Source organism: Bacillus rossius, chromosome 1 (assembly GCF_032445375.1).
Source record: "Bacillus rossius redtenbacheri isolate Brsri chromosome 1, Brsri_v3, whole genome shotgun sequence".
NCBI lineage: Eukaryota > Metazoa > Arthropoda > Insecta > Phasmatodea > Bacillidae > Bacillus > Bacillus rossius.
Window position 1 is genome coordinate 374,348,332 of NC_086330.1, and position 244,149 is coordinate 374,592,480.

The window sequence follows — 244,149 nt, forward strand, 5'->3', positions numbered from 1 at the left end:
AAAAGAGAGCACTTACGAGTAGAGGTTTGAATTGCCAAATAGGTACGTTTCACTTATATCACTTGTACTGAGTTAAATGCATTTTTTTTTTTTAAGTGAAACTTCTTTGGGAACGATGACAATAAAATTTCAATGCCGACTTTTAATGCATGTTTTCGTGAAACATAGTTGTGAAACTTTTCTGACACGAAAAGGAGAGAATATAGGTACCTACTTGGCCAAACAGAGATAAAGAGTGCACTATGCTATATACATTACTGGGCTCGTTTTCGTTCTCCTGTTTGTGCGATGATTCGTCCTTGACAAAAAAAAAAAGCGATAGATGAACGAAAGAGTAAGACAGTGTGTGTGCGCATGCGCTTTTTTCAGAAAATAGATATAGGTATCCTATACAGTCAGCTGTGAATGCCTGGAATTTTATAATTGCTACCAGCGAGGTCGCGTCCCTCCTTTTTCAACCAGCAGCGTAGAGATCGCTGTTCAGACAGTGCCTGCATTTCATATTTCGTTCAGAGATTTGGCGTGTTCCAGATGGCAGAATTGTTTGAAGAAACAGTAACACGCACAGTTTTTCTTTGCGGTGTATTTCAACCGTGGGTTAATAATTATTTTTTGATCAATAATTATTGATATCCGAGCAGTTATTTTGAAGTAATAATTATGTTAATTCGTGTTTACTAACTTATTTTTATTTTAATCAAATTTCAAATAAATATAAAAAGTTAGGATTATTAAATACTTACTAGAGAAAGAAATGAAAGCCAATAACCCCGTGCTGCGCCATTTTATAAAACTGTCTTCTTTCCCTATATATCTCTATATCACTATATCTCTATATATATCTATCTCTATATATATCTATGTCTCTCTATATAGATCTATTATATATATATATATATGTCGTTTTACCTCTTACGATATACTTACGGGTCGAGGTTTGAATTGCCAAACAAGTTTCACTTCTATCACGTACCGAGTTACACGCGCTTTTTTTTTTTTGAGGTTATGCAATAACGTCTTGAAGTATCGTTTTCGGCCATACAGCCACCTGTTCTCTTGTGGAGAATTATTAACAGAAACAGGACTCTGCACGACACTATAAACGTAGGTTCTGTATGACAACGTAAAAGTAATACTAATATCATGATCCCAAGATAACCTTTAAATTAATAACTAACCCAACCCAACAATTAGTTTTTTTTCTTCAATTAAATAAACGAACTGCTAATCCGTCGCATGCGCCAATTCCCAGATTGGCTTAAGCTCAATGCATCGCAGTATTGTGTAACACCGCTTTAGCAATCACGAGTCAAGGTCATACCAAGATCCGTACTGGAAAAAAACAATTGTCTGTTGGATTGTGAACAATAGGTGCATCGCATCGTGTACTACGACTACAAGGCCGGGTTTATAAATTACGCAAGAAATGCAAGACTCAAAAACTTCAGTAACGACGTATTCAAATAACCGTTTATAAACTAAGGCAAGACGCAAAAACGCTATCAAGCTTCGGCCAACTTACAATATCTTGCTTTTTGGCTTGCGTTTCAGTTTTCATATTTGAGATAAGTGTTCGAAAAAGGTTTAAAGGCGAAGACGTTATGTCCATAAAAAACCACGAAGTGGTTTTTATTATATCAGTACAACGCATTTACACTTGTTGGATTTTCGTATAGAGAAAAAAATATCTAGTTTAATCAAATATTTGAAAATTTTATGTGTTTTCATAATTAACATGATTTATCAAAAGAAGCCCGGGGAAGATATTAGCTTTCTACTGTTTTACAATTTCAAGTTGTAAGGTTGGTGGCATCTTGCGGCTTTCGTGCTTTAAAAACGACCGTGGCTTTCTTGCGCTGTTGTGTAGTTTATAAACCCAGCCTAGCAAAGAATTATACTGTTTTAAATTACTACTCATAATAGTCTGTGCTATTTACTGTAAAAAAAAAAAAAAAACACTACCATTTTCAGCGTCTCCAATGACTCCGTTGCCGGCGAGACGTGAAACCCAACTAAGAAACAAAAACATAAATTTCCAAACCCACTGTCCTTACAACATCCTATATTTTAAGTTTCCTGAAACCACACGTTTACCAAAAACGCGAGTCTGGAATGTACCAAACCAAGGTAGTTGGGCGCGTCATCGCGTGATCCTGACGCGTGAATGGGCAACTCGTGAGACATAATTCGGGTGAACGTGCGCAGGACGAGAATCGATCTACCTCCCCCGGGCTGCCACACGTGCGCGCACGTCGTCGCATCGCCACTGCTGCCACCTCAACGGAAGCACACATCCTGGCCACCAGGCACCGCCGCACGAACCACACACACACGCACGTAAACCCGGCACTTCTGGCGAGGAACCTTCGCGCGATTGAGGCGTTACGGCGCGACGTTCCCGCTGCCCCGTCCGCGATCAATACACGATCGCTCGTCCGGCGTCACGTGTCCCGCCAGACGCCAGACCGCACTGTTGCCAAACTTCCAGCGACAGGCGTCCGCTCCGCGCCCCGTGGCCGGTCGCGATGCATCTCAGCCGTGTTTCATGCTCGTTCCGGGGCCCCCGCGAACACGAGACTGGACGGGTCTCGACGCGACATGCACGCTTCTCGCACGGGGGAAGCCTTCATTTCACAGACAAGAGAGCCAGACCCGAAGTTCCCCGAAGTTCATGCTCGCTTTTTTTTTCGTACCACAACTAGAGGTGGGTTGTTACAGCAATTTTCGGTATCTGTTCCAACCTGATACTGATACAGTAATGTACCTAGATACAAATATCTGATACTTTTGTATCAGAGCAGTAGCGGTCCCAGGAAGCGACAAGGTATAAGCATTCTCGTTACAGGGTACACATCCTCCGTGCCGTCATCACGAGCGTAAAAAGGTATCGGTGTCTCTGAAACATTATTTATCACGCCCGGTAATTCTCTACCTCTGTTACTCTCATGCCCGCCTGATACAGCCAGTATCAATCAGTTCAGCATTCACTGCAGTTCGTCCTGGCCGTGTATTAATTACCACCGTGTACATTGTTGCGGGCTGTCATGCTTTGTAGTTAGTATCTTTATAGTGAAATAAGGAATGGATAAGTGCAGGAAAAAGACTTCATTTGTGTGGAATTTTTTTACGGAAAATAATGAGTTTGCTAATTGTAATTTGTGTAAACAAAAACTAAGTTATAAATCATCATCGACTAATCTGAAGAAACATTTGAAACGTAAACATTGATATAGTATGCTCACTAATGTACGTATCTGTTTTTTTTTATTTTTAATTTTTGATAAAATCGTAATCTTTTAATGTATGAAAACACTAGTTACTAATTGTTTTCGGAAAAAAAAGTCCTAATGTTGATTACATCTGTTATTAGTGTCAACTGAGAATTTATTTGCATTTTCATAGCTGTTAGGTGCACACATATAAATATTATATCTTGTATTAATGTACTTTTTAATATTAAAATTTCATTAGTTTTATAATTGAACGAGACTGTGCACGCACTGCGCACTAAGCGTACTTTGATGTGGGACAATAACCAAACGACTCGTAACAATTTCGCTTTGCACCTCTCCTTCAACGCCTTCCCCTGCGCTTCCTCCCCTACATTATTTCCCTTCTTTATCCCTTATTCGTCATTCCTGCTCCCTCCCCTTTCACAAGCTCCGCCCAAGTGACCGTCATCTACGATCGGGTTCTGCGCACATTGGCCGTGGTGTTGTTCCAGGCGAATTCTGAACTGATACTAAAGTACTTGATACTTTTCAAGTGTACTCGTTTGCCGTTCCTGATACAGGCGCGTATAAGTGCCAAAGTATCAGGTTGATACTTTTCGACCCACCTCTAACCACAACAGGTGTATTTATTTGGGATGTAGCTTACTCATACGCAGGGCCGGCGCGTCCATACAGGCGAACTAGGCAACCGCCTAGGGCGTCAAGTAGCTGGGGGCGGCGCAGCACGACACATAACAGCTCATGTAATATGTTTAACGATTATTGAAACTAGATGAAAATGGAGTTTTGTAACAGTTTGGAATGTTTATATTGATATAAGTAATTATTTAAAGTCCACGGTGACCTGTTTCTGATTTGTAATAAGTAAAAAAGTAAAAAAAAAACACAAGCCTGCTTACATTTGATTGTTGACAATATCTTAGGCTTACGTGACGTATTTTGAGGCAAGGAAAATTTTTTTTGGTGTGTTCGGCCCGGGGGGGGGGGGGGGCATTAAAGTGTTTCGCCTAGGGCGCAAATTTACCTTGCACCGGCCCTGCTCATACGTCATACGCCGTTCTATCTCATTGTACAAACCGGTGTGGCATTAAATTTTGCGGTCGATTAGGATAGGTTAGTTACATTATAAATACTTTAAAAAAATTGTGGATGGTTGGTTATATTAAGGTAAGTATAGCTACATTAAAAATACTGTAAAAACATTTTATGGTTGCTTAGCAAATAACTTTTTAATATGTAGCTATCCAGCGCTAGGAAACCGTTTACATGATTTCACAGCATTTTTAATGTAGCTATCCTAACCAATTCAACCGTCCACAATGTTTTAAAGTATTTATAATGTAGCTAACCTAACCTAATTGACCATTAGTTATCATGAGTTGTCCTTAATAAACATTCACGAACACACCGCAAACGAAAAATATGGCGGCGTACAAATAAATACCGTTGCCTTGTTTATGTTTTTTTTTCCTTTTATCAACACCGCCATGTTTATTTACAATGAACAAAAAAAAACCGAAGATTCACGATCGGGAGTTTGGCTCTCTCGTCTGTGAAAAGAAGGCTTCCACTCGCACGGAATCCCGCCGCCGCGCATGCGCACGGCGAGACCCACGATCGACCACCCGCCCCTCTCCTCTGGCACTGAAGGGGTGTAGAACCGCGCTACGGCGCCAAGTCACGTGACAGCAGCCCCTCGCGTGACTGGACAGCGAGCAGGGCAGCTACTCAAGGACCCCGAGCATAAAATAACCTTAACAGGAAGTTGCAATAATTTTCTTACAAACATAACCATTTATATTTAAGTGATTATTAAAATAAAAAAGGTTATGTTCATTATTCATTAGATAAAATTTGTTAAAAAAAAACTTGGATCATTCAAATACAAGTATAGGGTTCAAAATACCAGGCACCTCCACCATTGTTGCAGCGTGGCCTTCTAAAGAACAAGCCATACATTTCGGGAGACTTATATTCAGTTTTGCTGGAAAGTTCTGAAAATATTGTAATACGACAATATGGGAAACACTGGTCAATTATCATAGGCGAAGCGCAAGACAAATTTACTGCATTGCTTTGAAGTGGTTGTCACTCCACGCCACTAGATGCCATTACTCTCACGCACTCAAAACACATTGTAAAAAGACATGGTTCCACTCCACGCCGCCAGGTTCGCTGACATCACTGGTCTCGTGTACTTCTTACCAGTTTCCTATATTGTCCTTGTAACAATATTTGGTATAAATAATATAATCTGCCAAACAGTAACAAAAATTTAAATAATAAAATAGGTTTGACACCAGTTACTAGCAGAGGATCATAAGCCACTAAAATCTTGTGCCAACCCTGATAGTGACACTGGAACGGAATACGTCAGCTTCATCTGATATTTGCGGCACAGAGCAGAAGCCTACTGAACAGCAGGCCCGACAGATCTAAGCACGGCTCCAGAAAGGGTGTGCTCCAGAGCCGAAATTTTTTTTGGCGTGATAACGTCTTATAAATCGATGAACGCCGGCTGCATGCATGAAAAATTGTCACATTCCGCCTGAGCCGAGCGTGCGAGAACCGGCCAACCACCGTGCGAGAAAATCATCTATAATATCAAACAGGTTCAGGTGGGCTTTTTAGCTAATTGTTTGTGATTATATTTAAACAAATTATTTAAATTAAATATTTTAAAATTAAAAAGTAAGCAATTTTTCATCAATGTTTTCTTATGACGTTACCACGTAAAATTATCGTCCGTAAACCGACTTTACAGACAACCCCCTTTTTAACTTATTTTCTAGGGTATATTTATGTTAAGTTCAAGAGTTAAGAATTTTTCATCAAATGAAACTATTAACGTTCAATAATGAGACCATAAATTTGCAAATATTCCAAGCCTCCCTCGCTTATTAACTGCCATGTTTCAACTGCATCATTTCTTTGTATGATAGCCCCTCCTGAAGAGTCTTCCTGGAACCCCCTGCATGGATCAGAAAACCACTCGCCTGCTCTTCGCCTTATACACCTCTCTTGGCCCGAGTAGCGACGTGTATCGCTATGAGCAAGCACACAAAGGTGTGGGAATGGTAGGGTACATGTGCACAACAGGGGTGTACGCGGGTAGGGGGGATAAGAGGGGATTTAACCCCCCCCCCCCCACAACATCCTAAAAAAAATCTGTAATTCCCAACAAGTGAACAGAGGGCCAATTGGTTCTATACCCTCCCTCCTGCCCGCCAAAATAATAACCCTGCGTCCACTCCTGTGTGTACAATGCACCACCCTCTAAATATTCAGTGAAGGGTAAAATTGAATGATCACATTAATAATAATATTACACTAAATTATACTACAGTGGGTATGTTGATCTTTGACTATAAAACTTACCACTGCAGGTTTAAAATTGGAGCAAAAAGAAGTAGGGATCGGAACCTGAGGATTACTTCACTGTTATTTGTGAACAGTGTCAGTGTCTCTGCTGGTACATGAATCCCCTGCACTCTTTGTGTGTGTCTACAGCTACGGGAGCATGTCCCAAGATCTTTGGCATCATCACACTCCACCACTATAATCATGACAATCTGAAATTGGTTCGTTACTGTCCATTCACTTGTCTTATAAAAACTTAACAGACCATATTTTGTTTAGTGTCACGAGACCTGTTCATAGTTTAGTACACAGCTGTTTCACAAACTATTTTCTACTCTGGGAATTTATTATTTCTAAGATTTATAATTGAATAAAATTTCACATCCATGCAAAGAACAGATTCTTGTAAAGGAAATAAAAAAAAAACGAAATCTAGAATTGGACTGTCTCAGAGCTCTTATGAGTTATGACTGATGATTTATGAGCAATGAGCTTTTCCCATTTGGTTTGGGGCCCACAAAAAAACGAGAAGTCTTGCTGTGCACAAACGTGCAATGTAAAATCTTCTGTCTCACAACATGCATCAAATTCCCCATCAAATAGCTTGAAATTTGACTTGCATAAATATCTGTGAAGTCACCAAAATATTATCACTTCTTTGCTGGACTTTGATGGCAGCTATTTACAACAAAATATTTATATTTAGAATGTGCTGTAAGTACACTTTCACGTATAAAGGTCCCTGCAAATCAGAGTTCTTTGGATACAAAACACATTGAACAGCTCCCAAAGAACTGTAATGCAAGAAACAATTGTAGGATCCCAAATCTTGCTTGAAGAAGATGGCAGATTCCAGGCTCCAGAATGTTATGAAATATAATGTATGCTGTCTCCTCTGTTGCCTTCTTTGTTGTTTATTTTTGTAGTATACTCAGTGTTTGAAATTGCTTTCTTTAATTGATAATGTTTAAATATTTTCATGGTCACTGCCTAAATTAAGACATGCTTTGTAGGTTGTAGCCACACCAAACTTAAAGAATCATCAACTTTGAAAAGACTTCAACACACAAAATTGCTTATGAAAATTGAATAAAATATGAAGAACATAGTAAACACATGATTCTGAAAAAAATGTTACACACAGTAAAAATGATTAAAAAAAATAGGGTTTCAACAGAATAAAATTAATAGTTTCTTAAAGAAAAAAAATCAATCTTAACATCAATTACATTTTGTAATTATAAGTAAAAGAACTTTAAAAAATATTATTAAATAGGGAAAATGGTAGAGATGCTGTATTACATAAAACAACAAAGCTGCAATGTGGTATCTTCATAGAATTAGTAATATTAAATATGTACTTAATTACTGGTTCAAAATAAATTCAATAGCAAAATTAGGTACAGTAAATAGTACCTACTAAACTACAATAATTATGCGCACAATCATAATAATACAAAAAACTAAAATAATAATAATTATTATTGATATTTTATTTTAAGAAATGTTTACCAAAAAAAATACAAACGTAAACATTCACATACAGTCAGTAAAACAGAATTTTTTTTAACACAAAAAAAAGACACTCTAATCTAAGGAAACTTTTTAAAATCACAATAACAAAAGCAACTAAAAATGTAAATGAAAATGACCAAACACTGAATACATTTATTACAATTACAGGCTCAGCTAAACAAATATTTTATAATAGACCTACAATGCCTCAGAAATATTTACATATAAAATATAGATACACAAGTGTTATCATGCCAAAAAAAATATGTACAGGTGTGTGTATGTTTCTGTATGTAATTATGTATGTATGTATGAATGAGTGTATGCACACACACATACACACCTATTATAAATGTGAAAATTAAATTATATACATGCAAAGTTAAAAAAACTGAGCTTAAAGCAATTCACATTACATTTGTTTTGGGTATAAACATAACACAGAAAAATATTAGTATAAGGATCCTCACATGATCAAAGAGAAATTTTATATCACTACATTTTAAAACATAACAATAATTATTTTTCTTAGGTGTAGGAAAAGAAATCAGCAAAACAAATGCATCAGTACGAGAGTCCGTTAACATGAATAAATATGATGATGCACTTTCGTAACCATAAAAGACTAGCCTTTAACTTTTTTTTTTTTGTTTCCGACAAAGCACTTGGCAAGACAAATGTATGAAATGAGTAATTGTGGCCTAATGTCGTGTGGACATTAGAGACAGTAAGAGTCGAAAAAATGTGAACGGATCAACGATTAACGGACAAAGGGAGAAACCAGACACCTCCAGAAAACCAACAGGCCCACTGCACATACCCCACTTGTGCCAAAATACGGGGTTTCAACCCTGTTCGGGAATGTAACTCAGATCACCTCTGTGAAGTGATGTGAGTAGAAAAATTTTCAGTTTATATTTTTTGAAAAATATAACCCCGTACTTTTCCGGGAAATTTTCAATTTTTTTTTTACTTTATACTTGTTTGGGTGCGTTATGAAAAAATGAGTAGAGTTTTACGATGCTCATGCACCATGCAACACAATTTTCACAGGAAGAAAAAAAAAGCTTCATACTAAAAAAAAAATTATATGTGTGCTTTTAAATCAAATACTTTAGTTATTGATATTGAATATTGGTCCATATAATTGGAATAAAAAACTATTTAGTGTGAATATAAGTGATAGAAATTGTATTTATAAACTTTTTTAAGTGTATATATATATGAGGTTATGTTCCCGTATGTATAATATATTTGCATTATAAATTATAAATAATTACATTATTATTTACAAAATTAAATAATTATATATTTACATGTGTCGGTATGAATATTAAACACTGAGTATTTATTTAAACTTTTTAAATTGATTGAATTTATATTTCACCAACTGTATTTATATCATTGTAGACATTTAATTATTTTATTTCTATTAATTAGTTGCATGCAAAAATAAATTAACCCAAGTAAATATAACTTTTAACATGCGTATATAAGTACAGGCACCCATTTTTTTTCCATCACCAACATGGATTTACATAATTTAATTTACATAATTTATTTTCTGCAGATTGGTAGGTACTATTTAAACAACAATTTTTTGTTCCTATCAGTTGGTAGAGGGTAGCATGAGTTCTCCTTAACTTTCGTTTATGTGTAAAGAAAGACACAATGTGTCTTGCACTTGGTAAATAAAATTGAATTTATTATAAAATAACTAGCATAGCATGCATTTATATATATAATAATCTCTATAAACTATATATCTTTATCTCTCTCTCTCACACTCTATGTATCTATGTTTATATCAATATCACAATTTGTTTCCCTATCTATATCTCTCTCTTTGTATATTTATCTTCCTATCTACATCTTTATTTTTTTTTACCTGTCACAGGTGTGATATCTTTATATATATAATTCTTCTGTCCGTGTGTATGTGACTGAACTCCTCCTAAACCGCTGGACCAATTTTAAAGAAATTTTTTATCTGTGTTCCAGTGGATTCGAGAATGGTTTAGATTCACAATTCAGTCCACTGGAACATGTTTATTTAATTAATTTTTTATTTATAAATTAAAATATAATTGCTTATTGAGAATATTATATTATTATTTATTGAAATAACTTTTTCAAGTTTAATTAAAATATACATTGTGCAAATTTGTGAGGTGCAGTATTGAAAGTGAGTATTTTACATGATTTTTCGTGAATTTTAATGATGTATGCACACTTGCAATCAATACCAATCAACTTCCTACAAATTTAAATTGTCAGTTCTCATTTTATTCTACGTTTTAAAGTGTAACAAAAAAATATACATTGTGCAAAATATGTAAGGTGCAGTATTGAAGTGAGTATTTTACACGATTTTTCATTAATTTTAATTATGTATACACGTGCATTCAATAACAATCAACTTAACCTACAATTTTAAATTGTCAGTTCTCATTTTATTCTATGCAACTTATGATGTATTGAATGCCTCTTTTAAAATAAAAATATAAGTTTATAAAATAAATTCTAACATTACATTTATAGTTTAAAGTATATTTAATATTGAAGTTTAATATTTTTAATTTATAGTTTACTTAAAAAAAGTTATAATTTTTGGATTTACAAAGTTTGAATAGGACGTCTGTCGGGTACGCTTTGTTTTAAGTGTGTGTTCAGGTGGATTCAAGAATGGTTTAGATTCACAATTCAATCCGATAAATAATGTTTTTTTTTTTAAATTAATTAATTAAATTAATGTTGTTGTTGAACTTTAGATGTATTACATTGGATCCAGTAGGAAGCGCTGTGATCGCGTTATCGAACATTCAAAAATATTTTATTTTTATTTCAGATTGACCCGGCAGATGGTGCTGCGATTAGATTCAGGGAAATTTCCTGTAAATTTTCGAATTCAAAACGTTTGAACAGAACAACGTCTGTTGGGTCCGCTAGTATGATATAAAAACACATGTGTATTCAGAACACACATTGTGTCAAAATTTCGAAAAAATCGGTGAAAAAACTTTAGAAGATTTAAGATTTGAAACAAACTGACATATTCATTTTTATTTATACAGATTATACATAAATATTGTAATCATAGATCAAGAATATTACCACACAAATAAATAAAAGAAATATTTTAGTAACAATTAAAATATTAAAATTAGGTACACTTTAGGAATTGACGAAATGTGACTTGAAAGGTTAGGTAATTTTCTTTGAACTGTTGTCCTCGCTTTACCATTTTCCATGAGGGGCGAGCGTAAATTAGTCTTGGGGCTGGAACCCTCAATTTCCATTTCATAAAACAATATCTCAGAGATATTTAGAATGTTTGCTTCCAAAACTTGTTATTCTTCCTGCAAAACTAAAAACTAAAAATTATTTTCAAATGAAAAAAATATGTTAATATTTGGCTACACAATTTAACTGACCAAGAGATGGCTTTAGTATTTAAGTAAGTTAGTTATAACTTTGTACCTGTACTTTACTTAAATAATAATTTTTATTTAATTATATTTTCATTTATTCATTAAACAATGTTATAATTTATACGTCGTTTTGTTTATACATAATATTGAATTTTAATAAATTGCTCTTTTTAACTTTCATCTTCATATAACTAATGTGAAGTTTCTTAGGTTATATTTGATATATTTATTTCTCAGTTATTATACATTTACAAATGTTTACAATTGTCGAAATATCGCATGTAATTTGAAGTGACTAGATGCTCTCACATACAAGCTTGCTTTCGTGAGTACTAAATTTCCTGGTTGATTAAGTGAATATTACTAACAAAGTGTAAAAAAAAAGGGAAATAAATTATTATTATTATTATTATTATTATCATATATAATGTAATTTTCTTTTTTTTTAATTAATTTTTACATAAGCCTGCAATTAGTAATTTCATTATACTGTAATGTCTATGTTTTGTATTTCTTTTTATGCATTTTATATTTTGATGTTTAATTTTAATAGTTATACTTATTTTAACTTTACTTGTTTGTATTGTTTATATGTTGTCCTTGTATATATGTGTCATGCCCACCGCTAAAGCCCTCCGCTGTTGGTGGACATGTTACAATATTAAATAAACAAATAAATAAATCACTGGTTCTGAGAAGGCCTGCCCCGCGAGCCGGGCCGGAGTGAGCGAGGAGAGAAGCAGAGAGCCCTACCTGCGGCCTGCTTGAGCACCTGCATGCACTCTGCGTGCTCCCCCTTGTCTGCCACGTCGAGGGGCGTGAGGCCGCTGGAGTCCCGCGCGGTCAGGTCCGCCCCGCGCGCCACCAGCAGCCGCACGTTGCCCACGTAGCCGTGCTCCGCGCTCACGTGCAGCACCGTCTGCACATCACACACTCCCCTTCACCCATCACGCAAGGGATTGTTTTTCACTTTCCCTTTTTTTCTTACTCCTCTCTCTCTCCATCTATCTCACTCTCCATCTATCTCACTCTGTCCATCTCTCTCACTCTCTCCATCTCTCTCACTCTCTCTCTTGTTCCATCTCTCTCCATCTCTCAATCTCTCACTCACTCTCGCTCCATCTCTCACTCTCTGTCATTCTCTCTCCATCTCTCTCACTCTCTCTCTTGTTCCATCTCTCTCTCCATCTCTCTCTCACTATTTCTCCATCTCTCTCTCACTATTTCTCCATCTCTCTCACTCTCTCTCCCAGTCCAGATTTTCAAGAAGGAATATTTCAAACATATCTCAGTGTGTCCACACAAATTCTATAATAAAATCTATCTGACTTTCCATGACCAAAATTACAAATTTCCATAACTTCACCATCCCCATAGCTGGCCTAGTTCAAAAAGAACCCTGCATATGCCATTTTATAGAGTTTGTGACTAGGTTCAAAAACACAATCTGAATTTTGAAAAAAAATTGCTTTCAGGCTGGGTAAGCACAGACTGAAGTATGACATTTTCCCCTGAAACTGCTATCACAGGGGAAATTTCCATGACTTCTGAAGGATTTATAAAATGAATTCCTTGACTTTCCCTGACCAATTATAGCTTCCCTGAGTGTACAAAATGTGGACATCCTGGAGATTGCAGAAGCACTTTGCATGTCTTGCTCAGCTCTGGAAACCAGGAACTCGATGAGTGACCAGGACGCAATTAGTCAAGCAATAATTTCAATAAATAACAATTGCCTAATCTTTTACAAATAGAAGGTAACACATAGTATTCATCTGGCGACAAAAATCTGATACAAAACACAAAATTTATTGCTACTATACAGTGGAACATTCCAACGTAAAAAATAGCTGCAAGAAAATGTGATCACCCAACTAGGCAGGTGAAGCAAGGCATAAGGATGTTTGTAAACCAAGCAAGGAACACAAATACGCAACATGCAACCAAAGCAAGAAAACCATAGTTTATAAAGCACGCTAGTCACAAATGTCACCAACCCTATAAATTAAAATTTTAAAACAGTAGAAAACAAATGTCTAACCCAGACTTCTTTTGATAACTCATAATTATCATTAAAACAAAAAAAAAATTGTCAGCAATTTTATTTAAATTTTATTTTAAAAATGTATTTTCTTCATGGTGTGAAGTTAAACTAGTGTAAACATGACGTGTATATTAAAATGAACATCACAGGCTTCTACGCACATAAAATCTGTGTCTTTAAAAGTTTTGAGAACACCGCACTTAAAATTTGGCCGTTGGAAGTGCGAAACAAAATGCAAGAAAGCTGTAAGTTGAACAATACTTGTTTTGCGTTATTGCACCTTACGTAGTTTATGAAGTGTACTTTGACGTCAGCCGGGGCTTCGCCTCGTAAACCTGGTCCGACTCCACTGCCCAGTTGCCCTCCTTCCCGGCATTTGTACCACCAATGTACTTAGACGTGCGTGTGTTCAAATTGCGCGCCACGGACTACCACAAGAGGGTGCTTAGTCACCCAGAAACCAATAACCACAATTATTATTTAAGTGTTAATATATAAAGTAGCTGATGTTTAAGGTTCTGAGCCCGGATGAGGGATTGTATGAATTATAAGAGTGTTTTGTCTGTTCCTTAAAACTAGCCCTTGGCGCGGGATCACGGAGTAAGAATAACGGTTTTGCTTCGGCGGGAAGCTGCTGCTCGCCCCAGTTCCTCTCACGGCGGAGAAACTCTAATCACCGAGACTGAGACCGAGTTGTTTGAAATAGTTATGGGCCCGTCCGCTAGATAGTAGTTTTCATAATATATTGCTGACATAACTACATTAATTTATTAGGAGAAGTAATGTATAAGCTATTATCAGGCAAACAAACCAGTGAAAATTCACTCTATTTAGGTAGCCACTGATTCTGTGGTGTGTAATACAATGAGTTTTTGCACCACCTACTCCTTTATCTATTACATGACGGTTTATTACAAAACCGCATTAAGTATTTTGTCATAGATTAGGAAATAAAAAAAAATTAGTTTTGCGCCGCCAAGGTGATAACTTAATATAACCAAAAAAATGTATTAACTAAAAAAAACTTTGTATGAGAACCTCTAGTCCGATTTTTTATTTGCTGGTGGTTATGGGCCCGCCCAACAGATAGAGTCACGTGTCGCGTGAAACATGGTTTCAGTTTCCACTGTAACAGTCGCACTTCTTTATTTCCTTCCTTGTTCTGTGGTTCCTCTTCGTGATCGGCCGAGGCCAAACGTGTGCGGAGTCACCAGAGACGTGTGGCCACGTGGCAGCTCAGAAAAAAAAATGGTTTGAACCACAGACTAATGAAAAAAAGACAGACCACATACAAGTTGCATAGTAAAAATGTTTGAGGCCTCGACATTAAATGACTTATTGGTTACTGGTCGATAGGGCTGTCGAAAGAAGTGTGTACTTGTTGATGCATTCGGCCTTCTACCGAGGATATAAAATCTCAAAAGCACTTTGTGTCTGAACTTCAATGCACTGAGTATGAGATAACTCATTACTACTAGATTAAAATATCAACAGTTAGAGAACCTATTGCAAACAAATGCACATTCCACTGTTTACAGCAATTGATTTTCATAGTTCCACCGGAAAATCGCACACAAGTAATGGCCTTTTGTACAAAAAACAAGAATCGAGGTGTTTTCATGATTTTTCCGTTGGTTCCGACAAACTCACCTATCATATAGTTAATTTCGAAGAGTGTCTCCTAAAGCATTGTTTCATAAAAAAAATTCATAAGTACTTCATCATACAACAGTGCAGAATACAATATTTGAGTAACGGTAAGTTTGGTTTTGATAAAATAGGGATGATTAAATATTTGTGTTACATTTAAAAAAAAAAATTCCTAAAATCTTACTTCCTACAAAAAAAATGCTTGAGAAAAACCTGAGAGGAAAAACCAAATGTTCCCTGGAAAGGAAAGTGAGCAGTGGGCCAGACAACAGATGGACGGACGCTGTGCGTGATCCACCCGGGAAACTGCCAGCCGCACTGTGCGGTCACTGCAGCAGAGTTGTTCACGCTGCCAGCCGAGCGGAACCACCGCGGTCTGCACGCTGCTCGTCGTACAAGAGGCGGGACAGCACTTCACTTTCTCACGACGGCCTCGAGTGGGGAAGCTTTCATTTCACAGACGAGAGAGCCACACCCCAAAGTTCATGCTCACTTTTTTTTTCCCCGTTCTATCTCATTGTATAAACCGGTATGGCATTAAATTTTGCTGTCGATAAGGATAGGTTAGCTACATATAAAAACTTTAAAACATTGTGGATGGTTGCTTATATTATGTAGGTATAGCTACATTAAAAATACTGTAAAATCATTTTATGGTTGCTTAACAAATAACATTTTAATATGTAGCTATCCAGGGCTAGGAAACCATTTACATGATTTCACAGTATCTTTAATGTAGCTATCCTAACCAAATCAACCGTACACAATGTTTTAAAGTATTTATAATGTAGCTAACTTAACCTAATTGACCATTAGTTATCATGAGTTGTCCAAAATAAACATTCACGGAATATGGGGCGTCCCGAGAATATATGTGGAAGACAAAGACTTCCTAGTTTTTATAAGGTATGAAAAATATACAAATCCACAACGTTTCTTCAATTAGTTAATTTCCTCTAAAAAAATTACAAATAAATACCGTTGCCTTGTTTATGGTTTTTCCTTTTATCAACACCGCCATATTTATTTACAATGAACAATAAAAAACCGAAGATGCACGATCGGGCGTTTGGCTCTCTCGTCTTCTCGTCTGTGAAAAGAAGGCTTCCCGTGTGGTCACTGCAGCAGAGTTGTTCACGCCACCAGCCGAGCGGAACCACCGCGGTCTGCACGTTGCTCGTCGTACAAGAGGAGAGCCAGCACTTCACTTTCTCACGACGGCCTCGACTGCCTGCTCCTCAGCCACGCACGCTACAGACACCACGACCCGCGAGTCGTCAGGCCGACACGCCAGCAGCAAACATCGCCCCTGACGAGACGTAAAGCTGGCTCCACGGTCGAAAAAAATTAACAGCAACGCGGAACACGATGGCGCGTTTTCATACCTCCCGATCCTAAACTACGTGATCAGGAGCAAAATTCTGCAGGATTCGCAATGGAAGCCCGCAGAAATATCCGGGAGGGTCAGACCGGCCCCAGAGGTTTTTGCACGTGGGGTTTGACCGACACGTCATCTCTGGATATGATGCTTCTGAGTTGTATACTGCCCGTATTCTCGCCTACATGCATGCTATAAGCAGAAAACTCTAAAATATACGAAATAAGACACAGTTTTGACATCCAACCCATTTCATTACATTCACCTTTTTGCAAGTGTAGGCAGGCTCCCTCAGTGAGGGGCTTCTAATTTCCATGGGGGAGGGGGGGCATGACGTACAGTATAGTTGAGAGCATAGGTGGGAAGTGAATAAAGTTTATTAACGTTACTGACGCATGGTGCAAGAGCCAATGAGAGCAGAGTAGGGTAGCATTTTTTCGGTAATTGAAACTGCAGTAGAACCTCTCATTTCCGACCATGACGGGACCGGGCCATGGTTGGAACGGCCAAAAGGTCGGATGTCCGTAGGAGCAAAAAAAAAAAAAAAAAAAAACGCCTTTCCCAGCTATACAGTCTGTACAGTAATACATTATTTGTAAAAATTTTGCTGTATAAATTTCAAACATTTACTGTTGCTAAATTATAAATGATAAGATGAATACAATGTAAGCATACCTTATTTAAAGAATTTTGTATCGGAATTTTGTTTCAGTTATGTCAATCTTGATTTTGCGGATGTGTCCCTCCACTAACAGTATTGACGTTAAAAAACATAGAACAGTACAAGATTATAGTTTAAGCACATTCTACACCAACAATCACCGGTTGAACTGACAGTTTACGACGCAAAAACATGTAGATGCGTCACATTTTCAAGTCTGATCAGGCTCGCCAACCACGGAGACTAGGTCGGATATCCGGAGGAGTCGGTTGTGGGAAGGTCGGATCTGAGGGGTTCTACTGTATTTATATTTATCTCTAATTTGGGAGAGACAGAGGGAGGGATTTAACTGTAGCTCATACTGCTTTAAAAAATATAAATCTTAATATCTAGATAAGTGCATTGTTGTAATTATTTAATTTTGAAGACCAGTTTATGAGCTGCAGGTCAGCTGTCGCGGGAGACCGACTTGGGGAAATCTGAACACCACAAAGCCACTGTATAGAAGAGGAACTTGCTCAGGTCAGCAGCCTGCAGGGAGTGTCGCCAACTGCACGGCCGTCACAACGATAAAGGCCCCCGTGTTCCGGATGCCTTGCATGGCATCAGACCAGGGCCCGCGAGGAGTCCCCAGCCAAAGGCCACACTGCCACTGCCTCTATCGGTGATATAAACCTGGGGCGGAAAGAACCTGCCTGACGTGATTTTCACACATGTTCCTAGCAAACGCTTGGTCTGATTGAAAGCTAAAAAAAAATATTATTTTCCTTTCACTTTGCAGCCTTAGAGGGGCTACCAACAAAATAAACATGTGACTAATTAAATAATTAAATTAATTAATGAATTTGAATAAAACCCAGCTAGATGGGTCATGGCAGAAAGTAAAACATGTTGTGAAATTTAGCGAACAAGGGATAGAAACGTAAAGCACAACCAAATTTACGAAAATAATCTATACAATTTAGAATTTATTGCTTAGAATAAATATGAAATTGCATTAACCTTTCACATTTAAGGGTACAAGTCATTGTATTCTAGATTATTATTCGACACATAGTCATGACAAAATATACGCATATTATTGCAATAAATATAAAAGTTCACATATAATCCTGCTCGTGAAAACAATATCATACCATTAGCAACGTATCCAAATATATAACAAGAAGTTAACGCCGTACGAGACACCTACATTACTTTACAAAACAAGCCTAAATTAACAAACTAACACATAGAGACAACACGACAAGTGGCATCCACTTCAACTTCAATCGCCACACAACTAACACACGCAATTAAACGTGACCGGAACTTATAAAACATACGTAGGATTATATGAGAATGAAGTAGTTATATGAAAAAAAAAAGGCCTTAGACCTGCGGGTGATTTATTTCTACCTGCAGGTATTTTGCATCAACCTATTTCAAAACCATGAGCAAATAAAATTTTTGATGTTAAAACAAAAACTTGAATTCCTACCCTTCTGGCCTTGTAGAAACAACAAGAAAAACCACACCCACAATTCCCATTGAGTGTTGTCAGTTTAGCACGGGATTGCATGTGCTTGCTATAATCTGCCAATTAATGTGGTCACGTGACAGCATACTCAGCTAATGGGCAGCAAGTTCTATAAAGTTTTTAAACAAAATTTCACCCACACCCTACTTCACAGCTGAAGTATTACACAAACATTAAATTTGTTTGAAATTATTACCTTTTTCTTATTAGTTTCAGTTAATATGTTGTTCGATAATTTGTCAAAATATTTACAAGATTTTGTTTTATGTATTTGTGAAACAAAAATATAGTTCCATAAGATTCAATGCAGTAGAGACACATTTTCCAAACACTTTTTTTTATTTATCAGTAAATGTGTTTGGTAAAATAAAAAGTACTAATTGATTCTTTCAGATTACCATTTATATTAAAAATAAAATTCTAGTATAAAATTTCTGGTTGGCATGAATATAAACTGTCTTTTTATGATGCAGCGATATGAGTTAACCTTTGTGAAGGAACTTATCACAGGTATTTCTTTTCTAAATTGAATAGTGCCAGCCGGAACGCTATTCAGCACAGAGAGTTGACCAGTAAAAATTGTACATTATTAATTGAAATAGGGGTTCGAGGCGGGTGGGAGAGGACAGCAGAGGTTCATTGGTTTCAATTTTATGGATCGTTATTTACCCAACCTAATTACCGAATGGCCCAAGGGTACAACATTCAAGAATGCACGATGACGGCAACACTGATGAACAGAGTAGGTTTCCTGTGACAAAACAGTTGCGAAGTTTCAGGAACTGGCGTCTGTTCCCACCATCAGGCACAAACAGAAAGTCTGTTTGTGCCTGAAAAAAAAAACAGTTGTGACGTCCCAGCGCCGACGGAAGATCAAACAATCCTTCGACCTGGCTTCTGTCCATGCATGCACACCTCGGGAAATCATCCAAGCAGCGTGGGCCTGCATACAACGCTGCAGTTAGCTGCAAACACATTTCCCCCGCCGTATCTACGAAGCATACGGGTCAGGGGTGAAGAGCGACCTAGTGAAGCTATCTTCCTGATAAGTTCCCACAAGGCCACGTGCTACTTACAATTTCATGCTCGACTTGTAATTAGGGGCATGCATAGGAAATTTGGTTTGACAGCACATAGTACAAGTTAGGATGTTTTTTTTGAAAATATGCTTTTACTGGTTACACTAAATGTTATAAGAAACTTATATATAAAAAATATTATGGATATTCAACCACATAAAAAAAACCTCAAAATCAGCCTGTATCAAAAGTTAAAAAACAAAGCTAGCAGAGAAAATTCTGTGGAAGCATTAAGTCAGAAAAATGTCATAGCACAGATAGACACAGTGGGCTGAGAAAAACAAAACAGTTGCAACAAGAAAAGGAAATAATGACAAAAAAAATTGGTTGTCTGTAAAGTAGGTTTACGGACGATAGTTTAACGTGACAACGTCATAACAAAACATTGATGAAATGATTGCATACTTTCATGAATAAAATTGAATCATTTTTATTGAATTATCACTATTTTGTATGGATACAAAGAAGGGGTGAAATGAAATCTACAATTTAATTGATACATTTACTTTTATTTGCACTCATTAATTAAAATGTTTATTACTTTAACGAATAGATTATTTTAACTATAACGTTTATACATGTTTGCTATTTAACTTCTTCCAATCTGTGTTATTCTGTTAAGGATAGGATGATAATAGGAAAAGTAGGAAACGAATGGGAGTGTTTCAAGTTTATTGTGCCTCGAAAAAGTCAAATGATGGTTGTTCCAATCGAGTGGAAGAGAGAGAGATGTGGCGCAAGCATACAATGAGCATAACGGGACAATGTGTGTAACGGAACACTTTTCGTGCGTGCAGCCGGCGTTCATCGATTTATTAGACGTCACGTCAAAAATGACCTTTGACAACACTGTGACAGACAGACGAACCCAACGATAATGTGGACAAAACAACGGCAACACAGTGATGTGAAAAAAAACAACAGATATCCTGGACACAAAAATACCACAGTGCAGACAAACACAGTTTGTTATTAAAGATTCTTATGACATACAGTCTAACCAGTAATGGTGCATGTCCAAAAAAAACCCATCCTAAATCAATTTCACCATCCGCAAGAACAATTCAAAGAAAGCACATGGTATGTACGCACTACTCTACAAGTAACACAAAAGTTGACTTTTATGAGCAGGAATTACGTTAACCACACACTTATTTTGCATGTGCTAGCAATTTTGTTTGAAAACTAATGCAATGGAACCAAAATTATCTTGTCACATTTATCACCATGTCAACCTGGCTTCAATAATTGGTAATTGAAATAAGTACGTGATTTACAGCCTGAATGGACTCACAAGACGCGTTTCTAAAATAAGAATGACGAGACAAATAATTCTAAAGAATGTGATTCGCTCGATACTCACCCTTTTATCACCCCTAGGCCCGCATGGAATGTTGGGGTCCGCTGAAACATACAATGTCGGTATCACGACGTGCTGTTCATTCTGTGCAGCTTGAAACCATGCAAAACTACGCAGACACTCTTTGCGTTGATGCTTGATAAGGATGATATTCACAATGCATTGGCGCTTATTTTAACATTTCGAAAACTAAATATAGATACTTTCAGCAGCGGACACAGCTTCCAATTCTGAGGGGAGCAGATGACCAGAGGGTTTTGAGTTTAAGTGGTGTAAGATACCTCCATGTTAAATGGTAGGTCATAAAATTTTGAAAAATAAAATCCCTCTAAAAGTCTATTTTAACAGATTTCTTACATTTTCAAAAGTCATTGTCAAATCTACAGTTTTATCTGATTTTTAAGAGTACTGATTTTTAAAAAAATTACACACATTATAGTAACACTAACCAATGTAAAATAATACATTTTAAAAATAATTTAACAGACTTCAAAGTTTAGGTGCAGCCTAGAATAGATTATTTTTTATCTCTCCATTTTTTAAGATTGTTCTAGGTGTTTATTTGGGGGGGGAGGATATATGTTTCCATCCCCCCTTTAATAAAACAGCCACTGGGGTTTTGTATACAACAGTAGGAAAGTAAACATATATGTAATTATATCGAAAATTTCTAATAATTTTTTATACTATGTATTTACTGAGGTACAGCACTTAGCAGCCTATTATTCAGTATGTGCAAGAAACATTACTACACTCGTAGACTTTATATATATAGTATATATTAATTATCTGTTAAAGACCCACTTTTAAAATTTTGAAGGTCTTTCAAATAAAAAAAAATATCCCATTTGGTAGAGCCTACAGGCGTAAGTTGATTTTTAAGTACCGATTTTTTCTGGAAATATTTTGGTAACTTACATAAACTTGTGGGACATTTTAAGAACTTATGTACATAAAATCCTTATGTTCTCCAATTTTACAAAATGATCAGTTAAACATTTTCTCATTTTCCATGCAACAGAAACATTTGACACTGAATAGCTTAGAACAAATTTCATATTATGCCAACTAAGGTAGTTAAAGCATTTTTTTTGAACTAACACTATTTCTCATTCCTTGCACTAACAACGCGGTCGTATAAAATTTTTTTTTTGCGTCAATTGACTTAAAATGAATTTGATACTAGGAAGTTTAGATTTTATTTGTTTTTTTAAATTCCAGCCTCTGTTTTTTACGGTAATAATTAGCTTTATCAAAAACTGTTTCACCCAAAGTTTTCAATAAAGAGTGGGTTTTATACAACAAATTATAACTGATTTAATAGTAGGATATATCTGTGGTGTTATGGAAGAGAGGGTTAAGTCAAAAACGTCAAATTTTAAGAGAGGTGGAAGAAAGTCAAGGATTATTTGACGGGATATGCCTTTCGACACTTTATATGGTTTGTAGTTTCTGCGTTGCCTGTATAAAATATCAATAATTAACAATATAACGACTAATATTTGATTGTGAAAATAATATTAAGACTTCCTTCCACCTCTCTCAAAAATTTGATGTTTTTTGACTTAACCCTCTCTTCCATAACACCACAGATATATTTAAAAAAAAAAAGTGATGATTTTTTTTTAACTCTCAAACCTTGTTATTTCCGACCCCTTGCAGTAATGGTTGATTGCATGAAAATTTATTTAATTTGTACTTTTGAATTTATTAATATTTTTTTTGTTTATTTTTTTTTGTTTGTTTTGTTTTGTGTCCTTTGTCTGTGGTGTCTCTTGTGTATTGAGTTTTTTTTTTGTATCGTGCACACCCCTGTAATCTCTCCTCAGAGTGTTGGTGTGCATGTCACAATTTATAAATAAATAAATAAATAAATAAATAAAAACTCATTGAAATTCTGCAGTGAAATTTTTTTCGCTCTCGTCGCGCCCAAGGAGGTTTGTGTCGCCCCGGAAACTGCGGAGTACCTCCGGCGGCCAGCAGCACCTCCAGGCAGCGGGAGTTGTCGCTGGTGGCGGCGGCGTGCAGGGGGGTGCGTCCCCACGAGTCCCGGCTGTCCACGTGGGCCCTCTGCTCGCCCCGCAGCAGGTCCGCCAGCAGCTCCGCGTTGTCCCACAGCGCCGCCTGCCCCGCACACACACACACCACACGCCTCTCAGACACCCGCCGGACGGCTGTGGAGCTACAGGGGTCTGGTGACGCTCGTCGGTGCTTCCAGCGCGGTGTCGCATCCGGACTGGCGCGCAGTCTTCTCCCAGTGCACACGAGCGGTGTCCGTAACAGTATAATGCGGGAAAATTAACATAAAGGTGTAATGCAAGTCCCTTAAGTGCTTTCAAGAATCTGCACCGGTTGTTTCACGCCTAACAGTTACTCTCAAAACATACTTTTAGCCATTTTAAATCTTCTAAAAGATACAGTTTAAAAACTTAATCTGAAATCAAAAGTACTTTTCGGCCCCCAGTGAATTTTAAAATGTTTTTCGTAAACCGACACCACTCGGATATCTTGGGCAGAATTCAAATCGCGTTTCTTTTCCTGAAGCTCTGCGCACTGCGTGTGTGCCCAGGTAGGCGGTGCCAATTAAGGCTCCGTCTCACGTGCCACACTTTGTTTCATTTTACTGTCGTTACTAGCAGTTAAGGCCCCCCGCCTATCCGGGTTGCACACGGTGTGCAGCGCTTCAGGAGAAACCATGCAGTTTGTGAACTGCTCAAGGTATCCGAGTGGAGTCTGTGTACGAAACGCATTCAACATTACGCGGAGGGCGGATGTGTTGTTCAACTTGGGTATCTACATCAACCCGACCCAACGATAACGCATCAAACATAAAAATAATGGATGTGGACAACCCAGAGGAATAAGAAAATCACATCTCACTTTGGATCTTGAATCAAATTTACAAAAAAAAAAAAAACATAGCATCAAATTTTTGACGCGACAACGTCTAAAAAATCAATGAACACCGGCTGCACGCACAAAAAGGTGTCCCATTACGCACATTGTCCCGTTACACACATTGTACGCTTGCGCCGCATCTATCTCTCTTCCACTCGATTGGAACAACCATCGATTTGACTTTTTCGAAGCACATTAAACTTGAAACACTCCCATTCGTTACCTATCATCGTCCTATCCTTAACAGAATAACACAGTTTGGAAGAAGTTAAATAGCAAACATGTATAAAAGTTATAGTTGAAATAATCTCTTCGTTAAAGTAATAAACATATTTGAATTAATGAGTGCAAATAAAAGTAAATTTATCAATTCAATTGTAGATTTCATTTCACTCCTACTTTGTATCCATACAAAATAGTGATAATTCAATAAAAAAGATTCAATTTTATTCATAAAAGGATGCAATCATTTCATTAATTTTTTGTTATGACGTTGTCACGTTAAACTATCATCCGTAAACCGACTTTACAGACAACCAATTTTTTTTTTTAATTGTGATCTGAAATCATTAAATAATATTGAGAAGGCCCAACAAAATGAGTTACCCTTGAGCCCTCGGCATCTCTCGAAGGCTCCGCTCACAAGTGATCTGAACACTCAACACCTGTACCTCCTTTCATTCAAAAACAGCTCGAGACATGGCGCGGATGTCTCGTTATTTAACCCGGACCGAGGAAGAAGCACATCATACCTCCCACCGGCATACACACCACACACTTTCAAGTCTGTTTCACTCTGCATTTCACAACGAGAGACAAGCGAGGACACGCCCACATGTAGCTCCTTGTTTCTTCAATAAAATACTTAATTAAAAGGGAGATAAAAATGCTGCAGGAATAAGGAATACCTTCCAGACTCACTGCACTTACACTTCAGGAAGCAAAACAGCAAAAGCTTGCTCTAAATGAGTACACCAAATGCAGTCTGTATTTAAAAAAGAACATCCTTTTGTTGGATAATCACCAAAGAATGGATTAACAAAATAAACTAATTTTTTTTTACACCAATCATGTCACACTTGCCATAGAAGGATAGGTAGGTAAGTGATTTGTTTCAGTTCAGAGCAAAATTTATTTAATATTTAGTAAAATCTTTCAATGTAAAACCCCTTGTTTTTTTTAAAATAAATCAAGCTCACTGAAGTTGAAAAATTTTTGTTTTCTTATGGATGATAAAATTTTCACTGAAGTTAATGCCATCAAAGTTCTGGGAAATTTTTTAAGGGTTTAAAACCCAAACTTTTCCTGATCTTCAAAGACTAGGTATAAAACTTTATAACATCTCTGTTGATTAAAGTGTCTTTTAATATAAGCTTATTCAAAGAAAAAATCTAATTTTTTTTCCGTAGATAATACAAGTATTTTCCAGTGTTCTTTAAAATGAGAGGTGCATATGTAACTGCCATGAAAACTAGATATCCCCATAACTGTATTTTTTTTTGTAAACCTAGAGTAGATAAAATTGCTGTTATTATTAATATAATTAAATAATTGTTTTGCCCTGCTATTTCAGTAGCTATATTAAATAAGGAATTAAATGCTACAGGAAGAGTTGGGCACCATCAGCACTCCAACCTCCAACTGCAGTTCGGGACTAACCCGAGACACATAGGATTTTAATTAAAAATGGGGAGCAGTGTTCAAAAAAATTAAAATTTTATTAAACTTTTTTATAATGGACCCAAGACTCCAAAATTAAATGTAAAAATGGGATCATTCTCCTGATAAATTAAACATTTTCAGACATAATAAATAAATTCTTAAGAACCTAAGAGATATAAAAGCTGCCAATGTATGAATAAAATTAAATAACCCTACACAAACCTGATGCAAAAGCCGTCCAGGAAAATCTTCGTCCTCTGGTAATAAATTATCCATTGTATACTGCGAAATTTTGTAAAATAAACGAATAAACTGTTTGGTTGTTTACTTTATTTCTTGGATGACTTTCAGTGACAAGTTGCACTAATGTATTAAAGACGATATACACACTCATTATAAACGTCAACACAAAGAGGACGCGAAAGACAGCCTTGGCCAACCTACACACATTTGCTTAAAAGGCTAGCCTATCAAAACAACTTCAACATAGCCACTTTCTATTGCTTTCAATGAAGACAATAAAAAACCACGAAAAAAAAAAGAAAACACAAGCAGACAGCCAAAGTTAAAAGCATAGAGGGTAAGTACAACTCAATACAGTGCCACTTATATACTAAAGAATAAAGTTTTAACATCATGCGTCGATTCCACAAACTAATATTAGAAGTATTGAGGATAGGGTAGTAAATACGTAGATTATTGTAGAGATTTGAAGAAGGTAATAAATAATAATTTTAAATTGTCCGCCACATTGGGAAGAGAAAATTGCCATTTGTAACCTGAAAACATTCTGGTTTGAAAACCTAAATTTTGCTTTTAAGAGAAACATTTTAATGTAGTTTTTATTATTAATAAAACTGCCTATGTTAAAAAAATTCCTAGATTATTTTCAAATAAATAGGTCTTCCTCAGCTATGCTTGCTTTAAATTATTAGTCAAGTTCTAATTTCTGTAGTAGTGACCTTTTATTTTAAAAGTAACTATGTCTATGACCTTAATGGCGATTTGACCTAGGCCGAAATTAGTAAGAAAAGTGAAGTAAATTGGAATTTTTTGAAATTTATAAATATTGAGAGCTTCTAATACTGACCTGACGTAAATACGAAAATGATTCCTAGATGTGTCAAGACTTTTTCATCAGGAAAAGCCCAGCGAAACGTTAGTGCACGCTTGAAGTTGGTTATCTTATTCATATGTTAAGGTTTTTGTTTTGTAATTTGGTAATTTTAATGATTTTGGATTTCATAGTGTCATTCATAATGATACGAAATCCACCACACTGTCAAATTTTCTGTTTTGGAGTAGGTTCAATTAATATTCTTTATATATCCTGTGTCTGTGTGCCACAGTTGTAAGCACTTTTAGAAAATTATTGGAGAATGCTCTTACCCAAGGTGATCAAGGTTTGATTTCTGCTTGTGTTTAACCCTTATTTTATGAGTGCAATATTTTGTGCAATTAGGGGTTAGTAACAGACTTTGCAGTGATCCCTTGAATGTTTTCTCATTTCGAATTTAATTGCATTTTGTCTCTACTAAAGCTATAAACTGGTAATTGTCTACTGTAGGGGCGCCATTCTTATTTTTTTTAAAAAAGGGGGGGGACTCTGAAAGTAATTTGGTCAGTTACTTATTTTATTTATAATTATATTATTAAGGCTGAGGGCGTACCGGTGTTACGATCTAAATTATTGGTGGAAACAGTGGGCGCCACCACGTGAGTGGGCACGTGGACCTGGCTTGATACTCTTGCTCAGGGCGTTACGTAGCCCGTGTGCGGCGAGATATTAGCCCTCCTGATATTTAATTCAGCACCTGTCCCTAACTGAGCCCGCTCTCAGCGTCGAGCACGCTTCTAATTAACCGCAGTGGGCTCTTAGGGCGTCCCACACGCCGCTGACTGGGTTAAGAACCCACGTTCCCCCCCCCCCCCCCCCCCCCGAACACAAAGACACGTGACTCAATTAAGTTGGTTTTATTTACTTACACTTTACACGCCCTCATACAATCCTTCCTTGATACTGTTAAGAAAACGCCAGAGGCACGAATCGGTTTAGTTGAGTAGGCGGACCCCACACGTGGTCGCCTCAAGCCTTTACTTAGAACACGGGTGGTTAAAAACTCCGGAGAGTACAGAAATCACTAATTAAACAGCCCCACCGACCGAGAGAGGCCCCGAGGATGAAGAGAAAACGATTTGAATTAACTAACTGAACAGAACTACTTATTGGTGAGACAACGGTGATGTCCTCGGGGTGTCTGCAGAGACGTCCGCTCTCGGCCGGCTGTAGAAGGAGACTGGGGTGAGACAAGGGCTTGCGGCAGGCAACATGGCGCCCTTCGCGCCGAACACAATTACCGTTACATCTCTGCGACTGCGTGCCCCGGGTTAATATTAAAAATAACATGAGCTCTTTATAAAAATTAGCATATACACATCCATGACCAGATCGTCTGTAATAATTACTTATGTGGTAAAATATAGTTTGAATAAAGTTATGTGTTGGTTCCATCGTCGCCCGCTAGGGAGCGTTCGTGGCCGTGCTTGCACCTACTTTATTACAAAAATATAACATATTAATAAAACAAAAGGCACTCACTTACTGAATCGTCGTGACACTATTTTAGGGCCGAAAAGAAAAGGTTACAATAATATTAATTATAAATAGGGGTGCGGCGCACTGCAGCTAAGCGCCCTCTTGCTGTAGTTCGTGGCGTGCAGTTTAAATCTCACACGACTACGTACGTTATGGTACAAATGCCGGGTAGGAAAGGTGTGTGAAAGGGAACGGAGGATGATCAGGCTCATGGGGCGAAGCCCCGGCTGACGTCAAGGCTTTTTCAAGATCTTAATGTGTAATTAACAATTTTATTTTGCCTGTGAGGTATTGTGGTTGACGCAATGATTGATTCCCGGTAAGTGCTGAATACTACTATTATAGGCCATGCAAAAAATGACATTTTTGCATTAAAAGATGGTGTAAAATTATTTTGACTATTACCTGTTTATTGAAATCAGTGGTGTAAATTGGCTTTGTGCTTTAATGGTGTAGCCGAGACTGTTTTTAACGACAGAAATCCCTGATACTGTTGTCACAGCCCTACTGTTTACTTGATACTAGCTTCAACATGATCCTTTGGTTTTCCATAAAGATCCTTAGGCATACAGTGTAGCTGAGACTGTTTTCTAAAGACATGGATGATTAATGAAAATATGTTACGGCCAGAGCCAAGCTTGTTTTTAGCCCGATCGGTTTTCCACCATACTTTTGCGTTATTACAGTGAAAAACCACAGGATCCTGTTGCAGCTAGTATCAAGTAAACAATAGGCTAGTAACCACAGGATCAGGGACACCTCTTGTTGAAAATTCTCGGCTCGCTATTAAAGGACAAAAAAAATTTGACACTATATGTACATTACAGGTGATACACTAATTTTACACTATCCTTTAACCCAAAAATACCATCAATCGTTTGCCATGATTCAAGCATGGCGTCAGCCAAGTCACCGCACGGGCAAATGTAAAATTGTTAATTGCATGTGAAGTTCTTGAAAATATCTGAATGCACCTCAATATTATAATTAGTAATAAAATAAGAAACTGAATGAATCCATTTTCGGGTGTTTGCCTTTTTTTTAGAGTGAACCCCTACAGTAGTCGATTACCTAGAAATGTCATGTTGATTTTTTTTTTGTACTGATAGGACGTTGTGGCATTTTAGAACGGAAAGAAAAAAAAATTGGAAAACATGGTTTCCACACACTACACACGTCCCTACATTTACCCCAAAAACATGGTTTCTTAATTCTACAGGTTTGTGAAAAATGACAGTCATTACAATACCTGTGTTTTCACACTGTCGCCACCAGTCATTGTTTACCTGTGATCATGGATCTCTTTGTTTAGCACAACTGTGGCCAACTACGGAGAATTAAAAATGCGCTAATTCTTCCATTTCATTTATTGAAGTTTATCCCTGGATCCAGAAGACTTGATCCTGATGGCATGATCCTGTTGGCTTGATCCTGTTGTACATGATGCTTGCTGTTTTAATTAAGTACGTTGGAAAATTCTGTACATAAAAAAATTGTCATATAATAATTAATTATGATTGTAAAATTATAAGGAATAAAAGGATTTTTCTTTTTCAAACTTAAATCATAATTCCTTCTTATTTCACAATTTTTATGCGCAGGATGTTCCGACTTATTGAACTAAAACAGCAAGCATTATGTACAACAGGATCATGCCATCAGGATCAAGCCTTCAGGATCCAGGGATAAACTTGGATACATGAAACACCAGCCATATCAAACACAGAATATACGACAGCACAACTACACAAACCAGTAGGAATTAAGAAACCTTCCTTTCAGTGTTAATTCAGGATTGTCTCAAGGATATGGAAAACATATATATTCCTATTTATCGCGGGTAAACAATGGGTGGTGGCAGCGTAAAAGCACATGTGTTGTAAATGTAAGATATAAAATTGTAATTTTTTCACAAACTAGTAGGAATTACGAAACCATTCCTTCGCAGTAAATTGAGGTACGTGTGTAGTGTTTGAAAACCATATTTTTATTTTTTCTTTCCATTCTAAGAAGTCAAAACGTCCAACAATGACTTTTTTTTTTCATGATTATTTTTCAAGGGCTTTGTCCTAAATTTAAACTCAATACTTCCTTGCATTTGTTCTACCACAAATATTTTTAACCTATGTTAATATAATATGGGTGTAAAAAATCGCTCAAGTCATGATAATCACAAAGATTGGTACACCTTTTTACTGAGTGAATATTGGTTCAAAATATTTGTGGCAGAACGACAAATAAAATGAAGGTATCAAGTTAAAATTGTATAATAAACGTAATGATGAAAAAACTTTAAAAAAATATATAAATAAATAAATAAAAAGCATTTGAGACCAAGCCATAACATTGACTGGTCAAATAACTGTTTTTTTTTTTTATTGGATGTGGTAAAGTATTAGTTAAATTATTTTCTGCCCTCATGCTATCAGTTTGGATCATGGTATCGAACGAGTAAAGATGTGGCAGAACGGATGGTGCCAGATTTCATGGATACGTCTATGGTAATTACAGTATTTTAATATTGATGTTCATTTAGGGTTGTTTATATATTTTTTTTTCCACAATGTTAAAATATTATCTTGTTTTAATTCATTATAATGTTCGGGGAACCACAGATATATGTAATTATAAACTTTTCTAGGAGCAAAAGTGGACTATTCATATTCAGATAAAGCTTAATGGCACAATGGTGAGACAGTTCGGCCACTCAGGGGAGGATCTGGGTACAAATTCTGCTTCAGTTGTCGTGATTGGTTGCCCCTTTTCCCCTGCTCATGTATTTTCCTTCCTTTCCTCTTGAAATACTACTTCAATTAATTTGACACCTGCCTAAAGCCAGAGTTAGTATATATTTATGAAGATTATTAAGTAACTGTACAGTGGATCATTTATTTTCTCAGTTGCTGATTTAGAAGCAGTGAAACTGTTTGGCTGTAAATGTGTTCCTTAATGTTTTTATAACATCAACTGTCATTTAAATTTAACTTTGTTGTGTGATAAAAAAACCTGTATCTTCGCCAGTTTGAATGATATAATAAGATAAGCAAATCAGGGTAATTTATATCTAAGTGGCTTAGGTTAATTGTAACTAAAGAGCTCAAAATTTTATGTAGACTTGAATTTTTGTATTACCGTGAAAGGGTTTTAATCTGCCATTCCATGGTTGGGCACATCTGTAATCCGGTACCGAACAAAGCCTCTCGTGTTTGTATTTATACGGGTGGCATTACTGTGCTGCCGGAGTGTTTACTTCGCTCAAGAGTCTGTTGTTATGGTTGGTTTTCATTTCAGTGAAGTGTTACCTGTTTTTCCAGCAGGTTACATTTTACATTTGGTGTTCCCGTTAAAACTGTATTTACGTTCGATAATAGGACAAAATTGCTAACCATAGCCCTGAACGTACCGGATTAAAAACCTGTCACACTAGTGCTCTTATTAATTTCAATATGTAATAGGAGTAATTTGTTCTTTTGGTATCTGATTTTCAGAAAGCTTTATTCTCTTTATTCTCATCTTCCAAGAGCAACTATGCGACAGAAGCTTCTTTTGAAACAAAGGTATGATTTTATATATTATATATTATTTATATATTTATATTCCAGTTTGGAACTTGTGGAAGAGGTGTTGTATATAATTTTGCTAATGGATTTTTTAATAATTATTTGGAAGAGATTAAAAATATGAGCTACTTTCATGATGACAGTTCCAGAGCAAAAAAATGGCCACAATTACATACTTACATGCATAACTCGCACATCTCAGAATTATGTGCGAGCACGCATAAAGTTAGATGTGAACACAGTGAATAAGAAAGATTTATTAAATGTTAGTTATCCATTTATCATTAGAATAACTTATTTGAAACCTCGGTTTTAATTAGTGGTGATCCTCAAAAGAATGAAATTTTCATTTCAAGTATTGAAGTGAGATATGTATGTTTTCCTGTGGTTTTTTACTTTCTGAGTTTAAGCTTAGGGTATTAACATTCTTGTAAAAATAGAGTGGACAAAGTTTCTTAAAAAAATTTGTTCTCACAGATTGCCTGATCACAATTCACATGAATGTTGGTTATCAGTATTTACACCTAAGGTCTTCGAGTCATTTCATTACCTATTTAAGTTTAATTTATTTTTACTTAGGTAAGTTGACTCAATTTAAAACTTTGGAGCAATACATAGCTAAATAATAAAATAGGTAACTTTACTATGTAATCTTATATTATTCTTGTACTTTTCAATTTGTCAGTTTCACATTATTTGTCTGCAGGCTAGTCTGCAAATATGTTATGTACAAACGATCATCATTGAATTATGGCTATTAAGTTTTAATTAATTAATTAATAATTTAATTAATTAAGTTGCAACCCTAACGGAAGGTGGAATTTGACAGTAAACAAACAAGTGACTCTTGATTGTGTTTGCTTGCGAACATTGTAACATTGCAGGACCCATCCTTCCAACTTTTCAATGATTATTTTGTGTCAAGAGTTTATAAACTTCCCAGGTGATGGTGCTTTAGTTTAATTGATACATATTTTATGGGTATTTAAATGTTTTATATTAATTTGTGAGATATTTTGTTATTTTACTATAAAAAATTGTTGAAATACTTTATTTCATATTTTTAATCTAGTGACCAGTTTGCATTTTGCAAACTTTTTTTTTTTGTTTATTTAATTTGAATTATATTTTTTCAGTTTTGTATTGTCACAAATAGAATCATTTGTAAGCTTTGGTATTTTTTCTAGGTTATTGGACAGTTTATTTTTTTTTCAGTGAAAGAAAGAAAGACATGTTGATGCCATGGTACCCAACTGGTAGACAGTATTCTATAACAGTGACTCTCTTTGCATGTTCTGTATGTGTTCTTATTATGGGAAACTTAATGCCTACGGTCTGGGCTATGACTTTTTTTTTTCAACCTTTAGATATTATTAAGAATTTTCAGACTGTAGGCATCTCCATGATTAAGCGCGAGTGAACCTGTGTCAAGGACATGTTTCTTTGGTAGCCGATGAAAGCGGGCCGACCACTGGGTTTTATCACGCGAAAATCATAATTTTTCTTTTGTCCGCAACATGGTCTCTCTTTTTTGGCATCTTGAAACATATTGTGTAATTTGATCCGAGACTCAAAACATTTTTTTAAGAGTGGTTTTTTGTACTGTTTCACATCCAATTGTAGGGGACAAACTGGTTTCGGGACAGCCTTGTACCAGGAAAATGACGTTTTAAAGTTTCTAATGATCGGAAATAAAAGAAGTTACGGCATTGCAATTTTACGTGCTGTTACTGCTTGGGCCTGAGTGTTGTGATTACTGACAGAGTTATTGATTTTAGATATTGCCTCACTGGTGTTGGCCACATGCTGTGTTCCCACTGCCTGTGGTCGTGTTCCTATTGCCATGAATGTGACTGCAATTTCTACTATTTAAATAGGTGTTTTTGGGGACAGGAATATGAATACATGATAGATGAATGGAGAGGATATCACTTACAGCTAAGTGACTTCAGAAACTATCTTGAATATAATTCAACATTACCATATAACTGAGGATGAGCCATACCACCCTGAATTCTGATGAGAATGATCTCTCCAAGGCACAAGAGAAGTCCATAGTCTGTGGTCGTGTTCACCTTGCTAGTAGCTACCTATGTTCTCATTGCCTGTGGTATTCTGATTTCATGTAGCCATGTCCCCATTGCCTGTGGCCATTTTCCCGTAGCCTATGGCCATGTTCGCATTGCCTGTGGCCATGTTCCCGTAGCCCGTGGTCATGTTCCTGTTGCCCGTGGTGATGTTCTCGTTTCCTGTGGCCATGTTCCCGTAGCCTGTGGCCATGTGTCCGTAGCCTGTGGCCATGTTCACAGTTTCCCGTGACCATGTTCCTGTTAATTGTGGCCATGTTCCCGTTGCCTGTGGCCATGTTCCCGTTGCCTGTGGCCATGTTTCCATTTCCTGTGACCATGTTTCCATTTCCTGTGACCATGTTTCCATTTCCTGTGACCATGTTCCCGTTGATTGTGGCCATGTTCTTGTTGCCTGTGGCCATTTTCCCATTTCCTGTGACCATGTTCCCATTGATTGTGGCCATGTACTCGTTGCCTGTGGACATGTTTCCATTTCCTGTAACCATGTTCCCGTTGATTGTGGCCATGTTCCCATTAATTTTGGCCATGTTCCCATTTGTGGCCATGTTCCCGTTGCCTTTGGCCATGTTCACATTGCCTGTGATGGTGTTCCCAGCCCTTCAAGCTGCACAAGCTGGACAGTGGTCCTTCAACGCAAGTGTCGGTGACCCGTGATGATGCACTGCAGTTCTACAAGCAGATGTACACCGTCAGGCGCATGGAGGCGTCAGCAGCCAACCTGTACAAGGAGAAGATAGTTCGAGGTTTCTGCCACCTGTACTCTGGGCAGGTGCGTCGCCTGGAAATAGTGTTTACCATGTGCCATGTCATAGCTGCTTTATTGAAGCTTCTTTTTTAGAAACATTATAAAATACTGTTGAGGTGTTCATATTGAACAAGTGGTTGCAGTGGTAGAAAATACTTTATACTTAACGTTAATCAGGACTCAGGTTTCAATCCAGGTTCAGCCAGTTTAATCGTGCTCTTAACTTACTCCCGCAGGGTGTTCAGCATCAGGGGAAAAACCTGGATTTAAGGGAATTTTAAATTTCTGCTAAAAATTCAAAGAATAGTCTTGAAAATGTTGTTAGGTTAGGGCATTTAAATAAACCAGCCATGTTAAGGCTTTTCTTGTATCACTATCCTATTAGATGTGCCATGCATATTGTCTTTTGGTTTCGGCTTCAGTTTCAATGCTGGTGTATCACATATTTTTCAATTCTATTATATTTTTCAGCACTTGAGGCTGAATACAATTTGATAGTGATTGTAAGTATGATGTAAGTAACAAATTATTGCATAATTTCCAGGATTTTTTGTTAAATGTGGTGTAATCATTATAAGTACGTATGTTGTGAATATGGCAGTTAAAGGTGTAGTGAAAAAAATTATATTGGTTGTTTTTTATGTAAATATTATTTTTGGTAAACGAAAAAATATAAAAGACCTAGAGATGTCAGGAATAAAATCAGGGAATTTTTTATGCTGAGTTTATTGCCACCCTTTCCAGTAAAATACTAGAATTTGTTTTTGTACCTGGGTCACAGCTGTTTCCTGTTATATATAAAAATGATGTATTATACAGTGTAGCAGAAAACAATTCCAATTTATTGATAAATCTTCTTAGCTTAAAAAATAGCACTTCTAAAAAAAATTGTATCAATTTTATTTTAATTTTTTGGTAACAATGATCAATCAAATTATTTCATTTGAACTATTGAATAGAATACCAAATTAATTACAAATATAAAATATTTTTTGAATACTTGCCAATCCCTAGTTTGCAGTAAAAAATTTTAAAAATGTATCTGAAACATAGGATTTTTTAAAGAAAAATTTGGAAGGAGAATTTTGAAAAAAATACATGTAACTTGTTTTATTTCACCAAGAACATCATCGGATTCAATTTTTTCTTCCAAGGAGACGTAAATGAAAGATGCTATCTTAGTTTCAACCGTTTTTGCCAACAAATTTTTTATAGAACTATTATTAAAAATGTTGCTTCTGTTTGAGCATAGCACATGATTTAATTAAATGCCTTATTATGATTTAATTAAATGCCTATAAATAAATCTGTTAATGTCTGGATTTAAAAAATTTCCTAAGGTCTGAACAACTAAAAAAGTAAACATTTTCCAATCTTTTTTCATTAGACTGTGGTACAAACTTCATGCTAAATGAATCACTTTTTTTGAATTTGATATTTAAAGGACTAGGTATGTATTTGTCATTAGTTAAATTTTGATTGAAAATTCAGATTAGTGTCATTATTTTAATTGCTTCGTGGTATATTAACTTGAATTCCATTGTTATGTGGTGCATATTGACCATGCTTTTCTGCGTTATTTAGGTTTTTATCACAATTCACCGTGCAATCTTGTTACCTGTTCATCACATGCCACATATTGTGTTTGTTGGTCAATGTACAGTACGTGGATTAGCTTTCGAAAACGATACCTGGAACTTGAAAAGGGTGGAGGACAGAGAGAGAGAGGGAGAGAGAGTGTGTGTGTGTGTCTCTCTCTCTCTCTCTCTCTAATTCCCCCCCCCCCCCCCCCCCCCCCCTCTTCACTGGCCTTAAAGGTTTGACCCAACGAAAGACCTGACGAGTAGCCCGGTACTGAACTCGCAAGGCGGGGACTGGAGCCGTGCCCTGCGGTGCTGGCAGGAGGCGGTGGCGGTCGGCATCAAGGCGGCGCTGCGCGCGCACGACAGCGTCATCACGGCGTACCGCGCGCACGGCTGGACGCACCTCATGGGCATGGACGTGCAGGGCGTGCTGTCCGAGCTGACGGGCCGGCAGTCCGGCTGCGCGAGGGGCAAGGGGGGCTCCATGCACATGTACGCCAAGAACTTCTACGGCGGGAACGGCATCGTCGGGGCGCAGGTAATAATGCCCTCCGCTTGTGTGGGAGGAAACATGCTGGATGATCTCGTCGGGGAAGATTTACATTAATTTTGGGCACTTGTAGTAACGAAAAAGGTATTTAATTAGGGTCGTGCCTAGTCAGGGGTGTGTTTGTGTCGGTGAGGCGGGATGATAAGCGCGACGCTCGCTGGTGCTTCTAGCGCGGTGTCTCCTCTGGACTGGCGCGCAGTCTTCTCGTTGTCACAGGACAACTGTGAGATTTGAGAGGTGACCACAATATTATATGGCGGAGAAATGAGTTACAGCAATTTTTCTGTTTTTTCGAAAAGCCTTCTCCATTCCTACCCTTTGTTCGTATAGTGATTATTAACGAACTCAACCGTGTTTTTTCATGTTTATATTTTAGGTATCACTTTGGAAGTGATTTGTGAATGATTACTGCAGTTATCGTGTCCACTAAAATGTGATACACACACACACTCTCACTCACTCACTCACTCACTCACTCTCACAAACACTCTCTCACTCACACACACACATACACTCACACACACACATACACTCACACACACACATACACTCACACTTGGAGTTGACGATGGTTTTTGGGGTCTATGGACCATGAAACTAAAAACTATCTAAAAAAAATTCCGGTAGTTCCACCATGGTAATGGTTACAATAGTTGTATTACTTCAAAATCTACCTAAATCACATATACGCATACATGACTTCAGCATTTGATGGATTTAAGCAGTTACAGGACAAACTACACAATGTCCTAATTTCTTAGAATTTATCATGAACTATTTTATTATTTGTTTCAACTGTTTTTCTCTTCCCCAACTATTTATATAATAGTCAACTCTTACATTTTCCTTTTTTCACTAAATCTGTTCCACTGCGGTTTAACTCATAATTTGAAGGGTTTTTGATTTTTCCAATTATTAAAACTTGCTGTGTGTAATCTTAAAACATCTGAATACACTTCTGTGAATATCCACAAGACATAAAACTATATTTTTAAAGTGCTCTATGACTAGAATATTCAGTGGCTAGGGATAAGATATAATGGTTTTATTTTTAGAACAAATTTCATTTTTAAAACAGAATATTTCAGTTCTATAGTTTTTATTCATTTAAAGAAGTGTGTTATTTAAAAAAGTTCGGAACTAAAATATTTCTTAATATTGATTTCACCAAAGTAATATTTTGTTTGAAACCATAGTAAAATCATTAGTAATGTAATAAGCATGTCTATAACTAGGGTTGTGCGAATGTTCGGTATACCGATACCGAAATCGAAATTTTGCTACTTTCATTTTCGATTTCGGTAAGAATTTCATCTGTCGAAGTTCGTTTTTAGCGAAATATTTCGAGCCAAACGAAAGTTCAATAGCTTACCGAAGTTCGTTTGTTCTAGTTGAAAAAGAAATCGTAATTTAATAAAAATGTACAGTATAATACCGGTACAATAACATTTCTTATTATAAAGTATATTTCACTTAACGAATTTTTTTTAAGTCCCCGCCAAAAATCGTATCTTCGCCATGCAAAACGGTTTCAGTTTAAAGTATCATTTTCACTATAACGTATAAATTCTACTAGTAGCGTGGCATTACTACACCAAAATTTACTTAAACTGGTAAATAAATTTCCAGCTAAATGATTAATGTAGTGGAACAAAGATACACACATACCACCGCAACGTATTTTCTAACCTCTAAATTCTCAAAACAAAGTTAACAAACAGTTGCGCGCACAACCATAGATTATACCGTACGTAGTATGCGACGTGAGCAACACAACACCATTCGATACATCGAAAGACGGAGGTTTGAGAGAAGTATTAATATTTAGACAAAAGTGTTACGCTACGCTAAAAATACTGTTTGATGTCTGTGCCGGGATTGTTTATTGTTATTGTTGAGTTTATTTTCAGGTTACGTTATTTAGACACCGCATTGTATTTGTGCTACGATATGAATGATCCTGGAGATAAAAAGAAACGAAAGCAATTCACGCTTAAGGAAAAAGTGGATATACTCAGAGAACTAGACACGGGGAAAAAAGCAAGTCGCAGTTGCGAATACATATGGCATTGCGGCTCTCCTGTAGCTATTTTTTTTATATATTTTTTTCTCTTTGTAAAGATATGTATGCATGTTTCAGTGCTAAGTACAAAAACTTGAGGTACCTGTAAGTACTTAGCACTGAGATTCTACTGTAATGTCTTTATATGATTTGCTTGTTATTACTAATAATGTAATAACATATGCAAATCATATAAAGACATTAATTAGAAAAAAGATTTCCATTAAGATTAATTTACGTGGTGATGAAAAAAACTCACGTTAATGAAAATACGGTAAAATCATAATTTGAACAAACATGGCAGATAAAGTAAACAAAATTCAACCGTGATTACAGTAGGTCTAGGTATCAAAACAAAATCATGCAATATTTGAAAAATTACCTGATTCATTTGCTTTCAAACAGTAGTGTAGGTACTATATTCGTAAAACATACATTCCAGAACTGTTAGTACACTATTTAGTATTTACCGTATACACATAAACAAAGAACGTACCTACTTTTATTCGCGCACAGCCAAACAAAAACATTGTCGTCTGCTTTATTTAAATTTTACATACTCTGACTGGCATATATAATCCTCATAATATACAGCCAATTAGACAAAAAGGTCAACAAGTCACTGCATGTAATGACCACTTGGCAGCAACCATTTGTTATGTTTTGACCATGTCCCTTGCCTAGTTTACAGCTTCCTGAGCTAGCCATGTGTGACAGTGGTGCAAGATGGCGGCCGTTCCGCAGTATTCACGTATTTTTTCATCAGTACCATGCACGTGATAAATATATTATCATAGACTGCGACATTACGACTGTAAAGGAAATAGTCTGTGCGCTGAAAGATCTGGATTGATTCTTGAAATTTACGAGTGACATGGGGCTGTGTTGTGTGGTCTAGGGCGGATGTTGATTTTATTAAATAGTAATATTTATATATACATCAAAAGGTACCAAAATGATTTATGTAATAGAATTTATTACTGAAGAGCAAATTTTGGGGCACTTTTTTTCTTTGTTAATTAAAAAATTTCGCTTAACTTTCGTTAAGAATATATTTATCTCATAGAAAAATTCATTTTCGTTTCACTTTCGCGAAACTTGATAAATTTTCTTTCACTTTCATTTCGTGTGGATAAAGTCACTTTCGCACATCCCTATCTATAACACAACTACTCAGAAAAATATAAATAAATCAGCAAATTTTTGTTGTTCGAACATGTGCCAGCATTAATTAAAAAATGTGTTACAAATGTAAGAGATCCAAAATCAAACAATATAATATTAATTTTTTTCCAATCCATGTACATCATACATTCTAGTATGAAATTCACGCTAAAGAAATGACATTTAATGAATTTGCAATGTTAAAAGATTAAATTTTTATAATTTGAGTGAATTTTTGTCAAATAGCTGATTGATTTAATGTTTTTAGTTACATTTCAGTGGTAAATGGTGTATTAACATGCTGTTGTATTGATGTGCTTGTGTTTGATCGCAACTCACCTTGTGATCTTGCCCCCTGCGGTGGCGTGCTCGGAGAGAAGTTTGCGTGCGTGCCTGCAGGTGCCGCTGGGCGTGGGGATAGCCTTCGCCGCCAAGTACAAGGGCACGGACGGCGTGTGCGTGGCGCTGTACGGCGACGGGGCGGCCAACCAGGGCCAGATCTTCGAGGTGTACAACATGGCGAAGCTGTGGGACGTGCCGTGCATCTTCGTGTGCGAGAACAACGGGTACGGCATGGGCACGAGCGTGGACCGCGCCTCCGCCAGCACCGCGTACTACACCCGGGGCGACTACGTGCCCGGGATTTGGGTGAGTGCTGGGAGTCTCGTTGACGGCCGGGTCATCAGAGAGAGACGGAGCACGGTACAAGACTGGGGCGGGAACTGATCCAGGGTCTGGAGTGAGTAGTGGTGTGTGGGTTCTACGTTTCCCCCGGATGACAAACATATGTGGACTGTATCGAGAAGGTTTTAACCGACGATGCAACATAAATTACACGATAGCATCAGCCCGCACCATTGCGATTTACCGCCATCACGCCTAATAACGAAGACTGTTTTTTTTTTTTTGTTTCTCACCGCAGGGATGCCACTCTCACGGTTTATGGGACGCCAACCCTTGCAGTGTTCCAAACATGGTGCCAACTGTAAAAAGCTGGGGCACAGGTGATTTAAACTGTGTCCATCACTTTGGCCCGGTACAAGTGCCACAAAGTCAACTCACAACACAGTTTTATATACAAGAGTTCACGCTAAGTACCAAACAGTTCTGGTTCTTAAAAATCAGTTCCCGGTTTCAGTTTTCAGACCTCAGTTTTAGGTGAACCTCCACACAATTTCAAGTCACACCAAAGATAGTAGCACAGTTGTTTCTCATGTCACTAGATGCAATTATATATATATAAAAAAAATATTTGATCCCAAACTCATACCTTACAACAAAATGTTTTTGAGAGAAGCTAATTTGGATATTTTTTTAATAAATATTTAATAAAAGCGAGTAGACATTTTTATTCATTAAATAATGGTCGGATATCCGTAGAAGCAGTGAAACACAAACACATTTACATTTTTATGTTGCCATTGTCACACACGTAACCCCATAATAAAGCTATGCGTAGTCGTGAATAAACACAAACAATATTAACGTTAAAAAACATAGAACAGTACAAGACTATTGTGCAAGCACATTCTGCAGCAATGATCACGGCCGAACTGACAGTTTGCGACACAAAAAAAAATGTAGGTGCGTCACTTTTTCAAGTCTGAACAGGCTCGCCAACCACGGAGACTAGGTCGGATATGAGGTTTTATACTGAATTTAATAACATAAGTTTATATTAGGGTTGTGCGAATGTTCGGTATACCGATACCGAAATCGAAATTTTGCTACTTTCATTTTCGATTTCGGTAAGAATTTCATCTGTCGAAGTTCGTTTTTAGCGAAATATTTCGAGCCAAACGAAAGTTCAATAGCTTACCGAAGTTCGTTTGTTCTAGTTGAAAAAGAAATCATAATTTAATAAAAATGTACAGTATAATACCGGTACAATAACGTTCCTTATTATAAAGTATATTTCACTTAACAAATTTTTTTTAAGTCCCCGTCAAAAATCGTATCTTCGCCATGCAAAACGGTTTCAGTTTAGTTTAAAGTATCATTTTCACTATAACGTATAAATTCTACTAGTAGCGTGGCATTACTACACCAAAATTTACTTAAACTGGTAAATAAATTTCCAGCTAAATGATTAATGTAGTAGAACAAAGATACACAAATACCAACGCAACGTATTTTCTAACCTCTAAATTCTCAAAACAAAGTTAACAAACAGTTGCGCGCACAACCATAGATTATACCGTACGTAGTATGCGACGTGAGCAACACAACACCATTCGATACATCGAAAGACGGAGGTTTGAGAGAAGTATTAATTATTTAGACAAAAGTGTTACGCTACGCTAAAAATACTGTTTGATGTCTGTGCCGAGATTGTTTATTGTTATTGTTGAGTTTATTTTCAGGTTACGTTATTTAAACACCGCATTGTATTTGTGCTACAATATGAATGATCCTGGAGATAAAAATAAATGAAAGCAATTCACGCTTAAGGAAAAAGTGGATATACTCAGAGAACTAGACACGGGGAAAAAAGCAAGTCGCAGTTGCGAATACATATGGCATTGCGGCTCTCCTGTAGCTATTTTTTTATATATTTTTTTCTCTTTGTAAAGATATGTATGCATGTTTCAGTGCTAAGTACAAAAACTTGAGGTACCTGTAAGTACTTAGCACTGAGATTCTACTGTAATGTCTTTATATGATTTGCTTGTTATTACTAATAATGTAATAACATATGCAAATCATATAAAGACATTAATTAGAAAAAAGATTTCCATTAAGATTAATTTACGTGGTGATGAAAAAAACTCACGTTAATGAAAATACGGTAAAATCATAATTTGAACAAACATGGCAGATAAAGTAAACAAAATTCAACCGTGATTACAGTAGGCCTAGGTATCAAAACAAAATCATGCAATATTTGAAAAATTACCTGATTCATTTGCTTTCAAACAGTAGTGTAGGTACTATATTCGTAAAACATACATTCCAGAACTGTTAGTACACTATTTAGTATTTACCGTATACACACAAACAAAGAACGTACTTACTTTTATTCGCGCACAGCCAAACAAAAACATTGTCGTCTGCTTTATTTAAATTTTACATACTCTGACTGGCATATAAAATCCTCATAATATACAGCCAATTAGACAAAAAGGTCAACAAGTCACTGCATGTAATGACCACTTGGCAGCAACCATTTGTCATGTTTTGTTTTGACCATGTCCATTGCCTAGTTTACAGCTTCCTGAGCTAGCCATGTGTGACAGTGGTGCAAGATGGCGGCCGTTCCGCAGTATTCACGTATTTTTTCATCAGTACCATGCACGTGATAAATATATTATCATAGACTGCGACATTACGACTGTAAAGGAAATAGTCTGTGCGCTGAAAGATCTGGATTGATTCTTGAAATTTACGAGTGACATGGGGCTGTGTTGTGTGGTCTAGGGCGGATGTTGATTTTATTAAATAGTAATATTTATATATACATCAAAAGGTACCAAAATGATTTATGTAATAGAATTTATTACTGAAGAGCAAATTTTGGGGCACTTTTTTTCTTTGTTAATTAAAAAATTTCGCTTAACTTTCGTTAAGAATATATTTATCTCATAGAAAAATTCATTTTCGTTTCACTTTCGCGAAACTTGATAAATTTTCTTTCACTTTCATTTCGTGTGGATAAAGTCACTTTCGCACATCCCTAGTTTATATGTATTTATGACTTGTTTTAAAGAAATCATCAAAAACAATTAAACACAACCTACATATAGAAATGTCCGAGTTGCTTCAGCCAAAACGTTACCTAAGTTTCTACTTTTAAAGGGGTTGGAGTGGTATAAGTTTGCTATTACCCGAGATTTTATTTAAGTGTGGCAGTTGGAGATAAGTTGCGGTGGTAGTGCTAGTCGTCGTCCCCAGTCGTCCACGAGGTCCCGGCCACGGCCGTGTCGGGTGTGCCGCGCCAGGTGGACGGGATGGACGTGCTGGCGATGCGCGAGGCGGCGCGCCACGCCGTGCAGCACTGCGCCGAGGGCAGGGGCCCCATCGTGCTGGAGGCGGTGACGTACCGCTACAGCGGCCACTCCATGTCCGACCCGGGCACGTCGTACCGCACGCGCGAGGAGGTGCAGGAGGTGAGGCAGACGCGGGACCCCATCACCTCCTTCAAGGACAAGCTGCTGGGCGCGGAGCTGGCCACCGCCGACGAGCTCAAGGTGCGTTCTTCTCTCTCTCTCTCTTTCAGAAAATATTAATTAATTTTACCTGGGCATTTAAAAAATTCTCGAATTAGTTACGAGTTTGACAGCCAAAGAAACATGAAGTGAATTCTTGTGATAGAAATGCAAACCACATCATGAAGTAGCCAGTGGCATTGCAGTTGAACATAAAAAAGTTTCAGTTCTTAACTAATTAAATTCTCCTTGTTTGTACAACCCTAAAATGTTGAAAATGTAACTTTGGCAGCTGATTATGCAAAAAAGTATGCGCTGTATATGTTCCCACCGTTGGAGCCTTGTGCTGTTGGTGTGGCATGTAACAAATCAAATAAATAAATAAATAAATAAATTTTTCATGTCGTGAAAGTTAAACAATTGAAAACGACTACAAGTTTATCTGCAATTACTGTAAATATAAAATCTTTACCTGAAATGAGAGGCACCTGCTTAACTTTTAAAACAATTGTTATTTTGAATAATAAAGTTTTGAATAATAAAATGAATGTTCTACGATCCTCAAAACTTTCCAAACATTTATCACGTTTTCCGGATAAATTATTTTATGAATTACGTACATAACCTCTTTATTGTCAAATATGTTCTGTTCCATTAGGATTTGCTGAGACGGAGTTGAACACCATTTCCGTTTTCTTTGGGTGCAATTCAGATTGGCTCATTCCGCCAAGCATCCCATATATTTAAGAACCAGTTCTACGTATAAAATTGTATAAAGTCTCGCGTCGTGTGTGACTTGCAGGCGCTGGAAGCGGAAATCCGCCAGGTGGTGGACGAGGCGACGAAGAAGGCGAAGGCGGACAAGGAAATCGGGGCGGAGGAGCTGTTCTGCGACGTGTACGCGGACTGCAAGGAGCCGCACCTCCGCGGAGTCCTGCCGTGGCAGCGCCACCCCCACAAGTCCCTGGGACAGGCCCAGAACCTGTGAGGAGGTCCCGCGGCCGGCGAGACAGACACACACTCGGCGTAGTGTCGGGGCGCCCTTGTCGGGACGTAGCGAGGAGAGACATTGTTGCACTGTTAACCTCCCCCCCCGCAGCGGGTTCATTGTAATTGCTTAGTGGGTTCTCGTCAGGCAACGGGAACGACTTCTGTGTTGCATTTTATTTGTAGATAACGCAAGCTATGGAAAGCAATCGAGTTTTCGTTTGGGAAACCTTTTTGAGACAGCACACAAAAAAATAAATTTTATGGTGTAGCCAAGCATCAGGTGCAGCAATTTCACAGACATTTAGTAATATTTTGAATTTGCAGTGGGATTATCACAGTTTTTTTTTTCCTGTATTATTAATTAATTTATTTAAATTAAGAGAAGTTGCCAATACTCAGTACTCTTTGCCATAACAATATACTATGTAATAATATAGTTTAACTGTTATGACTATCTGATGACTTGAAAACCATTGTGTTTCACACACTTAGTTTTTTTCAATGCCAAATCGGAGTTTGTCCGAAAACTGTTCAAAAACATTTTTTGGTGCAATCAAAACTGTTGGCCTTGCACTATCACTTATGTGGAAACCACTCACTACACGAGTGAGTGACCACAACCTCAACACCCAGTGCGAGTAGCAGCTACGTGTCTTGAAAACAAATTTAACTTAAATAAATTGTTCAGAAGTCAACACGTAGTCATAGGCTTGTTCTCACATAAAAGAGATGTCCTAAAACTAAAGGTTTTTTAAGAAACACTAAATGTTGATGAAGTCGTAAAAAAAAAGGCGGTAAGCAGTTGTTATTCAATAATGTTTAAACAGTGTAAATCTGGTTCAGACCAATTCAGCGATGAATAGCTTCGTAACATGGGGAACTATTACGATATAAATATCCAATCTGTTACACTTAAAACGTGGACATCCACTAAATTATTTAATAAATATCTACAAATACTATTTGTAAAAAAATATGTAAAATGATAAATACAAAAAATATACTTTGGACATGCTGCTAAAAGAAATGTTACCTAAAATTTACTAAAAACCAAATTAATTAAAAGTTCATTTCCTGTAGTTACAGTCCAAATTGTAGAAAATTCTCTCTTCTATTGATAAGCCAAATGTCAGATGAATGTACGTAAAATGATTATAAAAAAAAGTTAACTAGTTCAGTTTAATTTTAAAGGATTCCACAAACAGTTAAGACAGTTTTTAAAAATAAGAGTGTGTGTAAAATTCATCAACTCTATTTCCTGTAAACATATCCTTCACAAAGTAATGGGTCGCATGCAAAGTAAGTCGAGACCTAGACGGGCTTCACTTAATGGAAAGGTATTTTCTAACGTGGCAGAAGAGCTCAAAATTACCATGAAAAACAAAGTAGTTGCCCAGACTCGTAAGGAGGCTAATGCTGCCATGTTGACGTAACTTACTCGGTGTCCTCGTTGCTCACGTTCAAAATGTTTGCTACCAAAGCACGAGCACACACACAGTTCTGTGTGCAGTCCTGCACATGAAACGGGGGCCCTATGTAGTCATGACGCGGCACGTACTTGTAGCCCACGTTTTTTTTTTTTTTAGTTCCGTGCACTTAGTTTTCTGCACGCACACACCCGTCTGCTTGCCTAACTGGACAAACACACACACCGCTCACTCCACACGAACAACAGATCTCTCGTGACGTCACTCGCGTACCAGCCGTGTCTCCTACGGCACTCGGTCAAATCACTCATACGTAAATGTAAAAGTAAACCAGAAGAAAAGTATCGTGCCCTACCTAAATTTTATGTAGCATTTAAATTTAAATTTATATTTACTAAAAGTTCAACAGATAATATTTATAATAATGTTTGCAGGCTTTCACTGCCATTGTCTGAAGTAGCTTGGCTTCTGGGTTGTAGCCCTGTCCTTGGCGAATAATTCACAGACGTTTCGGTCGACATTGCAGTCGCCATCATCAGGGAGCAGTTACCCTACAGTACCTTCAGTAGATAACTGCTCCCTGATGATGGCGACTGCAATGTTGACCGAAACGTCGGTGAATTATTTTCCAAGGACACTGCTACAACCCAGAAGCCAAGCTACTTCAGATATATTTATATACAAAACATTATCAATTACAAAATAGTTCACAGTTTACCAACTTCACAACACTAAAATCATATAACTTAATTTTAAAAGTTAAAAACTAAAATAATTATTGCTAAACCGTACATAGTAAATTACAATTAAAATTATTAAATTACTTAAATTAAAACGAATAAATAATAAATAAAAAAATATGCTATTTAAAATTTGAATGCAATTACAGGCCACTGGGCACTTGTGACCAGGGTCACTATTATGTTTGAAAATTTGTAATTTTCTGAAACACAGCAGTTGGAGTATTTGCAAACCTTGAACAATTAATTTTGGCAGAAGCTACAGATATATAGAAGGGAATTGCAAACAAATAAGAAGAAGGTTTGCAAGGTATAATTGTAGATATTTCTCTGCAATTTTCTGGCCAACAGTTTTGATTTTCGGTCCACTTCAGAAAAAAGTACTAGGTTCACATCTCATACTTAATATAACTTAGTGAGTAAGCAGTACATTCAGCATGAAATTTCTGCCTTAAATACATCAACTTTTTGTCTATTGAGTATTGTGTATTTCAATTTATTTTTCATTACATTAAAATTGGTTATATTCTAATTACATTTACAGTTTGGAACTGTTCACTAAATTTTATGTATTTTTTCATTAATCTCTGAGTAGATTTATTGTTTAGTATATACATAGTTAAATTTACTTTTAAAATCAAAAATCAAAATTAAATTGAAAATGAAAACTTTGCTAATCTGCAAGAGATGTGCCATACCTTAAAAAAAAATGTTGAATGGAAATTTGGATGTTGTAAATACATATTTTAAAATTCTTTTGTACAGCTGAATACTGTAAGTAATTTGTTTCATGTGAGCAGGTTCAACATCAGTTGACATCTTACATATTTATATGTTATTCACATGATATGTTATTTATTGTGACGTGTGCATGAGTTATAATTTCCATGTTGGTTCTACATTTATTTCTGTTCCCTGAGAAGAATTTTTTAAAATTAAAAACAGAATTACAGTATTATTTGAATTAGTGTTAATTTTATTTCAGTAGCAACATCAGTGGAAGTAAGTTATGGGGAGTAGTAATTGTTGGTGTACTATAGTAGAAGCGGTGTATATTAATTTGTGGTGAACCCTCTTTAATGGATTTCTTTGTAAAGGACGTTGGCTTCTTACCAGAAAAAAATATCTAGTCTCTTTTGTTTACTTACATAAAGTTTAATGGCTGTACCAGTGACAGCTCTTTATGTCATAGTTCGCAATACACACATTTATTGATGCCTAGTTCACAACTAAATTCTGCATGACAATTGTGTCGAAACTTTCTCAGGCTTACCGCCCTTCAAGCAGGCTTGCCAAATGTAGCTGAAAACAGTCTAAAAATACTTATTCATCAGAAAAAGGTAAAAGTTATTAAACACTTGAATAGGAAGCTACCTAGTGTAAACATTATTGCTGTTTGGATTGAATTGTTTGAACAGAGAGAATAAAATTAAATAACAATTTAATTTTTTTTCTTTTGGGCCATTTCTTTTTCATACCTTTTTTTTTTCTTTCAGGAAAATGTCTTGAGTGACATTACCAATAGGTGAGCCAATAAATAGCATTTTCTGTTGGGAAGTCACTCGCTCATTTCAAGTGTGGGTTTCCCTTCGTATTACCTAATGTAATGTCTGCGAAGGAGGTCTACACTCTGAATAGTCTTTGCCTCTATTGCGGAATTCTTAGTCTTGCAATTAAAGAATAAGAAAATAAAATATATTTTTCTTGAACAGTGTATTAGGCCTGTGTGAAGCTTCAACTAAGTGAAAAAATGGAAGATCTTTTTAATATTTTATTTGATTTCGCCAGGAAATGTGCTATTCGTTTTTTTAGAAGCTTTGTTGCAAAGCTATAAAACATTGGAAGATTGAGATTTGCTCATGAAAATATTTAGTTTTTTTTTTCTTATTGTTTTGCTGGAATAAAGTTGGTTGCTAAATAATCAAAGGAAGGCTTTTATGAATGATGGTTTATATAAATCCCAATCGGTTAATCAGTTGAAACATTGTCAACGTTTAGCGATTAAATTTTTTTACTTCAATCGTTTATTATTTAAAATAATTGTAATTCATCTTTGCCGAGAACAATATTCGTAATTTGATACGACTTCACGAATATTTTAATCGTTTGATTTGATATTCGTTTCGCATAAAAAAACTAGTATTAGCTCAGGCCTACAGTGTATGTTCAGAATTTTTTTTTGTACTGGTTTGAAGGGCGTATTGACATTGTCACCATTCCTTGTCATGATTTGTGAAAGCTGTCAAGATAAACACGGCTCGCGGCTCGCGACTCGCTATCGGGACACCAGGGGGAAGGTGCATTGTTTGCCCGTTTGAAAAAAATAATACGTACTTTGCCAGGTTTGCTTCCTCATAATGATCTGCCGTTAATTGTTTTCCTTCTACTCGTATTTTACGAGACTGCACGCCCTGATATACAGTAAACTTCAACCCAGCGCGCTCTGGACCACAGCTATGCCTGATTAGTGATTTTGCCGGATTATCGAACACCAACGTGCGTTTTTTTAAAGTAAGTGCCAAAGAAAAAAAATATACAGTATGGCGATATTTAAAACAAGTTTTATAAATTTATCTATAGCAAGAAAAGTACCCAAGAGTTAAAGAAAAGCATCTGATATTGTGGAAAAAAAAAATATTGTTCTACAAACTCCTCAATCCACCCGAAAAAATCTGAACGGGATTGGCTCTGTCTGCTGGGTTACAGAGTATGCCAGATCAAACAGCACTGTTTGCAATTTTTTCGTACACTCGGAAACTGACTACTTGCAAACACAAAACAATACAATAAGCAACACTACTGCATCGTTTTATTTGTGTAGGATGTACTTGAAGCCTACAAATGTGTCGGTCTTTTACGTAGCTATTCAACAATAATGGTTTCAATGCCTACGTAAATCAGCAACAGTTGACATATTATTTCACAAAAAAAAATTTAGAGAGGGTTCACTATCCCGTTCTAAGTTGCTGTTTGAGTGGAATATGTTCTGCATTGTTCTTGTAGTTTTTGGACATCATTTAGAAGATTTTGTTTTATGGAAAGTGGTTTTTCTGATACTGATTATACAATGCATTTATTAAAATTGCTATGTTTGTCAATATAAGTAATTTTTCTGCCAAGCAGAAGATATTGTGGTATGCACCTTTTTTTTAATTATTAATGCAAAATTAATTTATAACTAAAGCTGTATTAAAAAATTTAATCATTTAAAAAAAATAATTTCTGCCATGTATTTTTTTAAAATCTGTATGTTACTTTTTAAAATCTTAAACTTTAAATAACTCAGTTTTTAATTTGTAACTCATTAAATGTAGGTTTACGAGAAAAAGTGCATTAAATTATAAAACCATCTGTTTTCAAAATTGACTTAACACTGAGAGTGGAAACGAGTATGTGTCGAGCTAGTCAAAATTTTCAACGTGTCCTTCATTGTACAGAGTTGTTTGTTAGTGCTATCAAGTCGTGCATTAAAGTTGGTTGACTTAAAATTGTTATTTTTTGGTCTGCTGTTGGAAATAAGGTGAACAAAATTTTCTGAATAAGTTTCATTACACCACTTCGCATACCAAGAAAAAAAAAATTAATGGAATGCATTTAGACATATAGTAAATTTGACTCATTTTATGAAGTAGTATTTTCTAACTTTTCTGTAACCATTGTTAAATGCCTATTAGGTTAATTTAACATAAGTGATTGCATCAAAGAAATTCTTTAGCAATGACATACACTAACTCTGCTGTAGTTTATCAAAAAAAAAAAAAAAAAATATCAGAAAACTTTAACTAAACTAGTGATTCAAAATAGTTTTGTGTGTAGTGAGCTTGCAGCTATTCAATTGAATGTAATTGTGTAGGCTATACAGTAGTATTTAACACCAAATGAAAACCACAGTATTCATCCATCAGATAAGCATATAGTGCTGTAGTCAAGGCAGCTAGTCGTCATAGTTCACCAAATGTGTGCATTTGTTTTCTTGTTGGTGTAGTTGCCAAAGAAGGGCGCTTGAAAGCATTCAATTGTTTCTTCATTTCTATTTTGGCAATCGATTCCACGTATCATTGTTAGCATTGGCAAGAGCCTAGTGACCTTTAGGCATCTGCGAAGCTTCACAATTCCCAGTTTGAACTGAAGCAGTTTATACTTTTGACTTAAAAAAAAAATTAAAAACTGATAAGAAGGAATGTTTATTATTATTATTTATTATATATTATATAATCCTTCGTTTACTAGAGTTGGTACGAATACAAACTGCCAGAATTACAATTGGGTCCTTACAAGATCCAGTTTATATAAGAACGTGCCTTGAGACCGATTAAAATACATAGTAGATAAAATTCAAACATTTAAATTTGACACCTTTATGAACCTTTTGGTAAGAGCGGTGCAAGGATTGGTTTTATATAACTAGCTATGCATCCGAACACTGCTGTCTGCCACAGAAATGAATGCATGATACAGCAAAGTTGAAAGAGAAAAATATATTATTTTCAGTAAAGTAACTATAATAAAGTAAAACAGTGTAAATGGTTTAGCGTGCTTCTGATGGTGACTATTGTTGCTGGAGCTAAGTGTGATACAGATAAGACTACGATTACTGATTCCATTAATAATTAGTACTGTGTATTTTCAGCAATTAAATAAAAAAAATCAGGTGTGTCAACCATAAATGAAAGTTATGTATATAAGTTACTAATTAATATTTATTTTATTTAGTGTAATTTTTACTAATTTTTTATATATATATATATATATATATATATATATTATTTTTTAAGTTGTAAAATTTTACTAAAATTTTTTGTAAATCCCAGTTGAAAATACTATTGATATTTTTTAGAAAAATTAATAATTAAACACACACAGTTTGATTTGTTCTAGGAAATACATGCTTTATCAAATTTCCAAGCAACATCTCGCACAGCGAATGTTAAGGTTCTCCACGTTTTAAGCTAGATGTTCGTGCAGGCGTGAACTGTACATCAACAGTGGACTCGGGAGACAGCTTGTCTGTCATCCCTCGCTGTCGATTGAACTGGAGTCACAATGCCACAACGAACACGACATGACGGGCCTGAAACACTCAGCAGCCAGTGAAATACAAGGTCATCGTAACGTCGTCACGACAAAATACATTCTCCGACGGCCCGCAAGATGTAGATTCCATTTGTAATTTTGTTATGTCGTGCTGCACGACATGAAGCAAAAAAAGATAAACTCTGAACTAAACTTCAAAAAATATTTACCTACTTGTTAAATCTTTATTCTAAAAAAATGAAACTTTGTTTTATGTTTGAGTGTGCATTTTCTCATTTCTAGTGTGTCTTCAACTGTTCATTATTTTGAAGTTTTAGCATAGCTAACAGAGGAGTTATTTTCTGTCCCTAATAAATAGAGACCAGAAAAATTCACGAATTCATTTCGCGATAGGCTAAAATATAAATAGTTATACCTCAGTGCTGCCGCTGCTATTGGCTCACAACTCACCTGGATGACTCTGGGCCAATGAGAAACACCCAATCAAAGCTTTATCGGATCACAGGCTGCTACGTTGGGACGTCTCACAAGACAGCAGCCAATGAGTGGGTGACATCTGACCGAGTGTTCATCCTAGAGGTCATTGAACCTGCGAATTTTTCCTGTCCCTACTTAGAAATGTACCTGGAGCATGCTTCCTTGTATCTAAAATAAACTTTATCTCACTTTGTGTCATAGATGACTAAATGTTATGTTGTTATGCGCTTCAACTAACAGGAAGTAAAAGGGCCTACGCTGTTATTGGATCATTCTGTGGACACATTTGGCTTGGGAACACTTGCCGTGAGCTGGAATTAGATTTGGTGTTGTTAATGTTGTGGTATTAACTCTGTAATGCTGGAACACTGTACGATGCCGAATCTGATTTGTCGTGTCAAGTTCATCGCGGCATTGGGACTCCAGCTCAAGAGGCCAAACTGGCCGGACATAAGCTCAGAAAAGGAGCCACTGCTGTAGTATTCCACAACAAAAGAAATTACAGGTGGGAAAATAATTGTGACATACTAATTTGACGGTGTAGTATCTTCAGTGCTATGGTACATTGTAGGGTATTTTATAGTGATGAGTTAAACCACAATTTTATGGAATTCAAATTATGAATTCTATTCCCAAGACCTTTTTCGAAACCAAATCTAGGTGTCAAGGCCCCAAAACAAAATGCAAGAAAGAAAAGATATTATCTGTGGTATTGAAATGTTTAACACTTTAAATGTTCATTTCAAGAACTAATTTTATCTACGTAGTTACTTACTAAAAGTACAGAGGGAAGATCTCAAAGCTAAGTGTAGGTTGTGTCAGCAGGAGCGTATTATGTCGTCACCTTGACTGAGGCAATGTTGTGGTTTACAGGAATATTTTTATGTTATGATGGTAAAATATTTTATATCTTTCCTTATTACTGTATTTAATAAAAAATGTTTCCTACATTTTTTTAAAAAATAAATTACCCAGTTAATATGAATGCTCGACCACTTAAATTATCCACAGTTCTAGCTTTCTGCGTACCATCCACTGTAAGATTGGATGCCGGTGGGAGCAATGAGGAAAAGGCTATTCTTTTTCTGGCTACAGTTTCTTTGGCTTACTTTTTATTCAATGCTGCCATTTTTTTTTTTATTGTCTTGTAATTGTGAAACCAGTTTTCAATTTTCCTTCCTCACAAGGTCGACGGGAAGAAGACATGAGTGGAAAGTTTTGCTTGAAGCACCTAAGTAGGTAGTTAGCTTCGCTCACCTGAGCTCGCAGCGACGTTCAAGGTAAACAAGTGCTCTTGTGGCGGACAGAAAAATCTGTTCATGCAGGAAGAACTTGACTGCTTTTGATTTATTTCCAGCAGGTGACACTGTAAAATTATAGACTTTACGTCAGTGGCAATGAAATTTTAAGATTTATGGTGAGTTTTTTTTAATTATTATTGGAGATAGTTTATGAAGGGTAATTAGAGGAATGTGAGTGTAAATTAAATATTGGTGTTAGAAGTTTACATATTCAACATTTTATGTTGGAAAGAATCGTGACAAAAAATCTCTGTTGGAAAAAATTCTAGAGTTTGATTACGTGTAAAGTAGGGTATTTGACCTTTTGTCAAATAATTGATGTAAATTTTTAGTTATGGAAGAAAAGCACACATCTCCAAGATATACATACTTATCTTACTTAATGAGGTTAATTCAATTGCAATTATTTTTATAACAGCTTAAAACCTACAGAAATTATTGTGAAACTTAGATATTGAACTATGTACATGCTGAAAGCTTTATATTCTATGAGAAATTTTGGTAAATTATTTTGTAGTTTTCTAATGATAGTAGGTAACTACAAAATTAAAGAGAAAACTGAATAAGATAAAAAAGACAGTAAAATAATTAGATTGAGATCAGTTAAAGTACAGAATTGCTTGCTTGCTTGCTTGCTTGCTGACAGTATAGATCCACAAAACACACCCAGGTGCGTAGCTTGCTCTGGATCAAGTTCTAAGCAAAATTATGAACATTTTTCGCTACCTTTGTTAATCTTAAGAGGTTGTTAGGTTTTGAGGATTATTCTCGTAAAGTGTTTCATTGGTAACATGAAGAGAAAAGATTTTGTGGTTTTATTTTTAAGCCAAACATTAGTTTTTAAAACATTTCTGTGTTTTTATTTTGGTGAAGCTAGCATATTATTATTTATTATTAAACAGTATGGCACCAAAGTATTTCTAAATGCTTACTGAACCAAAATAGTGTTATTTGATATATATATATATATATATATATATATATATATATATATATATATATATATATATATATAATTATGCCTTTTGACTGTAAAGTAATTTGTAATTAGATTGTGTAGGACATTGAAAACACTAAAAATATATCTGCAATCGTTTTGTGTGTTTGAAAAATGTACCAGTATCATTAATGTAAAAATAAGTTAGTATTAAGAGATACAAGATCAAACAATTAACAATCTTTTTTTTCCAATCCATTTAGTCAACAGTTTTTGTTAAAATAACTAATCATTTCATGATATCAGGGGCATTTGGATGTTTTTTGGTGTATTAACTTCCATTTCGGTGTAATAAGGTATATTAACATGCTTTTCAGTGTTATTTCAGTTTTATCACAACTCATATACTTGTCCCTAAACATATAAGTCAGGTATAAACCAAAGGTGTTTACTAAAAAGGAAATAGTAGCCAGTGAGATTACTTTGGCAGGAAAACCCTGACACACACAGTTTTGTTAAGCATTGTGGTTGCACTGTTATACATTAACTCTTCGTTTGAAATCTGTTCTATTTCATGCCCTAAACGCATTGACGTAACATGTAACAGTAACGCACAGTTTTTATGCTGTCGAGATGTGAGTTAGGAATCCGAGAATTCGCCTTAGCCTCGGTGATGAGACACTTCTGCACTTTTTCGTTTGCTAACGAAACTGTGGAGCAAGTTTACTTTCTGAGAGGCAGTTTATAGTTTAATTATTTCTATCTGTAATTGTAATGAAGTTATAACCGTTTAAAAAAAAAATAAAATTACTTTAAGGTGAAATTATCAGAACCAGTTATTTGTCTGATGCGGAAGTTGTAATAGAGTACGGGAAGTTAATGGCAGCTTGTTTAAGGATTTAGTTTTTTTGAAAATTATTTTTTTCAAAATACTGAGTAAGAGTTTAAAAAATAAATAATTATATATATTTTTCTTCATTTTTTAATTATCTCTATTTAATCAATACAAGCTGTTTAAATTCAGGTGCTTCGTCAATTTTTTTTTCATGCTGTACCTTAAAAATTTAATCTAGTGAACAATGCAGCCATTTTTAACTGTTTTTTTTTTTTTTCTTTATTTAACGTGCTCTTAAAATATTTTTTTTATTGTCAAAGTTGCAATATCTGCAGTGCGTATTTTTTTTTTTTGGATGCTACTATCTTTGTGATATTACTTCTGATGAATTGTACCGTGAGAATTGGTCACTCACAAGAAAGTGTGGAGTCATGAAGAAGATGGATCACGGTGTTTGAGTGTTGCAGTGTTTGTGTTCGTAGCAGTGAAGCCGTGTGGACGCTTTCTTTAACACGAGTGACTGTCCAGTGGTTACGTATTCTGGTCACTGATTGCTTTACAAATAGACCATTTATCCGCCCGTCAGTGTCGAGACGCCTCAGAACCGACGGACCAGCCTGCTGTGACGCGGACTCTCGTACAGAGTGGAAGCAATCGAGTGTTTCCTTTGGAAGTTAGGAGTCTTCTCATCGGAAACGTGTCAAGGTAACTGAATAGTAGATAATGTGGCTTTTTTTTTTTTTTTTTTTCCATTAAAGACTTTTTTTGGAAAAATAATTATATATTAAAAACCTTTTTGGTTTCAATTTTAAAAAAATGTTAAATATCCTACATGGTTAATTCTTATCATATCTTAGTTTATAAATACATTTTAGGTTTCAATAAGAAAAGTTAATTATCCTATATGGTTAATTCTTATCATTTCTTAGTTTATAAATACATTTTAGGTTTCAATAAGAAAAGTTAAATATCCTATATGGTTAATTCTTATCATTTCTTAGTTTATAAATACATTTTAGGTTTCAATAAAAAAAAGTTAAATATCCTATATGGTTAATTCTTGGCATTTCTTAGTTTATAAATACATTTTAGGTTTCATTAAAAAAAAATTAAATATCCTATATGGTTAATTCTTATCATTTCTTAGTTTATAAATACAATTTAGGTTTCAATAAAAAAAAGTTAGATATCCTATATGGTTAATTCTTATCGTTTCTTAGTTTATAAATACATTTTAGGTTTCAATAAAAAAAAAAGTTAAATATCCTATATGGTTAATTCTTATCTTTTCTTAGTTCATATGTGCTAATAGTAATAATAAAGTAAAAATGCGGTAAAAAACCTGTGAACATTGGATGAAATGATGAAAAATTTATATGAGATGGCTGTTTACATTATTTAAAACACAGATTTTTTTTTGTTAAATTTTTATCTGTTTTTATATTTTTTTCTGGTGGTTTGTTTGTCCACTCCAGCATCAGTTGAAAACTATTTGATGGATTGTGATGAAAATTTTTTTTTAATAAGGTGTTTGGCTAATTTAAAAACTAGGCTATATATAATTACATATTTCTACCCCGAAGGAGGTGAAAAAGGGTTAAATATGATTAAATGATAATTAATTAAATTTTGAAATTTATCAAAGCTTAAAAAAAATATTTGATATAAGTATTAAACATACAATAACTTTCAAATAATTTTCACCCCAAAGGGGTGAAAGGGGTGTGAATAAGGTTTTAAGATAAATAATCATAATACAAAATCTAATAAAACACCAGTAGGTAATAAGCCTCCAAAAACTACTAAACACAAATTTACCATTTTGCGAAATTCAGACTCTAAAAAATGAAGAAGGATAAATATGGTTTTTGGATAATTAATTGTAAAACGAAATCTATTAAAGCATAAGAAAATATATTGGGCACCATTAATAAATATATGAAGAATACTAAACACAATTTTACCATTTTGTGTAATTCAACTTCTATGGGGTGAAAATGCTGTGATTATGGTTTTTAACATAAATAATTATATTTCTGAATAAAATTGAGTATAAGATAATATATTGGGTACCATTAATAAACATTAAAAAATTAAAAGTAAAAATTTTACTTTTTTTCTAAATTTGATTAAGAACCATGAACTTCCAAATCTATTGTAGCTATTCTAACTGAAGATAAACTGAGGAAGAACAACATGTCTGTAGAGTAGTTAGGCTTTTTTTTTTTTTTTCATTTATCAAAAATTCTGTTTAGGGAGTGAAAAGAGGGTAATTTTTGATTTATAAAAAAAATGTATTTCCCAAACTTATAAAGTACGATGGAAGTTATGAAGTAATAATAAAAATAGTAAACCTCACATTATTTTACCACATGATGATATTCCAGAGAAGTTAAGGGGTAAAAAAAATTCATAGTTCAGAATCTACTAGATCGAAGTTTAAGAAACACAGAATGAAAAGCAAGCATTTGGACCTTTAATAGGCAAGCACTTAACAAATATTACATAAAAATAATACACATGTAATAGTTCACAGTCAGTCACAAAAAAAGACAATTCAAACAAAGAACATGATACCACAAACATATGGCAAGACAAAAAACAAAGGAAACAAAAAGATTAACATTATTAGTTTTTAATTAATTTTAACTAATTTTTGGTAATAAAGAACAATAAATATATTTAAATGAAATAGTTACTTAGCTGCATAAAAACAAAGATCTCAAAAAGTCTTTCATTGAAATTTTTGACTTTAGAAACTGGTCCAAATATTTTTAACAATCATTACAATTTTTAGTGCAATATTTGGACAGCTCATTTTTTATGTGAAATGTTCGAAAAAATTGTGATGTTCTGTGTTTGAAAGTAGGAATGCGGAAGTCCAATTTTGTTTAGTATTTCACTGCTGTGATAAACATTTGTGAAGCAATTTATTATAAAAACAGAATCTGCAACTTTTCTCCTGAACTGCAGTATATGCATGTTCAAGATTTCTAGGGTTAAGTTATAGGTTAATTGCTCTGGATTATCATTTCCTAAATATTTGTTAAAACTATATTTAAACATTTTCTTTCATTTATTTTCAAGTCTATTTGAATCATTTGTAGTTATTGAGTTCCAGAGTACAGAGCCATACTCTAATCTACCTCCTACTAAAGTGAAATAAAGAAATCAGAAGAGTTTGCCAAATAAGTTGAATATTTAATAAGCCCTAAAATTTGATTGCCTCCTCTCGAAACCATGCTTGAACTACATCTTCCACCATCTTGATTTTCGTCGTACAGTCCATCTTTTGTAATCTGGCCTTGCAGATCGCCCACAAATTCACAATGGGAATTTCCAGGCCAGTCCAAAACGATAATCTTCTTGTCCTTGAAATATTTCACCATTTTCTTAGAAGTACGGCGTGGAGCCGAGTCTTGTTGAAAAAATTTCATTTCCGTAGGCTTGAACTTTCTCCAGCTCTTGCTTTATATTTTTCACTATTCGTTTTTCCTTCTAATGGAATAAGTTTTCCAGGTCCCGAGTACAAAAACCAGCCCCATAACATCATCCTAACTGGATGTTTGACTGATTATACGATATGGGCTGCAGTAAGTTTTTCATCTACACCCTTACGAACAAATTTTTATCGCTGGGCCTGCACCAGAAAGTGTGTCTCGTCTGAGAACACCAACCTTCCTCCGGTCATTTTCGGTCCAATTGACATATTTTTTGGTCCAATTCAGTCTCTTTTTCAACTTCGTGGCAGTCAAGAGTTTATTTTTTTTCTGTGGACTCGTGGCTTTTATTCCACCTTCCAAGAGTCTTCTGCATACTGTAGTCTCGTGAATAACCCCAACCCGTTCAAGGTCTTGTTGAAGGTCGTACCTTGTTTTTCTTGGGTGTAATTTGCTGTTACGCGGAAGGCTAGCATCTTCTCGAGGAATGGTCTTCCTTTTTCTTCCACATTTTGCTTTTCGCTGCACTTCAACAGATCCCAACTCTCTTCTGCTTTAATAGTTTATTTACAGCACCCAAACTCACACCACATTCTACTGAAATATTTCTCTGTGTCATTGATGTATACGCACGAAGCGTGATGATACTCTGTCTTTTCCTTGGAGTAATGTTCGTGATTCCAAAAATAGTAAAAACTCTATAAATTATCAAATATTTTTTGCACAATATAAAAAACTCTGACATAACCTAAAAAATATTAAGCGGTGTGGCACTCAGTCGCGATGTGGCGCTCATGAGTGCTGGTGTGGCGCTCGTCTCGGTATGTCGGAAAAGAAGAGAGGAGTGAAAAATTTGGGATAGTTTTTAAATGATATTAAGCATAACCAAGAATCAACTCGTAAGTTAGATGAGAAATTTGATACTTTTACTCATCTTTGCAAATAAAGATGTGATTGTTTCACCACAATTTTTTAAATTGGCAACTTCATGGAATGCAAAGGATGTGTGTTTCCATCAATGTAAAATCATTGAATTCACTAAAACGAGAGTTACAAAATCAGTTACTGATCTGTACTAAAAATTAAAAAGGGCTTTTGTGTTACCGCTTTTAGAAATATCATTCTTGGACTGTTTGGTTACGAATTTATATTTTATACCCATGATGATTTATTATGTCAATTTTTTAAATAAAAATATTGGGAATTAATCACATATTTCTCTTACAGTGGTAAAATCTAAGAAATACCCTGTAACTGCACAAGCAAAGTTGTTGGTTTCTAGCCAGTTATTTAATATAATGGTACACTAACCATAAAGAAGTCTAATATAGTCTTAGAAAATGTTATTGGATATTTGTTTTATAAGTGAGTGTTTATCAGCATGTCATTAGACAGCATTCAGTTAACATTTATGGTATTGGGTGATGAAATTTGTGGCTAATTGTAAAATGAAAGAAAGCTATTATGATAAATTAACAAGAATAGCTATGAAATAATAATAATATAATAATTATAATAATAATTACGTACCTAACATGGTGTGTGAGACTGAAATTTAAATATTATTCTTTCAGTTGTTAATTGAGTGTTTATTCAAAATATTTTTGTACTTAGTACTCAAATATGGACATAGATATTTGGTGATCAGACTGTCAAAAAATTGTTCGTGTCATCTACTGATAATCACCAAAACACGACCTTATCTTTCATTATCATTTACTTACAACAGATAAAGTAAGATATATTGATTGGTATACCATTCATTTATTTACTAAACTGTGCAACTTACTCAGCTACATAATGTGTTACATGCAAGGAAATAACTTTTAATTATCATAATTTCTTCTTTTTTTTTTGTTTCTTGTCAGTAGTTGTATTCTGATGGTGTATTGACTGAGGTAACTATAAAAATTATTTTATGATCTTTTAGCATTATATAATGTTTTGCGGGTTCAGAGAACCATTTAATTTATTTCAATAACAGTTTTATTTAGGTACAGATTAAAGATAACTACTGTTTCAGCTTCAAGTAACAAAAAAAAAAACCTGAACAAAGTTAGTTGGACAAAACATAATTCAAACATAAATATTTAAAATTGTATTTACATCTTTCTACCACATTTTGGTGTTTGTGCTTTTAAACACTAGTCAAAATATTTTAACTGAGTGTGCTTTTGAAAAATCATTCAAAAATCTAATTTGAAAAATTTTGGAAGTAGTGGTGATAGTCTTAACTAAGCATGGTGGTACCTAAGCCGTGGCAAAACATGGAGATGAAAGCCATTGTTTTTTAGGCAGATTATGATGATGTGATTATTTTAAGTGGTTTACCACTATCTTCTGAATTTGAAGAGGCCACATAACCCTGAACCTTAAGAAGGTAATTTTTTTCCTTTCTGAAAAATGTTTTTACCAGTCATGTAGTTCAACACAGGACTTCTGAGACTTTTAATGTATTGTCAATGAAGAACATATGTCTTCTGAGTTTTACTGGCTACAATAAAAACTACAGAAAACTTGACTGTGTTGGTTGTCTAGAAAAGCTGGTTTTGTAAATATTATGCTACTGAAATAGACTGTGAATAAATAAAGCACATTAGATAGAAAAATATGTTTTTCAATCCAAATTTAATTGAGAAGTAAATCATAAATCATGGCGAGTAAAAACTATGTTCGGGAAGTTGGATGATTACGAATACTGGAATACACTGATAATTTGCAATTTGTTACTAAACATGCCAGTAGTAAATTGGTGGCCATCCGTGTAAATACTTGAAGCAGACTTGATGTACTTTTCCATTGTTGTCTGGTGTGGAATGAGATCATAAGACTTTTCTTTTTTTAGCATTTTGGGGATTGCAAAAACTTAATCTTAACTTCATTCGGTGTATGTCAATTTAAATGCAGATAAACTACTGAACTTCGAACTTTGGGGCTCAACATGGGGTTCCTTTTAAATTTGTTTATGGTGTTAATTGCTTTATGGAAATGTCAAATAAAGAGGCGGCTCACATTTTGTTCGCAGATTAGGAGTCTCATTTTTTTTTGCTTCCAGTTGGTGATCTGACTACACGGTGGTTACGGTGATCCGGCGTAGCAACGGATCCCTTGCAGGTATGTGAATGCTGATATTCTCCAAACTAGCAACTTGACATTTGTTTTAAGGGCGAGAGATACAAAATAAAATACCCCATTTTGGTTTCAACAGTTTTATTTATTTATTTATTTATTTATTTATTTATTTATTTATTTATTTATTTATTTATTTATTTATAAATTGTGACATGCACACCAACACTCTGAGAAGAGATTACAGGGGTGTGCACGGTACAATAAACAAACACAATACACAAGAGACACAACAGACAAAGGACACAAAACAAAACAAAAAATTAAAAACAAAAAAAAAATTCAAAAATGCAGACAATTAGTGAATTTAGAATACACAGTTAATTGAATTGACTGCAAGTGCTACTAAAATAATTTACTAATTGGTTAAGCTTGTTACTAGTGGGTCTAATCTATTATAATTGCTTATTAATCTAAAAATATAATTTTTACAGAAAGTAGACTTAAGTCGACTATGATACTGGGGAACTCTTAAACCAGTATTATCTAAGATGTATTTACAATTGATTTTAGATGAATAACAATTGTAAATAAAAAGATGGTCAAGGAGTTTCCATCTATAAATTTTATCACTTGGCTTCATTAAGCCGTATTTTATAATATGATTTCATGGATTAACTGAAGTAAATAGTTGCCAACAGCTACTGTTAACTGGTGTTAAAGAATTTAATTCATTTTTGGGAATCACAACTATTATAATACAGGTAGTGATGGGTCAAATCCCAATTTTTGTCAATCCAAATCTCAAATTGAAAATCTGGCATTCAAATTTGAGATTTGCCGCTCAAATTCGAATTCAGGCATCGAGGGTCAAAAATTAATAAGGCATAGTAAATGAAAAATATTAACTGTGGTGTTGAAACCCTTTAAATGGTTGTTTCACAAATTAAGTTTCCAGAATCAATACATATTGTAATTTTATTTACATGATCACAGGGGAATGGTAACAGGATAGGTATGGAGGAAAATATGACCTAAAAACTTCAGAGGTTATCAGTATTGAATTTTTTAATGTAATTTATTTCCTCCAAAATTTTCTTGAACTTTTTTCCTCGAATCCTTCAAACACTAAGAGTTTGATGGTATTTGAGAATTTAAGGATTTGATTGGCCCATCCTTAAATATAATACATACATATTGCCAGTTGAGATTATGGTATGGTTTTTTAAAATCTGTTAATGATTGAACTCTGTCTTAATGAAAGCACTCTATTGTTATGGCATTAATTCTGTGAAACCCAATAGGGCATATTTTGGTAACATATTTCCCCCATAAATACATAATTAAGTGTAGAATGTATGTGTTGGCATCTGTCAGTGAGTGTTAAAACCTCGTGCTTTTATAGAATTGTGTGTTGAAGGCAGCCAATTTTTGAATTGGGAGATCCGGCCTTTATTTTGTGGCTGAGAAATTTTTCGAATGCTTCCTTGCTTTTTTTGCGTTCACCATCGTCCTACACCCCTGCTTTGGCCCTTTATCTCCTACATGGAGTGAGGTGGCACACTTGTGAGACCCTGAACTGCGTAGTCCGGAGGACTTGGGTTCGAGTCTCGCTTGGGTTGTCCTGGTGGTTTTCCAAAGCCACTAGGGCGGTGCCAAGTAGGCCTGTGGGAAGCCCTCGACTAAGCGATGGGCCAATCAAATCCTCAAATCCTCGAATACTTTTAAATCCTTCGTATTCAAAGGATTTGATATTTGAGGAAAAAGATTCAGAGTAAAATATGAGAGTAAATAGAGTAAATTTAAATATTCAACACTGATAACCTCTGAAGATTATTAAGTCAATTTTTTTTTCCTTCATACCTATCCTGTTACCATTCCCCAAGATATTGCACTTTTTAACATGTAATTTTATTAAAAATAATTTACAATATGTATCGATTCTGGAAACTTAGTCTATGAAACAACCGTAAAGGGTAGAATGTTTCAACACAATAGTTGATATTTTAAATTTATTGTACATTATTATATTTTTGACCCTTGGCATTCGAATATCCCTGATCCGGGCGGTTGTGTGCTGGCTTCTGCAATGACCTCGGTGCTGACGCATTGTTAAACCTCGGTTCATTCGTTCCTGTCCTGGGACCAGCCATGCACAGGGAAACAGATGGACGTCTTGTGGTCTACTGTTCCCTTAAGGACATCTTGTGGTCTACTGTTTCCTTAAGGATGTCACGTGGTCTACTGTTCCCTTAAGGATGTCACGTGGTCTTCTGTTCCCTTAAGGACTTCATGTGGTTTACAGTTCCCTTAAGGACATCACGTGGTCTACTGTTCCCTTGAGGACGTCACATGGTCTACTGTTCCCTTAAGGATGTCACATGGTCTACTGTTCCCTTGAGGATGTCACGTGGTCTAATGTTCCCTTAAGGACATCACGTGGTCTACTGTTCCCTCAAGGACGTCACGTGGTCTACTGTTCCCTTGAGGATGCCACGTGGTCTACTGTTCCCTTAAGGACTTCATGTGGTCTACTGTTCCCTTAAGGACATCACGTGGTCTACTGTTCCCATAATGATGTCACGTGGTCTACTGTTCCCTTAAGGACTTCATGTGGTCTACTGTTCCCTTAAGGACATCACGTGGTCTACTGTTCCCTTAAGGACTTCATGTGGTCTACTGTTCCCTTAAGGATGTCACGTGGTCTACTGTTCCCTTAAGGACGTCACATGTTCTACTGTTCCCTTAAGGACGTCATGTGTTCTACTGTTCCCTTAAGGACGTCACGTTGTCTACTGTTCCCTTGAGGACGTCACGTGGTCTACTGTTCCCTTGAGGACGTCACGTGGTCTACTGTTCCCTTGAGGACGTCAGGTGGTCTTCTGTTCCCTTAAGGACGTCACGTGGTCTACTGTTCCCTTGAGGACGTCACGTGGTCTACTGTTCCCTTAAGGACGTCACGTGGTCTACTGTTCCCTTGAGGACGTCACATGGTCTTCTGTTCCCTTAAGGACGTCAGGTGGTCTTCTGTTCCCTTAAGGACGTCACGTGTTCTACTGTTCCCTTAAGGACGTCACGTGGTCTACTGTTCCCTTAAGGACATCACGTGGTCTACTGTTCCCTTAAGGATGTCACGTGGTCTACTGTTCCCGTAATGAGCAAGAGAAGCTTAGGACCATGCTGCACGTTGAAGCTATTACAACCAATTCAATAACAACAAGAGTTGAATATCTCGTGTTCATTGGTGCTAGCCATAGACGTGTGGACTATCCTGTGCGTAGTCAGTCGCAATACAACTTCGTCATTGCCAAAGGTGACCAGCACATTTGAAATGTTTTCACAAGCGTACATTTCTGCATACAGAAGTGTTCTACAGTTTACTAGTGCGTGAAGATGCTTCATGCCGGAAATTAGAACATGCAGATAAATAGTGTGTGGTAAGAAAGTGCCCTTATTGAAATAATGATACTGACCAAATAACTAGTGTCGTCAGCAAATGAACCATTTATAAAGGTTTAGGTGGGGTTGGCTATTATACTCAAAATGGCTTGAGAGGTCGGCAACTTTGGCTCAATTTTTCCAAACTTGGTAAAAGCCATATTTGGAGGTAGGATTAGACCATCTACCATTTCTCAGCATATCTTAGTGTCGGCCACAGAAAACTAGTCAGGAAAATGGGTAAGAGTTATTACAAAAATACGTGTAATCTTTTATTGATGCTTGGTTTTCTTATAGCTTAAAATATAAATATAATTTTTCTAAATATTATTAGATTTGTAATTAAGTATTGTGGGTAACTTTTAAATAAAAATGGGGGGGGGGGGGGGGGGTGTTTCAAATAGTGTTTTTTCTTTGGAGTAGAAGCAGAACTCATCCTTTCTGCTTGCTGGCCATGTCTATGTGCTGATACAGGGAACTGCAGTTAAAGTGCCGAGTCGTGCCGATTGTTAGTTTTCAACCTCCCCTCCCCCTCTTTACGGTCCTCACAGCTCAGCACAGCTCATCACACGGTTCTCTGTTCTGTTGTCTCAGCTGAGCACACAGTGGCTTCATAGTGCGTCACCAGGTGACATACCGTGGGGTGGGTCGTTTCAAAGGCGCGCAGGTATTCTGCCGTGATGAAGTTGTCGTTTTGAGTGTTCATTGTTTTGAAAGCTGTGAGTTATCTGGACTCAGCGTTGGTTCTTGCGGAAGATGTTAAGGTGAGAGCTTTTTTTTTTTTTTAATTTAGATTCCAAACCAAGCATAATAAAACTACTAAAAAAAAAAAGTGCCTGTAGAATGTTTGTGAAGACATTTACACTTTTTCCAGTGCGATGTGGTAATTAATTTAATTACTTTAATATATAATCTATAAAATTTTATAAGTTATCACATAAGACAAAAAAAAATGTTGATTTATGAATAAAGATATATGCTATAGAGATATTGGGTCCAAGAAACCTCTTTTACTTGTTTTTGAGAATTTGAAAGAACAGAAATCTTCTGCCTTCACATCAACAAATATTTCTGCATGGAAAATATAATTGGTTTTCAGTTTTTATCATGCTAAGTTTCCGGCTAAAATATCAACCCATTAGGTCATTATATGTTGGAGAAACAATGTACTGTGTGTGTTTTTTAATCATGGTGTTGGTAGCATAGTAATTTGCCACGTGTCTGCATGCATTTTATTTATTTATTAGTACTGCAGTCTTTTACATACCTACAAATCTGTGGTGTTATGGAAGAGAGGGTTAAGTCAAAAACATCAAATTTTAAGAGAAGTGGAAGAAAGTCTAATATTATTTTCACGATCAAATATTAGTCGTTATATTATTAATTATTGATATTTTATTCAGGCAACACAAAACTACAAACCATATAAAGTGTCAAAAGGCATATCCTTCAAATAATCCTTGACTTTCTTCCACCTCTCTTAAAATTAGATGTTTTGACTTAACCCTCTCTTCCATAACACCACAGAAATGTCACTGTCACATTAAAAACAATATTCACAAAGTTTTTAATACCGAACTCACAATGAATGTCTGAAGTACAAATACAAGAAAACATTGAGGGTTTATGTGTACTGGACGTGAAGTAACTTGTTTCAGTAAAATTTAATTTCAAAAATTTTACATCCAAATTATGTTAAAGTGCGTGTATTAAAAACAAAAAAACTAGGTTAAATGGGGAAAACACTTTTTTCCCCCGCAATTTGGCACATGTTAGGAATGTTTGTATGTGGCATTGTTGGTTGGAAAATATTAGTATCTTTTCCTATTTTTTTATTTATTTATTTTTATTTTGATACCACACTAGTCATTACCTCATTACCCAAAGAAAATAAACAATATAATTTTTTCCTCTCCTGTTTTAAGTCTTCACTTTTTATTAGTCTATAAGCCTTAAAACTGTTTTCATTACGAGATAATTATTTCAGGGACTTATTGAGTTGGTAAATGAGGTTTGTTCACTAATGTGGTGCTAAAAATAACATAGTGCTGGAGTCCTGTTATACCTTGTCCCCCATCTTTACATCACGCAAACTTAAGTTCTGTAAAGAAATATTTCACTCAAGACATCAATTGTGTAAAAAGTTTAGCTTAAAACTTACAATGTTAATAATTATTGAAAATTTTTGGGTTGCATTCTCAGTATTTATTGATATTTCTGAAATTATAATTTGTGAATTATGAATGGCGTGATTTGAATTCGGGATCAAAGAGCTTCGACTGTATTTTGTTTTGACCACACTGATAGTATGTGAAAACAATTGGGAGAGGCCAGTGTAATCATTATATAATTTTTTACAAGTAAGTATTCTTTATGATGGAATTTTTGGAATTTTAAAAATAGTTTGTAACACTAAAATCTCAAAGAATAGTAGAATCTTAGTACTCCAGTGTTTACACATAGAATTTCTAAGTAATGATTTTGCTTGAGAAAAAAAAATGAAACATTTTATAATTTGTTCTTAAGTCAGTTTTATTTTGTTAAAACCAGTCATAAATACTTATATATTAATGTCAATAAATACATGAAACTCGCAGACTGCACTTGGAAATACGAGTCCTGCCGTTTCTGTGTGCGAGGGCTGTAACATGGAGGAAAAAACACTTACGTTGCCCACTGAGGGTCACAGTGATGTTTCCAAAATGACGTCTTTGCAACCTGGTGTAGCTGAACTCGGGGCGGGAGGGGACGGGACCCTGTAGGGTGTGCCTGCCCCCCAGGGCAGAGTGCTGATACGTCACCGGGGTGCTGGAGGCGGGACCACTCGTCGGGGCAGAGTCTCGGTCTGACATGAGCTGCCTTCCGAGATCGTGACTTATCTCGCCGATCGTCATGGTTGCGGATCCTCCGAACTGGGCCGTGGTGAGTGCATGCTGATAAGATTGTGGATGTTTATTCCTGCACGCTGTGGCCGGAGTGTGCCGCTGATATCTCAAAGCCATAATAGTAGAGGATGGATGTTCCAGTGACCAGAAGAGGTACAGTCTATGAGCAGCATGTCTTTTGATTTTCTTTTAAAGGGGAAGGTAGGACCTGAACTTTTGCTTAATATTTACACATTTGAGTGTTATTCTTTTGAACACACACGTCCTTGCACTGATAACTGATTAATGCAGCCAATTGTTGGTAAGAAGTTTGTAATTATTTGTTTGTTGGACCAATATATTAATTGTACTATGTTTTTATTCCATTAATTAGTGTTGGTATTTTTGTTTTGAGTCCTTAACAGATGGAAACACACAACATAAAGCACGGGAATTGTAACTGAAATTGTTTGTAGTGGCAGTATTCATCTGTAGTAATTTAGGAAAACTGTGTGACATCCATATCGGAATAGCTCTATTGGGATTCGAACCGGAGTTCTGGCGAATGTGAGTCCGGGGTTCCACTGCTAAATTCTTTACGACATTCAATGGTGAATGCATTAAATTAAAAACATTCAAAATATTTTTGCTGCATGGAATATTGATCTTTTCTGAATATTGGCGAAGATATAGGATGTTAAGTAGGCTACATTAAGTTTTTAAAATGTTCCAGGAGTTTATAGAAGTTTCCAAAATATTTCCAGATGAAATAGGTACTTTGAAATCAACCTACGCCTGTAGACTGTGCCGAAAGGGGATGTTTTTGGGAACCTGATATCTATGTTTATTAATTTTCAATCATTAAAATATCTGTAAAAGTTGACTATACCACAGAGTATTTGATTTTCCTGTCCATGTTGGGTTCACATTCAAATGAAAATTTTCAGGAGTTCTGCTCAGTCATAATGTAATTCCTCTCATCCTTAATAACAAAGTAATGGAGGTCCCACTGCCAAACATTTTCGCATGGAAAAATTTTGAGTAGGAAAATTTGTTTGAGATTCTTTGCCGTGATAAATCGACCAGCTGGCTCGACTTGTAGGTTACCGTCACCGTGGCTCGTGAGAGTGACAGGATGGTGCCCGTCACAGCTGACAAGTTTAGGTGATTTTATGTGACGGAATATTCCAGACGTCCAGTGGTTGAATAATTTAGAAGGAATAAAAATCATTTCATTGTAACAATATTTTTACCACATTGAAGTTCAATATGTCCAGGAGAAAACATTTGTTGAATACAAATGATGGTGTCCTGTGACTACGGGCAAGATTATATGGTGAATTGAAATTAAACCGAAATAGCTCCAAAAAGCATGTCAGAACACAAAATAACACCAAAGTAAGATAATTAACCATGACCATATAGCAACAAAATGCAAGTTAAATCATGAATTAAGTAAAATTTAACAAAAACTTTATTCAAGTCACAAAAAAAAATTAATGTTTCAAATTCAAGAAATGTCATTATTTTCAGTGCAAAGTGCATAGCACAGAAAAATTCTATTATATTTTAATGTGCATATTTTATCATAAAAATACAGCATGTCAACATTATAAAATATTTCAGTGTAATAAGCATAAGAAAACTGAATTTATAAAAAATAAAAACAGTAACACCCAAACCTTCAGTTTTAAAAATGTCATTGAACTAAACATAAAACCATAAAATCTTGTTCTTAGCCATGACCAGCAAAGGCGTATAATAGTCCATGCCTGCGCCCGTGTGGATATGTGTCGTTCTACGCCTGAGAGCTGCCGTGTGGGTTGCCTCGGCTGTTTTGGTGGGTGAAGTGTGGAATGCAGGGCGCACACGTGAAGGCTTAGGATGAAGTACGGAGTTTGCGTGTGCGTGTGTGTGTGTGTGTGTGCGTGTGTGTGTGTGTGCGTGCGGGCGTGCGGGCAAGCACCAGAGGACATGTGGGAGTCATCTTTGTGTGAGTGATTGAATCTAACATCGTCTTCCGCCCCGGCCATCTACCACTTGGCATGTTGTTTGCACGGCAATTGGGTGTCTCGGACACATAAGTACCGACTACTGTTCAAGTTCACTTGTGTCACACGTCGTGATGTCTGCAACTGGAAAGGTGAGTTGCTTTCTTAGTAGCTTGTGATTCGTATGCCCTTCAGTATAACACGTTAAGCATGAAAATGCATTAAAAAAAATCTTCAGCAAAAATAATGTTTATTTACGTAACGGGTTGGACTCTGCTTCAAGCAGCAAAATTTTTTAATGTTAGATTTCGTCAGCAATGTGTAAGTTTGAATTATAATTTTTATTAAAAAAAATTTTTTTTTTAAGCATTTGTGTCAGTGACCACTTTATTATTGTCAAGGTTTTCATTACTTGACTGTATCAATTTGTGTAAAGTTTTTTTTTTTCCTTAAATAAAATTTGAGTATAAATATGAATTAGTGTCGGAATACATACACAATAATATTCTCGCTTGCAGTCTAATGCCAATGACTGTGTTTATTTTTAAAAATGGAAATTTTCAAAGAAGGTTTGGTTAATCACAGAATTAAACTGAAACTATGTCAAGTGTAAATGTTGGATGTGAGCTGCAGAGAAAGAAGAGAACAACAGGTACCTGATTAAATGTGACGTCCGGACATTTATGCCCGTGTGGCCCAAGGAAAGTAAACTGTGCTGCACTCGAAACATGGTAACATTTCTTTTTGTCTGTGCTCTTCAATCTGTTCCGTATCCGACAGTGTGAATTTTACGCATGCGTTTCCAAATCTGCACATTGCAGAAGTCTCTACACCCTGCATCTTGTCACATCGCAATTCATCTTTGTGTTGGTGGGATGCATTAAATCCCACTGCGTATCGCCGATAGGCAGCTATATTTATCATTTAAACAGAGTAGCCACAAAGTTGGAAAGTCAAGGAAAATCTGGGAAATGTTAGGAATCAGGGAATGTCAGGGAATTTACTTGGAATCCTGGGAAAGTCATGGACGTTCCTCGGGGATAGTAATTTGAGGGTAAAAAAACATCATGCTTCATTCTACCATCTCCTAGACTGTGAATTTTTTTTTTTTCAGTTGGTGTTTCAGTGTGTAATCATACATACTGTAAGATGGCTTATGCAAGGTTCTGTTTTAAACAAAGAAAGCGGAGAGAGAACAAGGGGAAGGCCATCTGTGGGGATGGTTGAGTCTGTATTATCTTTCATTCCTTCGGAGAAATAGCAAAATAGGTATAGTAATATTAAAAAAATTGTTCGTCTGTAAAGTCGATTTACGGACGATAGTTTAACGTGACGTCATAACAAAATATTGATGAAATGATTGCATAGTTTTATGAATAAAATTGAATAATTTTTATTGAATTATCACTATTTTGTATGGATACTAAGAAGGAGTGAAATGAAATCTACAATTTAATTGATAAATTTACTTTTATTTGCACTCATTAATTCAAATATGTTTATTACTTTAACGAACAGATTATTTTAACTATAAATTTTATACATGTTTGCTATTTAACTTCTTCCAATCTGTGTTATTCTGTTAAGGATAGGACAAAGTGTAACGGTTCGTTACTTACAAACATAAACAGATGTTCCGCCAATTTTAGTTTTTGTTTTATTTTTTCAATTTAGAATGTTGCACATACGAATCCAAACACTAACGAAAAAATAGCGTCCTTCAGTAAGGTTTTTACTAGTACACGAAATTAGTGCGGCCTTAAACATGGCCGCACCCAGCGAAAACAAATTTCGCTACGAGCCGAATGCCGACGAAGGTGGCCGCAATTTCTAATTTAGTACTGTTTGAAAGAAAATAAAACAAATTAGGTTGACTGAATACTCGGCCTGGCTCTGACCACCAACGTGAAATTATCCATTAGCAAATTACTTCATAATTTGGCGAGAAGCCACCGAACGCGACCTACTTGTGCAGCGTTCGACGGACGACTGGTGAAAACCTGCCACTGTCTCCTCCACGCAGGGAGTAGACGTCACATGACCTCACCGACCAATCACACGCACGCTTCATTCACGCTTACAGATACAAGCCAATCAGAGTACAAATTACAATACATGAAAAAACCTTGTACACACATAACTCGGGGATTCCCTTGATCTGTTTCTTTTCAATTTTACATCAAAATCGGGGACTCCCATTCTCGTTCTCTCTCCCACACCGTGAGACAGCAGTTATCACTCAGTTCCCACGCAGTGGGGAAATTACCGTCTTTATCTCGGTTGGCGGGGAAGCACTGTTTCTTTCTCACTCACACTTACAGGCCTCTCATGCCTCTCTTTCCCTACACATCACCCCAGCCCAGACACAGTCCCGTGATCTATAATTATATTGCAACACGTTAATTAAAATTAAGAACAATAATCATAATACAAATTACTTTACAAATTAAAATCATTTAGAAATAACCTGAAAAAGTAGGCCTAAACAGGCAAAAATCTAGTACAGCGGCTCATTTGTGAATAATCACATAAAAAATAGTAATGATTAAAAATGTCTAATAAAATACAAAATACCTTCTTAAAAACATAGCAAGTGAAAAATATCAACCCTAAAATATATAACAAACGGTAAAATATCATTAGAAAGATTTTTTTAAGAAATATTTACATTCATGAAAAAAAAGTTTAAAAGAAAATTATTTATCTTGGAGGGCAGGGTCTTGCAATGTTACAAATGATAGGAAAAGTAGGAAACGAATGGGATTGTTTCAAGGATGATGTGAAGGAAAATGGCTTACCCAACACCAAGATGCAGTCAAAAATAATATATTTGCGCCACTGACTCTGCAGCATTGCTAGGAGGAACGGGTTAGCAAAGAGCAATGAAAATGTTACATTGAAATGCATGAAAACAGAATTACGCCACGGACTCGGTCGCAATGCTAGGAGGTTCAGGTTAGCAAAGAGCAATATTAAATGAGCGTAATGGGACACAGCGAAATGGGAAAATGTGCATAATGGGACACTTTTTTGTGCGTGCAGCCGGTGTTCATTGATTTATTAGACATCACGTCAAAAAAAAAAATTGTGGGGGAAATTTGAAATTTTTGTCCGGGAGAGGTCAGGGAAATGTTATTGCAGATCTGTGTGGCCTGGTTGGAAGTGTACACCGAGTGAGGAACGGTAACAGCGCTCCGGTGTGTGATTGGCAGCTTCCCCCCACCCGCGTGGTCCCCTTGCCCGGCAGGATGGCGCGGCCGAGCCGGCGGACCGAGCCTTCATCTACGACGAGGTGTTCAAGTACCTGGGGGAGTTTGGCCGCTACCAGAAGCGACTGTACTTCATGCTGTGCCTGCCGGCCGTCGTGTCGGCGCTGCACAAGCTCGGCAGCGTCTTCCTGCAGGCCAAGGCCGCGCACAGGTGCGTGTTCGGCGCTCCACCCCCCCTACCTTCCCGGCTCTCTCCCGGCCGCCCGTTCCGCGCGTTCCCGCTGCCGTACATTCGCGCAGGAATCTTGCCGAACGTTAGCTGTGTTCTCCGATACACACCAAGTATGAATGTTTACCACGTGCACACGAAACACGTTTCAAACAACACCAGAAAAATAACCGGAACTATCCGGCCCGTAGGACCAAAAGTTTTGTCTAGAGACGTACGAGACTGTAAAATCCAGAAAAAAAACAACACAATTAATGACGGTGCACTCGCAAACAACTCGATTGGCAGCGAGCATGCACGATAGCACAACTTACCGCCATGATGGTTCAACAACAACTGTTGCTTCGCTGCCGGAAGCTGCAGGGCTACCCACCTCGGCAGGCAGCCAACTTGAAAAACTTGGCGCTGCTGGCAAGCAGCGCGGGGAGTTCAAAATTCAAATGTTTCCAAACACTATACACTATATTACACACAATATTTAAAAGTCCAAACAATTATTTAAAGGACTGGTTTTAGGCCATAAGTTGTCACCACTCACCACCTCCGGCTAGCTCAAAACTAGGTGATGAGTGGAACATACAGGTTAGTAGCAGGTCACGAAAAAAATTATTTTACAATGTTTGATGTAATAATTTTTTGTTTAATTTATTCATGTAAAAATCACACTATTCCATACAACAGAATAAATAAAAATTAAATGTACCTAAAAAAATATATATATAAACCCCGGAGCCATCGCCCGAACAACGACCGCTCGGCCCGGTGTTCGGACAATGACTGACCATACAGCCTTTCTTCCCTTTGTGCAGGCAGTGTCCTGGGCTCGCTGACGTGATTCTCAGCATTCACTGCGCTTGGAAACAGGGGCTTCCACGAAATTATTACTTCTGTTTCCACGACGCAGCGATTTTGTCTCTCTCTCACACTCCTGTGACCGTGACTCACGCGCCTAGCGAGTGGAACAAAGCCTCGGTCGTGGATATAACGAAGGAGAATCACGTCATCACACCTTCCCTCACAAACAAGCCAGCAAAAAAAAATTTCTTGAAAAATAAACTTATGAATTATAAAAATAAAAACACAAAACCCGGGGAATTACGTTCACAATAACTTCTAAAAGGAAAATAAAAAACTTTACATCATTTGATAATCTTACCTGAAATATGACAAAAATTTGTAACAAATTTATTATTACTGAATTGCATGGGGAAGGCTGTAATCTGGGTTGTAACATATTGAAGAAAAAAAAAATTTGATGTGGTTATGCTCGTAAATATGGTAGCCATCAAAATTTCATCATGATACCTACTCTAAAAGTACATTTTTACCTTAATGTTGAGTTTTTGTCTGAAATATTTTTTTTCTGCCAAAGATTGGGTACTCATTTGTGTAATCTTTTCCTTTTACATTGTTAAAATTATAGTTATAATCCATTTATTTTAAATTTTGGAATTTTAATGGTTGGTATTTATTTCATACGAGTAGTTGCCACCTTCATCCTCCATTTCCTACTTCATTTTACTTCCACCCTCCCCGTATTTTTGTAAAATTATTTAGATATTGGTGTGAATTCAAGAAGAGTGGCTCCATGATTAAATATTTTTTATGTTCTTTTCAGTTTTCAGTTTTTAAAGGTTGCCATTGGAAACAGTAGTTTCTGTTTGTGTAATGCTATTTGTGTCTGAAAATTTACGTGATGGTGACGTTTTTATGACTGCACAGATTTTTGCATTTTTTACACATGTGCCACTTTCAAACATTGGTTTTTAACCAGTGGGCTGTAGTTATTCTGAAACAGTGCCTTGTAAGTGTTTCATTTACACTATTAAGAGTAAGATATTGATAATTTGAAACCTAATTAATTTGTACTTCATTAATGCAGGACACAAGTTTATATATACTACAAAGTATTCTTACAGTTCCATGAAATGATGTGTTACAAACCAAGATTAGTTGATTTGTGAAAATTTTCTAAGTAAGATGAATCGCTGTGTTAGTATGTTTTTGAGTGGATAATAATGGTTACAAAGATTAAAAGTATTCAAATTAACAGTGTAATAATGTGGCTAGTATATATCTTGACGATACAAAATGCACATATGCATGGATCCACTAAGACGTGCTAAATAAATCCTCATATCCTCAAACACCACAAAATTTCTAGTATTTAAATTTTTGGTATTCAATGAAATATGTGGAAAGAAAAATATTGGGAGAATATATACTAAGAGTTGTTTGATTTATGGGTTGTAGCCACATCAAAGGCAAAGATTCCACCGAGGTTTCAGTTGACCTTGCAGTAGTCAGTAGTCAGTAGCCAGTAGTCAGTAGATAACTGCTACCCTGAGTATGGCAACTGTAGGTTGACAGAAAGGTCTGTGATATCTTCACCTATAACGTGGCTACAACCCGGAACCCAAGCAACTCTAGACAGTGGCCACGAAAGCCTGAGAATCTTTAGGATATACATATAATATTAATTAAAAATTTCAACACCGATAATTCTGAATTTATAATATCATAGTACATAATTATTGTGTGGATAAAGTTACATAGTTCATAATTGTGTTGATAAAGTTACAGTATGCATTTGGTTTGGGAAACTGAGTTAGTGAACTGAACATTCAAAGGGCTTAATGTTTCAACATCTTAGTTAATATCTTTTATTTCTTGTCTATTATTTTGTACTAGTTAGTTGTAAGGCGCCCGTTGAAAATTGATGACACTATCGGCCTCATCAGAACATGATGCTATGCTCCCGTGCACATTATCTTTGCGCCAGTACTCAGCTGCAATGCTAGGAGGAACAGGTCGGCAAAGAGCAATGAGAACGTCACGCTGTAAGCGCGTGAAAACAATTAGTACAACGTTAAGAGACTCAGTCAGTGATGAGAGTATTTACTATACTATTTATCAGACCATTCGGAACCTTTCTGTGATTACAACTCAAGGATTGTCCGTGAGAAAATAGGTTTCTGGGCAGTTAGTAATTTTGTGCGAATGAGGTTTTGCATGTGTGATGCATGTATACAGTGGCGTAGCCAGAATTTGTGTATGTGGGGGGTATTAAGAAGCATGCCGCTCCCCCCCCCCCCCCCCCCCCCCCCCCCCCGGGAATTAAAGCGGGGGGGTCCTCCCCCAGGAAAAATTGGATTTTAAGGTGTAAAATAGTGCTACATAACTAGCAGTTTCCGGTTCTTAAATTTAAATATTGTAATGGTAAAATTTTTTATTAATTTTAATATGGATAAAATTTGTTTGAGTGATGAATATTAAAGATTTGTTGCTAAGGGTGGGGGTAGGGGGTGTTTGCACCCCTGGCTACGCCCCTGCCTGTGTGTGTGGAGTGTACAGCGCGTGGTCGGCCGCCCGGCAGGTGTCGCCTGCCCTGGGAGGACGAGCACGCCGGCTACGCGCTGCCCGACCACGTGGCGAACATGAGCTACCCCTGGGACCCCCAGGAGGGCGGCTGGTCGTCCTGCCTGCTGCTGGACGCCAACCTCACCGGCGGGAGCAGGGCCTGCAGCGCCTGGGTGTTCGACCAGACCCTCTACGGCAGCAGCACCGTCATGGAGGTGTTTACCAGCTCCACCCCGCCGCATCATCTTTTAGTTTTTGATTTATTACAAATTTTTATGAATACATTTTGTTTTTTTGACGTGACAACGTCTAATAAATTGATGAAGGCTGGCTGCACGCACGAAAAAGTGTCCCGTTGCACACATTGTCCCGTTATGCTGTGTCCCGTTACGCTCATTGTACGCTTGCGCCACATCTATCTCTCTTCCACTCGATTAGAACAACCATCGATTTGACTTTTTCGAGGCACATTAAACTTGAAACACTCCCATTCGTTTCCTACTTTTCCTATCATTGTCCTATCCTTAACAGAATAACACAGATTGGAAGAAGTTAAATAGCAAACATGTATAAAAGTTATAGTTAAAATAATCTGTTCGTTAAAGTAATAAACATATTTGAATTAACGAGTGCAAATAAAAGTAAATTTATCAATTAAATTGTAGATTTCATTTCACTCCTTCTTTGTATCCATAAAAAATAGTGATAATTCAATAAAAATGATTCAATTTTATTCATAAAAGTATGCAATCATTTCATCAATGTTTTGTTATGACGTCACGTTAAACTATCGTCTGTAAACAGACTTTACAGAGAACCAATTTTTTTGGAAAACGGGATTATAGAAGCACATTTGCATGCATTTGCAGCTATAAATATTTTTTTTATATTGTTTGAATTCAATACACATACTACTAAATTATTATCCAGTACTAATGTTGTCCTTCCTTTTCAACCTTGTGTTTCCCAGCCGGTTACGTTCCACATCAAGGCTCTAGCCTAACCCCGCCGCATGATCTTCAGTTTTTGATTTATTACAAATTTTTATGAATACATTTTTTTTTTTGGAAAACAAGTTTATTGAAGCACATTTGCATGCATTTGAAGCTGTAAACATTATTATTTTTTGTTCGAATTCAATACACATACTAAATTATTTTCCGGTACTAATGTTAAATTAAAATAGTAAGAATGAGAATAATTGGAATGCAGCTAAAAAAAAAAATTTTTCTCGCATCATATAACAAATACATAGGGAACAGACATGGTAAATATGTATGTTGAAAAGTTGCTTCTGGAAAATTACACAAAAAATTAATTGAAGTGAAAGATTGGCTGACTTGGTCAGCTACAATTTTAATACGTAAACTCTGTTAAAATATTTAGTTTCTCGAAAAAATTTCATTTAATGCAGCTAAATACTGCAAAATTTAATCTATTTTGTGAAAAAGCAAAAAAATTTAAAAGGCAATCTGTATATTTGTACACTAGGCACAAAATGAGTTTATATTTGCACTTTAAACTAGTTATTCCTTTATTTTCTTTCTTATTGGCAGCCAGGAAAACATTTTTTTATTGTTTTGTCACTATTATGAACACATTTTCTGCCATATTCTACTGAACTCTGAAACTATTATTTATGTTAATTTTGGTTCAGAGTTACATCATCTGTTTCATGATAAACTTGTAGATAATGCAGAAATTAACTGTGTCAAATGGTGGTAGATTCATAGTGATACTATTGTTACGCTTGATGATATTAATACAAATAATACTAGTTTGTTTTGAAGTTTGAAATGTCAAAAGTAGTTTTTTAATCATACATGTTATTTTTACTGCTACTGCTTTGCGAGACAGTAGTCAATTAACTTGAAAACTTGTATTTTTTAAATGTTGATTATAGTTTGTTATTTTGCTTATGCGGTCCTGTTAAAACATCTAAACTGGGTATTTATGTCCCATAAACAAATTAAAATCAACATTGAACGTTAATGTACGACAAATTCACGAGGTACATAGTAGTTGGAAACTATTTGTATTCCTTTTCAAAAATTGGAATGTGTACACAGGCCTGATGCAAGCACAAGAAATTAATCTCTATTGAAGGAATCCTTTTTGTGAAGTACTTTGAATGAGATTCTACTAATTTATGTTTTTTTTTATATCAAAGTTAAGTTTTCCGGTAGTAACACATTTACTACATAATCCTTTAAGCTAAATGATCAACAATTATGTAATTAGTCATTATGTATAAGACAAACTAATTCAGTTGTTGATTGCTTGTCTGCGAATAAACTGTCTTTGTAAGACGGGTCGTCGTGTCGAGTAACACGATTGGTGTTTTGTTTACAGTTCGATCTGGTGTGTTCTCGCTCGTGGATACCTGCCACAACAGATGCCGTATTCATGTCTGGAGATCTGATTGGATCAACACTTTTTGGATATTTCTCTGACAAGTAAAAAAAATAATAATAATAATTTACTGCCTTGTTAGAATTGTGAACAGTTTTTGTGCTAGTTTATTGCTGTAGGAGGGAATGAGGCAGCATTCTTGTGCCCACTTCTCTACCACCGCATACTTCATGACCCTGCCTACTGACAAAAAGACAAAAAAGATGGCTACAATTTGTTACACCAATGTATCCCTTCCCCGCTATTGTAATTTTTTTTTAACCAGTTCTCTTCCAGAATAGAAAAAAAAGGCAGCAAGCTACACTTTCTCATCAGTTCCTTTTATAAAATACTAGCGATAAAGAGAAATTTGTAAGGGAGCTGAAGAACGTAAAAAACAAGCCATGCTTTGACGTGCTTCTTTCAAAGCACCAACGATGGTTGCAGTTTTGTCATTGAGGATCACAAGATTGATGTATCTTAGGAATTATGTCTTAGATTTGAGATAAATATGGTGTATGATTTCCTTAGTTACCTTTCTCTGTGTTTATTGTGTAGTTACTTTCATGAAATGAAGTAAAACAAAGCCCTTCAAAATATTTAACAAACACAGTGTATAATATTAATAATAATAAATTTGGTTTACCATTGTTTAGATTTTTCCTTTAAAAAAAATTGTTTTTTTCATAATTTTTGTTTTAGAAAAGACCTACATTTGATATGAGCTTATGTATTTGGGCATTTTAAATATTTTTTGCTGTGTATGGTAGTAAGGTCATTTGGTTTGAAAGTAAACATTCTCAGTTTCAAAAATTTTAAAATATAACATTAGCCCATCACAGTTTAAGTTTGTGATAAATGTTTCTGAATTAATTGGAAGTTTGTGGTTTCGAAAGTTGTGAAACAACATTTCACTGTACAGTCACATAGTTTATTCGGTACTTTTATTGAGCTATATTGCTACTGAGTCATGCCGTAAAATGTTTGATCCTCAGGTTCGGCAGACGTCCAATATTTTTCTTCACCTTGACCATGCAAACAATCTGCGGGATTGCGGCAGCGGCAATGCCCAACGCTGTCGGCTTCATGATCACTCGCTTCCTCATCGGACTGACGGCATCAGCGTTGTACGTGGCGGCCTACGTCCTAGGTTTGTTTGGTCAGAAAATTTGTGGCAGCGTATAGTGAACATTTAACATTGTGATTTTAATGTTTAACTGTAAATGTTGGCACTCCCTCTACCAGAACCCCCTGTTGTTGCACACCTTGTTTGTTCACCAACAATATGGCGCGCGTTATTCAAAACAAACCACCAACCAATGATTTCACAATATTAATCGGATTGCACTGCAACGACATGACACTTTTTCCTACCATTAGGTAACAACAACAACAACAACAACAACAACAAAACTGACTAGAAACACGTCACTTCCGGGCACCAGGTGGACCACCTGTTAAACCGAAAATTCCTCAACTTTCAGGCAGGCTGGCCAACGTGACAGTTTTGTTCTTCAAGCACTGCACTATTTACACTAAACACACCTTGTAGCATTGCACATTGAGGATTTGATATACGTATATTTTTTTTTGGTGTCAAGAATATTAAGAATAACTTTGATAAGAAGGATAATTATTTTTTATGTAGATGATAATTGTTCAGATCTATTAAGAATTGTTATTAATTACTTTGGTTAAATTTCATGGAAAGCCTTAAAATACTTATTTCCTTGAGATACTTAATTATTAATTTGAGGGTTAACTCTAGTTCATAATAATTAATTTTGATATTTGATAATTGTCAGTAATTGTTTTGTTTAAAGCAGTATAGATTATAATTTTACAGGACATCATTTTAAACAAAAGTTTTTAATATGGTATGAATTTCAACTTTGATTACTAAATTTTGAACATTGTATTTAAATTTGTTGGGTAATTTTAAATTCTATTGGATATTGTTCGTGTAATATTTCGAGAATAGTCTGGAAGGTACAGAAGGAAGAACGGACAGGCGCGACACTCTGGCGCCAGGAAGTTATTTTTCACTTTGTAAATGCGTGTTTGGGATTTACGCGTCACGTTGTACGCACAGCTGTAGCGACCTTCTGGAAGGGTCTCTGGAGGCTACCACTAGCCAGCCAATCAGGGCGAGCCCTGGCGTCAAGTGATGTGCCCGTACGAATTTCCTTATATGGTCATGTTTTGGAATTCTGTGCGCTGATTGGTCAGTTGGCCCACGGGGTTGCCTCCCTTGTGTTCACCTTTACAAGGGAAGGTAATCTCGTCGACAAAGTCACTTGTTGCTCGATCATTGCCGAACTCGGTCGCGTCGTCGGCAAGTCGCAAGACATCATGGAAAGTTACTAAGAGATAATTTAACGCCTAGGGGCTGGGGCCAGGCCGTATTTTTTCAACCTAAGTTCATTGTTTTTCGAACTAATTAACTAGAAATTTAGGCCCTAGGCGTCGGCATCGGCCCGACTTCGTGTGATTTCGGTCCGCGATCGACGGTACCTTGAGTTATGTAACTAACCAAGGGACATTACTAAGTTTTTTTTTTCTTTGGCGAGTGACAAGACTCCTCGACCATCAACGGCAAGATGTACGGTGCTGTGGTATGTATTTGGACATCATAAAAAATTGATTTAAGAAAAGACAAAAAACTGTGCAAGTAACAAATTTTTCTAACTAAATTCATTTGTAAAATTGTGTACTGAGGCCATGTAACGATGAGAAAAAACATTTTTTTTTAAAGAAATAAATAAAGATATTTTAATAAACTCTTTTATTTCCAAATAACGTAGAACTATCGTAATGAAAAATCCCTAAGGAACATTGTTTGTCTTTGTTTTGTTACGTTTCTCTGTGTGCTTAGCCGGGCAAAACATACAACGTAACAACCTCTTGGTCCTGAGACCTGGTTGTGACTTGCGTCTTGGCTGACTCTTGTAGAAGACACTGATTACTGTGGGAGGAGAGAATGAGAATTATTACTCTAATGTTGGCAGCAACCAAATGTGTGTCACTTATGCCTGTGCAAAGCTTCGTGTATGTATACCCCCCCCCACCTCCCCCTTTTATAAAACAAAGTATGTTAAAGTTGAAATCCATTATTTGTTAGGATATTGCTGCTTAACAAAAGGCAACGTTGTCCAATGTGTAAATTTTCTTTTTTTATAGATGTTTTCAAGCGTTTTAACCTTTAATTTTTCTTCGTTGTTGCGTAGCATGTATAAAAATGACCGCAAATGTTTTAAACATTGGATTTAATATTTATTTTCTTAACATCAAAAAACTAATACAGTAAAACCTTTTTGTTGCAACCCCATTTATTGCGACCACCTCTCTATTACAACCCGATTTCGAGGAACCGTGAAAAAATTGCCGAATATCCGAAGAAAATCGGACAGAAAATAAGTTTCTTGTGGTGAGTAGCGTGTTACTGGGTTTCTCTTGCCGAGTGCTGTACTGCCGTAGGCAGCGCATATCTAAAAATAGATACCACTTCCTGTCGACCGCTGTCAGAGCTTGACAACCCCCATTCCACGTCCCTTCAATGCAAGAAAAACCCTCCAGCCGCAGCGTGTGAACATGGTAGTCTGCCACTCGCTCACCCGCCCTTGCTCACCCTCTCCCCATACCGTGCGCTGCGGCCGATCTCGGATGCTGCTTGTACTTGTTAACAATCACGTTATCTGCTTCATTTTAACGAGGAGAGTAAAAATATATCAAAACTGTCAGAAAATTGATAAAAGCTTTATGTTTTAGCAAAACAGGGCAATACACTGGCCCGCCAGTTGTTTTCATTCAAAACGTGGCTAAAGAACTTGCAAGGATCAGGCTGATAACATCTGGCAATATGTGTAGGTTATAAGGAATCTTGTTATGAATTGAGATGTTATGTTTTTCGAGTAGATATACACAGCGACCGACTGGATGCACGCCTGCCTCGACTTGTTTTAACTGCCGCAGCGATGTTTATTTTGACAGCTCAAGCAATTATCTTTTCCCGTGGGTTGACAGAAAAAGGTCGCTTCACCCGGCATAAAAAAAAAAGTCTACGCCACTTATTCCCCACGCAGGAAACACACTGGCTGCCTCCTGTCTCCCCCGCATTTATCTTTCTTCTAACATTCCACGTCTCGCTTCTCGCACGAGCAATAACGAAGCGACCACACATTGGGCCGTTTTATGCTTTGTTTGGTGACAGCAGCTTGATTTTATTCGGTATATGTATTCCTTTTCATTGGACCCTTGCTATTAAAATACATTTATATTTAAGTTTGAAAGCTTGTAAATTCCTTGCCAGAGATTACTTAACTCGAACTTGGTGTGAAAAGTACATATTTTGACTTTTTTTTTTTTGGGGCGTGTTTGGGGGGGAGGGTTCCGAAAATATTTACATCGATCTTACCCCTCCCTCACCACTTTAGTACCCCATTCATAATAGCCCAATTTTACGGGAGAAGGGTGGGTGAAATGAGCATTTTCTCACTGAAGGTTTTTCAAAGGGGAGCGAAGTTGGGGTGTTATAAGGGTATGACACTAGATGGTTTGTGTGTCTGGGAGGGATGAGCTAGACTTGAAGAATGTACACGAGGGGAGGGAGGGGTGAGATTATCCGTCATGAAGCCGCTGCTGCCAGCCAGCCGGGCGAGCTTCGTGTGCGCCCACTCGCGTTGCAGAACCTACCACTGCCATATTTTTAAAGGAAATGTCCCATTATTTTTTTGTTATTCTTACATGAACATTATTGGAAGAATTAAAGCCGACACAAAAATACGCTGTGTGAAAATTAACAGATTTTAATGATCTTTCATTTTTTTTTCTATTTTTTTTTTCTGATGTTCACATTTTGGTCAAAATGTCCAATTTTTTGACGGTTCTCAAGAATGTATTCTTAAAATCACTGCTTCATTAAATCCGGGGTTCATGACATCGGGGTTCTAGTGTATTTCACTACGGCAAGCAGAAAACGTACATGTAAACTAACCAGTAAAAATAAACTGTCTTTTGACATATTTTCTTTAGAGGTGGCTTGTAGGGCGACCGACTTGTCATGAAGGTTGAAGTGGGTTTAAAGCAAAGCCATCTAGCATTGTGAGTGACAGCATCCTGCCATTGTACGGCTGGTTTCTTAGCGAGTATCGGTTTGGTAAAGGGGGGGGGGGGGGGGGGGGGGGGGGGGTGAAATCAACTGAAAATTTCGGAAAACATCTATTACAACCCCCCCTCTATTAAGACCCTATTCCTGGGAACCGTGAGGGGTCGTTTCAGAGAGGTTTGACTGTATTCGCATAGGCCTAGTGTCACCTCACATCTTTTGTGTAATTAGTCAACTTGTTTTCATTCATTCATAATCTGTGCATATTACATCTAAGTTCTTTGACATTATTAACCTGGTTTTGTCTCGTATAACCATGGGAAAAGAAGAAAAAGGATTAGTTGAAGTTATGTTTATCACTAATTGTGACTGAGAGTGAACAGTAAAGTAATGACAGTGCAAGTGAGTGAAAATAAGCAAGGATGAACAAGCTGTGAGTTGCAGAGACAGAATCCTGAATGCAGAAATGCAAGAATGCATGAATAGTGATACTGGTGTAAATATGTAAATGACTGTTGTGCATATCACTCAATAATGTTTGCAGAAATCTCTGATACATACATGAACTATTTATATTATAGAATGGCACAGATATATAACAATTTATTGTAGAGTTTTATGTTTGGTAAAATGCTAAAACTGTGAAGAAAAATTGCCTAGAAATTGTGAAATCTTGTACATTTTGCCAATAACTTAAAACTGTAGACTGCTGAAAAAAATAATGTAAATGCACTTTACTTATGTGAGTGATGTGTATTTGAATTTTTAAATAATTACTAGACTATTAAAAAAAGATATTTTTTTTTTAATTTTACTAAAATTAATTTAGAAATTATTTACTTTGTTGATTTCATTGGATGGGTCCTGTGTTGAATAAGTAGTTTTGAATAGAAAGCTTTAATATTAATATTGTTTGTGCATGTGAATATTTACTTCAATCGTAGAACAGGAAGTTTAGTGAAACAAGTGAGATTGCGTAGTTATAAATGATGTTTTAATGTTTTTTTTTTTTTTTTCCAGCCATGGAGTTGGTGGGTCCCTCGAAGCGAATGTTTGCTGCCATGATATACGCCTACTTCTTCACCGCCGGATACGTTCTCTGTGCCTTCTTCTCGTACTTCCTCAACAACTGGCGGTACCTGCAGCTCGCGCTCACTGCCCCCGGGTTAATCCTCTTCTCCTATTGGTGGTCAGTGTCTCGGCAATATGTACTCGTGTTTGAGATCAAGCTGAACTTCAGAAGAAAAAAAAACACTTTTTGCTTTCTTTAGGTTTGAATGCATGGAAATTTAGTGATGTATACTGTATGTACTTGAATAAGCCTCGCACTAAACATTTAAAAACAGATTTTGGGACCATGTTTTAAGTTTCTGTTAAATGTTTATTCTGGACTTCACGTAATTATCCAAAATTATAAATTGCCTTTAGGGTTTTCTGTAAAAGTAACAGCACCTTCGGTACCGCTGTTTACATCTGTTAGGTTATTTTTTCAAGCATTCTTGATTCTTGCCAGAGGAGCACTATTTATTGTTAACGCCAACAGACGGTGTATCCTTGTGTTACTAAGGCCCTCATGCGTGTAGCGGACTTTGAGTTTCAAGATTTTTAAAAAATCTTATAGGGAGAAATTTACAAGTCTATTGATAATAGAGTTTGTAGGAAACCTTGCAAGCATAATGCAATACACACAGATTATGTTTACAGTTAAGGTCACAGTAGTTGTTTAAAGTCTTCAGAATGGCTCTGCGTGATGATGTTTGAAGCTTATCAACTCATCACCATCTGTTCATCAGTAGAGACACAGAAATTTTGCGCATTCATTTAGTTGCAAGTTAGAATGCACGCTCTCGCACTGTGCTCGTGATTGGCCCGCAGTTATTTGAACACGCCCCTCCGAGACAGCAAGCCAACGTCGCCCAGCTAGGAGAGAAGTAAGCGAATCAGCTAGTGCCGATTAACAAGTATAAACATGCCCTCGCTAAGAAATCAACCAATGGAAAAGCGAACATGGGTTGAGCACACCTATTACCTTACATTCTACTCTGAAGCCAGACGAATCTGCGAAATTTCCAGGTCTCTATTCATCAGCCATCACCACAACTTGTGCCATCACCGATATATTCCAATACAGTACCTATATGTTACTCTACAGACTGGTTATTTAAAGATGTACGAAGTAGGTAATGAACCTCATATGTACTAAGAGGTCCACCTAGTCGGGGACTCAGGGGTGTATCTGTGTTGCTGGAGTGGGATGGTTAGTGCGACGCTCGCTGGTGCTTCTAGCGCGGTGTCGCCTCCAAGCCCAAGGCTGTGGATTTGCATCCAGTCTTCTGTTTGTGTACAGGACAAGTATGAAAGTTGAGGGGTAACCATAACATTAGCTGGTGGAGAAATAATGGTAAAGTTGTAATGTAAGGCCCTTGGGTGTTTTCAAGAATCTTTTCCGGGAATTCAGGTATAAAGTCTTAAAATGATTCTGAAAACATGTGTTTTAGCCCTTTTCACTCTCCTGATAGTAAAGTTTTGAAACAAAACATGGAAGCATAGCTATTCATACAAACCCCAGGGTATTCTTAAATGACCCCACTCTGATATGTTGAGCAGTTTTCAAATTGCGTGGTTTCTTCTGAAGCTATGCATATCGTACGTGTGCCTGAGTAGGTGTAGCCCTTAATACTTAATGCATTAGCCAGTCCTATGGGAGGGACCCTCCAAAACTGAAAACAAAATACCTGTTCTAGGCCACACCTGACATTTTAAGTTTGTTCAGTTTTTTTTATTTTTTTTTTACATTCTTTAGTTTCCAATTTTTAGTGTTACTGCAATATGTGTAATTTTTTAAACTTTACTAGTCAAAAAATCAGACCAAACAATAGTTTTGATAAATGACTTTTCAAGACATCAGAAATGTGTTACAACAGCAATTCAAGGTTTTTTTTCTCTGGAAATGTTTTGATACCCCAAACCCTTTTTTGATCCAGCACCATTCCCCCCTCTCGTTCTAAGGTTGCTCCACCACTGGCTCAGTCAGTGCAAACAAACAGTAGGTAACTGCTCTGATGATGGCGACTGCAATGTCGACCGAAACGTAGGTGAATTATTTGTCAAGGACACGGCTACAACCCAGAGGCCAAGCTGCTTCAGACAAACTATGTTAATGAGTTTAATTCAGTTTGAAGACTCGTCACAGTGGTGTATCCGGAGCTGACGGGCGGGGTGCGGGGACGCTGGGTCTCGGCAGGTGTCTCCCGGAGTCGACGCGCTGGCTGCTCAGCAACAGGCGCAAGGTCGCGGCCAAGCGCATCCTGCTGAAGGTGGCGGACGTGAACCGGGTGCAGATCCCCGACAAGGTGCTGGAGAACATGCGGGTGTCCGTGGACGCCCTCAGTGAGGGGCAGAGCCCCCACTCCGTGCTGGACCTGGTCCGGGTTCGCAGCGTCCGCGCCCGTACTCTGGTCATCTGTTTCAACTGGTGGGTCGCAGCGCCTCGCCTCCTTGCACGCTTAATTCCTTGAACCAGTTAAACTATTTAGTTATTAATGAGGTTTCACTTTCATCATAGTTCATCTTTAAATTTTAAACTTTACGTTCAGTGCACTGTGTTTGTGTTTGTGGTGTCAGTTTTGATCTAAGATGAACAATGGAAGTTCATACTAGATATTTTAAGAGAGAGAGTAATTTGTGAATTGAAGGGGGGGATAAAATTACGCGTTTACTGTTCATGCTTAGTTTGTCTTTGCATGCAGTGCGTAGTTGATTGTTCGTTGGAATGCCCTGCAAAGCTGGGAGTTGATGCGTCAGAAATGTGTTGCATCAGCCTTTCGAGGTTTTTTTTTTCCCCTCCAAATTTTTTGATACCTCAAACCCTCTGTTGATTTAGCACCATTCCTCCTCTCGTTCTAAGGTTGTTCCACCATTGCTCAGCATGTGCAAACAAAACATGTTATTGAATTTAATTCCAATTTCAAGACTTTGAAACCAGCGGTGAAGCCCTCACGACGCTAGTTTCATACAAGGCAAGCAACTGTATAACCCTGCATGTTCTGAAATCAAAATCTTTCTAAACATGATTGTTTATTTTACCATCACATGGTTGTTATCTCTTCAGCACATTGAATGACATTTTCACATTCGCTACAGGATCTTGGTTACATATTTTTGCACAAAACTGCAATAAGAAAGTTACATGTTAATACGAAAGTCACAGCTTGTGCGCCGACATAATACTGTTCTGAAATTTAATTTCAATAAGACGTTACTAAATACGTTTTTCCGTCTCTTTCGGTTCAACTCGTTATAGTTGTGTATCTGGAACCAGCCGACGAGGCGCAGGTATGTTGAAGCTCTCCGCCGGTGTCAGGTTCGTGATAAGCTGCACGTACTTCGGGCTGTCCTGGAGCTCTGCGAGCCTGGGCGGCAACGACTACGTCAACTTCCTGATGTCGGGGCTGGTGGAGCTGCCCGCGCCGGTCTTCCTCATCTTCACGCTGGACCGCTGCGGCCGCAAGCCCATCTTCACCGGCTGCATGCTCGTGGCCGCGGCCGTGCTGCTGCTCAGCAACGCCATCCCCGCCGGTGAGCCGTCGCCCGCCTGCCGAGTTCGGCTCTGTTCCCGCTGCCGGCGTTCAGATCTGATTTTATCAAGGTGGATTTCATTTTACTGACGAGTTACATATCGTGTTTACTTTTCCAAATTTGAATCACACATTATATTATTCACAAATGTAGAATGTTTTCTGAATCAAATTCAGACACAAAGACGAAACCCTTTCCCTTCAAATTTCACCAGAGTGTAATGGAAAATAATTTAAAATTGAGTACAATTCAAAAAGAGAGGAATTCATTCAGGGTTATGTAAAATGTAAGAAAAAAAATGTGGCAATGCATTTCCTTAAACCAGTAAAGTGGTAAATTTTGAAATTTGTTTTCTTAATCCAACTGGATTATATGCGTACATTAAAAAAAAAGTATTTTTAATAATGATTAGCTTACTTCTCTCCTAGCTGGGCGTCATTGGCTCACAGCAGAAGAAGGGCGTGTCCAAATAACTCCGGTCCGATCATGAGTACATTTATATTCTAACTCGCAACCAAATGAATGTGCAAAATTTCCTTATCTCTGTTGTTATATTACACATAAGGCATCTAGTGCGTGGCAACAATGTTAACAGGCAATAGGAAATAAACTTCTAGCGCCTGCGGCATTGTCAACACACACACTTCGTACGTGTACTGCATGTTGTATCTAACCCCCTCCAACGCATTTGATTCTAAATTGGACTTTTAGTAAGGATCCCTAATGTTATTGATAATATTATATAGCCTATAGCCTTCCTCGATAAATGTACTATCCAAAAATGAAATAATTTTTAAAATCGGACCAGTGGTTCCTGAGATTAGCGCGTTCAAGCAAACAAACTCTTCAGCTTTATAATATTAGTATAGATAGGCTTGTTTTTGTTCGCGGTAGGGGGGGGGGGGGGAAGTGTGTGTGCGTGTGTCCCACGCAATTTTCGCTCGACCGCTGCAGACCTCAACTGGCTGAGGATCGCCCTCATAATGGTGGGCAAGATGGCCATCACGGCGGCCTTCAACGTGGCCTACATCCTGGCCGCGGAGCTGTTCCCCACCGTGCTGCGCAACGTCGGCATCGGCACCTGCTCCACCTGCGCCCGGGTCGGCGGCATCGCCGCGCCCTACGTCATCTACTCGGTACGCCGCGCAGTCGCTACCCTGGTGGCGCGCGCCGTTTGCCTTCCGTAGATGGGAAGCCTACAACTCACGTAGTTTCCGTTCCCTGCAAGAATTTCCGAAAGATTTCCCAAGTTTTGCGTTTTGGTATTAACGCCACTTCAGCCGCTAAATCAGAAGTTTCCAATGAAAACAAGCATGTTGTGACTGACCTAACCTAACCTACCTAACCTAACCCTTAGATTTTTTTAATTTCAATTTTTGAGAGAAATCCGAAGTTGCACGAACATGGTAGGGAACCGAAACTACGTGAGTTGTAGGCTACCGTTCGTTGATAGGAATAATAGTTTTTTTTTTTTTTAATATATCCCCCCTTCCCTCATCTACGTACGCCGTTGGTATTATACAAACAGTGGAAACCTGCTAAACATCTGTTTAATTCATATGGGATTTAAAAAATAAAAATAAAAAATTATTACACTGTACAATGAATAAATTTTGAATTTTTAACACAAAGATGTTTTTGTTTGTCAATGCTACTTCAGTAAGTAGGTTAAAAAACTTTGTAACATTAAACCTAAAGTCAAGCTTTAAGATAATTTTTTAAATTCTAAATATTTTTATCTATCTAAAACTTACATTACTAGCATTTTAAAGCAAAATATATGATCTGAACAGGTCTGGTCCCAACTCGTCCAGATTAGCGGGACTCTGTACATTAATATTACGTATATGTAGTTTATCTTATATGAGTTTTATATTTTATGTAATTATTAACTTAATGTGTGTGTGCGTCTGTAGGTATGTATATATGTATGTGTGTGTATAAAACATTAAAAATTACAGTTTGTAGTATAGTTGGTCTTTATTGTAATATTATTTAGCATTGACTAATGGAGAATGGCCATTTTTCCATTTGCACGTGAGCGCAGTGCCGCTCTACTCCTGATGTTAGCCACTGTTTGGTAGGGAGTTAAAGGTAACCAAGTCCCAAAAGATTCTGGCTTTATTCTCCAGATCTGCTGTGAAATTTCAGTGTGGTGGAATATGAACATTTGCTGAATACTTGGGCATAATCTGAAGTGATTATGCAATCAAGGAAGTGAATAGCTATTAAGGAAAGAGAAAATTATTATTTTTTGATTGTCACATTATTAATTCATTGCAGTATATTTAATGCTACACAAATGCTATTGCGATTGTGCGTGCACGGAAATACGTCAAAAATTATTTTTTATTTATTTATTTATTTTTGATTATAAAAATTGGATATGGTATGGTTAATCCGCAATCCGGATTACCCGCAGCTGAATAATCGGGAGTCTATTTATTTTGTAATTTGGTATATATCACCATCTTGTGAAACTTAAATCAACAAAACAAGAATCTTGACAGAAACAAGTTAAAATTATTTGGGTTACGATTAGATGTTAATAACTAGGTATGTAGAGCATTAAATTATCGTAATACATTCATTCATATTTATTTAAACTGCTGCCATTACCACCTTGAGTCATATTACGGTTGGCTCGATTGTTTGCAGGCGAACGTGTGGCAGCCGTTTCCTGAGGTGATATTCGGCCTGATCACGATGGCCGGTGGCTTGTTGGGCCTCATGCTGCCCGAGACCCTGAACCGAAAACTGCCCGACACCGTGGAAGAGTGCGAGAATTACGAGAAGTAAGTGGCTACCCACTCTTCCTGTGTTCATCATGCAGTTTGTTTGCCGTGCAAGTACTCTAAATCATGTGCACATGTTAAGAAAGACAGCCAGGTTTTGCCATAAAACATGCATATTATTTGAGACAGTACATCATTTGCATTTTCCTCATTTATGTATGAAATAAGACAGTTCCAAGTTGGTCGTGTAATTAGTTTATAATATTGTGCATTTCGTGACCATCATTTTTGTGAGGCAACGACATTGGGAACAGTCGCTTCGAGATGCCAGGTGCTAGTTCAGTAGTCGTGGTTTGTGTGGCACCATGCTGGTGCTTACAGCATGAATGCACCAGTAACCATTTGAGCATGAGGCTTCAACAGGATGTGTACAACTTAACAGTTTAAATAACTTGTCCACAGATACATATTAACAAGCTTTCATCAGATCACGAAATGTTAAATTCAGATATTTCATAAAGGTATAATTACATGTGTCACTGAATTGGGGGGGGGGGGGGGGGGGAATATTTTCTACGGGGCATGTTTTATTCATTAAAATTTTATTTGTATAATGCCTACCAACAGTTACATTACATATCTAACTGCTGTGTGTTGCGGCCTCTGTCATCCATCTGTTGTCAAGCTGTGTGGCTAGACTTGTGGGGAACCTCTGCAAAGACTATGACATAGATGACTGTTTTCCCAGAAAATTTAACTGCAGACTTCTAACAGTCCCCATGGTTGGCTAGTTTGTGGCAACTATGAACAGTGGATTAGTGAGCAGCGTGAGTTGCAGAGTGCTGTAGTCACTGCTGAACCCTCTAGCTGCTGTGCTAAAGACTCAGGTGCACTGAATCTGGGTCCCTTCCTTCGAGAGCGTCGGCAAAAGGCCTTAGTGGCGAGTGAGGGACAGAGTAAAAGAGTTGAGCCATAGAAATAATTATTATGGAACAGAGACAAGATGAACCTGGTTCGGGCTTTGGTTTTGCAAACATAATCAGCACCTGCTCCCTTTGCATGCCTGAGAGGCTTTCTCTACGCCCACTTTACCCTACCTGCAGGGGCGTATGGGTACGGACGAGATTGTATGGTGAATTATGATAAAACCAAAAAGCATGACAAAACACAAAACTGAAATGCAAGTTATATCATGAAATTAAGTAGCAGGTAACAAAAAAATTAATTCAAATCCTTAAAGAAAGGAATCTCTTAACGTTTAAATTCAAGGGGTTTCTTTATTTCTGGACCAAAAATTGAAACAATTTGCATGGATCAGAAAAATTTATGTAATTTGTTTTATTGTTCTTAATGTATCTGTTTTAGACCAATCTATCTGTTTTAATAAAAGAAATTGTTCTAAAAATAAAACCACAAACTCTGCTGGAAGCAGCACCTTGAGGCGGAGCGTGGCGTGCGTGCAGACACCGGGGGTTTTGCCGCGCTCGCCAGAGGAACAGGACAGAGTTCAGCTGCTCGTCCCGGCAGGGAGGGGAGGGGGTGTAAGGGCGATAGCGTTTGGGGGATTCACTGCTGTCTGCTGTGAGTGCAGTGGGTTGCCGGCAGGATCCGGGCGAGGGAACTGATGCTGGTGCCCTTGGATTGGGGCGCGGGCACGCGACAACTCTGTGCCGACCCATCCCACTACACGGTCCTCATGTGTGTCGACTGAAACTGAGATTATTGTGAATCACTGTGTTTTCGTGTGTTTCTCCGATCTTCCAGGAAAACCGACCTCCGCCTGCAGCCGGCCATTGACAGAGACGGCACGAGGGAAACTCAGCTCAGCTGACACCCGGCCAGCTGACGGCCATTGCATTACCAACGCCTGCCGAACCCCAGTAGTGAGTTGGGAGTGTGAAACACTAAAAATGTGCCATGAAATAACATTGTAAGATATTTTTGTACTGTGCAGTTTTCTCGCAAATGTGCTCAGCTCAGTATTATAGTCAACTCTCTATTCTACAACCCCTGGAAATACTGCAATGATAACTCTCTTGAATTAACTGCTATTTTTTTTAAACATGACAAAAAAAATTTTGTCATTAATTCAAACATAATAGGCTTCAAAGTAATTTACCTCACACATACTATTTTTGGCTTTGATTCTCTTCGCGAGCGCTGTGTTGAAAGTATGTGTTGACTACTTAGGATAGACTGCCGGTAAGGGAGTGGCTTTTTACTGCTTGCAAGACACCCCCACTACTCCACATCAGATATTTGTTCAGCTTGATGAAAGTCAACCTGCACGCTGGTTAACCCCCTTCCTTGCTAGCCAATCACGGTGCTGCAGCCATCTCCCACCCTACATTTTGCAACCCACCCTGTTTTTTTTTCCTAACTCCTTCCTGAAGTGTGATAAGGTGTGTTTTTTTAAGAGCATGAGAAAGATCTCTAAACCCCACACCAACACACACGCTCATGCAGTATACATAATACAAATGTTTTAATTATTTTAATGCAGAGAACAAGACAAAACTGTGAATGTGTGACCTAAATGTTTTGAGTTATTGACAGATTTAAAACTTTTATGGACATATGCCATCGCTGGTTTGACTGTATGCCCTAGAGAAACCTTAAGAATGGATATAAAGGTGCACCTTCTACACCATAAGATGTATGACGTATGTTATTATTTCTCCAAAAATTTCTTGGTTTCCCCCATAAAATTTTTTTTTATATTGTATTTCAGTATTTTTTTTAGGAGATTACAGTTTACTTATTTAATTAACGGGAATAAGTTGTCCGATATGTAAATTCTCTTTCAGACACGTTTACAATTATCTGTTCATTTGCCTCTGTGTAGCACTGGTCAGCAGCATGTTTGGTTAGACTGATGTCTGTATAGTGAGAGCACGCACTCTTTGTGGTTAGCGTGTATTACAATGATGGTTATCAGTACGCTACATTAATTTCGTCTCACATTTTGGTCACAGTTATTGTTATTTTAAGTTGATACAAAAATACTATTTTTTGTTTAATAATATTTATATACTAGTTATATGGGCTGAACTAAAATTTTAATTAAACACAAAATTATTTTGTTTGATGTGTAAATTTTCCTTCCAAAACCTTTTATAAACTTCAATTATTTGTTGTACGTGTTTAATTTTAATTCAACTTTATAATACAAGTAAGCATTAATTTGTTAAATAATAAATTCGATTTTTTTTTGTTGATTATGTGATATATTTTGGACATGGCTTGAGTATTGATGGTATATTAGTATACCAGTAATGTTAAGTGAATGTATTTGTTGAAGAGGGAATAACAACAGAAAATGAGGTACATATGTTTTAGATGAGTTTTATATCAATTTACACTTTTTTATGTTCCCCTGAAAAGGATGAATTAAGGGTTTTTGTGGTAAATTCTCACTTTTTACTGCAAGAAGTCACTTAAAGTTGTGCGATCTTGTTAAATGTACAGGAAGTGCAACGTTTAGGTGATGATTTTCATGTACTTTCAGGGTAGCATATTTCTCACAAGTTATCTGCGTGATGAAATAAATCAGTATTTCAGTACAGTGTGTCATTTTTGTACGAGAGAATGTTGAATAGGAATGTCATCATGTTGACATATATTTTGTAATTGGGAGAGGGGGGGGGGGGGGGGGGGGGGCATGGCCCATTTTTCTTGGTACTAAAAAGTGTCATGGAATAGAGAGTTGGCGAATGAATTTATTTTTGATGAATGATCCATCAGAAATCTGTATTGAACCTTAGTTTGAAATTTCTCCAGCAGCAATTATGCAGTCACTTGAGACATTCCTTCCAGGAATTTGTTTTGAACTTTATTTTTTACACTACCACTGGAAAAAAATTTTTAAAAAAGTTGTTTGTGTGCGTGTGTTTACAAGTAAATATCTCATAACTTCTTTTTATTTATTTTTGAATTTTTTATGTAATACTTTTTTTAACTTTCAATTTATGGTGTGTTGTACTTTTTTTTAATGAATTTGTAAGAGCATACAAATGATTTTACACTTATCTTGCAACCATTGTTAACAAAATATATGTTACTCTAAATGTTGTGTGTACAACATATGATATTATATGTAAGATATTAAAACTAATAATGTACAAAGACTTGTGTTCAAAATGAAATTGAAAATATCCTGGGCAGAAATATTAAGCTGTGGGAACCTTCCTTCAACTATTATTATTCTGTGATGATATGTACATATTTATTGCGTGAAAGGTAGCAGTTGTCATTGCTTTTTTTGTTACTGATGAAGGGTACTAGCCGTAAGTACTGCACACTACATCATTCATATTCATTGCCGTTTATAAAAAAAAAGATTGAAATTATTTTAGATTGGTTTCTGCATATCTACGCTTGAAAAAACTTAACTACCCACCCCTCTTATAAGCCTAATAACTTGAGACCGGAAAAATTTGCGCATTCATTTCGTGATAGGCTAGAATTCAAACTTGTGAACAATTCTGCTGGTTCTGCTATTGGCTCGCAGTTTAACTGGAGCTCTCTAGGCCAATGGCAGACTATTTACCAAAGAAGCGTCGAATCACAAGCCACCCAGTGGAGACACCTCACAAGTTAGCACCCACTGAACACGCGTGTTTGCTTGAGAAATGCAGAGGATAATGGAAGCTGTACTAGAGGTCATTGAATCCGCGAATTTTTCAGGTCTCTACTAATAACTCTCATTTGTGGGTAGATTTGTCAACAACACAACCATCACACAACATTGTCACACTTCATCTGCCTAACTGCCACTTGCAATGTTTGCTAGTTGTACCAGTACTTCTATACTGCCAAAAAATGATCACGTTGGATGCTGTAGATTTTGGAGGGGGAGGGGGGGGGGGATTTTAAATCACAGCAATTTTTTTTTAACATCTACATATATGTAGGTATAATTCTTATTTTATTTACAAGCACTGTCACTTTATGAACTAATGCACTGAAACACGGTTGAAAAATAAACACTTTCTGCTGACACAGAGACTAACCACTCTCATAGCTATCATACCCAAGAGGTGCAACATACACTGCCTTAATTCTGTTTGTTATCTATTTGCATTGTACTTGGCTACAGGTAGAGATGTAAGCTACAAAACATTAAACCACTTTGCTACACTTTTACTAATAGAACACAAATTTTGTACTGTAGTTCATTCAAATGCATTTCCAGCATATGCTGAACAAAAAATGTACATAATGAGATTAACAAACAAAATTCACTAAAGATGTGAGCATTTACAACAAGTATGTATTAAAAATCGACAGTTTTTTTTTCTTATTCTATATGTTTATTTTATTACTTTATCAGTCCAATTATAAATATCAGACTGTAATAAAGACAAGTTTTGGAAAGAATCATTTATACTGCACTACAACAACATATTTGTGAAGTCTGGGAGCACATTCTTTCCATTCATTTTCATATTTTAATTTCAATTCACATAATGACCAATGGGCGACTTGGAGTGGAGCTAAGCAGTTGAAGTAACGGCCATTTGAAACGCCACTGTGATCTGAGACACAGAATGTAAAAAAACATTCACTGACATTGGAATAAGCTATGTTGAAAGAGTTGCAGTGGACGATATCATTATTAATTTGAATTCATTCCAAACTGATTGAAGTTAGCTTTGTAGACTTGGGAAGCAAGAGGCTTAAACAAAGAGTAATTTTTTCAGTGTTTCCACATATTACGACGATGTGTGAATAGCGACATGCAATACGGACGTGTCTGTGAAAGCCTGTTATCCACAGCAAACAATAAAAGCCAGATTTATTTGTTTTCATATAGAAGAAAAACCTAAATTTCAAATTCCTCACACAGTCATACTATGCGCTAAAGCAGGGCACATTGTTTTGATTAATGTTTTGTGAGGACATGTTGCCGTGTTTGTGTGTTATGTAAAAACTGTGGCCTGATTATTATAAAAAGAATTCACTGCAAAATATATCACAGGAAAATAACTCAGAACACCCGTATGCCTCATACAATGAAGTTATCCTTAAAGGTAAAATATATTTTACTTTTTTCTTAAGTACATATTATTGACACAAAATAAAATGGCGTGAAGAACTTGGATATATGTATTTCCTTCTTCACTTTATAGCATTAACTTCTGATAACTCAAAAATGTTGCCCACTCTATTATTGTTTACTGAAAAGCACAGGTTACAACAAAATAAATAAATAAATAAATAAATATATTTTTTTTACCTCCATTCCATTGTGAATTTTCAGGCAATCAAAAACTTTGATAAAGTAGAGTCACATACATACAAATTTAAAAAGGGTAATATTTGAGTACTTATAATGTTCTTTGATTTTCCCCAAAAGGCTTTTCGAAATTTCTATAGATTCTAAAATACTTCATAGTTTGGAGGGCAATAAATTCCTGGAAAATGGTGAAGTAAAAACACTAAAAAATTAGAAAATTTTTGTAGAATATAATAATTATAAATTATAATCATTGTAACATTGAACTCAGAAATACCATTTTCTGATTCATCTATAATTACCAATCCTAGGACATGCTGCAGGTGTTTATGTGTACAATTACCATAATATCTATAAAAATCCTACATACCTTGCAAAATTGTTTGCTCCACTGGTTTTATCTATCACCAAGTTGTGTTATATCTAATTAGTAGCCGCAGACGCAAATACGGCAGGCCCTTTTAAGCTGTCTGTATTAATAAATGGTTATAATTTTACTCGTAGTGTTTAATTTTCATTGATCTAAACATTAATATCCCGTAAAAAAAATTAAATTGTCTTTGTTTAGTAAATATATCTTGGACATGAGCACTTTCCCACTTTCCCTGTTGTAGGCCTACTTACATTTGATTTGTAACCAAGTTTTTTGCCTTGGGGGGGGGGGGGGGGGTGGGGGGTGAATTAAGTTTCCTAGGCGATGTCAGTGTAAGAACACTGGGAACAGTATGCTTCTATTAAAAAATTAAACACTGCAATCAATATTATTTCTGTATTCTGCAACACTGATGTGTTTCAAGCAAACACGCAATTGCACCGAGAATTGTACATGAACGATCGTCCCTGCAAACTTTAAATTTTCATTAGGTGTAAAAAATTAATTCTTACAATGAGGGACGAAACAATATTGTACCATCGTTGAAACCCTTGAACGGGAAAATACCAAATGCTTCCTCGCTGCCTCATGCAGCATCACTGCATCAGCCAGCAAAGTGACTGCTCTGTTCCTCCCCTGGTTGTTTCCCGTTAAAAAAAAAATTTCACCTTTGGACATTGGTTTGACAATCATTTATCAGACAGCAGGCACATAAAGTCGTCCATTGCTGTAGTATTTTATATCTCCAACTAAGTAGAGCAGTTTACCAAATTTCTCTGTAATAATGTTAGTTGAAGGTCTGAAACATTTCTAGGTAAAAACACTTATAATTTGTTCACTTATATTATTGAGGTAGTAATAACACACAATCAATACTTTTTAAATGGGATTATGCAACTAACGATCTGGATAAATTCTGATATGGCAGTGGTAGATAGACCTAAATGTACGAAAGTGTTTATCCATTTACCAACCTAAAACACACTTGATTTATAAAAGCCTTCCAATGCACTCATTAAGCTTACCTACACAAATAAAGATCACCGCTATAAATTACTTAACTTGCTATACAGTCATTGCAGCTACAGATAAAGTCCTAACTAAAGCGCACATCTCATTTAATGCAAAACTCACAACAAGTAAATTTGGAGTACATTAAATACTTCATGGAATGTCAAATATAGTCTACAAAATGCTTATTACAAACTTAGAACAATGATTCATAACATCATAAGCATAATTTTTTAAGAACTAAAACACAAAAAAATATACACAGTTTATCTCATATGAAATTGTATAAGTTATAAAAAAAACACACACACACATTGTAATACTTACAAGAAACAATGCCTTGATGTAAAAATTACAGTTTGGAGTATGTGGTAAATGCTGATTATTTTGGTGACCAGCTTCTTTAAAGGTAAAGTAATTTTATTTTAATACAGGGGTGAAACTGCCAGAAAAAAAAAGTGAAATTGTAAGTGTGGGTCACTATCACAACCTAATGCAGATCAAGATGAAAATACAACAGATTAAAAATAAATGTAATGGAAAATCATCTGCAGTAAGGATAGCCATCTGTAAATGCAAAGGCTAATTTATTTTTACGAAAGAATGAACTGCAGTCGACTGGATTCTCTGACGGGCAGTAAAGATCTTTTTTTTTTGTTTGTGACCTGTGAAAACTCGTGAAAAAAGTAACTGTTCCACGTTGTGATTCCCTTCGCAAGCCCTGTACTAGCTGCCGGCATGTGTTATACACCTTAGAGCTGGTAGACACCGCATGTTATTGCTTGTGTGATTACCTTTATTTCAAAACTATTTTTAACCCAACTTATTTAAAACTTTAGCTTTACATTATAAATGTTTGAAAATGCAATATTCATGTACACTAATACCTACAAAGACACGCTATATCAGTAGTTTTATCTAAAAATCAATTTGTTTGTGTCTTTCTCGACTAAAAACCACCAAAATATTCAAATGTTATTTTACCTATGTAAAAAAAAAAGGGAGAGTGTAACTCAGTACATGTGATAGAAGTGAGAATTCTTTGAGAGTTCAAACCTCGACGGCAGAGAGAGAAAAAATGAGAAAGAAGACCATTTTCTAAATAAACGTGAATTAACAAAATTATTACTTAACTTGAAATAACTGCTCAGGATGTCAATAATTATTGATCAATCAATAATGATTAATCGACAATAAATATTATTCACTGTTGAAATAATTATACCATAAAGAAAATTTGTTTAGTAAATATTAAAGCTAGGGTTGATTATAATAAATTATTACTATTCAATTTAATATTATGTATAGGTTAGATGTGATCAAGCACTCTGATAGACTGATTTTGTAGTTGTGCAAATATCGCATTATCAATGAGTTATAGTGCCAATAGGCTACATAGGCATTGATGATGTTCTGCTGTCTAATGAATTGACAATGATTAATATGTCCGCCACTCCGCGATGCAAAAAAACTAAACAGCACGTACCCACCCAAGTTCTCAACTCTAAAATGATGAATGCTAATACGTACTACAAAGGAAGGTTAGCCACCAGGTGATTGGGCTTGATCGTGTGATCGTGCAAGCAGTCCTGCCGTCTTTGACAGAGAAACCGGCCGCCTTACTGTCACGTGACATGGGCTCAAACTTGCTCCATCGCAGCACATCGAGACAAGATAGCTACGTAAAGGAACTAAACTGGGGAAGTTGTTGCAATAAGGGCCCATGCTCCAAAACAATGTTCCGAGATTATCAAGGTGCAAAGTTTCCTTCGCACACATGAAGTCGGAGCACATTTACTCCAATGAACACATACATACATAAGTTATTGAATAATATTCTGTAACTTAACTAAGAAATTGTTTCCTAATCTTTCACTATTAACTAAAAATAGTACGTAACCTATTTATCTGAAAACTTTTAAACAAAACGGTTCCCTTCACAAAGGGCTCATAACATCATCACATAAAACTTTTCATACCAACACAACAAATAAAAAATGTTGCATAATATTTGGTGACCATAGAGATTAAGATTTGTAGAATTTAATTTTGTATTCTCCCCAGAAAGGGCCCATGGTCTCATAGGCCCTTACTGCAGCAACTCCTCAATTGTTTCACACTTAAATACAGTAACAAATCTTTTCTCTTTTTTTTCTTGACAGCATAACCACTGAAAATGGCCTTTGCATTCTCTTACTAGTTCCAACTTGCAGGGTGTGTGGGAGCAGAGAAAACTGGGAGAACCTGTACTTGTCATGAAATTTGTATTTCTGGAAAAAAAATCAGGGAATATCCAATTTATGGCAATTTAAACTTTTACAATTTCAGCTCCTTATATTTTTTTATAACAATATTTTTCGAGACCTGCAATACGTGCACCCACGCGCCTGAAAATTACATCACTAACATATGGTCTTATTGCCGTACAAGGTTGTATCGCATGTGAAGGCGGACATTCGTTTCACAACGTTGATTAACACACTATAGTTTTATGAATGAAGATAAATGCACACAAAAATAAAAACAATAACATCGAAATCTCTGATAATGTTCGCAGGATTTTACTCACGCCCATTGTCTGAAGTAGCTTGGCTTCTGGGTTGTAGCCTTGTCCTTGGCGAATAATTCACCAACCAATTCGACATTGCTGTCGCCAGTTGACATTGCTGTCGCCATCATGAGGGAGCAGTTACCTACTAATTCACCGAAGTTTCGGTCGACATTGCAGTCGCCATCATAAAAGAGCAGTTACCTACAGTAGGTAACTGCTCCCGAATGATGGCGATTGCATTGCCAACCGAAACTTCGGTGTAGGTAACTACTCCCTGATAATGGCGACTGCAATGTCGACCGAAACGTCAGTGAATTATTTGCCAAGGACACAGCTACAACCCCGAAGCCGAGCTACTTCATTGAAATCTCTGGTTTAAAGAACGATATTGGCCTACTCGCTGAACTTAGTTTCCAGTGCGTACACCTGGGACAGCTGGCGTGACGCCCCGGCTAGGCGCCCCGGCCGCTGAACAGGCGCAGGTCCAGCTTGAGCGCGATCTCGCCTGACTCCACCTCGCGCAGGGCCAGGCGGCTGCTCACGGGGCCGTGGCAGTCCCGGGTCTCGCGCAAGATGTCCGCCACCCGCACCTCCGTGCGCCCCAGGAACTCTGCGCACGGACACACACGCTCTCACCCTCGGGCTGGCTGCTCTCCACACGACACCACGCGATGCCTCCAGACAGCTCGGCACCCGTGCTTCCACATTACGTCGTTTCTTCCCACACTGCTGTTGCGATACTCCTTCAGAGATGGGTTATAGATAGGGACCGGAAAAATTTGCAGGTTCAATGACCTCTAGGATGAACTCCACAGTTCTACGTACACTCGGTCAAATGTCACCCACTCATTGGCTGCTGTCTTGTGAGACGTCCCGACGTAGCAGCCTGTGATTCTTATAAAGCTTTGGTCGGGTGTTTTCTCATTGGCCCAGAGTCATCCAGGTGAGTTGTGAGCCAATAGCAGAGGCAGCACTGAGGTATAACTGTTTGTATTTTAGCCTGTCGCGAGATGAATTTGCGAATTTTTCCGGTCTTTAGTTATATAAAATAGGTCATTTCTGTAATAAAAATACACAAGTCTATCTGCATCCAGCTCCTTACTGAAAGAAATTATATTTGTAATAAATTAAAATACTTCACAAGTGAATATTTACACAATTTAAACTAACAATATAAAACGGTCTTTAACTACCTAGTTCGCTGTGAACGCACTACGACGTGCTTCCGTGAAACTTCCCTCCTACTCGCTCATGGACAGAACACGGCAGCCATCAGACTTTCTCTGCTCGCGACTCGTCTGATTCTGTGTGCATTGCATTTACACAAATACATGAAAGTCTACTGCTATCAGACAAAATGACGCAATGTGTCATGTTGTGTGCCCGGCCTTAGGTTGCAGAACAGAGTAATCGTGACCACTTGTTACCAGAATGATGCTACCTGGCCTGATAACATAAAAAATCTTTATTTTTAATATCATTGGTAATTATAACTTAATATTTTTTTTTAATTTAATATTTGTTGATGTTATTCTAAAACCATAAAATAGTGTTTACTGACAGTATTTTATATTAGGTGTAATAATTAAAAAAATAATAATAAATCAATGATAAAAACCCAATTATTTCACAAAAGTAACTTTTTGTTGCAATTGGTCAAAATTAATAACAAGGCATGCCATTAAATTATAAATGATGACATGGAGCAAAAAAATTTTAATATTAAATAATATTTAAAAATTTTTTTGACTAAAACAGTTGAAACCACGATGGTGCCTTTCAGTTAAATCTCCTTAGAAGTAAACACTTAATAAAATCAGATGATGCTTTTGTGGAAATACAACAAGAAAATGTATTTCTAAAATCCCCGTTCAAATTTGACTTTGCAAAATACATGTAATGTTTCAAATATATTTTAAAGAAATTTAATTTCCTAGAATGTAATGTGTGAAACTTTAGTGTTCTATGGCATATTTCTGGCAACAGAACACCAAAACAAGGTCAGCACCACGGCCCATTCTACAATGACACGAAAATGAAAATGGAGACGAATCACGTAAACAGAGATGAATTTCCCGGAACATTTCACTGTCGCATCTCTGCTGCTTCTACAATGCACGGAAACAACAAATGGCTACCAATGAGATAGCATTTCAAGGTTACTATATATTATTTTAATAAAAAAAATATATTATCCTTCGAGATAATTAACCACAAAGTCAAAATAGAACACTAGATATGCCTGGACTTTAAACAATTTTTAATGTATTCAGAACATAACACAAACAAACACTGCAACCACCGCAGCCAAATACTCTGCTTCTATTGGTCGCACGGAGCAATGTAAACGGAAGAGCTCAGCATTGCCGAGCTAATCTGTATGGATCCGTCTTCATCTACATGGATTCTACAATGGAGAAAACTTGTTTCATGAGATCCGTCTCTGTTTACGTGATGCATCTCAGTTTCCGTGTCATTGTAGAATGGGTCTAATGGCAGAAATTGTGCCCATTAAAATGAACTCTGCAGACTAAGGATGATAAATGCTATACTTATCTTCACTGGGCTGCAATGGCAAAGTTATCAAACTTATTGGCAATACTTGGTCACAAGTGACATTAGGATAGTGTTGACAACACTAGACAAAGGCACAATCTGTGAGGGAACACATTCACAGAAGAAGAAAAAAAATTTCACTAGATGTTTGGATTTTGTTATTAACTGCAATATTTTTTTGCTGGTCAAATCATCTTAGCTTTCGAGGTGATCAGATACATGGTAAAATTTGAAAGATGAAACAAAAAAAAAGTGTTTGTACTTATGTACACATGTTAGAAGTTATACTTCTATTTAAGACACTGAAATATTTTGACATTTATGATTTATCGTAACAAAAATTAACTAAATAAATACTCTGTATTCAATATTAATACAAATTGTGTATAAAATTAATTATTAATACAAATTATATATAAAAAATTAACTGTGATTATTTATTACATAATAATGTAATTTTTTATAGTGAAAATAAATTATACATATGGAAACATAACCTCACTTATATAAATACACTTGAAAAAGTTTATAAACACAATTTCTATCACTAATATTCACAATAAATGTTTTTAATTATATGAAACAATATTCAATATCAAGTACTAAATTACTGAAAGTGACTCACATGCAGTTTCGCACCCGCCACTAGAATTCGCTACCGGAGCAGCTATGTTGACTATTGAATCATTCAATTTGCAGAGCGAAAAGTTAAAATATATAATGAAATGTCTCCGATAAAAGTTAAAAAGACTTGAAAAAATACTAAATCCCAGCTTGCACCTCATTTTTGACAACAAATTTTATTAAAATACTGCCCACCTTGTTAAAATTAATTAAAATATATATTTTCCGCTCATGTTAGATAACTATAAATTATTGATTACTAAAGGATATTTGTACTATTATGTATAAAGTTTTATTTTTATTACCTATGATAGTTCATGGATTCTTAATTAACGTAACTAATTTTATATTACTTTAAGTAAAATAATGGAGGATATAGGTCTAGCTAGTATGAAATAATCAATCCAATGGACTGAGCTATGTTTTTAATAATATTATAGCAATATGATGAACACATAAAAAGTATTCAAATATATTTGCTTAAAGCACAATTTGTAAAATTCAGTAACTATTATTTTAAACAAAAAAATTTCACTGCCGAGTTTCCTTTAGTTTATAAACTGCGCACTATAAGCACTGTGTTACGAAGCGTGACAGAACATCGGAGAATATGTATTATAATTATTGTAATACCATTATCATTATAATTTTTAAAACATGAAATTACTCTTTACCACAACTATTTAAGTTTATCAAATATATTGCAGGGTAGTTTAAGTCTCATAAAAGTTTAATTTGGCACACCAATATGTTTGTATGATGTTCCCTAATTTTTTTTATTATAACTATACATGGATTTATGTTCATACACATGAGTCCGCCATTTTCCTGTAAAAATTTTGCTGTACGAAAATTTTAGCACCATAAAAATTCAATCCCATCATTTTTTTTACATAACATGCCTAAATAAGTACAAGTTCAAAAATGGAAAACTCTAGTATTCCTTAGTTTAAATAAAATAGAAATAAAACTTAAGTGTACCTTGAAGAACACATATATTAAAACTTAATGATCAATTAACTCAAATTATTTTTGGCCGATATGATGCGTTCACGTACAGGAAAATGAGACATCAGCATACCCCTGTGCTGCAGCTCAGAACGTACTTAAATGCCACGGGATCTCTGGGTACGTAAAAAAAATATATGTAAAAACAAGTAATATTTATAAATTGATGAAATTATACTTACAAATGATTAAAAAAAAATCTTGGCTTCTTGTTATAAAAGTTCTACAAATATAAAACCCAGGAAAGAATATGACGACGAGTAGAGACCGGAAAAATTCGCGAATTCATTTTGTGATAGGCTAAAATACAAATAGTTATACCTCAGCGCTGCCAATGCTATTGGCTCACAACTCACCCGGATGACCCTGGGCCAATGAGAAACACCCCACCAAAGCTTTATCGAATCACAGGCTGCTACGTTGGGACGTCTCACAAGACAGCAGCCAATGAGTGGATGGCATCTTTGAATATATATACTGTATAGAAGTCACGAGTGGATAGGATTTACTCTACGTTTTTCAGAAGCGTATGATGAGCAGCTTGGGAACTTCACCGCTGCAGTGCGCTGCCGTAACGCCCTGTATCGTCTTAGTTGGTATTTACACGTTAGAGTGCAGCTCTGTCGCCCGCTGTCATTTCCTTGCACACCCCCCACCAATCTTTCACTTCAGCTCGAGGTCGTTCAACGGTAAGGGGAAAGGGGTGTTTGAAGAGTTCGACACTTGTCCGCTAGGGACCACCACAAGTCGATGCCCTAGAGATGGTGGCGATTGCGGCGGTGAATTAACCAACTATGTACCTCAAAATCTTATTAGAAATTTTAACCTGGGCTGGCGACTTCTATACAGTATATATATTCAAAGATGGCATTTGACCGAGTGTACGTAGAACTATGGAGTTCATCCTGGAGGTCATTGATCATGGGAATTTTTCCGGTCCCTGACGATGAGTAAGAAAAAAATTGCGTGCTGCGGACTGGAAGCGAACCAGGGAGCTCACCGTCCGGGGCGAAGTGCCCGCGGTCGAACACGGTGATGCACAGCACGTCCTCCCCGAGGTCCTTGACCAGGAACTGCATGGCCGTGTTCCAGCGCGCCTCCGCGGCGGCCGTGGCGACGGCGGGCGTGCGGTGCTCCTGGGAGCCCATGCTCAGCTCGCAGAACGCCTCGCACTTGCCTGCGCACACACGCCACACCCTCTCTCACCACTCTCCGCCACAGTCGCAGGGTTCCCGCTGGAGAACGACTACTAGCTACATCCTGACTTCCAACCATCCCTCACACACAGTAAAAAAATAAATTCTTATTTATTTAAGACTAGCGACCCGCCCCGATCAGGGTGTCCACAAGGAAAAAAATATTTCGTACCAACTTAGGCGATGAAAAAAGTACTACTAGATTTGAAAAAAAACAAGTACTAAATTACAATTTGTTATGGTTTTTAATAATTTAGGAAGTAATTATGACATTTCAATGTTCTAACTTAAATATATATCACACCAAACACACACATACATTCCCTAGTTTTTAAAAAATAATTACGCTTAATAATAAAACATATTGGAGTTACTGTAATATTATTATATTAAAGAAAAAAGTACTCGATCTGAGTGTAAATGTACTAGACCAGTACTAGATCTAGTAGGAAAGTACTAACTGTGGACACCCTGGCCCCGACTTCGCACGGGTGCAATGCTGATACTAAATATACTACAGAATGTCTTTATATGCCAATCCCCCAGCCGGTACCGCCGCAACCACTATGTCCCTGCATTTTAAATCTGTAGTATCTTCTGAAACATTCATTTAGGTAAATTACATGCTGTAAAGGGCCATATTGATCTATATTAAATGCACAATGTATTTAAGGTACATACTTAATTGGATAAGGATTAATGCTGTATTGTTTAATATCGCTTCGTAAATAAGCCATTATTTCTCGTAAAAAGTAAACGATAAAAAATGGTTATTGTGGGTTATCCCTAAGAGATAGACATATACCATCGCGGACTTTTTTGTAGACCTTTTTAAGGTGTACAATACTGTAGTACATTATTTTGATCTATCTCGTAGGATTCAGCCAGCGTTTGCAATGTAAGCACAAATAAAATAATGTGTTTATTTACATCACATTAGAAACCTCTAAATTTATCAGTGTTTCTCTACTATATTATGCATGTATTATAATATAAACCTTCCTCTTGAATCACTCTATCTATTAAAAAAAACCTCATCAAAATACTTTCCGTAGTTTTAAAGATCTAAGCGTACATAGGGACAGACAGACAGCGGGAAGCGACTTTGTTTTATACTATGTAGTGAAGCTGAAGAAATTAACAAAAAATTAATCATAGATAAAAAAATACAACCAGACCTTAGTAAACGTGTTAGAATATTCAACAAATGTGATTGGTTTAATGTTATCAAAGCATCCTTCACGGTCGCATAAAAAATGTTCACTGGCAACTCAATCATAATAGTGTAGAAAAACCTATTATTGTACTAATTGTTAATTTGGGTTACCTATGATACAATGTTACATAATGATAATACTATGATATACAATGTAACTACGTTGTATAATACAAACTATGTTCAGAGGGTTTTATTTCAATAGTTTATTCTCACCTACAATTTTTATAACGTAAATGAAAACAATATTTTCAAGATGAAATTTCTACCTTACTGACAATTTTACTAATTTTTGACTATTCCTGACATTTACCCAACATTATAACCCTGCATGGGTGTGTAATGAACATGGCAGTGTGAATGGGCCAAAAACCCTAGCTTCCACTGAAGGTACCAACTTAATAAGACACTGATATGCTAATGAAAGTACACATGCTTTAAGCAAATGTTTAAAACTTATCTGCTACTTAAGACTTTTCATAACTTAAATAAAACACGTACATATATTGTAAATATGATACACAGCAGATATTGTAATGAAATTTTTTAAATTTAAAACAGCACTCAGCCAAGTCTCATAGATGTACTACATTACATACTGAGTAAATATGTCAAGCAATAAAAGCAACAAGAGTTCAAAGGCAGATTTCACGGTAAGAGACTAGTTACGAGAAAATTACATAAATAAAAAGCAGCAAGCATGAACTAAGTAAGAGGACGATCATCAGACCATTGACTTGTAGCCGCACTTAGTTCTGCAATCAGCTATCTGATAGTTACTACGGGTACTGATTTTAAGCACAACCACCAATAAAAGAAGAAAACTACAACAACCGCCAAGGGCAAAGCAAAATACTAAAATAGACAAGACAAGTCATAAAGAGAAGCTTGTGATTGTTGAAATTTTCTCTGCAGCAAATAGTATATTTTATGTACACAACTTTAAATAAGAGGAAGGTCTGAGATGAATATCATGCAAAGTCACTAACACTCTAGAGCTGTATTTTCTAGGAAGTTAAGTGAGATGAATACGAACAGAAAAGACAACACACTGGTTTTATGCCACGACAAGATTTTAATGTTTAATATTGATAATTTGCCTTCATTAAAGCAGAGATCAACCATTAAGTGACTTTCAAAGACCTGATTTTCGACATCATTATTACAGTTTTTGTCATGCCCAAACATGAATTAATTACCAAACACTAATGACTTCACAGTGGAATATATTTGCAGCAGCCAATCACTATTAACTTCATGCATTTAATTAAATTATATAATCTGCTTTAATGAAATTATTTATATTAAAATATGATTTTTATATTATATATAATAATTTTATAATATAATAATTATATTTAATAAATAATAATGTATTGATGATATTTATTATAATATTTAAATTAAAAACCAAGTTACGTAAATTAAAGAATACAAAATTCTTAGGGCCTAAAAACTGCTGTAACTAAGACAGAGTCTTTTCGGTCCCTATTGAAACAAGTTGCAATTTTACAGCCTTAAAAAATTGTGAAGTTTAATGAAACTGTAAAGACTTGCATGCACGAGTTTATCATCAGCATGCTCGACTGCATGCCGCTTGAATACCTTACCTGAAGACTTGCGAGTGTCTAAGTGCATCGCTTTAACAACGGTTAGTTTCAGGATACCCTTGGGTGGCCGCTGCCGAACTACAAAACATGCAGTTTACAGACAGAGTTAGGAAACAGTTAGTTCCTGTCGTTTTGGAACCACTGGTACAAGCTACAGAAGTGTTATCGTGACTATGTACGCTGTTAAGAGCAACAAAAAGCACTTGTGAGCCAAGCAGAATCTATTATGGTCTTTCATACAATGTTTTGCAAACTGCAACATAAATAAATACACCATTTTAAAATCCAAAATCTGTAAACATACAGAGACAGGTATTTTTTTTCATTAGTTTTCTTCAACAGCGTACTAGAAATCAGTGATTAAAATGCATGCAGCACATCATGTTGAGGATTACTGAAATATGCCAGACTACAGTACACAGAATGTTACCAGTACCAGAAAACATGCGTAGAGCAAATACAGGATCTACTATACAGATACACACAAAAAAAAAGGATGAAGCAAGCAGTTATAATAATAAGGTTCATGCACTTTTGTACAACACTACATAAATATGTACATGAATAAATAAATAAACACACGGAGTACAGTTAAAACAAGTAGTAACGAAAAAAGTGAAGAGTGTAAGAAAAGTTAACTGCAACAGAGTGGTTTTATTTATACTGATTTCATTTGCAGTAATATTAAATGTACTGATTGCAGTGAGCTGCGAGTAACAATAAAAAGTCCACTGGAACCTGTTGTTGGAGGTACGTTTGCAAAAAGGAACTGTGTTATAACTTTCGACACTTAAGAGTGAGGGATGACTTACTATGTTCACCAAACCTAATGTTTGTATTCTCTCGTAGGCCTGCCTGGGCTCGGGCAAGTTGTAACCGGACGCCACTGATTTCTAAGCAAACAATTAATTCCTTTCCCAAAATCGGACTTTGTGCTGCAAGACGGTAAGCTTCACAGGGTACACAAACACAACCGAAAGGTGCTACGTATGCCCAGTCAAACCAGGGAGTAACACCAGACGGCAACCTTTGAGCTGCCTGCCGGGCTATGACGACAGGCGTCTGCACTTTCCTGTAAGCTCCCGGGTCCCTTGCCCGGTTGACCAACATCTGGTCGCACAACCTCTGCCACGGCCGGGAAGAGGACGGAGTCGACACGACCGCACACGCCCACCCATCTCGCACTTGTGAGGGACAGTGCACAGTGTAATGTGACCGTTTCCTTAATTTTATTTTATGTTTTATTATTGTTTGAGATTTAAATTGATCCATACTATGTTTTAAGTTATATGTAAAATGTTAAATGAAACTATTCCACTGTCACGGGGTTTCCTGCTGGCCTGCGGTCGGGGGCGGTGGGTGGCCCCGCCTAACGGTCCGAAGGGTTGACTGACCTGGTCTCTTTCTTCGGTTCCGGCCAATAGGGAATCAGCATCCAAGGCCAACTCACTGTTAAATTTTAAAACTATTTCTTTAAGAAACTGACAAATGTAAAATCTAACCAGCTAAGATTATGTTAAAGGGCACCAATGTAAAGAATGCAAAAATTCAATACTATCATAATAAAACTCTGCCTACTGACACGTAATTTGGCTATGGGGGCGGGGCCTAGATTAGGCCATGAGCTCTGGTTGGTGGACCGGGAGAGGTCCGCGGGCACAGAAGGAATCCACGAGAGACAAGGGAGTCTGGATACCGCCTCGAAGGTGAACAGACGTGTCCGGCCTTCGAAGGGTCACGGCACTGTTTAGTATTTGATTCATTTCTGGGGCCTGAAGCGTACAAGCCAGCCCCCGGATATTTTTACAGTCTTCCTAGGAGACTATTTAGCCAAATTACGTGATCGGCTGATCGGCCATTTAAAATACTACAAGTATTTTATCCCACTAAACCCCGCAACTATATTCGTGTTCAACCAGTAGCAGCCTGAGCAAAAAACAACAACAGGCAGAATTTGTTGTTAAGGGCGGGTTGCAGTATTATCACGGATTCAGAAAATAACTGATATGATGTGCGACATGTAGTCTGTTAATTTCAATGACATTTCTTTAATAAATTTGTCTGTGACAAGAACCCTACATAACATTTTCCAACTAAATCATCTTTCGCGTTTCTCAAGCTGGAGGGTGTTGTTGGCATGGGCACAGATCCAGGGGGGAAGGGGGGGCAGGCCCCCCCTGGAATTAAGAAGTACCTCACTGAGACAGCCTGCCTGCACTTGCAAAAGTGTGACTGTGAAACCAGGTTGATGTCAAAACTATAACTATATCTCACGGAAAACTTTCTGTATATTTTAAAAGTTATCTGCTTATTGCATGTATATAAGGCAAAATATGGGCAATATAAAACATACAAGCACCCTATCCATAGATGACGTGTCGGTTAACCCCACTTTCGGGCCCTGTGCCCCCCCTCCCCTCCCTGGGGAATCCAACAGTTAGTGCTCCTGGTTGTGGATGTTCTAAACAGAAGTCCTCCCTCGTGGAAACTCAATAGAACGCATAAAATGGCTGGGAGTCGTGTTTAAAAAAAAAAAAATTCACATTTTTACTGCTGGAGGGTGTACTGGGCGATCTAAAGATAAGCCCCGCGCCTTGATCTTAACGGTGGATGAAAAACTCACTTTGGTCGAAGACGACAAGTTGCGAAGAGCGCGGGAAGCTGAACGCACGAGGGGGAAAGGGGAAAGCGGGCTACAGGGCGGGGGATCGCGGGGGAGATGCGGAGGCAGTCTTACCACTCGCGCTGCTGGGACGCAGCCCGGTCCCCTCCACCACTTCGACGAGGATACGCCCACAAGCCCCAAACTGCGCTTGCTCTGCGGAGACGAGACACGCTGACAGGCACGGAACGACACGCAAACGAGACAGACGTTCACTTCAACATAAACATACTAACACACATATAGTTCACCAGATTGTCTCACGTAAGGTACTGTGAAAAATAAACACAACATTTGGAACAAAAAAATAATTATTCACAACACTTAAAAAATGAACTGGGATATCCAAGTTGTGCAAATTATTACTGTTACACATGTCAGGCATGCGGATGTGATGACGATGGATGTAGTACCATGTATGACTATACAAAAATCTGAATACAACAGTAGTACATAAATGGAAACAGATCGCACTGACGTGATAAGCTGAACGTTATCCAGGACACCCGGTGAGTACGGTGACGTACGACTTGTGAAAACCTCCAGTACTCAGATTTCAGAAGGGCGTGCTGGCTCGCACACTTAGTCATCCAGACCGGCACGACTCGGGCTAGACTAGCGAGCACCATGGTTCGTACATCCACTGTATATTTACGGTTAGAATGCTTCATGAACGGTAAAGCATTACGGGACCTCAGGTCTACAGCATTTACATCATCCGTGGGGGACATTGTTATCCTTTTCTGAATGTTATCCACACACAACTACATAATAACAGCTAGCAAACTTGTTGGCTGTTTTGCTACCATGGAATGGCATTCTAAGCCAGACAGATTTTATGTGTTTACCACCATTCAAAAATAACACGTGAATTAAATTAAATATTTGTAAAATAAGTAGAAATTTTTCCAGTGATTTATATTTTTAAAATGCTGCTCTCATTCTCGTAGGTTTTAATTGCTGCAATCCTGTACCAAGGTTATTAAAATTTTATTTCATATTATATATGAGCATAATTGCATTAATTTAAAATTTAGGATGTCTACTTCATATGAAAGTGATATAAAAACTTTATACTTCAAGGGAAAAAATTTAACATCTACAATAACTTTTGGGTTTACGGTGTTGTCGGCAGCATCATCGTTTTAAACGCTAACACACAACTACACAGAACCAGGATGTACTGTAGGAGCCATTCCAGTCGCTGCCTGGAGTGACCCAGGGAAACAAACCTGGATGACTGGAATGTAGGCCTCTGCGAATACCAGTTTTTTTAGTTCTAATTGAATATGAATTATTCTCGAATACGAATATTGAATTGAAACAGTAAGAATTAGATCCTGTTAAATTTTTTTCATACATAACAAATACATATTGAAAGAAAAAGTAAATGTGTAGTGTAGTGGCTTTTGGGAAATTAGATAAATAATACTATATTGAAAGGTTGGTTAGGTTTAGTCAGTTACAATTACTAAAGGTAAAATTTTGTTGAAATATTCAACTTTTGAAAGGAAAATATAAATAATTATTTTTTATGGAAATCAAAATAGGATCTGCAAAAGAAGAAAAATATTTAAATAAACAGTGCAAAGCGAATATGTAAGGTGTTGTGATATGTGATGTTGGCATCTATGAGAGTTGGTATCTATGAAAGGAAGTGGTAGAGCGGCAAGTGGATCGTGATGTAATGGTGGAGAGTGAATGTAACATAATGAGTAGAGCGATTTTGAATAAATATGTGATAGTCGTACAGTGTAATGAGTTGATGTCCATTTAAACAAGGTGAAAACACAACATGGCGCAGTCGGTAGTAAATCGCATAGTGTTCGCAACGTGACCTTAGTGGTGTTGTTTCGTTGTTGTGCCACGTGGAGATAGAGGTTATACAGGTTTCGGCGCGATGGAATCGTTTAAGCCACCGCCGGCGCTGCTTCTAGATGGAAATCTGTGTGAACACTTTCGGCGGTTCAAACAGAGCTTTGATATTTTTATGCTGGCGACTGGATATGAGTCCAAACCATCGGCAGTCAAGGCGGCGATGTGGTTAAACCTCATAGGAGACGAGGCTGTTGAGTTGTTCAACACATTCGATCTTCCAGCGGAAGACCGTAGGGATTTTGAAAAGGTGTTGCGAGCATTTGAACATTATTGTAACCCTGTAAAAAATATCGTAGTTGAGCGGTACAAGTTTAATTGCCGATCTCAGGAAGAGGGAGAGCCGTTTGACTCGTTTGTGAGAGATTTAAAAAAGCTGGTTCAAAGTTGTGACTTCAAGGACCAGACAGACAGTGTTGTGCGGGACAGAATAGTTTTGGGCATTCGGGACAAAGGGCTGCAGGAACGTTTGTTGCGTGAACCGGATCTCAGCTTGTCACGGGCAATGGAACAGTGTAGGGTGGCTGAGCTAGGCAAGCAACGTGCCGACGCTATACAAACCAAAGCTGTCAATCCTGTTAATCGGCGTGAGGATTCGTCGGATGATGAAATTCACCCGAGAGGAGGCACAGTTGAAACTGTGTGGCGAAATAGAAGAAAGCAGAAATCAACTGAACAGCAGCAGGTACCATACAAAGGGGGGGCTGAACAGAAGCATGTGCAACAAGGAAGTCCTAAGTGCCGAAGGTGCGGGAGGGTACATAGGAAGAATGAGTGCCCTGCCTTTGGAAAAAAATGTTACAAGTGCATGAAGTTCAATCATTTTGCAACCGTGTGCACCAACCAAGTTGAAGAGGTTAGGTTAACGGGAGGTGAGATGGAAGAGTTCTTTGTCAGCACATTAGAAGTGGCAGAAGCAACGACCGGGGTGGAGGATGCCAAGCCAGGCCGAAAGGAGTGGATCCAAGAAATGTGGGTTGAAGGTAAGACTGTATATTTCAAGCTTGATACGGGCTCAGAGGTAAATATCATATCACAGAGTATTGTGAAGCAGCTGGCTCGCCCAACCCAGTTGAAATGGTCACACATAACACTCGAAGGGTTCGGCGGCAAAAAAGTGAAACCAGTGGGTGTCATTAAGCTAATGTGTGGAGTAAATACAGCAGATGGTGCTCAGGAGTGCCTGGAGTTTGTTGTTGTTGAAGATGGTAGCTGCAGAATGCCCATTCTTGGACTGCCAGGATGCGTGTGTTTGAAGTTAGTTTCTCGCAGTTTTGTCCACACCTTACACAGTAGCGTTTTATCGGAAGATAAGTTCCTCTCAGAATTTGCAGATGTATTTCAGGGAGTCGGGTGTATTCCGAACAAGTGCACATTGGTAGTAGATAAATCTGTTCAGCCAGTTGCTAAACCACCTCGAAGAGTGCCCTTTGCCTTAAGAGATAGATTAAAAATCAAGTTGGACGAGCTTGTTAAGCTAGGAATTATTGCCAAGGTTGATCAGCCAACTGGATGGGTTAGCAACCTAACTGTTGTTGAAAAGGGCGACAAAAGTCTCAGACTCTGTCTAGATCCAGTAGACCTGAATAAGGCAATTTGCAGGGAGTATCACATGATACCAACATTAGAGGAGTTGAGCTGCCAGCTGAACAATAAGTCCATTTTCACAGTGTTGGACCTGAAAGATGGGTTTTACCAGGTGGAACTAGATGAGGAATCAAGTATGTACTGCACTTTCAGCACACCATTTGGATGTTATAAATTTCTCAGGCTCCCATTTGGGTTATCGAGTGCACCTGAAATTTTTCAACGAATAAACATGCAAAACTTTGGTGATATTCCAGGGGTACTAGTATACTTTGATGACCTCTTGATTGCTGCTGCAAATGAAGTTGAGCACGATCAAATATTGTTACAGGTAGCACAGAGAGCGAGAGCGCTAAATGTGAAGTTCAATGTACGCAAGATTCAGTTCAAAAAGAAGGAGGCAAGGTATTTTGGGCATGTGTTCTCCTCAAATGGTATGCAGCCAGATCCCGACCAGGTGCGAGCTATTCTAGCACTACAAACACCCACCAACAAAGTTGAGCTGCAAAGAGTGTTGGGTTTCATCAGCTACTTAAGGAAGTTTTTACCTAACTTAGCTAGCATCATAGCTCCACTGAGGGAACTCCTGAAGAACGATACTGAGTGGCAGTGGTTACCAGTGCACACTGATGTGTTGCAGCAAGTCAAGGAGTTGATCAGCAAGGCACCAGTACTCGGCTTGTATGACCCCAACAAAAAACTGTCCATTCAGTGTGATGCCTCAAAAGATGGACTGGGATGTTGTTTAATGTGTGATGATCAGCCGATCAGCTATGCTTCCCGAAGTTTGTCCTCAGCAGAAAAGAATTATGCACAAGTCGAGAAGGAAATGCTCAGTATTGTGTTTGCAGCGAGAAAGTTTCATCACTACATATATGGAAGGCATGTCATAGTACACACAGACCACAAACCATTAGTTCCAGTGTTTAAGAAAAGTATAGCAGATGTGTATTCTGTTAGACTTCAACGAATGAAAATCAGGCTGCTACGGTACACGCTGTCGGTAGAGTATCTTCCAGGCAAACTCATGCATGTAGCAGACTTACTGTCAAGGGCGTATTTGCCAGAAGTGGAACATGCAGATGAAGATTTGTCTGCAGAAATGGTTCACCTTGTGAGTGTGAGTGATACAAGTCAGGTGTCGACTACTAGAAAGGATGAGTTCAGGTGGGAAACTGCTAAGGATACAGCACTGTGTGAGGTTATGAGGTACTGTCAAAATGGGTGGCCAGAACACAAACATCAAGTCAGCCAGCAAGCTCAAATGTACTTTGTCCAAAGGAATTGCTTGCATCTCGACAAGGGTCTAGTGTTCTTAAATGATCGCATTGTAGTGCCAGTGGCATTGAGGCAGCAGATGCTACTCTTACTCCATGAGGGCCACTTAGGCATAGAAAGAACCAAAGCACGAGCCAGGCAAGTACTGTATTGGCCAAAAATGGCAGAAGACATTGAGATATTGGTAAATAGGTGTTTCACATGCCAAAAATTCAGAAGCCAGAATAAAGCAGAACCACTCATATCTCACAACATTCCAGAATTACCGTTTGAGAAACTTGGTATTGATCTTTGTGACTATGGGGGCAACAGCTATATGGTTGTCATTGACTACTATTCCAAGTGGATTGAAATAGTACCAGTAGCAAATAAACAAGCCAATGAAGTCATAAGAGGACTGAAATCTGTGTTTGCTACTCATGGTGTGCCAAAGCTCATTATTTCAGACAATATGCCATTTAACTCCTATAAATACAGGCAGTTCGCAATGAGTTGGGACTTCGAAGTAGTGACAGCAAGTCCTCACTACCCAAAGTCGAATGGGCTTGCAGAACGAGCAGTGCAGATTGCTAAGAACATGTTGAGGAGGTGTTCGGATTCGTCTAGTGATCTACCTGTCATGTTACTAGAGTACAGAAACACTCCTCTGACTGCTGTAGGCCTGTCACCAGCACAGTTGCTAATGAGTCGCCGGGTAAGGACGAAACTACCAATGAGGCAGCAGTTACTACAACCGGAAGTGCAGGGAAAGGTAGCAGAAGAACTACGTAACAGGCAAGCGAAGATCAAACAGTGGTATGATCAACGGGCAAGAAAGGCAACCGAGTTCGAGCACCAAGATAGGGTCTTGTTAAATAGAAACAATCAGTGGGAACCAGCAGAAATTGTACACAAGTCTTCGACTCCGAGATCATACGTTGTCCGTGATCAGGATGGCCAGCACGTGCGGAGGAACTCCCATCACTTGAGACCATCCAGCCTTGCTCCTGAGTTGCATAGGAGAAGGTCCAGCCTGGACTCTGATGATGAGTTCCGGGGGTTCCCAGCAGAAGACGAGGCAGGAGGAGAGTCGCAGGGAGCAGGGTCAAGAGTGCGGCAGGGAGAGTGCCCACCAGCACTGATGAGTGGTAAGGAAAAGGTCAATGTGTCGAGACGTACAAAAAGTGGACGTGAGGTGAAAGTGCCAGCAAGATACAAAGACTAGTGAGTACCAAATAATATGATTCCCCAAACTGATGACGTTTTAACTTTTGCTCTGTTTCTGGATTGTAGTAATATGTCAAGAGTGTGGATGTATTTGCTATAAAAGGGAAGGTGTTGTGATATGTGATGTTGGCATCTATGAGAGTTGGTATCTATGAAAGGAAGTGGTAGAGCGGCAAGTGGATCGTGATGTAATGGTGGAGAGTGAATGTAACATAATGAGTAGAGCGATTTTGAATAAATATGTGATAGTCGTACAGTGTAATGAGTTGATGTCCATTTAAACAAGGTGAAAACACAACATAAGGCACTTGGAGTATGTGTGAAGAAATATCAAGAGGGTGGGTTTAAAAAGAATGTAGTGAGCAGTTTTAGTCTATAGTTAAATATGATGTAGGTATAAAAATTTTTTTGAAATTGTTTGTTTGAATTTCGTCACTATGTGAAAATAAATCATTATTCATATTAACATATATATTAACATTTATGGATTATATATTTTGTGTCCCCAAGATAAAATTTATCTTGCTCAATATCAATATTATGCATGGTTATATTATTATTTTAATTATTGAATGATGTTTAACACTAGAACTCCCAAGGCGGTCATTTTGACCTCTAGCGATTTTGTTTTTATTTTAATTTCTAAAGATTTCGCATCTGAGTGATGCGCTTTTATGACTTTTCCTAAATCATAGTTTTGTTCTAAAAATCCATAATTTATCAATAATTGGTTCACTTGCAACTAAGATATTTTATGTTATACCTCGAACTCCCACAGCGGTCATTTTGACCTTCCGAAAAAAAAATTCAAAAATAGCTGCTTTGAGTTATGCAATTGAATAAACCTTTTTCTCATCTTCTACACGAGTATATTATGTGCACATACAGGTTATTTAACAATATTTTGCTAGAATAAATATTATTTAATGTGGGTTTATATAGGCCCACATAAATAATTTCCTTTATATTTTGTGTGTGCAGCTGTGTGCATATCAATTGTTTTCTTATCATCACGCATGTGCTCTACATTTGCGCATGTCGTAACAAAATGATGCCAAGTCCTTGACTTCTACCTATATCGTATTTCTTGTTCGGTAGAAGCTGGGTTTGTACTTTGGTATGGGTTGGTATGAATGCATTTCTTTTGTTCGCATTCTTACTCCCCTTCAGTGAAAATATTGGCTGCCTTGTGCATGAGTCATCATTGTTGTTCACCACTGCAGAGTGAATCATCTCTGTAAAGAGAGAACACGCATATCAGTAGTCTGGGTAACAGTATAGTTTCGCAATGAAGTAGGTCTTGGGTGTGAATTCCATTGGCGCTGTTGCTGTGTGTGTTTTACTGAACATTTATAATGAACCGACATAAACTCACACTAGAACAAGCTTTGCAGTATTTGCAAGACCTTCCTGAAGATCAATCTGAATGCAGTGACTTGCTTGAGAGTGATGAAGATTACATTCCGAATAATAGTGACTCAACTGGAAGTGAAGAAATCGATGAACCAGATGACCTTGTGTTTGAGAAAACTTCTATAGTCGCAGCTAATTCATCTAGATGTATCACTGGTAAGTAAAATAATTTTATTGAATAAAGTATAAAAATTTAGTTCCGTAACAAGTGTCTAAGTAATATTTTTTCTCAAGAGTATCCCGGTATAAATGGATGTTTAGGGCTGAGACTTCTGATCTCAAGGGTTTTTGATCTAGGCCTGTATGGTTAGACAAATATTTTTACTTACTAATATTTACTAATTTACTAATATTTGGACATTCTATTATAACATACTTTTTTTCTATATTATATGAAATATTCAATGAAACGTCTTAGGTTAGTTTTTTATGTGCACAAAACATATAGCAATAATATAAGATTTTTGTAATATACTCCACTCACTACCTATCTCAGCTATTACGATTCTGAGTTCCACAATATATTTGCTGCATCATAATTGTTATTGCGTATGTGTATGAATGAAGGACTTTCTAAATAAAAAATGATTTTTTTCCAGGCACTACTCAAGGCACATCAGATGGCATTGCTGCATTATCTGCACCAGTTCCGTATTCAGCGAATGTGTCAGGGCGTGCAGTACGGCAAGGAAGTAGGCGAGGCAGAGGACGAGGGCAAGGCAGAGGAGAAAAAGAACCAGAACCAAGTGGTAATGAAATGCAAGATCATTCTAGACCAATTCAAGCTCAAAGATCTGTCGCACATTGCACTAAAAAGCGCGTTAGATGTGGACCTCAGCAATTTATTCCAGTTGTTGGTGTTACAATGATCAGTGCGAATGGAAAGCAATGGACTGTTGTGAATGCAGGTGATAGTGCTGTAGGCAGGGTGGGTTTGCAGAATGTGCTACGTGCAGGGTGTCTACCAGATCTAGTAAATGAAATTCCCTGATTTTTCCAGGTTTTCCAGGTCTAAAACTGAATTTTTCCAGGTTTTCTGTAACACAATTACGACATTCCACAAAACTGAAAAAACTGCATAACAGTACATTTACGGGTTTCAAAATATTTCAACTCACTTAAATTATTAAAAAAAAATACCTTCTTCCAGACGTGGCCAAAGTGACTCAATTGATGGCAAATAAAACATGCTGCTACAAATATTTCACACACTTACTTTTGCAAAAACATAAGTAATATGAAGCTCCCATCAATTTCGCAGTGACTCAACTTTTGCGTCTATTGCACTTGCTTCAGAGCGAGCCAAATCCAACACTTGAGCCTTCTTCAACTGCAATGCCTTGATCTCCTCTTCAACTCTTCTTTTTCTGCCTTCTTCTTGTCTGTAGCTTCCTTTTCTTTTTGTTTTGTTTGCAGGGCTTCCTTACGCCTACAACTAGCATTTATTACATACTGTAACATGGACTTGGTGATATCAACATGCTCTACACCTCCAGAACGTTGAACAAAGTCGTACATCTGTCTTAGTGCGTTCAGTATTTCTTCCTGCAAGTTTTCAGTCAGCAGATTAGAATTCACTGAAAATCCTCTTTCCAATGATGCATTTCCATTGGAAAGTACCAACATCATACTCACAAACTTTAGAAGGCCTGTTTTGGCAGCTACTGTATGGGCCTTAAGGATGAGCATCCACAATTGATCAAAGCGCCAGTCTTCTCGAGAAAAAGACGAGAACAGTGCTTCAGAATCTTGCGAGGAACATACCAACTGATATGATCACTCAATGTTATCAGCTTCTAGTCCTTATAGCCACTTGTTTTGAAGACAACATTCTAAACTGTAATTCACATGCTGTTTCCTCACACCCTAATTTAAAGCCACAGACGGACATAAGCAGGAAATTCCCTTGGTAAGTTTGTACTTCAGGGGACTTTTGTCTTGAGTTTTTTTACCATAACCTTTAGACAAGTCCTAACATAATTTTTCAGTAACAGGACAGACTTTAATGGTACTTTCTCTTTCTTGATGGCATGGCATACTGCATAACCCAACTTGATATTGTTAGCAGTCAATAGATTTTCCTGGTTATCTACATCCAATTGAGATACATTGCGTTTCTCCCTAAAGCTCTTCAGTACCTCTGGTTTCAAAAACTTTCCTGCCAAAGCTAATAAAATGTCTACCAGTGAATCATAGAGAAAAGGTGCCATGGGTGCTTCACTTTGGAACATTGTGAGAAACAATTCCAGCTCTGATGCCAGAATAGAAGAATGTCAATTTTACTTCTAGAAGATTATCTTCAAGAGCACTTTTCACTATACTGAAAGACACAGATGAAATAGAAACTTCACTAACAAATTTCTTTTCTTTAGGTGGGATAAAGTTTTCATGGCATGCTCAGCAACTGCAGTATTCCATCTGATTGCACAAAATTTCTTGGAAAAAAGCTCTGATCCAGTTATTCTAATGTAATCTGCCCTCCTTGCAGGTACATGCATAAACAAATAGTAACTGTGCCTGAAAAAACTAACAACATCCAATTGTATAGCAGAAATTCCAGTTTTGAAAGCACCATGGACCGTATGAAGCCCACAGCCACCAATTTCTAGCAACGATGGCGAATCTTCACCAAAAGTGTCTGTGATATGTATTTTCAAAGCTAACAAAAATGCCCAGTTTACGTTGAGGGCATCCATAGATACATAAAATTAAATGCACCTGTCGGTATAATCCGAACGTGGGAAGCACATGCTGCAGTACGTACATCAGCAGGATAACAGACCAGCTTGAACCAGTTTGTATCACGTGATTTAACGCCACTTCCGAATTCGATGGTAAATAAAAGAAAATGGAAGTGGGAACTGTTCGTTATTTTCCATCCAAAAATAAAATAATGGGACGCGATACACTTGATGCTACGTCAATGCAAGCAGATCAATAAACAAAAAACGTTTTGACAACTACAACCAACCAAACAAAAATTCCCTGATTTTTAACAAAATTCCCTGATTTTTCCCTGATTATTCCCTGATTACAATATTCCCTGATTTTTCCAGGTTTTCCAGGTTTTCCAGGGTCAGTAGACACCCTGTACGTGAAAGGCCAGGACTTTCGCCTACTGCAAAACGTAGTATTGATGAGGCAAACGTTACAAGTGCATTCAGACTTTTTATTGATGAAACTATACTGCAGAAAATAGTAAAATGCACTGAAACAGAGGCTCAGTACAGGCTGCAAGACGAAACATGGTGTTTAAGTTTGGAAGAGCTAGAAGCTTTTATTGGTCTATTGTACCTGCGCGGTGTGAGTGGAGCCAAAGGACTTCCACTCGCTAGTCTCTGGTCAGCCAAATGGAGTATTCGTTTTTATGGAGACACAATGTCACGCAATAGATTCCAGGAAATATTGAGATTTATTCGCTTTGACATAAAATCATCAAGACCAGAACGTTTGGAGCAGGACAAGTTTGCTCTTATATCGGATATTTGGAATCAATTTACCAGCAATTGCATTTCCAGCTACAAACCAGGTGCTGATATTACTGTTGATGAGCAACTTTTCCCAACCAAAGCCAAATGCCGTTTCACTCAATACATGTCTAATAAACCTGATAAATTTGGAATAAAATTTTGGCTGGGTGTTGATGTTGCGAGTAAATACATACATTCTAAATGGATTCCCTTACTTAGGCAAAGATGATAAACGGCCTGCTGACCAGTCTCTCTCTGAAAATGTAGTTCTTCGATTGGTTAGTCCTTATCTCGACACTGGCCGTAATATTACCATGGACAACTTATTCACTTCAGTAGCTTTGGCAGAAAAATTGATGGCTAGGGGTACAAGTGTTGTTGGTACAGTGAACAGGGCTAGAAGAGACATTCCAGCAGAACTCAAGAATGCAAATCTTCCATTGCAGGATTCATTCATACTAAAGCAGAATGACTGCACTCTTACTGTGTACCAAGGAAAAGTAAACAAAAATGTACTTATACTTAGTACCATGCATACATCTGTTTCTATTGGCGTAGATAAGAAAAGACTTCCAGAAACTGTCAGTTATTACAATGCTACTAAATATGGGGTCGATCTAGCAGATCAAATGGCTCGACAATACTCAACTAAAGCCGCATCCCGGCGCTGGCCACTCCAAGTATTTTACAACATACTTGATTTTGCTGGAATTAATTCATGGGTACTGTACAAAGAAGCTACAGGTTCTAGTATCAGCCGAAGAGATTTCATCATGAAACTAGCAGAGCAACTTCGAGAGGGCCATGTGAGAAATCGAAGGGAAAACTTAGAGGACAACAATCTTGACACAGTTCCACATGAAAATCGTAAGCGCCGTCAATGCCAGATTTCCAAGTGCAATGGAAACAAGACTACCGAAGTTTGTACTGTATGTGCTAAATATGTTTGTGGCAAATGCACAGGGAAAGTCGTCAAAAAAACTGTGTGCTTAGTATGTAATGTAAAAGTAAATGTATGAAAAATAGAAAGTTGAATTGTATACATTATATCAAATGTACAATTTTATGTGTTTTGAAGTATGCAAAAAAAGGAAGGGTCACATTCATTTTCAATTTTAAAAAATATGATAATTATATTCTATTTTTAAATAATATTTTGAAATAAAATATTTTTTAAATATTACAAAATATATGTTACAAAAGTGTGTACGAATGTCTATATTATCTAAATAAAATCTTTTATAAATAAAATTTTATTTATTTTATCTCTCATAAAATGATCTTAAAGTAAATGTTATATTCTGTGTTAAAATCAATCCAAAAATATATATCATAAACAGTATTTTTAAAATTCGGTCAAATTGACCCTTCATGGGAGTTCTAGGGTGTAACAAACTCTGGGAGTCCTAGTGTTAAGAGCCCAATTATAAACAGGTCAGTAAAATAATATGGGTGACACCCGATACATTTGTCGCACATGCGCGACGACCGTAAAACACTATTTCTTGTGTGACAATACTAGTTTCAAAACCTGCAGTGACATGTTGTGTAGAATTTTCTCGGACGACGTGTTTGAACACGGATGTAGGACGTGGATGATTGTAATCAGCAAACCTATTCTTCAGATCCCGAGCCACAACAGAGGTGAGTGAACTCGGCGAATCTGGGCAATGTGGTCCGGCAAGATATAATATGGATTATATTTTTTTGTTCACAAGATAAAATTTTCTTGCTCAATATCAATATCATGCATGGTTAAATTTATATTTTAATCATTGAATGATGTTTAAGAGCCCAATTATAAACAGGTGGGTGACACCCGATGATGACCAAAAACACTATTTCTTGTGTGACAATACTAGTTTTAAAATCTGCAGTGACATGTTCCGTGTAGAATTTTCTCGGACGATGTGTCTGAATACGGATGTAGGACGTGGATGATTGTGATCAGCAACACGGCAACTGTATCCTCAGATCCCGAGCCACAACAAAGGTGAGTGAACCCGGGTGCTCGGGTGGTCCCACGCACTGGACTGCTGGCGCTGCAGGTGCAGACGCTCCGTCTCCTCGGCGCGCCGCCGCGCCTCGCACAGCCGGTGCAGCCAGGCTGCGCGCTCCTTGGCGCTGGGCGCCACCAGGCAGTGCCAGGTCCCGCTGGCCGCGTCCTGCAGCCGCAGTGCCCGGGGGCTCTCCGGGGCGTCGCCCGCGGGGCTCTCCGTCCGGGACTCCTCCTCCATCACCAGCTGGCTCAGGAAGACGGGCTGCAACCGACCACCACCGCACGCTTCGCAGTCGCTCCACTTCCAGTCCCGGGAGGGGCGTGAAGTATCTTCCAGTTCAACAGAATCCAAAAACTTCAAATCTAACAGCTCCTTACAAGGCTATTTTAACGTATTTCTGACGTGAAAAAAAAAAGTTCAGTTAAAAAAAAGGGGGGAGTTGTCTGTAAAGTCGGTTTACGGACCATAATTTCACGTGATGGCGTCATAAGAAAACATTGATAAAATTTGCATACTTTTTTTAATTTTCAAATATCATTTACAGTTTTTTGCAAATTGAAATTTAAAAAAAATTGTTTAAACATAAACACGAACAATTAGTTAAAAAAGCCCCGCCTTAACCTTGTTTGATGTTATGGAAGATTTTCTCGCATGGTGGTTGGCCGGTTCTTGCACGCTCGGCTCAGACAGAACGTGACAATGAGTCGTGATTTTTCGTGCATGCAGACGGCGTTCATCGATTTATAAGACGTTATCACGTCAAAAAGTATAACAAAACAATATTTAAAAAAATAAAATAACAGACTTCCAAAGGTTAGATGCGAGGTACGACCTGGAGTAGATTATCTTTCGTTATAACCCCAGATTTTCGTTTCAGTTATCAGGTTACGCCCCTCTCATAGGACCACCACCGAGACCAATCGCATCCTACTGAGACCCCGCAGGGTGACAAACCTGGATTTTTCGTTGACGGCAAACTTGGCGTACGTTGTGATGGGTTCTATTCGCAGTTAATTCACTCCATCAACGCTTCACTTTCATTTTTTTTTACCACCCCTCACCGACTCCAATGATCCCGAAGTCTAAAAGACGTTAAAAGCAGTAGTTCATTTATTCACTCATACGGCAGGTACCGAAGGATAAGCAGTTTCAGAAATAATACAATGTTTGCTGGCTACAGAAGCCACTGAACGACTTCACCTGGCTTCAAACTGGACTGTGGTAAATTAGGTGTTATGTTTATAACTTGTGATCCTGTCTTCCCAGAGCCGGTATTTTTGCATCCTGCGTTATTTATGCTTTACTCCTGTTGACTGAAGTAGCTTTAATGTTTACATTTTTTACCGACTGTTGTGTCTTTCATGTATCATGCAACCAGGCGTCTCCACAAGTTAGGCCGAGATGCAAATCCTACAAGAAAAATGTTCCGACATAAATGTCACTCTTAATGACTAAAAATTTGATCATCTAGTTTTGTGCAGGTCAGTCGAACGGAAAACGTTTATAAAACTGAGTGTATAAGAAAAACTTCTCTTTTGCTAGGCACCTCTAAAGTAAGGTAGACTGTGGAATAAAATTTAAAGGTTAAAAAAAAATCATCTCAATTAGAGATTATTGATTTCCACCACAGTAATCACAAAACAATTATGTAATTATCTTGAGCCATCTCCAATAAATAAAATTGTTTCAAGGGCCTAGCTAAGAGACTAAAATGTATAGCCTAGGATAACTGGATGTTCATCATTACAGTTGATGTTCTTGTGTTCAAACTTAAGAACTAACATTTTTCCACAAAAAATTTTTTTTAATATTCACCAAATAATTAATGACAATTATTTAAATAAAGTATAAGTAAACTACAGGTTTTCTTACCTTCTTGTACAGTCGACACTTAATGTTGCTGGAGGAATCGAACGAGAAGCCATTGGCTCCAACGGACTTGCTGGGTTGAGTCAGGAGCAGGAAGTCGTTCAAAAGAAAACCAATCAGCTCTCGTCCACTTTTTGCCTGTCACAAATGACAGCCAAGCTACATACAGTCAACTCTGCACAATTTTTGTCTACTAAAGGGCCTCAACAACATTGCTTTTATTCAAAAGCACCAATCTTTAAATATTTACTTTCGCAGCCTACCAAAATAAAACCAAAATAATTTAACCTTTATTACAAAATCAAACATCATACACACATTATGAAACTGTTACAAACAAATTATTTTTCAATCACTAAATTCAAACCATTGATGTTGTTTAGGGCATTAAATGGTCCAAACATAGCTTTTTTTGTGTATGTAAATACTATGTCTGTCATTTGTACGCATTTGTTGATGCGACCAATAGAATCCTTTTGGAGTATCTGTACAGCTATACATGTCACAGATAACTGAGCAGCATCACTGAATTTATCATTACTAGATCACGTATGCTACATTTGTAAATGTTTATAAATACTAGGTGTGTGCAAATATTTTGATATTATACTCAACATTTCATATAGATTAATTTTTTTAAATCATATATTACTAGGGACACCTGTATTTCGCGATTTTATTTCATGTCAAGGTATTTCACAAAACACTGTAGCTTTTTCTAAGAGCCATGGCAAATTGCGAGGGTGCAGCAGTACCACATTCTCATTGGCTCCATCAAGAGCGGGACGACAACTCTCACCAACCTCAGCCAATAACCACAGGAGAAAAGCTACAGTATTTTGTGAAATACCTTGACACAAAATGTATTCGCGAAATACAGGTGTCCCTACATATTACCAATACATAAACCAAGTATGACACAAAATATTTAATTGTAACTGTATGAAGTTAAAATGATTTACTGAGGAATGTTGATTTGTTTTCTAAAACATTATACATAAATATTGTCTTTACGTAAGTAAAATACTTTGTAATTATATTTTTAAATTTCTAATAATACCCTTATTTTTATTTATACAATCAGTTAAAACAACAAAATATTGTTCAAACATAAAATTTTACTAGTTAAAGAAAATGACCAACCAGGTTTTTTTATCTTTATTTTACCCCTTTTTATTTGGGTTCCATATATAATTTTTTTCTTTTTCACTTTACTGTATTTTGGATAAATGTTTCATGGACTCCTGTGAAGAGTGAAAAAAAAAGTTTCACTGAATGTTAAATTAATAAGAAAAAATATTTTATAGGCCTACTCATGAATAATATGACTTTGGATTCAAGATTAAATTCAAATAAAATAAATTGTATTCACACCATATGTTTAGATATTAATAACGACCAAGAACACAAATCATCAATATCAAGAATAACAAGGCATCCTCAGATCTACAGCAGTCTTAAGGGGCCTCCCTAGTAAATATTTTTAGCGTGGTGGGCAACTGGCCACGTGCTACGGCCAGTGGTTGGGCGGGGCGATATACCTGAGCCTGTCGCCTGCTCCGAAGTGGATGGGGGAGAAGGCGTTTCAGCGAGGGGGGGCGGAATAATGGGAGGGTTGTCATTGTGTGGAGTCCATTTGCTACTTATACCTGCGTTATCTGCGAACACGATCGTGGCAAGAAAGGTGACTGTTTTTCCCTTTCGCTACATTCAACCAAAAGGATAATGTTCTCGCATTGCCTTGCTTGCTTCCTGACAGTGTTTATTAACTTGAAACATTAAATTACTGTTGCGATCCAGTCCATATCCATGAATTGCAAACAATCGTCAATTCTGTTTAAAACATGTATTTTAATTTTTTTAATTAACGTTCTACATAATTAAGAGATTTACATACATTACAAAAAATGCTGTCACCAACAATCGATGTGTTAGCTTGTGTTTTCATAAAAAAAAATGCAAAAATTATATCATTAAAAAAATTTCCAACATTATACTTTCGAACTGACATTTGTGTGATGAATGGTTTTGCACGAACATTTAGGCTTTCATTCATAAAAGTCTTCCGCACCGCGACGAGAAATCACGTCCTACTAATAGATTGAGTAATAAAACTGGGAATAAAATGATGAAAATAATATTAAATATTTTTACTCTTAGACACAAATCAACTTTATAAGTCGTAATGACAAAGAAATTTTTTACTTACTTCCTGAAGAAAAAGTGCATGTCAAACTCACTTTAAAATTCTGTAAAGAAAAAAAGTCAGGAACAAACAAGTGTTCCCACCAACGACACATCGTCAACTCTGTATTCTAGGGTTCACGTCGTATTTAGTTACACTAAATATTACTGCATGTTATTATTTTCTGGCACTTATTACATGTTTAGTATTTTATTTTATTTTTTGCATATTTTTTTAATGACTTTAACGTTGCATAATATGATGGATAAGTATACACGAATGAACTGGAATCCCGTTCCGAGTTACATACAGACTGTTCACTACGAGCAGTGTAAATTTCTTAGCTGTTGCAACAGCGGCCAACAGGTGGATTCAGACTGCAGGCTTAGACAGTCACGCTGAATCCACCTGAGTTCAGATTTTATCGAAGACAAGTGCGGGTGGTATGGAAGAACTCAGTGTGCACTGACTGTTGTGCTCAAGGTGTCAGTGAAATGTATAGCTGAAATCACGGGCGAAAATCTGTAGGATTCCCATGAGGCCCGCGGGATAACGTGAAGATTTTGCAAATGCAAGCGGGCCCCCTCAGACGGACTTTTTTATTTCAGGAAGGTTCGGGCCACCCTGAGATTCTCCCCTCCTCCCGGAATCTATGCATGCAGCTGGAATTAATTTTTAGCCAAGTACGTCATTTGGTGCTGTATTTAGGCTGTCAAAGAAGATACGAAATATGGCTGCTTTGTTAATTGACGATAACTCCTTTTTATTGTGGAATAGTACCCATCTACAAAGAAATCCCTAAATATACCACCACTACTGTTGGGGATTTTCTATACAAACTATCAAAATAATTTTGGTTTCGTTACTGTCACTAGCTGTTATTGTATCATACGAAAACATGTATGTTTAGTGTATTAATTTACGGTATTCATCTCTGTCAAAAAAAATCTTTTTCGATAATAGAGTGTAAGCAAGGTAGAATACAATGACTAATTTTAAAATAAAAATGGAATAAAGTATTTTTTGCTTGCAGTAGTTCAAATTTTTGAATTAATTTAGTTGTTTGTTAAAAAAAAACCTTCTAAAATCAAAGAAACTACCTACTTCCTAAATAGATAAATAGTGCTTTAAGATCACACGCTTTCATAAATATTTAAACGCCAACATTTCAAATGTAGTTTTCACATAATGATAAAATCTTATCTATTTTCATGGTCACGCCTAATGGAAATAATACACAACAATTCGTCATATCTGTTTTTTATGTTTTTAATAACTACTCTATACATGAGCAAATTTCAATATACATAAAACTGAGGAACTCTGCATTACATTTTTAATCTGTGTACGACACTAACAGAAATTGAAGCATAAAATAACATTTAGATTTTTTAATTAATAAGTATTTCATCAACGTGAGCTTTGCTTTCATCTCAATGAAGCCACTCTACATAGAGGAAGTGCAAATGTATTCAGTCTTAACAACAGACCCTCCGGATCACAGAGTAAACGAATGAATGGAATTCATAACATTACGCAGGGTTTTAAGACATATTTTCCCTTCTACTCAATCGTAACATCTCACTTAGCGCATATAATGGTTTCAGTAAACATAACATATAAAATATTCGCCCCATGTACAGTAGAAGAAACTAAAATGTTTGGAACACTGTAAACTAATTGTATTGTCATTTCTGTAGTCGCTCGAAGCGGCAAACTATGTATCTTTGTTCAATAAAACGAAATATTAAAACAAACAAACAATAACATTACGTTCAGACAATTCGTTAAGTGAAGTGAATGTAATAAAATACACAAGACAGTTATACACACCATTACCAAAACACAATCCGATAAAAATCATATAATATTACATGTCGACTTAAAATTATTATTATTCACCATGATAATTTCTTGCGGGTAGCCAGCAGCAAAGGGACACAATTTTTATTCATTTAATTAACTTTGACAAAACTTGTAAAACCTGGCATGAGCAAAGTAAGTTAATTCAGAATTTTATTTTGCGTCAAAATATTAAACATCAACTAGTAATGAATTAAGAGTATGCTTCGCTTGGTAGAACACCGAATATAGTCATCTCCAGGTATTAAACTGAATTTTGAAAGAGGGACTCAAGTTTCTGAAGAAGTTGTTGACTTTCCTGATGATCCATCGGCAGTTAGTAAACGGTCTCATCGTCGGGATGTCGAGCTTGGGACCTTTTTCCTCACCATAGACCCGTGGTCTGTTCTACCATTCGCACAGCTATCCCAACCTATACAAATAGCCGAATGATACTACTCCCGTTGCTTCTATCATGTTGGAGCTCGCCCGCAGTCGTACTTCCCTATCCAGCCTGCGTAATACACGCGTCCTACCTGCTAGCCGCCAAGAACGCGTCCATTTGTGAAAAAGCCTCACCCGCCAACAAATACTAGCTCATTAATTATAATATGCAAAACATAAAAACATTACATATGCGATAAAACAAAATTTGCTGTCATAAACCGAAGAAAAAAATCAATTTGAAATATAACATAGACAGATAAATCTAAAATAGAGTTATCGATAGTAATGTTTTATTAAACAGAATAATATATGTCGTATTACACTCAATACGTGTTCTTACTGACAACCGAATTTAAAAATAATATAAATTACTTTTTTTTTCAACCATAACCGCATAGAAGAAACAATACTTTAGATACAATTTTTTGCATAATTATACGAGAGGACTAAAAGTACGTTGTACGTAATAAGTATTTGCTTATAGGAATTAATGCTGCACAATATACGAATAGATTCAAATGGATAGAATTTAATATATTGTCAAATTTATTTGGCAATATACATGTAACAAAAGATTGAATTTGAAATGAATTATCTGTTTTTAACTACAAATATAATTTTATCATATCTCACTTTCATTCAAACTGAAGAGTGTCATTTTCAACAACAAAATAGCCACAACTTCACTTAAAAATATTTTAACTTGATACTTATATTGTATAACTTTTGATGAAATTAAATGTTAAGAGGTTCATTTAAGTTTGTAAGGAAACATAAACATAACGTTCAAAATAAATAACAAAAATTTTGTGTAGTTAGGAGCTCCACGTCATGCAAATAAAGGAAAGTTAAACTTTTCAGTATACGGCTGCAATAATTATAGAGGAAAATGTTATTTATTCATTACTTTTAATTCCCGTTTGGAGAAAATAAATCGAAAAGTGCTATACCGAAAGTATAAAGTTGAAGTTCAATATCGCTTGTCAAGTAAGTTCAAGAATAAAATTTAAAAAAAAGAAAATTTGTTTTCTTGAATCTACTTTTTTCAGAAAAGTATACGTACATACAATATTATTTAAAATAAAATAAAAAATTTTAGTCTTGTATAAATTTACTGAAATATTTTTTTAGTTAATTAAATTTTTCATGCGAAGAAATATTCAATTGTTAAAATCACGAGAACATAATTTATTACATTTATGTATTCCAAAAGCTTATGTTAAAGATCGACTATATGCTATTCAATTTGCCCAAAAAATTTACTGCAATAGGAGAGCATTACAAAAACACAATTTAACTAATGTAGGTATTATCACAATAAGTTATGTTCATAAACTATATTAATGGGAAACAAATATTTATCATTTAATGATATGCAACTTTTTTCCTTTGAGGTAAAAATTGAGGTATATTTAATGTAATAAGTAAATCATCTCATAAAATTTACTGAAACTAATATTCTTCATTGTCCGTCATATTATGATTCCAAACAGTTTAATAAACTGAAACATGAAATAAAATAGTTAGGTTAACCATGAGGTGTGGAAGAAATTAGAGATTGCTTTGTAAAATGTTTTAAAAATTTCTCATGAAATATTGTGATTATTATGTTCGTACATAATGTAAAAAAAATTCAATACATGAAATTCAACACATACTTTGTATTGCAAGTTATTAAACATATATTTTAAAAACACATGTGCGTATCTAAGTCGAATTGTTATGTAATACATGATGAACATTACCGATACAACTTCCCTTCCAAATAACTTTCACCCAAAGATAAGGCCGCGGACAAATTATACACACTGGTCGCACGAGGAGCTGAAATAAGTCATATAAGAAAGCCGGCCGGAGTAATTCTTTTCAAGCCAAAGCTAAAAGTAATGGATCTTGTTTGTCTAAAGAAGGCAGTGAAATGACATACAAGTTTACAGAATAGCCATATAAGATCTTTGACGCTTCTTATCCCGTCAGTGGACTGTACGCGAAGAACCAACTGCATCATGGCCCGCCGCCAGTTTTATACTTACGTATCAATACACTTGTAAACGTTGGTTTGTATACTTATGTATGTTGCCGACATCGATAGGTATTCTTTGGCAGCTCGATGTGGATTCATTCGAACACGTTTGCGCTAAACACGACATATTTTTACATAAGAGTGACATCGTGCACTGAAAAAAGTTGCAGGTCTGTAACGCAACAGTGATACAAATATTAAATAGTTCGAACATTTTCTGGAGCATGACATTCACTTTGGGTAATGCTAAGCTACTTGATAGGTACACTTTACCCGCTTTAAAAGTGATAACTTAAAAAAAAAGTGTACATGAAAGCAGACTCAGCCATATGTTTATTGCTGTTGTATTTGTCATAAACCTACCCTACGTTCAACACGGCCTGTAAGTAGAACCCATGTTTTTTTTACGACTTGTGTACAAGCTGTAGTTGTAAAGCGAATTTATATTCTTAGTTAACTAACGTCATATTTGGAATAAGGCTACCTTAATTTTTTTTCTAGATTGCTATATTGTTATCTTTATATATATATATTTCTTGTGTGCGTGTGTATGTCACTGAACTCCTCCTAGACGGCTGGACCGATTTTGATGAAATTTTTTGTGTGAGTTCACGGGGATTCGAGGATGGTTTAGATTCACAATTGGATATTTTATCTCGATTTTGAGTTAAGAAAAAACTAAAAAAACACGCTTTAAAAGCAAAAAAACTAAGCATTGTTGATAATTAGCCTCCATGGCAACGGGCTTTTGCATTGTTGTTGCCTTCTGCGTAAACATGGGAAAGGTTTTTGGTAACGGCAGTGGCGTGCCCAAGAGGAGGGGTATGTATAATGAGAAGATACAAAATGTCCAGCGTAGAAATACTTACCGCCATATCCATATCTCACAAAAAGTACATTTGGGCAGGACAATGTCTGTCGGGTCCGCTAGAAAGATATATAGAGATATATATGTAGAAAGATATATAGAGAGATAGAGATATAAATAGAAAGATAGAGAGATATATAGAGAATTAGAGAGATAAAGAGAGATGCTTAGTATACGTTAAAAAATTACATTATTAATAAATTAAAAAATTGTTTGAGGCATTGCAACGCATGCCGGGCATTATCTAGTGTGTGTGTGTGTATATATATATATATATATATATATATATATATATATATATATATATATATATATATAAATAAATAAGTATTACTTCAACGGAAATATCTGGTAATAAAAATAAATGAAAAAAAGCATGAAAGATTAAGGATTATTTTTTTTCAACAACAAATAGTTTATGGTTTAACTGCTTTGTGTACTATATAAAAACAGAACAAGCTTTCAAATTTTCACAATTTCTTTGATTATCCGTTATAGTTATGTATTGTTTTAACTCATAAATATTTAAGTTGATTGCCAACGTCACGAATGTACAATAATTTATTTCACACCGCTCCAGGTTGCAGGTAAAGTAACAGGCGTGCAATTTGATCAGAAACGCGTTCTACTTATTCAGGCCCTGGGCGTGATGGACCATGTGCCAAATATGTAACAATTTTAAGTAGGTGAAGTATTAAAAAATAAAGAACTTGAATGCAAAATAATGCATCTAACAAAAATAATTTGCAAGGTTCTTTCGTGGATGTTGTAATGTGTGGGCAATATTTACTTAATTTTGGTTTTTGGATAAATAAATTGTGGTTAGTAAAATTTTAATAATTTTGTATAATTGCTGTAAAAAATTTATTTCCTGCCCTTATTAATTAATCGAGCTGTAGAAATAAGTTTATCTGAAAATTTACGTCATCTTTATTAAACATTGCCACTAATTATACTTTTTAACTTCAAAATGGTTATTGAATTTTGTAATTAATAACGTACCATCCATAACTACATATGTGAGCGATCGGTCACTGACCTCATCTTCAATCCTCCTCGTGATTCCTGCGCCAGGAGGAACATTTACATAATTCTGACTAGCTTATTTAATATAGAACTTCCCTAGTTTTTATTTTTTATTTATCATTCCATGAACATTTTTAAAACAGTGCAGACAATCAGATATCTATCTAACCAAAAAGCATAGCAAAATGACAGTTAGTTTTCAAAATACAATTTTTCTTTTAATTTAAGATACATTTTATATAAACCTACATTTTTAAGTATCAAAACTTTTGTAAATAGTTAACCATTTGGTTAATACCAGTATACAATTTTTCCCCGGCGTTGTAAGATGTGTAAAATATTTTTGGAAAACTAAAATAATTAAAAAAAATATTGGGTAGTATAATAATTGTTTCTTGAATTTTTATTAAAAATAGAAGGAAAAACAATGAAGTGTATTTTCATGTTAAAAATTAAATATAAATTTTGTCGAATTAGCTAGCGAGACTGTAAAGCCACCAATAAATAGTTTGTACGACAACTTTCAATGTTTTGATTGATTAGTTTCAATACTTTATTTCGTAATACATGATCTAGAATGGTAAGCTTTAGGATATTTGTAGTTTAAACAAAAGCAATGTTTTAGAGATACACGAATATAGTCACAGAGTAAGTCGAGCACATGGTACTGTGGCGAGGCACACTAAAAGCAATTCTGAGAATTTCTTTCGGTCACGGGATTATCTTTCACCGGCGCCGGTTGTGGGTTGTCTCCCTCTCACGCACGCACGCACACACAGGTAGCCTGCCTCCCCTCCGGGCACGGGTTCCCCCACCCCGCTACCTGAGCTGTGGTGTTGGCTGTGGGCTGCTAGCTGGCTTCGCCGAGCGGCAGCACAAGACGGCGGAAAACTTTCAGGATTTGCAGAAATTGTGGAAAAGATATCTCGGAATTCAAAGCGATGACTATATGTTTTAAATACATGAATTTCTTCAGAAAAAAAATATCTTTTTTTCTAGACTTGTACTTTTTTTCTGTCATTCTCCTAAGCAGTATAAAATGGCCCCAAAGTTGGACAAGTTGGTGATTTTTTATTTCATATTTTGATAGAAAAAAACAAAAATGTAAAAGTATACAGACAATTCGTGTAGTATCTTCTCGTGGGTGAAAAATTTTCAGATTCGTAGTGTCGATTAATAAAGTCCCATCATTATTTTAAAAACATAGTGTTCCACTAACTTCTGATGCTACTAGGGAGGCCCCTTAAGGGGGAGGGTAGGAACTCAGGTACGCCATATTGGTTTTCGATGAATTTTATGACATGACAATTTTTTTTTTATTGCACAATATGGAAAATTTGCTTTCATTAGGAGATTATATACAAGGAGATTTACAAACTAACTATGCCAGTCAGGGGCGCAACAACAGGGGGGGGAAGGCAAGGGTATTTTGCCCCCCCTCTGAAACTTTGAAGTGGGGGCAAACGGGGGCAAAGAAAGTGCTGTGTAATCAATTTTTAGATAATAAAACTGCTTAAATAGCACCATTTTCCACCTTGAAATACAAACTTTCCCGGGGGAGGACCCCTGGACCCCCGCTTCAATACGGGGGATCGATGATTCTTTATTAAAAGGTATATTGCCCCCCCCTTTGGAAATTTAGTTGTTGCGCCCCTGATGCCAGTGTCAAACCACTACAGGACCACTTCGTAAGTATGTGTCTGCGGTAAAGACACGCTTGTTCTGCGCGAACAAAGGCTCGGAGTGGCGACGCAGCACGACCGACCTTGTTCAGAACGCCGAAGTGTAGGAGCTTCCGCGGCCCCAGGCAGTTGGTGAGCGAGTTGAACACCAGTCGCTCCACCAGGCCCTCGCAGCTGACGTGCGTCTGGAGCCACTCCAGCCTGTCCGAGTTCTCCTTCTCGCGCACGCCCTCGTTCACCTGCCACGCACGGACACACATAGCACACATCAGACAAGGGCCCCGCCTATCCGGACACACACACATGCACATAGCACACATCAAAAAAGGGCCCCGCCTACCTGGACACACACACAGTGCACAGAGCCTTCAAAGACAACCGCCAACAACACCACGCCGTTTTAAAACTTCTTTACGAAAAGCATTTAAGAATACGCTGAGGGCAGATTGGTAGTTCTGTTCCCCTACCACACACTGTCCGCGTAACCTTGAACAGTATAGTGTGGCGCACGAGCTGTGACTTTCGTGCTAACATGTAACTTTCTTATTGCGTTTTTGTGCAAAAATATGTAACCAAGTTTCCTGTAGTGAATGTGAAAATGTCATTGAATGTGCTGAAGAGATAGATAACAACCACGTGATGGTAAAATAAACAATCATGTTTAGAAAGATTTTGATTTCAGAACATGCAGGGTTACACAGTTGCTTGCCTTGTGTGAAACTAGCGTCGTGAGGGCTTAACCGCTGGTTTCAGAGTGAAAATGCTTTCAGACTATTTTTTACACATGAAACATTCGGCAGTCCTGCAGAGTCTTGAAAGCACTAAAGGGACTTGCATAACACCTTATTAAGAAAACTGGACAGCACTTATAGAAGTTCAGGTATTCAGAACACTTAAAAACAAATGATTTGAATCAAAAATAGATTGAGATAATTCTTACAATCTTACATACAATTGATTCTTTCATAGAGCATCAGCTCATGGAATCACAATTTTAAGCTTTTATTTGAATTAATAAATATCTGCTTGAAAATACTACTAAACATTAATAATTACAAATGAACAAGAATACAAAAAAATATCAAGAATAAAGCATCATCAGATCTACAGAAGCTTTAAGGGGAACGGAAGGAACTTAGGTACGCCATATTGGTTTCAATGAATTTTATGCCATAACAATTTTTTTTATTATGTACGTAATATGGAAAATTTGCTTTCATTAAGGCAGAGATGACATAAAAGGTGATTTACAAAGACAATAATATGAGTGTCTATTGACAGCCTTATTTCAGCTGAAGTCATTCCCAAAAACTGATTCAATACTAAATGACAGTGACTTCACAAAGAAAACCATTTGTAACCGTTAGTCATTATTATCTCTAGGAATGCCATTAAATTACAGTAATACCTTGACTTACACAATTTTTAAATCTTCTTTTTGATTTGTTCGTCATTTGTTTTAACGTCTCGCGACTCTCTATTCTCCACACCATCCACACTATTGTTCAACTTACGACATGTTTGTACATGTTTCACGCAGAGGAAATTTTGCATGAGAAGAAAAAATCTTTTATCCGTCAGACGACTTAGTTAAATTTTATGTCGTCTTCTACGTAAAAATAACATCGGTTTACATTTTTTCAATTAATAATAATATAATTAATTGTATTATCTAAGATTTTATGACACATTATTTTCTACATTGTTTTCTTTAGTTTCCAGGTCCCAATCAAACATAATTTGTATGTATTTATTTAGATGCAAAATTGTACTCCGACTTAGACGGTTATTTCTCAATTCCACCTATTGCGTAAGTTGAGGGTATTACTGTATAAACATAAACAAAAATACCTTTTTAAAACCACACAATAAGAAATTGTTTAGACCTAAAATCTGTAGAAACCAAGATGATATCATTCAGTCCCTATCCCGTCCCATTACATGTAAGATTGCACTATTTCCCTACCTCATATACGAGATCTCGAAAACAAGATCAACCTCAACGGTAAGGCAATCCTAGATAACTGCAACCTTGAACGTAACAAGTGTCAACCGTGGGTGTTACGATATCACACTGATGGAAACCATTCGTGCCCCGACCACACACGCAGATATTTCCGTGGCAAAATGCTAGCACTGCCTAACCTGCAAGCAGAACTCTTCCGCCTTCGCCAGGGCTTCCTGAGTGTTCTGTCTGTCGGGGTGGTCAGGCGGCGTGTACTCCAGAATCTGGCAACAAAATAAAAACAAAAACAACTTTACAAAAATGTTTTATGTCAAATTTCCTGTGAAATAAAAGCACTAATTAAACATTTCGCCCTTAAAATTTGTATAATTTTTTTTATAAGAACATGTCCCGCATACACAGTACCATAACGTAGGTCATGTAAACACTGAAATGAAAGTTACATGATGCAGTTTAACTGGTAGTTGTATATGCAAACATCCACACTGCCAGCAATTGTTATCTGTAAATAAAACGTGAAAAAAAATTACTCCTTTGGAGTTTGGTTTTATGAGCACGATCGTATCTTAAACGCAGTACAGACTCTTCGTTTCTGATGTAAAAATGAAATTGCAATCAAAAATATAAGTAAAAATTTATAAAATTAAGTTTTAGCTTGATAAAGAATAAAATATAAAAATCACTGATTACCGCTAAAATTTCTTCGTGTCCATATACGAGCCAATGGTATCTGCATTAAGTATATTGTGCATATATGCCTAGGTGAATGATCAATGTTGCTATCCAGCATTAATATAAAGTATAACTAGCTCAAAATTGCAAATTTACTTGTGACAAGAGTTAAAAATGAAATCTACCTAAAAAGAACTTCAAATATATCTGAACTACGTATGTGATTGAGAGCATATGTTCAAAACTTAAAATTGTCCCCTTATGTGATTTAAAACAAATCTTGATTATTATGTATGCTTGGTTGTGATTGAAAATATTCAAGGCTAAAATGTATTCTGTTACAATCAAAATCTCCGACTAGCTCGAAATTGGTCTAGATTGCATATAATCCAAACCCCTTGAAGAATTTGTTATATTCCAAAATACTATTCAACTTTTGTACCAATGTGGCTCTAAATGATTCATGGTGAAAATAAAGTCTCTGGAACACAAAATTACTATTACTGCTCTTTATTAATACTTCACGAAAATCCACAACTCATATTGGCTGCCATCTTCAGTCCACAACACTGTCCCAGTTTTCCAAAAACACCATCACAAACTTTACTCATTCCCAATAATTCATTATTCACATTCCAAATTTGGATAGCTGTTCGCCCGGGCAGAGCAATTTTTGAAGAGAGTCATGCTGCATCATAACCTTAGTCACATGAAACTTTGTGCAATAGGACATTAGTTTCATTACAATGTCCCTTATTCAAATCGGTGAATCCTGATCAACTGTCGCGTGTGCGACAATCGACCCGCCAGTGGTGGCGTTGGTTCGCTGCGCTGCACTTTGTCACATGCTGCACTGTGACGCGCCGATTACGCTTCCTTCCCGTGCATCGCTCTACGCCCTAATGAGGCGCCGATTACGCATAACGGCCTGTGCAATCAGAGGTAGCACCGACAGCTGTCGTCAGTTCGATGGCTCGAAAAACTATCATGAAGTGATTAGAGATGGTATGATTTACCACCTGCTGTTCAGAGTCAGGCTATAGTGTAAAGGGCAAATGGTACTAAATCTTCTTGAAGAGCGGAGAGTACTAAATCTTCTTGATGAACAGAGGGTACTTTACCTTCTTGAAGAGCAGAAGGTACTAAATCTTCTTGATGAGCAGAGGGTGGTAAGGGCAGAGGGTACTAAATCTTCTTGATGAGCAGAGGGTGGTAAGGGCAGGGGGTACTTGGTACTGTACCTTCTTGATGAGCAGCGGGTACTTGGTGATGCGCTGCATGGGCTTGATGAGGAAGCTGCTGAGGGGCATGCCCTTGGTGCGCGGGTCGCTCTGGCACTGCCGCACCAGCTGCCGGAACTCGGCCGAGCTCTCCGTCATCTGCTGCAGGAACTTGGCTGCGCTCAGCTGGCAGCTGCAGAACCGCACGTACGCCGTCATGCGCGGCAGCTGCCGACACCCCCAACAACACCTGTCACCTCCGCTGCCCGTCTGCCCGTCTCCCGTACAGGCAGGCCTCTCGTTCCACATGACTTCCAAGAAAGTTAACAATACTACACATGCTCAGGCAGGTACGTAATTAAGTTTCACGCCTCACAGGTAGAGACTGGGAAAAATTCGCGAGTTCGATGACCTCTATAGGATAGACTCCAAAATCCCCTACACACTTGGGCAAAATGCCACCTGCTCATTGGCTACTGACTCGTGACGCCTGTCAACCGGGACGCTTGCGATTCGATACTTCTTTTGGTTGAAGGTTTTCCATTGGCTCAAAGTCCTTCATGTAAACTGTAAGCCAATCGCAGAAGCAATACAAAGGTACAGTTGTTTGGATTCCAGCACGTCGTGAAACGAATACGCGAATTTTTTCCGTTCTCTACTCATAGGCAATTGGGTCGCTAAAGTCAGAACACAATACAAATCATGGAAAATGGTCAAGGAACTGGCTATGGTCTACAGTAAGGAAAATGTGGGAAATCCAAACTGTGAATTGGATCCATATTTAAACCCGGGGTCCTCCCAATGTTTCAGTTGCACCATTCACTAAGTTTCCAATGTTCAGTTCATCACTGAGTATTGATCTAATGTTCATCCAAGTTGAAGGGTAAAATGCATTAAGGGATGACGCACAGTGCAAACAAATGAGAAACCACCCTGGGACAAAACCGACCGTCTTACAAGAATCCTGAATAATGACTAATATGGGTATAGTGAAGCTGTGGTACGTTCAGAAAGCTGGTAGTGGATTTTGAATACAAAAAAAGTCACAGCCATGGGGAAAGAGTCAGTGCAAGGATAAAAGAGAACAGAGCAAGAGATAACTAACAACCTGCCAAAAAAGAATAGGTACATATAATACAACTGAAAATAAACAGTACAAGATGCTTAGGTATATTAAAAAAAAATGTATACATGGTTGACAATAATGCTCAAAAACATGCCAAAATGTGTTAAGATCTAATATTTTGATTGGACTTTACAAGGCTTCTGCAAATACTGCTTTCTCATTCAAATCAAATTTTGGATAGAATTTTGAATCAAATATGTATTACAATATTCACGAATATAGAATATCTTTTTATCTAATTTTAACACACAGTGAATTTCTTTTTCACACCTCACAGGAGTCCAAGAAAAATTGATCTAACATACAGTAAAATAAAAATAAAAGCATATACAAAGAAACATAATGAAGAGGTGTAAAATAAAGGAAATTAAAAAAAAATCCTGGCAATTAATTTTCTTGAATCAGCCAATTTTGTGTTTGAAAGTTGTTTTATTTATATGATTATTTGCATAAAATAGAGTATTATTAATAATTTTAAACATAGTCACTCATTATTTGTTAAATATAAAAATATATTAAAATATATTCGCTTAAAACATGTATAAATTTCTCAATAAATTATCTCATGTTCCATTTTTTAATATATATATATATATATATATATATATATATATATATATATATATATATATATATATATATATATATATATTGAACGAGTTCCACGTGGCGTAGGCATTACCATTGAAACAATTAATTTTAAAAAAAAATACTAACATTGAAATATTGAATCGTATATCCAATTATTCATGAATATTGAAAAAAAAAAATTATTCACTAACATTAAAAAAAAAAAATTTTTAATACTTGCCGACCCCCAGATGTGTTGTAAACACCTCAATGGAAGAGTCAGCAATTTGTTTAATTCACTATGAACAACCTATGAACACACTATGAATAACAACATGAAACTTTTATAAATTATGCTTGGCATGTGTTAAAAAAATACCACTTTTCGAAAACAGTGCAATGCAACTTACATTCTCACACAAGATGTCCCCTATCATGCGTATGACACCATTAGCACTCATATCTCTTCTGATACGTAACGCCCTGCAACAATACAAGCTGAAACTGGACATCTGCTTCAGTAAACCATGTTCAAATGATCTAATGTTAAAAACATATATTATATCTACTCAGCACTCACATCACTATTTGTAAAAATAAGGGATACATTTTTTAATTTTTCAAAGGGTTTTTAGGTCTTGGCATCAGTGAAGTCATCCGCGAGATCATCAATATAAAGTAAAAGGAATAAAGTGATAAAGAGAGAGGAGAGAAGTGAAAAAGCAAGAAAAATACAGGCTGTTATGATGGAATGAAGCTGAGAGGGCTGCCGGTATATGACAAAATTTTTCTGAGTAGTTCTGTTCTAGACAATGCTTTTTTAATAATGATTTTACTGTATCAGTGTACCAGATGTCAATCAGAATGAGAATATTTTGGTGAAATAAGTATTAAGAAATATTTTAGTTTCATATTAGTTGAATAATACACTTTTTTTTTGAATGAATAAAGACAATATCTAATAAAAAATTGGTTGTCTGTAATGTCGGTTTACGGACGATAGTTTAACGTGACAACGTCATAACAAAACATTGATGAAATGATTGCATACTTTTATGAATAAAAATGAATCATTTTTATTCAATTATCACTATTTTGTATGGATACAAAGAAGGAGTCAAATGAAATCTACAATTTAATTAATAAATTTACTTTTATTTGTACTCATTAATTTAAATATGTTTATTACTTTAACGAAGAGATTATTTTAACTATAACTTTCACGCATATTTGCTATTTAACTTCTTCCAATATGTGTTATTCTGTTAAGGATAGGACGATGATAGGAAAAGTAGGAAACGAATGGGAGTGTTTCAAGTTTAATGTGCCTCGAAAAAGTCAAATCGATGGTTGTTCCAATCGAGTGGAAGAGAGATAGATGCGGCGCAAGCGTACAATGAACGTAACGGGACACAGCGCAACGGGACAATGTGCGACACGAGACACTTTTTTGTGCGTGCAGCCGGCGTTCATTGATTTATTAGACGTTGCCACGTCAATAAAAACAGTGACACTGAAATCTCCTGTTCTGAAAATGAAGTTGTCCTAAAAATTAAACCATAAAATCTTGTCCCTGTGCCAGTTGAACATGTGTGACGGTAAGTAATTCGAGAACAATGCAGCCCCGTGCAGTACAACAGCAGGCTCCACATATCGCAACTGCACGACACCCAACGTGGGCACGGCGGGAATAATCACGACAAGGCTGATTCTGTGATTACTTTTTCAACCTTCGGGCCGAAACTCCGAGTCCACCATGCCTCCGCAATGACTTAGTGGTGCGAAAATTTTTCGCCCTCTCTCTCTCCTGAAGGTGTAATTGGCAGTAGGACAAAGCGCGTGGTTCCTGCATGGCAGAGCATCAGCCTCGCCAACCTTCCAACACGTTGCTGACTGGACTGCACATTTGAATCCTTACTTCAGTTAAAGTTCTTCCATCTAGCGCGTTCAAGACAGTGGCATGCCGGATTACACCAATCCCTCACTTTGTAACATTGCAGAACCCTGCCCTCCAATATAAATAATTTTCTTTTAAACTTCTTTTGTATGTGTAAGCAGTAATAAGTCAAATGTTTTTTGAGTGATGTATAAGTTAGGAAACAGTATATTCAGAATTTATGGATACTAGTATATGTTATTTTCACCTGCTATGTTTTTAAGAAGGTATTGATTATTTTTTTTAGACATTTTCTATCATTAGTAATTTTTATGTAATTATTCACAAATGAGCCGTTGTACTAGATTTTTACCTGTTTAGGCCTACTTTTTCAGGTTATTTCGAAATAATTTTAATTTGGTAAAGTAATTTGTATTATAATTGCTGTTTATAATGTTCATTAACGTGTTGGATGATTCTAGAACACGGTACTGTGTCTGGGTTGGTGTGATGGTTAGAAAGAGAGGCATGAGAGGCCTGTAAATGGGAGTGAGAAAGGAACAGTGCTTCCCCGCCAACCGAGATAAAGACGGTAATTCCCCCCCTGCATGGGAACCAAGTGATAACTGCTGTCTCACGGTGTGGGAGAGAGAACGAGAATGGGAGTCCCCGATTTCGAGGTGAAATTGAAAAGAGACTGATCAGGGGAAGCCCAGAGTTCTGTGTGTAAAAGGTTTTTTCATGTATTGTAACTTGTTCTGTGATTGGTTTGTATCTGTAAGAGTGAATGAAGCGTGCGTGTGATTGGTCGGTGAGGTCATGTGATGTCTACTCCCTGCGTGGAGGAGACAGTGGCAGGATTTCACCAGTCGTCTGTCGATCGCTGCCAGGCGAGGCCGCGTTTCGGCGGCTCGCTGTTTTTCGTTGGGTGCAGCCCTGTTAGAGGTCGCACCATCTTCGTGTACTTGCAGTAAAACATTACTGAAGGACTTAATCGACGTTATTATTTTATTATTAAATCTCATCAAGCGAACTGAGGGCAGTTTTCGACGGGCAGATATATGTGTGAAACGAGTGAATGAAACATTGAAAGTGTTCTGGATTTTTCGGTGCATCCTAATTGGAAAGAATAAAACAAAAACTACAATCAACGTTTTAAATCTTTTTATTTTGTAAGTAACGAACCGTTACAACTTAGCACGACTAATGCGTTCCTAAAAAGTTCGCATTATCCGAAACTGCGTATTCTGAAGCATTGGTCTCCATAAATAGCAAGGCTGATTTACTTAATTGGTTACAAAAAGTGTAGGGAAATATTCTTTATGTAATGTAACTGGGTAGAATAACACTCAATGATAAATATTTCACAGCATTTATCTTTATAAGCCTACCATAACAGAATACTTTGTGTGACAAATATGACACAGCATTAACAGGATAGTTATCATGCCCGCCAAGGCATGACCGACTCACGTCAAATACCTTTCCGTGAACTTTCCAAACAATCCTTTACTGGCAGTGAAACAGATATTACTGTCCGGATATTTACATTTTATTTTTTCAAAAATTAAAGTTCTTATTCGTGTATCACCGCTTGGTTCACACCAACACTGTCAGGCCCGTGATTATTTTTCATTTCACCATTCATTTAAAAAACTTTTCCATGCGAATAATATGTTCACTTCTGTTCTGGTATCTAATGTGAAATATATACCCGCTAGTACATACAACCAACAGCATCAGACTTATATGAATGTTGATGAAGTCCTTATTTTGTACGATTGTGCACACAGTTGATTTGCTTAAAACTGAAGTGCGACCAACATAAGTGTGGCCTTCATGGCGGTCTGCACATCGCTATACTTCTAGTTTTGTCTCAAATACTTGAACACGATGCGTTACGCTCTCACTTGGAGGTCATGATTCCACTATTATTCCAACTGCAGGTGCTTGCACAATTACAGTTACCGGCACACGAATGGGCAGACGTTGCTTTATGTTTGTGCGTGCGATTTCCCTGCCAATGGCTGGATGGAAGTTCACCACGGCCCAGTCTGCGGCCGGGCGACAACGGTACGGCACGGCGGCATACGCGCGGACATAAAAACATTTGGTCATCTACACTCCATAGCTGCAACTTAACTTGCCATAGCTGATGTTTGTAGAACAGCCGTTAGTGTAGTCAGACCTGCGCGTGCAAGGAAAAAAGGAAGCATCAAAAGAGAGAGAGAGAAAATTTAAAACAAAGAAAGAGGAAGAATAACTTAACTAGGCAAAAAAAGTAAAATAATAATAATAATAATAATTAAAACCAAGTTTAAAAGAGGCAAATAATTTACAATTTTTATTAAAATGGGAAATAATTTCAGATGCATTTGTATTCCATTCCCACTAGCACGAAGCGAATGAAAGAAGCCATTTTTGCCAACCTGAGGAACATGTGGTTACAGACTATAATTTCTTTCCAGTTGACAAACAGCTTTTGAACATCTTCAACCGACAGAATTTTGCTCTCCAGCAACGGCTTCTCAAAAACCTGAAACAGAAAATTTACACAGTGGAACCACTTAATAAATTACTTGACTTTAAAGAATTCCTCACATTAAAGTACATAGAATATCCAAGTTATTAATGTCCAAACTCTGGGAATAAATTGTACAGTTCGAAAGTAATAAATAGGGAAACAATTTTATGGTTTAATTTTTAGGACAATTGCTTTTTCAAAACAGGTGATTTTGGTGTTACTGTTTTTATCATTAGATATTGTCTTTATTCATTCAAAAAAAAAAGGTATTATTCAACAAATATAAAACTAAAAAAATTCTTAATACTTATTTCACCAAAATATTCTCATCCTAATTGACATCTGATATACTAATACAGTAAAATCATTATTAATAAGCATGTCTAGAACCGATATACTTAGAAAAATTAAAAATAATATGGCAATTTTTGTGTTTGAAACAAGTGCCACCAATAATTTAAAAACATTTTACCAATGTAAGCGATGCAATACTAAACCATATATTTTTTTCCAACCATTTAGTCTAGTACAAAATTCAAGCTAAATAAATTGCATTCAATGAATTTACTTCAAAAAAGTAACAATTTTTTTTTTTTTGTAATACGAGTTAATTTCTGTCAAATTGCTGATTGATTTTATGATTTTAGTTTCATTTTGGTGTTAAATCATATAATAACTTGCATTTTGGTGTTATTGACATGCTTTGCTATGTTATTTCGGTCTTATCGCAAGTCACCACATAATCTTGTTCCTAATAATTAGCTATCTTCATAAATAAACAGAATACATTAAAAAAAATTAAATCTTCCATTTTGAAAAGGAACCTAGCCTAAAATAAAACCATAAAATCTTGTACCTACAATAAATATTTGGCCGTCCACCCTTACTAATTGCTTGGGAATAAGTTTCGCTTCTCGATTCACTCCAGCATACACACACTGCTATGGACAAAAATATTAAACTTAAAACCAATTTTCTGATTATTTTAGGAAATATATAGGGGTGGACAAAGCTGGAATTTTGTTTTGAAGGAAAGCCGAAGCAGTTTAAGCATGAGACAGAAATATACTGTAAGTGTTCAAACATACGATTAAAAATGACTTTGTTAAGTATCCCAGAAAAAATCTTGGACAACCTTATCATTATTTCAAAACACAGGGGTTCATCTTCAAACATATAAAAAACACAATACAACAACACTATGGATATAATTTATACTTTAGATAAATATTTTCATTTTAATCCCTTAAGCGCATACATGTCACACAGGCTAAATAATTTATACGTTAACTACTTAAAAAGCAAAAAAATGGTTGTCTGTAAAGTCTGTTTACAGACGATAGTTTAACGTGACGTCGTCATAACAAAAGATTGATGAAATGATTGCATACTTTTATGAAAAAAATTGAATCATTTTTAATTTTATTAATAAAAAAATAAATACTTGGAATTATACTAGTAATCAGATTTTTAAGATGCAAGAATAATCAACCTTTATTGCCGAAATTGTTGTTGTAATAAGCAATGGAATACCACATTAACTTTTCACTTCACTTTATAAAAAGTCGAGTGGAAGAGAGATAGATGCAGCGCAAGCGTACAATGAGCATAACGGGACAATGTGCGTAACAGGACCATGTGCGTAACGGGACACTTTTTCGTGCGTGCAGCCGGCGTTCATTGATTTATTAGACGTTGTCACGTCAAAAAAAGGTTTCTTTCCTGCAGTAGTAACGTAGTACTTCGAGGCCAAAGCCCTAGCATCGAAGCATCGCCAGGCCCTCACCTCGTTCACCACGATCATGTCGGCGATGTACGCCTGCTCCGTGGCGATCAGCTCCCTCACGCACTCCTGGCGCCGCTTCTCCGTGTCCGTCATGTTCACGGTCGCTGCGCACACACACGGGACACAGCGCTTTCACACACGGATTCCCTTCGCGCGCAGTTCCCCTGCATCGTATCGGCTGCAAACATCAGCGTTAAACTTAGACTGTGGACTAGAATTCCAAAACACCTACTATTGTGTGCTGAGGAGAAGGGAGATAAGGAAAAAAAAACTTCCCTCCCCTCCCCCTTCCAAATTCCTAAAATATCTATCATTCCCGACAATTTGAAAGCAAACAGCAGGAAAAGTGGTTCTATCCCCCCCACCCTTCCAGGAAAGGAAATTTTGTGGATACGTTCCGGTTCGTACGTGCTGAAATCCCTTTAATATATTCTTTTTTTTTTTTTTTTGAGACCAGGAAACGAATGTAGGAATTGTAAGGTTTAAAAAATGTTTTGTGTCTGCATCGCACGAGACCATTAAGGGAGTTCACACAATGTTTCGTAAAAGCTCCTGTGCAAACTGCCGACGGTCCTCTTAGTCGTTTCCCAAACCTGTCGCACTCGAGTGGCGAGGCTCGCGTGCTCAGTGCCAACTTGACTGTTGATGTAAGCTTTTGGACATACGCCATTGCTAAGCACATGTATGTCTGTAGAAGAAAACTACAAAAAACACAAAAGGAAAAACACAAATTAAGCAAAAAACTGCTGTTGTCAACACAATATAAATAACACATAATATTCCCTAACAGGAATATGGTCAACAAACAAAGAAAAACAAAGAAAAATGGACTAAGAAAACGAAAAAAAACCCACTAATGATGACAGCAAAAAAATATTGAACCCAAAAAAAATTCAGCACAACAGTTGAAACGAGACAAAAGAGACAAAATCACAACAAAACGAAAAGACGAAACAAACACAATAGTTTTCTAATACAGAAACAAGCGACGTTTCGGGAACTGCTATCTGCTCCCGTCCTCAGGCAGAGACGCACATGGTACGAAAACGCAGGTGCGAATATGTAATTTGCGAGTCCGAGTTCACTATTGTCTTGCGGGTCTTGTCACCTCAAGTCCCTAAGCGTAACAGGTGCGACGTAAAACCCTGTAATACGTCGAACCGATACCATGCTTCCGACAGTTACGTTACTCATGTGATGATCAGGCCAGGAGAGTAAGTGAAATGCACAGTAGGGTCTCTATTGACCGAGCTTTGATAACAGAGGTTTTAAGTCATCTGACGCCGACCTAAAGCGCCAATACCAGCAAAGACCATTAAAACATTGGCTTGAGAGTCTGCAAAATAATCTAACTGTTGAAAAAAATTAACCCTAAAGAATTAAAGATGATATTTACTGGTTGAACTACTCATGGAGTGAAGTGAAAGAATCTACCGTACATTGAAGAAAAGCTGGAAAAACATCACACTGAAAATTTATACCACTGGGCCAACTGAAAACCAAAGACGATCTTATAATATCAGAGTTTGCCGAGGTTTTGATCATCCAAGGTTGTCATGATTCACATTAACTCTATTAATCAAGACTCTACTGTAATTATAAAATTAATTATGAGCCAAGGCGGAGGGTGGGGGAATCTGACCACCAAACACCCCCCCCCCTCCCCCTTGAATAAAAAAAATAAATTTAAGTACCGAACTGGAAGAGCGGATGAGGCATTTAAAAAAAAAATTACTTAAATTAACTGTAAACAAATTTAAATCAACATTTTCTAGGGAACTTTCCTAGGCAATTTTCACAGCTGCAGAACAATCAAAAATTATGTAACCAATAATAACATGAGGATTTTTTTTTGGTGTATAAATAATTAAATTTGTAGTTATGCATAACAAAAACTTTTTGAGTTAAAAATTTTAAAATTACAAAGAAGTGTTACATGCTCACACATTGTGATTACACACAATAACTACAACTACGTACTCCGAGTGTCGGTTTGAAAATACAGTAATACCTCAACTTACTAAACCCCATCTTAAGCAAATCCGGAGTTACTCAATTTTTAAAACTTCTCGTTGATTTATTCGTCTTTTGTTTTAAAGTCTCACGACTCTCTATTCTCCACACCGTGCACACTATTGTCCAACTTACCACATGTTTGTACATGTTTCATGCGGAGGAAATATTGCGAGAGAATAAAAATTTTTCGATCCATCAGACGACTTTCGTTAGAATTTAGTATGAAGCCTTCTACATTAAAATAACATCAGTTTCCTTTTTTGCAATTCATAATATAATTTGTTGTATTATCTAAGATTTTACTACACATTTATTTTTCTAAATTGTTTTCTTTAGTTTCCGGTACCAACTAAATATAATTTGTATGTATGTATTAACATGCAAAATTGTATCCCGAATCACGCTAATTCGACTTGCGTGGTCTGGGTCCCACCTAATGGCATAAGTTCAGGGTATTACTGTAGTCATTCTGAAGACCTGAGCTCTAGGTGCCGTGTGGCATTCAAGCAAAGCCATGAATCTCTTTAAGGTTCTGTTACCAGTTCACACACTAAGAGCAGAAACATTTAGCTCAGCATCGTATCAATGGCAACACTCAACATGCTTCTGATGGGCGACGAGAGAGCAAGTTTGCACGGCACAACTTCCTGCGAGAACCTCCGAACAATTAAAACAGAGATAACAATGAATGAAGTAAAAGTCTTTCTAATCACGACAATGCTAATACAAAATTCTAAATGTCATTACAGACATCCGTAAAATGGGATCTCTAATGTATTCATACATACAAAAACCATTCATACTTGCAGGGTGAGGAAAAAAAAAAAGAATATAGCAAGTATATACATGATGTGAGAAAAATATAGACAAGTTTATTCAACACCAATAGATCACACGTCTCTTACGCTCATTCATGGTAAGTCAAAATTTGACTTGCAAACTTTGGCTGTAAGTCTATTATGAAAAAAATAAGTTTAAAACATACATACAATTTACATATAGTTTTAAAGAGTTTTCCCAAGACTAGTATAAACCTTGAAGCTGGAGACGAGAGGAATTATTTAAGACACAACACTGGGCATCTGAATAATGTTTAATTGAACAAATTTCTGCAACCACCACAAAACTTATTGTTGCTGGTAAATATGTATGGGAAAATATAAACCTCCAGCCGAAGTCTATCGGCTAATTTTTGACATATGTACTTGGTATTTATTTTTTAATTATGGAAGTGTTTAGCAGGAAAAAATAATGCATGTGCTACCTATAAAATTGATTTGTCAGAATTTTATCTTGGTTTAAGACTTTGCTGATGAGGTAATTAGAGACACATAAATTCAACATCATTGTTGGTGGAAACTGGAGCGTGAATTGCCCGCAATCGACGTTTATGAACCGTTCCAGCATTTGGTTGAACCACGATACAAGCGTAAGCCCTCCCTCGGCATAATCTCGTTCAGACGGGAACAAACGAACTGCATCCCCAAGAAGCAGTACATTTCAGGATCACTGTATCTGCTATCATACAGTGAGACAATATACAAGAGCTTCTAATGAGAGCACATTTCTCCATGCATTTAAAATATGAAATAAAGATATAATTAGCAGGTAATTCTTTGCTGTGGAATTTAGAGTTTTACTTAAAATATTTATGTAAATAAATACCATGGTTTTAGTTTTACCCAATTTCTTTTTAAAACAGAAAAATTTGGTGTTATTTTTTTTTATAAAAGCTGTTTTTTCATACTTACTCCACCAAATTGTGACACACTTTATATGCTGCATTTCTACTTTAAAATAATTTGTAATAAATTTGTCTAAAACAGATACATTCAATAAAAATAAATGAGCATTTTGGGTTAAAAAAAAGTATCCAATAAGAGATGTAGAATAAACCAAATATAATTAATTTTTCTTGCCAATGTTCTTTGGTCAATTTTTTGTACGGAAATTACATTCCTTGAATTTAAAGCATTAAAATGTTACTTTCAAATAATTTAAATTAAGTTTTGGTTAAATGCTGATTAATTCCATGATATAACTTGCATTTCGGAGTTATGTGGTGTTTTAACATGCTTTTGATGTTATTTCGGTTTTATCACAATTCCCCACATAATACTGTCCCTAAAAATTGGCATACATCTGAATTCTTTATCCTTGGACAACACACAAAGAAAATCAGATTTTTGAGGCTGATTTGTGTTCTCAGCCTCTCTGACTGTAAATAAATACCTACTACTGACTTAAAAGTCATGGTAAGAGTTTTACTACATATGACCTAATGTGCAGACTTGTAGGCTGAAACTTACAGGCTGAATTTTGGGAATATAATTCACGAAAAATTTAAAATCATTATCGACAGATGACTATACAGTAGAACCCCGATTTTGCGAACACGGATTTAACGAAAACAGCGATTTAACTTAAAGATTTTCAGGAACCATTAAAAAACACCAATTTATTTAAATAACAATATAGATTTCCAAAAATTGAAAGTAAATTGTAATGGAATATTATTAAAAAATACACTCTGTGGTGTCAGTAATAGAATGGAGATACTATATATTAATATGTGCCTTTCATCATCTGTCCAAATACCAAAAAATTAAAAGAAAATTGTTCAAATTGCTTAAAAACTGCGGGCGCTGTAACTGAATTGCGTAGGTGTGTGCCATTGCGCGCGCTTGGATAGATAGACTGTCCGCGACACATGACGTCATGAAGGGTTTCTTTGTCTGCATCTCTCCCCCCCCCCCCCCCCTATCCCTGGCTTGACTCACCACATTATCTTCCAATCACGCCCGCATAGTAACAGTGCTAGCCAATAATCACACGTTTCCAAATATTCCCTTTCCCATCCTCCAGGTTTTTTCAACTTGTGACCACGTCACACCAATACACCATCATCATTATTCTCAGTGAGAGCTTTGTGCGCAGTGTTTAGTTTTTGGAATACGTTTTTTATAAGTGCTGTTCGGACTTCGATTTTTTGCTTTTCTTCCTTAGATTTTGATTACAGATTGCGATTGGAATTGACTAAACTGCCTGTTGACGACCTGCTTAGCTTTTTTATTGGTACATGACTTTATTTACTGTTTTTGGATATCAGCTTTGTTAGGTTTTTTTGACGACTCGTTTATGTTTTTTCAGCTTTGATTGTGAAATTATAACTGTATGAGTGGGTAAAAGTGTACTTCATACACATTTCAGCAGAAGTTTGAAATAATAAAAAACGTTGAAGATGAAAATTTGACAAAGTCTGAGATAGCACGGCAGCACAAGATATCGGAGTCGACCCTGTCTACGATATGGAAACGTAGGGACGCGATTATGAGTGCTGTAGAAAGGGAGGGTCACAACGTGAAGGATTTTCAATAATTGGGGAGACGGGGGTCATTGAAAATCTGTAAATCGGATTTAACGAAACATCGATTTAGAGTAAACATTTTCGGTAACCATAGCAGTTCGTTAAATCAGGGCTATACTGTACTACTATTTGAACACTGAAATTTTATGCAAACTTATTTAAAATTAATTACTGTACAATCTACATAGTTCTGTCTCAAAACTTAGATAAAACTGTGATATAAATAATTCATTACCTGCTCTTTTTTTATTTCAACCTTACAAGCCCACCTAAGGTAATAAAAGAATAACACATTTAATGTTAACAGCCATTTAATTTAATAGTATAACATTTAATACTAACATTTGATACACATGTGTAATAAAAACAAATAAATAGATTATGAATTCAACTCATACACTGTGTGGTGATTGCAAGTTTTATTTGACTTTTTACACATGCCGTAAGAAGGTCATGTTTAAACCCATTATCAGTACAAGGATAAAGGCAACCATTATAACTCACTGAGATACACAGGAATAACAAGTGAGCTGATTTCAGAGGCTAAGCACTCTTACATTCATGCTAATACTTAATATCAATTTACACAGATCTACACTTCACTATACAGAAAAATTATTTAGCAATATGGCAAGACCAAAATGGAAGAGTACTACTTATTAACTGGCCTTAGACAGACATCTCTAAAAGTTACCACCACTTGCAACAATAAATAATTATTACTGGAATTAAATCTTAATTTTAATGAACTGTTTGTACATAACCTTAACCCCAAAATCTTTCAAACAAATCAATGCTTATTTTTGAGCAGAAAAAAATTAAAACAGAAAAAAAAATTTCATTATGAAGCAAAGTTGCATAACATTGTAGTTATTAAACATTCAAAACATTATAAATACAATATACAGAACATACAATGTGATTTTTTACAAGTTACTTTAAAGTTAAATAAATCTACATATACAAATATAATCACTGACATCACATAAATTATAACTGATAGTAACTTATAATCCTAACATGATTAAATAATATCTCAGCAAGTACATAAATTATGTAGGAATATTTATCCACAAAACAAAATATTTTTTAAAAAATTTTTTTCCTTCAAAATAAGTCAATGTTGTGTATGAAATACCACTTATAAAAGAGCAAAAAATTATCGCATACATGAAAGGGACATCAAACACTGTACCAAGATGAACCTTTCACAAGGTACATACTGAATTTTTGCAAGATAGTATCTTAACTCCTAACAACACTCACTGTAGCACAATATCATCTGCTTTGAGCCTACAGATCGTAAATATTGCTCAAAAAAAGGTATCTTAAAAAAAATATCTCACATAACATATATGAAATCAATCACATTTTAACTAAAAAAAAATGCTAATCATGGTTTTTGAGCTTCCTTATTATCTATGAACCATTCATGAAAACTAACATAAGGATGATGAAAATTGAAAAATTTACTTATAGGCAACGATGATTATCTAGAAGCAAGATGATACCGAAATGAACAACACATCATATGCTCTAACTGATAACACCACAAAGTGTATTTCACAAAACTTAGTGAATTTTTTTTTGTAAAGGTTTACAATACTTTATCCAAAATTTGAACCATTACATTTGTTAAGCAATTTTTGTAAATTTAATTAGTTAATCCTGCTGAATCTAATTCAGACATCTACTTAAGGGCATATTTCATTCAGTGTAATCTAAAACTTGAGAATGTGAATTGCAGGGTTTAAAATTTTATTTCTTGGTTTTAAAATTAATGGTAGAATTTAAGGCATCTAACAAACAACTTAATCCTTTTGCAAAATCCAATCTGATTATATTATTGGAGTAAGGGCGCATCTCTAACAAAATTACAGCTATCACAGCTGAAAGTTATAACATAAAAATTCCTCAGAAAAGTTTGGTTTTAGCTCTTGAATGTCATAATTTTCAAATATATTACCACAAACCCGTGTTGCTGCACATTCTTCGATTGAAAATGACTAGGCCTATACTTCATTGAGGCACACTAACACAGGGACTCATTAAAGAGTGTTAATTATTATAGCATGACATTAGTTGACATATTTTGTGAACTTAGGTTGGTAACCGGAACAAATCATTACCTCTTTCTTCACTGAGCAGTATTTCTGCCTGAAGCATGCAAAATGTTCTTCCAAAACCTACCTTCCATGTGTTTTGCCTCCCATACCTAAGGCTACAGCACTAACACATGACGTAATTTACCACGACTACTCAAAACATTAACTTTGCTCTCCCCTGCCTTTATTTTTAGGCCAGTAGTTTCTTGGCAAAGCCAAACATAAAGCAAGTTTTTGTATTCAAAATAATCAAAATTGATATTATTATTTACGGTAAACTTTTTTTCCCTCACACACATGCAAGTGTGTGAAGTGAGGAACGAACGCACCCACATGATAGCCGAGTTGCAGTGCAGTTTATTTAAAAAAAATTTACTTGCGTTAAATTAATGCTAATTCTTGTGCCTTAACAATATAAATTTGCAAAAAAAAAATTAAAGCACTACTCACTGCTGGTCAAGTTATTATAAAATAAAATTACTATAAGCAACAATATTCAGTTCCTGTTACTGACTCACGCCATTACTAACTGAATAATAGGCTTTTCTCAGCTTAATACAACATAAGAGGGCAAACTGACAAACCATACGGAAGGAATATCACAAACAAATATTTTAACAGAAACATGTTCCACACTCATCAAACAAATTCACTAAAATTATGTAATTTGTAAAGTGCACCTTGTAATGAATACCTGTTTATGAACCATTTTTTTAAAGAATACATTGGTTGCTTTCCTAAATTTGTTACGAAGTGAATTATGAGCTGTAATTAACCCAAACGTTAGTATAGGAAAAGGGTGTTAATGCAGCAGACAAGCACGCTACCAAAGACTATTAGCAAAAAACTTGTCACTATCCAAACCCCTTTAAAATACAAGTTTCAAATGATAAATTGTAAGAACTATTTTATGCCTTGAAATACCAAAAACAATTGAACATTATTTCATCCTAATACTATTTTTTAACTTGTTAAAATGCCTCCATTCATAAATTACAACTATATTAATTAGTGCCTTCACACTGTGAATAACTTATGGATGCCTCAGATTTGGCCCTTTTTTTTTTTGATTATAAATAAAGGCAAGTGAATACTCACACTTACACATGAATACATTTTTACACACCTAAAGACTTCTGTACAACCTCATCACAAAATGAGGCATTTCTGACAGAAACCACAACATATTTACACGAATAAGAAAACACACCAAAAAGGATTCGATATCATCTGTCTCAAAACACAGTTTCACAACAATAACATCACCGAGATTCTCAAGGCAAGGTACGATGTAAGGAAAATCAGATCATTAAACTAACAAATTTCTAGTTAAGATGATAAATAAATTGTGCAAGAAAGACTTTCACTAATGCATAACACATACATAATGATGATTAGTTATATAATGGCTATCATTTTAGTGATAAAACTACCCTACTTGGTTTCCAGCATACAAGGGGCGCATGTAGATCTGCTAAACACAAAACATTAAAAAGTAGTTATTGAGTTAAGAAAGCTAAATACTATCTCTGGAAATCCAACTTAATAAAGAAAATCAAAATTAATATGCAAAACATCCGAAAGAGGAAATAAGCAGGCCACAAGCAAAATACAGCGAGTGTAGAGTAGACTTAACGTTGAACGGAAATTTTTGTTCTAAAAGCAGCTACGTAAAGAAGTTTTACATTACAAAAAATGAATATTTCTGTCAAGTGAGCCAAAACTAAAATTTTGGAATAAAAGCGATGTGCAAGTTTCCTGTGTATATACAGACAAAAATTGTGCACTTTACTTATAAACTGTACAACAAGAATTTAACACCATCATTCCTTTACTAAATTAACCGAAATCAAAAACATTCATAAAAAAATCAACAACATAATGAAATAAGAGCCTATCGAGAGGAACACAAGTATTATGCTCTCGCGATGTCGACTACAGGTGCTGCTAGCCCACTCCGATCATGCATGGTGGCTAAAACAAACAAGGCGGAGAATATGTTGCCGTGGTGACGAGGGCGATACGCAAAACCCAGCACACAAAGCCTCGAGCAGGAAGGATAAGGAAAGAGGAGACTAAATAGCTGCAGGTTTGCGACTGTTAAAGAGCTAATTACGTCTTGCAACAAGCTAGGGCACATATGTACTAGTTGGGCAATATTTATTTTGGTATTATGTTTAGCAAATCCCTTCCCAAGTCTTTGGTGAAAGTTAAAAGAGAGTTCTGGAATACTTTTGCAGATCTAACATTGAAAACGATACCAAGAAAATTTGAAAATTTTTGTGCGATAGCACAAAAAAAGAATTTGCAGCAACACTGCATGCAAAACTTAAAGTAGGAGAATATTTTTACATCAAATCACTAACAGCGGTTAGTCAAGATATACAAGAAATATACAGTTTTATACACTACAACAACATTTACAACCACTCCACAAACTGATTCAAATATCGTTACGCACTTCGGCAGACAAAATATTAGAAGATCTATCGTGCCGTCGCTAACACAAACATCGGCTAACATGTGACGCAGGGTTTTCGGGAACACTACTCCACAACAACACACATGAATAAATGCCTCTGTACAGTCCTAGAACTCCGAGTTGTAAACGTGAGCGGGCAGAGCGTCTCCCTTCGTCGGTCGTGTTTGGAGGGCCACCGCAGTCTACAGAGTGGGCGAGCAGGCCTGTGGTCGCATTGCGTTTGCTCGCTCCTACAAGTCAAACAACACAGCATCACCGCCTCGATCTCCCAACCATGAAGGCCTTCAACCATGTTGCAAAAAATTCTTTAAAGAAACGCAATTTTAAACAACATTCTAGTCTCGATTAACTGAGCTTCAACCAACCAAGAATATGTTTTATCCGAGCAGACCTAATGCCGTTCCCAACAAAGACAGTTCAACCATTTGCTTGAGGGCCTAGAAAATGATCAAAAGCCTTAATAAAATTAACTTCAATGATATAATTTACCAATCAGCTCATCGTGAAGTGAAAAAATGATACCATTGGGCCAATTGAAAACCACAACGATTTTTTAATTATATCCGTGTTATCCGAGCTTTTGCATGACCCCGGTTGCCACGGTCCACGTTTACTCAATTAATCGAGACACTAATGTATCTACAGTGAAACCCTCTTTAAAAGTTTCCAAAATTGCCAACTATAGAGCAAAGTTATCCAAGCCTACTAAATGAAAATGGTAAAATTTCGTAGCAAAAAAACTTAAGAAGGTTTCACTGCAAAGGTGTTCACACAGAACAGAAACCAACCAATTTCTTACAGACACACACTTAAATACACACACTGCTGTTTCTTGCATTGTACAACTAGGCATCCCTCCCTCGCATATTCAGGTAAGTACATTGGCTGCAGCAGTACGAGAGAGCAGATGAAATCGCAAGTACTGTTCAAGGTGGTTTACGGACGAAGCTTTTTTTTTTTAATATACACGAACACACAGACTATCCTAGAGAAAAATAACAAGTTGGGCCCCAACAGAAATTGATCTTAAATTACTTATCAGATCACTGTAGGGTCACCTACATTGGTAGAAAATTGTACACTTTTTAAAACAGTCCGATCAACCATTCATACACCAAAAAGAACTTCCTTTAATGATCATGAGGGAGAAATGTCAAGAAACCATCATAAGTTAGTGAATTTGTTACCTAATGATATGCACATTGAAAAATTTAGGTATTTTGAAGTTTATGCATACCTACAATCCTCTTTAAAATGAAGCCAAAAGGGACATTAAATTGCTTGATTTTTTTTTTTTTTAATGTAAAAGCACTTGTACACCTTTTTAGTATTGTTGTTTCTCATGTCTTCGCAGCCACCCATTATGGCTTAAAAAGCACAGAGGATTCATGCTTCTGGAAATTTCCGAGCAATGCCTGTGATACTCACTACAATAAAGGTGCTTTTAACAGCACGATCTGGCTCACGGTCATGATGTCCGATTACCAATTTTGCCGGATATGTTTTTAGCTGAATACCAAAAGAAATCAATGTAAGTGTATACACATGAGAATTGCTGTTTCAAGAAATCTCTGATCTGTCACTGCGTCCCGTCAACAAATCCCTAAATTGGCCAGAAAAAATCTGAATGTAAGCAGCCCCTTCGGAGCCAATAGCAGAATATACCGAACCGAAGAGAAGAACACTGAATCAAAGAGTGTTAGCGAGATGGGATGATAAAGCAACGCTAGCTGGCAGGCCTGTGATAATACGAGTTTATTGATAAAAAGTGAATATTATCAAATCAAATGTTTAAAATATTCACAAATTCGAATCAAATTGTGAGTATTACCCTATATATATACAGTAGAATCCCGCTGATGCGACCCTTCATGGTTCCCGGAAAAACGGATTTATAAACGGAATGGTCGCAATAGAGAATCCGGGGTGTCACCACATCGTCGGATACATAAACGTGAATGCCGCTCGGGCAGTGTCTAGCCGAGCTCGGCGCAGCCACTATCGCACAAAAAGCTGTCTCAGCTGTCATGTTATCTTACCCGCCCGCACGAAAAGCCCCTGTGGTAGCTTCTGCGAGAGCGTAAGAAACTCTTCCGGCCAGGCTGGCGGTAGCGGCGGCTTGACATCATACGTGACGTGACGCTTACCTCTCCATCCCCTGCTAATTCTTCAAGGCTCATCCCTCCCAGAGCCACAAACCATGTAAAAACACACCCCCCCCCCCCCCCTTTTTTTTCCCAACTAACATTTCAACACATTCCCTCCCTTATTTCAACCTTCTGAGGGAGAAACTGTCAGCATCCTCCTCCCCTCCCACACCGCGTGCGGCAAAAGCCAGGTTGTATAGTCCATTCTTGGTAAAATAAATATTTTTATGGGCTTATATGACTGTCCTTCGCCGTTAATAAATACTTTATAAGTTATTATGATACAATTTGTTTATTAGTCACACAGCAGTTTCTGCTGAAAAATCACTAATACCTCAAATTTTATTGAATAGAAAAATTTAGCAGGGCTGTAAATATATTTTTTTTAATGCATAGTTACTTTTCCGTCTGCATTCCAATGTGTTTTTTTTTTCTTTTTTTACGCTGTAAAGGGCCGGAAAAGATAATTGCTTGAGCTGTCAAAATAAACATCGCTGACGGCAAGGGCACGAGCCCATCCTGTCGGTCTGTTGCTGTGATTATCTACTACAAAAACATGTCACAGCATTTCAGGATAGCATTGTTCTTATATCTTTCGTTTATAGCCGAATGTTTTCTACCTGATCCACACAAGTTCCTTCGCCACGTTTTGAACGAAAATAACCACCAGCCGGGTAGCATAGCCGAACTCGCGTGACGCGAGTTCACTTAGCGCGAGTATTTATTGGAACCCATTGTTCGGGGTATGCAAGTCCGAGGTGTATAGCATAATTCCACGCAATTTTTTTTTGTTTATCTGCGCATGTGCGAAGTCAGCGATGTTGTAGAAAAATAGCCGAGAACCAAACACCTGGCGACGTCGTTAACACAGTGAACACAGCTTTGTTTGGCCAGTGACACCTGAGATGCAGCTGGCAAATCACATCACACTAACCAGTCGCAAGACAAAGGCCCGGGACCGGGACGGCAATTGACGCGCATGTAGATGCTATCAGGTGATGCGCGCAGTTTACCGGTAAGCGGTAAGCGTGGACAGTCTAGAGGGGTGGTATCTATTTTTAACCATCTTTTGTATGCCTGCCTGATTGCAGTACAGCGCTCGCCAAGATAAACGTGAATACATAGCGCCCAACAAAGTGTAACAGACTTGTTTTTCAGCCAATTTTACTCAAATTTTCGACTTTATCTGCTCGAATTTTTCACAGTTTCTCAAAAAACGGTCGTATTAACGGAATGGACGCATCAGAGGGGGGTCGCATCGGCGGGATTCTACTGTAGCAGCATTCAATAAAAATAATGAAATAACCATGCATAAAATTAATATTGAGACCTCATATGCAAACAGAGTGCCTTTTTTTTCTTTTAAGTAACGAACTTTATTCAAGCAAAACACATACCACGAATAAAAAAATATATTTTTTTTTTTTCATGAATTAACCTCAGGCTTTTAAGGTTTTACAAATTTGCAACAAGCGCAAAGTTTCACATCAGATGCAAAGCTTTTGCATCACAACCGAAGCTTCAAATAAAATGAACAACAATTTCCTGGCAAAGTCAAATTGAATACTGGAAAGAGCTTCGATCGATTCGCTTAGTCGAAGCTTCGCACAGACCTACCGGCTGACGCTTGCAGCTCGGCATCCCCTCTACGTGCAAGACTGCGGACTGGCGTGCAGTCTACTCGTCGTGCATTGAGCAACCATGATAGTGGAGTGGTAACCATAACATGATACGATGTAGAAATGAAGATAAAGGTATAATAGAACTCCCTTTCAAAAATCTTTACCAAGTGTTCCACGCCTAAAAATTATACTACTGCAAACACACGTTTCAGCCATTTTTGAGCCTCTACTAAAAAATATTCAGTTTAAGAACCATATCTGAAAACTAAACCCATCTGCCTCTCAACATAGACTTAAACAGACACCACTTTGATATAGTGAGCATTTTTTAAATTGTGTAATTTCTTCCAAAACTTTGGACATAGAATGTTTGCCCCTGTAGGCGGGCCCTTAATATCACATGGATGATGCTAAGGACTGTCTGGCTCGTAGACTAACATGAGCTACACAAAATTCATTTTTGTCTGACATGAGCAAATGACTTTTCTGCATGCACTTATGACCAGCCGGCTTCACGGGTCTTCACACTATTCTTCTCAAACTCTCTCCGCTGACAGCGAGATCTTGACTTGGCATTTGTCTTCGAGGCATTTCAAGTGCCGTTGAAGTCTGCAGACTACATATTAAGATCTAACAAAATAACTGTATCTTGCATTTTTTTTTTAACAACATGGAAGATTACTTAGCTGCAATAACGGATAAACATTTTGGCACTCTAGCAGTTTCTAGTAACATATCTTTATTAATCACATAATAGGTACATACCCAAATACTTGTTTTGCTGGGTTGCCTTTTGAGAAGCTATCTGGGGGTTTATTTTCATTAAAAATACACAATTAATACCAGGGAGAAAAAAATTACAAGCATTTATAAACAAATTTTCACATTAAAAAAAAACTGTTGAATATTTTTCAAATTCAATGAATATTGACGCAAAAAAAAAGGCTGTTTTCATTTTCTGTTTTCATTCTACACAATAAATATTGAGGAACATTTTATTCACCAGCTATCAAAAAGTACTAAAAAACTATTTACAAATTAACGAAATCCCAATTTTAAACTATATGTTGTACCATTTTTTTTTTTTTTTTTAAAAAAATCTCTCTTCTTAAAATTGTCCACCTGCTGCAGCCAATGAAATAAATATTGATTAAACAAAGAGTTTAAATAAGTGGTATTTAGTCCAACAGAACGTATGAATTTGTAATAACTTCTGTCGAACACCACCAGATTCCTTGCAGCAACAATTTATGTAATGTATACTTAAGTTTACGAATATCGTAAGCCCTGAACAATTGTAAATGTGCAAAAAAGAACCTCATAATAGTGTAAAGTAAGCCCCTATCAACTATTGAAAACGAGCTAAGCAGTCACAAGAATATCATAACGAAAGCAACCAAGTACAACACATTTGAGAATTTTCATGTATGTTTCAAAGTCAAGTTAAATAACTAACACAACAGTAGTTCGACCACTGTGAAAATTAATATGGTCTTAAAACTTGAAAACTACAGATAAAGACTTCTGAGAAAAAGGGTCTAGTTGGAAGGATTTACAGAATATTACAACTATATCAAATACCACACCAGCAATAAATTGCTGTGATTTTACATTCCATGAATAATGCAAGGAATATATGACAAGAAAAAAATTTTTTGGGACATGTGCAGACGAACTAATTTTTTGATGGGCAGCACACAACTGCTGAAAGAAAAAGAAAGCAAAAAAAAAAGTTTTAGGGCCAGACAATTAGTAGGTAACTGAGGAAAATATTTAAATTAAGTTAGTAGAAGGTATTTTTTTTTGTCACCTAGTAAGATAACGTAACATCAGGAAACTAGTAACAAGTGACAGGTGTTTTGAAGATGTTTCGGGTCGTTACCACAACGCCGAACGTACAATAATGCTGAATACATACCATAATGCCGAATGCCAAATATACCACACCGCCGAAAGTTAGAAAACTGCTGTGTACCCCAACGCCGAAATACAGTAACGCCGAAAAATGTAGCTGCGGGGAGGGGGGGCCACAGGAGCAAAATGAAGAACAACTGAATGAATTTGTGTGCTAACCTTACCTTACCTAACCTAACTTTTGTGGCAGTCCTGCAATGACATTTTTCGGGGTTAATGTATTTCGGCGTTGTGGTAATTCGGCGCTGTGGTACACAGCAGTTTTCTAGCTGTCGGCGTTGTGGTCAATTTGACATTCGGCGTTATGGTTTTCGGCGTTGTGGTGCGTCCCCTTTCAAGAGGTGCAGTGACTGCCTCCTTGCACGTCCGGGCGAGGAGAGAGAGGTTGTACTCACACAAGGGAGTGACGTAGTTGCTGGGGAAGAGCCCGGACACGCCCCTCAGCTCCCCGCGCCACCACGACGGCTCGTCCTTGCCCAGCAGCGTGATGACGTCGTCCTTCTCGAACGTCAGCTCGTCCTCGTTCTGGGCCGTGTACGGGTACAGCGCCACCACCTTCTCTGCAAGTTTAAAAAAAAAGAGGGGGTTGTCCGTAAAGTCGGTTCACGGACGATAATTTCACGTGATAACGTCTTAAGAAAACATTGATGAAAAATTGCATACTTTATTTAATTTTCAAATATTATTTACAGTTTTTGCAAATTTAATTTAATTTAAATAATTTGTTTAAATATAATCACGAACCATTAATTATAGAAATAAACTGAAATCAAATCATTGTTAATAAATTGTTAATTTTAAATGACGAAATTGGACAAATGAATAAAATTTTTTAAATTGCTGCTTTTAAAAACCCCGCCTTAACCCATTCAATATTATTGAAGATTTTCTCGCACGGTGGTTGGCCGGTTCTTGCACGCTCAGCTCAGGCGGAACGTGACAATGGGTCATGCTTTTTCGTGCGTGCAGCCGTCGTTCATCGATTTATATTCTACTAGCTGCAGTACCCGGCGTTGCCCGGGTTAAACACATGGAGCTTTATTGTCTGCGAGTTAAAGCAAACTGGATAGCGCTATATGACAGTGTGTTGGACATAGAGAAATGTCACACAATTACTGTTTGTATGTTTATGATCTATGATTTTATGTTTACCCATGGCGATATGTTATTTATTAGTTATAAATTATTAAGACCATTAATAAAAATAAAAACTATCCAACTATCCTATCTCTCAAATTGGATAAAATTACACATAAAGGCCAATTTTCATTGAAATTGGTTGACTTGGTGAAGAGTTCACTGGAAACAAACATCAGGACACTGGATTTATATATATTAAGATAAGACGTTATCACGTCAAAAAAAAATGCACAGACTATGGTAACATAGAACAATTCTGGCAATGATTATTAAATGGTTGAATGAACTGAGGATTAACGTGGCACTGGGGTGGTTAGAGACGAAAGCGGAGCACTGACGGAATGCGTGGGCGAGGGTGGGAAATGCTGAAACCAACCTGCTCTCCACAGCACTCGCCACGTTTGCCAATTCGTGGAAAAAAAAAATATGGATAACTATAAACTGATATCCTAGGTGACAAATAATTTCTACAGCTATTCACTTCGTGTATTATCACCCCTTGCTAATTTTTTTTGCACTTAGTGTATATCTGTCGAAAATATTTCCAGCAGACAACAAATGCAAGGGAGGTGTAGAATTAAAATTTTATAAACAGCCTTCAAATAAAAGTAATTACGAGAAAACAAAAAAAAAATCAACACGGCGGGAGAGATTGAGCCTTAACCCTTTCAGTATATTCGTCCACTGAAGCAGACAATTCATATCCCAATGACACAAGGAGTACACAAAACTTTGAATCTGTGGCAAGGGTGGATCTAGATTGATGGTCGGGGGAGGGCCACATTAAATCTTCTAATACAATTTTGGTACGTGTACAATTTAAATATTTAGTACATTTTATTTGTGGTTCAAAAAACATCCCATTACCTATAGCACTTCAGTAAAATGATACTTTAGTAAGTTACGTAAACTACGATACGGAATTTGGAGAAAATATGAAAATCATTCAGGTTTCGAGGAGGGGGCGACCATGCCACTATGGATCAGCCAGTGATCTGTGGGTAATGGTATACATTATTATAATTTTACATGTTATCCCTACTAATATTATAAATGTGAATGCAAGTTTGTTTGTTACGCTTTCACACGAAAACTACTTAGCCGTTCATCATGAAACTTTGTACACATTTTCTTGGAGGTATTAGAAGTAACATAGGATACATTTTATCGAGAAAAAAAAATATTTTTTTTTACAAAATATAAAAAAATGTTTGTCAAAAAATCTCAAAATCTAGCTACTTTAACGCCATCTAGCATTCCAGTTACGAAGTTCCAACCCTGAGTACCGTAATACCGTTGCACTGTACTATCGACGGTCAAAATTCAAAATTATTTTTTTTTGTTACAGAGAAATATATTTGATCGATTCATTTCTATTGTAATGATCTCTGACACTTATTGAATGGCTTCAATGCGAGCGAAGCCGCGGGTAAAAGCTAGTAATAAAATAATTATACATTAAATATTACAATTCGCACCCTGAGTACAAGACTATCGTAACTCAAAAAATTGAGTTTTTGAGATATTTTTACCATAAGCAGGAAAATTTCAGTATCTAGGCACTGCAAGACTATCGTAATATTATATTTACTTTTAACGGAACTTACGACAAATAATGTAGTGTTGCACTCTGGAAAACATTATATGAGAATATGTGTAACACTATGGCATCTTGAGTTGTGATAGTATTGCACTGATTTTTGAGTTACGATTGTCTTGCACTCAGGGTGCGAATTGTAGGTTGATATTATTACTACATGAAATATCCAAAAAAATAGTGAAGGTGAAATGAAGTGTTGATTCGGGAGTCGACGGGCCGGGGCGTGTGTGGATAGTCACCCGCGCTGTCCTGCTGCGGCTGCTGCTGGGGCTGTGGCATGGGAGACGGCTGGCCCTCCCGGGCCGCCCCCGCCTTGCCCCCGGCCGCCAGCAGCTTCACGTAGGACGCCGGGAACCACCCGATCTGGCGCCGCTTGCCCTTGGCCTGCAGCTCGCCCTCCCACCAGCCCGTGTCCGACTTCTTGCGCACCATGAGCAGCTGGCCGCGCTGGAGCGACAGCTGCTCCGCGCTGGTGGCCTGGTAGGGCGCGATCACCGTCGCGATCTCCGGCTTCCGGCCCTTGCCCTGCGACACAGCCGACACCTCGCTACACCGTCGCCTGTCCGGGCTGGCTGGCAGTCGCCCCCGAAACAACCAGTGCCACCCAAACCAATGCGCACAGCAATGTCCAAGCTCCCGCCCTTTTGCTTAGTAGTTTATTTCTACTCTGTCCAACTCTTCTTCCAGAACAATCCTCCTGTTTCCTGTAACCAACCTGCTTGTTATTAATGCATCCTGCATGTCAGAGCCCATGGTTTTCCCTGTGTCTATGCAGGTTTTACCTGGGCCCAACTTACCTAGTTTTTAATCTAGAATAGTCAGTGAGGGGAGTTAGTCATGGTGCCAATCACTGCCATGGATGGCCAATCCCCCTCCTAGCACATGATGCATGCTACCTCTCCTGCATGGTTAACACCCTGCATGATTAGAGTGTATGGTCTTCGGCCTGAGACACACTTAGTCTCCCTCCCTAACCTGGAACCCTCCCCAAAACACTTAAGTTTTAATTTAGGTTAGGAAAATTAAAAAAATCCATCACCTGTCATTTCTTTTTTATCAATACTGACACACAGGTATGACAATAATTCTCAACTGATTAACGTTCATCAACGCAAATGTAAAAAGACTGTGTTCCAATATTGATAGACTTAACATTAGATGTCAGCATTCAAAAACAAGAAATGTTTAACGTGAACCAGTACATATAAACATACTTTTTATGTACTTTTCACGAATTCTGGTGAACAGTATGCACTGGCTTGAAGTTTAAGTTATATAGTCCATGTCACTCCTGGTTTGCAGTGCAAAGTAAATGGTGACCACTGTTGCCAGATTGAAACTAACCGGCTCATCAACATAAAAATATTTTTTTATTTATTTTGTACACCATTGCTAATATAATAAGTTTTAATATTTTTCTAATTTTACTATTTTTTTTCCTAAGATCATAAAACGTGTCTAATGACAGTATTATTACAGCTTTAGTTATTAAATGCTTAACACCAATTATTATTTCACAGGAGAAACTATTTGTAACAGTCAATCATTATTAACAAATACAAGTTGCAATCTAGCCCCCACAACTGAGATTCAACATGCGTTTTGAGAAAAGGCAGCTCAAGTCACAAAGACAAACAAGCCTCACTCATCTTTATGAGCACGTTTACAAGTGTTAGGAAGGTGACATTCCCACAAGCACCAAAACCTTTTTTAATTGACCACAAATGCAAACAAATAAATTGAATAACTGTATCGGGATAAGATACTACAGACACCATATGGAAAAAAAAATGCACACACAACTACACAAAAAGAAAAATGTAACGTGCATAATCTTAAAATGTTTTACTTACCTACATACTTGTAAACATTTTTTTGCTAACATTACCTAGTAGTACCCTATCATATTCGTTTATGAAAAAAACTTTTATATAGGAACTTTTGAATACTCTTAAGTCTGAGTTGGTATCTGTAATTAGGTAAACCGAAATGTCTTAGTCGGTATCTTTCTATTCACTGCAAAATTACTTACTCAGAAACATCACATCCCTGTTTTATTATCGAGGGAAGTTTCACATTTACACTAATTTTATCTCCTCCAGAAAGTAAATAATTTCAGGTGATTTATGAACACAGTTAATTAATCTCTTATTCTCTCATCAAAATTAAAATATAAAATTCTTAATAAAACATGCCAGACATGCAATTTAAAATATTATTAATAAAGATTGAGGCTTTCTCTGACATAGTCTGGAGTAGCTTTGCTTCTAGGTGAAGCCACGTAGAAGGCTCCTTTGATGCGGCTACAACCCAAAAGCCGAGTAACTCGAACTATGACTCCAACGTGCAAAAAGCTTCAATTTTGTTCACTATGAATACATAACACCAAAATCCTTAATTATACACATTTCAACAATTTGTAGCAAATAAACTTAATTTAAATACAAAACACCACCACCTTATTATTGTTTTATCATACACAGACATGAAAAAGATGCTTGATTAATACATGATAAGGTTCTAATATAGACGGAATTATGTAATGTTAGATGTCAAAAAAGAAACTCAAGAAATGTTAATGAGAACTACATATTAATATACTTTTTATTCCATATACCCATGCACAATGACAAATCTGTGGATTTTTAATTATTGAGTACAGCCCTCTACTTTCAAACACAAGCTCTTCGAAATTTAATGAAAATTTTATGTTTGCATGTACAACGAAAGTATTTTTATGTCATAGCAAAGTTCTGATCAAAAAAATTTTAATGTCTGAAATCACAAGAAAAATTGTAATTTCTTAACAATTAATACATAGTGCAAATTTAATAGTTTTCATAATTCATAAGACATTATATATCATGAAGTCAGCTTTTCAGTAATGAAAACTGAAAAATAAATAAATAATTGTACCTTCATTTAAGATGTAATGCAACTTGGTTTTAGACATAGAAGTAGCACAACCCTTCTTATGATGGAAAGATGGGAGTGAAGGGTGAGCCACTAAGAGAGATTTTTTTTTGACAGCTACAAGTGTATAAAAGCTCTAAAAAAAGGCTCAAACAATGTTGTCATTATAAAAAGTAATTTACCACCCTCCTTGGCTTCTAACCCCTACCCCACATTCAGAATGCGGCAACAGCAAATTATATAATTACTGCCCAGATGTTTGGACTCACGCACAACTAAAGTGTTCTCACCTCAAATGACCTGCAATGTAAGCCGAAATGAAGGTTTTTGTTCTTTAATTTGGTATAAAATTATCATCTTGCACTGGGAAATATGTTACATGAGTCGACAATCCAATAATACAGTTACGATTTACCGGGTTTGTAAAGGATAGCCCTATTAAAGATTTTATTACACTACACAGTTTTATTGATGGCCACTACTTATGTCACTTACAAATCATCTTCTAAAATGGCAAATAATCAATTGCACTTAAAAATAATGTTGCTTCCTCAGTCACAACGCACACCTCTCACCGCAGCACCTCTCGTGGGTCTCCGCAGCAGGACTCCATCGCCGCACTCCGCCGCTGCAGACACTTGCCTTCGTCGAGGACCCGCTCGACGCCTCGCTCGGAACTTCACTCGGGACTCCTCCGCACCCGCGACACTATCGCCCGGAACTGAACTCTCTGCCCTGCTGGAACCCCGTCCAGGGACTTCGCTGCTCTATCGCCCTCGAATTCCGCCGCGGGAAAACTCCCGACTCCACTGAACTCCTGCCCTGGAACCTTCGTCCTAGGACTTCGCCACTCTGCTGCACCCGCGGCACTATCGCCCTGGAAACTCCGCCGCGGGAAAGCTCCCGCCTGAAATCTCCAAGTCTCCATGAGGCCGGCGTCCCCCGGCTTTTATATCAGCCCAGGTGCTTTCCAGATACCACCGAGCGCGGCTGGGGCCAGTCGCGTCATTCCGCGCCGACCGACGGCCAAAATCTCTCGAAACACATGTCAGCGGCTGCCAGTTGCAAGGTGTCAGATGTCTAGCTATCAGCGCCTAGCGGGGAGTGGAGGGCTGGAGGGAGGGGAAGCGGCGACCCAGGCGTGCACGGCACATCTCATGTTGCCGTGGCAGCCTGTCAGCCAGCTAGCGCTGCACCTGCGCATGACGCGGCCTTGCTCACGTTCGTAACATTGCCCCCTCCTTAAACCTGTTCGTCCCGAACAAATAACGGATCTCCTCCTGGGTGTCCCCATGTTACTCGAAGTATAGGCCTCCTGCCTTTCCTCCATCGCGGGCTGTACAGTATCACCAGATAACCCTCTCTCACAGTAGATGTAGCTTCTCTTGTCACCTGGCGACACTTCTGCGTCGCAGATGCCCCATGTCGTTCAGCCAGCTGCCCGAGACGGGCCGACCGTTGCCTTGGACGGACCCGATACTCATGAGAGTATTAAGTATTTCCTTCAAACAGTTTCCTTGTTTCTTCCCTTTTCCTTTCTATTCTTTCTCTCACAGCTACTTGTTCACACAGCATTTCTTCTCGTCTCTTCTTGGTTGCTCGTGCCCTCTTGGGTCTTCTGAGTCTCGCCTGGACTGCACTTAGTTTCTCCTTGTACCCTCTTCATGACTCCTTGTGTTCTCATTCTCTTCTCGGTCTTTCTTCCCCTGTTCCTGGTCTTTCTTCATCTCTTCTTGGTCTTCCTGCATCTCTTCTTAGTCTTTCTTTGTTTCTTCTTTGCGCTTCTCTATCTCTTCTTGACTTAATTTCATCTCTTCTCGGCTTTTCTTGGCCTCTTCTTGGCATTTTCCCCTCTCTCTTTGGTTTATCTTCATTTCTTCTTGTTCAATATTCCTCACTTTGTAACCCATCTTCACTACTTCTGTGCTTTTCTTTAGCTCTTCTTTCATCTTCATGTCCTGGCTGTTCTCCTCTCCTTGGATAATTTCCTCTTGCTGTTCTCTTCACTGTTCTCCTCTTGGCTGGTCTCCTCTAGGCTCACAGTATATCACTTTCCACTTCACCCTTATTATTATATATAAAGATTAAAAACTATATTTTCTAATAATTTGGTTAAGTGGTTACTACGGTTATGAGTGTTTTGAAGTAAAAAGGTTTTCTATTTGAGAGCATTTATCATTATACGTAATTAGTATATTTTGTTTTAACTCCAATTTCTTTAGTTAAAAATTAATGTATGTCTGAAACATATGCGTGCCACATGTTGCCTACTTATTTTCAAACTTTTCTGTCATCTTTACTACTATTACTGCCTGAAGTCACATTCTCAAATCCCAACAACTAAAATCTTAAAAATTTACGATGGCCAAAAATTAATTTAGAAAAAATTAATTCAAGATTACTACTGCTAATATAGCAACAAAAACAAAAAAAAATTAGTATGTATAAGGTTTATTCTTCCCTGACATGAACTGTTTGAAAGAAGAGCGCTGTTTCGACTCAGTGCCAGTCGCGTGCTTCTCTCACATGCGCAACATGCACCATCTGTCGGACGAGCCAGTACCTTCGGTGACTGGTAGGAGGTGGCAGAAGATTTCAGCTGTTTTTACCATCCCCATGAGAGGCAGCGGGAATAACAAGGGTTTGGGACACTGATAAGTCACGAAAGAGAAGAGACAAGACTGAATGCAACATTAGTACAAGAAAAATCATAAAACCATACACACACAATGTTCAGGAACCACAAAAATAAAGTGAACACCACTTTTCCCAATGAGGAGGAGATAACTTCAAATTTGATAGTTATTTTTAAAAACTCAAATTGCTTAAGAGATTCATACCAGTAATATGTTATGATGGTTAACTTAGTGTACAAAATAAACATTCACATAAAAAACTATTGAAATATATATTATTATTAATACTATTATTAATTATTATTATTATTATTATTATTGATTTATTTGTGACATTACCCATTAATGGTCTGGGAAAATTTTATAGTGAACACAATATATAGTGGACACAACATATGTAGCTGTATTAAACTAATAGCTAAGATGGCACAATAAAAAAATCTATAAACAATATTTAAACATGATAGTGATGTTTACATTTTAAAAGAACTTAAGTTTTGCTTAATTATTTTCCTCCTTTCACCCATACCCAAATTTTTAAACGACCACCGATGGCGCAAACATTCTTGATATAGGTGACTAAATCTGTTCTGTTCCTACACCTACGATCTAAAACTTAATTACCTGGATGTGGCAATCCATCAAGTGTTTTATATACATTCAAGCTTCCACATTGCTATAAAGAAGGCTAGTATAGCCAAGTCTAAGTTTTATATTACTTGAATCAGTAACATGGACAACCTCCTGCCTTAAGCTAGTTTTATTCTCTCCATATTGAGAGTTCAGGAGCAAATACATTTGTAATTCTTTAGTCCTGAAATGTTATATATTATTTCAAAAAGGAAAAGAGCTACCCTTAGTTTACCATATAATTTAATGCACCAAATTGATTATTGGCATTATTAAATACTTTAATAAAAAGCCAACTATCAAAAAAAATCAGAGCACTATTTAAAAAATTATTATTAATATTAAAAGTAAATATTAAGTACAAATAGCTTCTAAAAGTTATAGATCTGTGTGTTTAAAAAAAAAATACATTAAAGTTAATGTCAGTGAATGGTTTGAAAAGATAGTGAACAGAATATGTCATTTGGTTCCTAAGAAACTTAAGACAGAATGCAAGAATATCAGATGTCCAGTACAGTCCTGTGCAAAGCTAAAATGTTCAACGTGCCGGACAATTCAATGCAAAAGTTTACAGGAATCCTATTGCTGCATCATCGCAACTTGCCTCACCTTGTTAATTATTAGTTTTATTTTTTTTACTTACACAATTTAATTCTAAGACTTAACAGCTTGTCAGTGAGGTACGACTATAGACTAGTATGTGAATTGTAGAAGGCATTAGCAGTAGCTTAATGCAAGAAACCATGACTGCACAAAACCATGGGAAACAGAACTTAAGATGGCTGAATTCAAAACTGAGTTCTCTGAATTGAGAGTCTGGTATTTTACCACAGCAACAATTTTCTCTGTCCCCCATTATTCATAGGGCTGCTAAGGTATGGAAGTTAGCTTGACTAAGTACTGAACTAATTTCATTTCATGTCAACCCTCACAAGTATGAATTCAGTATTGATAATCATTACAAAGGAATCCCACAAGAATGAATGAGGACAATAATTCATTATCTGTATCTTTAAGAAACAATTATTATTAATAATTTACAATAACCCTGCATATTATTGTTTGAGTGTTATGTTTGGTTATTACAAGTAATAATATATAGAAACAATTTATGTTGTTATTATAGTGTGATTCAAATTTTACTTTGGTACTGCCTGGTGGCAGAAGAGTTTATAAATCATGCACACTGTGTGCCCACAATAGATCTCTAAAAAATTCCCAATCCACCTGATTTGACTATGGATACCCCGTTCATATGCACCCGGCGACCTGTTAACTGGTTAGAACCATCAGTTATTTTGAACAGCCAGTTAGCATTTAACAGAAAACAAACGAAAATAGAAGGAACGACAGAACAAGCAGAAATATGCACCCATGCAGGGACAAAGTACGAGTTGGCAAACAAAAGAAACTACAGTTTGAAGTTCAATAGATTTTAAAGTGAGAAACATTTCGTTATACCTTCACGTCACCATCTTCATCTTCGAACTAGACACAGGTGGTGACACACACGAACCCAATCAGAGAAACAAAACAGATAGCAAAACAATCACAAACCAAAACAAGAGACAGATGTAGTGCAATAAGTCACTAGAAAAACTGTAGTGCTGAGAACAGTTAACTTAGCAACAAAAAAAAATAACAGATTAAATTGAAATTGATGTACTATATGTCTAATAAAGCTGTTTCGATAAATTTGTCAGTTTTATGAAAAATTATCCAGAATAATTTAAGCAAAAGGAACAGGCTAAAAGTAGGCCATTTCATTCGAAAGGTAACGGCACCACCAAATTAATTTAGCTTAGTATCCACATTTTCCAGTTCTTGCCAATACAAGAATTTTAGAAACAAATGCCATCCGTCATCATTCCACATGTCCAACCAAATTTAAAATTTTTCACATCTAGAATTGTGCCATTTTCCAAACACCCCAGATATACAAGATTCTCAAAATCTACTGACACACTAACTTACAATAATTTTGAAAGCGACACCATTAATTACATAGTTAAGAAAATTAATTGGTCCAAACTGTAAACACCAAAAAAGTGGTGAGAATGAATACAATGAAATACACATTACACATAAAAAACCACAGTTAACAGTAATCAAACACAGTAGACAGAATACAATGAACATAATATGAGCGTTAGTTACAGTTATCTAGTCTAAGTAGGAAAACAATTAGATGAAACAAAATAATTTAAGTAAGTCTGCAGCATTTCAGCCATTGACATAGTTAACTGAAAGCACACTTACTTGAGCTGCCATCGCTGCAAAGTCAGGTGTGTTGGGCGTTGAAGTTTTTTCTACCAGCTAGCGAAACACACACACACACACACACACAGGTACAAGGACGTAAATGATTACAAAAAAAACATGCAGACACACACATAAATCCACTTGAACATAACTTAACACGTAAGAAGTACAGTAAAAACATGTTAAGAATAACTTCCGTGGAGGCGAGACGCCAGATCCCTCGACTAAGAAGGAGTGTGTACCCTAGCCAGCCTTCAGCAGTCTCCGACAGGACTGCACTCACTTCAGCTATCTGACGTGGATGCATGCTTGTTCTCAGCTACCCCCCCCCCCCTTCCTTGAACACCACAAAAACCTCTAAGGGGCTCACCTAGTCAGGGGTGTATCCATGCTTTGTACCCTTGCGTGTAATCAACAATTAATAGAGACAGGAAAAATTTGCGAATTCATTTCGCGATAGGCTAAAATACAAAGAGTTGTACCTCAGTGCTGCCTCTGTTATTGGCTCACAATTCACCTGGATGACTCTGGGCCAATGAGAAACACCCAACCGAAGCTTTATAAGAAACACAGGCTGCTACGTTGGGACACCTCAAAAGACAGCAGCCAATGAGTGGGTGATATTTGACCGAGTGTACATATAACTATGGAGTTCGTCCAGGAGGACATTGAACCCGCAAATTTTTTCGGTCCCTAACAATTAACGAGTGTCTAAGGACCCCTTTGCATCATCACCTCCATCATTATCAAGAGGTAGAAAACCAATTTGCAATATCACAAATCCCTCAAGAAAATAACAATGTTGTTAAAGCGCAAAAATTAATTTTGTTGGTCAGTTCATTTTTTCCAGTACTATCTCTGGAACACATATTCAACCCAAGCAAAGTGTCAATCTGAAATTTGTAGCTCTAAAATTTACTTTGATCACCAATTACTTTTAACTTCATAAGTTTAAAGGCAGTCATATGTGCCTTTTTAGTATAAATATGACATAAAAAATATATAAAAAATTTCAAAAGATTTTTTTTATGCACAAAATGTAATCACGTGGCCCGAAATTCACCAACCGCACTGCGTAAAGCGTTGTTTGCTACCAAGTCAAAAAACAAAAGAACATTAAAAAAAACCACCTATCCATTACTTATAATATCAGTCTTTATTAAGTAGATTTTAAGGATGCTTAGTGAAATTGAAGGAGTTTTAAGGGACCTTATTTAATTGAAGATAAATGAAGGACTTTTTATGGATATCAAGGAGGCGTACGTCAATGAAGCGGGATGACAACGCTTGCTGGTGCTTCCAGCGCCGTGTCGCCTATCAGCACAAGTCTGTGGACAGACGCAGAGTCTTCTCGTTCGGCACAGGACAAAACTATGAGATTTGGTGGAGAAATGAAGATAAAGGTGTGTTGCAATTCCCTTGAGTGCTTTTGAATATCTGTTCAAAGTATTTCATGCCTGAAAATTAGTCTGGAAACAAGCATTTTAGCCATTTTCGCTCTTCCAAAAATACAGTTTAAAAACAAAACACGGAAACAGAACCACCCGTCCGCCCGAGCGTATCCGTATGTGATTTTCGAAAACACACCCCACTCAGGTAAAATTGCGTGGGCTCTTCCGAAGCCTGGGTGTGCGCTTGGGTAGACGGGGGTCTTCAGGAGGTGGTCAGGCAGGCTCACATGTTGCCCCAAGCCAGAACCATTCAATCAACCAGGTCAGCCCTTCCGACTGAACCCACGACCTACGCAACACCGTTAGTCTTCTGCTTCTGCGCTGTGTTCACAAAAAAAAAAAAACCTTACCCCTCTGTTGGAGTTACAGTTAAAAGCTTCAAGGTACAATAGGAAACCATCCTCAAGGCAATGCACAGGCCACGACTCAATTATGTTTGCATTTAGTTATCAAATAAACACAGTAGTGATGTGACGTTTCTACTTTTTTTCCCCCCAGATCTTGGTTCAATTCTGGTTCTTAAAAATCGGTTGTCGGTTAATCTCCGCACCAAAAATACAGTAATCAGTAATGTCCCGCTGGATGGCATCCTTGGTTGTTCAAGACAACTTAACAGCACTCAAATCTCCTAGCACCTAGGTAGCATATTTGTTTTACAACTCACTAGATGGCTACACAGCAGAGTACCTACATTCTGCTGCACAGAAATTTCTAATAATATTTTTTTTTTTTAGTTGAGAGACCATTTCATTTATGCACACCCAAATAAATTGCTTGAACATAAATATTGGTGCACAAGAGTTTAAATAAATAATAAAAAATAAAAAGGGTTTCAAAAGTGGTAGTAGCAAACACCTGCAGTTAATGAATGGTACAGACAACTATAAATCATGGTAGATTATTTTTAATATTAGTGTTAGAAATATATCTGACCTGTGTTATTTTCTCTTCAGGTATACTCTTAGTTAAACTGATCATCCCTGTCTGCGGTAGAAAGATGGACAAAAAAATGGGTCGGAGACATCGGCACAAAAAACTCTCTCGTTTGCAGTCTGGTTACTTCCTGCCTTCTGCCGAGCTCATCTTTCTACTCATTGGCGACTTGAAGGGATGTTAGGTCCTCTCACCTGCGCCAGAGGATCTGTCCCCAGACAACAGGTGATGTTTCACAACAAGTCTATTGTATTTAAAAAAAATACTGGTATTACAACTACAGTTTTCAGCTCTGGGCGGTCGTTAAATTACTAAGAACCGAACGGAAGGGGGTAAGCGACACACCACTTAAACATAGTCATGCTGGCTCCGCTATTTCGATCAAGGTAAGGAACCAAACCTTTAGCCCTTATGCCATGTATGTAGAGGTGGGACGATACCACACTTTCGATACTCGATTCTGTATTGTTTTTTCAGTTCGATACATTCAATACTTCGATAATTTCGATACTCCAGGGAAAAATATTTTCCCATTAAGTAACAATTATTACAAATAACATAAATTAGTTTTAATCTATATAAATTCAATCTAGCATACCAGCACAATGTCAGATTAAACTTAAATACATAATGTGTAAATAATTGCATTATATTAATGAAAGATATGAATTCATCATTATATATACATATAATAAAACCACCAGAAATGTAAAATACAGTCCATAATCAAGTAAAGCTGACATGAGAAACAGTGGCCTAACAAAATGTTTGAAGTCCTTTCTTGGGGGGGAAAGTCACCAAGCCTAAATTAGAAATAAAAAATTAGGCTATTGTAAAAAGAAAATCAGAAATTTTTGCTTGCTTGTTTAATTTTACAAACAACTTTATGCAACAGAACAATTTTCAATAAAATTTTAACTTGAGAAACGTAAAATACAAAACAATCCGATCGTAAGAAAACAATAACAAACGGGTATATTCAGTTCAAAGATTAATGAATGCACAAAATATGAGCTCTGTGCTTTGGTAAAGCGTGTGCACCATTTTCATAATCATTGCTAGTTTGCGCCACTAGTCTCGCTTGGTGCTGGCCATAGATGCTACTAGCGAAGTGCACAGTCTTCCTGATACTATCCATATCTATTGAGTGATAAAGTTATTTTCTTACGTTTGCAAAGGTAAACAATGAACGTTTTTCAAAATAAAAGCATTAATTAAAACGTAATTTATCAGGAGGAATATAACAAAAAAAATTGTGAATTTTAGGACTTTTCCGCTTCGTAAATATGTATGAAACGGGAAATTAATGATTTTATAAGTGTATGTTCCGGGAAAGTAAACCATTGTAAATATAGTACTATAGGCGGGACCAAAATTAATCGGCATATGACACGGGAAAATGTATGAAACGGGAACGTATCATTGAGGTTCTACTGTAGTTGCATTTTGTACGATGGCGACTCAAAACTTAATACAATACAAATGAACAAGCATTCTGGTATCGAAAAAATGTATCGAACTTACAGTTTCGATACTCGATACTTTGCGATACCGTCAAGCATGGGCGTAGATCCCGGGGGGGCCAGGGGGGCCCGGGCCCCCCATGGAATTAATGGGCCCCTCCTTGGGGGGGCCCACTTCGTGATTTTAAAGTTAATGGTGTACACAGCATATATATCAGATTATTATTTACAACGACGACAGAAACTCTGACATGCTTTACATTCATACCTTCGAGTTCCGTAGTTATTTTCCCCTACCCCTTTTGCGAAAGCCATGGTATGGAGTTTTCCAGTGAGAACTTTGAAACCCTTAATTCCTAGAAACCGTTCATTCCAAAGGACGAAGCTAGGGTAGGGTTCCGTTAGCATTTCCTCCCCATTGTTACCCACACTACATTGTCCTCTGAAACGACAGTATTATAGGTTTCAGGTAGTCTTGTTTTTAAAGTGGTTTTGCTCTCGTGTGCGCCAGTCTTCTGCTTTCTTGGCAAACATCAACATGGATAAGTTCGTGACGCGGAAGAAACGGAAAACAGAATCTGATTCTCACCTGGTAAGCTTGATTGTTTTATAAGTAGTGACTATTATTTAGGTAATATATTTTATTTAAGTGATTATGTAACGTTATTTTTTCCAGTATACAAACAAATTAATACTTTAACAGTAATTATAGCAGAATTTAGTTTATTTATGAACTGAAACTTATATACCATTTTCTGTAATTTTTTAGCTCATCTCCATTCTGTAAGGCTAGCTGCTCTGTACGTTACATGTGAATATACAGGGAATAATTTTTTTCCTCGTCAATATGGAATTTAAAATCACTTCCCTTTTATTATCAAACGATAATTTTCACAATTCATGGCCGATACTCACTTAATAACATTTGTTATTTGATAACTGCAACACTGCACGAGTAAACAGAAGTAAGAGTGAGAAAGAAGTATTTAAACGTTACACATCCGTATTTAAATTAATAAGGAAGCAAACGCGTCTCTTTAATAACTAATCAAGCGACATATTTTAAATAAATAATTCACTGCCAAAATACTGATTATACTAAATATAAGCCGAGAAATGTATGTGGTTCAATTAGCTGTAGGATAAATTTCATAGTTCTATCTCCGAGATTTTTCATTTGTGTCATTAAATTTTTTTCTTTTTTACCGGGTTGATGCCTTTACTAAATAAAATAGTCTTTAAGTGTTTTAATATGATTCGATCGTTCATTTGATGTTGATCCGTTTATTAGCTTTGGCGCTTTGGGTTTTTAGGGCGCATCAAAAACTGTGAACAAAGAATTTCACGAACAGCATTTGAATCGCAGTAATTATGTGATGTGGCATTAAAAAAAACTGACAAAGTGCGAGTCGAACTCGCGCACGAAGGGTTCTGTACCATTATCTATAAAAACTGCAAAAAAAATCATGTCTGTTGTACGGGAGCCCCACTTAAAAAATTATTTTATTCTGGTTTAGTATTTCTTGTTATAGCGGCAACAGAAATACATCATTTGTGAAATTTATTCTGTTTTCACGTTTGTTGTATGGGAGCCCCCCTTAAATATTTGTTTTATTTTAATTTAATCATTTATGTTTTAAAGTGAATTCATAACTAAATATTCTATGAATATTTCAAGCGTCTAACTGTTGCCGTTTTCAATATCGAGCAAAAACGAACAAAAAAATCACGTTGGTTGCATGGGAGCCCCCTTAAATATTTATTTTACTATGTTTTTAGTATTTGTTGTGTCGTTTGGATGAACTTAGTTTACATGAATTAGCTAAAGATTTTGCTTCAAGATCTGAAATTAGAATAAACACTTTTGGAAAATGGTAATGTATGGGTGGGGTGTTATCTATTTGCATTATATGCACGTATATTATTTTTATAGATTTTTTCATGGATATTTTATGTATTTAGGTTAGCAAATTATTCACACATGTTTGAGAGATCACTTCTTATTGTCATTAATTAATAATTACTAAAACATATGTTGCTCTGCTTTATTGTTAATATCACTTACGTAAAAACATACGAGCTTATCATCCAGAGAAGACTTGTTTCGGTTGACCTCTAGCGCAAAATTCTTAAACCACAGAATTCACGGGCCCCCCCTGGAAATCCTACAGATTTGCGCCCATGCCGTCAAGTATCGAAGGTATCGAGGTATCGAAGTATCGAAAATCCCATCACTACATGTATGCCATCAGGACAACAGTCTAAATTGTTTAGAGCCACGTCAAGGAATTGCATACCTGCCAACTTTGGCCAGTCAAAAAGCGGGAGGTTTTTGAGTGGAGTAAACAATGCTTGCTGCCCCCAATAAAGCGCGGGGAGGGAGGGGTGGGGGGAGGGGGGGTTGGTTGGTGAAATTATGTTTATTTTGACGGAAAAATCACGGCACAAAGAACAAAATGCAGCATGTTCACCTTTCCTCGATTGCAAAATGCACGGAAATTCATCACTAAATCTCTTCTTGTACACAGCAAGATACTTCACTGTAGGCCATTTCTATTAAATCCCTATTGCGGAGTAGGCCTACAACTAAACGCGTACAAAATACTCATCACGCAACTGCTTCCACAAAATAATATTTTTATGAATACACCGTTGAATAAATTCGAAAACTACTATAATGCTACCTCTACACTTATTCTGTGAGCACAGACGCGAACAAAGGTGAATTTGTTCGGGGACGAACAAACAATTCACACATAGCCGGCTAACAAACCGAAGCAAATTTGGGCACGAATGTAAACAGTGGTATCATAAACTTATTATTAATCCAGTCTGTCTATTTCAAAACACCACCAAAAACACAGTTTACAATGTTGACAAAACACGCCATTTTGGAAAACAAACCTTTTTCTGGTTGGCTAACAAACACCAATGACGAACGTGTACCAAAACAGCTCCCATAATTATCGTAAATAACTACGTTTCTTTCTTAGCTGTACGCTTAACCAAGAGTTTTAGCAGACAATTGTGGGCATTTAGGCTATTAAAATAACTACACGTTATGGTACGAACCGTAGTTACTATACAATTGTACGGAATAATGGTACAAACATATTAATTCTATAAATTTATTGAATTAAAAACTTAAAAAGAAACAGAACCAAAAAACGGGAGATTTTAATGACAAATCGGGAGGGCGGGAGAGAGGGTATAAAATCGGGAGTCTCCCGCCTAAAGCAGGAGGGTTGGGAAGTATGGAATTGTGGTGTGTGTATTTGGGTATCCTGTTACCATTCCCCAAGATACTGTAATTCAACTTGTAATTATCTATATAAATAAAATTACAGTATTACTGATTCTGGAAACTTAGTTGGTGAAACATACATTTAAAGGGTTGAATGTTTTAACACCATAGCAAAAATTTTTTATTTATTGTGCATTATTTCACTATGGGTCAATTACGTTAATTTGTAGGTGGAACACAAAATTATTTGAACTTAGAGAGCAAAAAATTTTAGCCTCAAACTTCTTAAGAGGGTTTTACTGTATGTTACAAATCAGCAGATTAGAGCAAAATCCTGTAAATCAAAGCTGCAAGCAGTACACAATGCAAGTACACATAACTGTTACATAAACCCAAGCTTAGAAACCTAGCCTTGAAATGAAGAACATAATGTACTGAAGCATATTTATATACTAAGCAAAGAACTGTGTACAAAATTTTTTTTAAAAATAATTAGAATTTTTTGCCACACACAATAGCCATTTAAATATATATTTTGTTAATAATTAGTAAACAAAGTTGCTTAATTACTTGTGTACATAATGTAAAAACATTTCAAGCAAACTTTAACTGTTATGAAACATTTGTCCAGTTTAGTTTAAAATTTATTTACTAAGTTCATAATACGTGTTTTGTCGATTTTAATGTATATGAGTGAAAAATGAACAAACATAAATATGAGAGGAAAATAACTGTAATGTAAAAAGACATAAACATAGGGGTTTCACATTGCATGGCTAAACCACTGGTTTGGTATTTTTAGAACTAAAAACATAAGTGCACAGCTTTCCTTTCATGACGCAGGGAATTAAGTTGATGAGTGTCGTCCATTTGGCAGAGCGTGTCACCACCAGGCTCGTCAAATCTGAGGGTGAGTTTACACCTACTAAGGCAGGGATTTACATCCACTCGTAATAAATAAGTAAATAAACATTATAAACTTTTTACTAAAACTAAATTCTCAATTCCTTATGCATATAAGTTTTCTGAACTGTCTTCTAGTAGTACGTTCGTAATGTTTTAGTAATTTAAGTTAAAAGGGTTTAATGCATTGCTTACACATGCAATCAACCCACGCCTCACCACTGCTTAATATTGAAAGTACTTTATAATGAACGGTTAATAAATGTAAAGCATGTTGTAGGGACCTGAAATAAACTTTAAAGAGAGAAATCCTTTACAGTGAGGTACTTTGTAATGAGGTTTCACTACATTATTAATCCCTAAAGAAGCACTCAAAGAAAAGTTTGTATCAGCTACCATTAGCTTCAATGATCCGAGGTTATTTGTTTAGCACGTCAGGGAACATTTTTGAAGGGAACATTTTTGACACAAAAGAAATGTCTACATCATGAACATGTAAATATTAGGTATAGACCAAGTCTAAACCTCGAAACCTTTGAATTTCTAGTATTTTAAAGATTTGCGAGTCTAACAAAAAACATTGGAGGAAATTTAGTAAATTAAAAACTTAAACACTGACAGTTCATATATATTGTACTACCATTCCCCAAGATATTATTTGATTAGCAATTATATAAATAAAATTACCATATGTATTGATTCTGAAAAAATTTGTGAAACAAACATTGAAATAGTTATAGGTTTTATTTTTAGACCCTTGAAACCTATAATTTAATATGAGGAGTAGATTCAAGGTACCCTTTGTGATTTGAATTTGAGAAAATTTAGCTTGGAGCCAAAACTAATTAAAAAAAAATTATTATTATCTATAAAAGAATGAGAATGTTTAAGTTTAAAAAGCTTCATGTATTCCTACGCGACTGAGGGTTGGCTGTGGTGGACCCCGCTGCACTACCTTGACTTCCTGCTGCGTAGCGACGGGAGACGGTGACACGGGCGGCTGCTCCTCCGCCGGGGGGGAGGCCACGCTCGTCTGCGCGGGGGCGAACTGGGCCGGCTCGGGTTCCGGCTGGGCTGCGACTGCCGCTGCCGGCTGCTGCAACACCGAGGTACGTCGCTGCATTCTCCCAAACGCACACAAACACACACACACAAACACACACACAAACACACACACAAACACTCACACCCAATCACTCGCACACAAACAAACATACACATAAATACACACACACGCCCAACCACTCCTGCCGGGACTGACTAGTCCAAGTGCACACAACACACCCTGGGCAAAATGAAAAAAACCTGGAGCCTAATGTGATACAACCTGAATTCTTCTCATACAGTTTTTATAACACAAAAAAAAAAATTACAATTACAAGTTAACATTTTGGGTGCTCTTCAGGCCAGAAAAATCACCTTCATGGGCAAATGAATTGAAGTGTATGTAGAAGAGAAAGCCATTGCTGCCTCGTATTCTTGAAAATTGTAGAAGAAATCTCTTCGAAGTAATATTGATGGGTGAGCATTTGTCTGTTCATACACGTCAAACTATAAACAACATTTATATGGTACCTAATAAATTCTCATAATAATATCTCAAGAATGCAATTTCATAAAATGTTTACGCCCTATTCCATGTGCATTTACAGTAAGCATTGTACAAGAAATACAAAACAACTTTGATAAAGGTTGTGCATACACATAAATGTAGTTTTTATTTTGTAACAGTCTTAACTCCAGTACAACTACGATTAAAATTATTAATTGAATTATATACAATAGGAGCAGAAGTTGGAACCACATAAATGTGGTGTGAAATGGAGGAACAATATTAAATGAGGAAAAAATGTACGATATGAGAATTACTTGGGGTTACAGAATAAGATTTTCACAATGCAAGAAAATGTATGATCAGAGGAAGGGCATAAATAAAAGTTATATTTGAAAGTTTAAAACTAGAACATACTTACTTACGCAATAGCTAACATACACTTTAAAGGCAACAACAAATTGTGTCACTATATTCCATATCACACATCACAAGTACACTGGCATGAGAAATTAGTAATATGAAAAATGAACCAGAGAAGTGACACTAATAATAAATGAAACCAACAAAATCTGTTATGCTCATACAAATTTTGTTACCAAAAGTATCAATGATAAAAAACAAAATAATGTACCACAGAAATATGTGACTCGAGTCCTTGCATGATAAACATTACAATATAGTTCACACCACACTGGTAAAAATAATACCATGGTAGGGATACTGGGCGTAAAAAAATAGTATTATTTTCCTTTGATTTTTTCTTAGGTAGTGATGTGTAAGGAAAAAAAGGGGGGAGGGGGAGAAATGAGGGCCAAAATGAATTAAGAGGGGCAAGGGTCAACATCAGTGCCATGTTTTTTTACATGGCAATAAGCTGAGACATGGACCATTAAGACTTTACTTGTATTCTACAGGAGACAGAAATATTCGAAAACAACCCTCAAGGCGAAAATGTTAGATTTTTATGTCCAAAATTAAACGTGCGGCCCATACACAAAGACCACACTTCTGCTGGTAAATAAGGTATGTATGTACTCGGAAACACGTGTTCAACTGCGTTTTTACAAACACGTACAGTTTGAAAGCGACAGGTAATGCAGTACACTCTGCGTACCTCGATCTCGGCCTTCTGCACATAGTTGGAAGGGAAGATGCCCTGCCGGTCGCCGATGACGCCGGTCCACCAATCCCCTTCCTTCTTCACGACGAGGATCACTTCGCCCTGCTGGAAGCTCAGGTCGCCGGCCTCGATCGACTGGTAGGGATACATGGCCACGTAGTATTCTGAAACACACCGTGCAATGTTCACAAGTTCCATGTTTCATCGGATCTTCGTCCCACTGATTAATTTACAGCATTTATGTAAAGTTTCTTAGGTTATAATTTATATATTTATTTTCAGTTATTATACATTTACAAATGTTTACAATCGTCAAAATATTGCATGTAATTTGAAGTGACTAGATGCACTCACATACAAGCTTGCTTTCGTGAGTGCTATATTTCCTGGTTAATTAAGTGAATATTGTTAACAAAGTGTAAAAAAATGGGAAAAAAATTAATTATTATTATTATTATTAAAATATTTTGTAAAAAATTCTCTCATTAAAGTTGCATGGTTTTTTTTTTTTGGTCCCGCTGTTACGATTCAGAGCGTTTTATGAAACTAGTAAACATGACCTCGCCTAAATTCACAAGACGAAGCACTGTGCAACAGCGATCAGTTTTCAAGTTGCAGTTGGACAGTGTGATAGTTACAGTAATTATAGTGTGGGCTTTAAACTAAAGGTAATCCTTCTGCTGAACCACATGGAAACAGCAACTGGCCGTAGTTTTCCGTTAACAAAAAACAGTGAGCGACTATTCCCATAACAGCCTCAGCGGAAGCAACTTTTCATCAATTACGGAAAAGTGATGCAGAGTGATTCCGGCATATTTAATTTTTTTAATTTACCAGTAGGGTGTTTTATTCAAACCCCTTACTAAACACTTTTAAAATTTTATTTTCTCTTTTACAGGTTATAATGGAAAAAAAGACTCATGAATGACCACAGATATATACGTAATCAAAGATTTATTTTTTTAAACAAATTGTTGAATGAACAATTAATTTAAATTGTTTGGTGTGGCTTTGAATACTCTTTATAATTAAATGCACTTCCCATGCAAATTTTTTCATTGTTATGAAAAACCTAACCTCAAATATAACTAACACAACTGTAGCACACAAACTATTAAAAATTTATTTTAACATAAAATGTGCAACAATTATGTGATAAAACAGGTAGGAGTTAAATATCTGAAAGTATAACTTTGAAAAGCAACTTTAACAAGTAACCTTAAGCAAATGACAGAGAAATATTTACATTTTTTTGATGAATAAAAATAATATTATTCAAAACCAAATTTGATATGACAATTTTTTTCTTTGTTCCTTAATGAAGCATTAATGCTAGGCTTTCAAATTTGGTTACTGCCTGCCATCACCAAGATTCACATTGGAAGTGTTGGTAGGGTTTCATTTTGTATTTCATAAATCAAATAATGTCCAGCTAAATGTGAAAGTATAATTTGTTACAATTAATTTCATATGTTACTTCCTTACTTAGTCCAAGTTTGAAGATATGATGCTTGTAACAACCACCACTTCGAAGCTTGCCCAATAGATTGATACCGACAAGATAAAATGGTGAATTGGGATAAAACGGAAATAACACCTAAAAGCATGTCAATGCACCGCAAAACACCGAATACAAGTTAAATCATCCTACCGCACCGAAATGCATGTTACATCATGGAATTACGCAGCAGTTAACCTAAAATTAATTCAAATCGCAAAAAAAAAAAAGTAATCTTTTAATATTCAAAATTGTAGTTACTTCCGGACAAACAGATAGTACAAAAGTGAATAGTAAGTAAAAATTATTTTAATTTGTTTTACTGTGCATCTCTCATTGAATCACTTCCTAACATCAAATGCACGTCAATTTATTTTTATTGTTCTAAATGTACTTGTTTTAGACCAAGTTATTACAAATTACTAGAGACCTGCAAAATTCGCAGGTTCAATGACCTCCAGGATAGACTCTACTACACTCTACACACTCAAGCAAATGCCACCTGTTCATTGGCTGCTGACTTGTGAGTCGTGTCGACCGAGTGTCTTGTGATTCGACACTTCTTTGAGCGGGGGTCTCTAAATTGGCCATCATTAATCCAGATTAACAGTGAACCAGTGGTAGAAGCAGCGCTAAGGTGTAATTATTTGAATTGCAGCATATCACGAAATGAATCCGCGAATTTTGCAGGTCTCTACAAATTACTTTATCAGAAATATGTAGCGATAAAAATTCTAATTATCTTGGTGGAGTAAGAAACACAAAACGGCATTTATAAAGTCCCGTGTGTGCAACAAGCCTCCTGGCACGCACCTTGGTTGCCCTCCGGCGCCGCGAGCCGGACGTACGACTTGGGGAACCAGCCCTGGGCGCCGTCCAGCTCCCCGTACCACCACAGCTCCTGCTGCTCCCTCACCGCGATGCAGTCGCCCTTGCCGAAGGAGAGCTGCGTGGACTTCCTGGCCCTCCAGGGGTGCAGGGCCTCCGCCGTCACGTTGCTCACCGGCACGCCCTGGCGGCACGCAACGCCTGCTAGTGACGGCCATGTGGGGGAACGCCAGTGACGGCCATGTGGGGGAACGCCAGCGACGGCCATGTGGGGGAACGCCAGCGACGGCCATGTGGGGGAACGCCAGCGACGGCCATGTGGGGGAACGCCAGCGACGGCCATGTGGGGGAACGCCAGTGACGGCCATGTGGGGGAACGCCAGTGACGGCCATGTGGGGGAACGCCAGTGACGGCCATGTGGGGGAACGCCAGTGACGGCCATGTGGGGGAACGCCAGTGACGGCCATGTGGGGGAACGCCAGTGACGGCCATGTGGGGGAACGCCAGTGACGGCCATGTGGGGGAACGCCAGTGACGGCCATGTGGGGGAACGCCAGTGACGGCCATGTGGGGGAACGCCAGTGACGGCCATGTGGGGGAACGCCAGTGACGGCCATGTGGGGGAACGCCAGTGACGGCCATGTGGGGGAACGCCAGTGACGGCCATGTGGGGGAACGCCAGTGACGGCCATGTGGGGGAACGCCAGTGACGGCCATGTGGGGGAACGCCAGTGACGGCCATGTGGAGGAACACTAGTGATGGGTCACATCCCCAGTTTCTCCAATATGAATTTCCAATCCGAATTTCAGAGAATACCTTGATTATACCCTTTGAATCTGAATTTCAGAGAGTACCTCAATTATACCCCTCGAATCCGAATTTTAACAGAGTACGTACCTCGATTATACCCCTCGAATCCGAATTTTAAGAGAGTACCTCCATTATAGCCCTCGAATCCGAATTTCAGAGTACCTCGATTGTACCCCTCGAATCTGAATTTCAGAGAGTACCTCGATAATACCCCTCAAATCCGAATTTTAAGAGAGTACCTCGATTAAACCCCTCGAATCCGAATTTTAAGAGTACCTAGATTATACCCCCGAATCCGAATTTCTGAGAGTACCTCAATTATACCAATTGAATCCGAATTTTAAGAGAACCTAGATTATACCCCCGAATCCTAATCTTAGAGAGTACCTCGATTATACCCCTTGAATCTGAATTTCTGAGAGTACCTTGATTATACCCATCGAATCCGAATTGCAAGAGAGTACCTCTATCATACCCCTCAAATCAAAATAAAGATGTCAAGGGTAAAATAAAATAATGTACAATAAATTTGTAATATGAACTAAGGTTGTGAAATATTCTACCCTTTAAATGGTTGTTTCACGAACTAAGTTTCCAGAATCAATACGTATTGAAATTTTATTTACCTAATTACATGTTAAAAAAGTACAACTATCTTGGGGAATGGTGACAGGATAGGTATGAAGAAAATATTTACCTAGTAAACTTCAGAGGTTATCAGTGTAGGATTTTTTAGGTTACTCTATTTCCTCAAATATTGAGTCCTTTGAAAACCAAGCAATTTTTAATTTTTTTTTTAAATATTAATAAGTACTTGTTGCGTTTATTATTACTGTGTAAAGAATATGACCAAAAAATATTATGCTGCCTTGTAACTGTAGCCTTAAAACTACACAGGCCAATAATTGGTCCCATCATAGAACAGTTGTGCCGTGCTGAGCACGGTTCACAAAGGCTCATGGAACACAAGCACGAGTGGCTTACAAGAGTACGTTTATAATTTGTTCTAGCAGTTTTGAAGTTCATGATGCATTTTAACTAGGGATGGGCCGGTCGAATCCTCGAATCCTCGAATCCCACCGAATCTCTAGTATTCGAAAGATTCGAAATTCGAGTGAAAAGATTCGGGATTCGAGGAAAAATATTGATGTAAATGTAGTACTTTAAAAACTTAAATGCTTACAATTTACTTGGCCTGTTTACGTTTTCCTTGGAACACATCCTATTGAGGTACAGTAGAACCTCGTTAATACGTGATGGTCAGGACCGAGATAATCACGGATTACCGAATTTCATGGACTATCGATTAAAAGCCCGGAAGGTCTTGTCAAGCTTCTCTGACACCGGCGTGCAGCTGGGTTAAGGCCGTTCACGGTAAGTCTGCCTAGCCATTAGTTCCGGTCATTTACAACAGCCGAAGAAAGAAAGATAAGATCGTGCTGACCTTGCACCACCCTCCCCCCCCCCCCCCCCACTACCCCACGTACAGCCGAATGCCAGCCAGACACGTCATTCGCCAGGCGCAACAAACAAAGGGAGACGGGAAGCAGAAGTCAGGACATCCCCCTCAAGTTAAAAAAGTGTGACAAATGTGACAGCTGAAAGGGAGGCGACACAAAGGGTCGGTACAAACAGCGTTGTAGAGTTTGGCAGCCCACGCAATGGCTTGTAGTGTTTACCGGCCGCCGGCCCGCGTAACGTTAATTTTAAGCGCTGACAATTTTTACTTCTCTTTTTTTTTCTTCTCTTTTAAATCGTCCCGGATTATCCGATTCCCGAATTAGCGCATTACGGAATAACAAGGTTCTACTGTATTGTACTTTTAATTCGTTATTATATAAAAAAAATTATGAAGCATGTACTGATTTGGGAAACTTACTTTATATTCATGAACATGGATGCATTGTCGCTACATTGGCATTAAATAAGGCATAAATCACATATGTATTCTCAGAATATGCTAAAAAATAAAATAAAGCACATTTAGGATCTAGACTAAATATGAATCTTGTTTTTTTTTTTTTTTTTAAATAACTTACTGTTACTTAGTAATATGTACAACAATAATGCAGACTTTCATCACAAGTTACGGTCGCACATGTAGTAATAACAATGAAATAATGAATGACAAAAATTAATACATTATACAATTATTATTATAATCGCAATTCAATTTTAAATATTCTGATACACGTTCTATTTATGAATTTTTTTAGGACCAAGTTTGGTTTGTGTAGACTACCAACGTTAAAATATGTATTATCTGAGAATTCCATGATGGCCAACCAATGAATTTGTTAGCCAATCATTTTGAGCAACATAAAAAATAACTAATATTAATATAAAAAAATTTAATGGGTAAACTAGAGAAAACACCCCGTCACTTTTAACTTCGGGCATATTAATCACTATGCTTTAGTGAGGCTTAATTTTAAAAGACGCACGACAATATATCTTATGGCCTAAAACCATTGAAGCCAAGATGGCACCTTTCAGTTTCCATGAAATATTTCAGGAAAGCGTTTACCTTCATTTGGGACTTAAAACAAATGTAAAGTTGGTAACTAAAAAATATTGTTCCGTTGGATGTTAAATTTCGTTTTCCGATTTCCGCGGATACATGAATCACTGTACTCGCAGATAATGCCTGAATGCCTTAAATCCACCAAGTCGGATTTCTACAGCAATTGATGAAGTTATCAGATTCTCACGTGATCCTACAGTTAACCCAGAAATAAACATTCTCGAATACTGGAAAACTCAGTCTGCGTGTTCACCCAGGCTACATAAACTGTCCAAAAAATATTTGTGTTCACCACCTGCGACTGTTATCTGAACGTTTGTTCAGCACTGCAGGAAACATATGTGACCAAAAAAGGAATTGTCTTGATCCAGACAGTGTCAAAATCCTTGTTTTTTTAAATAAAAATTTAAAGGGTTAAATAATTCTGCATACTGTTTAATTTTTTCTCTTAACTTATAAATTATTTTATAATTAACCCTTGAGAATTGGATTCGGATTCGAGGGGTGGATTCGAGGTACTGTTTGGGATTCGGATTCGAGATTCGGATTCGAGAAAAATGGGATTCGAACCATCACTAATTTTAACACTTACCTTTTGTACGCACTACATTTGGCAGTGTTTTTCATCTTAAATAAACAAAATACTCAGTCACATCAATAAAACAAAAATAAAAAAATAAATTTTGTGTTTATGGTTTATGGAAGTGAAACATGGGGTTAACCCGCAACTGGATAACATGCATCCAGATAATCGGTAGTCTACTGTACTTATATAAATATTTCTATAAAAATTGGAATAAGGTTTCCAATCGAAGCATATGAACATGGATTTTGCAGACATATTTTATTAAAAACAAGATATTCAAACTGTGTACGCCCAGTTTTGGCAACAATACATTTAATGTGCCCTCCTGTGGTTATCTTCATGTTCGGAACATAATGGCTGATAAATTGAATTACAATTTACCAACGAAATCAAATATTTTCTTGCCACAATTGCAGTAAATATATGCTGAGCACTCACCTGCCCTAGTATAGGGCTATCCAAGTCCGGCACTTGTGGTCCGAGATCCCCAATAACCTCCGCCACCGAGCCGTTGTCACTGACGTTCTCAGGAACCTCTGCTATTCCCCTAGTGGAAAAAAAAAATGTTTCAAAAAAAATTGGTTGTCTGTAAAGTCGGTTTACGGACGATAGTTTAACGTGACGTCATAACAAAACATTGATGAAATGATTTCATTCTTTTATGAATAAAAATAAATTCATTTTTATTGAATTATAACTATTTATTACGGATACAAAGAAGGAGTGAAATGAAATATATAATTTAATTGATAAATTTACTTTTATTTGCACTCATTAATTCAAAAATGTTTTTTTACTTTAACGAACAGATTATTTACTATAACTTTTATACATGTTTGTTATTTAACTTCTTCCAATCTGTGTTATTCTGTTAAGGATAAGACGATGATAGGACAAGTAGGAAACGAATGGGAGTGTTTCAAGTTTAATGTGCCTCGAAAAAGTCAAATCGATGGTTGTTCCAATCGAGTGGAAGAGAGATAGATGCGGTGCAGGCGTACAATGAGCGTAACGGGACAAAGCGTAATGGGACAATGTGCGTAACAGGACAATGAGTCATCCTTTTTCGTGCGTGCAGCTGGCGTTCATTGATTTATTAGACGTCATGTAAAAATTCCTGTCTTACAATAAACTATTTACTTGGACTAACAACCTTTCACAACTGCAGCACATTACCTCCCGATACGTAATTTTGCTCAACAAGTGGACAAGTTTTCTGGACTGAATAAATTCACAGTGTGTTAGGCTAATAAGTTCTTCACAACATATGACAACAGTTCAAAAGAAACTGAAGATACATACAGTAACATTTACATTTTCATACATTTGAATGATACTTATGTATTTTATTCATTACTTTAGTGGCATTTTTTTTTTAAACTAATTTTTGCTTATGGAAATTTTTGTACTATAGTTTTATGTTTTATGACTTATGAGATACTAATATTTTAACTACTCTAAAAACTAATTAAAAGCTCTTCAACTGTACATAAATTTTCATACAACATTTATCCCCATTTTTTACTTAGCATGTTCTCATGGGGGCTTTAATTTGCTATCAAAACATTTTACACCAACAGAATTGTTATGTCACACTGATATACCTTTAGGTTATTTTCCAATGAGAATTTATTTTACTATACAGTATACAGTTTTACCACACTTTTTTTAACAAAACTAGTTTTAACAGGATACCTACGAATACCGGTGGGAAAAAAAATCAAGACCTTTTTCAAGACCTTTAAATAATATGTTTTTCTTGTTTTCACAAATTTTTTTATACATAATTTATAATCACGGTTAAACATAATATAGAATGGATCAACTATTTGCAGGAACGTGTATATTTTTTAATTCAGAAAGCTAAAACCTCTCCAGAAAGAACACTCATGATTTAAGTGGTCAGTACCAACTACGTATTCATATCTGATGGGCAACTGTAAACTGAAGTGAGGCTATTAAAAACAAAATGTAAGTCGGACGTCTGCTGGAAATTACAATTTCCATGACTTCCAGGACAGCTACTGTTTATATTGTGGGATTTTTCAAGACTTCCGTGGGAAGTCCTCCACTTTATTTATTTTTTCGTGACTTCCAAGACCTTTAGACACCTTGAGTTAAGTAGCACAAAACCAGCCACATTGAAGACCTATCCTATATATGATAATTTTATTATGAACAAGGTTTTATGGTTTTATACAAAGGTAAATTTAATTTTTAAAACACGAGATTTTGGTGTTATAGTTTTTAATTTTATACATAGTCTTTACTCAGAAAAAAAAACTATTATTTAACAAGTATGGAAATAAAATTTTTGTTAATACTTATTTCACCAAAATAGTCTAATTTAGACAGACATGATGCACTTTACAGACAAATCGTAAGTAATAATCATGTCTAGAAAAAAAAAACCTACTGAGAGTAAGACTTAGCACCTCGCCTCGCCAACACAAGTACACAGCTAGCTCGGATGAAAACGGACTCCCATTTTCAGGGGACACAGATTGGAACACCGGCTTGGCCGTCGATCATCTTTTTCCCCCGCTTCCCCGAACCACACACCTGGGGAATCACGGGGTGTTCCTCCTAACTTTCCCGACGATATCGCTGCGATACCGTGTTCAGTCTGTCTCACGCACAGATTGCAGTATAGACAGTGACGTAGCTAAGGTGACTGGTGCCACTGGTCAGAATTGAAAATGGTGCTCCCTCTTGGATTAAAAGAGAAGGGGGGGTGAAGGGGGGGGGGGGTGGAATTCAGTAACGCGAAACTGTCGTGGCGGCGCCCCCTCCTGCTCCGGCGCCCCTGGTGGGGGCCATCCCTGCCACCCGCTTGCTACGCCACTGAGTACAGAACCAATGGCACCCATCTCTGCCTTGTTGACACTTCTCGGCCTCTTAACACTGAAATCTTTATTTATTTTAACATTTATGACATTTATTAGTTTTAAATATTTTTATTTTACTGTTTGTTGATATTTACGAACACAACGAGGTTTCGCTGTGCTGCGGAGGCGTACGAACCAATCGCAACTTCCCTGTGCCCGCCCGTGACCTGGGCACTCACTCGAGCGTCCGCCTGGCCTGCAGGGTGTCCGCGTCGCCGGGGAACGCGGGCGGCTCGGCGCCCGTCCTCTCCAGCCGCACCGCGCCGTCCAGGGGCTCCACGTAGGACTCCGGGAACCACCCCGTGTGGCCCCGCAGCTCCCCCACCAGCCAGCCCGGCTCCGCGTTCTGGCTCACCGGCACCTGCGGCGGACGCACAGCACACGTCTCCGTCTCCCTCAAGAGCACAAATATCCGTCCGTCATCTGCCAAACCCTGAAATTTTTTCCCCGAGTCGTACACCTCACAGACACACACGCACAAATCAATTTTTACCAACATTTTCATACAAAACAGTAATCACGGTTCTTGCAGCTCGGCACGTTTTGCGCCGATGAACTACCTACGGCGGCCATGTCGCTTCGCATCGTCTCCGCACTCCGGGGACTTCAAACACCGTTTGTCTTAACCGATCTTCGTACCTCTGTTCATACTCTCTCCAATTTGGTTTGTTAGTTTTTACCCCTGGAGCTTATCTCGGGGGGCCTAGCTGATTTACTTAATTCATTAGAAATCCGCCCATCAGAACTTTTGTAGCTGACGCGAACTTATCGTCCGTCCACGAAGGTGGCCTGGACCCTCCTCAGTGAACCGGTCCTGCGGCAAGGCATTTTACAGTTTTACTTTTATAGTCGTAATTATTACATGGGGGACGTGTCACGAAATGCAGTGCAATGCATACTTTGCGTTCTTTCCTATTCGCCCAACCAAGTGTTGAGTATAAGACTACCTATCGGCGTGTGGAACGTTGTAAGAGCCCACGTGAGTTATCATTACAGTAGATCGTACCCAAGTTCCCAAACTGTTGGTGGGCATGTGACAAACATCAATCAATCACTCACAATCAGACACTCAACCGATAAATAAATAATAAAAAAAATTAATCAATAACAAATAAATATACAAAAAAAATTTATAAATAAAAATCACATAATAAATAAAATAAATCAATATCTCAATCAATCAATAAACAAAGCATTGAATAAATAAAACAATAAATAAACCGACCAGAAGTAATAAATCAATAAATAAATCAAAATATTTACTAAACAAATAAATAAACCTATTTTTCAATAAATGGCAAATAAAAAATAAATGTCAATTATAATAATTAAATAAATGAATAAATGAATAAATATCTAATACAAAAATCAATCATTAATTAAATCAATACTAATATAAATAAATGTATAAATAAATCATAAGATTGTTTAGCATTAATTGTAGTTTACATACTTTTTTATCTATTGATGGCCCAAATTTACTGATAAGGCTATATTGAAGCAGATTCAAACGAATGCACATTTGAATCGGTACACCTCCAAATTTCCATGCATTGTCCAGAAATAGGTCTATGCACTAGAGGCACATATGATGGGGACAAATGATGAGATACCGCACATTACATACAAAATATTATGCAGTAAAATACACAAAAAAATTGTAACAATTAAGAAGCTACAACTAACTATACAGTTCATTATCAAGGTCACAAAAATGATGACGAGAGTAGAAAGAAATCTACCTTTTCTCATATCATATCAAACATGAAGGCACACAACACACTTGACACTGTACTGGTTTTGGAAAAATGAATGAACAGAGCAAACTTTCACTAGTTACTATTTAATGTTACTGCTCCAGGACTGTTAACTCACCAAAATGATGTCCCCAGGTTGGAACGAAAGTTCATCCGAGTTCCTCGCCACAAACTCGTACAAGGCTCGATACTTCACAAAACCATCAGTTGCTGCACAGATAAAACACAAATCTTAGTTAAGCATATTAAAACTCATTTCATGTTCTTGGCTGTCAAAATCGTAAAAAAAAAAAAATGATAATTTTGAAATGCCAAGTAAAATAAATTAATATTTTCTGAAAAGAAATTCAAACCATTTCTTGAAGTAGCCAATGGCATTGCAGTTAAACCTAAAAAAGTTTCAGTTCTGCAATCAATTAAATTATTCTTATTTGTACAACCCAAAAACGTTAAAAATGTAACTTTTTGCAGCTAACTACGCAAAAAAAGTATGCGCTGTGTATATATTTTTAATTTCGTGGAAGTTCAACAATTGAAAAAGTCTTTAAGTTAATCTGTGATTAATACAAATCGTCGGCTTACTTCTGAAACCTCGTAACTCCATTTCAGTCAATTTTACAGGAGAACTTATGAGCTTCGACTGACAAAGATATGAGGTTTAATAATTTGTGAATAGGAAAGAGACTAAGTAGAGTTGAATTACGAGGTTTTATCAGCATATGCACTATTAAAAAAATGAAAAAAATACACCAAACACATCCGGGATATAAAACTGGGAAAATCTGGACTCACGAGGATTTTAGAAATAAGCCGACGAAATATAAAATCATGACCTGAAATGGGAGGCACCCCCTTAACAAATCTCTTCCTCGAGACTGAGACTGTGTGGATGGCTCCACCGAGAAGCACGGCTCTACCTGCGGCGGTGGTGGAGTCCTCCGCGGCCGGCCACGAAGACTCCGTAGCGGCGTCCCAGGCAGGCTCTATCGTGTCGTTCCAGCCGCTGTTCCCCCACGAGGCACTGAAGTCCGTGGGGTCTTTGTTCTTGTTGGGGACACCCTTTATTTCCAGCACCTGATGAAAAATACAATTTCAAATAATATCATGTACGTGCCGATGCTTCAAATTTGCAAAAATATACACAGTACACTATCAGTATAAAAAAAAATGACACCCTACTTTAAAATAAATCTTCAATTACCACCAAATCTATTGCCTTCAAAATATTACTTATTTAAGGAAAAAATAAATTCATAGGGAAAAAATGGGTGCGTGTACTTATGTACATGTGTTTAAAGTTATACTTACTTGGTGTAAAAAAAAACTAATTTTGTGTGCAAATAATTTAAAGAAATAAAAATAAAAGGACTTAAGATATATTATTAAAATGGTTGATAAAGTTTAATTTCAGTCAAATAAATTTTTAGGTAAATACTCAGTATTCAATATTAATATAATTATGTGTATAAAATTATTTAATTTATTAAAATAATCAAGATAAAGTTTGATTAATAATCGAAATCAATACAGTCAAACCTCGTTCGTACGGCCCCCGGTTCGTACGTACACCTCGGTTGTACGTACAGATTTCAGAAACCGTGAAAAATGAGGGGAAAAATAAAAAAAAAGTTAAATATGAAAAGTGTAAGAAATACGTTAAAGTTTATTAAAATACAGTCTTAACCTGCAGCGTTTATAACAAACATGGGCTACATACACATTGCATCACAGTAAAAAATTAAAAAAAAAACCCGCAAATTGATGGAAATTTACCGTCAAAAGCGCGCCGTACGCGGATAAGGTCATTGTACTCGGTCAGCTGTTACGGCGCGGCGTAGCCGCCGGCTGGCTCTCTTTGTTCCCTGAGCTGCGCATGCGCAGTATATCTCACTCTACGCTCCGCCCAGACTCGTGACGTTCCATCAGCAGCCAGCCAATAGACGTGAGCTTAGCGGAAAAAAATATATGCTCCACCTCCCGTGTACCAGTTTTGTTCAGTTCTAATACCAGTTTATTGGTATACGCACCAGTTTTCTCGCTGCCATGACACGTTCAAGTTTACGTTCATCTGGATGTCTTGATACCAATGATTAATTATTTACAATCCCCTGAAATAAATGGTTAGTTAAAAAATATGCATCAACTGTGAAATACTTCTTAAATTATAAAATACGTATAAAACAGTTACAAGACACCGCTCATTTTATTTTGTGAAGATTATATCTCATACGTACCAGTATTTCGGCTAAGTTATGAAATAAATACAGTATCAGAACTTACAAGCCACGTAATATTCCCGTTACGTTCATACATCGTGAGTTAACGTTTTTTCCTCGTGCATTTTAGATCGTCTCGTGCTATAATTACTCGGACTTATTGCTACTCTTAACTGACTACGATTTGGATTTTGGTTGGATTACGAATTTTATCTGGATTTACATTTTTTGTTTCATTACTTGGATTTATTTTGCTTCGGTTTTTGAAGACCGCTACTTTTTGGACACGCATTTCGTACATCATGAGCGGAAGCAAGAGAAAAGCTATTACGCTTATGGAAAAATACGAAATAAATAAACTATTCTATAAAATATATATATTTTGCGATTTAAAATGCTCATTGCAGCCTATAAATGTTACGTTTTTCATGATGTTTTTAGGCCTACTAGCTAATCTTATCTACATTTATAAAGAACCCACTGTAATTTTTTTATTTGAGCAAATATGTTATGCGTTAATTCCAGCATAATAAACATACGTACATGTAAAAAATTTACTTGTTTGCCAAAGGCACATGTACGTGCCGTGTATAGACACGGCAACGGCAATTCATTTCCCGTGGCAGCGGTGGGAAAAAGTATGGACGGGGGGGGGGGGGGGGGGGGGGGGGGGGAGTAGCCACAAATGGACGTAATTTGGCCTCACTGGTTCGTACGTACAACTCGGTCGTACGGACAAATTTTGGAGAACCGTGAGTGTACGTAGAATCGAGGTTTGACTGTATGTCATTATGCTGAACCAGTCAATATACTGCACCAAGTGTAAATATGAGATAACGCAAAATAACTGTTCCTAATTATATGCTCATCGCTCATTATAAAAAAAGGATTCAATTACAGTAAAAAGATAGTCGAGTCTCATCCTAATGACTATTATGGACTCAACTTTCAGGCTGAGTCAAGCTTTCGCTACTCGATCGACTCGGCTAGAGCTTTAGAGTGCCTGCCATCCATAGTTTATTTATTCATCTTTGTTGTAAATTCCCGAGATTTTGCTACGACAGTTGAGTATAAACCAGCAATGGTGTACACGTCCAAAGATCTTCCCCTCTGCAGGAATGATTCGAAGAATGTACAACCCTACGGTGATTACGTACCCTGGTCTTACGCTCCTCGTAAACTGCATACAATTGTTCACATTCCTGCACGAGAGATGTTAACTGCTTTCTCAAATCACCTAGCTGGCTATTGTTGTTTTCAATATCAGCCATTTTCACTTCAATCTGAAAAAACAATTGGACACACAACTTAAGGACTTGAATTGTGAAAGGATTCACCAACATAATTTATCATGATAGTAAATTGAAAATAACAGTTTCCTGCATTTAAGACAGCACGAGATGAGATCAGCTTTAATGAAATGGGAAAATATTATTGCACTGTCATATGAATTAATATGACAAGTCTAAAAAAAATGTTCAGAAATGAAGGAAAACATTTTCCTTCTGTAAGGGACCAAAATTTTTAGGCTGTCTGTTAACACAAATAAAGTCAAAAATATAACACGACTAAATGGTTGTAAAAATGATTTGAAATTTCTTTCAGAAAATATTAATTATTTTACCTGGCTTTTAAAAATTCTCAAATTTGTTACGATTTTTGACGGCCAAGAAACACGAAAACGAGATTCTGTGATAGAAATTCAAATAATATCACGAAGCAGTAGCCAGTGTCATTGCAGTTAAACCTAAAAAGTTTTAAGTTCTGCAATAAATTAAATTCCCCTTATTTGTACAACCCAAAAAAACTTTGAAAATGTAACTTCGGCAGCTAATTATGCAAAAAGTATGTGTTGTATCAGGGGCGCAACAACTAAATTTCTAAAGGGGGGGGGGGGGGCAATATACCTTTTTATAAAGAATCATCGATGCCCCCTATTGAAGTGGGGGGGTCCGGGGAAAAATTTGTATTTCAAGGTGGAAAATGGTGCTATTTAAGCAGTTTTATTATCTAAAAATTGATTACACAGGACTTTCTTTGTCCCCGCTTGCCCCCACTTCAAGGTTTAAGAGGGAGGGGGGGGGGGGGGCAAAATACCCTTGCCCCCCCACCCCCCCTGTTGTTGCACCCCTGTGTTGTATATATTTTTCATTTCATGAAAGTTTAACAATTAAAAAAGTCTAAAAGTTGATCAGAGATTGATATAAATATAAAATCTCGACCTGAAATGGGAGGCACGCCCTTAAGGAGTTCTAGCAACCAGCTGTCTGGTTCATAGCACGGTGGATGGTTGACTGTGGCACGCCCTCAACACACACGATGTCCGCACTCGCCTCGCTCTGCAGGTCGTCGATGCGGTCCCTCATCTGCTTGAGCGTGATCTGCTTGTTGGAGAAGGCGAGAGCCACCTGCTCCCGGCCGGCCGCGTCGCCGGCCGAGTTCAGGCGGTTCCTGGCCTCCAGCCGCGCCTTCTCCTGCCCCAGGGCCAGCAGGCGCTGGTTCTGCTCCTTCAACCGCGTCTTCAGCGCGCCCATCTCCGTCATCTGGGCGTCGCGCGTCGAGCGCATCCCGTCGATGGTCGTCTTCACCCCGGACACGCCCAGCCGCGTCTCCGAGATCTTCTGCGACAGCTCCTTCACCTTCTCCGTCTGCCTCGGCAAGCACACACATGCTGCACGCTGCCGTTCACGTTTTGAATTAAGAAACGTGAGAAAGAACAAATATTTTTATTTATAGATATAGGACTTAAGCTCATTGTATTTGCAGGATAAAACATTTAAAATAAATGTGTGCCAGCAAAGAGTTTGTTGTAACTAAATACCTGAAATGGAATTTGTTTTTTCAAAATACCTAATACTGTAACATTCAAAATTCTAAACTCATTGACAATACCAATACCTATCACAAAATCCCATTGCATCCCACTTTTTTCAGCCAAAACATGCGAGGATATTATGTAACATATAAGAATTCAACCAGAAACTAAGTAAGTAGAGTGAGCACATTAACAGTATGAAGTACATAAACCCATTTGTTCCACCACTTTTTTTTTACATATTAATATGTATGTAGTTCATTTACAGCTGCATCAGCCCATCTTGATTAATGATCGTTAAGTTATCCAGCACTAAGTACACCAGTGTGACTTCAGTCAAGGACAGTCTGAAGAAATGTTGACACACTGGTACGTGTGGTACATCAATTTCCCCCTTGGTATTACTGTTTAAACCATTCTGAAGTTTGGGGGTCTTGACATGTTTGCGGTTTTGAAAGTGACAGATCAAAAGACCTTACGCTGTACTCACTGCTTTTCATAACCAAAATTACATTTTTTTTTTTTTTTAAATAATTTTACCCGTTTTGCAATTTTTCCGAACGAAATAAAAGGCAATCCAACCCCAATCATCCCGATAGAGCTGTTCTAGCTCAAACCAAACCTCGCATACACCATCTTGCAGTGTGAGTGACCAGGCACTAAACACCATCGTGATGGGCTGGTATTCGCCGGAGCGTGCGCGAGCTCACCAGCTGGGACAGCTCGATGGTGAGGTTCTGGTTGCGGGCCTTCAGGCTCAGCACCTTCTCCTGCTCTCGCTGGCGCTGCTGCTGCAGCTCCTGGCAGCGCTGGTTCTCCCACTCCTGGTGCCTCCGGCGCTCCATCTCCCTGCGACACAGCCCCTGGCACACGTCCACCACCTGGGAAGCCTTCTCTTCGCAGACGAGAGAGCCAAACGCCCAAACGTGCATCTTCGGGAGGTTTTTTTTTTTTTTGTTCAATTATGGATAGGGACCGGAAAAATTTGCGGGTTCAATCACCTCCAGGATGAACTCCACAGTGTCTAAACATAAAGTGCTTGTGGCTTCAAAGAATTCACTACGTAAATAAAATTTCAAATTTTTCCAAAACCTCTTTAAATTAAATATTTCTTAAGCACCTTCTGTGAGAGCGTAACTGTGCAGGAAAATATGTAGCTATTGGCATGACATGCCACTGCGACACTCCAACACCACTCACCTCACACCACCCTACGGTACACCAGTGTAGTGATGTGGTTACTGGGACCGACTTCAGTCCGAGAAGACGAGAAGACGAGAAGCCACGAAGCCAGCAATCATCTCTCATCTCCTCCAGCTTCGACCCCAGCCACCATCTCAAGTACATTATTTATTTTCCGAGTGCATTCATACAAAACTGTAATAAAATTGCCCTGACTTTCCACGACGAGAATTATAAATCCCCTTGACAAATTTTTTTTTTTATTTTAAATAATTAACCTGCGTTACAATTATCGGAAAGAAAAAGGAAAAAAAACCTTCTCCACCTCGTCACACCCACTGACGACCCACCACACCTCGCCACACCCACTGACGGCCCACCACACCTCGCCACACCCACTGACACACGGGTGCGCCCCGCTCACCTCCTGGCTGCCTCGCGCTGCTCCTGGGCTCTCTTGCGCTGCTCCTCCCGCTCCTGCTCCTGCTCGCGCTGCTTCTGCAGCTGCCTCTCCAGCTCCTGCTGCCTCCTGCGCTCCTGCTCCAGCCTGCCGCACCCCACCAGCAGCTCAGAGCCCCTCCCCCCGGGACACACAGCCGCCCGAGCGTGTCTGGGTTCAACTGGCCAGTTATACTCCCATCGGGTCTAACATCTACAACCACTGATCTTGGTTCTACTTCTTATAAAAGAAAAATAAAAAAGGTAAGTACCAAGATTTGAACTGGAACGAAAATCGGTAAACAACATTCGACACATTCCTCATTTATATACTTACCTAGTGCTCTATATAAACAGCTCTTTTTTTCACTGTATTTTTTCTACTAGTCCATTTTTAAAACTTTTAAAGTTATTTTTGATGTTAAATAACTCACAGTCAATATTATAGAGAGAAAAAAATCAAGGACAGTGGACAATAATCTGTTTTAAAGAATCACTAAGAGTTGGTTTGAATTAAAAACTAGTAACTACAGAACTACATTAGTATTTTAAATCCAGGACTTATTTCTAAACGAACACAATGCTGTCGTACCTTATCCTCTCTCTTTTCTCTTGTTCCTCTTTCTCTTTGCGCTCCCTTTCTTCCTGTTCTTTACGCTGAATTTCCAGTAACGCCTTCCGCCGCCTCTCAAGTTCCGCCTGCCCTTTCTCAAAGTTCTCCTTCCGCTTGTCCTCGAATGTGACTGCACACAAACACAACATATTTGTTTAAATGCCTTAAGCAATTAAAAATGAATGATGTTTTCAAAACAACTGTGCATAAAAGTACTAAAACATCAAAACAAAAACAAAAGCATATACACATTTTTATGAACCACTAATTAAAAACACAAAAAGAACCTGTAAAATACAACTTTTCAATTGATACTTGATCTGAAAACTACTTACATAAATTGAAAAAATTAGAACAAGAAAAAAATCAATTACAGAAAAAAAAAACACACTAATGTAATTATTAAGTACTGTACGTATATACGGAATTAAAAACAAATTCAAATGTACGCTATCACAATAAAATTCAAAATACGCACTTTACTGCTTTGATATAAATTTCATTGGAAAAAAATGATAAAACTATTTGTCACGCCTATTTTTAGACTGGTTAATTTTTTTTTTACCTTAAATGTTGTACATCTACTTGGTTCACAATAAAAAAAACATCCAGAAAAAAAAAAGTGAAAAATTTAAAGTTACTGATATTCCTACCAACTTCTGTGACAACAGAAAGCGACGAGAGTCACCGTTGGAGAGGAGGGACGCGGCGTCCTTGCCCTCCGCGGCCTCGGGGTGCGGGCCGGGCTGGCCGCCCGTCAGGCTGCCCTGCCGCGCCCGCCGGAACGTGGGGGGCACCAGCTCGGGGGGCAGCGCCGCGGGGATCTTCTCCCCCGCCCGCGCCTGGTCGCACAGGTGCATGCCCAGCACGAACTCGTCGCAGGAGAGCCGCCCGTCCGCGTCCATGTCGGCCAGCGCCCTGCGCCACGCGCCACGCCCCGTCACACTTCAAACACAACCCCACCGCAGACACCGCGCAGCCGTGCTTCCGCTCTTTCCCTGCCGAGAACGAAACGCAAATTTTTAACCCGCAGAAAGTGTACCCGTAATCACCAGTTGCTAGTAAAAAATACCAACACAAGAGAAATATGTAGGTGTGAAAATATGTTAAATACGTGTTTTTATTAAAACAAAGGCCGCTTCAAGGTATTGATTACACAAATGGCAGCATCAAATATAAACTAATTTGATTATAGACACGATTCGCAGCAAGGTTTTTGAGTTGCACAAATAAGGATAATTCAATTTTTTGCAGAACTTAAACTTTTTTAGGTTTAACTGCAATGCCACTGGCTACTTCATGATATGGTTTGCATTTCTATCACAAAAAATCGCTTCATGTTTCTTGGCCGTCAAGATCGTAACAAATTTGAGAATTTTGAAATGCCAGCTAAAATTAATTAATATTTTCTGAAAGAAATTCAAACCATTTCTTGAAGTAGCCAGAGTGGCATTGCAGTTAAACCTAAAAAGTTTCTTTTTTTTTCTTCAATAAATTAAAGTTTCCTTATTTGTACAACCCGAAGAAACGCTAAAAAATGTAACTTTGGCAGCTAATTATGAAAAACGTACGCGCCGTACATATTTTTCATTTCGTGAAAGTTGAACAATTGAAAAAAAGTCTAAAAGTTGATCTGTAATTACTGTAAATATAAAATGACCTGAAATGGGTGGCACCCCCTGAGCCGGCGCCATACAAGCAACTGTGAACTAGCTTGCGTGCTTTGAGGCTCATTACTATGACTGTATGCGAATCAGGAAGGGCGTTGGACCGTACTTTCGTTCTTGTTTATGGTCATTAATCCCTTCGCTGGTTCACCCCTTAAGAGGCCACTCCAATGTTTCAGGGGCACTACGCAACCCGCGTTAACCTCATAAGATTCAATGCTATTTTCATTTTGCTTATAACTTATTAACTAATATAGATTTTGAAATGATGCTTGCTTGATATGTAAGACAACGATGCTCTTATCGAAGACCCTTTTTTCAAAAACGTGCATAAATTATGGTTCAAACTAGTGATGGGCCGAGACTCGAAAATTCGAGTCGAGTCGAGCGAGTAGCATCAGCTCGGCTCGGCTCGGCATTCAAGTTTATTTTACTCGACGGGGCGAAACTCGAAAGGAAATTCGGGTAAAACTCAATGATAAAATATAATAAAATTGAATTACAATTCTTAATATCTCCTTACGTGACTTCGGCCGACACTAAAAATTACGTACGTAAGATCGAAACATGTACTTAGAAACAATGATGACAATCGGCCATATTATTTATATTTCAGTTTTTCATATTGCCAACTTAACAGGTGTGACCACATAGCAAAGACGACGAACACATTTTTAATAAACAAAACACGAATTAAATTTTATAATCATAATATCTGCTCAAATATTACTTTTTTTTAGTGAATCCGTGCTACAACCGGCGCAACGTTACAATAATATATTAACGGTAGCATTATATTTGTGTTACAGAGCGCACGTTTGCGACTGATACACCACCAATCACGAAATGGCATTTAAAAAACTTTGTCTTATGGCTCCACTAATTTTAGGAAGTGTAGGTTGGCGAACATGAATTTTTTTTTCCGTGTTTGTTTACACTATTACGTTCGGCGAGATTGCATTTTGTATAATTGTTTGCTATCCAAGTTAAGTGGCAAGTTAAAATTAATTATAAAGTATAAAGTATTTTCTAAAGTGTAACTATTCAATACAAATACAAAAGCATTAATTGGTTGGAAGTGCCAGCTTGCGATTGGCCGGCAACGTAACGGCGTTAGTGTTGTAGCAATCATCTTTAAATGTATTATATTTGTTATGGGAACATTTATTGTAATGTTGCGCCAATTGTAGCACGGCCTTACACTTCCCATAAGTGAAAGTTTTCAAAAATGTTCTAATGATTGTGTGAAACTTTGACGTGCGACGTGCCGCGCACGTCTATAATCACGAAGCCGTCAGCCCCTTCCTTCCTAAACACGTGTGCGCGCCGCCGCCACTGACGGCCGCGACAGCAGTCACCGTCCGGCCACCACCGCGTCGCCGTTGCCAGGGCAACCACGCTGCGTCCTTGGTTGCCATGCCAACCAGCTGGGTGCGCGCGCACACTCCTACCGGCCGCCACCCCTCGCCTACCCCTCTCTCACCAGGCCAGCCGAGTGCGCGCGCAGCTTCCCCCTCCTCACCCAGCACCGCCTACTGGCCGCCACCCCTCGCCTACCCCTCTCTCGCCAGGCCGAACGGGTGCGCGCGCAGCCTCCCCCTCCTCACCCACCTCCGTCTGCCCAGCCGCCTCCACCCGCCTTCCCCTCACCCACCAAGCCGAGGTCCGTCCAAGTCACGTAGGCCGGCTGGAATTCCTGGAAGCGCCCGTGATTCTTGGAACCCTCGGCCCTTCCTACTTCACGCCCTGGCCCTCAGGAGGGGTATATAAGGCCGGCCTTTGGCCGGTGCCCTCGAGGCACCACTGGCAGCCGAGCCTCGCCCACCGCGCCTTCAACCGCTCACCGCGCCTTCGCTGGCAGCCGAGCCTGCCAGCCAAGGGCAGAAGACCGACAACCGAGTCCGCGAGTTAGTGTGTATCGGGAGGCTGTCGGTACCAACCGCGAGTACTCGTAATAAATCTCGTACCGCATATCTGAGAGTGTCCTTTCGGGGTGAGGGAGCTCCACGGGGACCTATCCCGCCGCCAGCCAGCCAGTCTGCTAGCCAGCCAACCGCCCGCCTGCCAGCCAGCCAGCCAGCCAGCCGCCTGCCTGCCAGCCAGCCAGCCAGCCTGCCAGCCAGCCAGCCAGCCAGCCAGCCAGCAAGCAGGTCAGCCCTACTACTGGGAGACCGCAGAGCCAAACCAGCCGCAGCCCGTAAGTAGGCATTCGACGAGGGACACTGGGAGCCACTTTCAGGGCATCCCAAGGTGGGGGAGAATCCTACCTAACCCTCTTAGGAACCTCCAGCCAGAAGTTACTCGCGCCAGTCAGGCCGATCCCTTCTCACCCAGGCAGGAAACAGGATTGACGCTTAAGGCCATTCTGGGAGAGCCAGAGATAAGAGCCAACACGCGACAATTAGTGGCGCCCAACGTGGGGCCACTCACTCAGGCAGCAAACTAAAAAAAATTGATGCTTAAGGCCATTCTGGAGGAGCCAGAGAAGAGCCTCGCGACAATTAGTGGCGCCCAACGTGGGGCAAACTAGAGGACACGTCAGTAGACGGCCACCCACTACTGCCCCCTGAGATCACAGTATAGCGGCCAACTAGAGCCAACGTGGGGCAAACTATAGGACTTGTCAGTAGACGGCCACCCACAGCTGCCCCCTGAGATAACTTACTCATCAGCCAGTTCTGAGACTGCCCAAAACTCAGTGGCGCCCAAATACCCAAATACCTGTAGACATAATGGCTACAAATAGCACTCAGGAGATCAGGGCGAGGTCCCCGCAGGTCTTAGAAGAATAACAATCATGCCCCATGTCGAATTGTAATGGATAAGGCCAGAGAGATGAAAAGGGTGCCCTTAGAGAGAAATTCGAGAAAGTTATGGATCCCGACGGAAGCCAAGGTCCTTTCTCACCTGCAGAGGAAGAAGACAAGGGAGATTCAGGGGTTTCGAATCGCTGCACCATGCAGAAACAGAAGTAACGACCCACCCAGAGGACTAGCCTCTCCCTCAGAAGCTCCGAGTCGTCCTAGTGGAAGACCCAGGCACTGAACTCAACCTCAGTCACCAGTACCCGTGAGCCAACAACCACCCAAATGCCGTTCAGCCCAGCGACCTTGGCCTGTCCACCAAGTATCCAGCACAGGCAGGCAAGATTATCGGAACCCTTGGCCAACCCAGGCCGACCGGTCGGCTAAGGTCCTCCCAGCCCTGACCAGCCCTGCAGCCAAAGAGAAGGTTGGGGAGCAGTCGCCTCCCCCAACCAGGTCTGCAGGAGGCTCAGGCTACAGCAGACCCCAGTCGGCCGGACCAGAAGACACACTGGACCAGCCACCCCAGGGGAACCATCAGGCAGGCCTACCTACCGAGGCATAAAGCCCAGTTCTGACAAGGACTGCCACCACCATCCCAGCAGGGTGCCACGGCCACCCGAATGCCGTTTGTCCCGGTGACCTCGACCTGCCCATCACCAGGAACCCAGAAAGGGCAGGCAAGGTCGCCGGAACCCGAGGAGATCCCTTCCCAGGCTGACCAGTCAGCTAAGGACCTCCTGAACCCGTCCGGCCCAGCAGCCAAGGAGAAGGCTGTGGAGCAGATGACTCCACCAGCCAGGACTGCGGACCACCAGGACAACAGCGCACCTCTCCCGGGTATGCCAGTCCAAACCCTGGACCAGTTACCCCGACTAGAAACCCCGAACCAGCAGTCTACCCAGAAGACTGACCCAGTGCCAGCGGAAGCATGGCGCCAGCCAGCTGCCACCCCAGCAACGAGAGCAGCCATGGCGAGTATGCAGAGCAGCCATCGAGGACCGACCCGGGAGGTACCGGATCGGCCGCCCCCCACACCAACAGTAAGTGTAGTGAGTGCGCGAATGGCCATTTTTAAACAAGGTATGGGGTCGCAAACCTCATCACCTCAGGGGCTTCGATAAGCCACCTGACCACTCCTGCGTGCGGGTGCAGGATCAACAAAAGAAGAAATAAGCCGCAAGAATGACAAAGATTATAACGATAGACATTTTTCAAACCATGCAATGTATAGCAGTAAGAGCGAAAGAAGAGCTCCACTCTAAGAAATGTACCTGTACCTATGTGGAAATTGTAAATGTTTAAAGCCGACAGCCGTCCCCAGGGAAAGAGAGTGTATATAAAGCTTAAACATGTGTTAGAGCCCAATAATCATAATGTGTATATGTAAATAGATAGGAACCAACCCAAGATTAAAAAAATTTTGTAAACTTGGCAGGGCACACCATGTTTCCAAGGACACAAACGATGATGATGGTGTAGCCTGGGCTCTGGTTCCTTAGCATGTAAGATAGAGCCTCATCCAGTGTCAAAGATATTTCAAAGATTTCGAACTAGGCTGCAAGTTTTAGATTTGAGCCCCCTAGTCACATCGGAAAGCAGAGCTTGTTTCTTCCCCCCTATCATCAGTCAGGTAGGAGGGACATGTATCATTTCACCATCATTCACGCCCAACCTGAGGGTCATCCCTGCCTTTACCCGTATCCCCATCTCCCAGAAGACGGAGCACCGTGGAAGGCATCATCCCCAAGACGGAAGGAAGGAAGGAGGAACCACCCCGAAGATCAGGCCGCACACGTGGAAAGTGGCTGCCGCCTTTTCAAGGAGAGGGGGTTTGACGTGCGACGTGCCGCGCACGTCTATAATCACGAAGCCGTCAGCCCCTTCCTTCCTAAACATGTGTGCGCGCCGCCGCCACTGACGGCCGCGACAGCAGTCACCGTCCGGCCACCACCGCGTCGCCGTTGCCAGGGCAACCACGCTGCGTCCTTGGTTGCCATGCCAACCAGCTGGGTGCGCGCGCACACTCCTACCGGCCGCCACCCCTCGCCTACCCCTCTCTCACCAGGCCAGCCGAGTGCGCGCGCAGCTTCCCCCTCCTCACCCAGCACCGCCTACTGGCCGCCACCCCTCGCCTACCCCTCTCTCGCCAGGCCGAGCGGGTGCGCGCGCAGCCTCCCCCTCCTCACCCACCTCCGTCTGCCCAGCCGCCTCCACCCGCCTTCCCCTCACCCACCAAGCCGAGGTCCGTCCAAGTCACGTAGGCCGGCTGGAATTCCTGGAAGCGCCCGTGATTCTTGGAACCCTCGGCCCTTCCTACGTCACGCCCTGGCCCTCAGGAGGGGTATATAAGGCCGGCCTTTGGGCCAGGAAGTCAGTCGGTGCCCTCGAGGCACCACTGGCAGCCGAGCCTCGCTCACCGCGCCTTCAACCGCTCACCGCGCCTTCGCTGGCAGCCGAGCCTGCCAGCCAAGGGCAGAAGACCGACAACCGAGTCCGCGAGTTAGTGTGTATCGGGAGGCTGTCGGTACCAACCGCGAGTACTCGTAATAAATCTCGTACCGCATATCTGAGAGTGTCCTTTCGGGGTGAGGGAGCTCCACGGGGACCTATCCCGCCGCCAGCCAGCCAGTCTGCTAGCCAGCCAACCGCCCGCCTGCCAGCCAGCCAGCCAGCCAGCCGCCTGCCTGCCAGCCAGCCAGCCAGCCTGCCAGCCAGCCAGCCAGCCAGCCAGCCAGCAAGCAGGTCAGCCCTACTACTGGGAGACCGCAGAGCCAAACCAGCCGCAGCCCGTAAGTAGGCATTCGACGAGGGACACTGGGAGCCACTTTCAGGGCATCCCAAGGTGGGGGAGAATCCTACCTAACCCTCTTAGGAACCTCCAGCCAGAAGTTACTCGCGCCAGTCAGGCCGATCCCTTCTCACCCAGGCAGGAAACAGGATTGACGCTTAAGGCCATTCTGGGAGAGCCAGAGATAAGAGCCAACACGCGACAATTAGTGGCGCCCAACGTGGGGCCACTCACTCAGGCAGCAAACTAAAAAAAATTGATGCTTAAGGCCATTCTGGAGGAGCCAGAGAAGAGCCTCGCGACAATTAGTGGCGCCCAACGTGGGGCAAACTAGAGGACACGTCAGTAGACGGCCACCCACTACTGCCCCCTGAGATCACAGTATAGCGGCCAACTAGAGCCAACGTGGGGCAAACTATAGGACTTGTCAGTAGACGGCCACCCACAGCTGCCCCCTGAGATAACTTACTCATCAGCCAGTTCTGAGACTGCCCAAAACTCAGTGGCGCCCAAATACCCAAATACCTGTAGACATAATGGCTACAAATAGCACTCAGGAGATCAGGGCGAGGTCCCCGCAGGTCTTAGAAGAATAACAATCATGCCCCATGTCGAATTGTAATGGATAAGGCCAGAGAGATGAAAAGGGTGCCCTTAGAGAGAAATTCGAGAAAGTTATGGATCCCGACGGAAGCCAAGGTCCTTTCTCACCTGCAGAGGAAGAAGACAAGGGAGATTCAGGGGTTTCGAATCGCTGCACCATGCAGAAACAGAAGTAACGACCCACCCAGAGGACTAGCCTCTCCCTCAGAAGCTCCGAGTCGTCCTAGTGGAAGACCCAGGCACTGAACTCAACCTCAGTCACCAGTACCCGTGAGCCAACAACCACCCAAATGCCGTTCAGCCCAGCGACCTTGGCCTGTCCACCAAGTATCCAGCACAGGCAGGCAAGATTATCGGAACCCTTGGCCAACCCAGGCCGACCGGTCGGCTAAGGTCCTCCCAGCCCTGACCAGCCCTGCAGCCAAAGAGAAGGTTGGGGAGCAGTCGCCTCCCCCAACCAGGTCTGCAGGAGGCTCAGGCTACAGCAGACCCCAGTCGGCCGGACCAGAAGACACACTGGACCAGCCACCCCAGGGGAACCATCAGGCAGGCCTACCTACCGAGGCATAAAGCCCAGTTCTGACAAGGACTGCCACCACCATCCCAGCAGGGTGCCACGGCCACCCGAATGCCGTTTGTCCCGGTGACCTCGACCTGCCCATCACCAGGAACCCAGAAAGGGCAGGCAAGGTCGCCGGAACCCGAGGAGATCCCTTCCCAGGCTGACCAGTCAGCTAAGGACCTCCTGAACCCGTCCGGCCCAGCAGCCAAGGAGAAGGCTGTGGAGCAGATGACTCCACCAGCCAGGACTGCGGACCACCAGGACAACAGCGCACCTCTCCCGGGTATGCCAGTCCAAACCCTGGACCAGTTACCCCGACTAGAAACCCCGAACCAGCAGTCTACCCAGAAGACTGACCCAGTGCCAGCGGAAGCATGGCGCCAGCCAGCTGCCACCCCAGCAACGAGAGCAGCCATGGCGAGTATGCAGAGCAGCCATCGAGGACCGACCCGGGAGGTACCGGATCGGCCGCCCCCCACACCAACAGTAAGTGTAGTGAGTGCGCGAATGGCCATTTTTAAACAAGGTATGGGGTCGCAAACCTCATCACCTCAGGGGCTTCGATAAGCCACCTGACCACTCCTGCGTGCGGGTGCAGGATCAACAAAAGAAGAAATAAGCCGCAAGAATGACAAAGATTATAACGATAGACATTTTTCAAACCATGCAATGTATAGCAGTAAGAGCGAAAGAAGAGCTCCACTCTAAGAAATGTACCTGTACCTATGTGGAAATTGTAAATGTTTAAAGCCGACAGCCGTCCCCAGGGAAAGAGAGTGTATATAAAGCTTAAACATGTGTTAGAGCCCAATAATCATAATGTGTATATGTAAATAGATAGGAACCAACCCAAGATTAAAAAAATTTTGTAAACTTGGCAGGGCACACCATGTTTCCAAGGACACAAACGATGATGATGGTGTAGCCTGGGCTCTGGTTCCTTAGCATGTAAGATAGAGCCTCATCCAGTGTCAAAGATATTTCAAAGATTTCGAACTAGGCTGCAAGTTTTAGATTTGAGCCCCTTAGTCACATCGGAAAGCAGAGCTTGTTTCTTCCCCCCTATCATCAGTCAGGTAGGAGGGACATGTATCATTTCACCATCATTCACGCCCAACCTGAGGGTCATCCCTGCCTTTACCCGTATCCCCATCTCCCAGAAGACGGAGCACCGTGGAAGGCATCATCCCCAAGACGGAAGGAAGGAAGGAGGAACCACCCCGAAGATCAGGCCACACACGTGGAAAGTGGCTGCCGCCTTTTCAAGGAGAGGGGGTTTGACGTGCGACGTGCCGCGCACGTCTATAATCACGAAGCCGTCAGCCCCTTCCTTCCTAAACATGTGTGCGCGCCGCCGCCACTGACGGCCGCGACAGCAGTCACCGTCCGGCCACCACCGCGTCGCCGTTGCCAGGGCAACCACGCTGCGTCCTTGGTTGCCATGCCAACCAGCTGGGTGCGCGCGCACACTCCTACCGGCCGCCACCCCTCGCCTACCCCTCTCTCGCCAGGCCAGCCGAGTGCGCGCGCAGCTTCCCCCTCCTCACCCAGCACCGCCTACTGGCCGCCACCCCTCGCCTACCCCTCTCTCGCCAGGCCGAGCGGGTGCGCGCGCAGCCTCCCCCTCCTCACCCACCTCCGTCTGCCCAGCCGCCTCCACCCGCCTTCCCCTCACCCACCAAGCCGAGGTCCGTCCAAGTCACGTAGGCCGGCTGGAATTCCTGGAAGCGCCCGTGATTCTTGGAACCCTCGGCCCTTCCTACGTCACGCCCTGGCCCTCAGGAGGGGTATATAAGGCCGGCCTTTGGGCCAGGAAGTCAGTCGGTGCCCTCGAGGCACCACTGGCAGCCGAGCCTCGCTCACCGCGCCTTCAACCGCTCACCGCGCCTTCGCTGGCAGCCGAGCCTGCCAGCCAAGGGCAGAAGACCGACAACCGAGTCCGCGAGTTAGTGTGTATCGGGAGGCTGTCGGTACCAACCGCGAGTACTCGTAATAAATCTCGTACCGCATATCTGAGAGTGTCCTTTCGGGGTGAGGGAGCTCCACGGGGACCTATCCCGCCGCCAGCCAGCCAGTCTGCTAGCCAGCCAACCGCCCGCCTGCCAGCCAGCCAGCCAGCCGCCTGCCTGCCAGCCAGCCAGCCAGCCAGCCTGCCAGCCAGCCAGCCAGCCAGCCAGCCAGCAAGCAGGTCAGCCCTACTACTGGGAGACCGCAGAGCCAAACCAGCCGCAGCCCGTAAGTAGGCATTCGACGAGGGACACTGGGAGCCACTTTCAGGGCATCCCAAGGTGGGGGAGAATCCTACCTAACCCTCTTAGGAACCTCCAGCCAGAAGTTACTCGCGCCAGTCAGGCCGATCCCTTCTCACCCAGGCAGGAAACAGGATTGACGCTTAAGGCCATTCTGGGAGAGCCAGAGATAAGAGCCAACACGCGACAACTTAACCTAACCTTCGCGCCTACAAGCCTAAATTATATTCATTGTTTTTTATTGACTCGTGAATGCTGCAGGCCGCAGCTAACTCGTTCGGTCCAAAATAATCATTTGAACCACCAAATTGTTTGTGCACAAAGTCGTGTTCCTTTGTCGTAAACGGTACATATTCTCTGATCTTTCGGCGATTAAAATTTTGTTGCAGAATAACAGTGATTTTTTTCCCCGCCACGTTAGTGTTAATTTAGGCGTACTTTTACTGAGCAAACACTCACAATGTCAGTCAAAAATTCATCTTCTAAAGGTATGTGACCTTAAAATATTACTTCTTATAGTTATACGCTTTCCATAAAAATATTTTTAAATATGTACTGCTAGGAATATATTTTCATTATGTTTTGTAGGCTGATACTGATAATATTCTCTTTTATAGGTGGTATAAAATAATCAAAATGATTACTGTACAATATTTTAATTTTTTACAGTTTCATTTGTTGCTTATTTGAAATTGATTTCATTTACCATGTAAATAGTTAACTGCACTATTGGAACAGTTTTTGTATAACTATTAACATATTTTTCAATTTTTATAATGAGTTAATTTACTGTGATTAGTAATGTAACTAGTAGTATGATGCTCTACAGAATACCTCAATTATTGAATTGTATTATATCAGTTAAGAATTTATTCTAAATGAATTATTTGTATTGATACTTGTATTTTAAATATATTTGATTAAGTGGGCCATGATATAACAAGACAACCATCTAAGGACTCTTAGCAGTACCTAAAATGCAAATATTCAAGCTCGACTTAAGTGTCAAAGATTCAAATAAAAATTCAGACTCGAATCGACTCGACTTGAATTTATGATCTACAAACTCGACTCGAACTAATTATTGTAAAATTCGACTCGACTTAAAAATTTGCAGGTTCGTACATCTCTAGTTCAAACCTAGACAATACACTTATGCATATTAGTAAAGATTAGTATAAAACCATAATTTATGCAGGTTTTTGAAGAAAGGGGCTTCGATAAGAGCATCGTTGTCTTACATATCAAGCAAGCATAAATTCGAAATCTATGTTAGTTAATTAGTTGTAAGCAAAATGAAAATAGCATTGAATCTTATGAGGTTAGCGCGGGTTGCGTAGTGCCGTCTTCAGGAACCGTGACGGCGCCGGGCTCGCGGACGGGATCCGGACGGGAGGGGAGCGGCTCACCAGATCTGCGCGAGCACGGGCTGGGGCAGCTGCGTCTGCACCATGATGTTGCGCGCCTGAGGTCCGGACAGGAAGCCCGTGCGCGCGCGGTCAGACGTGTTGAACAGCTGCGTGTACTTCAGCTTGGTCTGGTGCGGAACCGCCCAGTCGTGGAGGGGGGAGCCCGCCGACAGCCTGTCAGAGAGAAAGAGAGAGAGAGATCGAGGAAAAATAACTCAAATCTACACCTCTGGGGGACCCAATACTTAAATTCAGATTAGCCAACTGCCTTTCCAAAATATGTCTAAAATGTAAAACGAGCATCGCTGAACACGCACAAGAACGCCGATTTACAGCAATTTGGTTATGTTGCTTTTAAACATATTTTAATATGGTCGCAGTAATCCACTGTGAATTTGGGTAAAATCTCATTCAAAAATTATTTCATTTTAATTCTTTAAAGTTTAAAGTGCAGAGATGTGAAACATCTTAATTTTCACGTTCACGTCACCAAAGATTTGGTTCATGGCCGTATGGTTTACCATGGCAGGTAGCACAAAAAAAAATTAGGTTGTTTACAATGGCAAATGTAGCTGCCATGATCAAATAGTTAACGTTTACATTATTTTACTTGCCGTTTACATTCACATAATTTTCTTTAAACATTTATGGTTTTGTCTAATTATTTTTGAAGGTTTACTATTAAATGCTATTAAATTGGGGGACAAATACTTAAATGTGTTACTTAAATTGAAGAATGAAATCTCGCAATGTTTCACACTTTGTCAATTCCTAAAAGATTTTGATTTTATTTTATTTTACCAAACTATTTTTTCAGATATTAAGCATGGTAATAGTCTTAAGCTATAGTTACAATATTATATATGTAATTATAATATATATGAAATTATAAAACAATTTCACTTTATTTTCATAGCCATTTTGTGTGAAGTATGATATTGACTATTAAGTACTGAAGGACTCGCACATTTAAGTAGACGAATGGACTGAAAGGGTTAGAAATTAATTTTGGATGAGTGATTCTGTGAACACAATTCTCTACTGGTAGGAAAAATCTCATGCAAATTTCCTTATCAGTATATATTTTTTTTAAATTTTTATCTTGAGTCCAGGTGTTACGTCATCCAGTTGTACAGAAGAAAGCATACACGACCCTCTGTAAACCTCAATATTCCCTCCCACACACACCGAGTTATTACCAAATTTATTCATTTGTAGGGGCATGCATATTTCGTGAAAAGATTCCGAGACTAGCTGAAAGTCAAAACACTGTACCATCGCCTGTGTTTCGTAATTGGGTAAGTTTCTTTCACGTACATGTTGATTGTAAAACACCAATCACAGTAATTCAGTGCGAAATCAACGTGTCCTGAGTGGCTCAGCCAAATAAGGCAACTACTTCTCTCGCAGACGGCCGCCAATCACAAGGGAAGGAATCGCTGGTGCGGGTATACCTTGTTGCAGTCTAACATGCGTTCAAACTTATTCGCGAAAACTGCCTGCCCCTACTCATTTGTAAGCTGCACCTTTTTAGTAATGATGTCTTTAAATTCGCCAAATTTATTTGATTAAAAAACATGTCCATTTTTGGAGCCAAGATTTTATGATGTTATAAAAAAGCGAAATTTCATCATTAAAAATGGTGGATTTAATCTTTATCATCATTAAAAATTAAAACACATGTAGGCTAGTAATAAGTACATATCAAGCCCAATTACGTTGATCTGTTGCTTCAACATTTCAAGGTAGGATACTTAAAATGTGTACATAAAACAATTATACATGGTACTTTGATGAAAGTTAAACAACAAACTGCAACTAAAATGTTCAATAAGTTCCTTAGTTTATGAGAAAGTTTTTAATATGAAAATTTAAAGGACAGCAAAACATTTTTTTTTAAACTGCAATGTCTAAAGCCAAATTTTTATTACTTACTATTAATATTGATCAAAAAAAGAATATGCAATGTTAAAAGCCCAAATTACTTATATACCTATTTACGTGTGATATTTCTCTTAGGCCTATAGCCACGTCTGTAAACTATCAGCTATGGACTGCTGTATTTACTTTAGGGAGAAAAAAAAACTAATATAAACTAAATTAATATTTTTACTTAGGACAAAATATTATAGGTTTTTTAATAAAAGCTGAACTAACGATATGAGAAAATTCATATTTTAATAGAAAAATTATGAGGTAATTGAGGTGAATATTGCTTTATTTTGTTTTGTTTTTTATTGTTGCATTTCGGTGTTACGTGGTGAATTGACAATGATTTCGGTGTTTGGCGATGTACTGAAATCAATTACATTGTAATTACTTTTTTATCGCTATTCTTCATATAATCTTACCTCTACCCATTTTTGTTGAGTTTTTTTTTTGTGTTTGAAAATGGAGTGTCTCATATACAGATACATTCATATAACATATAATTGTTGCCAGACTTATCAACATATCTAATAGTAAGTACAAACAGAGCAGGTTATTTAGCAGGACAGTAATTCAGACTGTGGCACAAGAAACTGGGACAGCAAGACAATTATCACATTATGATAAACTGTTAATAACCATAGGCACACTGCTGTGTAAGATAAGCTCCAATTAGCAGTGACAGGATTATTTGGTGAATTGCAATAAAACCGAAATAAACTGCAAAACATATCCATTCAACATATTACACCGAAATGCAAGTTACAACACCATAAAGTACCAAAATTATCCAAAAAAACATTAAATCAATCAACAATTTGACTTAAATTATGAAAAATTGATCTTTTTTTACAGTAAAATAATCATTCAATGTAATTTATCTAACATGAATTTCGTACCAAAATGTATGAAGTAAATGGATTGTAACAAAAATTTATATTGTGTTTTTTTTTTTTGCATGTCATTAGTAACATGTTAATGATTTTCTCGTATAAATGTATCATTTTTACAACCAAATTGAGACTATTTTAGTGAAATACGTATGAAAAAAAATTTTTTAGTTTTGTATCTGTTAAATAATTTTATGAATTAAGACAATGTATGAAATAAAAAAAAAACACAGAAATATTAATGTTTGCAGGCTTTCACGGCCATTGTCTGAAGTAGCTTGGCTTCTGGGTTGTAGCCGTGTCCTTGGCAAAATAATTCACCGACGTTTCTGTCGACATTGCAGTCGCCATCATCAGGGAGCAGTTGCCAACTTTGCCAAGGACACGGCTACATCCCAGAAGCAAGCCAAGATACTTAACACAGAAATAACCTGTTTTGAAAAGTAAATTAACTTGAAAAAAACCATTAACACTTGTCCCCCACGAATTAGCACTTCACACATCAAAGAACATCTCGTTACTACAGGTTGAAGCTGCTATCGATCAGTACAGCGTGTGCTATGCGGCAATACTGATGCACTGTATTGCCACTCACCCAATACAAATAAACGTGTTACTTAAATTGAAGGATCAAAGGAAGGATGAATCTTGCAATCGATGGAATCTTATCTTCGAGCAGATCCAGTACTTAAAAACAAAACTCCTTACACCCAGCACATAAATACTGAGAACTATAAGTACGTACGTATAAAACGCTATGCTTACGGGGAATCTATGGATGCCACCCTCTCGACAACAGGAGCCACACCAGGAACAATTGTGCCAACACTGGAAACTGTAGCAACAAAAGATAAACGATTTCATCACATACATTGATCAATTAGAAGTTTTAGCAAATTTACAAAAAAAAAACATTGCCATAGTCACATTTGAAGTAATCATATATTTTAAATTGTCACGGTCATATTCAAATGTCTTAAATGTAAGTTTATCTCACATTCGAGGTATGTCGGATTGGGATTTTTCTTAATTTTCACGTTTCGCCTGAGCCAAGCGTGCGAGAACCGGCCAACCACTGTGCGAGAAAATCTTCTATAATTTCAAACAGGTTAAGGCGGGCTTTTTAACCAATTGTTCGTGATTATATTTAAACAAATTATTTAAATTAAATTTGCAAAAATTGTAAATAATATTTCAAAAATAAAAATTGGTTGTCTGTAAAGTCGGTTTACGGAGGACAGTTTAACGTGACAACGTCATAACAAAACATTGATGAAATGATTGATCCAGAAGAAAAGGAAATATCATATTCGGCCTCAGACTGAGCGGTAATAGGTTTTTGCATCCAAACCATTTAGGCATTAATAATATTATATTCTTTGAGGAAGGATTTTCTTTTTAATTTTTCTATCTTTTGTATGATAAAATCTACCTCTTTATACTTTTATGAATAAAATGAATCATTTTTATTGAATTATCACTATTTTGTATGGATACAAAGGAGTGAAATTAAATCTACAATTTAATTAATAAATTTACTTTTATTTGCATTAATTAATTCAAATATATTTATTACTTTTGAAATGTTGCGTGCACCGTATTTATTTTTACAAGTACAAAAAAAATTTGCAGCTGCCGGGATTTGAACCGACAACCTTTGGATTGGAAGTCAGCCATTCTAACCTCACGGTCACAAGGCCATGTTGAATATAACTGTTTCAGACGATATTTATTAATAATATTCCACGTACAATATTTGTTTGAATTTTTTTTAACTACCATATTCTCTGTTGGACTCAAAATATTTACACGCTCGTGGGCTCATAACTATAATACGGTGTGTGATTTAGTTGATCAAATAATAACTCATGACTAATAATTACCAATTTCAAACTAAAGCGTGAAAAGTATCATACCAGCAATAAATATTTAGTTACACAGCTAAAACAATACTCATACAAAACTGTTTAAATATACTGATTTACACTAGTAATTAAAATAATACGTACTTGTATGAACGCCATTTCCTTGCGAATATACTCCCGTGGCGCGGTGCACAACAATAACCTCGGTTTGCCGCCACGTGCCGGCCGAGTTCTCTGTACCGTCCGAAACATACCACAGAGCTGCCACGCATGCGTAAACAGGACATATCCGTAGTGGGACAATTTTTCGTGCGTGCAGCCAGCATTCATCGATTTATTAGACGTTGTCACGTCAAAAAGTATGCAATTTTTCATCAATGTTTTATCATGACATTATCGTGTAAAATTATCGTCCATAAACCGACTTTTACAGACAACCCACTATTTTTTTTTTTGAGCAGTTATGATAATATGCACTTTACTTAACATCTGATAGATGGTTTTGAAATGTTGACACTCGGACAAGACAGACTGCGGATGACATCATCATCGTGAGCGCTCACCTGGGGGCGGCCTGGGCGGCGGGAGGGTGCCCTGGCCCATGATGACCGAGCCGTTGCTGATTGGCTGCGAGGGGAGTGTCGCCGCGCCGGAGATGCCGCCCCCGAGGGGCAGCGTCGCGGCGCCCAGCGGCGGCACGGAGGACGGCCGGGCGACGGGCAGCAGGGGTGGGATCACGGGCCGCCCCGGCGGGGGGGTCATGGACAGGGGGTGCACCACCGCCGCGGGGGGCACCGGGCCCCGCAGGCTCCCGAGCGCGGCCTGCTGCGGGAGAGGGGGGATGGCCGGGGGCCCAGCAGGAGCCGGCACGCCTGCCGCAACATCCACGACTCTCATTCCCACCACCCCTCGACACTGTTCCAAACAAACCTCTTCACGTAACCAACATGAGGGCAGAGATTAAAACAGATAGCCCACTGAAAAGACATACACATGACCAAAACCTTATGCATATTTTATAACCACAGCTAGTCTGTCCAAATAGAGTATGGAAAAAACTGTCGCATCGGCTATGGAAGATACAGGAATAAATTGAAAAGTAACAAAATAGGGAAGGTAAAAAAGTTTCAGAAAAAGTGCCAAAGAAAATAACATTGCCAAATGATAGAGTTGAAAATATTAATCCAACTAAAAATACCACCAAGAACACACCCTAATTACTTTCCAAGCAAATTGGGGTTGGGTTGGGGAATATTTCATGTAATTATGTCACTTGAAAAAATTGGTTTTAAACAGTGGTGACTTTAAGCTGCATATTTTAATTTTATATATCCCAGAGTAAGAGTTAGTGAAATAAAAACAATGTTACAGGCATTTTCTACAGCTCTGTATGACAACCAATTACTATCCTGTGGGGTTAAAAGTAAAAACAATAATTTTAAGCACAATAACCATACTTTGCGTATTACATAAACTGCCTGATGTTTTAAGTTACTCTTTGCTTCTAAGAACTATTAAGAACTCTTTGCACTATTAAAAGTTTTTGTGGTTAAGATATTTGCTTCAATGTTGTTTCACTACGCTCGGCCGAAACTGTGCCGGGACATACCACCTCTGGAATTTTACGTATTACATAAACTGCCTGATGTTTTAAGTTGTTCTTTGCTTCTAAGAACTATTAAGAACTCTTTGCACTATTAAAAGTTTTTGTGGTTAAGATATTTGCTTCAATGTTGTTTCACTACGCACGGCCGAAACTGTGCCGGGACTTACCACCTCTGGCATGCTGCAAGAGGACCTGGGGCAGTACTTTGGGCAGTTCAAAGTTGCGAAGCTTCAAGTTGATCAGCTTGCAGGCAATGCTGAACTCCGTTATGTCCATCTTGCCATCGGCATCCGTGTCGGCCAGGGCCCTGCAACACCAACCGGTAAACACATCCATACATTCATTCTTTGTCCCTTACTGCAGAACTGCATGTGCATTAAGTGGCCTGCCTCGTCAGGGGTGTATGTGTGTCGGCGAGGCGGGATGATAAGCGCGACGCTCGCTGGTGCTTCTAGCGCGGTGTCTCCTCTGGACTGGCGCGCAGTCTTCTCGTCATCACAGGATAACTGTGAGATCTGAGCGGTGACCAGAACATTATATAGCCGAGAAATGAAGATACAGGTGTAATCCAAGTCCCTTAAGTGCTTTCAAGAATCTGCACTGGTTGTTTTACGCCTAAAATGACTCTGAAAACATGCATTTCAGCCATTTTAACTGTTCCATAACTACAGTTTAATAACATAATCCGGAATCGAAAGTAATTTTCGGCCCTCAGTGAACTCTTAAATGCTTTTCGTAAGCAGACCCCACTCAGAGTCCTTGAGTAGTTATCATATTGAGTTGTTTTTCTGAAGCTCTGCACACTGTATGTGTGTCCGGGTAGGCGGAGCCCTTAAGGGCTAGTCAATCAAATTCTGTGAACCAAATTAAAATTCATTTCCACACTTGACATCCAATATTATGTATAGGAGCTGGAAAAGTTATCGTCTATTTTTTTTCCATAATTACCACATATTTTATAAATTACCATCTGCTATGCTTTTTTAATGGTTCCTTCAATGGGGAAAATTGATTTAGGACGTTTTTTGTGACATTGCTGTCCCCAGAAAGATCTTAAAACAATTCCAACTATTCCATTCCAAGAACCATTCAAAGAAGTTATCATTTATTGCCTGGTATGGGCCCGGTATGCATCAGTCAATTCGTTAACTGGAAACGAAAATGGTTCTTCTATCTCGATGTTCAAATAAGCTGACTTTCCTTTGCAAATAACCTGACTTTCCTCTGTAAATAACTTAACTTTTTGCTGCAAATGTCACAGCCATGGTTGGAAAAAAAAACCAAACCACCTGGTTTTTGGTTCTAACAGGTTTTTTTTTAGGTTTAAATTTGTTTTGTATTTTTATTATTTTATTTTTTTTTGTTTTCACCATGTTCAAAATAAAACCATACAATATCCCGCTTTCTGCCACTCAAGATGAACCAGAAAAGTTATAGTAATATCAAAGAACTTAAGTCCAGCAAATCGCACATCTGACTGGGATTTAACCACAATTAGGGCATTTCCCCACAGGAATTATTTAATATTTTTAATTTTAGAGGAGTATTTAGCTGGGTATGATTTACAACTTATTCAGATAATTTAAATGATAAGATATTTATTAGTATATAATTATTGTTCCCGGAAATCACAAGAAACATTAATGAGCAAATTTTTATTGTTATTCGACTGAAATCAGACCATTCATTAAAAAAATTATGATACTCTATATAAAAATACATTTTAAAAACCTTTTAGTTTTTTTATAAAAACCACTTGGTTTAAAGCATTGTTTAAACAGTGTTTTAAACCATTGTGGTTTGAATCAGCCGACCATGGTCGCAGCAATGGCGTCATTCCTAATGAACTCACTGTAAAGTGTCAAGTTAGCAGCAAACAGGCTTGTCACATAACAGTGCACAAGCCAGTCTGGACTTTTTAAGTAAAAAGGCTTATCACCATTTCCAAAAAGCACACGTATGAATAATGAATGGTGGGAGAAGGGGGATTGTAAGGTGCTAATCACAAATTCTACCCTGGGCCAAGGAAAACCTAATGGGGAGATTTTTTCTACACCAAAGTATCAAGTATCCAAAGTGGTGACAACTGTGAGTTATCAAGGTAAAAAAAAGTTGGCAACCATCATTAATTATGAGGATGCCATGAATTACATATAAGTTACTACTTCTGACCCAGCTGCAAAGCAGACTACGAGGCATCATATCCATGTGCCACTTGCTACTGTAAACCCTCACGAGCTGGCGCTCACTTGCCTTTATGTCGTGTGACCCGACCATTAGTCGGAGAAGAAACTACTTACTGATGTAATAACTGGTATTTGCAACTTCACCACTTTCCACAGTCAATGACTAATTCATGTGTCAGCAAGTGTTACTTCTGGAACTGCGTTTCCTATACCAAAATTAAGGAAGGGCCACACAAAATACCTTCAGACACCAGTCAAAACATCATGTATGACATGTGTCACAAACTCACAAGAAAGAATCAGTCGCACTGAGTAAATTTCGAAAACTGTCAAAAACAGATCTGAAGCATGACAACGATGATCATGACTGAAGACACGCCTGATAACTACTATCTAGAAAAAAAAAAATTTGAAGTGCATTTTTTTTTTTAATTTCTTAAAACAATTATTTCTAATCATTCTGTAAAACTGCAAAAGTATAACTTCATCATTTCATTATCCGATTTGTATATTCGTGTAAGGGTATGATGTAGAATACTCGTAACAAGACATTGGAATGTCATTTTTGAAATGTTGATACGTGTGGTTGTATGACATTGTGAAGGTGATTAACTTAATGATTCTTTGTATTTAGTAGTAATGGTGATTATTTGATTAAATTAATATGTTTCCAAAGTTAGTTTTTGCAAATGTTACTGATTCTTATTTGAATTATTTTTAGGTTAGGTCAGCTACATTAAGAAAATGTATTTAATTCATAACAAATATGTAATCAACACTGACCAAACCTAACCAACCATTCACATGTTTAAACAGTAATTTAAATGTAGCTCACCTAACCATTTCTTCAAACGACTTTAAAGCATTTCAAACATAGTAACCTTACTATTACAATGGTAAATGAATTTAAATATTGAAATGCTGTTTCACAAAATAATCAGAAAACATTAAAAATAAAAATTCTGATATTTTTTTTAATGCACCCTTCTGGTAGATGATTTCACAGCCACCAAATATGTGAAGAGGAATGCAAACATTAAAATAGTATGAATGGTAGAAATAATTCCAGTAATTTATAATTATATGTTAGCAGGTCACTATAACAAGGATTAAGTTGAATAAAAACTCTGACATTTTATTGGATCTTTCAACAAAATTCAAGCTAAAATGTATGCCCCACTTCACACATTTGATAATGTGTTAAAATGCCGCTCCCAATTTATTTTTCATTTCCGTTACTAGCAGGCAAGAGGTATAATTTAAATATCATCGCCGAAAGAAGTTATCATGTCAACTTGAACACACACGCGCAGTGTTGCCCAAAGGGCGGATGCATATTTAAATCATGTGTTCAGCCATTTCATCACATGTCTGTTGTGTCTCTGCACATCGGGAGAACGCCCTGTCTTCAAGCTAAGGCCACACAGAAAGCTAGGCTGTGTCCGAGATGTCCGCTATGTTCGCTACGCCAGGTGACCAGACAGATCAGTAGAGACCTGCAAAATTCGCGGATTCATTCGGCGATAGGCTAGAATTCAAACACATACACCTCTTAGATAATTTTGCTATTGGCTTACTGTTCATCTGTACGAATCTCAACCAGTTATAAACCCTCAACCAAAGAAGGATTGAATCACAGACAAACCAGCTGAGACGACTCACAAGTCGGCAGCCAATGAACTGGCGTTATTTGCCCGAGTGTACAGGGGAATGTGCAGTCTATCCTGAAGGCCATCGAAACCGCGAATTTGGCAGGTCTCTACAGATCAGTCTAGTTCACGATGTTGGAGGGATGCATGCTGTGAGATCTGAGCAATGATTCAGATTACAATTATTTTCCGCCAGTTCACACTGCACGTAAACATAAAAAAAAATGGGTTTACGAAGTTAATCTAAAAAAAAATAATTGATGCGTGTGAGAACGAAGCCAAATATACTGAATTATTTCAGAATAAATACAAATTAGTTCAATCACATTCGACATTTTTTGTACTTCTTCGATGAACTTCTCCTTGAGACTATTTAAAGCACAATTCCGGGAGAAACAAAATTTCGAAATACGCAAAACGCAGGAAGTACAGCCCAATTCTGCGTGAAAAACAGATGTTAAGTTTTATTATCTGCGCATGCGCGAGGGTCAATGTTCGGAAAACCGCCAAGAACAAAAAAACACCTGGCAAACATTACCTAGGATCGCGCCGAACAACAAACATAGCTCGGCGTGGCCAGTGACACCCCGAGATGCAGCCGGCTTGTGTTCCACTCCAGAGGCGTAGCCGGGAAGGGGGGGGGGGGGGGGGGGGGGTTTAGGGGTTCAAACCACCCCCCCCCCCCCCCCCTAGCACAAAATCTTTAATTAATTTCTTATTCATCACTCAAACAAATTTCATATTAAAATTAATAAAATTTTTACCATTACAATATTTAACTTTAAGAACCGAAAACTGATAAAATAGCACTATTTTACACCTTAAAATCCAAATTTTCCCGGGGGAGGACCCCCGGACCCACCGCTTTAATACGAGGAGGGGGGGAGGCATGCTTCTTAACACCCCCCATACACAAATCCTGGCTACGCCACTGTTCCACTCGCACGGCCAGACTCGGGGAACACGACGAGCACAGCGCTCCCTGTGGCGACGGAGACGCACCATATCTGGGCCAGGACTTGCGGCGGGAGCTGCGACTGGAGCAGGAAACCCTTCGCTTGGTCTCCGGTCACGACGCCGTTGACGGGCTGCAGGGTGCGGAACTGCTCTTCGTAGCGGGCCCTCTCCCGCGGAAGGATCACCCACGGGTCCATGCCTGCACACGTAGACAACACAGTTATTAAGGACGGGCCAATCAGATCCTCAAATACCATCACATCCTTAGTATTCCAAGGATTTGATATTCAAGAGAAAAAATTAAAAAAAAAAAAAATAGAGGAAATATAATAAATTTAAAAATTTCAACATTGATAACTAAGAGACCGGAAAAATTTCGCGAATTCATCTCGCGATAGGCTAAAATACAAATAGTTACACCTCAGTGCTGCCTCTGCTATTGGCTCGCAACTCACCTGGATGACTCTGGGCCAATGAGAAACACCCGACCAAAGCTTTATCGAATCACAGGCTGCTACGTTAGGACGTCTCATAAGACAGCAGCCAATGAGTGGGTGACATTTGACCGAGTGTACGTAGAACTGTGGAGTTCATCCTACAGGTCATTGAACCCGCAAATTTTTCCTGTCCCTACTTGAGGTTTATTATTTCTTCATGCCTATCCCGTTAAAATTTCCCGAGTTATTGTTCTTTTAACATGTAATCATAAAAATATAATTACTATATACTAGTTACATATAATTTTTCATTTCTTGTACATTATTTTATTTTTAACACTTAAGACATAGATTTGGATTCGAGGGGCATATTCAAAGTAGGCTACTCTTCCGGATTCTAATTCGAGATTCAGATCCGAGAAAATTGGGATTTGATCCATCACTAACATTAATAAAACTAGTTCTTCCTTACTAGTGGTGCCTTTGGTGGCAGTAACCATATCATCTCCCCAGACAAAATGAAAATTGTTCAATAATTATTCCCAGGGAAAACTCACTTTAATGCACAAACACAGATTCAGCATGTAACTATGGTAAAAGTTCCTATCACGTATCCAAGCTTATCCCTTTATCATGATGGCACTATCTGTATACTTTTATCCTATGGTACAAGAAAATACAATACAAGACTATACAAAAATATTCAACTAATTAAATTAAAACAGCAAAATTTTTAATTTTATAGTCGTATAATCCTGAACAAACCTGACAAAATTTTTTGATAAAACAATGAATTATGACTTAGTTTAACATGAAAGAGAAAATTTCCACAAGACCAAATATAATTTGTTTGAATTATGACATTCTAGGTTTTTTTTTAGCCAGAAACTTTCCACAACAAGCATCGTGTACCACAGGATCAATAATTTATACATGATCATGCCATCAGGATTAAAGGATAAATGTGGATAAGTGATATAGAACAATTACCTTTAGGTGGTTTGTAATCTGATGGAGATTTTTTCCTACAAATTTGTTATAACCTCAAATCTCAATTTTGATGCTTTTCCTAATCCTCACTATCATCAAGTTTATTACATGAAGGAAACTGCTATGCAAGTTAATATTTTTAAAAACAAAATTTTCAGAGATCACTTAACTACATTAATCCAGTACTAAGGTACAGCTAAGTAAAAAAATAATTTACAAAATAACATCAGAAATAAATGAGAATGCAAACATACATCTGCAAACCACATGGAGGTTACAGAACAAAGAGTTACTTTATAATCACATAATAAATATTAATGTACAAAATATGGCATTAATATTTATGGATAATAACACTAGGTTATGAATTGGCATGCATTCCAAAGCAGCCACTTTTCACATATTTTCTACATTTAGCCCTTATATTTTACTGTTAAGAATTTTCATAATATAAATGAATTTGGCTTGTTGAGTAATTTATGATAGTCATCAAATATATAATATAACAAAAAAAAAACCAAACAGATAATTTAATTATAGTTACCTAGTTGTGCTGACATTGCTATTAGCTGCAGTTAGAGAAGCTGAAACAAAACAAAATTAAAATTACTCCCATTCATAAAATGAAGCTTAACAGAAAAACGTTAATATCAAGTGAAGCAGAGATTGCTCATAAAGAAAGTCTCATAAACCAGAACTATGTTGTTAAAATTATCACAATCAATAAAACAACAGTGACCTGACCTCTGATGGCAGCAACATAACCTATTTACTAATTTTTTTTAAATCACTAGATAAATAAATGCGATAAGAGTTTATGATTGAAAAGCAGGAAAAAATATGAATACAGGCCACGAGACAATTTAATAGAACAAATGATTTAAAGGGGGGCGTAAACTGATGTTGCCAAGGTCAAAAATTTTCGCACTATATAACTTAGAAAAAAATGCAAACTTCACCCCGACAATACATACATCTTAAAAGAACTAAGCCATTACAGCAAAATTCTTCAAATGTAATATTTCTCGCGCATACATTCCAAAAATAGCTCTGTGCCGCCACTCGACGAATGTCAATTTCGAAATCGATATGTTCTGTCGACTGTATATAGAACAACTCTGTAATGTTTTGTTTTTGAAGATAAAACTATAAAAGTAAATAAACATATTCTGTTATTTTTATACTTGTTTTAAAAAATTAATTATAATTATTTTTGCATGATCACTGCAAATGTTACGTATGTTAAGGTTCTCAGTTGACGCCAAAAACGCCATCATGTGTGACGTCATGAAGCATACTGTCAAATGATCGCTTGTGTGACGTCGTTAAAAGAGGGCGGAGCTTCCGAATTTTGGTAACCACGGTTACGCATGCGCGGCACCATTGAATTTTGTTCCATATAGAGAGGGAAGGGAGAACGTAAGGCGTCCGGCGCGTCTAGGCAACAGAAGCTGTTACTGCCGGTGCACGTTACAATCACGCAAACGTAGTAAGTAGCATACGCTTTTGTTATTAAATATCCTACTCTCTGCATTTGGTTGTAAGGAAATATGATTTTAAAATCTATATCTCGACAAACGTTAAGGTATGCCCCTATGTGCATGGTTTGTGTGGGACAATTACATGAAAAACTTAAAATTTATAACCTCGCGGATGAAATTTTAGGGAGCGGCCCTTTCAGATATTGTATTATTTTTATAATTATTTCATGTACGTTTGTATATTCATTTGTTCAAAACATGACATGAGATGACATCTAAAACCTACCACATGTTGTTTGAAGCTTATAGCTTCCTTTAGTGATTTCTTTGTGTGGTTATTCGGGAACCAATAACCTAATTTTGAGAGCATTTTCTATGAAAACTCGGAACGCAGTTTCTAACGTAGCATCGGTGGCCGGTGATGAGCGAGCAAGGGATGAAAGCAGGGTGTCCACAAGGAATAAATATTTCGTACCAATTTAGGCTAGAAAAAAGTACTAGATTTGAAAATAAAGTACTAAATTATAATTTGTAATGGTTTTAACAATTTAGGAAGTTATTATGACATTGCAATGCTCTAACTTAAATATCACCCCACACACACATACATACCAGAGTTTTTAAAAATAATTACGCTTAATAATAAAACATATTGGAGTTACTGTAATATTATTATATTAAAGAAAAAGTACTATATCTGAGCGTAAATGTACTAGAACACTAAAAAACTTATAAAAGTACTAGATCTAGTACGAAAGTACTAACTGTGGACACCCTGGATGAAAGTCTTGCTCTTTTTGTGGCTTCGCTTGTCCGAAGGACAGCTGTTGCATCAACCGGTTTGTGAATAATACCGTCAACAACTTCTTCCAACTATTCACGTCTGAGCAGTTTTTCTACTTTTTTTTTTTTTTTAGCGGATGGACAAATTCAGGTGGTAATAAAACTATCTTATCCCACTGCTTTTGGTGCTCATTTGGAACTTAGATTTACAATCATTTGAGCTCGTCGTTCGTAATCCCAGGTAACGCTGAGGTGATGTGTTCTTGAATGAGTAAAAATGCAGTGGTTTACTATCCCTTCCGCAGTGTACACGTGAAAATAAACTACAACACCCAGTACTGTATGAAGATTTTTTTTTATTTTCGCCCGGCATTCGAATCTGGGACTTCTGACTCACGTCAGGCGACAGACAGTACCTAACGGTTGTATGCAAAACGCAAGTGTGATTACTACATACAGTTTATTTAACATTAAATAATTAAGGTTTGTTTTTCTTTTTAAATTCTTAGCCGTTATGTAGGAAAATGATAAATCGCGACAATTCCGGAAACTATGTGCTTTTTACATGAAACTATTTCAATAATTATATGAATGTGTGTTACCGTAGTCATCTGAAAAATAAAAGTTGTGGGGCCTACCTACCTAGCTAATTTTTTTAAATATCGTATTGTTTGTTTTAATTTTTTAAAAAAAGTTTATTATTTAAATGATTTTTCGAAGCTATTAAAAACATCATCATGAGAATCAGTAGCAATAATTTACTATTTATATTCTGTACAAAGTAACTAACGTCGATAATGTGGTTAGTAATCTAAACTCAAATACGCGGACCTACACTAATATTATACAAAAAAATTCGTTTGCAACGTGTACACAACTCGATAACTACTAGAACGATTTCAAAAATACACTGCTATAAAGCTACATTATTCCACGTGGGCGTAGGCGATGATTAATTTAAATTTATAATCCTATACATCGTTACGCTCATCACTGACTTAATGATAGTGAAAAGCTGTAAGATAGCGCCTAGCACTTGAGGTTATACACACAGCAACACTTTCATATTTTTTTTTATATCTTTTAAGAATGCATTTGAATTTTTCAACAAAAGATGGCGTTAGTAGTTAAAGAAGAGCTTTTTTTTTAATTTGTGAGATTCTAATTATTCTTTTACTTATCTAATTTAAATAACGTAACTTCACAGATTAAGTAAATATTCCATTTATCTCTGAAAATCAATTTTGATTACGTAAGCATATCGTTATAATTCATTATAAATTATTTAATGAGACGATTCACATGCAATGTAGTTTTTCAAGTGGTTCTTCATTAAAAACAATTTTTTTTTTGTGAAATACTTTTTATATATATATAAATGAAATTATTTTCATTTGCACAATATTAAAATAAATTGAAATTTTAATAAATATTTCGTGTATATTAAATTGTCATATTCATCATTTTTCAACGGGTGCCTTCGGCACTTACAACAACTAACTAGTTTTATGTTTTATATATTTTATTAAGTTACAGCAACATCTGTAAGAAAAAAAAAGCGACCATATTGAATCAATTAAAGTTTCCATTGATTTGTTTAGAATTGGTCAGTGTTGGTTTTTCCCCTTTCTACGGTCCAGGGCGTTTTTAATAAACCGAAATTCCATCTGACAGCGACGGTTGTTGCAGCTGGTGTGTACACTGTCACGAAGACGGATCGATGTTAGGATTTTCCCGTTGTCATGGGGACGCGCGATGAATCATGCTTGTTGAGTCTACGTCTTCCTCTCACGTGATCAGGACCGCATGGAAGGTTGTGTGTATGTGTATGGGAAGCCTTCATTTCACAGACGAGAGAGCCACACCCGAAGTTCATGCTCGCTTTTTTTTTTCGTTCTACCTCATTGTATAAACCGGTCGATTAGGATAGGTTAGCTACATTATAAATACTTTAAAACATTGTGGATGGTTGGTTATATTAGGTAAGTTAAAAATACTGTAAAATCATTTTATGGTTGCTTAGGACACAATCTTACCTCCTAAAAAATACATTAAATAAAAACTCATAAAATGAAGGGGGGGGGGGGGGGGCGAAAAAAACTAAATAAGTCGCTGTTGAAGCATTGCAGAGTAAGTTTAGAGTTAACGGCACGATTAAGTGGAGGGGGGAAGAAAAAAAAAGCAAAGCGAACTCTCTGCTAGCTTTTGTCACTATGGAATAATGCGTGTTTTCAAAGTTTCTGAGTTGCATAAATGTCAGATCCAATAAATAGGGGAGGGGGGAATGTTACGTATTCGAAGTTGATCAGCAATTAGTTTACAAAAAAAAAGAGCTTACAGTGACATTTGCTATTTTCATTTATTTCCTCTTCAGCACAGTATTTATGAAGGCTATCCGAATTCAATCCCCTGCGAACGCTGACCCTGTTTTTTATCTGTTTGTTTTTATATTTGTATGTGTAATGTCATGTGGGCGTTGCTCCACCATTTTATAAAAAGTATACACATTTAATACTAAATTAATTCACAGATTTGCACATGCAATACAAATCATGGACAATGAGAGAAGAGAGAGGAGTAAGAGAGGGAGAAGTTAGAAAAGAAAGGAAGAGTAAGAGAGAGAATAGCATGAATAAATGGATTAAAGCCTAGTTTATAAACTACGCAAGGCGCAATAACGCAACGCAAGTTTTGTTCAACTTCCTGCACCTTTCTTGCGTGTCCAACGGTCGTATTGGGAGAGTAGTTTTCCGAAACGCAGACCTTTTGTGTATGGAAGCCTTCGATGTTCTGTTTAATACATACATAAAGTTTTCAATTGTTAAACTTACTGACAGTGAAAGCAAATAACGCTTCTAAATAAAATTATTAAAAAAATATATTTTGTTTTCACGATTAACATGAATTATCAATTTGTTTCCTGCTATTTTACAATTTTAAGTTAAGGCTTGGCAAAGTCCGAGTCTTTTATAAATTTTCGGAACACTCCACTTCAAATACGGGAGGTGGAAACGCAAGTAGAAACGCAAGAAGTTGAAAGTCGGGCATCGCTTGCGTTGCGTTTTTGCGCATTTACATCCATCATTATTGAATTTTTTTACGATTTGCGTTTATAGCGTTAGAGCGATCAAGGCCGTGGCCAGGATTTTGTGAACGAGGGAGTCCAGTAAAACCATTACAAAAATTTTTATGACTATTTTTTTTTATTTAGATTTAGTTCTAAAAGAAAACTGTCACGCTAAAATCTCACGGAACAGTAGACAGTTCAACGTTCATTTAAGTAATGATTTTGCTGGAGAAAAAGAAAACTGAAAATTCTATATTTTGCTTTTTATTCAATTCTTTTTAATACATTTTTTTCTTAAGTCAATTGTTTGATGTTTTCGTTCAAAAAATTCATAAATACACACACATTAATGTTATTTAATACATGAGACACACATGTCAAGTTTTGTATTTAACATTATGCTTGCAACCAACACACGCGCAAAGAGGAATTAAATGAAGACTTTCGAAATAAAGCTCTATGTAACCGAATGCATCCAAGCTACTTGTAATTTCCTTATCCTGCCTTCACTAGATTTTTTTTTCATTTCATTTAAATCCTTGAAACAAAGGATGGTGTTAGTGGTGTGTGTGTGTGTGGAAGGGGATGGGCCGGGGGGGGGGGGGGGGTTGTCTACGTCCCTGAGAGTTTGTTGCGTCTCGTGTTGGGAGGGCATGGGTGTTCTCCAGGTGCTCCTAGCGGCGTTGGACAGCCCTGGCGCCGTCGCCGGGTTATCGCTTATCAGCGTTGTCGGGCGACTTTCGTGGTCTGCGCGGGGGGTGAAGGGGAAATCACGCCTTCCACGGCACACCTCCCCCCTCCCCGCTGAGCTCATGTCACTCGCTCGGCCGACCAGCACGTGAGCGCCGACTGACTGAACATTCAGTCGTTAACATTCAGGTCAAATTGCTCTCTATATTTAGTAAACAAAAATTATATCTAACCGACATTACATATTGTTACGAACGTGAGCAAGGCCGCGACACGAGCAGGTTCAGAGCTGGCTGGCGGCCCCACGCGGCCACTGACATCACGTGGCCGCCGTAACATGAGACGTGCCGCGCACATTACAAGGGTCGCCGCTTTCCCCCCCTCCTTCCCACCGCTCCCCGCGCGGCGCTGATAGCCAGACACCTGACAGCTGACAGCTGGGGGAGTTACGCGCGCCACCTGGCAGCTGCCGAAGCGTGTCTAGAGATTTCTCGCGTCGGGTCGGCGCGGAATGACGCGACTGGCCCCAGCCGCGCTCGTGAATTCTAGAAGTGGCGCCTGTGATATATAAGCCGAGGACGCCGGCCTCAGAGTTCAGTTCAGCTGGGAGCTGGTAGTTTTCCCGCGGGGGAGTTTCCGGGGCGATAGTGCCGCGCATGCGGCAGAGCGGCGAAGTCCTTGGACGAAGGTTCCAGGGCGGAGAGTTCAGTTCCAGGCGATAGTGTCGCGGGCGCGGCGGAGTTCCGAGCGAAGCGTCGAGTGGAACCTCGGCGAAGGGTAGTGCGACGTAGGTACACGAGGGGTGCTGCGGCGAGAGTTGCGCCAGAGGTGCGGCCCAGCGGGGTGTGCAGTGTGTAAGAACCGAGTGACTGGGGAAGCAACATTTGTAAGTGTAATTAATTATTAGGCATTTTTAGAAGATTATTTGTAGTAATGTTAATATTGGCAATCAATAAAACTGTTTAGTAAAATATTAAAACTATTTAATTGGGCTATCCTTTACGAACCAAGCAGTTTCCCACTACAATTTATCATTTCATTCGTTTTAATAAATCGTAACAATATTAACGTGCCTTACCCTCTACCACAATACCGATCATTCCGTGTTCAACTTTTTGACCAATTGTTTTACCTAACACCGTTCATATGTGCCACAAGAACAAATACACTTTGTGTTCGATCACGAACACAGAAATTTCGCTTACTTGGGCACAAGTAGATGTCGTTAGGTGTATAATATATAAAAAAAATTTACTGAAACAAGTTATTTTCTAAAATTCTATGCAGTTTTTTTTCTATATTTCAAATTAAATAAAACTAAAACTATATATTTTTTTTTACAACTTTCATCCTTAAATGTGTTTTCGAGATTACACCAGCTTCAACAACAACCAGTCCTGAGTGTTTGGTAGGCGAGTAAAACGAGAGAAGTAGTCTCAAGGTCAAATCCTGTTGATATTTCACTTGAAAAGAGACAGGAACGTCAAACAACTTAACTGGTAAATACACACACATGTTTATCGCTACAGCTGTTGCCGTTTAACAATGAGATGCGCACTGGATCCCTGTTATGTGGCACACCACATCACAGTACGCTGCACGCATGTACGCACTAGGACATGTGAGCGCTGACGGAGCTCGGGATGTGTTGTGTACTGAGGTAGGCTGAGACGTAGTTTTCGAAGTAGTTTTGGGCCCACCCGCTAGATAGTAGTTTTCATTATATTTTACTATCATAGCTATATTGATTGTGAAAAGTAATGTATAAGTTATTTTCAGGCATACAAACCAGTCAACCTTAATTCATTTTATGTTGGTAGCCACATATTTTGTGGTGTGGCATACCAGAAATTTTGCATCTTCTACTAATTTATATTGAACCTGATTTTTTTTATATTACAAAACAGCATTTTGGGTTTCTCGCAAAGTATAATTTATGTTACTAATTAATCATCAAATAGTTAAATAAATACTATGAAACTAACACGATGGATTTGAACCCCTTGTCAATAGTTTTTTATTAGTGGTTACGGGCTCATCCAACAGATAGCGCCACATGTCGCGCAAAACATGGTCTCAGTTTCCACTGTGAGAGTCGCGCTTCTACGCCTCCCTCCTTGTTCTATGGTACACACAGTTCACTAGCGCATGCGGCATGTACCAGTTTGTTCCAGACTGTACACATCACTGTGCAGGACACAAAGCCGCTCCTTTTATTCGGGAAGCCTTCATTTCACAGACGAGAGAGCCACACCCGAAGTTCCCCAAAGTTCATTCTCGCTTTTTTTTCCGTACCACAAGGTGTATTTATTTGGGATGTAGCTTACTGATAACGTCATACGCCGTTCTATCTCATTGTGTAAACCGGTGTGGCATTAAATTTTGCGGTCGATTAGGATAGGTTAGCTACATTATAAATACTTAAAAACATTGTGGATGGTTGGTTATATTATATTAGCTACATTAAAAATACTGTAAAATAATTTTATGGTTGCTTAGCAAATAATTTTTAAATATGTAGCTATCCAGGGCTATGAAACAGTTTACATGATCACAGTATCTTTAATGTAGCTATCCTAACCAAATCAACCGTCCACAATGTTTTAAAGTATTTAAAATGTAGCTAACCTAACCTAATTGACCATTAGTTATCATGAGTTGTCCAAAATAAACCTCCACGGACACACGGCAAACGAAAAATATAGCGGTGTACAAATAAATACCGTTGCCTTGTTTATGGTCTTTCGTTTTATCAACACCGCCATATTTATTTACAATGAACCAAAAAAAAAACGAAGATGCACGATCGGGCGTTTGGCTCTCTCGTCTGTGAAATGAAGGCTGTCCCTTGAATTCGATCGTTGTACACGCGAACGCTATTGGCAGCTGCGGTGATAAGGCGGGGATACGACTGAAAAACTCAAGAATCATGAACTTAACCCGTACGTCGACGGTTAAATAATACTGCAAAAATTTTCAGCAGACGAGCTGACTTTTTGAATTTTTAGATATCGTCTGAATTTTGAGTGCATTTTGGTTAGGGATCTTGTCGATTGATAATTTTTTCAGTGTATCATATTTATTCATGGAAAAATAAATTACGCACCTACTTCAAAAATCAGACATATAGCAACAATTGTTGAATCTAAAACTCTCATTTCATCTTTTCGCCTAGAATTCGTACACCAATTAAATCACACATATTTAACTTTAATATAAATACTATTTTATGTAATGGTATCATCTATTCCAAGCCAACATTAAATGGTTGTACAATTTAAAAAGAATTCTATAATTGTGAATACATTGTTATACACATGTACAATAACAACAAAAAAAGTCGAAAAAAAAACAGAATAGTAATTTTCGAAATAATAAAATTAATATTCCGAACCAAAACTTTTTTTAAACATTATGTCCAATTTTCTTATAATAATCTTTTCATTTATTGAAATGATAGTTCGTAATTCCCCAACTTCTTTCGTACTGTATCATAACCTGCTTTCCCTGAGGAAACATTATTTCGCGCCAATAAATTATACCGTGCTTTTGAGTGGTTGGTGCTCCTGATTATTCTTAAAGAAAAATATAAAATATAACCACGTCTGTTAAATCTTAAGTCAACATATGATTCGAACACGAAACGTTAAAGCTACTACACGCCAATCATAAACCATCTCATAGTACACAAAAAAATCTTAATTCTTAGTTTTCAAACGTAAACCCAGACCTTTATTATTTCCATGCAGTCATACCAATCACTGCTGCTTCTTAAAAGCACTGTGTTTATTGTTTTCAGATGCGGTGTTCCAAACACACGGCCTCAATTTTACTTCGTAAACTAAACATTCAACAGCAATGTCACTCATTTGCAGAGATTAATTCTCTGTGCGAGCAAGTGAAACCTTTGAATATATATATTCAAAGGTGAAACTGTCAGCGGCCTCGGAGGAAGAAACAGTGTTGGCAAGCCTGCGTGCGCACGGCGGATCGCAGCGCTATGAATAATAGGGGTCTCTGGTGTAACGGTTTGTGTTGATCACGCACGAGATAACATGGCAGTGGTTGGTTGTGTACATTGCCGATAAGGCATTCCACGTAACCGGAATTCAGCGGAACTCACTGCCAAAGGCGCGATAAACAGAATCATTTCCGGACCTGTGTTCATCGGCATTCACGTCTTCTTCACATGCCCAGCATATTCTACCCCGAGTCTTGTTGCAAATTTTGTCAACAGACAGGTGCGTGATCCACTTTGCCTGCTGTTTGCTTTCATATTATTTCGTTTCTTTGGTGGGAATGGAATATAAACATAAACACCCTCCCCCCCCCCCCCCCCCATCCCTGAGAGCGTCTCTGTCGACAAATATACGCTGCATGTTCGCAACAATGCAAACAAAGATTCAAATTTCATGTTCCACTAGTTTCATCATTGCCACGCACGAGTAGGTAATTCAGCCGAAGCTAAGTTGGTTGGAACGCCATCTTCAGTCATTGCGAGGTGTTCTGGGTACTGATCCTCGGTGAAGCAAGGCTGTGTGTACTGTTTCTAAATGCAATTTTGGTTGCTGTTTATGTTTCAAACTTTACCTCCAACCCCCAATATCCTATTAGCATAATTATTGTGGAGGCAATAAAAATGACTCCCTCCCCCAAAAAATATAAGTTTACATTACGTTTTTTTCAGAGCCGGGTAATGCAAACTTCTTGTAAAGGCTAGTCTTCGTTTAAATTATATATATACATATATATGTATATTTAATGTATAGAGAGAGTTAAAAAAACAAACCGGAAATCAAACTCGGAGGGATTTAAAAAATAAGTATATAATATTGGTTCAGGATATTCATGATATCAGTTTACAAGTCACATAATAATGACACAATTAAGCGGCAATTAGCAATAGCCATGTGTGCTACACAAATACTGAGATTAAATCTTCCATACGTCGGGCATAATAACTCTCGCCTGAGAGTGCAGTGCTTCTTGATTGGCTGCAGCTGTGGGCTGATCAAAGCCTTCCTTTCTTCGGTCGGTTTGGCCAATCGGAGCCGGGCCTCTGGTGATTGGTTGTACAGTTCCGAAGTTCGCCGAAGTCCAGCCGCTTGCTCGTGAAACTTCGGTAGCTCATAAGATAAAAACGCGCAGAAAAGACATCGAGATCGTCTTTCATAGACTTTTGTGATGGAGAAATTAGAGAATTTTCAAGCTACATTAAAAATATTTTAAAATAGTGTGGACGGTTGATTGGGTTAGGTTAGCTACATGACAAATACTATAAAATAATAAGAGCAATTGGTTACATTAAGTTATCTACATCTGAAATTTAGTAATTCCTAACAAATTATTAATATTATTTTACAGTATTTTTAATGTAGTTAACCAACCATTCTCACAGTATCACAAATTTGTAATGTTTTCACCAAAGTTTAAATTGAAAAATACTATAATTTTTGGAATTTAATCTTTTACTTTTTAGAAACGTGACCTTCCTTCAGAATGACCAACGTTTTAATCACTCAGCATGTAACTTCTAACCAATTACCCTGTAAATAGAATTTAAAATTAAAATCTTCGACGTGTTGGTCGCACGCACACACACACACAGGAGAGAGGGGGAGAAACAGAGAGAGACAGGGAGAGACATAGACGGAGAGAGACAATGAGAGAGATAGGGAGAGAGACAGACAGAGAGACAATGAGAGAGATAGGGAGAGAGACAGACAGAGAGGACAGACAGAGAGACAGACAGAGAGACAGACAGAGAGACAGACAGAGAGACAGACAGAGAGACAGACAGAGAAGGAGACAGAGAAGGAGACAGAGAGAGACAGAGGAAGAGACAGATACAGAGGGAGATGGAGATGCACAGAGAGAGAGTCAGAGGGAGAGAGACAGACACAGACAGACACAGAGAGACAGAGAGATGGCCGAACACGCAGGCACAGACCGGCGCACAGCTGGCGCGGCGACGCGTCCAAGCACGTCACACCGGAAGTGCGGTCCCCGGGGGGCTAGGACCGACAGGCGTCACGCGGCCCGCTGCCATTCAGGACGTCTCCATGCTTCTGAAACCAACCGCTGGTATGCGTCCGCACACGCTGTGGCATATCAGAAACACTAGTTCCTCCACTTGAGGTGGCTGCCTGACTACCTGGACAAACACACGGTGCGCAGAGCTTCGGAAAAAACTACACGATATCCGAGTGGGGTCTGCTTACGGAAAGCATTTAAGAATTAGCTGAGGGCCGATAAGAAGTTCGGTTTCAGGATTAAGTTTTTAAACTGTGTTTTTAGAAGAGTAAAAATTTCTAAAAAGGTGCGTTTTCGGAGTAAATTTTAGGCATAAAACAAGTATAGGTACTTGAAAGCACTTAAGGGACTTGCATTGCAACTTTATCCTCATTTGTTTGCCATATAATGTCACGGTCACCGCTCAAATTTCACAGTCGACTATGCACGACGAGAAGAATGCGGCCAGTTCAGAGCCTTGCGCTTAGGGGCGACACCGCACTAGAAATGTCAGCGAGCGTCGCGCTTATCATCCCGCCTCACCGAGATAGATCCACCCCTGACTAGCGGGCTTCTTGAACAAAAAGAAGAAAAAAATCCAGAAGTTTGAAAACAGAGGACTTGAGAAAAAAATTTTTTTTTTCGTTTACGTACATCGGAATAAGAGTTGGGGCGATAAGAAGTTTTATTTTTCGTTTTTAACAACATTGCTCTGTCTCGTTCGCAGGCCGCTGCGAGCTGCACTAAGCCGACGGAGAATGAAAGAAAGTGGCCAGACCTGCCTCTATGACCGTGGTTAGTATAGAGCTGTCCGGTATTAGTCTGTAGTGTATTTGATACAACTACAACAACTGCGAAATATAGTCTGAAATGCTAGTGGCACGATTTTATCTGAACATAATTGTGTGTGTTGGAAAGCCGTTTGGTACACTACTGGAGTCGCTAGAAGAATGGATCTCGCTAGGGCGAACAGTGAAAATTATATTATGAAGTCGTTATTGTTAAACAAGTATTTAAAAAAAAAACTGCAACGAATAATCAGCTTTAAGCTTTACTATGAATGTTTTGCTATCCAGATGGGAAAGAGAGGTGGTGGGTCGTTCTCATTTCATTTTGACTTCAGTTATTAAAACATGGTGAACACTGCAAGCATCCACCACAGAAATCTTTAATCCCACCCCCCCAAAAAAAAAAATTTGAAAAGCAAACCGCAAACAAAGTGGTTTCAAACCCCCCCCCCCCCCCCCCCCGACCACACACACACACACACCAAATGAATTTATCCATTGCTTCAGCACACAACTCCGTAATTTATCATCTCCATGACTGGAGTAGTATAATTTGCGAAATCTATGATTTAATGCTTTAGATGCACAGGAAAACATATTTTCTCTTACTAATCTTACTTAAAATTTTCGCGAAACCAGACATTCAGAACTCAAAAGCCTTGAAATAAAAACAAAAACAACGATGACACTAAAGTAAGTATTTTAGTAGTCATCAATTGTTCAGTAATTACTAACCCTCATCTGCTTTTCAATATTATAGCAAATGTGTCACCATAAATTAATTAGTATTCCACGGATGTATAATAGCCAGTAAACAGACTGGTAAATAAGTTTAAAAAAAAAACTGTTCCCGAAAAAATTTGTACGTAGGTTTTTGCTCAGCGGAATAAAACCTGTAATCTATTTTTTTTGTTTTGTTTTATAAGCATGTAGTCAGCACACGCCACCTAATGAGGTAATTTTTTAAATTAACTTTTATTTTTTTCCATATAAATCATTTTACACAATGTTATGGGACACGTCAAAAATTAAGTTAAATTTTAAATATACAATAAGTTCAGACATGAAAGTAAAAAAAGTAGCA

General features: G+C 37.7%; 4 protein-coding genes across 21 annotated transcripts in view; 2 read left to right on the forward strand and 2 right to left on the reverse strand.

The window, feature by feature from the left end:
- The window catches only part of LOC134528516 (leucine-rich repeat serine/threonine-protein kinase 1), a 193,720-nt gene extending 167,400 nt beyond the window's left edge, over positions 1-26,320 (reverse strand). Inside the window, exons 1-4 of one of the 4 annotated variants that reach the window (XM_063362195.1) lie at positions 26,013-26,320; positions 23,198-23,354; positions 21,234-21,274; positions 12,293-12,458 (exon numbers count right to left, since the gene is read on the reverse strand). In XM_063362195.1, coding sequence (XP_063218265.1) covers positions 12,293-12,458; positions 21,234-21,274; positions 23,198-23,354; positions 26,013-26,066 — 418 coding nt within the window. In that variant the 5' untranslated portion in view covers positions 26,067-26,320. Of the gene's footprint in view, positions 1-927; positions 2,852-12,292; positions 12,459-21,233; positions 21,275-23,197; positions 23,355-26,012 lie in introns of those variants that run through there. The other 3 variants (XM_063362197.1, XM_063362200.1, XM_063362199.1) reach the window with 3 other exon arrangements.
- A 433-nt stretch (positions 26,321-26,753) lies between these two features.
- On the forward strand, positions 26,754-50,930 carry LOC134528521 (probable pyruvate dehydrogenase E1 component subunit alpha, mitochondrial). The gene is made up of 7 exons (XM_063362223.1): positions 26,754-26,948; positions 31,875-31,943; positions 34,632-34,805; positions 36,684-36,902; positions 40,540-40,788; positions 44,079-44,327; positions 45,088-50,930. Exons 1-7 carry the CDS (start codon positions 26,898-26,900, stop codon positions 45,271-45,273), a joined length of 1,197 nt encoding a protein of 398 aa, XP_063218293.1. The 5' UTR covers positions 26,754-26,897; the 3' UTR covers positions 45,274-50,930.
- Positions 50,931-54,239: 3,309 nt separating this feature from the next.
- LOC134528519 (organic cation transporter protein-like) lies at positions 54,240-96,559 on the forward strand. 10 transcript variants are annotated; one of them, XM_063362216.1, is made up of 14 exons: positions 54,240-54,370; positions 56,509-56,731; positions 62,522-62,580; positions 68,754-68,895; positions 74,076-74,248; positions 77,643-77,841; positions 79,979-80,082; positions 81,013-81,167; positions 86,142-86,310; positions 88,366-88,596; positions 89,485-89,699; positions 90,654-90,835; positions 92,358-92,494; positions 94,199-96,559. In XM_063362216.1, the coding sequence occupies exons 4-14, from the start codon at positions 68,866-68,868 to the stop codon at positions 94,263-94,265; spliced, it is 1,662 nt and encodes a 553-aa protein (XP_063218286.1). In that variant the 5' UTR covers positions 54,240-54,370; positions 56,509-56,731; positions 62,522-62,580; positions 68,754-68,865; the 3' UTR covers positions 94,266-96,559. The 10 variants fall into 10 exon arrangements, with proteins under 10 accessions (XP_063218286.1, XP_063218287.1, XP_063218285.1 ...); XM_063362217.1 differs by having other exon boundaries at positions 56,613-56,731; XM_063362215.1 differs by lacking the exon at positions 54,240-54,370 and adding an exon at positions 55,311-56,127.
- Positions 96,560-98,600: 2,041 nt separating this feature from the next.
- On the reverse strand, positions 98,601-231,424 carry LOC134528518 (intersectin-1). 6 transcript variants are annotated; one of them, XM_063362207.1, is made up of 35 exons: positions 231,219-231,424; positions 230,789-230,828; positions 228,863-229,016; positions 224,193-224,332; positions 222,983-223,291; positions 221,320-221,389; positions 217,736-217,909; positions 206,339-206,568; positions 205,630-205,780; positions 205,024-205,146; positions 204,128-204,266; positions 202,936-203,250; positions 201,760-201,885; positions 199,304-199,460; positions 198,505-198,596; positions 196,809-196,990; positions 194,180-194,288; positions 189,805-190,003; positions 187,488-187,657; positions 185,774-185,911; positions 176,822-176,878; positions 176,024-176,050; positions 168,623-168,908; positions 166,039-166,203; positions 149,991-150,094; positions 148,110-148,216; positions 144,215-144,287; positions 142,130-142,336; positions 140,396-140,479; positions 138,334-138,489; positions 128,181-128,315; positions 126,338-126,569; positions 113,555-113,635; positions 107,796-107,972; positions 98,601-103,217 (listed from the first exon to the last, which is right to left on the reverse strand). In XM_063362207.1, exons 2-35 carry the CDS (start codon positions 230,802-230,804, stop codon positions 103,060-103,062), a joined length of 5,043 nt encoding a protein of 1,680 aa, XP_063218277.1. In that variant the 5' UTR covers positions 230,805-230,828; positions 231,219-231,424; the 3' UTR covers positions 98,601-103,059. The 6 variants fall into 6 exon arrangements, with proteins under 6 accessions (XP_063218277.1, XP_063218275.1, XP_063218276.1 ...); XM_063362205.1 differs by having other exon boundaries at positions 185,774-185,914; positions 231,219-231,423; XM_063362206.1 differs by lacking the exon at positions 231,219-231,424 and adding an exon at positions 230,989-231,210 and having other exon boundaries at positions 185,774-185,914.
- Positions 231,425-244,149: the final 12,725 nt, after the last annotated feature.

Excerpts from the sequence above, each read along its gene's own strand:
- LOC134528518 (XM_063362205.1), bottom strand. Across the intron at positions 194,289-196,808 it reads CAGGCCAGGCGGACGCTCGA|GGGAATAGCAGAGGTTCCTG; the intron begins GTGAGTGCCCAG and ends TTTTTCCACTAG. Across the intron at positions 168,909-176,023 it reads ATGAAGATGGTGACGTGAAG|GGCAAGGGCCGGAAGCCGGA; the intron begins GTATAACGAAAT and ends GCTGTGTCGCAG.
- LOC134528519 (XM_063362213.1), top strand. The coding sequence starts at position 68,987 with ATGGATGTTCCAGTGACCAGAAGAG. Across the intron at positions 89,700-90,653 it reads CAGCAACGCCATCCCCGCCG|ACCTCAACTGGCTGAGGATC; the intron begins GTGAGCCGTCGC and ends CGACCGCTGCAG. Across the intron at positions 90,836-92,357 it reads CGCCCTACGTCATCTACTCG|GCGAACGTGTGGCAGCCGTT; the intron begins GTACGCCGCGCA and ends GATTGTTTGCAG.
- LOC134528521 (XM_063362223.1), top strand. The coding sequence starts at position 26,898 with ATGATTCCTAGATGTGTCAAGACTTTTTCATCAGGAAAAGCCCAGCGA. Across the intron at positions 26,949-31,874 it reads CAGGAAAAGCCCAGCGAAAC|AAAGCTTTATTCTCTTTATT; the intron begins GTTAGTGCACGC and ends TCTGATTTTCAG. Across the intron at positions 40,789-44,078 it reads ACTACGTGCCCGGGATTTGG|GTGGACGGGATGGACGTGCT; the intron begins GTGAGTGCTGGG and ends GTGCCGCGCCAG.